Here is a 243,793-nt window from a genome sequence, read left to right as displayed (position 1 = left end):
TGCACCCAGGGTGGTGAAAGCCTCAGGCAGGACTGTGTGAAGCAGCCTGGCAGTAAAAGCCTCCACAGGATGCCATCCTGCAGTGCTCTGGGTGCACAGAGAAGGTAAGACCATGAACACCAAGCCTGACTGGCTGAGAAAGGACATGGTAGCAAATCCTTCTATACTCAGTACCTCACATTTGCTCAAGATTAAAGAGGCTGCTTCCACCCCTTTGTGAGACAGAGGAAGAGAAGGGAGGGTACAACTCTTACACCTTCTCCCTGGCATCCCTGCCATCAGCCAGGGATACCCATGGTATGCAGATGGGCTCTCTGATCCTTCCCTCAGAAATGGCCCCATGTTAAACAGAATAAATAAATATTTGTTAACACAGGGACAGAAACATAAACACAAACAAAAGAAAAGACAGGGCTATGGCAAGCATAGCCTGCCAAGCAGGAGAGACGGATGCCCCAAAATTTCCTGCACCAGTAAATCTGCCATAAAAGAGCAGTGACAAACACATTAGAGGTTATGATCACCTCCAGTTATCACAGAACCATACTTTTCCGGTTTCCCAGATTGCCCTGAAGACATAAAGTAACAGTATGCTGGAAGGTCTTCTGTGTATCGAGCACTGCTCACTACATCACCAGAGAGATGCTGCACCACAAAACTTAACACACTTTGACATTGGAGATATCCCTGTGTGTGGCTGGCCTGTGAGGTTTACACAACGGAGCTATTTTGGTACTCGGCCTCAGTCTCTGACTTTCCAGCCCAAACAGCTGGGTCTCCATACACAGCAAGATGCCTCAACCACTCTGCCATTTAACTGTAAAAAAACCCCTCCAATTATGTTGAGAAATCTGAATTATCATCTCCTTAATGTTTTGTGTATATCTTATTCTTCTCCTTGTTTGCAAATGTCAAGCATACGTGGGATTGCAGGATCAAGGCAATGCTGGATTCTCCACTGTGTCCTTAGTTTGCAATTGCTTACAGATTTGCACAGGGTAAATTAACGCTCTCTGTCACACAGCCTCTGTACTTTTTATCCCTCGATGTAGCAGAAGAAAAATATTTGGCCCCTGGATTGTAAAAGCCTTTTCTACACTGTTGGTCTGCCCACCTTAGAGACATGTTACCTTAAAGAAAGGAAACTTCTTAGGGAAATCACAGATGCAAAATCTGCCTTAAGGAAACAAGTGGGTGGCAGCATATAATTAATAGAAGAAACCCTGCAGAAAATACTTGCTACAGACAGAATCAGTCTTTGCAGGAGACAGCCGTGACAAAATCCAACCGTAATCTAATTTTTGTGGTATGCACATCTGAAAATAAATAAACAAAAGCAGTTTTTAGAATACCTTTCCCATTCAAGTCAGACTAGAACCTGACACAGCTGTGGAACAAAGAGGCTGCAAATTGTTTGAGTTTGGTATGACAGGTCTACCTGAAAGTCCCAGCTCTTCCTGGCTGTATTGGCCAAAGGAGCACGAAGGATTGTGGATTGTTAGGTTTAGGCTGACTTGGATGTGGTATGTGACCTGGGCTGTTTCATGGTGTTTTGAGTCAGTCAGCTGGGAGACTTCAGTACCTCTGCCAACTTTCATGCACTCCTCAAAGGAGGAAAGGAACCACCAAGGGAACATGAAGTGTAAGAAGACTGAATGCAAGGATCCAGTGAAGAGGTGTGCTGGGGGAAAGGAAAGTACTGAACTGGGAACAATAACCCTGCATCAAGGGAATAAGACAGCAGCTGACCCTCAGCAAACATCAGCCATTTGGCAGGTCCCTCAGAGGTGTGGATATGTGGAGGCTCTCCAAGCTCCTAGGTCTGGGTATATGTCAGGATTCCAGAAAGAGGTAAAACAGGGATGCACACTGGTTTCTGGCTGCTTGGGTAGCCCCAGCAGCACCCCAGCAGAGCTCAGTGTGAGACACCACAGCCCAAGACTGCCCCTCAGCAGGCAGGGTTAAGTGTTGAGACTCCAGTGCCCTTAGTAATGCTCCATCCCTGGAAGTGTTCAAGGCCAGGCTGGAAGATGCTCTGAGCAACCTGGTGTTGGGGAGGTGCCCTTGCCCATGGCAGTGGGGTGGTTGGAACTAGGTGACGTTTAATACACTTTGCAACTCAAACCATTCCATAATTTTATGATCTGTGGGCTCTGGCCTCCATGTGGAGTGCAGGACAGTATAAGTCCCACACAGCGCTGCCCTTTTGAGATCACTGGACTTTGCACACCCTGTTCTTTGCCTTCTGTCTTCTTCTCCCATACATCTAGAGCCCTTTAGAGTACAAATGTAGGCACTTCTCAGCTGAGGTAAGATTTCATGTAATCTATCAAAATGTAACAGTATAGCCCAAAATTTTACAGGTGTCTGCTCTCTCTCCTGCAGGGTTTTCTTTTTGTTTCCCTGCTATTTCTGAAATTATTTTTGGCATTTTGGCCTGCAAAGCAATTCTTGGGCTTTTCTGTTAAACAGCCCTGGTTCCCATGTTTTCTGGTCAGATATTGGAAGTCCAGCTATAATGGGTTCTGTGCCTTTCCCTGCCCCATGAAAATCTACAGAAATTCAGGAAGTCGAACAATTTTAAAATTTGAGGTCTGCACCTGCTCAGGGTAACACCTGAACAGGTATTTTAACCTGCTCAGGCTAAATTGCTTCAGCATCACTGAGCTCTACGTTTCTCACAAGTTCCTACATGTGACTGCACTGCACAAACATGGTCCCAGGCTGGGCATGCAAGTCTGGGCAGGTATCTCTTTCTAGATCTCCATGCAGGACTCTGTGCATGAAAAACCAAGGTTTTTGCTCACACTGTGGTCAACACTATGTCCAAGGCGCTCGGCATCAAACCTTTAATGACTACAGGATCCTTTACAGACCAGAGGTGGAAGCATTGACCCCTGTGGAACCATGCCCTGAGTGCTCCTAAAAAGCAGTGGGGTGGAAGGAAAGCAGGCATTCTTCATGGCTTAGCGGCTGTTAGCAATGGTTAGGAGTTGGAAGGGATCATGATCAAGAACCAAGAGCAAGAAACAAGGCAGCGGGGTGAGGAGGAAGCAGAGATGTGGTTTGAAGGATGAGACATCAATGTTAGACCAGGGGATCAGAACTGGATCCTCTGGGAGGATGAATTTTGAGAGCTTGTCCCAAAGCAGGGAACAGAAACCTATATTGGCTGGGTGTGGAGATGGGAGTGATGACTGAGTATGGAAAATTGGACTGAGACCTGGGACTGAAGAGGCAGATAGCTGAGAAACAGTGGCTGCATCTGTACTTACTTGCTCTGCAGCATATCTTGGGGCCCTCATTTCCTGGTCATCTGAATGGCTCAGCTTGTTGAGACACGCTGCAGCTCCCATCCAGCACACGTGTCCAGGTTTCCATCTCAGCACAGAGCTGGGGCATGACTAACCACACATCCAGACATGGGAATTGGGAAGCACTCTTGGGTCCAATGGTGTAAACACAGACAGCAAGTCCAGATAAGAAGTTTGAGAAAGAGGAAGACAACAACTACGTGACCATGGTTTACTAATGGAAATGAGTAGTTTGGGCACGAGGAAAGACTGGTACGGATACAAAAAGACAGGGTGGAGTGTTGGAACTGGAGGATTCTTCAAGCTAAACCTTGGGAATGGGAAGCAGGGCTGGGGAAGCACAGGAATGGAGTGGACATGGTGTAGTGGCATGGGAGAACCAAGTGGACTTGGCCTGACAAAGCCAAGAGGCTACAGTAGTGTGACCAGGCTTTCTTGTAGCAAGTTCTTTCAGTGGGCTGGTATCAGCTCTGCAGGGAATCAGACACCAGGAGAGAGGCTGGATGTAATTGGTGCTACTTCAGACACTATCCACTGCCCATTTTATCCTGTTTCTTAGTTCTTGCCTGACGTGTGACATGTAATCAGACTATGATGCACTGTCCAGTAAAAAGATACTTGAGATGCTCTATCTGATTGTGGCACTTGCAAAGAACATTTTTTCTAAATAAATGCATGCCTTTACATCCATTATGATTGTTTGGGCCTAGGACCCTAGCCTATTTCTAGACCTAGCCTGAAATACTGAATTCTTTGTTACCTATGAAAAACACAGGTCAAGCTTTTAGAGATTTCTCTGTTTTCCTAATGCCAGTCTCTGGCACTTCTCTTAGATTGCTTTCCTGCTACTCACATTATTCTTTAAAACACTCATCTTCATTATAACACTTTGAGGCTCTTTCTCCTGACCACTTAAACCAAAATCCTACTAGTCTTAAGAGCTTCTTTTAACACTGATGATAGAAACTGGAAATAGACCTTCCCAGAAACATTATGCTGAAAGTTTCATCTCCTTTTTTGGGGATTACATCCTTCTAGATGAGAGCCACACTGCAGATTTTGTCTCAGACAGGCTTTTCAATAAAACTCCAACATAAATAACCCACCTCTGGGCTTTATTCTGTGTCATTTTTTCCTGATGTGCTTGAAAGAGTCTATTTGCTTCACAAATCTTGCTCAGGATTATATCCAGTTTGCAACTCATATTTGTAACTGGAAAAAAAAAATGTTTCCCAGCAAGATGCTTGCCAGGCCTCTTTTAGTAATGGCAATAAGTAGTTTATTATCAAGTTCAACTGGTAAAAATTCCAGCAAAGCTTTTTTACACCTCATGGCCTGGGACCAAGTCTTCCTTCCCTATTTGAGCACTGTGACATTTCATTTCTGTAAGTACCCATGACACATGATCCAGTGTATTGCTATTTGGCTGGTCTCCTACCAGTTAGGCCAGTTTTGCTGTGGTTTATAGCTGTGGTGGAACACTTCAATCCCACGTTTTCCTTATGTGGGGGGTTTGGGGTACTGGTGTGGTAGGAGAAAGCACGGGGAATGCATTGAGCCTGCTGTGGTGAGGAATAAGATAAGTCACTCTCTTGCAATCTTGAAAGAGGCATGGTGAGATAAACTCAGCTGGGGTGGACATCCAGCCATGCCACCAGCCAGACTGAGCACAGCTCCAACATGGAGGAGAAAGGAATAAAGGAAAGATAGGTCATGAATGGTTGGGATAAGCTGCTGCTAGGACTGGAAGATAACAAGGGAAGATGAGGGAAAGAGGATGATTCAGACCAAGGGAGATGAGGTGACCATTTTTAGGTCACTAAAGAGGAGGTGAAGAGACTGGATAAAGACATCTTGGTTGAAGACTCAGGAGAGCTGCAGTTCTCAGTCGCTTCAGTGCTGGACACACTCTAGTTTTCAGCTAGGGAAGCAGGCTTGCACCTCCCGGTTGCTGATTTTTCTTTTGGATTGGGTTGGGTTTGTTTTGTTGTCATTTTCCTTTGCTGTTGTAGTTTGGTTTTTTAATTTCAAAGATTGCAACTTTATCTGCAAGTTTAATCACACTGTTGGAAAAAGGTCTGAGCCAGTCCTGTCATAGGGCTGTCTGTAGACAATTTTGCATTTAAAATAATAACTTCTAGACTGTAAATATCTACTTTATACTTCTATGTATCATAACAATCACTGGCTTAGAAATTGGTTTGCTGACACAAATCCAGTTTTTCCGTCTTACAGTCTTCCTTTTCAAGGAGTTCCGTACCCTTCCCTGTCTGCCACAACTAGGCTACCAGAGATGCCATGCTGGTGGCACCTCAACAGGAGGATAATATAAAAAATATATATATTAAAATAATATCTTGTGGAAAAAGTAAAATATCTTGTGGACCTCTCAGTCCTTGGAAAAGTAATCCTGTAATAAGCCTTTGATGCAAAAGCTGACTACCACCATCATTACTCCTAGCAAACAAAAGGACCATGGTTCTTAAGTCGATCATAGAGATACCTTTAGAAGTACTATCAAGCTTGCTATCTTGACAATTGCCCGGGATTAGGCACCTAGAGACCACTGGAACCTCAATTTTAAATCTGTATCTAGCAAGCTATTTGCAGATAGTTACAAGGGCTAGTATTTTCTCAGAATGCACACCCGCAGGTTCTGCTCTCAACTGGGCCTCAGCCAAGGTAGTTCATAATAACTCTATTTCCTCAGACAGGACATTGCAGAAGTTACTTCACTAACTTTGAAATGTACAGATTAAGTTTTACAGAGGATCCCACATGCATACTGTTAAAGTTCTGTTACTGTGTTCTCTTAGAACAATAGGCATCTCAGTCTAATGCAAATATTAGTAAAACTATTCTGATCATTTACAAGCACAGCTGCAGGCAAGAATATTCCCATGAGTGCGTGCTAGGGTGCAATGCAAGCAGACTGGGATGCCAAAGGTCTGTGTGGCAATTGCTCATTTAAAAGGGACATTAAAAGCACTTGTTGGGGGTGGGCAGAAGAGTAACAGAAAATTCCAGAAGGGAAGGTGGGAAACCAGAAGCAGACCTCTCTCTTAGGGGAAGTATTTCAAAATAGGGAAAAGGGAAGTTTGAAAATGAGAAAGAACCAAGGCAGTAGAAGAGGTGACCAACTTGGCAGCACCATCAAGAATGAAAGGAAGGTGCCACCTGTGCCTGTGAGATGACAAGATATTGAAACACTCTGGCTCAAGCAAAGCAACCCACAGCAGATTTAGGAGGAAGGACCAAGGTTTGAAAAACATGTGGGTGTTCCTGAACAAAGGTGGCTCTATCACAGTGTCTTTCACTACCATTTTGACTGTTGAATCTGCCTCTCCTTTGAGGTATTCTAATTTCAAGGTCTTTCAGTAAATGGGCAGTGTCACTGCTTGGCAAGGCTCCTAAAGCAAGCACTACAATCCCTAACATCCTCTGAGGTATGTGTCCTGTCAAAGCCAGCCAAGTTGGGAGCTAGTCAATGGATAGCTACCACTACAGCCACACTCAGGTATTAGAAATATGCTCTCATTCCTAAAGGAGACAGGTTGAGTTTTCTTCACCTCTCACCTGTTCATGGATTCCCAAGCTCAGGAGCAATAAAATATTAACATCTAATCCATCATACCACCAATGAAAACTATAATCTGGCTCATGACCTCACGTGAGTATCAGGTTGTTAACTAAAGAAAGGAATCAAATCTTCCTCTCATAAATACTCCAGACTGTGACAGGTAAAATTCAGGTCATACCTCTCCTTTGAAGTTTTAATGGCCACTCCAATTTTATGATAAAGCCACTTACCTTATGTTTGTAGTAATTTTGCAAAGCCTGAAGCGGCTCTAGTCATCTTTGGTGCACAGCTCCCAAGGACATAGCTCTCATAAAACTGCAAGCTTCAAAGGGATTAGACTTCTTCTTTTCTCTCCTCTCTGTCTCTGTCTCCCCTTTTTAAAGGAACATTTCTGAATATTTCCTCCCCTGTTTTCTACATAGCTCCCTGCAGAGCCTCCCCATTGAACCCTGCAAGTAGACTTCTTCCTCAAGTTCTGTCACTCACCAAACCAAACCCAACCAAACCAAACAAAAAAACCTTACATAAAATAAAATAAAATAAAATAAAATAAAATAAAATAAAATAAAATAAAATAAAATAAAATAAAATAAAATAAAATATAACAAAACAAAATCTGCCTTTTCCCTTTTCATTATAGTGAGGCAATTTTCTGGGTAATTTCTGCTTTTTGTCTTTATTCTATTGTCAATGTAGAGCAATTTGAAGCAAATCAATAGAGCCTGTGTATTTGCATATTTCTCAGGCTCTAAGAAGGACCACATGCAGCAGAACTGCTCCCCTGAATGCCACGGGGTTTTGTTTGTTTGCTTCCCTCCTTTTAAAGTCAGGGGGAAGCCAAGCTGAATCTGCCAAAGCTTGAATCCAAAGCTGATGCCCATCCTGGTAAATGAAACAGCTCTGGGGAACGTTCCCAGGCGCTGGAAGGCAATTTAATTGTTAGCGCAGTGCCTGGCACAGCAGAGCCAGGGCCAACTTTCCCAAACAATTCCCAAGCACAGGCTAACAGCTGGCATGGGCTGGGGCCACTCTCAACAGGCAGTTTGTGTGCAGAGCAAGGAGAGAGGAGGTCGGAAATGTGGATGCACTGTTTCCATCTCCCCTGGTCTCAGCACCAGGGAACGGTCCCAGCCGGGTTTAATTCACGAGTACAGACACAGCTCTGATTGCTCAAACAAGGCTTGTACAACTGTGCTGCTGCAAGGAGAACACTGCTTATCCATCTTGCCGGCACAAACACATATATTTGCTTGTAGACTGATCGTATGTATTGTCTTGGCTGTAAGACTGATTTGTTTCCATTAATTGCTAAGCGTGATATTTTTCAGATGTTCTGGCTTAATCACAAGGATGAGATAGTCGGGGGAAAAAAGCCCCAAAAATATCTTTTCATTTTGCCATTAAGAATTAAAAGTCTGAGATGGAGCAGATAGAAACTGTCTGCATTTACACTGAGTGCTGGAAAACAATTCAAATCAGGTGTCTGTCAGGCATGGGCCAAACCATCCCCAACCACAGTTAGTTCAAATAGTGTATAGTTCAAAGTAATTTGGTTTTATCTGCAAATGTGGCAGTCACAGATGTTTCTCCAGGCATGGTGCACCACCCCACACATCTTATGGCAGCAGTGGCTGGTGGTATTTGCATGGAAAGAATACTTGCTTGGAAACAAGTTGAAGACCAGTCCGGTGATCATCCTCTTTTGAGTCATCAGACCATAGATAAAACCCTGTACCCCACTTTCGGGATTAAGTGAGCAACAGGCAGAAGAAACAGCAGAAGTAGTCTCTAAGGGACCATCACAAAACAGCAATCCCAGACACAAGCAGATAAAGGATCATCTGCCAGCCACTATACGCAAGCTACACAACATAAACACACAGAATAATCTCCTGAAGATGATACAACAAGGAACATGTGGGTTCCCTGAGACTAATTTGTCTGCAGATGGTACATGTCAGAAATAGCTGGTATTCAGAACTGTCTTTCAGGGCACGCTTCTTTAAGGTTACTGAAAAGTTCCTTTATTCAAGAAATTAGCTTAAATGTCCTAAGGCACAGAATGTACTCTGAAAATACTCACATTTCATTTGATTGCTGTTGTTAATGTTTCAGAAATGAAGTAAGTTTTCCCCCGGGGACATTGAGCCTGGCTTACCCATTTGTCTGAGCTTCTTCAAAGGAGAAATGACTCTTAGTTCTGGCCTGATAACAGCACAGGAGAAAAACCAAACACAGTATTAGGAAAACAGCGATTTATTAATTTTTTTCGGGTGGAGAGAAAACCACAGGTAAATTTAGTAATAGCGTATAAATATTTGTATAAGAAAACTACTGTTATTTCATTATTTACGTGAGAACACAGAGAACAAAAAACCAAGCCAAACTAATTTCAACTTCAAGTATATCTGAACACATTTCTATTGCTTTTTCTTACCCACACTTTATGAATTTGAGTGTTCATTCAAGGGATTCATCACAGATGGGCAGGGAGGAAACGTTTGGACCATGTAAGGCTCTTATTGACTGATAATGGGCAGCAGAGAAAATGGTGTTAATCAGGCAAGAATTCTGCCATCTTCTGCAGCAGAAATCTCACTGTATTCAAACAAAATTGGAAAATAAATATCTTTTATATCTGGATCCGGCCCCAGGAGACACCACAGATTAAAAGATTGGCATCCAGAAATTTGTTGTGAAAACTACCCAAGAGCAATACATTTGGTCTTCAGGTCTTCTTTTCTGTCATACTTAAATACAGCCGATTTTTCAAATTAAACCTATTTCAGCAAATCATTTTAATCAGTGGTGGTGGTTGCCAGTTGAGCCCAAAGCATACAAGGTGCCCAGAGTCACCTACAAGGTGGTGGCAGTGCTCACCTGGTGCCAGCTCTGTACCAACACCACCCAGGAGGAAGGCTGCTCCCACAGACCCAGACCTCAGAGCCATCCCTGGTGCCAACACAGCCTGCAGAAACAGATTTCTCAAGCCTGCTCCAGTCATGTGAGTTACTGAAGTTGCACATTTCTTCCCACAGAAGCAAAACATCTGATCCACCTAAAAGGGATTTAGCACCTATGGTGGGGTGTAATGCAAATACACAATCCAGAAGACATTCATACTGATAATGTTTGACCCTACAGCTTAAATTCTGATACATTTATGAGTTTTAAATTCCTTATGGGGTCCAAGAGCTGTGCTTTTGTATATTTGTAGCCGAGCCTCAGGCTTCATGCTGTTAAGGACTCAATGCTCCTCCTCTTTCAGGATCCAGAAACAAGGTGTTGCCCTGCTGAAATCCTCTTGTGATCTTAATGTCAAAGGCACACTTCTGGCTCACTTTCTACATGTCCACAGCATGAAGCTTCTCACAATCTGCTGCTGTTTTTGTTTGCTTAGCCACTGGCTTGAAGGAATTTGCTGGTGGTTCCCTTCTCTAATGGAGTAACCTATGAAGCAGGATAGAGCTCCAGCAGCCTGGAGATGCAGTACTGGCTCCTCCCGGCCCTGAGAAAGACAAAAGCACACATCCACAACTTCCCAGGATATCCAGCAGTCCATGGACTATTCAGGGGCACAGTGAGAACTCACTGCATTTGCATTCATTTTCCTCAAGCAGCCAGGACTGGTGGATTCATGGGACTGGAAGAAGAGAGCTATGAGTCTGCATCCTCTCAACACGGGTACTGACCTGGGGAGACTGGGACTCTGGTCCCTCTGAGGGGTCTATGTCCTTTTTTTGGTCTAGTGATCCACCCCAATGGGTTGGAAATAATGAGAAACCACAATAACAATAGTCAGCTAAACAAAACAAGTATAAACAGAAACAACAACTGAGGCTGGGAAGAGAAATGGCCTTTGGGGATATTGTTTTGAAGAGACTTGAGACTTTGATTTCCCAGGCAAAGGAGATGGCAAATCAGCCAGTGTGACTCCTTGTTTCTTAAGAAAGAGACAAAGCACATTTTTCCTGTAGCCAAAGCTGTTGAACTGACTCTGCTACAGAAAAAAAGAGTGAGATGGGGGGGCGTCAGCAGAAAAACAAAGGTTGGATACCCCATGACTCCACTCTGAAGTTTTTCTAAGTTGCTGCCTCAAAAGTAGAGAATCTCTCTTGGCACCGCATACCTTTGCTTGATCCCATGGGAAGGAGAAGGTTGTAAGCAGTTTCCTGAGCCCTGTGTGGGATAAAGATCACACCAAGTGCAAAAGTAGTCACAGCACGTCCTGTGTATTGACACAAGCACTGCACACACTGGAAAAAGTTTGCCCCTGTTATACAGCACAGGGAGACTGGCAGAACACAAACAAACCACATTGTTATCGTTTGTGCCACAAATTCAAACCCGAGGCAGGTGAGAAGGGCGCCCAGCCAGCACCAGGCAGGCAGAGCAGGGCTGGGGAGCACTGGCCCAAGCCCATCACTGCAGATGCCCAGCTGGGTGGGAAGAGCAGCAGCAGGAGCTGGAGCTCTGGGAGCAATCGGAAATACAGATCAAGCCCAAGACTGATGGGCAGTAGGTACAGAACAGGGCGGTGACCTGGAAGGGAAAGGGGTGAAAGGAAGCCTGCTTTAAGCTACCCTTGAGACTTCATTTCAGGATGCTGTGTGCTGCCTCCTGAACAGGTTCTCCTGCAGAAATAAATCACATTTTAAACTTATTTAGCTGAAGTTCACTTTGTCTCTGTAATATAACCACCCTTCCCTCTCCCCATATCTCCTTCCCTCCCCCCCCACTCCCATTTAAGAGACTCCAAAATAAAGAAATTATTTGTCTCCTTGGAAACAAATTCATTGTTACATTTCTTTCTCAATCCAGTACACACAACAGGGAACACAGAGTTTTATATTTCCCCAGATGTTTGAAAATTTGGAGTGGACACTGGGAAGCATCCATTTTCTCCTCAGGTAACCTGCGGAGCTTGCTGCTGTGACAGGTCACCAAAAGCAAGTATTTACCAAGATTCAGAACTGAACTGAATGTGCAAATGAACATGCACACACACGCCCCAATGTATATTTATATACATATTTATAAAGAAACAGTAGCTACTTTTAGAAAGGACAATAGCAACATCAAAGGAATCTGGTGAACAAAGGTGCCCTTCATTTGCCATGGACTGGCCTTTGCTGCAGAACTGCCATGGGCTCTCCAGTGGCCTGAGTCTGCTCAAATCTCAAATCCCAAACTCCAAATCCCAAGCAAGCAGCACTGGTGAGGGTGCTGGATACATTGTAGATGACAACAACAACCTAATGATTAGTAGTGCAGAGAAGAGGAGTAAGTAAACACAAGCAAAGTATTCAAGTGGCGTTATTAAAAGCATACCCATTGGGCTGCTTCTGCTGCTTACAGTGGCCAATAAATTCCCTCTGTCCTAACACACTCCAAGTGCCAGGATACATTATTCATCACATGAGTATCAACCACATTCTTTTGGCTAATATTAAGTTGTTGAGCTGGACTCTGCTCATGAAGGTCAATAGCAACACCACTATGGTAGCTGCAGAGCCTGACAGAGCCTCAGTACCCACCAGATGAAAACAAGGATGCGTGCAAGGATCCTGTGTGATGAAGGCAACAAGGTTCCCAAGAGGGCAAAGGCACTTCTGTGGGTGATCAGGCTGTAAAGTCACATTGAAAACCATCAAAAGGACTCAGCACCCAGTCAAGTGGAGGACAAGATGTTCATGTGGCCACCAGAAAAACCAGTTGGCCCACTGGATTTTCTCTCTTCTCATGGAATGATAATTCGGGTTCTGAAGGATAATTGGAGAGTTGAACTTGAGGGTGGCCTGGGTACCCTGGGGGACTCTGTGCCAACTGCTGTAAAGGAACTGAGCAAGTGCTACGGTCACAGTGTTTTTTCTTGCATTTTCAGACCAGGCAAGTTGTTGAACTCGGGTATTAATATTGTGTTCTGCAGTCATAGTGCTTGCCAGAAAAGAAAGCCCCTCTACTTTAGGTTTTGTAACATATTCTTGTGCATGGGTCTGTTCTCTCTCTCTGTTTGCATTAGGTTAAATGCTGCTGAAGTAGACAGGCCTAATTATGGCCTTTCATTCAAGATTAATATGAAGCCATTAGGCTGGTTTATGCAACCCCTTAGCTGAGCAATAGAAACATCTAAAACAAGTATGAGGCAACGTTGGAGGCTGAAACCATGCAATCAGCGGGCTTCCATTGTGAAAAGGCATGAGAAACACAGGGGTGAGTGCTGCCTTGATCCACTGACTTGAGACAAAACTCAGCAGAGAGGAGAGAGGGGCTCCCAAATCCACCACCAGTCCAGCTCAGCCAGGGCTGAGCTCAACAGGGAAGCTTGCCAATCCCAATGGCCTCATTGCTGCTGGTACTCAGTAAAATAAGCTCTAGTAGCTCTCTCCCAGTGACATGGACAATTGCACAATTTATTGCCAGCTGCTTGTTCGAGCAGAAATGCCCCAAAGAAACTTGGGTGTTTTTCTAATGGCTGGACCAGGAAAGGGTAATGGCACAGCAATGTTTCTGGGAGCTCTCTCTCCCTATGCTCCTAAACATCAGGCTTACTTTTGCAGTTGTGCAGTTAGGTGAGCTGCAGGGAGATTTTCTTAGTAGTTAACTGGGTCTTCACTAACTTGGTTAATGCCATGCTAGTTATTTTGTAAAAGGAAGGATAATAATTACAATAACAATAATTAAGAGAGAAGAATCAGTTGGAGAATAATCAAAGCCTGATTGTAAGGAAAGAACATAGAATTTCAAGAAAGGATTTAGGAATCAGAAATTATGAGACAAAAATGGAATTTTGACTAAATGATTAGTTTGAATATTAACATTTGCTAGTAAACTATATTTAAACTGACTCTTTCATTGGTTTTAAGATAAATTACTTTTAAAAAGCCCAGCATGCCTTTTCTCTTGAAGCTTGGAGGAAAGAAGAGAGATGTACCCCCAGAACTGAACATACACAACCACTTGAACTTCTCATGTGAACTGCAATTCCACTTCCAAGGGAGAAATACTGAAAAGAAGACACTGATATGGTAAGCATTGCACAGTGTTGCTGTGGGACCTTCCTGCCTTTCTAGGGCATGAAAGGCCCTCTTTGGAGAGAAATTTCTTTTTGGGCAATGAGTACAACAACAACAACTGTCAATGAGTGTGAATAGGTTTTAACCATTTTGAAAGAGGGAAGGAATTTGGATACTTCTGTACACCCAACAGGTACCTTTGATTTCCAGTCATGCTACTGTGGATGGACAACTGCAACTGTTTTCAGGCAACTGGTCACTTCCTTTTAAGTTCAGATGGCAGAAAAGCACCAACCCTTATCCCTTCGCATTAATTATTTTCATCAGGGCAGGATTAAGAAGTGCCAGGTACTTTCCAAAGAGGTAGTCCATATGTAGAACAGACATTCTTTGCTTAACACTGTCATCGTTTCCAGCTTCCACTGCAAAACACAGAACTTTCATTGTCAGGAGCTAGAGAGAGCACATGCACGCACACACACATTAGGCACTTTGTTTTATTTTGCAAAAAAAAAAAAAAAAGTCTTTATATATAAACGATTTCATTCTCTCTCAAAACATTCTACAACTATACAGCTGTTTGCTCCATCATTTGCATAGGAAATACCACAATACAAAAATAAGGTAGGGGGAGGCAAAAGAAGCAAAACAGCAACCAATTTCTGCATGTGTTTTGACGTATAAACATTTGAAGCCTTACAAAATTATTTACATCGTTTGTCAACTATTTACATTGAGAGCAACATTTCTAACTATAACAAACAAAACTATAATTTATCAAGTATACATAAAATTGTCTTAAAAAAAAGAGTCTATCATATACCACAAATAAATAAAGACAAACAACAGTTTTAACAAAGCTAGGTTTTCCTGCAAGACCCTTTTTTGGTATTTTGATTGTCTATTCTAGCCTTTGGTTGACAGCTTAATATTACGGCTTGTGAAGTTCAGACACTTATTAGGTTTGTTTGGTTTTCTCTTGTTGTCTGGCCAAATCCTACCTGGTCTAATCTCATCTTTGGCCCTCCATCTACAATTTCAAGGCTGAGCATGGTGGTTCAAAGTCATTGTTAGCATAAAAGGGTACCATTTCATTGACTTCAATGGAGTTTCAGCGACTTCTGTCAGCAGTAAATTTTTCCCTGCATGTGTCCATCTGAACAGTGGATTAACTAAACTGCACTGTAATTAAAAAAAAATTACTGTATCCTTTACCTCTGGTAAATTACATCCAATATCCACATGAAACTAGATCATGCTGGTGCTGAACCAGCTTAACATGTCTATGTATGAAAACTGCATCCTAAATCCTTCCTTTTAAAGTGATACTAAGTTTAGCTTATAGTAAGAGGTTTAACATTCTGCGTTCATTTTAACTATCCCTGCTATTTCAGCTTCCAACATTGACTTTACAGTTCATTCTGCATGTTTTGCCCTTTTATGCAATTTGAAAACAAACTCCTGCTTTGAATATTCAGTGCACACCATTGAGTTAACAGGTACAAAATATCTGACTAAATTGGTACTATTTTGAGAGGTATTTAAGTAACTTTCTTTATAAATGTGCCATGTTATCAAATGTAAAACAACTGCTTTTTTCAGATGTTTTTAGAAAACTTCTGTATTAAACCTAAAAAGCTGATTTGCATATTTACAAAATCTTTGTCATAGCAAACATGCAACACACAGAACAAAATGCTTTGTTCTATGGCTGTTCATTAATTTTTCTATGTATTTTATATCCACAGAATGGCTTAACATTAAAAAAAAAAAACCCACATGTACTTAAGTATGTCCAGTAAAAACCTGACAGATTACAGTTCATGGCTTTTCCACTGTGTGCATTTATCTGCATCCTCTGGTTAATTTGTTTACTAAACAGTGTCACAATAATGACAGTGCTTTGGTCAAAACACTGCAAGAGGAAAAAAAAAAAAGTATAAAAGCTGCAATGTGTTGAGATATAATACTTGTAAAGAGATGAAATCTGCTGACTAAAGCCATATACATCATGAAAGCAAACAAACGACTGAACACTCTGGTAATTGTGATACAGTGTCTTCCCTTTTTCTGCATAAATATACAAAATATACATTTCCAGTTCCTTTTAAGATCTCTTTTAAATGGATATACTCAAAAATTCAACTAATTTCAGTTGTGTGTCGAGAGTCAATAGGAAATTGCATAGATACAAAACAGCCTCAGCGAGCAGTCCAGCTCCTAGTTCTGATGCCTCTTCATGTGGAGTGCCAGGTGATCGGAGCGGGAGAAGCTCCGGTTGCAGACGGCGCACTGGAAGGGCTTGGCCCCCGTGTGCTTCCTGTAGTGGCGCGTCAGTTCATCCGAGCGCGCGAACCTCCAGTCGCAGCCTTCCCACGTGCACTTGTAGGGCTTCTCTCCTGAAACACAGCACGAAGAAAGGCAACTGTCAGCTGCCACTCCAGCAGAAAACCAACGTGAGCGCACACTGGACGGCATTAGAAACAAGGAGCTGACATACCCTATTCATCACGCCCCAAACTAACAGCCCTTTGGTTTTTTTCTGCAGAGTTTGCGTTTGAAAATCGGATTTAATATCTCATTCAAACGTACAGAACTTTCAAACATGCAAATTGTAGAGAGCCACGGTAGAGAAATGCAGAGTTAAAAAGCCTGCATGAGACATGCAAAACATGCTCCTTTACACTCACCACAGTATGAGAGGGAGCAGGGGGAAAAAAAGCAGTCTCATGTGACAGTCTAGCCTGGCTGGTAACTTACACTTTCACCTTTCAAAAATGGGCAATTTAAGTTATACAGTGTTTTTTTAAGAGGTCTGAAATGGTAAAGAAGACTTCTATAAGGATTCTTTGCAGTGTGCAGATCTGTTCAAGAGCTTCTGATATGTGAAGAAAGGGGCACAGTGTGCTATAAACACAACAGGGATAGTATTTTCTAAAATGTCACAACCAATAAAAACTTGTGGTATCCTGCCTGGGGCTAGCTATAAATAGAAGGAAGCACCTCCAAGTTCAAAGCACCCATTTTCAGAATGAAATGTCTTTAATCAGATGCTTAAATAGCTGTATTTTAAGGGGGCAAGTGCTTGCTCTCTTCAGCAGTCTACACTGACATAGGAGGAACACGGCATCTGAAAACTTGCTGTGTTACAGCAACTTCAAAATATCCACCTAGTCTTGAACACTCGGGCCCAGGCACCTGAAATGTTCACATTCTCCATTTTAGAATTAGAAACACAGTATTTTAAGCATGCTTACAATTTACAGGTGTTTGTTGAAATGGGAGAAATACAGAGTCACAAAGCCATGACAACTTCTGTGTGAAACCAGAATTTTACAGGGGTAAGAACACACCTGCCTAGGAGCTTGTGTGGGCTAAAGAGGTTAATGTTTGATGTTGTTTGACAAAAACACCTTACAGTTGGGAGAAGGAATTACTATCTATATATTTTGTATTCATTTGACCCATTTGGCAAGAAGAGAAAGAAAACCGAGGGTATCAAAGCACTTGGCAGTAGTTTCACCTGCACAGAAACTGACCAAAGCTGAGCTTTTCAAACAGCTAATCCACCTTACAGATCTTCTACATCTACGCTGCTCCCAAACCTTTACACTGACAGTCTCAATCCTACTGCAGAGTGGAGTGCCTCCTACTTTTCCCTGTTTTATACCACACCCACATGTAGAAGAAAGAGAGGGGCCAGCATCCTGCAGTCAGAGTGTTTATTCTGCATCAGTTATGCAGGTAACACCACCTAAGAAACTCCAAACATTACTTCAGAGGCACTTACTTATCATGCAGATGAAATTATGAAACTGCTTTTGTCTTATGCACCAGAAACTTTTCATCTACTACTGAGAGCAGAACCAGCCCTTTGTACTGCTAGGTGTTGTCACAACCAGAACCAGACTTTTTCAAGAAAAACAAACCACCCACCCAATCAACAATCTCTTTGCATCAACAGCAACAGGGATTTATTGAAATCACGGTGGAAACATAACATCCCTTAGAAAAAACAAGGGCCCAGCATCACCTCTCACAGAATTTATAATTATTTGGTGGAACAGAAATCATCACAGATTTCTGTCACAGCTGAATTAACTCTGAGTAAATTCTGATGCTGACTGTAGATGGGAATGATCTATCATATGGGGTTCATTCTTGCTCTGTGCAACACACACTGTAGGCTAAAATACAGATTTCATTCAAACCCAGTGTGTAAAACTTTTCTAACACCAGTGAAGCCAGGTGAGAACACATTTGGTCTGCAGAGCAGAATGACAGGAACGGCCCCTATTCAGTGCGGGATCTTTTGCACCATATAGATGATCCTTAATGTATTTTAACTGGGTCAACAATGGAGGCTGTAAAAGCCTGTGTTGCTGACCCATAGACACAGCACCAGGGAGATAATCTTTGAACACTTTGTGTTAAAGCACATGTGCACACACAGAGGTTACGCAGAAGTATTACTCCTGTATTCAAAATGTTGTCATTTAGAGACAGTGTATTTACTTCTTCTCCTCCCGTCTTCCTCCTTTTCTCCCTGTCAGCTTTGAATTCTTCTTTAAAAGCCTTCACTCAAAACTGCCATATTACACTGAACTCACACTTGACTCACTGAACAGTGAGCCTGACACCCTCACTGTCCAGGGAGAGCATATACAGTCAGGCTTCTATCTACAAATGCCTCTTCCTGTGTTTTGCAAAATTATACAAGGAATTACAGAGAAGGTAAAGAGGGCAGGAAAACAGCACTAGTAAACAAAAGCCTAGGAATATCCAGACCAGACCGGAATGGAGACCCGGAGATCAAGATCTGTTTCCAAGTCTGGCCCTGAGGAAGTATGAAACACAACAACGTGCTGGGCTACGCTGCACTGTAAAAGCAGCCTCAAAGTTGTTCTGTGTAGGTGACACTTGACCCTGTCAGAGTGCAAACAACAACAAAAAAAGCTGTCCCCCGTTAAAACTTTCCCTAACACGCGAGCAGTGTCAGCAGGTGCTGGGAAGGCTCCTGGCAGAGGAAGTGCCAGCGTGCCAGCACTGGGCAGCAGCGATCCCTGGGTGCCACAGCGTCCCAGGCAATGCTGAGTCCCACAGCCAGAATCCCCACCAAACTCCAGGGCACTCAGCTTTGTACAGACACTCGCCACACTGTCATGGTGACATCACTGCCTGCCAGGGCCACGGACCCTCCTGGGGAAAAGCTCAGGCAGTGCCATGCGGAACAGCACCGCTCCGGCTTGCTGGCAGACTTCTGCAGACCCGAGCTAAACCATGTGCTGCTCAGGGGATGAGCAGAGGCAACGAGCTGGTGCCTTACTCAGATTGTTTTAATAGTGTTACTTTTATGTACTGGAAATTAAAGTCGGAACGCTGCTTTAACCCCTGCTTTGGCCAACAGTGAGAACTGGAAAATATATTTTTAGTGCCAGTGCAGAGGCCTGGATTATTTTGAATAAATCCTACGGGTAAAATACTGAATATCTATGTTTGTAATGCTAGTTTCCGTTGGAAAGTTCTATTTAAGAACTGAATCAATTTCAAATGTTTTTCGTTGGGGCAAGGAGGAAGGGGGGGTAAAAAAAAAAAAGTAGGTGGAGATTAATTTTCACTCCTTTAGAGCAAGCAGAAGAACAACTAGCTGGTAGTATTTTCTCTCTCTCAACCTATACACATGCTTTTTGTCATTTAGCAGTAATAAGAATCTGGTTTAAGTTCCTGCAAGCAAGTGGAAAAGAGTCACATATTTTCTGAAGTGATCCTACTACTTTGCCGTGCTGACTTTAAAGCTCTGAGGAATCTGGGTTGAAGACTTACTTTTTTAAAAAGCAGGTATACACAACAAGGGACACTGAACTCTTTATCCACTGTTTTCATTGGCTACATAGTAATGTAAGATTTGTTTACTTTAATGATTGTGCGAAATACAGTAGCTGTAAAGTTTCAGAAGTATTTGGTTTTCCTCCAGCAATTTAGGGCTTCTATAGGGTGTCAAACCAAGAATGCCACTGGCCATCAAACGCGAGGGCAGTACGGCTCAGTTACTGGAACACGATCACGGTATCAAACAGATATTTCACTGTAAAAGCAAGAAAACAGCTAACTCCTCCACTTCAGGGGAGCTTCCACGGGATTTGTTAGAATGTCAACACTGTTCAACTAAAACACCATGGAGGAAGCTGGTACCGATTTCCAGCCAAATAGCACACTCCAACCCTTTCTTCCCAAGCCAGAAATATTATACACAGCACTTCTGGGAAACAGAACTGCTTTCCTTTAAATTATACTTCAACAGGATAGGGATTTCATAAGTTTAATTGGATTTCTGCACAACCTCCTTCCAGTATCAATGGTTTAAAACATTTTGCTAGGCTTATGCATCGCAAAATATATTTTTAAGTTCCTGAGCTCTTAATACGTATCCAATCTCCAGTTTTAAAAAAATACATTTGTGGAGCATGAGAATGAGACTTGTATTTGAGCACAGAAATTTTAAGCCCTAATGTTTAGATTGGAAGGTCTTTTAAAGAAAGCACGCAGCAAGAGATAAGGGAGTTTAACCTGAAAGGAGACTATTTTGCTTCCAAAGTGCCTATTTGTAATAAAAAAATTATTCATAATGCTGTGAGATTACAAGGATGTCAAAAGGACGTTTAGATGTTCACAAATATAACATGCTACACTAACCAGCCACTTCAACAGATAAAATCTCCCCCAGCAGATCCCACGGTTCGGGTTTCTTATCAATACCACAAGAAAGTGGTCTGGAACAGTAAAGTACACACACTGCGTTGCCTCTTTTCCCTCTAATTTATCTTCTGATTCAGTTGTGTCAAAACGCACCAGTTGCTTTCCTAACATTTAATTCTAGTTGCTGGCAGTGACCCTCATGGCCATGCTCATTTGGGTAAGGCACAGTGCCACCAGCGGCAGGGAGACGGTCATTTTGGAGACACCTCCTATCTCCAACACGCAGCCTCTGTTCAAGAACATGTTTCTGTTTAAAATCGTTTGGAAAAAACAAGTCACTGACAGACTCCATTATTGATGAATCTCCCCATTAACCAGAAAATAGGCTTCCTTATTTCACCAAAGAGTTTAATGACCTGGTTTCTGTAATTCACTGCTAGGACAGCTTTCTTTAAAAATAAAGTTGTAAACAGCAAGGGCTGGATATTCAAACCTAAAGTTAGGTAACTCTACTGGTATGCAGAAATCCAAATACAGATATTACCACAGCCAATGCCTGCAACTTTGCTTGTTTCCTATCAGAAATTTCTGTCAGAGCAGCCAGTTTCGAGCTTCCTTAAGGAGTAACACATAGTACACTTTTCAGACTCCAAAATTACAACACCTGATTACAGTTCATAGGGATATAAAGGCATAAAGACAGACCCCTGCCTCCAGTCTTGCCATCATTTAATATTACCTGTGATTATTATGGAACTATTTCTAGAGGCAAGTGGTTGGCCTTAAAAAATATTCAGCTAGGTGTAATAAAATTGTGGCAGGCACAGCAGAAGTTTCTATACCGAAACTGCACCAGTTATGTACGTAACCTTTATCATGTTCAGCTTTAAAACAGATTATTAAAAACATTTATGTTGTCTCAAAGCTTTCTGGTGCATTTGTTTTCAAATTTTTCATGTCAACAACAGTTGTCTTAATTTCCTGACATGCTACCAAATTTTAGAAAAAAATAAGAACAAATGAATTTTTTTTCCCGTTTTAGTTTGCTTGAAACAGTGTTTCTCTAGATCACAGCACCATAGTTTTAAACTCTAACTGGGTGACTGGACTTGAAAGTAGTTACTGGGGTGTAGGTCTGCAAGCATTCAGAAGTTTTTTGCTCCCAATATCTACCTAAAATCAGATCTTCTTTCTCTTACTGACTAAGTGCTAAGTGCTGTAGTCATCATTAAAAGCAGCTTCTTGGTTCGGTTTTGGGCTTTTTTTTTTTGAGAACAGAAAGCTGGATTTTCAAAATAAATACTCCCTCAGGCATTTAAAAGATCTTCAGTGCACTAAAATTCTCAGCTGTCCAAGATGGAGATGGATGAGAGTGCTGACAGCAAGCCAGGTACATCCACCTTATTCTGTGAGTGATAAAACAAATTTAGTCCTTGAAACATCCATCCACAAATGGTATGAATGAGCAATATATGCTGCACAGTTTTATGCTGCAATAAAGTACCTACTATTGTAGTGGCTAAAGGGGTACCATTAAATGCTACTTCACAATGAAACAGCATTTTAAGGAATTTTGTAACAGAGCTTTGAGCTCAGCACAAAGTCTGATCACTGATAAATGAAGCATGAACAGGGATAAAAGATAACTCACTGGTGATCAAAGAGGACAGTGAAAAGAATTCACTGACTACAGAGGTGCAGAAGGCATTAGCCTCTCAGCACTCCCACCAGTGCTAGAAGCACACTTATTTTGCTAAATGTTGTCTTACGCAGTTCAAGGATTAGTGGGGAATCTTGACTGCCCTGTGCAATGGTTTATTTTCTTTCTGGTATAACATTCTGTCTTAACAGAGGTGGTCTCTCTTCAAGGAGATATGCAAACACAGAGGGAAGGAATTTTTTTTAAGTAGGTTTGTAAGAAAACCATGCCATTTGGGGTGCACGGCTGTGTCTACACATCCTGTGCTGAAGAACACACTTCCTCACCTTTGCCTCTGGTACAAGAACTGCTCTTTAGCTCTCTCACCAATAAGACTGGCTTTTGTACAGTCAGATAAGAGGTGCTCTTAAAATGGAATTTATTAAACACTACTGTAGACTTCCAGATTTCCATCTACTATAGGCACACACACACCAAAAGAAAAAAAAAATTAAGGCAATACATTAAAGGTATTTTAACTCAAAGCAAAGCACTCTACACTTGCCAAAATCAAAGGTTTTAATATGTCCTTAATCAGAGTTGTTAGAGATCCCTGAATATAAATAATGCAGCCTGACAGGACAGGAATGCTGCTACCAAGATACTCAGACTAAACTAGGACATTACTTAAATGTTTCTAATCTTTCACCAATGGGAGGTGCAGGTCATCTAACAAACAACAAGCAACACACTACCCTGGTTGGAACCAGGAGTCAATCGTCCCAGTCAAGCCTCAGAAATTAATTACAATAAGGAATGTCTGATCAAATAATGGAAAGTTTTAATCACTGGCAATTGCTGTGAATCTTGGGACTATATTAGCCTATGTAGGGCGGTCTCAAAATGGACTATATTTAAAGCCGGACTCTTAGGTCAACAGTTTCTTTATCAAGAATCAAATATCCTGGAACTGAAGTTTAATCCTCTCAGGGAGCAATTGACAGAAACAACAGTTTTTTTAAGCTTTCATGCTTAGAGGGACTTTCTAGGCTTTTAATCAAAAAGAAAAATATTAGGCTTTTCTTTTCAGTATCTAAAATCTAACAGGAATATCTTCACCTGACACCTCGGAATTTAATTCCTGCTTCATGAAAGTTGTATGCTGGATGCCAGTGAGAATGATCAAGAATATTTAAATAAAATTTAGGTTTATGCTGCTAAGATTTCAACCTCTTTTGAGCAACACATTCAAACTCTTCCCATTCAGCTTATGATTGCAGATAAAAAAACAGATCAATTATTCCCAAGGCCTATGATCATTCATGAAGTGTTTGAAAAAAATGCATTATTCTCCCTCAAACTGTGGTTTGCACAGGAAAATAATGTACTTCCATTTCTCACACAGGCAACTAATGGATTTAGCAGAATTCATAAATAAAAGATACTAACATACCCTTCAGCAGTGTCTAGCAACACTGCACTTTAATGCACTTTGTCAACAGTTTTATTTAACTCTCTTCCACTTTCCCTTATGGTCTCTATCAATGATGGAATTTACTGACAGCTCCTTAAAGTGCAATCTATGCAACTGACCCATTTAACAGGTCAAAGAAGCTGGATCTGCACAGAAGTATTACTTAATTGCTGTTTTCACAATTTCAGGATGAGGTTTGCTGTGGCTGCAACCATGAGCAAGGCAGAGTATTTTGGGGACTCCATTCCTCGTTTGCACACCATGACCGAAATCACTCACCAAAGTCTTGTTATGATTTGAGCTCACACGTTTACCCAATGCGCATTTCTCGCAGCAGGAGCCCAACTACTACCCGTCTTCCCTTCTGAACCAGGGGCATCATGAATTCCCAGGCAGATGGCACCACCCTTAACAAATGTCCATACACAGGTATGGTGAACTGAGAGCATCGAGTCCCAGGGACTGCTCAAATCTACTGCTTACAACTGGTTCTAATTCTAATGTACCATCAGTCTAATTCTGGATCTATTGAGGCAGAGATCTAAAATAAAATAAAACGTTTAACACCTTGAGGTACCGCACAAGTCAGCAGCTGTTCCATGCCTATATAAACATTTGGAATAAGCAGGGACTGTGGAAGTATTTTGAGTGCATCTGATTAGAGAAATGCCATTTCTCTTGAGTTATCTCGGCTTCCACTTCCCATCACCAAATACAAGCTAGATCTATAGATAGAGATGAAATAGTTCTGTAGTTAATGCTAGAAACTATTAATGGCAAGCCCACCATGTGACCAGAGAACATGCCTGTACAAAGACTCTGTATACGGAAAACCAGTATGCAGCTGGAAAATGTCCTCAATGCGTGCGCCTTGATGTGTTCAAAACAATCACAGATTTTCCTCTTAAACACATACACAAGTCTGAAGTGTGCAGCTGCTCACAGAAATAATTAACTCTGCCCCTTTACCCTGTAGCCAGCTGTTCTGCATTACAGGTAGCATACAGGTAATGGTATTCCAGGTGCCTGCACAGCCAACAGGTCACAATCCAAACGTTTGGCATATATAGAAATCTAAAAGGATACGTTATAGGACCACTGTTTTAATGATTACTTGATATATATGTATATACTTGGATGCTGGAAGAAGAACTGAATTAAGTTTATCCGCAATATGCAAGTAACTGCCTTTCCCGAGATTTGGCACACATTTCAGTTTGGACATACAGCTGTTATGGCAGAGCTTTCAGATGGCTTTGCTGCTGAACAGCCCGCGATAAAATGCGCAACCCCCTCACACATTAGATACCGCAATTGCACAATGCCGGGTACAAAACAAAACTTGTTCCATGACGAACAGGTAACATTATTTTAAAAGAAGCTCCCTGCTTCAAAAGGTCAAAAATCCAACCTGTTTTGAAAGATGTTCCAATAAGTACTTTACAACACTGAGTTTTAAAACACATTTTACCTGTTTCAGAAGTAACTAACGTAAAATTCAGGTATCATACTGAAGTGGCTTAAGGGATTAAAATGTACCACACAACTGCTCCAGGACTGCATGGAAATGGATGAAAAGTGTTCTGTATCTTTTCAACACTCGAATCTTTGTTCATACTCTGTTTTGGAGTTGCCAGTTTACCAACTAAAACTTACTTGATCGTGAACAAATGCTAAAACACTACCTAGGGAAAGAAAAACGTGTGCCTGCTTCAACAACTGATAAAAATACATAACCCTATCTTAACTCTTAAGGGGAATACTGGATTCTTGATCAACAGCAAGAGTCCATGTAACTGCATTAAACCAGCAGAACTATATCACTTTATACCACCTGACTTGGTATAAGGTGAACAGCTTGGGAACACCTAAGAAGAAAAATATATGGGATTCTGCTCTTGCCCGTTTCCTATAGTTTTGTTTAGATGCAATTTATAAAATCTGACTGTGCGTTCATATCTGAAGTGAAAAAAAAAATGGACTACAGCCTACATTCCATCTATCAAAAGTAACATTTCCCTTAGATTTGTTCTCAAAGAGCATCTACTAAACCCAGGGAAAGCCTTTCAGAAGAGAAAGGCTGCTAAATAAATACTGTGAAAAGGTTGTGATTTTCCAATACAAAAGGAAAACCATGAGGTCTGTCTTGACTTTTAATGGCAGACAAACTTTGCTGCAGGCTCTTTTATTTTAAGATGACAGATTGCTGAGAAGGGCGGGAACTGGTTGGGATGAGAGAGAGACTGCAGCCAATTTTAAAAGGTATTGTTAAGAAACTAAGAATAAGGAGAGAACAACTTCAGTGGTCCATGATTACTAAAGAACGGGTTTAGCCAGATAAACAGGTCTGCTATCCCTGAAGGGATTTGAAAGAATATCACACACAACTTTATTAAAACGGCTTACGTGACATTTGCTTTAGACTTTGAAGGTAAAAGCTTCACAGAGTCCTATAAAAATGTTTTAAAACTAAAAAATCAAAACTGATTAGTGCTGTATGAATTCACAGTTCTGAGGGGATGGGATGAACATCCCCTAATTTAGCCCTCGGCATTGATCCCTTTGGAGATCACTAGCAAGATTCCCTTGTACTCTTGGGGAAGGCTGAGCAACTTCACAGGTTTCCCTGAGTTTGTACCCCTTAACTTCAGCATTCCTTAATCGATCAAACATTAAAGTCAGAGATCTGGCTCTTAAAACACACTTCAACCGTATGTTAAGGCAGAGATCAGAATCGCTGGAAGTCTTCAAGTATGAAGTGAATATTCAGGAGAGTTAAACTAATCCAAACTCTGAAATACTGCAGGTAACAGGATACCGACTCACATTCTTGCATGTAATGCACGCTTTAGACAGTTTATCCCTTCATTCACCTCCCCAGAAGACCCTTTGTATTACAGACCTGCTTAAGTTCACTAGATTTTTATCTAAAACAACATTCTTGTTTCCATGAATACATCAGCTCCTCTGACCTTTGCACATTTATCCACATTTCTAGGTAAAATAGTGAAGGCAACAATAAACATTAGTGACCCTAAGCAATATATGCTAGCAATGAGGTATGTATCTCTATGCATACTAACTTTGTAAACCCTGAAGTCATTACTACTCAAGGTACAGAAGAAGACATAAATTGATTTAAAAAAGGAAAAGCATTCATTTCAAATGCTGACTATGTAGTGTTAATGTTTAGACTAAAGCTTTGCTTTTATCTCTCCTCCTAGTTATTTTATAATAGCAATCAAGTTATTTTAAAATGTTATTTAGTTTCTGGCTGAAGTGAGCAAGTGGAAATTGTACACTTAAATTTACAGATTATTTATTAAACAGGGATTCTACTCTCTGACACTATTCAGATTTACAGTCTCATGAAAATATTCCTTTCTTACTAAACTTACTGCTACATAGTGATTATATACTAAGAATATTTTTAGCAGGTGTTTAGTCTGTCACTAATGTAAAACAATCATCTGTTAAACTTGCTTTTAATTTTTCACTGTACAACACCAGATTTCCTTAGTAACATTTAGCCTGGACATACTCAAGTTCTTTACAATAAATAATCTAACCATTTATAATAGCTGCCGAACAGAAGGCCTTGTTTCCCTAGAGATAGTAAAACATTTTGTTAGACCACAGCTCAGGACAAGTTTTGATTTAAGCTCAGGTGAAAACTCACTCCTTGAACGGCACAGCCGTAGCCCTGACAGTCAGCTTCTTCAAGAACAATGTTGCTTCAACTGTGACTCGTGTTTTGCTCTAATTCTAAGCCCATGAACAAAAGAACCAGGGCTCACACCAACTTCTAAAAACAGGAGACAGTCCCTTAATTTCATTTTTTTAGAAAATCAGTCATGTGTTTTTCACTGATTTAGCATGAGTGGCTCTGTACCAAGATCCCAGCAAAGAACTGCCCTAAACAGTTTCAGGTGTGCTGGTAGTGAGCTATGGTTTTTTTTTTCCTTCTCTCCCTCTCTCCTGCTTCCCCCTGCCTCGGCAGGTGAACGCCTGGGAAGAGCATCAGGGGCAGTTCCACCTCCCAGCCACCGTCCCTGGGCACTCACGGCTCCCGCACCACACACAACCAAAAAATACTAAAAAATTGAAACTATGTCTTTTTTAAAAAAATAAGCATGGAGAACACTTGTCTTTCAAAAAAATAATAAAACCCACTTAAATGCCAAGGACAAAGTAAATGGACTAATCGTGGGAGTTTTCACGACGTTTGTGAAAAATTCTAAGATTAAACAATCCTAAAAGGTCATAAAGAAAGACCAAGCCAAAAAAATCTATCCACTCAGATAAATCTTCAAAACTATAACATCTTTATTGTGTTTAATTCACTATTTGGGGAGGAAAAAAGTGGGCTTTTTTTAACATTTTAATGGTATTTTAGACGGAAAAGGAAAGTTTCCATCTACTTTATTGTCAGCTATTTTGAGTTCCACTGAGGTTTAACAAAATTGCATTAATAAAACAGATTTTACTTCTCAGTGACCAATCCTCAAATATTTTGTAGCTGAATTGCCAGTCTGTCCACACCACTCTAGAGAAAACAGGGAGAAGCTGGCAGACCCAGCGTGCTTGCTTTGTCAGAAAACGCGTCAGCCACGGACGAAGAGAGACAGCGAGAGAGTGAGCACATACATACCTGTGTGAGTTCTCAGGTGCGCTTTTAAGTGAGAAGACTTTGTATAAACTTTTGTGCAGCCTAAACAAAAAAAGCAAAGAGACTTCAGTAGGGAGAACAGAAACACTCCTATGTTTAAACTTCCTCATTCAGTGCTGGGGTACTATCTGGACACATTTACTGCTTTCTGGCATCATTTTTGCCATTTAGAAGCAATATTTTATATAGAAAGCTCCTAGAGATATGTTGCTTTACACAGAAAAAAGAAAAACATGTATGTTTCTGGTGGAGTTACTGCTTTGTAATGTAGTATATAGGCAAATAGCTGCTACAATCTATGTACAGTAACACCTGCTACATAAGTCAACAACTTAGTAGGATTTTTTTCTTTTTTAAATTTCCAAGAGGACCTGATCAAGACACGACTCCATGTCATCATCACCCAGGGCTCAACACAACTCTTCCACTGGGCGTTTATTGTATGGCACACTGAACGGGCGATATGGCCCCAAGAGTTGATGAAGGGGGAGCAGCAATTTCTCTCTGCTCTACAATGGGTGTGCACGTCTTGTCTGGGGTCACGTACTACATGGAGGCACACTTCAGCCAGGTCCCTCTTCCCCTTCAGTGCAGAAGGCAATCCATCTGCAGACAATTTTCAGAGATGGTTTTAATGGATTTATGAGGGCAGCTGAATCATTTGTTCGTAACAAGGAAGAATGGTCATGGCCTTGGCTACCGGGAGCTGAAATTATTCTTGCAGTGCCGGAAAATTCAAACAGAGCTGTACTGCACTGGAGAAATCGAACCCCTGCTCCATCATGAATACTGGATAGTCACAACGATCTACACCAGCAAAGGCCAAAATTTTTAGTTTTTATTTTCTACACAGTCCATATCTTGTAACATGGGAAAACAAACTCAAGAGAATGACAAATGACATCAAGAGTACCTATTATTTAAAGAATGTGAGAGCATTCCACTCAAAATAAAATGATGACGACGACAAATTCTACTTGGACAAAAAACTATTTGGTTCTCCCTAGGTGTAGACCACAACTAGAGAAAACCACTTACACCTCATTCATCATTATTCACACTTTTTTTTATTGCAAGAGCTGGGATTTTCTGGCACAGATTGCTTACCTGGGTAGTCACAGTAGTGGATACGTCTCTTCTCCAAATCTGGGTTACTTCTCCTGTTGTATCTGACAGGTTGGATGTTCTGGGGGGTTATGGGCAGAGTCGCTGGTAAATTCGGGTTGTGAATCGCCAGCTTGGAAGCTATAGTTGCGGCATATGATGGAGGAGGGGTTAAATTCTGCAGCATCTCTGCTTGTCTGTCTGGACTTCCAGGCTCTGAGCTTGGGGGTGAAGGAGGGAAGTAAGTGGCCTGCTGCTGCAGAAATTGGTTTGGCATGGTGTAGGTACAGGGGGGGATGGCCTGGAACTGTTTCATTGCAGTCTGTGGCACAGCCGAGGAGAGCGTGTTAAGGCCCGCCATGGCTGAGGGCATGGAGACACTGCTAAGGGAGTCCATCACGGCTGCCTGGGGAGCGGCGCTGGGCATGTCTAAATCCGGGGAGCTCAAGAGCTGGTACAACTGGCCTTGCTGGGGCGTGATGGAAAGATGGACATCTGGAGTAGGAAGCTCCTGCTTGATGAAAATGTTGTTCACATCAGGAGTTTGGTGGGAGCTGAAGATGCTGGTAAATTCTGGGAGGGCCTGAGTGGGAGCAGGGGTAGGGGCAGGGGCAGTAGTTTCGTTCTGGTGGCTAAACATGCCGCCCGGCTCTGTCTTGATGTGGGTTACACAGGGTCGCTGAGATTTGTACAGGCCAGTTCTCAGGTGGCTGATGTCGGGCAGGAAGACGTTCATGTTGATGCTGTAAGGCAACCCTTCGCTATCAGTGAAAAACTGGTCTACAACCGAGGCACTGTCTCTTCTGTATTTCTTATGTTCAGGGATGACAGTAACAGGCGGGAGCTGAGGTGTCAGGTATTTCTCCATTTCACATCTCGTCTACAAAGACAAAACAGACCATAATCCACATGATTTTTTTACCAGCTAAGAAAGATGATGGCATCCAAGTCATGTGAAGCTTTACAAATAAAAGGCAATACTGTTCATCCAGCTGCAGGACACCTACAGAGGAAGCTATGAATGCTCACACTAATGAAAACCGGCTTGATTTTACAATCAGCACACTGATCAACATCATCAAGGACAAGGAGATAAAGTCACAGTACAAAGTGTTCACACATTAAGACAGATCTGATGTTTCAGCATACACAAACTTTTCATCTTTTATGCCTAAAAGACAGTGTGAGGTGCAGAAGTGACAGGCACTCTGCCTAATCTGCAGATCTCCTGCTCTGGAATTCACTGCTCGAGCAGGGTGACTGCCTATCTTTCAACCCGCTTCTCTTTGAAATGCTAACTGTAAAAGCCACATCCTCAGCTGACTACTTGAATACTAATACTCCAAATAATGTTTATATATATATATTCCATACTGCCATGATTTTTCATCTTTAGAAAAACGGGATTTAATTAGAAATACAGCACCAAAGTGTAAAGTTATTAATAATATCGAATAAAAAAGAGACGGGTTGACTACATCAGAATATTCTTTGTGTAAAGTGTCTCCAGGACTACATTTAAACCAATAATAATCTATGCAGTGTATAATTGTCTAACAGCGTGATAAACATGTCCCTATCCATGCCTCGGTTCTCGGAGAGCTCTTTAATTACTGGAAAATCATCCTCTTAAGCACAGTAGTGCGAGGGAATCCGTGGGTGGCTGGAGCCCTATACATTACTTGTGTACAGTCATCGGTAAAACATTTATCATGAACTCTCCAGTGGGCAAATGCTACATTCCCCCCTGCCCTGTCAAGAGAGTGCTCATACCAGACCCATTTAGCACCCCGCAAGCGAAAGCAGCTGACAAACAGCAACTCTGCCCGAAAGTGGATTTTAGGACCTTTCTTCAAAGACCCCCGGTAAACACCACAAACAAACACAGCCGCCTTCCCGTCTCTTTGATCTGGATCTGCCCCGACATGCCAGGCTACATTTTCCAGCTCTTGTTTACGAGTAGAAGGCAGCGCGCTTTGAAGACGGGGAGTTATTTACTGGTTAGGGAAGACAGCACGGAACGGCAGCGCCCGACAGAGCGCTGCTCAGCACCGGGGCTCCCTCCCCGCGGGAGCCGCCCCTGGAGCGGGCACCGTCCGCGGGCTGGAGCCCGGCTGCGGTTGGCACCTTCCCGCTTTAGCTCCTCCAGCTGTTTGCCTGCGGATCCGCTCCCAAACGGGCTCTTGGGACAGGCACAAAGTCCTGGGAAGTCCCCCCTCAGCAGTGAGTCGTGTGCTCTCCCCCCCCGCCCCCCGAACATGACTCCTTGCGTGGGCGAGGAGGACAGGCGGCCGCTCTAATTCTGCCGCCGGGCAAGTGCGAAGGCAGCAGCTGTAGCTTTCAACACACCCGCGGGGGCAGCCCCGCTCCCCCCGCCGCCCCGGGACAGCCCGGCCGCTGCTCGGAGCCCGCGCCCCGCCTCGGCCGCCCCGCCGGCGGATCGCGGGAGCGCTGCCCGCTCCGCGGAGCTCCGCACGGGCGGGACGGGCGGCGTGCCCGCTGCCCCGCACACACACGCGAACATACACACACACATACACACACGTACACACACACACACTCTGCCGCTGCCGCCACGGTCCCGCACCTCGGTGTCCGCCGCCCTCGCCCCGCAGCCCGGCCCCACCCAGTCCCGCCCGCTCCGCAGCCGCCGCCCCGGCCGAGGGCTGTACGGGCACCGAGTGCCCAGCGGTGGGCTGTGAGCGGTGCCTGCTGCCTACCTGCACCATCTCCTCCGCCGGCAGGTTCGCGCCGCCGCCCCCGCCGCCGCCCGCCGGGTGCTGCTGCTGCGGCGGCTGCTGCTTCAGGTCCTCTCCGGGGAAGATCGCTGCCTCCCGGGCGCCCAGCACGGGCTTCAGCTGCGCGAACACCGGCTCCTCGGGCTGCTGCACGGGCCCCAGGCGGGCGGTCATGGTCAGCACCCTGGTGGCCATGGGGCTGGCGGCGGGCGCGGCGCGGACGGGCTGCCCGCCCCGGCGCAGGGCGAGTGACCCGCGGGCGGCTCCGGGCGGGCGGGCGGTGGCTGCTCGTGTGCTCACTCCCCAGGAGCACCAGCCCAGAGCGCATCCACTCCCGTATCGTCAGTGCCTCCGCCTGTACCTGGCCGCGGGTATCTACCCGGTGACACACGCCCGCCTCTATTTCACCCTACTCCACCCCCGGCCCCCCCTATACCCCACCCAGCCCGGGGAGGGGGCCGGCCCTGCCGCCCGCCCTGCCTACGGGGAGCGCGGGCAGCTCCTCCCCGCCGCCCGGCCCGGCCCGGCCCGGCCCGGCCCGGCCCGCTCCGCTCCACTCCGCTCCGGCCCTGCCCCGCAGCGACGGCACCGCCGAGCGGGGTGCTGATGGCGAAGCGGTCCTGGTGCCGGTCTCGGTCCCGGTGCCGGCTCGGGCAGGGCGGTACCGCCCGGCCAGCAGCCGGGGCGCGGTGCCCGGCGCAGTCTCCGGAAAGGAGCGGCCGGCGCGGCGCTCGCCCCGCAGTGGAAGCGGGTTTTCAGCAAGTGCGGCGCTCCGCCGAGGCTTCTCTCGTGCTTTTACTATTATTTATAGTCTTGTAAAGAAGCACTGTTAATGTGGGCGCTTTAAAACAACTGTCTTGTCCTACCTTTCATCTTCAAAAAGGTTTTAAAGGCAGTCGTTCAGATTTATTATTTTTTGTCCTAAAGGCAACTCGTACTCGAAACCTGCTGCTAATAATTATCAGCCCGGCAGTACACATCCTCCCGCCTCCCATCGTACACTGTCAAAATGAAGTTTTCCAGCATTTTACAGAAATAGCGCAGAGGACAAGGAAGACGGGGAGAGGAAAAGAGGTAGCGACGATTGAATCTTCTCTAACCCCCTTCTCCCTCGCCCTCCCCCCGCCACCGAAATGAGGCAAGTTTCTATTCATTTGTTTTGAGGTGTGGTTTCGACATTTCCCCGTAGACGCAGGACGGTGAGCTAAGCTACCGCATGTTTCGCTGAAGCAGAAACAGGAGGGACGCCGTCTTTCCCTACAACACCGAGCGGCTCACGTCGTATGGGAAAAGCACAGCATGTAGCGGAGCTTTGGAAAAAAGCACAAACTTACCAGGCTTGTACTAGCCCTGTCAGCTCTGCGCCTTCGGTTTGCAGGGAAATCCGCAGAAATGTTGGCAACCTCCCCCTCCCCGTATTTATCCCCTATCATTTACAGACAAGGTTCTTTTTTAAAATGTAAAAAAGCTTTTTTTTTTTCCTGGTCAACCTGGCACTCCTCCCCTTTGCCGCCCAGTCCACAGCGAGTAGGATGTCTCAGAGCCTGCATGCAGAAAGCTAATTACAGAACCAAGGAAGAGCTCAGCATAACATTTCTTTACACGAACTGTCTGTTTAGCAATATGTAGCCTCTTGATGCTTGTTATTACTAACGTAGATCCGGCTACTCCCGTCAGCGCAGCATTTAAAGCCATGCAGGTTAATTTCCATCCGACACCGGCACGTATTCCCGTTTAGGCACCATGCAACTTCTGTGTTCTTTACTGAACACTCGTGGCTGGCATTTCTTTCCCCACTCAAGCCTCTGAACAGGTGTTTTAACCATCAGATTTTAAAATCATGTCTTGTTTTTGTGTGAATGCCCTTCACATTACCCTAGTTTAGGGTTAAACTTCAAATTATGCTTTTTGAATACCTGACATGTCCCCTATGTCAACCCTGTTAGGCTTCAAACTACATTTTTCACCATCTGAAAAGGCAAGTTTAACTTCTCTCTAGTAGCTTTAAATGTGCAAAAGTAGCAATACTACACTTTGCTGTCTGGAAACTAATTCAGCATCCCATGTTGTGCATGCATTGGTGACTTTCAGACATTTATGTGAATCCTGTGGCTGTAGTAACTGAAGTGTTTTTGAGACTTGCATACCTTATTTGCATGTTTTCTCTCCATCTGATTAAGTGAATGATAAACAGATAATTTCAAAAGTTTTTGTTTGTTTGGGTTATTTTTGTTTTGCTTTGTTTCATATATATGCATTTATAAAGGGCCTGCCCTGGCAAAAGCTTTGGCAGGTTACTTAGAATGGTATCACAGAGTAAAGTTCTGTGTATACTTTAAACATTTTCAGAAGCATCTCTGAATGTGTTTTAATTTTTTTAGAGAGCATGTAACTAGGTCTGAACTGCAGATAAATAAATCCAATCTCTTCACCGTTGTTTTTGTGCTATGGATGGTCTAGGTCCTACAGTCTTTTGTGAAGCAAAAATCAGTGGAAGATTACTGCAGACTATATAATTTTTAAAGAGCAATTTCTTATTTTGACTTTTCTACTATCACTAACAATTAAACAGGAAAGTCAGATAGACTCTTGTTCCTGTTCAGGTTCACTGCTTATCTGACCTACATATTGCCGCACTATTTAGTTTACAGATAGTCTAAATGCACTTTCAGATCCAGACAGAAAAATTATTTGATAAGCCATTTCAAGAATTCCCATTGTTATTGGATTTTACACTTCTTGGAACAAATAATTTTCATTTACAAATTTAAAGTCAATAATAAGCTGCCAACTAATGTCATCTCCTAAATTAAATTGAAATTAGTTTGTTCAGAATTAATCATAATGAAAAAAATTAGTTTGTGGCTATAATGGTTTTGGAATATTTCTGCTTCTTTGCTGGTTTTGCAGACTGAGGTAGAAGTGAGTTTATACCTTAATAGATGAATTTGCAAGCAGAAAACCGAGTAAGCTGTTTTCAACCCAGCACAGCCCTGTTTGTGTAGGACTTCAAGCAGACATGTTTACTAGTTTTGGTAACTGATCACACATCTGCAACACAAGTCCCCGGGCATCTTCTAAAAATGCCAGTTCGAGGTCTTTAGTTATTGTCCTGCAGAGCAAAAAAAAAGAGGAATAAAGCATTGATTAGTAAACACCTAGAGCTGTGTATGTGAAAGACACTTTTCAGTGTCCACGGTCACTAGCAGGAGAAGTCCAATGCTCTGTGCTCATAAAAGCTTTACCAGGTTCAGGGAAAAAGGGTTAAACTTTCTGAAACTATGTCGATGCTGCAGGTTCTGAGTGGGCAAGGATCCAGGCTTTTTGAATGAATGTAGACTCAATTACTTTGAACTCTCTTGTTCTGTACATTCCTATTCGCTTAGTAGTGCTATGCCCATTAGGGGAGACAGGAGAAAACAAGAACAAATGTCAAGTCCCAGGCAGTTGGGAGCTTGGCAGTGGAGGAGCAGAGAACACTGCCTTGTGGGAGTGGGGTTGGGAGCACAGGAGTTCAGTGGAGGGGCCAGGATGGAGACAGGCTCTCTGGTTTCCTAACTCATCGCTCCACAAGACATAACTCTTAGGAAAGGTACTTGTGTCCTACTGTCCTGCTGAGAGCAGTAGGGCCAGAGTTATGGGGAGCTGCACGTGTTGCTTGGAAGTGAAGGGAAGGGCTGGAAAGACATGGACAAGTTGTTTCATAATGAAACATGAACAACTTAGGGAAAACTAAGGACCTCAGCTGAACTAAGCCAGGCTTGAAGGCCACAGGAAGATGTCTGATTGTAATTTCAGGAGCTTTTAGCACATAGAGAGGCCTGTTCAGATTCAGCAAATACCTACCTAATTTTTTCACGTAAATTTACTAGAGAAGCGGGCATGAACTTTCTTCTTGCAAAATAGTAGTTGTACTTTTGGCCACTCATTAGACTCCATCTCCCCAAGGGAAGAAATGGTTTTTCTTTTTACGTCTAACTTTCAAAAGAGAGCCAGCACAACCCTTTTACTTTAAGAAAGTCATTCTTTTTCTGGTGCTAACTTTCCTCTGAAGACAGGATTGCACCAGCCATGAGGTACCATCTTAACTCATGACAGGCTTTGCGAATGCCACTCGCGCTATATAATCCAGCACCACCACACTGAGGAATGTAGCAGGGTGACTTTCTGCTAAAGCGAATGTGGGAAATCATGAAATGACAGTCTATTCCTGTGTACCTTTATCTCTTGCTCTTTCAGGATTAGCTTACAGAGGTGTTCCCTTTGCTTATGAAAGGCAAGCGCGGTTCCCATTTTTCATTTCACTTTACCAGAAATACTGTGATAGACCATATGGAGAGAAGGATATTCCTGCTGAAATAACAAATGGCACTCCTTAATTATTTCAGCCTGGCATTTGAGTAAAAACACATTTCATCTTGACTTCTTTCCCTTCTTGACATTTCAGTAGTCATCCCGTTCCCCCTCTGCTCTAGTGTGCAAAGCCTTACAATCAGGAAAACACCTCTAGCTCCCCTCAGACAAGGCTTTGTTTTAAAGGATGTACAGAATGTGAGATTTCATTTTGCCAACCCCCCATATACTCCAGAGGACAGTTGTGTCAAACCTTCCCATTTCCAGTGGAGTTCCTCAGGCTTTTTTTGCTGCTCTGCTGGGAGTGAAGTGTGTACCTTCCTGAACTAGGTTGGCATTTTTGTTAATGGAATTGAACTGGCACACTGTATCAGGCAGAAACCTTCTCAATAGAGTGACTTCAGAACTGGTTTTGACAATTTTTAGGATATAAAGACTATAACAAGCAAAAGACATTTTTATTTTTTTCTACAGGCTCAGGGAGAGTCACCATTGCAAAACTTGGTACATACTTTATAAAATGAGAGATATACGCAAAGTTTTATTTTGCACAGTTAAAAATTAAGCAGACTTTTAAAGTTATGTTTGAAGTTTGCTGAGATTACTAAAAGCACGCAGATGCAGTTGTATCTGTGGTTTGTTTTTGTCCTTTAGCTAAACATATTTTTCTTCCACTGTAAGATGAATAAGTTAAAATAGCAGTGAAGGTTTGTGACAACTAAATAAAGGTATGTAAACTTACCCACAAACAACCTTTGAAAAACTTTTTGCAGCAACAGGTAAAGATGCTACCATGTCTGCATTTTCTGTGTTTTGACCTGAGTCATTCTGCACTGTACAAAGCCTAATTACAGATTAATTATATAAATCTGTCTATGCAGAGGTCTGTTCAAGTATTTTCCCTCAAGTTTAACTTGAGCATGTGTGTATACACTTGCATGCATCAGTCTGATTTGCTATTTATCAAGGCCAGTGCTGACTTGGCGGAACAGATGTTTCAAGATGGAAACTTCAACTGCTCATTACTTGAATTCTTGGATTAAGAATCATCAACCTGTCTGGAGGGAACAAGACATCTCACTCAGTAGCTAAACCCAATCTTTAGTCAGATTTTAAGAAGTCTTAACTTCAGGTAAACAGTCTCATATTACTTAGGTTTCAGGTACAGTTCAAGTATTTTCAGCCCATTTGATGAGAAAAAATACAGAAAAATAATTTATCATTAGCAGTATAGGGTTTTTTTTCTGACCTCTGTATGTTCAGTGTATGTCTGAACTGCAGGCTGTTTATTACAACAGGTCTTTTTGGAACAACAGGTCACTGACTCAGCTTTAGGAGATGAGTCTTTCCTGTATTTTCATCTGTTGTCATACAGCTGCTTGGCTCTGACTTGTTGCACGGAAGGGCCAGAAATGACACTTAATTATTTATGTCACTTAATTATTTATGTATTATTAGAGCAGGTGGAAATCTCTACAAGCGGGATAATTAGATGAGATTAATTAAAATGCTAATGTACTTTAAAAATAACATTCACAGTTTCTGGAAAGGTGGTTTGCCCATTACTTGGAAGTTTAGCGGGAGCCATCTCCATTCTTTACTTCCACCTCCCCTGTCCAATGTGGAGGCTGCCTGCTTTAAAAGAACAAACCGTGTTGGCAATGCTTGTTATCAATAAGTGGTCTTATGTGGTGTTTTAGCTGCTTGGATATACGAGACAAAACCACATTTTTTACTACTAAAGAAAGCATTTTTGGATTTTTAATGTTTATGCTGAGGATCTGTTAACAAATGCTAACTGTAAAGCTGCTGTAATCGCGTTTTTTGGCTGAAATCTCCTGATCAGTAGAGAGTGGTTTGGGTCTTGGGAAATACTGGTCTGCCAGGTGGGAGATGGAGCCTATACAGGCTTGGACATGGCAAAGGGGATGGTCTGGCTGGACAAGCTAGAAGAGCATTAAAGCAGTGAGCTGCTAGGTTAACAATCCCTAGGAGCATAATGAGGTCAGGCAATGAATGCTCATTTGGAATTAAATCATGATGTTAAGAGAAAAAATAATTAAGGGATGTGGTCAGATAAAATTCCTTCACTTCTTATGCTGTGTCCTTTCAAATAGGGAAGAAAGGATAAGCTCCTTAATCAGCTGCCTATGAGGTGCTCAAAGAAGATTCTAGGGCGTTTAGAGGACAGTATCTTCAGGGTACAGTGTGCTGCTCACTGTGATCCTGGAGAAGCACAGAGGCCCTGAGGGACAGCTTTGGCTGTCCAGAGGAGCTAACGAGCCTGTGTGGTTATGTTCCCTGTGGGCCCTGAACTGCCCCATTCAGAGAAGTGGAGAAATCTAAATTTCAGTGTGCCATGGAGCTCTACCCTTAGGGGTGAGGCAGGAGAGTTCATGCTATTAGGGCCAATGTCTGCATAATTCCTAAAATTAAGCCATTTCTGTACTCAAACAGTGTCACATCTAGGGTACGCAAATTTTGCATTAGACAAAGCTAAAATAAACTGTAGGCTGAGTGAGGTGAGTGCAGTCCTGAAAGTTTACAATCTCATGGAAGTCAAAACACCTCTTCCTCGAGAGAACAACCCCTTGCCTTCTGCCTCTTTAGAGGGCATTTTGTAAAGCAGTTATAAATATAGACACTCAACAGCTGGGAAAAGAACTAGTAACAGCAAATATAACTTTGATGGCAGTTATTATGGAAAAATAACATGGAGAAAGAAAGATGCCTAAGAAGTTGACCACCCATATTGAAAAAAAAACATTTAATTAAGGTCCATGAAATGTATTAAGAACTCTAACAATTACCTGGTTTTAGATAAATGATGTAGAATTGTTGATAAGCAAAGACAAAAAAATCATGTTAGATATTTCTGTGCTGCATTTGGGGAAAGAGAGGGAAATATATTTGTATCATATAATGACAAAATACTTTACATTTCAACAGTAATTCAAGAGCATATTAAACCAGCTACTATTTGCGGTCTTAGAGGAGTATGTCTGGAAAACTTCACACCAGGAATCTTAAAAGAGATGGTCAGTAAGCTTTCAGGATCGTTATTCAGTAATTGTTTGATTAGACATGTTCCAGAATTCTGTTAAGAAAGTTAGAGTTAGAACCAATACTTAGAAAATGTAAATTAAATGATGTAGCTAATTATGAACTTGCACTGTGACATTAATTTGAGCAGCTTAATGTGAACAGTCAGTATGTGAATCTATTAAAATAAATAGTATTATTTACGTAACTCAGTATATGCTAATGAAAAACAAGATTTTGTTGAATTATCTTTGGATCATGTTGGTCACAAAATATAACAGAGTTAATGAAAAACATGTCTTTGCAAAGTATATCACTGGATTCAGCTCAACATTTGTGCCTGAAATTCTTAACTGACAAGTCTCAACTTTTTTTCAAATGGAATATTGCAAGGCTAGTGTATAAGGTCTCATGCAGGGGCACTGATTGGTTTTCAACAACAAGCTGTTTGCCTTTCTAAAAGAAGACATAATAGTTGATCAATTTTATTGAGATTCAGTGTGGGGGAAAAATAAATAATGAAGATGGGAAATCTGTCTACTGAAACAACAAATCCCTAGATTCCTTGGTATGTGGGATGCTTCTAAACTATACATCTTTCAGGAGAGATACAAATGAAGACGTGAAAAGGTTCATGGCTTAATTATGTCTAGTTAGCTAGATTCCTTAGATGGCCAAGAAAGATGCAAATCTTAGGTGTCTGAATATCTAAGGTGAACCTTGTAGAGCTGTTATACTGTAACTCACAGAGTTCTTTCACTGAAGTGCTCAATATTTTTCAGCATCCACAGCTCAAGTTGGGGTGCAATCAGTCTGTCATATTTTAGCCGCTGAGCCTGCTTGCACTTGCAGTATCTATTGGAATAATCGTGTCGCCAGAGGAGAGAGCTGCACCTCAAGATGGAGGCAGACACTGCTTCCTTTGGAACACCTGAATTTTGGATGGACTGTGCAGCAAATTGAGGTGCTCATTTTAAGAATGCAGTTCTCAGTCTTTCCTGCTTATCGCCCCCTCCTTATGTCTGCTTTTATTTTTTGTTTAAAAATAAATAAAAATAAAAATAAAAATAAAAACAATAAAAGACCCAAGACAAAAACTTGTATAATTAATTTAAACTTGGCACCAGCAAACTTGTTATCTTGGTTACATTTTAAGAAGTCCTAGTAGTTCAAGAGCACAAGCTCACAGACTGACAGCCGTTTAGGACTTTTACAGCACACATTTAAAACTTATGTGCAGTATGGATGCCTACATAGAGCAGAAACTGAAAATGGATTCTTTGAGCTATCATATCAAGATCTATCAAGGCTGGAGGTTGAGTGACTGGAGTTAAATCTAGACAATTTCAATCTTGATCAGACTCCTATGGTGAGGTTGCTTCATTGTGGTCTAATGTGGTCTTTCTTGTTAGTATTTGTGAATCATTCAGATGTAGCTTACAGAATATGGATGGCATGGCTCAGGAATTCCCAGTAATGCCGTTTTGTTGCTCCATTTCCATGATCTGTGCAGAGAAGACAACCTAGCTCAAAGGAGCAGAAAGAATTAGCATCTCCTGTCTATCTAAACAGTCTGCCCTTGGGAAGAAAACCCCCAATGATTGCAGAAACAAACTAGTCTTTCTGCAGTCATAAACAGCTGCTGCAGCAGCAAAAAGCAGGATTTTCAGTCAGTCAGAGGATATTAATATTACCACAGGATTCTCGCTTGCTTAATAATAAGAATAATAACTCAGGTGAACATTACCATTTTTCAAAATACTCTGGTAACTCAATTGACATGTTTTGAATAGAAGTTTAGGAACAAACAAGTAATTTAAAAAAACCCTATCAATAGCAAGTACTGATTTTCTATGCATCTGCCTTAAGACTAAGTGAGGTTTGACCTCACTAATGTGTGAAGACACATTAAACATCTTTCCATAAAGTGAGCTGGCTAACTGGATGTCGCTTGTCAGGAGGGATAACAGCAAAGTAGAGATTACAAAAACTTACCTCAGGTTGCAGTAGAAGCGTGAGTCACAAGTTGGAAAAGTGCTTCCCAAGAAAACTTACAAAGGTGTGTGTTATTTTTCATCCCAGTCACTCCATTGAAGAGGATATACAGTACACACTTAACATTTTGTGATGAAAATGTTTAAATTAGAGTCATCAAAACTCCAGAAATCAAGAATGTATCTGAACTCACTACTGAAGCCAAAAGCTTATCAGAATATCTGTTGTGTTTAGTGGCCATCACAAGCTGACCAATAAGAAAGATGAATGAACCAAAGACTGCCTCAGACACCTCAGAGACTTCAGTTCTCCCCTACGAGGAAGCTGATCAGCCTTGATAAAATGTGGCTTGCACATGAATCCTTTCTCCTGTCCACTTGGGGGCTTACAGAATTGGTGACAACATTCATCTTGCTGGATGAGGAAATGTCTCCATTTCTAACTGTGTGGTGTAATGAGAAGGCACAGCTGCGTTCCCCTTCGAGGTTTCTATTTGCCTCGTGAGGAACTCAAGCCATCAAGGAAACAACTGCCTCCACAGTTTGTTTTGTTTCATTTACTCTAGGTAAGGCATAGCCTGAAAATGACAGATTTGCCAACACTGCAGCAATCTAGAATAAGATGATAGGTGAAAAATGAGTGGTTATTGGTGATGGCTCAAACATCTGTTCACAATAGGCACTTAGAAGTGACATACATCCATCAGAATGCTGGCACACAGAAATATCTGTCTTCTCAAATAAGTCACATAAGATGTCCATTTAAAAAGTCAAATCAAATGTTACAGAAGAGGAAATACCTAATGACATAGGACAGTGTTACATATCTTACCCTAGTTTTGTTAACCATAGTATTCCCAGGATGCATTCAAAGTGCTTTAGAATGTTTTTAATTTCTCAGACATATATTAAGTAATAGATTATGGCAAATAATATTCAACATAGTTAAACAGCTAGTTAATACAATGTTACTTCCCCCCCCCCCTCATTATTTCTTGCCTTTTTGGAAATATTTAGAACCTGAAATTATTAGAAAATAATTTTTCGGGGTGAAAAACATGAAGCACTTAGTTAACATATTGGTACTCATAGCTTCAGCTTCAAGTGTCAGATTACTTTCTACAAAATATGCTGGAAAAGCATGCAACAAAATATTCAAACAGCTTTATTCTGCACCTAGTTTAAGGATATTAATTTATGTAATAAAAGATATGGCTTTTCAAAATGAGACATTTAATTTACAATCATATGTTACAACCAGCTTAGCTAGTTTCCAGTAATATTTTTCTAATTTGCTTTTGAAAGTGTTTTTTTTTAATTATTAAAAAAGAAAATAAATAAAAAATAAATGCTTTCAGAACAAGACACCAATACAAAAACCTTTTTACATTTTAATGGTGCTTTGTTAATTTCTTTTTTTAAAACTAGAACAGCTCTAGATTAAAAAAAACCTAAAAATTTTAGGATGTTCGCATGTGACCTGTAAGGAGTATTCTTGCTGGGTGACTTAATGGAAGTTTGGTGTATGCCTATTGTGTTGTGGTATGGAAGAGTGCTGTTCATGAACATACAGCTCATTTCAAACGCGTTTACCGGACCGGTTCACAACATGCTTAGTTAAGCTACAGAGCCCGCTTACGCACGAACTCGGAGGTAATGTGGCAAGTGGGATGAGGCAAGACTTTAACAACATGTCTTAATCCCTGTGCTGCCTGAAAGATATAAATAAGATAAAGGAGAGGAAAAGTTGATTCAATCGTTTGACAAAACAAGGCTTCTTTCTCTCTAGATTGCATATTGATAACTTTGTAGAATAACAAAATACAAAGCTTCTTTTAATGATTAGAAAACCTTGTTTCTGTGCACTTCAAGAAGGGGCCTAATGATTCATAAATCTGGCACACAGTATTGGGCATAAATCACCAAAAGATACGACATAACTACATGTAATGTGGGAAAAAAATTTTAGTGCACAGGAGAAAACAAACTAGTATTATTTAGTCAGGACCAGGATAAACATCTTGTTCTACATGTTTTAAAGTGTTTTACCATGCAGTATTACAGTTTTTCAAATTTTAAGTTAGAGGTTCAGATATTACTTCACTGACAAATGAAAGAAGTAAAAGTGGAAGGGATAAAGAAATTGCCTCTTCTCCTTTTAGTTTATGTTCATGGTTTCCTTTTGTTTCACATGCCAGACCATGTGAATAGAGCAGGTTGCAAATGCACAAACTGTCTTTCATCAATACCATCTGCATCCATCACAGCTGTTTTAAATCTTATGTTAAAACAACTATTTAAAGATAGTGAAATTCACCTAGGAGCTAATTAATCATAGTAGGTTAGACCAGATTGGTCCACTGTGTTCTATCAACAGAAGCATTTTGCAATGATGCATTGCAGCACTTCCAATCCAGGTGACATTATTTATAGTATGAGGCAGTGGCAATTAACTTTCCTGGTGTCTAATTTAAGAATATCAAAACCAGCTCTATGTTCTTTATCTCAAGGATATTATAGTACTATTAAACTAGTCTCATGTGAGTGAAAATAGTGCTCACAGAAAGCCAAGTAATAACCAAACAGGCAAAGAAATTGTATATTCACACTGAATTATGCAACTAAGGAATTCCCCTCTATAATTAGTTGAATATTAAAACATTGTATTTTTAAAATATCCACCCTCCCTCAAATGCTATGGTCCTAATTTGTTTTATTGCATTAAAATGCACCTAACTGTAACATACAGCTGGAAAATTCTATCCTTGGCAAAGTCAAGTGTTTAAGCAGTCACAGTATTCATACTCTCTAATATTTGTCAAAGGTTCTTACTATTTCATAGAATCAGGTGCTTAAGAACTGGATAAGTAAAAAAATCTAGAAAACTGGTATTTTTAAAGTAGACATCAGAAAATGAAGAAGGAAGAGGTGTATATTAAGTTCAGTAACTGTACAGAGAAGGTGTAAGAAGGTGCCTCAAGCCAGAAGACTGGAAACTCTGAATGTTGTCTCATTTGTCAGTTTCTTTCCAAAGCTGAAGGTCACTCCTTTCTTCAGAAATACCTCTATTATCATCTTACCCAAAGGGAATTTCTGTGAATACTCAGCAGGGAGGAACACATGAAATCCTATCCATCACCTGAGGAAAATGGTACATACTCAGTTTCCTATGGAAGCAGGATAACAGCTATAAAGCTATAAAGCTGTTAAGCCAATAGCATTTTTGTCATTTCCATTTTTTGCTCCAATAAATCCGTGTTCAGGATGACACTTGTTCGTATCCCAAACCCAACAACTGGTATTTTGTGAGAGTGAAGCAATGTTAGAGCTGTCATCTCTCTGTGTAGAGTAGGACTTTGTGGTGTTGTGACTAGGGCAAGACAAGGTGATTCCTGAGAATGCCAGCACATCTCTGCTTTGGTATCTCCTTGGCTGAGTGGCACCCAAGCAGGAGAACCTTATAGTTACATCTTCATGTTTTCAGAAATTACATAGAACTGATAAGAACACAGAAAATCTCTTCCATGAAAGAATACAGCAAACAAAGCTGAGAAGGTGGATCAGGTAACCATTTCCAGAAACATCCAGTGAATCTGGAAGCTTGCTTATCAAAGAAACTGTGTATTTTTATGAAAATCAGGACTGTAATTTAAATCAGTAAAGTGGTGCTGTCCACTGTTGACCCATGGGGAGTTTGTACCTTTCTGAATCTGACAATTCTTGGAGTCAGTACAGAAGATCAGACAAGTCTATGAAGATGATGTAATAGAGTAATATATTTCAAAATAAAATTAATTTCAATATACTTTATTGGCGTCTGATTACCAGAAACACCTTAAAACATGGATGTTCACAGAAAAATATTTTGATTTGTATTAAAAATAATCAAACCCATAATTTAACTTTTAATGTTAAAAATGTATATGTATTTATATATACTATTTCAGTTTACAGCTACAAAGTAATAATATCGTATTATGAAAATTTTTTGATTCTGCAGCTGGAAACATAAAACTTTACATAGTTTGTTTCTTTGTAGTTTCACATGGTTTAATGGATTGAAAATATTCTGTACTTGTTTTTAAATCACTCAGCTATCTTAGAATTACTATCATGGTGTAAATCTATTTGACAAAGGTTTCAGCCTGCCCAGATGTGAAATGGTGCGTCAGAATGAAAAACCGCTATATTTCATAGGATTGGGTATTTGGCTTTCTTGGACAAGAGATCTAATCAGCTCACTCAAGTTTCCCTAAGGGAGGTTTAAGACAGTCTCCATTGTGTAGGAGGGCACCCTGGCTTAGCCTGCAGAGATTTCATGGGGTTGAGAAAGAAAGGTAAGCTCCCTCCTGCTGCTGGTAAACACTGTTATTGTTCTCCATTCCCTGATGAATGGCACAAATGCAATTCTGCAATGTTAATTACTGCAATAATGAAAGAAATGACACAAAATGACAAGGAATGTGCTAATTCAGTAAGACTCAAGTCATTGACATATTAGTTCCTTTATTGCTTGTTGTTACTTTCAGGCACGTACTCTGTTACTCATAAATACTGAGTCGATTCTGGGGACTTAGTATTTAAATAATAAATTAGTAAAACAAAGATTAATGTGAAATAAGTGGTGTCCAATGCTCTTTTAGAAACTATCAGGTCAGTACCTGAACACAGAACATGTCTGATGAAGTATATGAAAAAAAAGGACTTAGTCCCCCTTGCAGGACTTGCAAACTGCTTCCATTCAAATGTCCAAAAATGAAGACTTGCTAAATGTTATTTATATGCTAACCAGGAAGGAAAAGGTGGCAAGAGAATAGGCTGCACGAAAATATTGCATTTTCCCCTTGCTTAGACTTCCCACAGTACTACGAAGGAGATGAGTAATATTTTTCTTGTGAATGTCTTACATGTAGCTGCAGATGACAATGTGTGAATCTGTGTTTACACTGCTTGGAAACCACAGTCCTGTGAAACAGAGTGATAGGTCTCCTGTATCTGTAGCCCTGTACCAGCAATGGGGAGCGTGAGAAAGCTTGGGCACAGAATCAACCCTCTCTCAAGGTCTCAGAGAGAACTCAGTGGGAATATTTTCAACTCTTTTTTCTAAAAAGGACCAGTGCACTTAGGTAACAGTCCTGTTTAAAACCCACTGCATATGTAAATTCCCTCACAGAAGTCAAGCATTACCTAACAATAATGCACAAAGAAAGAATTCTTTTAAAGAACTGAGTAAGAAAGCAAGTCTTACATGCCACAATATGTATCTCTAAAATCACGAAAAACAGGACCACTGGGAATTGCTAACAGTTTCAGCTGCAACACTGAATAATCTAAGTAATCCTTTTTCTATTGAACCAAAAGGAAAAATGAAAAGACTTGCACTGAAATACAGTCATAAATTCCATCCATAAGACTTTTCCTGCAATTAAGTTACATTTACTGATCCACTACTCCCTTAAAAGGAGCATTAACACAAAGACTTCAATTATTCATGGTCAAACAAAGTTGATTCTATTGCTACAGTCAAAGCGGCATTCTCTTTTACTGTGGTTATTTCTGTAGTATCTTCAAAAAGGGCACATAGTCTGTGAAAACATGTTAAGTTTTTGAGTAAAGGCTATTTCCATGATCAATCCTAACTTCTTACATTTAATACTTCTGCCATTTGCTCCTTTCATGAGGATGAAATTTGCTGGCAGTTTTTGTCCCCTCCATCCTTTAAAGGGTAAGCTAATTGAAATACACGATTTTTTTAAACCTAGTTCAAATGTCCTGAGAAAAAGAACTCTTTTGCTCTCTAAAAAGAAAAACCAAGAAACAAAAACCACAGGTATTTACTTATATGGAAAACTTATCAGCGAGGAAAGAAACACAGGGAACTCCACAAAATGAACTCTGGAAGAAAGTTTGTGGTTCTTGTGCTGTCAGCAGAGGGCTTAAAAGAGCTGCAGAGGGTCTAACATCTATGAAGAGTCATACCTATTTCTTCTACTGCTAGAAGCTTCTGCAGTACTTGCCACTCACTCTTCCACAATTCCCAAATGCTGTCCATTTCTGCTCACAATGCTGCCCCCCAAGAGTTGGCACCCTCAGCTGCTGCCAATTGCTGCCCAGCTTCAGTCTGAAATACCCTAAGTGTAACTGCCTTAATTAAGCTGCAGAACTATGCGTTTTAAAGGTCAAGAGTTCCCAGTCAATCCCAGGAATTTAAGAAGGGGATAATATTGCCCAAAGACACTAAGCAAAACTTGATCTTCTAGAGATACTTGTTTCATTTTCAAAGGTCGAGAATGAATATAGATTCTTCATATTCTTTGGTATAAGAAAATACCAGGGATACATTTCTTTGACTCAGTAAGAAGTCTGGCATTTGATCTATTAAATGTAATGTTAACAGGGAGAGAAAAGCTTTCCTCGGTAGACCTCCTTAATAAGAACAACCCTGAAGGATGACAGGATGCTACAGACTCAAATGCTGTGTATAAATCTGTTTTCATGTAAATGTGCTATAGACTGACAATTGATTGAGACACATACACATAATAACATAAATACTTCTTCAAAAGGTAGTAATTTGTTTCCACAATGTCATGCTCTCTGAGTCACTTCTTTCAAAGACATGGAAGTTAATGAATGCCTACCAGGAGTAAAAGAACTCTGTCTGACCATCTTGCAGATGTCAGAGGTTTAATAGATGTTAAGTGTTCCTCTTTTTTTGCTGGAACTAGGTATCACAAAAAAGTGTAACTGAAACAGAGAATAACAGCTAATGTGTAAGAGGTAGGAAATTGTATCCCAGTGATACTGACAAATTCTCAATTGATATCTGAATTCACAGATGTTCCTCTTTTAAAAGGTTTCATTGCTGTTTTGTACAGAAAGACTTGAGGGGAATGAAGACTACAAATCAAAAAGACATATTGTTTCTTTGTACAGGAAATATTTAGAAACTACAGTGCCAGTGAATTATGACCACAGGATTCAGCAGTAAGCCTTAAAAGTTTAGGTCCTTATTAAAAAAAGCAATTGTGTTTTCAGTTTTTTCCTCAAACAAGAGATTACTTTGATACACTAGAGCTTCTTGGCTTCAGACAAGGGACAGAAAGTTGAGAAAGCAATTACAGTGTTAAAAAACCCCTAAAATCCTAACCTGTTCTAAAGCACTGTCTTTCTTTCTTTCCTGTTCAACCCATGTATTTACAAAACTTATCACTTAAGTAACACCTGCTTAATGTACCAAGAAATGTAATAGCAGATAGAGATTTTTTTTGGCTTTGCTCCCTTAGGTTTGAAAAAGAGGAACTGAAGATGATTATGTGGGTTGGGCACTTCAGTCACAAGTTGCTTAAATGCATGACTACCCTTCAAAATTTCTCTACTTCATTATTTTTGACTCACACATCATTGACACAAGACCTGTGACAATAGAGACTGCAAAGACCATGAAGAATAATTTTGAAATAATTAATTTGACAGCTGTGTTTGTGGGAAAGAACACCAGTAAAAGTGTTGTACAGGTACTGCAACTGAGCCTTTTCATTACATGAAGAGCAAAAAGCTTCATCAATTTTTGATGTCAGGCATCTCACGTTTGAATAGTTATATTTAAGTGACATTCTGGCTTTCTCATGAGAAGCTTAGAAGGTCTCCTCCTAGATAATTAATTATAGCCTTGCAGTCTAGTGAAGAATCTCAGGAAAAATACAGTCTTCAACTAAAAAAAAACCCCAGCATATTGAGGAGATTTACACAAGGACCATATGTATTGCAAGAATTTACCAACAGCATTGTGTGTTATCAGTATATTCTAATAAATTACTTTTATTTTTGCACATTTAAAGATGGACCTTGTTAATTATAAAAAACCCTAAAAACCACAACCCTTTGACAGATTAAGTAACTTTGTCATCTGAAGAACTGTTTAAATATCAATAAAATTTCGCCACAAAAAAAGCCCAATTTTCTGTCAGCCTTCTAAGAAAATCAGTCCTGGAGGACACAGAAATCTATAATGCACAGTTATTCTCTAAGAGTAAAAATATTCCTGTGTATCGCATTTCCATGGAAGAATTAAACAGAATTTTGCCTTTTGGATGGTACAAAGTGAATAAATGTCAATATCTGAAATCAGATTATTTAGGAATAACATCACAGTGTAATTTAACTGGAATTCTGAAAATCAGTCATCTAGTTCATTTCAAAGTCAGGTCCAATCATAGCAGTTTGCTCAGGAGTCTGTTGAGTTCTGAACATCTCCAAGGATGAAGATTCCATCACCTCTCTAGGCAACCTGTTCCAGTACTTGACCATCCTTACAGTAAAAGCATTTTTCATAATGGCTAATTGAGTTTTCCAGTGCTCCATCTGGTGTCCATTGTCTCTTGCACTACTGCTGTGCACCTCTGAGCTCATAGTCAGGTTCTTTTGTCTCCGTACCATCCTATTTGGTAGTTGGAGACTACAAGTTCCTCTGATATTAACAATTTACAAGTCCAATTCTTTCCACCTCCCCTTCTACATCAGGTCTTTCAGCCCATGACCATCTTGGTAACTCTGCTGTACCCACTGCAATATGTCAATGCCTTTCTTGAACAAGCCCAAAACTGGATGCAAGGCTCCAGATGTGACCTCCCATGTACCAAACAGAAGGGAAGGATCCCTTCCCTGCATCTGCTGGCTATCCTGTTGGTAATAACCATCCAGGATGTGGTTGGCTGGCACATTACTGACTCATATTCCATTTGTTGTCCATTGGGACCTTAAGGTCTGTTTCTGTCAAGCTGCTTTGCAGCAGTATTGGCATATGGGGTTATTACATCCTGGATGTGGGACTGCAATTGCTTTAGTTGAGCTTCATACAGTTCTTGTTGACCCAATTTCCAGCCTGTTGAGATCCACTGAGACTTTTCCTTCCACTGTATAGACTATTCCCTCAAATCTGGTATTGCCTGTGAACTTGCCACGGGATGACACTATTCCAGCAGGACATGGCAATGTTGATCATGTTTTGTTCAGGTGGGTGTGTCACCCACTTTACAGTCTTATCTCACCAATTTGTCTATAAAGATACCATAGGAAAACAAATTGTAAATACTTAAGATTCCAACTAGTATCTTGCTTAATAGCTCACAGTCCTTCTACCTAATACAATTTATTAATTATTCATTGATAACAGACAAACAGAATAGTATAGGATGTTCAGTTATGGACTGAATAATATAAATTATCTATTAAAATCTACAAAATTAGTATCTACATATGGGAGCTAAAAGAGATAGAAGTTCAGGATCCTAGTCACATAAAAATATGTGTTAGATAAAACCCAGACTTCAGGAAACCAGTCACTCAGAAATCACTGTACTGAAGCTTTATGAGCCCAAAAGTTTGTGTGATTTTTTTCCCCAGTGAACAGCAGTTAGTCTAATGAAAGATTATCACCTCTGTCTACGCCTTGGCCTCCCTCACTCACAGAATGATAATTTTGAACCCGTGATGTGCAATGCCAGCATTTTTACCTTGCTCTCAGAACATGAAAAAGGAAAAAAAAAAGGAAACTGAAGCTTTCCTGGAACAGAGGAATTATTACTGTGCTTCAACTGTTTGGAAAATGAAAAAAAAAGTGTATCTGGGAATCATAAGCTTGATATAGCTCAGTATTTTATAATAAGTAATTATTGTTTATGTTCAGGTTAGAAAAAATAATCAATTTAAGAGATGTTGTCAAGGAAAAAGGTGCTAAGAAAAAGGAACCTTCTCTTAAATGAAATCTGAGCAATATTTTCAGTATGCAGTACTTAAAAGATCTATATTTACGTTAATCATAGAAACGTACCATATGCAGTCAAGAATGCTTTGAAAAATTAGAGAACTTTTGTATAGTCAGAATAGATGGTGGAGTAGAATAAACAAGCAGAATGTGTTCTTGGACTTTGGTCTTATTTTCATACAATTAAATATGGTTTGTTTCCCATTTCCCCATTACACACTACAGTCCTCACCCATCATGGTTCTATTTTTATTATTACATTGATGCAACTACACTACTGTCTAGCCCATTAAGTATTAGTGTTGGTAATTAAGATGTATTTTATTGCTTCTTTAAAGTATTTTTAATGCCTGTTTGGTTATATAAATGTCATCAAGTGATAAACTACAAATCAAGGCCAGTAAGAATTTTTTTCCCAGCTGACATGAATTTCCTTCATAGAAAGTACGATATACTTTGATATTAATGCATGTAGATTTTGAAAATTTCCATTAGCCAGAATAGTTACAAGGAATGTGACATGAAACGTGGGGACCAGGAAAAACAATATAAAAAGGCTGAAACATACATTTTTTGGAACACTCTGAATAACACATCCTTTAACTGCCTGGATTATAATGTGTACAATACACTAGTGTTTATTTATCTTTTAAAATTCAAATAAATGTTAGTAAAATTATTGCATGCATGCATCATTTTCAAACATTTTATTCACATGACAGATCTAGAAAAATTATTTTATGAAACACAAGATTATTCAACAGTTAAAAAAAGAAATACTTAAAACCAAAATGGGCTTTAACCTAATGTAAAATGGGTATCATTATGGTGAAAATAACTTTCTTTAAAGAAAAGGTCCCCAAAGGATTATTTTGAATAAATTTTGAGAAATACTATGGTGAAGCTTTCTTCTGCAGTTTTTTGTACCATACAGGTGCCTCTTTATTTGTCTGTAAAAGAGAGAACATGTAGTGAGACAGTGAACAGAAGAAAAGCATGCAATCTACACAATTCAAATAATCTACACAAGTCTCCCTCCGTCGTATGTAGTTGACAGTTGAATTCTTTGCTTAAATGCAAATATGAGAAACAAGATTATGCATTTAAAGTTACTATTATAACATACCAGTATTAAAACCTCCCTACTTCCGGGTTATAAAAAGCAGATAATATGGTGAAAACAAAATAATAATAAAAAAAACCCAAACCTGTCACAATGAAAACAAGCATCAACTGTGCCATAAATAGGTTTCATTTGAAATAATATCATCTGTGTCTTCCAGCTGAGAAAGGAATGGATCTTGGAAAAGAGATCTTAGGTGTGCCAAAACTGACCAACACTTTATGCAAAAATATAGTTCTTAAAAAAATTATTTGAAAATAAAAGAATACAGTAGTTTTCTAACTCTGTAGAAGGTATTTTAATTGCAGAGAATTATCTGTAAGCAACTTTTTTTTGCCTTCATAATCCTATGGGTTACTGCTACTCAGTCAGGATTGCCTGTGGCAAATGCAGTGGTGGTTTGAATAGAATAAAATAGCTTAAGTTTTAATAGAAAGAAAAATAATCGGGTGGAGGTGGAATGAGGTAAGGACTATCCTGCTTCCAGAGTTGGGTATAATCTCTTGAATTAGTGAACACTGTTGTCCCTAAACTTGTTCTTTTCTAGTTCCCTTTTCTGACTGCTCTCTATTCATTCTTTCTTTCAAGACTTAAAAAGCATACAATTAAAAGGTCTGCTTTATTAATTTTGAAGATTTCAGTTACAAAAAATCTGCTCTATTTGTGCAAGCTTTTAGAATTCTAGAAATTGACCTAAACTGGTAGGATTTTCACAGGACTACTGATTTTTTTTTCCTATCCAAGAAGAAAACCTGTGCCATCTGCCTATTTTCAGTTCCCTACTCCAAAGTTTACAAAGGCTAGAGTTTTTCACACAGACATTGGTTCCAATTTCTTAATGTAAATGCAGTTTTTCTGGATTCCTACACAGTTTCTATATCCCTAAGTAATACAAGACAGATTATGTACTGAAACCCCAGATCATCTACAGAAACTGTTTGCTTATGTTTTGGATCACTGAATAATTCAATCAAAAACAAAGATTGGGCACTATGATTTAGCACTACTAAAAGGACAGAGATGGATGAGACAGCAATGGATAAGCCTGTGTTTAATCTAATAATGAAATTCAAGCAAAATTTGATTCTTGAAATTCCCCAATGTCTTTACATCATGTCCCAGAGATGCTACCATTTCCTACTTTCTGTGTTACAAACCCACTATGTGGTGTGCTACACTACAAACCTCGTATTGTTTAAGACACTGTATATTAAAGTGTCCACTGGGAAAAAATGAAAAAAAGACAAAAGAAGAAAAAAGATTTCTCTTTGGACCAAATCAGCACACATGTTATGCAGTGTGGATACACCCAGTCCACCTCAGAGAAAGGTGGCATCATTAAGTGTGTAAATAAGAGTCATGATTTGTTTTGCGATTCAGCATTGCACCTTGGCTGTCTTGAATCTATCAGTTCAGACACAGTCATAATCAGAAACTTCTAAACCATTTTCATGAAGCTTTCCAATACCAGAGGCACTAAATCTGAAGTGGGCCACTTCAAATATTAAAATCCAAGCTTTTAGTTTCTGAAGGAATAAAACAGGGTTTTATAATGGTTTTATAACATCAGGCTTTTGTACCAACAGAAGTGATATCAATATTGGTGTTCTATTTTTAATATATATTTCGATACATACACACATGCACATTAATATACATCAATTAAAGTGTGCAGAAATACACCTATTTCCTCATTCCTGCTTCTCAATATAGATATGCACAATGTCCACTTATACACAATTATGGTAGATTTAAATTAGTTTACAAGGTCTATGAATCCCTACAACTATTAAAATCTTACTAGCCACTCAGTATTGTAATACGTTTTTTTTTTTTTTTTTAAAGACCTGATTTGCTGTGAAGTTAAGATTTTGAAAGTAAACAAATAGCTAAAAAACATCACAAACTCTAATTCTTCTCCTCAACATTGGCTTTTTCCATAAAGAGCTGAATTAATTATACACCTCCCTGAAGGATGAATCCACATTTTTCTTTTTAAGAAGTAAGGAGAAATATAACAAGTTTTGGCACTTACTCTTATCATAGTACTTACAAATAATGTTGGCTTAGGTGTAAATATATTTTCTTCTTCGTGTTCTGGCAGCAGTTTTACTAAAGGGTTTGATCTTCTTCCAGTTGCCCTTTTTACATCAATATGAGACTGAGGTAGATTTTGTTCATAGTGTTTGCCATGTAGAGTAATAATAATCTGCTTCATTGTGGCTAGTTCCTATAAAACCACAAAAGAACAATGCTAAGTTATTCAGTTAAATTACATTTGAATCTATAAATATTTATTTGTTAATAATAAATTTATATTCACCAAACATGGATTGGTAAGTGTAAAAAAGAATATATACTTGCTATAATTAATAACATTACTACTTAAACCCTAGCAAAGTATGAAAATAAAATAGGCACAGAGGATTTATACAACTCAAATTTTGTCTTGTTTAAAGGCTGTAAAAGAGAACCTTTACTGTGCAGTAAGAAGGCCATTATCTCTTTTAACTTAGACTTCTATTCCATTGAAAATAATTCTTCAGGCATTTATTTTTTCAGGCTAAGGAAGTGTACAAATCTAATTTGAATGACTGAGGCAACTTGTACTTTTGAGCACTAGGTATTGCACAGAAATTTTATAAATACATTACATGAAATATTTCCTTATATCCAGATTAGAAAAGAAAAATCAATTAAGAACCTTTAGAGCATGTACAGCAAAAAGAGGATCAGAATAGAAAAGAAGTTTTGTGAAAAATGAAAGGTCCAGTGTGGAAAAAGGAAAGAGAACATATAGAAATGCAGCCTTTTTGGATATCCTAGTTATTTATTTGCTTTGAAAACAATTTGAATTAAAAATGTAATCTTTCCTTAATACTTGCCTGAACAAAACAGATTACTCGGAATGTACAGTAGTATGAGAAAGGAAAAACCATAGAATTTTCTGACATTAACTGGACATCTTCTTTTGTCATCTTTCACCACACCTACCTCGTAACGTTCCCCCTCCATCCCATGTAATAGATACATGGGGTAATAAATAAGCTACAGAATAAATAAGTTACAGAATTTAAAGTATTAATTATTATTGTTACTCTTAGTAGTATTATTTAGAGCATTCATTATAGTAGAATTAGAAAAGCAAGATCAGTAGAAAAACTTTTCAGTATAAATTTAAGACAATTTTATGTATTTTAAAATATTAATATTTTTGTTTGCTTGCTTTTTACAAATGTTGTCTTCAATAAGCAACACTGTTACTGTATTAGCCTTATATATAATTAATATTCTGTCTCATGTCTCAACCAGAAAAGGATAATTTGTCTTTATAGCTGAATGACAAATATTTTTTAAATCTTACCTATTTCATACCTGCTGCAAAATTGCATTCATGCACATTCTATTTTCACTGAATTATTAGCATTGAGTTAAAAAAACCCCTCAGCCATTTAAAATACTCCTGCCATATACTTTCTGTCCACTGCTTCCTTTAATACAAGAAAAAACATCTAAAGAAACATGCTGAAGCCTTTAAATTGTCAAACACTAACTCAGTTACATGAATGGAAGTTACACTCCACAAACCAGCTTTGTCGAGTGTACAAATTGTTCTTGTATCTCAGTCATTTAATATTAACTATTTGCATAATTCAGCCATGTGTGGTGGCATGTTGAAACAGCATGACTGCAGAGCAGCTGTTTAAAAGGACTGCATAGCTGATGCCAACATGTTTTTCAAAGTTGTAAACTCTGCAAAGATGTTGCCAAAGCAACACATAGACAGAATTTCTTGATGAAAATAACTCAAGCAAGTATACAGCAAATAAATACACCATCACAGGAGATTAAATTGTACATAAACAATGTTTTGACATTAGCAAATGGTGTTCCTATACTTAAACTGTTATTCTGTGGACCAAATAGTTGCACGTTTGAACAAGGCAAAACCCAAAAACTGTCACACAGATTTATTTCAGAAATAGAGTTGAAACTTTTATGTGTAGGGTCAAATTCTCTTGTGTCAAGATCCACTTGGCAGTTTAAAGTCTCTCTACTTAATAGAATCTGTCCTGTACTTGACAGCACTGTCTGTTTTCAGACTTGGAATAGGCTCTGGAGAGTCAGCTCCCAAACAAGCTTCCCTTGTGATAGGATTCTCTAATGTGAAGCTATAGGAAGGAATGACAGGGAGTGGGGGATTACAAATTAGTCCACAATGAAGAAGCTATTTTGATATCACAGCCAAATTTATCATGAGGATTTAGCTAAGGATGCCTTAATATTTGTTCTGAACGCCCTCTACATTTAGCAAGAAAGACCTTAAGAAACTTGGCAAAATAAATAGCACAAGAAAACACTGAATCCATTAGAATTACTGGTGTGTGTACAGCTAAACATGGAAAGAAAATTGCCCCAACATATTTGCAAGAGATTTGCTGTTTTCAACAAAGGAAATACTGAAAACAAAGCTCTGTCTTGAACTGCAGTAATTTTAACCATCTCTTTAGATCTCCCTGCTCCTGAACACAATCCTAATTCTTACCTTCACTTTTAAGTTCCAAACAAACAGTCATGAGTATCTGCTACTGCTGGCATGCCACCTTGATTCTGTGAGTATTATTTTCCAATCCTAAAATCCAGCAAGTTGGTCTAGAAAGCTAGCAAGGAAAAAGCAACTCTGGAGATTGTATTTAGCAGAAATATGTGAAGTTGTTCTAGTGGGAAAAAGTCCTTATGAAAGAAGGTGGAAATAGGCAGAGGGTTCAAAGGAGGTGAGAAGAATCTTTTGTGGAGAAGGACACGTACTAGTTTCAGGATAAGCTAAGTAGAGGAAGATGTGAAGAGAAATGGATGATTAAAATTCTTCTATTTTTTACTGTGTCAAGTCCATGTTTCTATGTCCAGGCAGAGCTGTGCAAGTTGTTTACTTAAAATATTCCCTTCAGTTAGTCGGTGCACTGTAGAAAACAGTGTTACTAAAGCTCCGCATTTCCCAGTTTCTCTGGGGAAGTATTTGGTCTTTGCCATGCTGGCTCCTGGGCATATAAGCCGTGCTACGCAAGCTGTGTGTCACTGTGTTGAGGCTTCCAGGTCTGAGAGCTTTGGCTTTGGAGAGCCAGACAGCAATCCTTCTTGGGAGGATTATGAGTACCAACACCTCTGAGTAGATTCACCCAGCTCCTCCCTGGGCTGGCTTTACACCTTTGGTCTCACTGTCATAAACTACGGGAACACAAGCACCCACTCACCACTTACGCAACATTCTGTGGGGACGTGGCAGTATGGATACATGGAAAACAATGCAGTTGGCAAAAAAAGGTGGGTTAAGATGACATAAGGAAAAAACTAACCTATGCAGCTGGCACAAAAACAGTGCTTATATAAAATTAGTGTCACCCATCCAAACAAGTATCAGGACTATATTATTAAATATTTTGAAAGTCTGTCCACAGCTACCTGATGAATTTTTGTTAAGGATGTTGCTCTGTGTACCAGCACAAGTCCCAAAAATCTAAGTAGTGAGCTATGTGACACATTAAGTGGGATTTCACTCAAACTTAGAACACCTAAATTGCTGTATCTAAACATCACTATCTAACCACGAGCTAAGAATAATATTCCATTATGGACAATGTAGCTTGGAAAGTGACTGCATTCAGAAGTGGGACACTATTGGTGTTGCAACATCAGCCTTGCTGATTAGGCTGCTGTTAACCATAAAGCACAGAAAGATACCTCACCAAAGACACTTTCATTTTGATACCTAAATTTGGTTGTGATAAGCTGAATCCATTTCTCACCTCACTCTCCTTATCATTTACTTTTCTCAGGCTTCTATTTTGCCTGAAAGAACTTTCATCCTGAATAGCCAGTGTGCAATCATAATTCCCCTTGCACACAGATTTGAAGTATCAAATTATTTTCTTAAAAAGAACTGTGTTTTTTGAACAAGCTTTCACACCACAGATTATCTACTTGCCAAGTTTCCCAAAACATACAGAGATTCATACTTTAGGACAATATAACATCCTGTATCCCACTTACGGATATTAATTCATATTTAGTAAAGATTACTTAAACTATGAAAGAATATTTAAAATTCTGCATATATAACCAGAAAGGAATTGGAATTCAATGTAGGTAGAATGTATTCAATGTAGATTAGAATGAATGGACTTAGAACACTGGGAGTGATGTAGCAGGAGGTGAAGTAAGGTAACATGTATTGCATTGTAAATAGCATCAGGAGAAACTACTTGCTTATTTCCATTTATTTTTGGTAAGTTATGTCCAACAACCTTAGTTAAAAATAGCAAAAGCAATTTTGTGTGCCAATATACAAGCAGAGAAGGAGATATAAATGTTCTACTCAATGATCTTAGAGGTCTTTTCCAACTTTAGTATTTCTACGACTCTTTATTTTAAAAAATATACAGACAAAGGATAGACAGCAGTCTTTTCCACTGTGTCCATTATTTAAAATGTGTCCATTAATTAAAATGTTTTCCGGTTTAGCCTATTTCCCAAATTCTATCTTGTTAATTTATTAGGCTAAATGCTGGTGTTGTGGAACTAATTGAAAATCAGCAAGCTTTAAAATAGTGTTAAAGGAACCAAACCAAAAAGTGCAAATAATTTTTAAAAGGTAAAGTAAAAAAGAGTATTACCTGCTCATATTACTCATACTTCAGAAAATTCAGAGACTTTTAAATGATTTTGAACTTAAAGTAAAAAATAAAAAAGCAAATAAAAATTTAAAAAGTAAAAAATAAGATGTAGTTTATTTGAAATAGACTTTACCTGTCTGTTATGGATAATTGAAATAGTACCTATTAGTTTTATATAACAGATCAGAAGATCAGTTTTGAAATACAAATGATAAAATTTGATTCCTTCAACTAGAAATGCAACTAGAAGATAAGGAAATGCAAAAATAAGGTACACAGCCATATAAAATATAAATGTATTTTGAGTTACAGATACTATAAAGGGAATTCTATTAACATTGGTTTTGATGTACTTGATACATACTCAAACATACACACACCAAAAGAGCAGTTTACATCTTCCTAATTCAAAATTAATAGAATATTAAGTGTTATAACAAAACCATGATTTACATTGTCAAAGCAAAATGAAAAAGAACTGTCTTATGTGGGAAATGACTGTGGCATGAAAAGGTGGTCTTTTATCATGTAATTGATGAAGTATGTGAGAGAAATGCTTACATTAAGCATTGTAATCAAGTATAGTATCAAGATAGTAATTTCATTTTTTTCAGTGAATCGTCAAAAGTATAAACTTTTTTTCTTTCTGTCTCTGTCATGTAACTATAATCAAAGGAAGAAAGAATCCTCTGTGTGCACTCATAAGCTTGCAGTAGCACTTAACATTATATATGTGTATATATAGTTATAGTAACTATGTAAAGTTATATAAGCAGTTGATCAGATATACCTATATATCATGCTCTGGAAGCAGATGCAAAATAAGTCTCAAGAAAAAGTAACTGGCTAACAGGAATCAATCACATACATGTAAATTCTTAGGTTATTATGGCAAGGAAGTCTTGCACCTCAAATAATCTCCCTACAATGATCTTGAAAAGAAGCTTTACGTAGATCAGACTGAACAGTTGGAACTCCTCAGTAGGAAGAGATATACACCTATGTAGTCTCAAGATAGCTCATTCTAATGGTAAATTTAATGGCTTTTTTACATCACTAAAATGATAGAAGAAGCCAATGGGTGTCAGCTCCGTCTGACTCTTTCCTCATGCAGTGAAGCTCACATTTACTGTACTCAGGTAAATGTTCTCTAAAGCAGAAGCAACCCTCATAATCATATGTCCAGTTAACTGAACCTTTATCATGGCAAGCAGAATTCTTTTAGCTCTGCATATAGAATTTAAGAATTCTATATGCAATTTACAACTGCATATATTTATGAATTTACAATTGCAAACTTCACCTTAGATTGTAACTCCATTTTGAAGCAGAGAACTCATATTGTGGAAGCTGAACAAGAGATGTCTGCCCTAGAAAATACATCAGGTTCTGGCAGAACCACTGAATTCTGATGACTGACAAGTGTTCGCAGAGAAGAACACAGCATAAAAGAATAGCACAGAAAACCAATTTCACTGTTAAAATCAGAAAAAGCAGATGAAAGAAGGATAAAACTAGAGGTTTCCTCCCTCAGGGATGCTGATCAAAAGTTATGGTCTCTCAAAATTTGTAAGTCAAGCACTAATGTGATGATTTTAGATGTGTATTCTCACTCCCAATCTGTAAGTCTCGTGTACTGTGAGAGCAAAGCATGTATGGTCAGGACCTCCTCTAGAAAGATGATATTCACTTTAACTGCCATATGGTCCCCATGTGGCTGAACTATAACTCAAAATAAAATATGTATCCAGTCTGAAGTTTTATTGTACATCCCCCATGTATGGAAGCGATTGAACAAAAAACTGTTTCACAAAAAAAGGCTTTTAGTGCACTGCAACTTGAATCCAAAGACTGGACTCTTCTCAACGTGGAAGCCAAATAGTAGCTTTGAAAGTAGCAGCCTGGTGACTGTTATGGCTGCATTAACTTCTAAAATAACATTAACAATAAAAACAAAAAATATATTAGAAAATACAACTGAGAGAAGATAGCCATACTGGGATGAAAAACATGTTCATGGCAAGTCAGTGCAATCTATCTTCACATGCATGTTTCTTCTTAGTTATTCAACTATTGTAGTCTTCAAACATGTCTGCACAGGGAAAAACAGAGTTCAGAAATTGAAGCTACGGGTTTGTTAAAGAATACTGATTTGAGAAACTTAAACCAGCATTTAAAAATGTTATACCCATTTAGTAGTGTTCTGTAAAGAGCATATTCTGGAATGATTTCTCAGTCTCTGAAGAATTAAAAGTTCATGTTCAATATCCACATGTTCAAGAGAGGATTCAGAGAAAAAAAATTATACTTCCTATATCTCCTTCTTGAGGGAAAAAAATCTTAATCTGGAAAAAGGCAGGGCAGGGTGGTTGAGAAGGAACCATCTTCACAGTTGTCTGTCTCAAGGTGTTCACTAGGATCAAGCTTAATGGGCGTATCAGGTGATGCTAGAGAAAATATTAAGGATATTGCCTCCTATGCAGTCCTGTGCAGTTCCTTACTTAGATCCCTCTTAGACTCCCCTACTGTAACTTTTGTGAAAGTAAAGGTATATTAAAAATAATGTTGTATCATTTAATTGCTAATACAAAGGTGGAGAGATATATTTGTGAGAACTCTGATTGCAGTTTGGCTTTGGAGCATATAAGTGGATACTTGGTTGGATTTCCTCACATGCATTTTTAGATGTCTTCAGTAATAATATTTAAACCTAGACATAGTAGCTTGTCAGATTCCTCTATATTGCTGTTGTTAAGAAATTAAAAAGTAATATTAATTTTGCTTATTTTAAATGAGGTTATGGTAAATCACACCATAATAATGTGATTTTTTTTTTCTGACTGCAAATTCCTACATTATTTTCCTATGCAGATACCTACATGATGTTTTTAAAATTAGGCAAGATCCATCTCTGTTACTTTGCCACTTGACAAGCGACTTCTCAGATGATCTTTACACTGGCAGTACTCTTTGACAGCACTGGAATTCACCAGTTAAAATTGAGGTAAACAAATTAGGCTCACTGTATGGATTCTTGGCATAAACATATTTCTGCACAACAATAGACTACATGACTGAAACAGAACCTGGTTCCACCTTTCAACATCTGCAATAACTTGCATACAGCACTTTGAAGTTTGAGTATAGTACTCAAAATTTGGAGTGCACTAGAGAAAGGAGACATATGTGTCATTATCAAGGAATGAGATTCTCAAGCAAAATGTCTCCTCTTCAGAAGTGCTGACAATTTACACAAAAAACTATTTTAGAACTGTCCTTCAGAGGTTTTATTTCTGCTAGAGACATACTGCAGAAGACAGCCTATAGCGTCGAATGAATATCTATTCCCCTTTTGGCTGGAAGCGGAAAAAAGACCAACACCATTAATCATGAATTCACAACACTGGACAGTAACATTAATGATGACAAGATATGAAACAGGAGAAAGAAACTGCAGAAGCACCGTTTTGACATGAACGGAAAATGAAGTAAATGGTCAGTCAGTCCATTCCATTGTTTAAAACTGCAGATGGATAGGAAGCAGTAACATAACTGGTGCAAACTCAGCTTCAACAGTGGAACTCCTTGAGCTTGCACCTATCAGGAGTAGAATCTACATCCATAATAGAGCTCAAAGAAGATTTTAACAACCGCAATGAAATTAAGAAAACATCACAAGTCATTCTACAATCCTTCAAGTAAGGCAGAATGTATTTGACATAGTTGCATCCTAATTGGAGCTGTGCTGGAAATATAAGAAGTCAGCAAGAATTCCAGTATGAGAATTGCACGTCTCATCTAAGGCACATGGATACACACTGTAAAGCTGGAAACTGGAAGACAGCATGAAATGTCCTGATAAAACAAATGAACCTGATAAGTGGGTGGTGGAAAGATGCCAGACCATGTGCAGGATTTGACAGCTTCTCTGCACTACACTTAATTCACTAGTTCTCTATATCCCATGCATATAAAAACCTTAAAATGAACTGACAGATCTGCAACTATATGAATCTACAAACTACTTCTAGTTTTATAAGGCGAACGCATTACAACTGTGGTAACAATAAAATGTCCCAGTCACTGCAACTGCAGAGAATAGCCTCTGCCTATTTCATCTCTATCTTAAATTTTTTCTTAACAGTTTAATCTTTCTAACTTCTTAACAAAAATAGAAGTAATTTGTCTCATAATCACAACTAACATGTCAAATTCTTAAGGTTTTTTCACTTTTGTATTGCAGATCAGAAATATATTTGTAATTGTAACTACGACTAATTCTCAATTTTTTTTTTTTTAAATCTGAGCCATTGTGACATTCATTTATTCAACATTTAATAAAAATTATGCTTTCTTGAGTAAGTTCACCTCACAGGAAATGGATGCTAACATGCTAATGTATTAAAACAGCCTTATTTTCATTCATTATTATGTAGAAGTTAGTATTTTCTGAGATGGCAATATTCTAGTTCAATTCTCCCTGTCTTTGCTATTTTTTACAGAGTATTTTAATTCATTTTCCACTTGGTAATAGTCAAATGCTACCATTAAATGAACAAAAGTAAAACTTTTACACAACTGGATATGCAGTAGAATGAGACAGGAATATAATCAGCCAATACAGAAAAAAAAGGAGTATAACGTGGGATACATGTTAAGAAAATCTGAAAAATTTCAGATTAATCAACAATTAACAATTTCTTGTTTAAAAGTTTATCTTTTTAATTGATTCTAGCCTTCTCAAAACCATGTAATTTAAAATAGACATGCCAATTCCATCCCATAATCTATATATATGTTACATTTTGCCTATGAAACCTCCTATTTAGTACACAACTGCTTACGGTATATCACTGTGAACAGAAAGATAATTCTTGCAAGAATATATATGAAAAATGGCAATACATTCTGAATAATAGAGCTCCAAGAAAAGAATCAGTGCTGTTAAGTCCTTCCTCTTCCTAAATTCAGTACTATTTGGAAGTCAATTTTTATTAAACCTTGACAGCAACAAAAGAGGTAACAAAAATATGAGAAATACTGCTTATGAGCATGTTTTTCTTTGTAAAAAATGAGCCAGAAGCTTCCCTACACTCATTTAGCAATGTAAATGTCACTTTGTTTCTCCAAGCTTAAAGCTGAGAATAGCTCCAGGGCTTACTTGTGATGCAGAAATGTTCCTGTAATCTACTTAGAAAACATGCAGAACATTAATAGAAACTAGAATCTTGGAACATAAACGTAGCATAAGAAAAATGATAATTACTCTGTGGCTTAACATTTAAAAAGAGAGCTAAGCATTGTACATCAGCATTTTTTTTTATATAAAACAAGTTGCAGCACATAGATGAGCAGGAAGTCATTCACTTTGGAAACACAAATAATTTTGACATTATCATGTACAATCTTTTTACACAGAAAAGAGGGGGAAGAGGCAGAGATAGAGATTGTTTGAAGGCACCTGTTACCAATCACATCTTTTCATTTGTGTCTTCCCAACCCCTGCAGATACCCCTTCCTTCCCCCTCCCCAACAAAGGCAGTTTTTTTCCTTTTATCCACTAAGCTTCCATCCCTGATTAAACACGTACTGCCCTCCCCCTTACGACTCCAAAGCTTTTTATGAGCGTCTGAACTTCTCTCCACCTCTGTTTTTTTGCAGATGGCAGCTGTTGCTAGTCTCCAGGTTTTTAAATCCAACATATTGGCTTTCTGTCCTAGGTTATTCCTAGTCAATCTTCTTCAGCATAACTTAATTACAGCTAAGTATAGTATTAGCCAGACTTTAAAGTATGACTAATAATGAAATGCTGAAAACTCATCTGGAATTCTCAAGGTCATTGGTGAGATGGAATTAAAATCTGGTCACAGAGAATTTAGCAGTGAGGGGCAGTCCTTTACTATGGAAGTAAGATGGACAAACCTGGTAATATAGAGTGGAATGGTCAAAGTAAGGTAAAGCAGAGATACTTCAGGACATCTTGCATTTCCACAAAAGAGGAAAAAATAAAATAAAAAAAAAATCCTGACTTTTCTTTCTCTCTTGTGGGCAAAAAACCAGGATGACTATTGAGAAGTACCAGGATTTTGTGCAGGATACTGACATAAGATGAATGCAATCAGAGAGATCCTCAAACACTGTGAACATTAAAATTTTGGAACAATGTCATGGAATTCTGAAATTCATATGGCCATGTTTCAAATCTAACATTAATAAACATTTATCTAAATCCTTAGAAATCTTAGCCTGATAATTTATAGAAGCTTTGAAAAAACACTTAGAGCCCTTCACAAACTCCACATATCCTAATATAACTAATTAATAACTGTTTCTTGTCTTGATTACGCGGACTCTTTCCAGTCTCCAAACACACTTGGAAAATGCATTTGGCATCCACTTATCAAAAACTAAAAAATAAGTCAGATTTTTTACATTTTAAAGATAATGAAATTACTATTTTCGGTTCTTAACTTCATCTTTCTCACCTATTCTGTCTTTTTCTCTATGCTTATTTATTACCTACACAATACTGCTTTATGCTTATCTCCTTTTCTTGCATCCCACCACGTTCTCTGTTTGCTTGGACAAAATAAGCCAGACCTTTAATCTCACTCACGTAAGACCTCTGGCCTGTTGTGACATTTATCGCTGTTTTTTTCCCCAGAAAATATTATATAAAAATTACAAAATATCCATCCAACAGATTTAATAAAAAAACTTTATATAATTTACATTTTCAGGTTTAAAGAGACTTGCAGGACATTGGAAAGTGGCCTTTTTCAGGAGACATTGATTATAAAGTGAATGCAAATTCTTAGAATGATACAAAGTGAAAATGTAATTGTAAAACTGCTTCCAAAATTCAATCAGTTCCCATATAAGAAGAAGACTTAGTGAAAAGAGTTAATTTGTGTCTAGTTAGGAAAAATAAACAGTAAGGAGATCTTCTTTTCAGGCTTTTGAATTGAAACATGTAAGAAACAAAAAATGGCTGTAAGATGTTGCATTAGGACACATGAACTCTTAACCTCTTCCACAAACGGGAGTTTTGGACAAAGCACCATTTCTTTTATTTTTATTTGCTTCTGCAAAACAGGGATAGTACTAGTCTTCTGCCTAACATGTGGGTATAATATTTGTGAGACAGGTGTTCAGTTACTGTGGTGAAGGCCACAGAATTATTCAGTTAATAAATAGGATCATTTTGACATATTGATAAGAAACTGTGGAAACCTGGGAAGGGAAAGAGTTATATGGTTTTAAAGGAAAAGCATCATGTGTACTCATAAATGGTGAGTTATACATGACATGTGGAATGCTCCTCACCCACCAATTGCAAAGTAAGTTCAACATAATAGTCACTCAGCCAATTAGCATTTTAATATTAACCTGGCAGACTATTTACAGCAAGAACAGCTCACTAAGAATTTTTATGCTTTAATACGTTTTAAATAGAATCAGAGCTTGCAATGGTTAACCAAAATAAATTTTAACCTGATCTAGTTTAAGATTCTGACCAATTCAGGTAAACATATTTAGACAGATTTAACACTCAATTTGAGAGACACAAAAATTTAATGACAGAAGCTAACTGGATTTAAGTAAACAAATAGCAATCAAAATCCATGTGTCTGTAGCCATTTAACTGATTGATATCAACTAGGTTTATTTAAACTACTACATGTTTTCTACTTTGTCCCCTAGCAGACAGCCAGAGCCTGGTTTCTAGTTGCTAACTTCACTTGAAGAGCTTTGGCACAGCAACACATGAATGGGTCAATAAAGCAGGTGACTAGTTCAGCAAGTTTACATTCTATCACTTGTATGCACAGCTGCTAATGTATGGTGAGTGCACAGATGTGTAAAGCAGACAAAATATCAGCAGGTTGTCATATCTTCTTACCTGGTGTGTAGTATTCATGGGCTGATAATGAATCATGTCTACATAAACAATTGCACTGTAGGAAATTAATGGCTATTGTAAACAGCCTGAATTTGCAGCAATTATGTCATAAATATTACCCTTCTATTCCTTATGACAATGATTTCATAGTATTAGTTTTACTTTTTAAGGTTAAAAGTTACTGTATTGCCAGACTGCATCACATACTGGTGATTTCAAGCAGTTAAAAATAGTGTAAATGAAATCCTTTATATTCATACAAACAGCAACTAATTTTAGGAGTTGAAGGAACACCTATTAAAGTCTGCTACTGGTGTCTCTTACACCACTGTCTCTTTTTTTGTTTTAAGGTCTCGTACAGTATTTCTATTTGAAACATAAAAAGAACTCCATTTCTTCTACTTGCTCTGCTTTCCCCCTCCCCAAAACTCAGTGGATTCGGAACTTCACATTAAAAATATAAACCCCAACTAGTTAATTTTCAGGATTTTAGAACTCAGTTTCTACACTGTTTGAATTGGAAAAGCTAAAATAGATTTAATTGTGCACATTATTAGTTTTCTTTATTGTGACACATCTGCATCTTAAATTTCTGAAGAAATAGTACAATGTTATACATCAAAGCATAGTAAATTTATAACCTCTTAAATGTAACCTCAGGAAATTATTAGTAAAACTTCTTGCCAAACATCTGAGTGCTGACAGACTGCCCTTCCAAGTTTTCATCTGAAGTTTGAAAGCCAATGGATAAAGTCTAGAATTGCACTTCTGATGTTACAAAATACTAACAACTGCATCAAGCATGAACGGCAATGGAATTGCCAGGATCACAGAGCTCATGGTAAATATTTCTTTTAGTCAAAGGCTCATTTTTGGAAAGAATAAAAAAAATTGAACAAACCAGATAAAAGAAATCATGTATGAAGAGCTTCACCGAAAAGATTTAGTGGATTCATCGCAGTTAACTTTAGCACTTAAGAGAGAGCTGAATTTCAGTGCCTTTAAGTGCCTGTCATATGCACAAAAGGATAATGTTTGGATGCAGATAAAGGATGGCACAGAAGCTGGTCTTCTATACAATTTTGAACACAAAATGTCCTCTTTATCACAGGTAAGTAATATTGACATATAAATATTTTTACTTGCCTTTTTTTTTTGCTGGACTCTTTCCAAAGATCATTCAAACTGCTAACTTAACAGACAGCATACACTTTTGTAGGGTTTTTTTTGGGCCAGGTTAGGGTTCTGTTTAGTGATTTGAATGGTCCTATAGCAGCATTAGAAGTGTGTCAGAACTGGTGCAACAGGAGGAGGGAGGAGGAGAATCTGGAGCAAAGGGGTAAGGCAGAGTTACAGCTATTGGGTCAACTCATGATGTATAATGTATAATTTCATCTGCATTTATGCTTTGAAAAAAAATCTTTCTTACTCATTCTTCCCTGACTATAGAGAGATATGTGGGCAATCAGTTCCAAAGATAGAGACAGGTCATGAAGTTAATTAGTGGGAAGAATCAAAACTACAAGTTGGGGTTGGTGTGGTTTGGTTATTCGAGTTAAGAGTATAAAGTTCAACTGATTAAAAAGAGAACAGAGACTACAAATAATAATGCTAAAAAATTAATCTGGAGATCTGAAATACCCCTTTATAAAAAACCTCCCCACTATTTACTAGAATATTATTAATGGGAGACCCCATTGTTCCTCCAAAAAATATTTTATGCTTTTCTGATGGATATGGAAAAACAATTACAGTAATTTCACGATTATAAGCCGTACCATTTTGACTAAGATTTTGCTCCCAAACCGGAAGTGCGGCTTACATTCAGGAGCGGCTTATATATTAACAAATTTTGGAAATTTCCCAACCTGGAAGTCCGAGCCCGCAGCAGCCCCGAGCTTAGGTGGAGCCTGCCCAGCTCCGGGTGGCAGTGGGCAGTGGCGGCGCAGCGGCAGCACTGCCCGGGCCTGGGGGGCACGGCAGCGGCACCGGCCGGGCACGCCCCTATCCCTCCTCCCGGCGGCACCGGCCGGGCACGCCCTTCTCCCGCTTCCCGGCAGCAGCGGAGAGCGGGGCCGGGGCCGCTCCCTGGCGGCCGCCCTGAGCAGGGCCTAGCCAGTAAACCCCGTGATCCCGCGATTCTGTTACCAACTGGCAATTTTGTGAAAGTTGCACTTGGATCCTCGCTGCGAACAAAAGTGTGGCTTACAATCCAGTGCGGCTTATATATGGACAAAGAACGAAATGTTGCCGACACCTGGACCTGTGGCTTACAATCAGGTGCAGCTTGTAATCATGAAATTAGTGTAAATAATAATACCTTGACAAAACATATAAAATATCCTATTCCAAAATAAACGGAAAAATCTGGCTGCATTAACTTGCTGTCTTACACTAAAGAGTATACAAATGGCATCAGAATACTGTGCACTCCAGATGCTTCTGGGACCTCAAAGACACAAGAGGCACTGGGAAGGCTTTGTTATGAATCTCCAACATGATGTCAGCATCGTCCTAGATACTGATCAGTCATGATAATGCCACTGTACTCCCTCAAACAGGAAAGTTTGCATTTAACCACATGAAGAACACAATAAATTTTACTTTACCAGCTGATTCTCAGTGATCTAAATGAAAAACTAGATTAAAAGGTTTTCCACATTCATTTACTAATTAATTCAGATAAAAAAGGAAGCAGCAGGCCAAGAAACAATTCAGAATTTGGTTCTGAATAAAACCCCAACCTTCCTTTTTTCTCCTTCATGGGTGGACAGAAGCTTTTAAGGCTTTGCGCAAACAAATAACAAGTTTTCACTTTGTTTTCCCACAGCAAAATGTAAGATTCATCATCAAATTAGATGTTTATATAATTTGAAATAATGAACTATTTTATGAAATTAACATTTAGTGTAATTTTTTCCTGTAATAAAAGAGCTCATGTAAGAATCCTACAGAAATTCTTCCAAGATTCAAAGTATAACTTTCAGCTTTCTTCTTCTAAAATTAAAATCTGTGAAAAGAGAAGATTAATCATGAATGTAAGTTCTTTATTAAAAAAGTGTATAAAATGCTGTAAATGTCTCCAAAGCAGCACCATGAATGTAGCTGATATCACAAAGAGATAAAAACAAAAAAAACTTCCAACCCTTCAAACTCTAGCATTCCATTAAAAAGAGTTAATACAGTCTGAGACCACACAGGTTGGAATACTTTAAGTCAAAACTGTGCACCTATTGAAACACGTAGCTGGGAGATGGCATTAACATTGTTTTGGCATTTTACTTGTATTTTCAGCACTTACTTTTAACATACCTAAACTTCATTTTATCTTAACTATGGATATCTTTGGTTTATCTATTCAAGAATTCTAATGTTTCTACTTGCAAACATGAGAGCAACAAGGTAATTGCTAACAAGACATGACAGTTTAGTATGTGCAATGACTGAACAAGGCTGATAGTAACCCTTTTACATGATAGCATGTACCAAACACATAAACTCATAATTAATCTTTTTTTTTTTCCCAAATTGTATCAATCTGTATTTACAGGTTGCCTGTCAGTTTTATTTAAAATCACAAACTGTTTAAATGCAGTTAACTCTTTACTAACCTGAAGTGAAAAATTTTGTATTTATGCCTGTGAGCAAGGACAACTACTGGAAATTGTGATGTTACTGCATACTTAAATCTTTTACTAAGATGGCAAGGAAGTATAGTCTAAGACTAACTTACTATCCTGTACAAAGATTTCAATACATGATGTAATTCCATTTTAGACAAATTCACAAAGTGTAAAACTACTGGAAGAAGTTTGCATTAGAAGTAAATAAATAAAAGGCTGCATTAGGAATAAACAGAAGTGACAAAAGTTAAACCAACACACAAACACAAAAGCTACCTGTTTTTTTCAAACATTTTCCTGAAACAATTTTAGCATATATTTTGTTTCTCAGATTTTTTTGTGCGTTGTACTGGCATATTTTGTAGTTTTCTTCCCTCAAACATGCAACTTCAAATATTTCTTTTTCAGTATTTATATTCTTTTCTGCAGAGATATCTTTAAAAATCATTTATCACTGTTTGACAAAAGCAGTATGACTAATACGTCCTATTTTTAAGAGATTTAAAAAGAAATTCGAGAAAACAGTACTAATTTTGGAAATATTTGCTCAATTTCTTAGCATTCAAGTTATGAGGAACATTGAAGAAGTCAGTTTCAGACTCAACTATTTGCTTTTCTTTTTCAATCAAGCCTTCCTCTGCCAGCCTTCCTTGATAGTTTGACACAGTTTAAAATTTGAAATGTTGACATGACACAAAGAAACAAACTGGTGCACCAGGCATAGTTTATGAGGGTACTTACAGGGGCTAATGTAGTTTCAGTGTAAACAATACTGCATAGCTTTAAGTTAGAAATGCTACAGTATTCTTAGAAAGCATGGCAAAATTTTTCTTTTATCACTTTCTACTGTTTTTAATCAGCTGCAATGCATGCTCATTGATACGACACTGCTCATTGTTATGACACTACTAAAACTAGGAACCCAGGGTGAGACTGCTTTGCAAGCATAACCAGTTGGTAGCATCCCTGGTTGAGAAAGAAAAAGTAGAAACAGAAAATTTTGAAAGAAATTAATTTGAAATTAGGCCAAGGGTCTATAAACCACTACATGTTTATATAATTACATCATGTTTCCTCAGAGTATTTTTCATATCATTAATATAAGGATATCATAAAGCATGAATATAACGGTAAGGTTTGTAAACTATCTGGAAATGTTTAAATCAGATTAGTTTGGTTTGGAACTCAACAGAATTAGTAGTTTTCATTTAAGTTAAGACTCACTTGGACTGTCAGTGAAACTGTTTTGGTTCTAACAAAAAGGAGTTTTTAAAGTGCTTGGGAGAGACAAAGCTATTTTGGACCAATTAATGACATGGATTTTGGTTACTCATCTAAGAAGGGAATATGATGAATAGCATGAAAAGAAGACAAGGGAAAACAATTTGGAGGTGGAGACTTTAGGAGGTGGATAGTGAGTTTTCCATGAAAATAATGTATTAAAATGAGTGGTAATCCAATCTCTGACAGGATAATTTAGGGGACTTGTAGCTTCCTTGAAAGGAATCTCTCCATCTTTTCTCTTACCACTAAGAGAAAAGAAAGACGTTGTCAGAGAACTATTGATATACCTCTGTGATTACTTTCTGAACAGGTAAGTGGGTAGCTAGGTAGCATCACTCTGTATCTATAATTTGCTCTGGGAAAAGATTTATTAGCTGCTTAGGCCAGCTTTCGGTTTTATATCTTCAGTACTCTTCAGCTTCAGAAAATTCTGTGATATTAATTCACATTCTCATATTCCTGCAGTAAACATCATTTATTTCCACCCTTTGTTTCAAACATTTAATCTGCAGATTTTCTCTCATGCCATGATATACAAGTCTCTTAAAATTGTTTAGATAAAAATCTTGACAAGAGCCTTTAGCGTTCCCTAAATGGCACAATTTTGCATACTTTTAGATCTGAGAGTGTATTCCAGTCTGCTAGCACCCTGATTCTTGCTCGGATGAAACTCAGGAAAGTACACAAAAAAGTACCCTGACTCTTCTCGGAAACCTGTGTAACTATCATCTTGTTTCCTCTCCCTAACCCTTATTTTGGAGTTGAAAAGGAATTCAGAGGAGTGTAAGGGAAATGAATTGAACAATGCTTTGGTCCAACATTTGGCTGCAAGGATTGGTGAGCACAGAGAGATCCCGAGGCATACTGTGGCACGTGTAGACCTTGCAGATCACATGTGTATCAATTTCATTGTCTTTATCTAGATTCTTGTTAAATGCTTGCAATCGCCAAACACCATTCAAGGCAAAAGAAAAGACAGAAAAGAGACAATAAATCATCAGAGAGAATTTAGCAACTGAGAGTACAACTGAAACCCTCCCCAATACCCAACAGTCACCTGTGTTGCTGAAAACGATGCAGACAAAAACCCCCAACGAATCAAACCATAGTAAATATTTTTTTTTCTCTCCATGGTTTAAGGGTCAGTAGCAAAAAAGTGCACTTATGGTAGTACTGCTAAAAGAAGAAGATTACCTCACGGTCATTTAGAAGTCTCTCCAAATCTGCTGCCATTTGATTCTTGACACGCAGCAAAGCTGTCTTTTCTTTATTTAAAAGACTGGTAAAAAGAGGATAGGAAATGTAGTAATACCAACAGATAATCTCTTTTAATCTTGTGTTCTGGATGAAGCATGCATTTTCTAAAGCTAAATACTGGCAACAATAAAAATCTGCTCAAGTAATTGTATCAAATGATCCTTCTCTATATTCAAACACTGACATTTTTATAAATGGGCCCAAATGTACTGATACACACATTTTAGTAAAACAGAAAAACTATTCAAAGCCTTCATACTTCATAAAATGCTTTTTTTTTTTTCTCTGTAGGGTAATTTAAATGATCAGAATCTTCTATTACAATTTCTTGGTTTCTTCTAGTCAAAATGAAACTATTTTATAAGCAAAGTAAGCCTCCTTATACCTACACTTCCATATCAAAATGTGGATTTCTTTGTTGTATTAGTCACTAGCAGTAGCACATTGTATGAACTCTTTTTATACTACTGTATTTAGAAGTCTGAAAACAGCAAATACAAGAAAGAAAAACATCCATCTCCTCCCCCTTTAGCTATGTAGTTTCTGCAAAAATTGTAAATGTATTTTTGTTTTAAATTTTTTTATTCCAGGATAATGCATGGGATCAAGTTTGTCCTATGAACCAAGTATGAAAACTGATTTAGCATGAAGGCATGCCTTTATAGGAGAATGTAAAGTTTAACTTGAGTCATTCTTTGTCTTCATAGTTATAGAACATGAACATTTGAAATGTTTAGCATACACATTGTAATTCCAGGCAGCATTTCTATAATAATTAAATATATTTTCCTATTTAGACACAGCATCAGTTTGTAACATTAAATTTTAGACTAATGCACGCATAATACCAGTATATAATCTATTTTGTTAAAACAGCCACAGAGATTTTCTTGCAAGACATGTTATATAGGCCATTAGCATGACCTAAATAAATAGGCTGTGCAATATAAACTGTAACATAAATGAACAACTATGAAAAAATGCAATTCTGCATATGGAATGCAAATATGTAATGCTGCAAACAGGTCAGGAGTTCAAAAGCAAATATATTAAAATTTTATAAATGGAGCAATTACATATGTTTCAAACAAAATTTATGTAATATGTCCAGTATTTGATCCAGAAATGATCAACAAAATAAATCAATCTTTAATTGGCTGTGTATCATCCGCTTGTTTCAAATAAGCAACATCATCCTTTGCCCCAGAGATTTTCTGGCAGCTCCTTACAAGCTCTGTATTGTAAATTATGACTGTCAATTCCTTCTAGGCATTCATTAATTTTCAGAAGAAAATGCATCCTTTTGCCAAATTGCTCAGTTGTTTCAACTATTTAAAAGAAAAGTAATAACATTTGAAACAACTATAAAAATATTTTAAGATTTTCAAGAGTTTTATTTTCTGTCACATTTTTCATCATGATGAAGTTGCTGTACCTTCTTTTTCTTGGGTTCATATGTTGTAACTTGCATGTCACTCTTTCCTGGATTTCTATATCTCCTAAGAACATAAAGTAATCCTCCTAGAGGCTCACAAACTTATTAGAGAAACAATAATATAAGTTCCCCTATGACTTAAGTAGTGTACTGAATAAGCATTAGCATCATGTTCATGACTGAATCAGAAGTTCATGTATGAGGTTCAGTTTCATCTACAGAACCTATTCTACTTACACTGCTTATATCCCCTGAAATAATATGTCATGAGTGTTCTAGGTAGAGCATTTCTAATTTTCTTTGTTTATAGTCAAATATAGGACATGGACTACTACATCATTCAGTAGTACTCGATGTGTTTTCTATCATACACATTTCTATAGAATTACCAAAGCATGTACAGACTTTTGATTTTGTAGTTTTGCAATACTTGTCCTTTTTCATCATTGCAGATAGAAGGGAATAATTCACTTTCTCGTGAAAGAATACTGCAAGAGGCATATACACATTTAATAGAGTGAGAAAGCACTTACCAGACAGAAATACCTTCAAAAGTTCTATCTTGGGGAGAAGTCTGACCGTTTCAGCCCCTGGTTTTAAAATGTTCTGAACCAGCATCTTCAATAGCAGCCAAAAGGTTCTAGCTTTAACCTACCCTAAACTTCCATTCAAGAGTAGTTTAACCTAGTCCAGGTTTAACTGGCAGTGTGACAAATCAGAGAGGAGCTTTACATTTTGTCTTAGCTGACCTAAGTGAGAACTGTTGAAGGATCATCCTTCCCTCACCACATCCTGGTAACCTACTCTTTCTGTTGGTACTAGAAAATTTGTCACCACATAAGAAGGTCTCTTCACTGATCTGGATTGACACTGGAGTCTTTTTAAAGGTTATGCTTCACATTGATCACCAAAAATATAACTTGATTTACCATGTACAATGGAGATCTACAGCTGAAGGCAAGAATGAGCTGCTCCATTTGGTGATGGAGTGCCTCAAGCGCCTTGCTATGATTCTGAAACCACTATCTGTGAGTCTAGGCAAACTAGCTTTATACTGGAGCTCATCTAAAAAGATGGAAGCATGATGTGCTCCACAGTCCTGGTCACTGATGGCCTCACCCTGAATGTGGAGAAGGTACCCATTGTGAGATGTCATAAAACTGTGGCCCCAACAGCCCAAGTTAGAGAACTAACTGAAAGGCAGTGCAGATCCTGCTTTTTCGGTGTGTTTTTCCAGAAGAAACCAAATTGTCTGGGAGGACATCCAGTTTCATTCCATCATGCTTTTAAAGCCTAGCCAGGTATGAATCCAGGTACCAGGAATGCAGGCTTACCATAAATACACTTGTCATATGCATACACATTGCTCATAGCAACCACTGGCTTGTTTTGTCTTGCTTCACCCAGGATCTCAAGCCAAGGTAGCTTGGATGTCATATGTAAGACATTTTTAGGTAACATGATTTTTCTGGAGAATAGATACGAACATTTCCCAGTTTCAGCCTTATAAACTCTTTTCAGTTTGGCCAAATAAACCATTTTAATGCTTAAGTGTAAATATTCTAGTTACTATCCTGTTCAGAAGCTTCTAAAATTAGATATTCTGACTAATATGTTTATGCTGGACACACAAAATAAACATAGGTCTATACAGTACGAGATTTTATTATTACTTCTATTCAGTTTGGAAAAAAAAAAAGTATGTTTCTTTTTCAGTGAACTGTGTACTCCAGATGCTGTAAGAAATGGATTGTGCCTTTATGTTAATTTGTCCTTACAGCATGAAGTTAAAGAGTCCAATATTAAATTTTCTTTTTGCATTTTATATTCAGATACAGTATTACTATTGAAAAAACAAAATACAAATAGTATATATAAAGGTTTTTTACATATAACTGAATATATAATATAGCCATATGGTGAAGCTATCCCTTGTCTGCAAATTAGAGATGAATAGCTCAAAGTAGGCAGTTCATTATTAGTCTAGGTCAAATTCTGTTCTTAAGTCACATAGAAAGAGAGGTATGTTTTGCAAACAAAAGTTCCTTACAAGAGAGAATACATGACAAATCAGTGCTCTCTCATTGTGCAGCTAAATAACCACAGCTCAGATTTTTAAACAGATTTAGGAGAGTATTATTGCTTAATGATTTTAATTAGAATGTTTCAAGAGGCTTAAAAACATCTCCATGAAGGGTTCAAATTAAAATAACTTTTCCAAACTGCAAAAAAAAACCAACAAACCCAAACAACTTTTTAAAAGTTGCATTACAGGTCAAAAATGTATAAAAAGGACATATTTCTACAAATTTTCCTTGGAGCACATCTCTGGTAAGCTGCACTACTATTGGAATAGATGGTGCATATTTCACAGAATGGAAATGTTCTCATAAATAGATCAATGCCCATTCTTTGGGCAATGGGAAAAACTCATCTAACACTCTATGCTGAGCTTTATGTTTGGATGGCAATTAGAGAACCCAAAATGTTTAGGCAAGGAACATTTCAGTACAAAGCTTCTTAGTGAGCAAAATCCTTATACGGCTTCTGGATTCGCCACACAGTTAAGGCTTTTGAGTAGTGCTTTTGGTAAGTGAACCTCTTTTAAAACCAGACATTGGTCCTGAGAAATTTGAGTAACTGCATTTAAAATAAATACCTTCTCTTTATGAATGAAGTCCTTTTAACATCTCCAGTTATTTATAAACCTAGATGTTTTTAGCAGAAAATTATGTACTAAAACTACAATTACTTCACTACACACATAAGAATGAAACTCAGAGATTTGTTTTCCCACAGGATGACATAGTTACAAGCATTTCTTTTCAAAAAGACGCTAAATGCGATGTTTTCATTTCTGGCTAAAGAACTGTAGTCTAGAGACATTTCCTTACAGCAGCAAGGAGTCATCCTCACACACAGCACTGTTCTTATTAACCATCACTATTTACTTTTACTAATGAGAGTGCTATGTGGTCTAATATAAATAAGAAGTTACTTAACAGAGTATTGTGAGATAAGAAGACCACCTATAAATTCATCCTGCAGATGCCCTGTCACTCAAGACCAAAGTTTTGTATTCGAAACATATCTGCAGGTGCATGGCTCAGTTCAGAAGCATATGAAGTGCTCTGCTCCCAGAGCCAAGTTCTGTTTGAAGCCAAGTGCCAGCACAGCCCATGATCTGCCTAGAAGAATCCTAAAGTAATAGGAATGAGAGTGGGAGTAAACACCATATGTGAGCAACACCTGACAGTGCCTCCATTACTCCTAAAGAACCTCTCCTTCTCTTTGAGTGGTAATATGCTTGTGCCTTCACACTTGAACCTCAGCAGTGGTATCAGCACATCTTTAATAACCTGGTGGTGGGTCCCTAAGTTGTTCATGCAAATCACAGCAGCCAGCTAAGCATTTACCCAACCACATCTCTTGCAGTTCTTATGAAGACCCACAGAGCTGTGTGAAAGATGTCCAGAACAGACACACTTTTCAGCAAACCAACAAAGTATCGCCAGCTCTGCTAGATATACTACTTTAAGACTTTTGTTCTGTCTGCTAAGTATTCTGTTTCTCTCCTTTCAGTGAGAAACTGAATGGGGCAACCTGAATACAGCAACCTGATCTAGTGGAAGATGGCAGGGAGGTAGAATTGGATGGTCTTTAAAGGTTCCTTACAATCCAAACCACTCTGTAATTCAGTCTGACAGCTGCTGACACAGGCAACCTTGAGCACCACTTGAACAGTCCTTCCAAGTGAGGAAGACATTTTGATATGAAGGCTCTGATAGACAGCCTTAGCTCTATAGGTGTGACACTTAAAGGATGAAGGCAGGTAAGCTGCCCTAGTTAAAGTGAACTTTCGAAGACCATGCTGGAAATAGACAGGTCTGCAGGACTTTTCAAAAATATTATATCAAAATGATCTGTCTGAATCTTTCCTATTCCTCTTGCAGAAATAACTGCTGTCAGAAATGACACTTTAATAGAATTATGAGTGTGGAGAATCCTTAACACTTCTGTTGCCTGTTAAGGGACCATTACGTAAGTGAATTTAGACCATTTCGTGACAAATTGATAAAGATATGGCCCAAACACATCCAAAATGAGATTTCTGTCATAGATAGCCTTCCTGGTACTTGTCTTCCTCTTGTGCTGATTCAACAACAGTCAGTTTCATCATAGAATCAAACTCACATCCAGTACAACCAACAGATTTCTCAATAGACATGGAATTACAAAGTGCTGCAGGTCGCTGCAAAACATTTATTGGTTGTAAGAAAGTACTGACTCATCATCCTGGGAAATCTGCTGGAACCTAATCTCTCCAGGAGTATGTTCTAAAAAGACTATTGGCCATGGTCGCTGCCAATACAGAAGGCAACTACAGATTAGGACTAAAAAAGTAAATTCACTTGCAAATAAGTCCTTGCTGATCCCTCCACATGCAAGTGGTGATAGAGAACACTGGCACTGCTAACACAGACATGTCTGTTCTGCTTGAGGAATCCAGGATTTACATAACGCAGAACCATCTCTCTCTTGCTGAGCAGATGAGATAAGAACACAACACAAAAAGAACACCCCTCTACCACTGAATCTGCACACTAAACAAGAAGGAAGGAAAATTATGATCAAGCATGGAGCAGCTGTAAGGATAAATTAAGTATTCAGCCTTGATTCTCAGGGTACAGGCATATCAATACTACATTAATTTGTCTCCAATCTGGTACTCAAATATGAGTTAAAAAAAAAAAGTATCCAAAAAATCACTAGAATTTTTGAAGGTCTGTCTGAAAACAAGAATTCAAGCACTGTATTTCTTTTAGCTGGCTCTTGTGAAATTGCTGTTTAGAACTAAAACTAATGCATTATTGCACCTAAAATTTAAAAAAATAATGTATCCTGTGTAACTGTAGCACAAATTAAACCTCAGTTTAGAGGCTATTGAAGAATTGCAGTATTAACTATTAGTCATAAGTAATAGTTGAAAGAACAATTTCATTTTGAAATGGTTTTACAAATATTAACATTTTCCCTCAGCTCTGAGATACAGAAGAACCAGGCTTCATAAACCAGGTTTAGTGTTTTCACTAATACTTTTCTAATGGGACCAACATTATCTGCAGAATTTAAGGTTCTCCTTGAGGACCACTAATTCTCTGAAGTCATCCTCTCAAAAATATTCCATGCACAAACCAACAAAATGCTGTTTAATAAACTAAGAGCGATACGAATACTGGGCTAAATCTTTTGATTCAGTAAAGTTTCACTTGGCACATATTTGGAAGGGATTATCACTAATTTACTTAAATCTTATTCTGATTCGATTCTGGAATATCTAAGCGTAATCTAAAATCACCTAAGGGATATTTTAATTTAAAACTGTCATCAGCAGATTCTAAAAGGTTATCCTCATGACAAAAGTAATGGTTCTCTGGTTAGAAATCCCTAACTCTAACCCTCCTCTCACTTATGGGAAAGCAAAAGACCAACATTATCAGTTTTACCCTAGATTATGATTTCTCATGCACACCAGGGAATGCCAGCTAACAATTTAAGACCTTTGTTTTAATTGTGGAGTTATGAATACCAAAATTAGAGACTACTAATATGCACCAAAAGCCCTAGACATTAGGCTGCTCTCAAGAATTTCTCTGGCCTATGAAACTAGGCAAACTTGTGATAGTGGAGCAAAATCTATTTTCAGTTCACAAGAAATACTGGAAACTACAGGAAAAACATCCTACTATAATATTTGATGTGCAAAGTAAGTGTTAACTTTTTTTGCTGTGTTTTTTTTTGTCAGGCCACACTTTAATTTACAGAAACACACACTAATGGTAAGCACACCCCAGCTCCCCACAGTAGAGTACCACTGGTATGTTTACAATGAATGCTCATACTGTGGGGCAGATCCATTTTCTTTCTTAACCTGAGGCCCTTTAAGATGAAAAAAAATTTCCTTTACAGTTAATGGAGAGTAATAGGCATCTCTAGGAAATTACTCCACCCAAAATCTGATTTACTTTTTGAAGATGTTACTTCCTCCATGAACTACTACGGAAAATTGACCTAAGTCTCTAATTTAGGTACCTTAATTTGTAGGGTCAATTTAAGAAGAATATCTAAGCACACAGATTACTGGCAACAAGCCATTTAAGCCAAGAAAACCAATGTTAATAACACATTTAAGTTCTTTCCGATTTTAAAACACGAAGCATACACTTTCAGAAATGACCTTACCTATTTACTCCCTCTCTATCTTCCTTTTAAGAGACTTTTGGACTACTTTGTGAATAATTAAACCATTCCATTATTATTACCATAATCGAAAAATTTGTGACCAATTCTTTCATATTTTTCACAATTGGAAAGTAAGACACTGCAAATAGAGAACACTGTGATTTTTCATTTCCTGGAAAAACATAATTTATCTTTGAATTTTTTTTTTTATAATGTAGCAAGTCTTGGAAAATATATAAATGCTTGATTCTGGAATTAAAAAAAAGATCCATTCTTACTTAATCAAAGTTAAGCCCAGTGAAAGATAACTTTTTAGGAAGTATGGATGAATATTCCAGTTTATTTATAAACTTATTGATTCATATATAGATTTGCTTGGATAATAAGCATTTTTAGGTATTCATCAAGGGGTAACAAATAGTATCCTAAAGCACCAAAACACTCTAAATAGATATATATGTAAGACAGTATGTAAGATTAAGTATTAGCTAAGGTGAACCCTGTTTTTTTAATTTTAATTGCTTCAGAAGATTAATGGAAAACCCTGCATTTTTCATGTAATTGCTTCATAACAGAATCACATTAATGTCTCCTAATAGTTAGTTTGCCTTTTCTAAACCAAGACACCACATGGAACACCCAATACTTAAAATGATAATTCTTCTGTAGAGCGGTGGGACTTGGTTATCAACTTCCTTGAAAATCAAGGGACATTATTTTGTAGCAGCTTACCTGGGAATCAGATATTAGGAAGTTGCTGGGAAGTTGCTCAGTGGTTAGAGAGCTCTTGGATACAGCAGCAAATCACAAAGTCTCCATGCGAGCATATGCTCTTATTATGGCTGAAATACCCCATACTGGTGGGCTACTGTATTATTTTTCTATGACTTTTTTAAAATTTTATTTTTACTGTTCTACAACTGGTGTGTTATTCTTTCCTTTTACTCTTCTGAACTCTTCTCTATTTCATGAGAGCTCTTCTCCACTCCAAACTCACTTTAAACATGTCACAGCTACTTTTTCAAGCCTAAGTACCCTTTTCTGACATTGTGAGAGAAATAACAAGTGCTACAGTTCCAGCATGAAGACTGGAGTTGGTCAATGATGGAGTATTAACATCTCAACTTTTTGAACAATAGCACATTTTTTTCTAATGATAAAAACATAAGTGATTTTACCTTCATTTTAAGAGAAAGTAAAACAAGAATCAGTGATTTTAATTACCTGACATCTTTTTCAAGTTGTGTAATATGCTCTTTCTGTAGACTTATTTGAGAATCTCTCTGTTGGACAGTTTCAATGAGGTATTTGTATGGCTGTTGTGCTTGGTTCAACAAAGAATTTGCTCTGTCAAGCTGAAAAAAAATGGTAGAACTACTATAAATTTTTTAACTTATAAAGCACAAGTACTTGATTATTACTGAATTATTATTGGCTATTATTGATTTTTACCAACTGCATATTAATATAAACTCCAAACCTGTTATTAGACACATAAAAAGGAAACATACCATCTTCAAACTGATAACTAGTACATTATCTTCTCAATTCTCTGTTCCAATTGTGTGCTATTTTCACTGCAATAATGGTACCACTCTCTACACTTCCCTAATCTGCATTTTCAAGGGTTTTAATGTAACAGCTTCCATTGATTAAAACAAATGAGTAGAGTAAATGCCTCTGTTTATGGTCTTACCAACTTACTGTGATCTTTCCCTCCCTCCTTTAAAAAGCTGAAAAGGTTGTATCACAAATACTGCACTTAAGTAGTAGTATTTGAGCCAAGTTCAAACCAAAAGCTGATAAAATCACTTTTGCATCAGCTTTTTATCCATGTTGTAGATTTCATCTAGATGACTGAACAAACTGTCAGTCAAAAGGATAATAATGGGCTACCTAAGCATGCTGTAGTCTACTGGATCTTTGGTTTGTTCTTAAATTAAAAAAAAAATCAAGAAAGAGAATAGCTTGGAGTAAAAATTATGTAAAGACAGCAAAGAGAAGTTTCAGAATTTTACACAAAAAACCCCAATGTTTAACTCTGTAATGGATTGTATTATGATTTAAACTATACAATTATATGGTATAAGATCGAAAAATTAATGGCAGGGTAAAAATGATCTTGAAGATGTTCCTGTGTAAAGCTGCAGGAATTTGAACTAAGGACACTGATACTGAATCTTCCACCAGTGATCTAGAAGCAAGTATACTGTGAGTAAGGAATGTACTGAAGTGAAACCCGGAAAAATTTAAGACAAAGAATAGTGATATGGAAGAATACAAAGCATAACAATAGATTCACCTATTTCCTGATGTCTTCCAAGTAAGAACCTGACAGAATATGTTTTAGTCAAATAGAAATTACCATGATATACTGAGAATACATAATAAATTATAGCCTTGGTTAAAAAATCCCCAAACTTCACTGTTCATGTATCTTTCATTGAAATAATTTATATAATCATATATATACATATAAAATCTATAAAATTAATGTAATTTAAAATATGTAAAAATTCAAGTATTTGCACTCTGTGAAGTACTTGGGTGCAGCAATTCTAATTTGTAATTACTGTGGCTTTAAAAATCAAACTGTTAACCACATTCCTGAAATACTAAGCCTACAAATTACATATGGTGGCAACATCTAATAGCAAACCTATTTGTCCTTTCATTCCTATGAGAAAAATTACAAGAGAATATTATAGATTTTTTTAAAAATTAGTTTGCTCTAATTCTGGGACATTTCAAGCTGAAGTTTGTTAAATATCTTCAAAAGTGATTTAACAGAAGAACTGTGTAAGAAGCAGCAATGCAGTCATTGAACAATTTAGTATCAAACAGAACAAACCAGCTTGGCTGGCTCTTCTTCTATTCAGAAATCAAAACGTTTGTCTGGCACACATTCTTCTTTAGCCTGTAAAGTAATCCTCCATTCAATATTAGTTGCAAAACACAATATAAACTTCTTTGAAAACTTCTATCATGGAGTTTTGGTTAATTGTGAGGCCATTTTTTAACATCAAATAGATAAAAAACACTATTTAGAAAATATTTCATTTTACGAAAAGCTGCTCTGCAATGTTTCTACATATTTGAATTTTTGTGTAATAATGATTTACCTCTTGTGAAATCTCTGTTACTTGTTCCTTCTGATGTTCCAGATCTTTTATAAGCATCGAGTTCTGCTTTTCTAGCTGCAATAATCTTCTTGCCAAGTGAACACTGTGCCAATAAAAAGCAAGTTCAACTTGATTTTTTTCCAAAATAGGCAAAAGAAATCCTCACATTTATGCTTCAGGCTTTGATTGCCTTAATTTTTCACCAATGCTTATATATTTATATATATTTTTCAAATATATACATGTATTTTATATATATTAGCATATATAAACTACACAGTTAAACGTGCTGCATGGCCAAAGTTAGAAAAACAGTGAAAATACTACAAAATTTAACAGCCCTGAAATAACATTCCCACAGTTATGCTATTGTAATATTTTATATGATATGATTACCTATACAATTTGTCCAACACCATACAACTGTAGAAATACTGTTAAAATCCTTCATCTAATTTTGATTATTTACTTTCTAGCAACTTTACAGCCTCACTTTAATTCTAACTTAAGTACAGTAATTTCACGAATACAAGCTGCACAGACTATAAGCCGCATCGCCGGGTGTTGACAAACATTTCGTTCTTTGTCCATAAATAAGTCACACCTGATTATAAGCCGCTCTGTCGTTTGCAGTGAGGACCCGCGTGCAACGAAGTTGCCAAATAGTAACAGAATCGCGGGATCTGGAGAGGGGTTTACTGGCTCGGCTCAGGTTGTGAGGGTTCGGTCCACTTGGGGCTGCCAATGGGGCCAGGTGGCCCAGCTTGGCGCCGCCGCTCGGCGGGGCTGCTCGGGGCCGGCCACTGCTGCCGCTGGGCTCGCTCGCCCCAGCCCAGCGCTGTCCCAGCGGTGGCGAGGATGGAGCCCCCCCCGCTCCCGCGGCGGCGGGAGGAGACGGGAGCCCGCTGGCACCCATGGCGGCAGCAGCAGCAGGGGACGGGACCCCCCCTGCTCCCGCGGTGGCAGGCAGGGACGGGAGCCCCCCCACTCCCGTGGCGGCAGGAAGGGACGGGAGCCCTCCGTCTCCCTCCGAGCCGCGGGGCTGGCAGGAGAGAGCCCCCTTCCTCCCTTCCGAGCTGCAGGGGTGGCAGGAGAGAGCCCCCCGCCTTCCCCCGAGCCGCGGGGCTGGCAGCACGGAGCCCCTGCCTCCCCCAGGCTGCGGGAGAGGAAGGAAGGAGGGAGCTCCCCTGTCTCCCTCCCCCTCCTGCACTGCCAGCAGGCATCCCGGCTCCACCCGCTGTGCAACAGAGTAACCAAGGTGTAACAATCGCGTAAACCCTGGTTTTACTGGCCGGTGCTCAGCTCAGCACCTCGGTTTGCACTCCTGGGGTTGGAAATGTCAGAAAATTATTCACACATTAACCGCTCCTGAGTATTAGCTGCATTTCCGGTGTGGGAGCAAAATTTTAGTCAAAATGGTGCAGCTTGTATTCATGAAATTATTGTTAAAATGCTTGTTAATACATGTTTTGAAGTAAAACACTAAAAAATGTAGTATTTTATCACTTTCAAAAGAGAGGCAAAATTGTTTTGTCTGACATTTAATATGCTAAATAATTAAATGCTATTACAATTTTTGTTTTAAATAAACTCTTACGTATTCACAGATTAACTTTGAAGAGAAAGGATTACTAAGCTACTTAAACAACCTAGTTAAAAAATTAGATCCTCAACCTCTTGCAAGCTTCATATTAAGAATCAAAGAGTTTATTACTCATTCAAGAGCACAGGTCCATAGGCAGCAAGGAGAAGATTCATTTTGCACTGCAGAGCCTAGTAGCAGACATCTAATCTAGACTTCCAAACTCGTATGAATGGGCTAGGTTGGAAAGGACCACAGTGATCATCTGGCGCAACCTCCAGAGCACATTGTGCAGAACTGCATCCAGGTGATTCTTGAGTAACTCTACAATCAGTTCCTGACTATGATAGACAAATTATGAGAGGGCAAGTGGCCTAATGCAGACTGACAGGGAGAGTATTTTGCGCTGAAGCTCAGGCTTAAGAGTGTGTAAATCTAGATGAGTGTACAAAGTTTATCTGAAAATTTGACCACTCTTAACCTCCATCTCTTCCTCAGTAAAATGTAATAGACTTCTGAATTTGGCAGAAGTCTTAATAATCTGTGTTATAAACATAGTCTTTCATGCACTAATCTCATCTAGTACAAAAGAGAAAGGAACCACTTCTTTGACTAGTAGCTGTGAGAGTGTAAGGGAAAACTTGGATACCTTCCCATAGCAAATTCAGGAATGCAGCCCACTGCAATTTCCCAGCAACAACTATTCAGTGAACTTTGCCTGAATTTGCAAATATTTAAGGACAGCACAGGTACATCTTTCAAGTATACTTGTCAGTATGTTAACTAGTTTAAATTGAAAGGAAAGAGACAAAGGGACTGATGTGCAAAGGCATCTTATGCTGGAAGCATTTGATTCCAACTATACTAGAAAATTATGCAGTGCTCAAGAAAGTGATAATTCCTTGTTAGTAAACCACCACAGTCATCCTGGTAGTGTTCTGCATTCTCTCATTAACACCCTCCAAGCAGCTCCTAGGCATAGCTGAGAAGTGAGCATAGGCAAGCAAATCATTGCCCAATATGTTGCTCACATGTAGCTTTACCCTACACTGAGAATTGTTTTATGGCAACGGGCTACTACAGGACATTTGCTCTTGATGCTTCAGAGCATTCCCAGGCATGCTTAATTTAGTAAAATGCCTACATCTGAAATAATGGAAGAGTTGTTTCTGGCAAGTGGGCAAAGAGGTATTGACTCCACACTGCTTGAAAAGGTTGGTTTTGTACAAATTTTCAGAGACTGAAGCACACAATGTGAACTTAAAAGAGTCTTCATTCAGGATCCCATATGTCTGGGATTAAAGAGCAGGTAGTGGACTCTACAAAGAAGATCATTCACGTTTGTAATAGATTCTCTTTCCCTAAGCAATCCTAGAGAGAAGAAAATTTATCTGTGTTTCTTCAGTGGTGCTAAACATAGAGGATGGTGTCAGAGTCTTTGCTTTTAAAATCTTTGGCAGCCAAACTCATCACAGACATTATCAGCATGGCAGTTTTGCTTGAATCAAAACAGCACGTAAACCATACACAGTCTTTTATGGCAGTTTTAATCTTCTTAATTCTAAAAGATAAAGAAAGTCTATGAATTCTCCAACATTATTATGAAGGATTAAGTCAGTTTATTAGTCAATGCCTTTTGGAACAAAAGTGGAGTGTATGAGTCATTCCGATAGAGCCGCTTCTAAGCTCAGAAAGTGTCTTCCAAGCATATCTGAAATCCCGGTCTGATCATCAGATTCAGCATTCAAAGGAAATTTAACAGAGTTTTTAGAGATGTAAATAATCCAAAGTGAATGTAATAAGGTGAGGAAAAAGAAGAATCAAAGTGGAAACTCAGAAAGGTCCCCAACCTATTGACAAAAGAAGAATTAACTGAAGCTTTATGGAATGGTGCTATAGAACTCTCAACAGTTTTCAAAACCGGATAAACAGGGTTTTGGAGGTTTTGTGCACACGCCTGACCTTCCAGGGATGGTTACTCCACCACCTTCCTGGGCAGCCTATTCCAATGCTTGACAACCACTTCTGTGAAGAAATTGTCCAACCTGAACCTCCCCTGGCAAGCCTGAGGTCATTTCCTTTTACCCCATTGTTAGTTGCGTGGGAGAAGTGAGTCACAGCCACAACACACAGGTTCACAATGAGCCACTCAACTGTCACTATTATTTCTTAAAGACAATGCATAATATAAATTTATTAGTTCAAAGTGACTATTATTAAGAGGTGCATTTTTCACCTATGCATCATTTTAGTCTATTGATCAAATTTTCAAATTGGCCAAACCAGACCAAACTAAAAAAAATGCAAGTGGAATCAGATCCTGTATTAGTGAAGGTAAAATAGGATGCTCTGAACCATTGTCCTTCTTAATATCCTGACAGATATGTTTTTATTACTATTAAATGCAATCATTTTTAGGGCATTAATAATGCATATCCTATTATACAAATCTAAACAATGGAACTAATCTGTTTTTTACAGCTGCTTAGTTTTATAAAATTATAATTAATCTTTCTGAAAGTCAATGAGCAGAGATTTTAAAAGGACCTAGAAAAATATATATATGCTCATTCATATGCATCAACCATATTTACAGGTCCTAGTCCTCAATCTATTCCTGTATACTTAAATCATTAAAAAACCTCTTTCTGTTAATCAAACTGTCTGGATTCTAAAATGTAACATAATGTATTTAGTTTGTCTTGAACACATCTTAAATTTACGAGGTACTTTTTCTTTACCTTTGCTTTAGTCTTCTTTTGGCCGTTGTAGGAACATTAGCACCATATCCATATGAGAAGAGAACCCTTTCAGCTTCAACTTCATCTTCCACTGCAAAAAATTGCAGAAAGGTGCTGTTGAGAACAGTGCCAGAACTTACAAACATCTAAGCAATTCTATTTACAATTCAACATGCAAAAACATTATTCTAGAAGCTAAATTTTCAGTTGGTGCAACCTTCTGGACTTGAGTGGAACAGTTTTTTCCACCATTAGTATTACATTTAGTGCCACACTTTAATTACTTACAACTTTTTTTTTCTTATGAGTAACATAAGATTTATGCAATATCAAAGTAAAAGAAAATAGTTCAGTTTCCTTGAATATTCACATTGTCAGTGTGGTCACAAAACACATACTACTTGTATAAGTTTAATTCAGCAGTAGGTTAGGTTGCTTAAGTTTTTAATCTAAAGAATTAATTTTCTGTGTATACATGAGAAAGTAGAGGAAGATAAAATTAGGCAGTGCTTTGGGTGACAGGAGATAACCAAGTCCACGGGACCAGAAGGGTCAGTGGGAGACATCTGATGTTGCTAAGGCAGCTGATGTAACAGTGAGGCTGCTCACTATGGTTTTTAAAAGACTGTGGTGATCAGAAATTTCACCACACTTGATGCAAACAAATGCCATGCATTTCTTCAGAAAAGGGCAAAAAACTATTCCTATGTATATGCAAAATAGAAATATTAAAAATATTCTCTGCCTCCATAGGTGATTGATTTCTGAAAATGCATTTCTAAGGGTTTTAAACAGTCTATAACTGCTTTGAAAAGAAATCCCAATAGCAGCAAGATTAAAATGTATATGTTCATATTTCAAGTTCTGAAATTCATGTTTCCTATTTCCTGTAAGATGAAGTGGGCCAGAAAAAAAAAAAAAAGGAAAAGAACAAGTCTATGTGTGAAGTAGACAGGCAGAGAGAGGACGGGTAAAGGGTGACAATGAGAAAAATGGGAGCGGCAGGGGTGTGAGAGAAGGACAGAGAACAAGTAAACACCAGCCCAGGCACCATACAAAAGCTTTGATGAATCAAATAGTTGGGAACTGGAGAAACAAATGTAGGAAATTATGTGAGTCCTATCTGACTCATCATTCTTAATGCTCAAGCACCTCAAAACCCGAAATACCTTAATTTCTCAACAACTTGCAAAATGCACTTCTGTTCTCACTTGTCTAATACCCTTATAATGTTATTTTAAACAAGGATTCTTAAAACATATTTAGAAAGAGAAAAGCCTCTAGAAGAGCACCTGTGGTAAGTCACATATCTAGTTACATTAAAAACAACATAGAAATTTCAGTACAGTAATTTCACGATTATAAGCCGCACCAATTATAAGACGCCCTTCTGGGTGTCAGCAACTTTTCATTCTTTGTCCATACATAAGCCGCACTTGATTATAAGCCGCACATTACAATACAGAGTGTGATAAAAGGTATCTATTCTATCACCATCTGTTGAGGGTGGGGGCAGTGATCCTTATCTCTGAGGGAGATATTCTGCTAATGAGCCATCCATTGAAACCAGGTGGAGCATTGTTCTTTATCTTTCCACAACCCATCCTTCCTTCAGCCAGTCATTTTCTGCTAATGGCCCATTGAGTCCCACTGTGTGACTGATAAAATTACTCCATCCCATTGGGAGATGCTGCAGCCAGGGGGAAGAGCCAACATTTCTTACAAAGATAAAAACAGAGGTTTTGGGACACTAAGGGAGCCCCTTTCTCCACTGGACTCCCGAGGAAAACCGGATTTCTCCACATCACCACTGGACCTCCGGAGGGAAACTGCACCTTCTGCAGGAGCACTGCTCCAACTGAACTACATCTGTCACTGCAAGAGGATGCAGCCACCATATGGGACTGCTACCAACACCATGACTGACAGGGTGTCAGGTTGTACTCTAACTTTGTTATTCCTAATTCCCATATTTTTGCCTGAAAGCCGTTTGATTTCAAAATGATAATAATTTGGAGGGAGGGGGTTTACATTCTCCGTTTCAAAGAGAAGCTCCTGCCTTTCTCAGCAGACACCTGTCCTCCAAACTAAAACAGCAACTTTTCGTTCTTTGTCCATATATAAGCCGCACGTGATTATAAGCCGCACTTCAGGTTCGGACCAAAATTTTAGTCAAAATGGTGTGGCTTACAATCGTGAAATTACTGTAATTATGACAGAAGAAGTTTACTAACATAGCACTACAAAGACACCAGCACTTCAGAGCGGTCTTAAATATGACAGGGAATTCTTCACTTCTGTAAGCACCTCTGGTTCAGAAAAACATAAAGAATAATTTAATGTGCCATTGTTAATACCCTTCTTTTTGGTTACACATTCAGTGTTGCATGTCTCAGAAAAATGTCACTAAGATCCTGTTCTGTAAATTCAGATCTGTCTGTAGTGTCCAGTAAATGTTGTGTCATGAAGACAAAAACAAAATTGAAAGTGCTGTAGGTATCAAAATAATATTCTGTATAAGTGTGTGCTTCTCTTCTCTAACAACATTCCAGGCCCTTCACCTGACTTTGTGGTGTAAAACATACATTTTACAGTCTAGGGGACACTTACTAATGACAGTTTCCTATGCTACTCAGCAAGGACGTGCCATTGTGAGGACACAGATAGATTCAATCTTTTTCTTAGAAAGATACTAACCAATGGAAACAAGAAAAATCAAACAACTAGTCTACAACAAAAATACCCTAATGTGAAGACTATATCCTAAAAAGGAAGAATAGACAAATGACAAGAAAATTTACTACTGTTATTCATCTGGAAACCTCTAGGTTGCTGTAAGATAATTGCTGAAGAGGTTGTTTCATGTCATTTCAATATTAATAAAGTGAGGTGCAATGATCAGGGAGTAACAGTAAAAACTCAGTGATCTCTTCCACATCCATATTTTCCAAAGGAAAAAATAAAGACTTTACACACACATAAATAAATGTATTGAAAATACAACAACAGCCATTTCACATGTTTAAATAAATACACAGTTTATTAAAAAGTCCAGAAAACCCAATCCCCACTGGCATCCTCAAATACTGTAAAACAGCAGAGGCTTCATGACTCAGGATGAAGAAAAACATTATATGCTATTTAAATATAAAGAGGTAACCACAGTAATAAATATTAATCCTTACTATCACTAAAGTTTGTAGAAAACTCTAATTGTCTTCCACACCATGCTTCAATTTAAATTATATTCCTCGAAAGACAGACTGAAGTATTTCCATAACATATTCTATTTGAAAATTAGTTATAGTTCCTTTCAGTTATTTTTCTACCTTTAGCTCTTTATGACATATAACTATCAGGGCATATTTTGAGACACAGGAAGAAGTATATCTGTCTCCTCCTTCAAAGTGTTGTTTGGTTTTTTTTTAAATACTTTTTTTCCTTCTGTTTTCCCTAAGATACTAGACTTAACTAGTATTAATCTTAACTTTCTATATCAAATACAATGAAATAGCAAATTCATTATTAAATAGAAAGTATATTGAAATAATATTAAGCTTTAACTTTTTTTCTCCAAGGAAATCAGAAAATAAAGTCATTATATTTTAAAAGAACAGTTCATTTGGAAACTTTTTTTCCTTTAGCATTTTGTAGCAAAGAATGTAAACTGTAGTTAAAACAGATATTTATGAAGAGGTTAATTTAAGAATGATCTGGTAAAAAACTTTACTGCTGTTTCAAGATGTGTAAGAAAATGTAAACCAGTGTAAACAAAAACCAGTGTTCTTAACTCTACCTTCTCCTTGGAGAAAATGAAGGTGAGGCACAAAAATTCTGTGTTAATACATAAATACTTCTTAGGCAAGTTTATATATATACACACTTCAAAAAACATGTTACTGACTAAAACAGAAGCGTGTATACAGCAAACATGCTTATGGTCAGACTGGAACCCTTGGGTAGTCAGGCTGTTCTAAGTACAGGCTGCAGTGCATAAAATTAATAAAGCATGTGCAGTGTGGTTACTAAAGATACCTAACATCACTGCATCTTGGTAATGCACACTTTGCTAGACATCACTGTTTATATATAAAGCTTATGCAACAATCTTCTATACAGAACACTATATAAATTCTGACTATTTTTTGAAAGAGAAAAGGAGAAAAGGAGAAGAAGACAGTTGAATTAGTCTGAAATTTTAGAATGTCCTTCTCTGTCTATGCACTGGCTAGAAGATTTCAAGATTAGAGTTTCAAATTAGAAATTAATTGCTTTGTGGATTGATTTAGGCTGAGAACCAAATGAAGAGAGATTTTACACAAACTTTGCTGTGTTTGGAAACATTTTAATTTTTGTGAATGAGAGACAAAAAATTTCAAGAGTAATCAGGTATGAATTTAATCCATGGTTTAGTACTTGGAACAGACTGAGCTGCCACAAGCAACTATTAATGTCTAATTATTATTAATTCAACAGAAGGAAGAGTTTTTTCATCCTTCCAATTAGTTAAAAATGCACATTAATCACTGTACTGAAATATAAAACCTGTATTTGCCTGTAAACAAAGAAGGCTTCCTGACATTTAAAATGTACTTAAATAATAGAAGAATCCTAAAGACTGTATCTAATTATAATAGATAATTAGAATAAGGAGAAGAAAATTGACTGAATACTGATTTTCAATAAGCACAAACTTAGACATATGGATGTTTGATACACATTCACAGGTACACTTAGAAACCTGCCATTACTATTTTCTATCAAAATAATTACTGCCTTTTACTTGTCAGGCACAATGAAGAAGAATGACAGGCACTCTAATACTTTCCAAGCATCACGAGAAAAAAGATACTGTAATGCCGGAAGCACCTACAGATAAAACAACTTGTGACAGAACTTACTTTCTGCTGTCTGCAGTATTATCTCATCAAGCTCTTTTTCAAGTTTTTCGTAAGTATCTAGTCTTGCTTGAAACTCAGAATTCTGTGTTTGAAGCTCAATAATTCGGGTTTCACTAGAAGACTGAAGACTGTAAAATTCCTTCGTAAGCACCTGTGAGAATGAATAATGGAAAGATCAGGGATTAAGCATTACAGTCAATTTTTGAAAGAGGCAAAATATACTACATGTAAAATGTGTACCAGTATGATATTAAATATTTGATGTAAGTTTTGCACAGCAAAGATGGAAATATTTTAAAAGCAGTTATTCTTTCAATAATATTATCTTGTACAGATTAAACTCTCAGATCTTAGGCCTATCTGCTGGGCCTTAGCAATTCCAATCAGCTGTCTTAAAAAGCTACAAGAATTTTAAAGGAAACTTAGGAAAAGCCAGGTAACAACTAAATTCACACACAACAGTCAAAATATGTAAATGCAGTAATTTTTGTTGCTTTGACTGGATTCTGATTTCAGTCATCAATTTATGAAGATTCCTTTGCAGAATCTAAATTTAAAAATTTTCCATTAAAGCTATACCAGTCTTATTACTTACTTATTAATAAAAGGTAATATGCTATCAACATTCAAGAATTATGTAAATACCTAATCCACTAAGCTTAAACAAAGAACCCTCATATTCAAAAGTAAAAGCTATGAAGGTCTGTATAATAATTTAAGTTTGATAAAGTGGTTGATAATAGGAAACAACATTGACCACATCAAACTGGAATAAGAAAATCACTAGTAAGTAAAGTAGCAATCTACATACTTTGCAGAAAAAATCCCACCAAAACAAGTAAAGTAATAACAAAGTGGTAGTGCTGTTAAATTTAATACTAACTGCCTAAGTAAAAATCACATTCAGAATGACAAGTGAATATAGATTTGGAGATGCAGAAATATATGCACAGTGTGCAGAGCAGTAATCACTGGGTCACTGTTGAAACCACAAAAGAATACACAATGCTTAAAGAAACAAGGCATTTGAATATAAAAAGTCTGGTCTAGTGTGACAGAAGAAATAAATGTATACATTAAAACTGGGCAACATATAAACCATCTGTTTCCTAGTTTAGAAAGAGAAACTACTCTGTGCCCTAAATAAAAGCAAGAGTTAGTCCAGAAAGCTGTAGCTGAGCCACAAGATAGCAGTGACTATGCTATTAATAAAGACCAACGTCCTGCATCACTAAGAAAAAAAAGTAGTACATTAATACTATATATATGAAAAAAAATTAAAACCTCCAAGAATTCAGTCAAAAGGAACAAAAAGAAAAGCTTTGGATATCAAATATTTAAATTCTGCAAGAATATTTCTTAATGAAAGAGCACTTAAGTGCATATTTCTTCGTGAAAGAATTTAAAAGTGTCTCTCTAAAGAGAAAAAGAGGTGCCAAGTGTTAGTAGAACTGAATGCCAAATATTTGAGTTATTGTCAGATCAAAAAATTTCCACAAAGAAAATGAAAATATAATTCAAATCAAACTACATTCTCCAAGTTTAAACATGTCTGTGCAATTAAAAATCTGTTTAGCAACCTCTAAGTTTAACAAAACTGGCACTCCCAGTGCTTGTGACCACAGCTAACCTCATCAGCCAGGATCTGAATGTCCCAATACGGACAAAACAAGAAATTACAGTCTATCTGAAGCTGTCTAATTCTGTTTCCACTCTATAGTTCCTTTTCATAAACAACTTAAGCAGATTCAGCACCAGAAATGAGGGGACTTGAAGACTGGCATTCTTCCCCCAAGAAACAAAGGCTGCTGTAGATGTCACTTTCTTCTGTCCTGTCCAGTTTGTATCTTGATATTTGTTTGAAACATACACTATCAATATCATTTAAATCTCATAAATAGGACTCTGTGATAGGTTTTTGGGAACTAACTTTGGACAGGTGAATAAATTTTGTTTTCAAGTAAGTTTTCTCTGTGGAATACTGCTATTTCCAAGATTAAAATAAGTGAACAGGATAGGATCCGTATGCTTGAAAGACCATAATTCTAAGCTCGTAGAGATAAACAGGACCAAGCGGTTAAAGCACCCACAAACAGGTGCATTGGCTGCAGGTGCCCAGGCTGTGTCCCTCAGCCAAGGGGGCTGCACCTCAGCAAAACTGTATTTAATAAATGCTGCGTGGCAGTGAGGAGTGAGGGAAAAAAATGAGAGAGAGCCATGGTACTGACACTGAGGTGAGAGAAGGACGGAAGAGGCGCTCCAGCTGCCAGAGCAGAGATCCCCTCTGCAGTCCATGGTGAAGCAGGCTGCCTGCATGCAGACCATGGAAGACAATACCAAAGCAGACATCCACACTACAAAGTGTGGACACCCCATGCTGGAGCAGGTGGACATCCCCAGAAAGCACAGTAATCTGTGGAGGGCCCAAATAGAAGAGTTTCTCCTGAAGGAAGCAGCAGGACATGGAGGATCCACAATGGAGCAGGATAAAACAGTGTGAGGATGAAACATCATCAGAGAGGAGCTGTTATGGACGGACTTGAACCCCTACTTCCCATTCCTCCCTGCACTGCTCTGGAAGGCGGAGGTACAAGTCAGAAATGAAGGAGGGAAGTTAAAAGAGAACAGGGTGGGGAAAGATGTTTTACTTTTTGTATTTGTTTCTCACCATCCAACCTATGTCAATAGGTATTAGGTGAACTTAGCTTTCCCCAAGTAAAATCTGTTTTGCCCATGATAGTAATTGGCAAGTGATCTCCCTACCTTTATATATTAACCCATGCTCTTTATAAGCTTATTTACCCCACCTCCATCATCTTCAGGAGGAGGAACAAGTGACTGGGTGGATGTCTTGCACCCCACCAAGGTAACCCATCATGCTAGGACTAGCAAGGTTAGGTCTTTTCAAAGCTGTATACACCATACTCACCTTGACTTCTTTAGCTCTTAAAAATTCATTCCAGATCTGTGCATCAATAGAAAGTATTTTGTGATGTAACAATGCTATTACAGATCCTTGTTGCAAATAATGATACTGAATTCACTGTACTTGTTTTGGTGAAACTGTCTTCTCTCCCTACAGCTCTCACACAGACTGACATAAGCAGCTTTGTGACAAGCAAATAAATATACCCCACATGAATGAGGTACTGTCTTTAACATCTTTCCATGAGATTGTTTTGCTTTTTCCTCTCCCTGTGGTCTTGTGTTCCATTAAACTGATCAAACATTGCAAGCTTTGTCATTAGACCCTGCTTCTGCAGAATTTGGTGGAGATACTAATTCAGCCACACCATGTTGTTACTTTTCCCCCAAGCTTTATCACTTTACATTCTAATTGAAAACAACTATGTAATGCCCTGTAAAGTGTCTCTTTATAAAACATACCTCCAGCTTCCTCTGGTATTTCTCACATTCCATTTGGCACTGTGAAAGATTCTTAGCTGTTTCTTGTTGCATGAGTTGAACATGTTCAGTTTCAAAGGACTTTAACTTACTTTGGTGAATAAGTTCAGCTACTTTGCTTTCTGTGCCAAGTTGCATTTGTCTATACCTAAAAAGAAAATGAAAAAATAAGTTTAGATGATTCAAAAGTAAGCAAAATTGGAATGTATTCTAGCTGACTGTTTTCATTCACTAGTGAGATGTTGGAATTTTTTACACTTGATAAAACCATTAAAACTTTGGTTCAGTTTTAACTAATGGTCAAAACAAACATTCTGGAAATTATTGTGGAAGAAATTATTAATACAGAACTCCCTGTGTCACTTTGCAATCCCATGTTGTTGCCTGCATTACTGAACACTGAAAACCATTCTAGTACCTCACCTCACAAGGACAACAATTGTCAGAGCATCAGAGAAGGGTAGGAAGGGTCACCTCTGAAATCCAGCAACACCATGCAATCACACAATTGCATTGTGTGGAATAAATTACTTCAACAAGCCAACAGCTTGGAAAAGAGATGGTATAATGAAAAGGAAGAAATAAGGGGCCTGAATTGAGAAAGGAATCAACTGTATTTTCCAACAGATGAATAAGAAGTCATCTAATGATTCAGAATGAGAACAATTATAAATCGCTCTTCATGCATGAAAGCTGTGGAATTCTGTACCATAACATGCTGTGGATGCTAAAAAGTAACACTTATTTGAGAGAATACTGAACAACTTGCAGCAGAGAAGTCCTCTGAGAACCATAAAATGCACACACTGAAGCCACTTCACAACAAATTGCAGGATTGCCAGATAAGCCTTAACTCTAACCCAGCATGGCTGTTGTGCTAGCTGTCATCTGTCAAATAACAGTTGCAACACAATTCCACCCTATTTAGCACCTAATCTTTAGGTGGGATGGAGAGTGTTTAACAAAAACAAGGGGATTACTTCAAATATTTTCCCTGAGGATTTCAGATGTAGGAATGTTTCTAAGGCACAAAGAGGGAGCAATTTTCACTGGAATTAATTTTAACAGAACAAACAGGTGTCATGATGATGTCCCTGATAATCACTCTGTAGACATCCATCTATGTGTGTAAAGAGTCCAACACATAAGATTGTTTCCTCACTGCATGAGTAGAGCTTGAAAGTTCTGCTTACTGAGCTCATGAAAAGTTTTTCTTTTCAAAACAATTTTTTAACAATAGTATGACATTTGTTCTCAAACAGAGTTACTGCACTCAAGCTGCTAAATGCCAGTTACCTATCGATTACTCAGTCATTTTTTCTTAGGGATGCTTTTTAAGTGCTGATACTTTCCTGTTTCCTGACTCTATGTTCCTGTTTTCGTTTTACCACACAAAAAATATTTCAGCATTCTTGAATTCCCCACACTTTGCACGTGCCTGGCTGCAGATATGACACTCTGTTCTGGTATACACATTGTTTACAATGCTTTGCTCCAAAATGAGTTAAGTCTTCGTGAAGATACATATCATTCAGCCAACAATACAATTAAACACATAAATTTAATTTCATTATATTTATTAACTCTCAATAACAAATTTTCACTTTCCACCTCAACACAAAACAAACAGCAATGCTTTCCTGTCCACAGCCCCAGACCTTCAACCACTCCGAGCTTCAACGATCTGTACTGTACTGAGTTGACACACCAGAAACACGCATGAGCAGAGACAATCCATACTTCTCTGTACATACTTTCTATACTTGGGGGAGAAATCTGTAATTCTCTGATGATTCTGCTCAACTGGGTGCTTTCAGAGCATGCTTCTCAACACAAGCATGAGCAGTAACTTCAGAAGAAATTTTATCCTTTGTTTTGGAAATTTGAAGTAGCTTACATGAGCATGATCTGTTTTGCACTGGGCAAGGTTATGACAGGTCAGTTTTTGCTTAACCTTTACACTGTTGATCTCACTAGTAACTCCTTCACCGTAGCACCATTCAGAGTTTCTTTGTAGCATTTGTTTGTACTCCGCCAGATAGTATCTCTGCTTTCTTGGCTACTATTTCAGTACAAGTGTGTGTGCATGTATGTACAGAGTCATGTAACACAATGTGCTGAAATACATTCCTTTATCTGCCTAGATGGTCTCTGAGGGGAAAAAAACCAACAAAATACAAAATCACCCTATGCTTTAATACTACTATTATGGAAAAAAAACAAACCAGTGGAATGTGGGTCAGCAGGATTTTTCTCCGTCGAGAAATTTTAGCAAACTTGATGTAATGAAAGAGTAGAGTTTTTAGTCTCACAGAAGAATGAGAGTTGGGAATCAAAGAGAAATTACAGCTTGAGCCAATGAAAAAAATCTCACATGTAAGAATCATCTAGAATGAAGTCTCAATTCCTTTACGTCTCTCTGCCATTAGGCTGACCAGTTGATGCATGAAGTTTGCTAAAGCAGTGACATAATGGTTATCAAAAAAATTATTTCTAGAGTAAAGGAGAAGAGGGAATACTCAGAGAGGGACTTGAACTCCCTTCTGTAAGGTTTGAAAGATTTTTTAATCACAGGAGCTTGTTTTTCAAGTAGTGGATGATGATATAATAACATGTCAAAATATGCATACCAGAGAGCAAACAAAGATTTAATGGTAAAATCATGTAGTCTGGACACTGAAGAAAATATGGCAACCAACTGTTTTTTTGAATGGAGGAACTATAAACTACCCCTCTACAAAAACTGAGATGTACAGTAGTACTCCTTAAAAAGTTAATTGAACAATGAAGTACAGTAATTTCACGAATACAAGCCGCACCAATTTGACCAAAATTTTGGTGGAAACCCGGAAGTGCGGCTAATATTCCGGGGCGGCTAATCTATTAACAAAATTCTAAAAGCTGCCAACACGGAAGTGAGAGCCCGCGGCAGCCCCAAGCCAAGCTGGAGCCCGGCCGGCCCCGGCAGAGGTGGGAAAGCCTGGCAGAGGCGGGGCCAGCAGTGTGGGGGGCGGGCGGCAGAGCCTGAGCCAGCAGGGCGGGGCAGGGAGGGCGGCAGAGCCCGGGCCAGCATGGCGGGGGAGCCCGGGAGAACTGGGGCTAGCAGTGCAGGGGAGCATGGCAGAAGCAGGAAGGCCGGCGGGTGGGGCTGCCTGGCAGCGGGGGAAGCCCAGCATAATCGGGGCCAGCAGCGTGGGGGAGCCCGGCAGTGCGGGGGCCTGCAGTGCCGGCCAGGGCGAGGAAACGCGGCGGCGGTGCAGACGGGAGGGGGCGGCCGGCGAGCCTGGTGGCGGCGGCGGCAGCCCTGCCGGCGGGGCGAGCGAAAGCGCCGCCGCTCGCGAAAGCGCCGCCGCGCGCCGCCGCTCGCGAAAGCGCCGCCGCTCGCGAAAGCGCCGCCGCTCGCGAAAGCGGCGCGGCGCGGGCGCGGCGCGGGGCGGGCGCGGCGCTCGCGAGGCGCGGCGCGGGGCGAGCGAAAGCGGCAGCGGGGCGGGCGGCGAGCCCGGCGGCGGCAGCCCTGCCAGCCGGGCGAGCGAACGCGGCAGCGGGGCGGTGCTGACGGGAGAGGGGGGCCAGCGAGCCCGGCGGCGGCGGCAGCACCACCCGGCCAGCCCCGCCGAGCCGTGGCGCTGAGCTGGGCCACCCGGCCCCGTCGGCAACCATGAGCGGGCCGAGCCTTCCTGGCCCCGCCCCGAGCCAGTAAAGCCCGCTATGCCGCGATCCTCTTACTAATTGGCCAATTTGTGAAAGCTGCGCACGGATTCTCGCGACGAACGAAAGTGCGGCTAATATTCGGGGTGCGGCTTATCTATTGACAAAGACAGCAACATTGTCGAGGCACCGGGGGTGCGGCTTATAATCCGTGCGGCTTGTATTCGTGAAACTACTGTACATTAGAAGACAATACATTTGTAAAATTACCCTTCAAGAAGTGGCAAATCCTAGTATTAAACTTGTTAATAAGAAAGAATGCCAAGCAAGCAAATAAAAATAATGTATCTTACAAAGAAAGTCCTACCAAAATTATACAAAATGAAAATCTATTTTTCTAATTTTATAATTTTGAAAACCAGACTATACCAACCTAAAGCTTTGTGGGATATATTTCAGAAATAATTTTCAAGTTTATAAATGGAAAAAAAACCTCCTGTAAGTTGTGAAATCACCCTGAGCCCACAGTTGGGCCAGTTCCAGATCTAAGATCTTTAAAGCATTTAGAATATACTCTCATATTTGTACAAATGTCTGTGCTTTGGTTCAGTGCCAAATTTGCAAAGAAACCTAAATGCTACATACATTTCTTCCCTAACCAGTCCCCTTGCAAACCTTCCAATTCCAGCCCAAACATGTCCCCTAATGTTCCTGACCTTCTCCCTCTCTGTCCCAGCACCAGCCCAGATATCTCTTGAATTCCAGTTCTATTTTCATTCTTTATTCCCAGGACATCTGTTTTTCTTCTTATCTATGTTCATAGCCTATTCAGCCTGGTTTCCTATCTTACAGCCCTGTTCTCTGCATTCTGGATTTTTCTCTACTCTTCTATCACCCTCATAGTTTGGCATCCTTCCTCAAATCCTACCCATACATACTTCTTGCAATTTGAGGTCGAAATCCCAGTTAGCATTCCCACCTTCTGCAACTGAGTATGCCTCCTCAATTCCAAAGAGCCCCAACCCAAGCATAAAAGTACACAAATGAATTTTCCTTACTCTCCTTTGTGCCAATTGGAGTTACGGAGTAACAGTGGTCTAGATAGACCTAATAAAATTCAGTCTGTCATAGACTGCACTAATGCTGTCCATACATGCAGCAAACCGCCAGACTCCAGTTCAAACATGGGTACTCAAAGGATCTTGTTTCCACTGGTTCTCTTTTTGGTCCTTGGTACTTAAAACTGGTTGGCTTATTTCTGAGCAGTCAAAAATTTCCCATGATTTGTGTTCTCATGCTACTTACTAAATAACTAAAAAATGTAAGAACTCAAATCTTTAGCTTTCAAACGCTTTCATTGTTCAGTCTTTGCAGCACTCAGATGAAGTCTGATTAGTCATGTATCTGGCTGATTTCACAAAATGAAAGTCTGTAGAAAATGAGTAAGAAATATGTAATTCATTTAAAAATAAGTGTCTAATGAAGTTTTTATACCAACTTTTCAGTTTATTGTAGTATTTATTACTTCATCTATGTCTATCAAATACATTAAACTACTTCTAATCTGGTCTAAAATAATAATGTACTTTGTAACAACAAATTTAAATACTTCCAACAAAACAACAGCTTTAAGTATAATGATTAAACACAAGACAAAGCATGTAATCTACAAATTCATGCAATTAAGCAATTAAAATTTTGTTTGTTGAAATAATTTTCACTTAAAATTTGTTTTTCCCAAACAACATGCTGAGATTCTTTTCAGCACAATATTCCCGGTTCAGGTTGTAATTAAAAAAAAATCCGGAAACATATAGCTTAGACGCTAAAGGGTAAACTGGATTTAACATTCAAGTTCTTACCAGATGTTACATTTGCTTCGTATCAAGTAATTAAACACACAGTACTTTTGCATATGGTTCAGTAAAATCTGAGAGAGAAAGCTTAGAAGCTTTGTTTAAAGCTGCTTGCTTCAAAGCAGATTTTTGTGTTTTGCAGCATTCTAAGCATTTATTTCGTATTGGCCTCTGATCCTCACTCTGCCGAAAAAAACTTCAACATACTATTTTACAGTTTGTAGGAAGTGCTAGCTCCAAATACCCACACTCTGCAAGTTAAACACTTGGTTTACACTCCTTGTAGCTTCAGGACACCTAAGCACAAAATCACCGATGTGATAAACTGTTCTTCAGAATGTAGGACCCATATATTCTTTCTATCCTAACTATACTAATGCCCAGTGCACCCACCTTAGACTACAAGGACGAACAATATGAAAGATTTGTCTGCCTTAAATATATCTGCTGAATCCTGTTGACTGACAGGGACAGAAGTCCATCTTTGTTTCTTTGTCTCTGGACTATGCAATTGTGCTTTCTTTTATTTGACTCTGACTTTGTGAAATATAAGATTCTCTCCTGCACTAAGACACAGCTTCAAGACTACTGAGTAGAGACTGCTTCTGCCAGGCCTGTGCTTGAGAGTCATACTTCAGTCATGAGTATTTCCTAATAAAACTTCACTAGGGAGTTTTCCCTCAATCCTGGAGTTCTGATGGGCATCAAATCTAGCCTTTCACTTACTGAAATTTTTTATTCTTTATTTTGGGCAACTGTAAAAAAAGAAGAGCAGTTCCTATCATGCCTCTCTTACAAAAAATGAAGCAGGGTGCAATTGTTACTCTGCAATAGCACAGTGTTGCCAATGCATACTTAGTTTGCTCACTTACTAGACTGTTATTACTTGGTTCAAGTACAGTAATTGCAGGATTACAAGCCGCACTGACTATAAGCCGCATCTCCAGGTGTTGGCAAACATTTCGTTCTTTGTCCATACACAAGCCGCACCCAATTAAAAGCCGCTCTGTCATTCGCAGGAAGGACTCGCGTGCAACAAAGTTGCCAAATAGTAACAGAATCGCGGGATGGTGGGGTTTACTGGTTCGACTCGGGCCGTGAGGGCTCGGGGTTGCCGACAGGGCCAGGTGGCCGAGCTCGGCGCTGCCCGCCGCTGCTGCCAGGCTCATTCGCCTCAGGCCGGTGCTGCAGCGCAGTGGGAGGCGTGCACGGAGCCCGCTGGCACCCACGGCGGTGGTGGGAGGCAGGGATGGAGCCCCCCCGTTCCCACAGTGGCAGGAGGGGATGGAGCCCGCTGGCACCCATGGCGGCGGCGGTGGCAGGAGGGGACGGGAGCCCTCCGCCTCCCCCCAAGCCGCGGGGCCAGCAGGAGGGAGCCCCCTGCCTCCCCAGGGCTGTTCTCCCTGAAGGAGGGAGCTCCCCCACCACTCCCCACCCCGTGCTGCCGGCATGGAGCCTGGCTCCACCCGTGGTGCAACACAGTAACCAATTTGTAACAATCGCGTAAAGCCGGGTTTTACTGTCAGGTGCTCGACTCGGCACCTCGGTTTGCACTTCCGGGGTTGGAAATGTCAGAAAATCATTCACATATTAGCCGCTCCAGAGTGTAAGCCGCATTTCCAGGGTGGGAGCAAAATTTTAGTCAAAACAGTGCGGCTTGTAATCGTGAAATTGCTGTAATCAGCATATTTATTGACTCTTGTTATTAGTTTCAATGAAATAAACAAAAAAGATGTTCAAATAACCTAACAGAACTTTACCAGTATATGCTTATTAAGGATGTGATAGCATCCTTAACAAAAAGAAAGAACCTGAAGAAACGAGTGAGCATATAATAAAGGATGTGATATAATTTCACTGTTTCCTCCTCAAAACTTCTTTTTTAGGTACATAACTAGAAGAATAGAGTCACCTCAGTAATTTTTAGGAGTCTAATGGTAGTTGCTTTTCTCTTTGCCCATACAAATTAGTCAAGATGTATAACTTGTGTTCTCATTTATGTTTCTGGTGATAAAAAAATAGAAGCATGAAACACATGGCTGGTCCAAGAATACCTAACCAGATCAGGTATTTCTGGAGGTGTAGGCACAGAGATATCTGCTTTGGGAATCCAAAAATGTTAATTACCACCTCACAAGATCCCTTGAATGAAGCTTCAAAATAAGCCCAAAGAAAGATTAAAGATTCTTCCTTTTCAAACAGGAAAGCTATTAAATGACCTCTCTGTAACTAGTGAAGAGATACCAGAGGAAATAGCTTCATAAAACTCTCAAAGTTCAGGACATCAATCTGAAAGAGAAACATAGCCAAGCTAAAGGGTGCAGACATCAGCACCTCAAGCAAAGTAAGTCAGAAGAAACTGAACAGTTCTATTGTTTCTGGAACAGCCTTAATACACTGTATGAAGTTATTTTTTGCATCTGTGTGCACTAGCACATAAAATGGCAAAAGTTGTGGATCTTGGAAGTATGAGACACGCTAAACTGAGGTGGACCATACATCTGGATGTGCAGTAGAATGAGCATGATTAAATTTCTCATTGCCGAATCAACATCTTTGTTCAAAAAATAAATACTTCATTAAAAAAAAAAAATCCCTTTGAAGTGACAGATTGAAAAAGATCCCTGCAATGCAATATGGTTTTGTCTATTGTACATATTTTAATCCAACAGCAAAGAACCCAAAGTACATTTATTAAAACCTCATTAAATCTTTAGTCATATTTTCCATGTATAATTTTCCCTATTTGATTTCTCATGGCATCCCAAACCATTAACTTTATTAAACCAATATTTTCATTTCATGGTTTACTCCATTCCTTGCAAAAAAATGCAATGCTAACAAAGGTGAACTTTGCACAAAATCAAGAAAAAGTCAAGAAATAGTATAGAGATTTAACCCCCAATAATGCATATTGATTATGAGGAAATAATTAATTAAAATGGAAACTGTTAGGGGGTTTGATATGATAAATATAAAACAGATCTGAATGAAGAAAAGGCCAGTAACTTTCTTGACATTCAACATTAAAAAATGAAAGCATCAACTTTTAATATTTCTCTACACTAAGTTTCACGTTTGTAGCATACATTTGAAATTGTCTGACTTGATAATTTTTTTCTGCTTTTCATAATAATTTTTTAAAGATACTGTACAATTACGATAATGATTCCACAATTTACCTCCTTAAATCAAGTATTAGCTTTTCGAGATTCTACTACTTTATTAAAATATTCTCTAACACTAATAGTACTTGTGTCTCAGGAAAATAATTGTAATAAATTGCTGTTGTAGCAGATAAAACATACCTGAACACATCTGATATTGGAAGCTACAGAAATTGTTCATTACATTATCATTACTGCACTACAAACATTACAAACATTGCTTTTCAGTGCTCAAGAAAATTAAGAGATTGGAGTCAACAGTTACAGAAAGACTCTGAATCTGTTGTCTGAAATGATTTTTCCTCTTGGATAAAACATACATAAAATTGTCTCTTTAAATGCTCCCCTCCCATTAGTCAGAGAGATTATATTAAACAAATATACAGTTAAATCAATATAAGTATTTTCTTGTGATTCTGCATGGAGTGATTATTACTTGCTAGCTTAAACAGTATTCCTTATTTCTGGATGCACATGCTCCTGTTCCCCTGATTTAATAGAAAATTCATTAAGATACTTTCAGTTGTATTATATCTATACTTAATAAAAGATAATTTCTGTATGCCTTTTAATTCCAATAATGCAAAGAGGGAAAAAGTCAATGTGAAATGACTGACAGAACAGCAGTTACATAAATGACAAGAAGTAACTGTCTCTCTCCTTCTAACAAATCCAAAGGGCATTACAACTACAGACTACAAGAAGAAAAATGCTTGGAGTGCCCTATACCTACATACAAATATTCAAGTTCTTAATTCCGTAAATGTAACTTTTATGAAACCAGTAATATAAAAACTAAAATTCTGTTTTATACAGTGATAAAAAATTGGATGATCAGCAAGGAAAAATAAGAAAAGAAAGAGTTATCACTGAAGCTTCCTGGAAAAGGATGGAGAGAAATGAGAAGGTAGAGACAAATCTTTTGAGGTAGAGCTAACTGGGAGGCCATCAGACAAAGCTGGTAACTGCTGTGCACCAGAGAGACTGCTTACTCCCCCTCCATTTTCCCCACTGAGAGTCTGGCTGAATAGGTCAGAAGGTTAGGGTACAAGTTGCCATAGTTTAGCAAAGGATTGGTATGTCCTTTATATCACACATAACAGGTTTGATTTCCTGATAAGCAGAGTTCAAGGTACAGGCATACCTTGTTATCTTTCAAGGACATGTTCCTAAAAGTGCTACAGTTAGCAATGAGGGAGAGCAAACTACCTTTTCCCCTAATAATTACTGTAATGGATGGTCTTCGAGTTTGCAACCACTTATGAAACGCCAGCATATTGCTGCATAATATTCCATTTATTGTTCAGTGAAATTACGCCTTAAAAATAAGAACTCAGTGATATAAATACAAACCAAATATTAAATAATTGAGGTTGGATGGGATTTCAGGGGATATCTAGTCCAACATCCTGTTTCAACTGACACTCTCTCACCGCTCTTCCATGCCCTCCTGTGGAGGGTGTGGTTCCATTATCCCAGTGGCCTGTCTGGAGGCACTGGGGATACTGGTGTTGGGCGCCCCAGAGACCAGGCTGAATACACTCCCCAGCCCCTTCTGCCAGGGCAAGTGCTCCAGCCCTGATCATTCTGGTGGCTCTCCTCTTCATTCACTCCAGTTTATCACTACGTTGCTTGTACTGGATATCCCAAAACTGCACTTTTCTTGATGTTTTGACTATTTTTCTGATAATACAGCCCAGGATTTTGCAAGAGTATACTGTTGGCTAATACTGAGCTTGCTGTTTACAAAAAACATTTGTTCCCTTCAAAGACAAGAAGGATGATCCCACACAAGATAATCTCCATTTCTTTATTAGCAATTGAATGCTACATAAAACCTATTAATATATTAAAATTCACATACCAAAGACTGCTATAAGTGTACTTCCAGCAGTTGTTTTAAACTATGTATGATACTAGAAAAATACGTGGCTTTCCATCTGTTTTTCAGAACTTAAAAACTTTCATTAAGCTGCCTGCAGGCCATCAGGCATGCCTCAGTGCAACTGGGCAGCTTAGGAGAGATTTTGTTAGAAGAGCAAAGGATGGAAAGACACGGTAATGGCAACAGCAGAGATGGTCATCAAAGGACACTAAAATGACTGACAGACAAGCACTGGGTAGGGGAGCACAACTGGATTTGTCTTCTCTCAAATCTAAGATATGTAAAATGTCCTTCCCCAAGCAGCCACAGTAATTGGAACCACATTACCATTAACAGGAAAACAAAGCAGACAGTGTGAAGACCTCTCTTCATAAGCATGACTTAAAACCTAAAAAAGCTCATTGACTGCATTTCAGCTCTAGAGACAACTAATAAAGTGTTGTATACTGGCTGGTTTATTACAAGTCCTAAAGTGTAGATATTTCTGTGTGTCATTATCCAGAAATGAAACTTACGTTGGTTCTAAAAATTATCTTCCTGAACTGTACAAGTCTTACAAATCAGAGAGTCTTTGTAGGAACAATAAACACACAGACAATGGTATCAATAGCATAAGAGAATATGGAAGATACTTCTACAGCCCAAAACAAAAAGAACAAGCTATAGTCATCTTATCCATGCTTATAAAAGCTTGGAGTTGCAAATGAATTCTGAACAGATACATCACCAACCTGCTTATGACACTAATGAAACAATCTAATTTCTCTTCATCTGCAAATATGAAAAAGATCAAGTGAATATAAGCTTTCTATAAAGCAGCCTATCCCAATAAATGCTTCAGTTATCATATTATCCTATATTACCTGCTGAGGCATGTGAGAAATGAAAATACTTAAAAAATGCAGTAACTATTGTGAAAAATAATCAGTTAACTCCAAACTGTCTCCATTCTTGAGTATATCTGCTTTCACAACATACTTTTCTGTATTTTATCAGTCATCTGACAAGTTTAACAAAAATTTTATAGGAAGATCCAACCTTGCCTTTACAACTTAAGTTATTAATTTGAGAAGAGTAGTATTGTGAAAAGCAGTTGAAAATAAAGAAAATAAAATCCAGGTTTGAAAAGAAGAAAAGGAAGTCAGGATTCATGAATTATTGGGATACTTAATAGGCTTTGCAAAACAAGTTTCATCCATACATTCTAAGAAAAGTCTTAGATGTGTTACAAACATCACTTTTCTCCTGAGGCACAAAAGCAAAAAGCACTGAAATTAATTTATTTTAGTGCATATCATACTCAATTTTCTGTTTCTCTGCTTCCTCTAATTATGTCCCGCTCTCTTCTCACTTCCTACATATCTTTGTCTTATTTTTCTATTTTCCTCCCGCCTGCTCTGTTCTCTCTCACCATTTCAACAATTCCTTCTTTAGCTGAACTATCACAATCCCTGCAATATCCACACCTAAGAAATATCATTTTCTTTCTTCTTGTAGAGGACTTGAAAACAAATGTTTGTTCTTTTGAGTCTTTTCCCCTAATGGGGCTTGTGGACAAAGACTCTCCTGATCTCTGAACATTCCCTGTCTCATCTGAGTAGCATATAAAAGTCAACATCTTTTTATTGTGAAGAAGGAGAAAACTCCTACTACTCTGTGTGTGCAGTGCTTTTAACATTTCATCCCTGTCATTATCCATTGTTTCTAGGAGCCCTAGAATGTGGTTCCATCTATCATGGAAGGAAGATGCAGATGCAATTCTTGTACTCACTGAAGAGCAAATAGAAAGTTTTGTTCTGGTATCTCATATTGTTAACATTAATTCCTTCGATAAAGGAACCCATTCACTAACCAGTATGTTAAAACATGGTTTTAACCCTTTGTATTCTTATGGTTTACAAGACTTCCACTGAATGGGGACCTAAGTACTGATCGAAGACATTGATTTCCTTTTAAAATTGGAAGAAGGAACTGTTCAACTTCAGTCTGGCCATGCTATTTACCAATTCTGTATGAGTATTTAGGTCATGATTGAAAAACAGTCTAGTTACCCTGCACTTCAGTTAACCTTATGTTGTTTGATCTGCAATACTTTTGCTTTGTTTATTACAAGAAAGTTTCAGTAGGTGAAGGTGTTTAATATTTTTCCAAAGTAATTTAAACTCTATTCCACTATGAGCTCCATTCTTATCATTCCATTCTTCTGCTGCTGAAGCCCGAACCAGGTTAGAACCAGACTTTAGCTTAATCTGAAACCCCTTAACAGAGTAATACCTCAATTTCCCCTAATTCTAAATCAAGTCGATCTGTCAGAAAACAAGAAAATCTGCACACTGTCAGCTGTTCTTGGAGATACGGAGTCTATAGGTACATGACACGAAAGCATACTTGTCTTAGAAATACTAACAGGATACAAAGTCTAATACTTTGACTACTGTTATATAAATGGGCTGGAATTTGGCCCATATTTTCACTTCTTTCCAACCTCAGAATTCCTGGTAATCAAAAACAGAAATTCAAAGGCAAGCAATAAACAGTGCAAATGTGCATATAGAAATCATACTTTAAGGAACAGTTACAGGTAAATTGCTTCAGGACTTCCAGAGTGTTAGTTACTCCAATATGTATTCCCCACAAAAACACCATGAGTATGGGTTAGGAATCTTCAATAAAAACTGCAGAATTACAATCCTGAAAGCAACAAAAAGCATAAGGGTTTAATGAGTTAAAGTTTGTGATTTGCAGTGCACATCTCAGGGGTGACCTTGCACTGGGAACCATCACAGTGACACAGGCTCTACTATATTATGATTGCAAGTAGTAGACCTTTTTCATCCAGTGAAAAAGCTCTTGAGGCATTGAGGTTCCCTAGGATCACTGCCACATGCTAAAAAGTATTTAAAGGTTTGAAGTCTATTAATACCAAATGAAAGCACATCAGCTACAAAAGCAGTGCAAAATTTCCCTGCGGAAGAATAAATGGAAAAAAATCTTGCTGCCTGACAGAGTTAAAGGGCCAAACATTTCGAACTGCAATATGCAATGAAGCAGTAGCTACATTACCTCAAAATATGTCAGTGACCTAACCAAAAAGTAAGTCAAGAATCTAATTGACTCAGACACACACACACATTGAAAAATACTTCCTCATATCAGACTATCCAGTGACTATGCTGAGTAGGAAAACTAACAATCCAGCAGTACTCCTGATAGGGAGAACACTACTAAGAACTTGATTACAGTAGTTTCACGAATACAAGCCACATCATTTTGACTAAAATTTTACTCCCAAACCAGAAATGCGGCTAATACTCAGGAGCGGCCAATATGTGAATAATTTTCTGACATTTCCACCCCTAGAAGTGAAAACTGAGGTGCCGAGTCGAGCAACTTGCCAGCAAAAGCCGGCATTTCATGATTGTTACAAATTGTTACTCTGTTGTGCTGCGGGTGGAGCCTGGCTCCCTGCAGGTAGCACAAGGGGCGGGGAGAGAGGCGGGAGAGCTCTGTCCTTCCCTCCTCTGCTGCAGCCCGTGGGAGAGACAGGGGGGCCCCGTGCTGCCATCCCCGCAGCCTGGGGGGAAGGTGGGGGCTCCGTGCTGCCATCCCCGCAGCCTGTGGGGTAAGCGGGGGGCTCCTGACCCTGCCTGCTGTGGCAGGAGCAGGCAGGCTCCATCCCGGCCCGCCGCCGCCACAGCAGGAGCAGGGAAACTCCGTCCCCGCCCGCCACCGCCGCCATGGGCACGGGGAAGCTCCGTCCCTGCCTGCCGCCGCTGCTGTGGGAGCGGGGGAGGCTCCATCTCTGCCTGCCACTGTGGAGCAGTGCCTGGCTGGGGTGACCGAGCCCAGTGGCAGTGGTAGCCGGCCCCGAGCGGCCCCGCCGAGCGGCAGCGCCGAGCTGGGCCACCCGGCCCCGTCGGCAGCCCCGAGCAGGCCGAGCCTGCACAGCCCAAGCTGAGCCAGTAAACCCCGCCCTGCCGCGGTTCTGTTACTAATTGGCAACTTTGTTGCACGTGGGTCCTCGCTGCGAATGACAGAGCGGCTTATACTCGGGTGCAGCTTATTTATGGACAAAAAACGAAATGTTTGCCAACACCCAGAGATGCAGCTTATACTCAGTGCGGCTTGTATTCATGAAATTACTGTAATTATGTTTCCATTTGCTGATTCCCCATTGTTACAGGCTGTTGGGGATTTACTGTACAGATGATTCTGGTTGGCAAAAGCAACATAGGAAAAACATTCTGCTGCTTTCCCAGCTAGAAAGTTTAAAAAACCTCAAATTCAACTCTGATTCATTAGAATTTGAAGAGAAAGAATTACGCTTACTTTCTGTTGGTGTCTAATCTTGTGTTATCTCCTGTTTCCAAAGAAACTGGTCTTAAATCATCACTTTTCACTTTAGTTATTCTTCAGCTGGGAACAAACCATGCTAGTTACTGATTCACTCAACACTCCTATCACATTATGAATTTGATCAGTTATTCCTAAGTGAGGAGATCTCATTTTGCCTATTTTTAGCAAATGATACGAGAATAGTGTCACCCCATCATTATTCATATAATGATTCTGAACTTACAGGCAGAGGACAGAATACATTTTCTTTTTCTTAAGTTCCAGGGATATGGAAGTGTAAACTGCCCTCCAGAGTGAAGCTTAAGCCTTACATCAGCAGGTTACTGGCATTAATTCCTCAGATGAGGTAAAAGGTCTCTGTCATGGGAGTGAAGGTTTTAGGAAGTCAAGATCGAAAACACTTTTACTCAAAATAGGACCTCCACCCAAGCTTCCTGTTTTTGTCAAGGAGTTCACAGACTCTTTCAGATGAGTCTTTCTGGAATTTTTAATAATAGCTTTTCTTCTTGATGTTTCGAACCTTGCATGAAATCTTCCTCTTTAAAGCAGAGTAAACAAAAAACGTTAGTGTCAAATTTGAGAATTACCATCAGTGAGAAAGCTACCAGTGGCGGTGACACCCTGGAGAAGTGAAGCAGAAATCACAGTATAATTCTGGATCTTGTGCTCTGTTGTTTGCTGTGTTGAAAAATCAGTATGATGATGTAGGACTGTGGATTGTAGGTGACATGCATGAATATTGCTAAAGAAGGGAAACTGTCCTTAGATTTGAATGTATGAATGTTCAGATGTGGAAACAAATACCTGAGGGAATTAGTATTTCATTAAAAAAGATGTTACTTCTAGATGAAAAGTGCTAAGATTTGAAATTCAATTGGTCACAGCAGGTTTTCTAACAGATGTCTGGGCTTTCAACAATGAATGGCATTTTCCAAGACTTCACTCAATATGTATGTAAGGTAAGGACATCAGTAGATTAGTCTTCACTTAGCTTTGTGATCAAGTTAGTAATGGTGTATGTGCAGACTAGTAGTATAAAGCCAGATCAGATTAACGCAAAAATACAATAAACCATATACATAGTGTTAGATATAGCCAAAAGTAACCACAGAGATTAGCTTGTTTGACCCACACAATGTAAACTACTTTTCTGAATTCTTGTTTGAATTCAAGTATGTTTGCATGAGTAAAGAATACCTGCTTTGAGAGGAACAGTATTTCAGATACATGTCAAATTCTAACCAGGGATCATTCTGATGTGGCCTGTGGTTCAAACTGTTTAAACAATTTTCATTAAACTTTCAAGGGATATTCTCCTTTTCAGAACAATAAAAAGTTTCAAGTTAATTCAATACTGCCTGTAATACCAACACTGGGAAGACATGGAATATTTAGCATTTTATCCCACCTTAAATTGCTTCGTCAGAATAGAAGAAAATGTTCTTTTATGAATCTCTGTTCCCTACTAGCCACAGAATGTAACACAAATCAACACAACTTGCTTGTTTATATAAAATGTAAATATTTCCCTCTTTCTGAAAGCAAATGAAGTACTGGTTATTTGCCACTTACTATGACACACATCTTTATAAATTAATGAAGGAATAAAACTTTTTACAACTGCAGGTATCCTCCCCACCTATTATAGCTATTTTTTTTTTGGTCAGTAACAAGAAGTACCTTTTCCAAGTTTCCTTGCTGGATTGTAAAGAATTACTTGTAGTTTTGTGAAGTTAATGACTTTGACAGAATTCAGAAGTTATCACTTCTATGCCACCATTAAGGGTTTTAAAAAATTGAGAACAATTATTTTGCTTATTTAGGTAAAGTCATGTGCATTTTTAGCATTGTAGGAAGCAAAATTGTCACACACAATTGTCAGGACTTTTAGTCCATTAAGTATTTGTGCCATTACCACTCTTGTGTTTCTAAAATTGTGGCATCATTATAGAGAATGCTATAAAATTTGGTACTTCTGTTTTATTGACACTTATCTGTTACTTTCCAAACTTCTATTTATTCTATTATATTCTTGCTAAACATGAGAGCCAATCTCTCATGTTAATTATTCTCTGTAGCACATGGAATGAATTTAAAGACTCTGGTTGATCATGTGAACATTAAAATAGGACAAATATGTCACTTTGGCACAGTGAAGTCAAATACACGCCACAAAAGTTTGGATTATGCACAGACAACTCCCCTCTTCACCATTCCTTGGTATACTATCATTTACACACACACTACAACATAAAATAAAAACAATTTTAAAAAATCTTGCCAATATATTTACTTAAAAATGAGAAACACAATAATTAGGCACATGTGAAATTATTAAAGGCAGCAAAGAAAACTATTTTGTTCATTCAGATATTGCAGATTTACTGAATTGGAACATAAGCCTTGACAGTCTGTACAACCAACATCTACACTGCAAGTACCTTTAAATCCAGATTTTTTTAAGGCATCTTAAATTATTTTTTTTTTACTTTGGCTGAAGATAACTACTGTTTGAGTGTTTTCCTAAAACACTACGTTTCTCAGCTGTAACAGCATCTGTCATTCTTGGCGTGGAAGCAAGCTCTTGTATGAATGCGAGCAATCTTTTTTTGCTTCTTTAGAAATGCAGGGTATGTTCAGCAACTGTACTATGGATCTATAGGAATCTAAAGCATGTGTTTAAAGTAATTCGATGCATCTCTCAGATCATGATCAAATACAGCATGCAATATGATTAATAAAATAAACAGCAGACTGAAGTACTTGTACTCTTACAAAGACATAAAATTTGTGGATAGGAAGAAGAATTATAACTTGCTTATTCACTTATTTGTATGTATTTAAGAAAGCATAGTCTATTGCTACTGTAAATATTTTGGTCAGATTTTATACTTTAAATTGCAGTAGCAAAAGCAACAATACTTAGTGCTTTGGTATTATTCTCCTATGAATTTCCATTTCTCCAGCTCTAGTGGCATTTACAGTTTTCACTGGCTCCAAATTAGTTTATGCAGCTTCAAAAAAAGAGAAACGCACAGCTTAGGACTGTTCAAAAGCATACTAAGCAGTAAAATAAAGTTTAAAAAAAAGAAGATAAAAAAGAAGAGAGACCATTTGATGTCGAAGTGACTCGAGAAACGTTTCTACGGTACTACTTAAAATATGTTGCTTTTGCTCTTTGTGTTCCAGAGTTTTGCTAAGGAGTTTCAATAGCAAAATTTTCTGTGCCAGACTGTTTAAAATTTTTTTCTAAATTTTTTTTACAAATATTGTTACTTCTATAAGTATTATTAGTTCTCAAAGTATTATCATTATTAGTATGCAATTTCTGAAAATGTAATTTGAAAAACAATTGTGAAAGTGGCAAAAAGAAGAGGTCTTGAGCACAATTAAGTTGGTAAGGATAGAACTCAAATTTTTGTGAAGACCTACAAAACTATAGCTAGGCATCAGTGCTGTACTGGCAAAACCTATTCTTCTTTCTTTGGAAAAATTGCATTTCGATATTTTTTTTAATCTCCTTATTTTAGGAGATTCTCCTTAATTATATTCCTTCCAAAAACTTAAGTTTTAATTGTGGAAAATTCAGTTTAGAAGATTGTTTTAAAGTGGTTCATTTCCTATTTTAGCATTAAAACAGGAGTAAGAGAAAATTACTACTTTCTGACCATCTTTAAGATCAGTGAATTGATATGAAAAGTGCACTCATGCAAGCTCAACAAAGAATCTCTTTTCAGTGATCACACATTTACATATATAAAGTTATCTAACTGCCATTTCATAGGAATGTACTCGTACATGAGTAAATGCTCCAAGAGTTTGCATTATGAATCATGCATTATAGTTTGACCTGCTGGCATCTTGGCATCAATTTGAATACACGAGGATTTATTTTGTAGGCTGGTAACTGGAGTAGGAAGACCGATACGAGTAAGCATAAAAGCTGCTTGATTTGCAAACATTAAGGAAAAATAACAAGTACTAATACGATGAGAGAATTTCAGTATTTAAGTGATGCAAGCATGTCTATTCACTTCACATATGAGCTATGATACATAAATAAAATCTTGAAGTGTTGCAGGCAAGTGAAAGCTAAGTATGTTGTCCGAACTGTAGCATAATTTATACTATTCTCTTCCTTAAACCCAGAGTGTTGTAAAAAGGCAGCCTTACAGATCAAATATTTTCTGTTTAACAGGACACAAAAAGATAGTCCATACGACTAGTAATTAGTGAAACAAATAGGACTAAAATCTATGTATTTCTAAATGTCAAAAAGGGAATATTATTTAACAGTTTTATAACATTTTAACCTGGTAGCTGCTAAATAACGTGTACAGAAAAGTTAAAACTTAGGGAAGTAAAAAAAATTAAAGAGAAATCAGTGTTTTATTTTAGGATTTTTCATAACGAATACAGGAAACAAAAAATTGCCCTGGCAGGTTTTTATGGTTAAACTGTTAAATGATAAGAACAAAGAAACAACTTGCAAGTATTTGCACTTTTCACAAATGTTATTTTCCCTCCTCAACTCAGTAATGCAAGTTCAAATTGATTCGCATCATATACCAGACCTAAAATTACAACTTTTGAAACCTACTTCCTTTCTTTTTTTAGCAATTCCAATTTTTATCTTATTGACACAAAACAGAATAGCTGAAGATGTGAAATGCAGATTAAAAACATATTTGAGGAATGATAATACAGACATTTGCAGCTCCTTTGTAAGTGTATCCAGTACAGATTCATTTAGGTGAGTTGCATCTCATGTTGAGTATTTGCAGCAAAAAACCCTGCACATCTTCTAGTGATATGCTTCTCTGAACTGATGGAGAGTGTAATTCTCACAGAATGATAATAATGTAGCATAATCACAAAACTAATAAGAATGTATATATGGATGGAAGACTTAGAGCGGGGCTAGGAAACTTAAGGTGATGATTCTGTTCTTCCAGACTCCTACAAGACAGAGCAGACTAAGGAGAAAGATCTAGATTTGTTACATGAGACTAGGATAACTGAACTGCTAACATGACCCAGCCATGCAAAAGACACAAAGTTCCAGGAATCACTAAGGTACATCTAGTGGAAATTATGGTATCATAAGAGATAGAGCAGGAAATTATCTGAAACATTATTCAGAATTCCAGTTATCTGTGCTAAAGTGAGGTCAGGATTAAAAGAAATGATACTCCAATGTCCAAGAAAACAAGGAATCTATCCCATGAGATGTCAAATAAGCTACATTCTAGAAAAACAAAGTCTGACTAAGATTTTAAGAGGACAATGCAATAGATAAATTTGACTAATGCTATCATCGGAACATTGTGATATAAACCAGGAGAAAATAATCTTGAAATGGAAATTAAAAGCCCATTTGAACTAGAATGTCTTCCACTAGGAATAGTACAGTTCAGAGTTTAATTTCTGAAAAGATGGTTACATGAAATGACAAAATAATCAATGATCCAAAGGGCTTACTCTAAAAATGATGTTTATAAACCTTACAGGTAACTACTATATTGCCAGTATCCACATTTGTAGAGTTTTAATTTTTTTCTTCATTTAATGATGGAAAAGGAAGTACAAAAAAATCCCAATTACATAGCTAAAAGATTCTGAAAGTTATATTTTAGTTGCATTTTTATAATTTTTTGTGAATTTGTTTGATTGTCTTTCACCAAAAAAACCCACAAATTTGTTTATTTTTCCTATTTTGTGTCATTTTGCTAAACTCATGCATCATATATATATCAAGACTTGTTGCCAGTAGTTCTGGACAAATTTACATAAACCTTCCAGGCAACACCAAAAGTTGTTCAAATAATTAGGGAGACTGAGAGGGAAAGGACAAGGATCTTAAACTTTCTGGGCAAGTGCTTGAATCATGTTATAAAAGAGGCAAAGCTTAGCCATTACCTCTTCTTTTAACAGTGCTCTGGAGTGAACTCAGTGATTTTGAATGAGTTAGCCATGTTCTAATAAAAACAGGCCCTTCAGGGACTTGAACAGAGTTCAAGCACCTCCTACCCATATCAAAATAAGCACTTAGCTTTCCAAAGCAGAAGACTTCCGAGCATGCACAAGGACCTCTACCTAAATGTGCTCCAACTTGGAATCATTTTAAGTGCCTCTGAGGTTAGGTGGTGCTTGAGAACAGGAGGTATTGGTAAGACTACACTGGAATCTAATCACGGAAAATCTACCCCCAGATATCACTATGGCAACCTGTTGGAAAGTCACTAACATGTGCAAAACCTGTATTTATCAACCATACATTATATTTTGAGTACAGTGTGTTGGATTACCCCTGGCTGGATTCCAGGCGCCCACCAAAGCCACTCCATCTCTCCCCTCTGCATCTGGACAGGGCAGAAGAAATGCAATGGAAGACTCATAGGTCAAGAAAAGGACAGGGAGAGATGAGTCCTCAGTTACTGTCACAAGCAAAACAGACTTGACTTGGGGAAAAATTAATTTATTACCAATCAAATCAGAAAAGGGTAATGAGAAACAAACTCATATCCTAAAACAAACTACATTCCCCCCATCCCTCCCTTCTTTTTGAATTTAACTTTACTCACTATTTTCTCTACTTCAATCCTCCCAGTAGTGCGGAAGGACAGGGATTGGGGGCTGTGGTCAGTTCACCCCACATTCCTGCCAATCCTTCCTCCTCAGTGGAGGACTCTTCACACTCTTCCCCTGCTCCAGCATGGGGGTCTCTCCCATAGGAGACAGCCTTCCACAAACTTCTCCCGTGTGGGTCCTTCCCATAGGTGCAGTCCTTCAGGAACAGACTGCTCCAGTGTGGGTCCCTGTGAGGTCACAAGTCCTGACAGCAAACCTGCTCTACCATGGACTTCTGACAGGGTCACAGCTTCCCTAGGGCAATCACCACCTCTCCAATGGGCAACAGGTGGATCTCTGCTACACCACAGAGATCTTTGCTGTCCTTTCTACCCTTTTCTCTAAAAAGAAAACAAAACAAAACAAAAAAAAGTGCTTTGTCTTCATTTTGGTTTGGCAACTCTTTTTGAGTTACTGCAAGGTAGCTAGGAACTGAAAATTCTGAAGGAGTATGGTATCTTCGTACCTTCTGTAGTTTCATTAACCAGGTCCAAACAGTTGTATAATCACATATCTAGACCTACATTGACTGAATTTCTGTCAATCAAAATATTTCCAATCATGGAACACAGCAGAGTTCATTTAAAAAAAGGCCAAAAAAAGCAGCATGTAAGGCATAATAGCACTTCATAAGGAAAAAAATCTATTTTATGACTATCCTTTAAGCATTTCCCAAAGGCTTAATGATTCTGCATTGGAGGAGGACTGAGTAAGACTGATAGTAAAACACAGAAGTTCCAAAACCCATGAATTTCTGAAGAGTCTATGCTGAACTCCTTTTACTCAGAAAAGCCATGTGAGACGAGTTGTGTTGCTTCTGCTGTTTATGATTTGGTTACCTATACCTGTTGTGCAAACTCCCTTTATAAGTCAATGGAAAGCAACTGGTAGCTTACAGACATGATTCCATCCCAGCACAGGCACTTAAAATTAGATAAGACTGATGACAGCCACAGTAAACACTGTACTAAAATCCATGCTGCATTTTACTTACTTTGCTCAAAAACTAATGCTTGAACTCATCCAAAGTCTGACTGTATAAGACATTATAAAAATGCTTAAAAAAAAATAAAAAAATTGTGAAACAGTGGTATGAACAAAACTGAGGTCTCTGGATATGATGTTCAAAGGTTTTCTGTGTTAGAACTGGAAGGAGATCTTCACCTTGTACCAACAAAAGTAATATCAAAGTTTCCATCTTTACAAATAGCTGTACAAAGGTAACTGGATGGGCAGAAACAAAGAAATGGACTCTGCCATCAATCCCAACACAGACTTCCACTTATCTAATCCCTTCATGCAACTGCTTTGTCTTTGCCTGGCTTAGACTACTCTTCCAAAGAGAAAGATTGGGAAACTGCACCACATATTTTACACTCAGATAAATCACATTCAGTCAAGCTTCCATGATTGCTATTCTTTTGTTTTATCTCTTCTCTTATTTACACAATTCCTTTCCCCACCTCTCATCTTTATTTCCTTTACTCTTTTGCCTATCATCAATGCTCCACAAGTTCCACAATGTAGAGATAATGGAAGGAGAAAAATGCTTTTGCCTGACAAAACAATTAAGATTCTCAATCTCTAAACTAATTTCTTCCCCTCCTTTTTCTGATTTTGTCCTTGATGAAAATTTACCACATTTAGGACCACTTGGGGGCGCAGGAGGAGAAGGGTTTTGAAACAGGCTTCCTTTATATTTTATACCACATAAATAAGGGAAAAGGGATTCCAGGAAATCTTTCAATGAAGGACTTACTGATCCAAGTTTTATGTTTTCCCCATCTTCTTCTGAGTCTAATAAAAAAGCTACAGAAATTTTTAAGGGTGATAATTACAGTCAGACCTTACTGATAAGATGGTGTTGCATTATGGACAACATACAGATGGTTAGAACTGGAACAGAATAATCAGAGAGTTGCAAAGTTATCCATACCATACTGACAATACAAATGTTGCCAAGAACTGGAAAATATTTAGGGTGGTATTCAAATCCAGACTGCAGAAATATGCGCGTATATAAGCACAGATCTCACATATGAGCAAAGTATCTAAGGTCCCCTTACATTTTAATTTTCCAGATGCCAGCAAGCCAGGACACTGAAGCTGAAATATAAAATATTCTTTAAACAATAGAGACAACTTTCTCAGAAATGGAACACTGATCATTTTGCATTGGGGATTTTGTTTGTTTGGGGTGGTATTTTTGGGTTTGGTTTTTTTTTTTCCCTTTTGAGTCTAAACACGTATGGTCTCCCCCATTTTCCTCCCACTCACACTTCACCCCCATAACTCTTCAGTCCTTTTTAATAATACAAACTACTTAGTCTTGAGTTTTTTTCTAATACATCATCAGGAAATACATCTAAATAGGGCATGGCATATATAATCTTAAACACATTAAACCACATTACAGCAGAGGTGGCACTACATTCATTTATAAAAAGTTATAAAATTGAAAAAATTTAAAATAAAATAACATGAAAATTTGCAAAATTCAGTTAATACACTGAAGAATCTTCTCTATTTGTCTGGCTAAAATATCCAATTAACAACACATTGTGTGTAAACTTTAAGGCTTTTTCACAAAAGTATTCTCCCTATTTTACAGAATGGTTAAATCTAAACAGGCTAAAGGTGAGCAGAAAGTTCCCCATCACAAACAACCCAAAGAAAAAAACTTCTATAAATTACTTCGGGCTTATCACAAAAGACACTTCGGCATTCTGAAAGGTCTATTCACAGTCTTCATTTTAGTAAAAATACTCTCTGGAAGCAGTTTCTAAAACAAGATGTAACATTCATTTACATGTATCTGCCAAGTTTTTAAATGTTTTAGAAGCTAAACTAAAACATGTTGAAAATGACTCATTGTGGTACCAGAATATACTGTAGGAAATAAGAACTCATTTACAAGTGGGAGAAATACACTCACACTTCATCTGTGGGAATTCACTAGACTTCCCTTCCAGTAAACATTATATTTTAAAATAATCACGGAAAATATGTTCTTTTAACTGAAGTTTATGAAAAGATTTAGACAGCTGGCGTAACAAAAGAGACTTACAAAGATAAATGCAAAACTGTCTTCAAAAATAATTAGTAATTCTGCCAAAAGATATCAATTTAGCAATAAAAAAAGATTCCAATTTTTTTTGTTACTCTAGTGGTTAAACTAAAGCTGTTTAATACAGTTGTTCAGTATAAACAGATAACCATTTGAGACAAAAGAAAAAAGGAAGATTTGATTATTTTACAAAGTAAGAAAATGCAGGGTGGGGGGAACAGACCTGGCAGACAAACAAATTACCATAATGTAGCTTTTTTCTAACTTGGTGCATGTCAACTACCTTTGTAGATCTGCACATTTTAGTAATATAACTACGTTGCACAAAATTCACTACTTAAAATAGTTGCTTTTCTTTGAAAAGAAGAAGTCATCTGGCATGGAGAAAATAAACCTGAAACGCACCCCATTTATCTATGCATATAGAATATTTGAAAACAGAAAAAAAGAACTCTGACACAGAAAATTAGACCCAGATTTCACAACTTGTGACTGGGAACAGTGTCATAAAGGACAAATCTAAAATCAAAAAACCCAGCCTCACTAGTTTCTATAAAGTAACTGTAAAAACAAAAATGTCCTAGAGGAACATGCAATAGACAATAAAGACAGAGTATTTCCTCAACTGGTTTTAGATCTAAGAATCTTTGAAATGAGTTATCAATAAAGGCTCCATTCCACCCAATACTGGGCATTTCACAGGGTCATGGGATTTTCATTAATCACACTTTAGTTGCCTTTTACTATTCAGAGAAACCCTCTATCAGAAGTGTACTCAGATTCAGGAATCAGTTAACTACTTGAAGGGAGCAGCTTATAAAGACAAGGGAAGGACTATGGTTTCTAATTATTTTCATCTACTTACGGTACCATTTTGCAAAAATAAAACCTTCTCCCATTCCCATAGTGTTTTGAGTTGGACAAATTCTTCCACTTTCTATAACCCACAACCAATTCTAGTGACCCCAGTAATGTATCCAAGGTAAAACAGGAAGATTTAGCTTTTCGAAGCATTTTGGAACTTATGGTTTAGATCATGTTTCTGGAATGGAAACACTAACAATCTCAGAAAAATCAATGCAAACATTAAGCAAAATTTCAGAAGGGATGAATCAGTGCACTTCTGTATCTGTTTATCCATGGCAACACTTTCCATGAAACAATTAAAATATCTGTGAAAACAATTCCAGATGACAAATTCCACATCAAAGTTTACACTAGATTATATACATACACACGCAGTAGTATTTATATTAAAATGTTATCCAATTGCTGCAGCATTTTGACAATATTTAAATTTTAGAAGAGATATACAAATAGGCTTGTAAGTACAAGCATGTACACTTTACATGTCTATTATGAAATCTAACATTTCATATAAAGACCAAGTGCCTGACAGGTATAAGGATTTTATGTAGTGCCCAAGCTCCACCTCAAAGGAACCTATTTCTAGTTACATTTATTCCTACAACTATACTGCCACTTGATGGAAAAATTTTACATTCTTTTAAGAGAAAGTTTCTTAATTTTGTTTACTCTATGGCTATGAAGCTGCATAAACTATGGCAATTTTTCTCAAGGGACAAACACACCTCTGTACCTTCCTCAGTCTTGATGAGTCAGTAGGGTGGTCTGTGCAGCAATGTCTTGACTTGGCAATATTTGTTTCTTTGCTAGTACAAAAACCAGCTATTAAACAGGGCTCACCAGAAAGCGTTGGCAGTATAGACACATGAACAGGACCTTTATGGATTCTGCCCAGTGGTAAGAACTAAAAGAGCCCTTTACTGCCAGTCACAAAGTCCCTTGATTTAGTATTTCATATGCACTCCTCCATTCCATCTTGACTGGGTTTATTCAGTCCCCAGGTTCTGCATCCTTACTGCTTATCACCACACTCCCACAAAATCACAAATCCTCTCCCTAATCACTAGCAGCCACCCTCTGGAACAGACCAGCATATCTGCTTTCACACTGTGCTCCCCTTGGAAGCTCCCCCCAGAACAAATGTTCCTATCTCCTACTGGAGAGCCTGGTGTTCTTGCTAAGGTTCTAAGTCACTTTTTGGTTTTCTTTTAATCTAAACCAGTTCCCCCTCACTGTTATCATAAACAGTTCAAAAGTAGTACCATCCTATTGGTACCCCCATGACTCAAATGTCATGTCACAGCTAAGTGTCACTATGGCTAAATGATGTTTGGTAAAAATGTCTTGATATCTCACACTGCACCCTACAGCTACCCAGATCAAGTTATTCCTTAGGAAACTCCTGAACTCTGGTCAACTATGCCCTGAACATTAATTGCACATTTAATTTTGCTGGTTTCACAGAATATACTCTCAGCTACCAATATAGTCATATAAGTAGACACAATTGTGCCTTAAGCTCATTCAGCTAGAAACACTAATTGATGTGAAAATTATCTAAAATAGCTTTGCACTGAGTAAACTGAAGGACATGGCCTTCCCTGTATCCAATATGTGATGCAATACTTCAGCACTGAACACATACAGTTTAAAAAAAAATAATTACTGGTGTCCCTGAATGTAAACAACTTTCTGAGTCAACCATGACAAAGTCTGGGATACATTCTCAAGGCAATCTTATCTAGAAAATAAGAACATATGAAAGGGAAATCAGCCCTCCAATCCTGGTCTTTCCCTTCTTTCCTCATCAAGGCACTGGTCACCAGACATGCCAATCTCATGAAGAGAGAAAGCAACAAAAGAACTGCCAAGGACTTGTATGGTTGTTCCATCAGCTGTGAACAGTGGACTCAGCAGCCGTGAGCACTACACATAAATATCATACATCGTTCTCTTTTGAGAAGTCCTTGATGTGATTAATTAGGCATATTCAATGCTGGATGGACTAATGTCCAAGGCAAACAGCTCCTTGTGGTTTATGGCACGAAAGTACCTTGGCTCACTGATGTACACTATTCTGGGTGCCTGTGCATGAACATGCTATGACGGTCCTTTATTTTACTCACACTTCTTCATTCATTCGTTTAGAAATTAACTACCTATCCTCTATTCCAGAAGCACATACCACCATTTTTCCTGTTTGTAAGAGTTACTCTCATGAAACATGTGTCACCACCATGGAAATGAGGACCAGCCTAACACTTTCTTCAGTTATATCTAGCATTCTTTCAACAATTCCAATGTGATTCTGTTCCAGAAGACAAACTCTATCCAATACTTAGCTCAAAGCTCTCACTTATCAATGTTAACTTTTCATGTCCAACATCCCAGAATTTATGATGAGTCTTTAATAATTTCTTCAGATAAAAGCTTTCATTTGTGTCTTGTCTTTACATGTAGTGTAATATCCCCTTTTCAAAGGGACCCAAAACACACGTATTAAAAACGCTGGGAAGTTCCCCTGTGTTTCATAGCTCCAGTTCTACACAGAATGGCTGTAGTGTATCACACAAAAGGCATATATAGCCTGATAAAGCTGGCTCCAACTGCAGTCAAAAGCATGTTTTGAGAAAAGCAAGAAAAACTGCATATTGTGTATCTCTCCCTAGACCTCTGCCACTAGCATTGAACTACTTCTCACTTGAGCATTTCCTGAAAGGCGATGTGTTTTCTACCTGTAAAGGGATTCTCCAAGTTATCTTGAGCTTTTCCAGTCTCATTCTAAACTCATGTAACATTTAGTATCTGCAAAATGATTTGGTAAGGAGTTACAAAGTACCCCTACTTGTTCATCCTGGCAGTGCTCACCATTAATGAGAAGCTGGGTGCAGTGAGTCACAAAAATGTACCTGAGGAATACTAACAATCACAGCAAAATCATGGACTGCAGTGGAAATTTTAACCCAATTATTTAAGAAATATATACAAGTAGCAGCACCCTTGTCATGCAGAATCCTTCTTTGAAGGAATTTGCAACTGCTTTTGTTCTCAAAGGACACAACATATTTCAACCTTTCCAGGCTAGCAAAAATACCCTAAGGACTTAAAAGAGCAAATAAACAGTTTCTTAGGTACTCAGAATAGCCCATGCATCATTTAACAATTTACCTCTACTAATCGTAATGTTTTAAGATTAAAATATTTTGGCTAGCAGGAAACAAAAGGTAAAATGAGAATGACAAGACCTATGAAAAATCTTTATGATATGACGACACGTTGATATTACAGCTTTTCCAAAGCATCCCTCAGAGGCTGAAAATATTTTGTGAGAACTATTTCTTATGAGATGGGGCAAGAGCAACTGAAATAAAAGATTTTCAGAGCTATAAATATAATCATTAAACATTCCTTGCACAGTAAGAGAACAAACTTCAAAGCCTGTGTTCCAGATGTAATGAAGCTCAGAAAGGTCAGACATCAGACTAACAGCATTCCTATGAGTCTTGATGTAGATAATTCTTCAACATCAAGACAGTTACAGTTATGAAGTGACTGCTTACAGTGCTCAAAACATTCATTCTGCAAGAACACTATCTTAGCTAAGAATGCGAAATTTTAAGATCCTGATTAGGAATCTAAGAACCAAAACCAACTAGACACGCCTAAGCAAGTGTGCAGTCTTCCCAATACTATTATTCACCTATTTCATCAAATCAATTAAGTAGGCTTTATCCTTCTGTTTATTAAAATGCATCCTAGAATTATCCATTAAGATGTAAAGTTCAAATAAACATATCCTCAAAAGAAAAGGAAGCAAGTAGGAGCCTCCCTAGTCATTTCAGTAGAAATATAGGATATGTATGTTATGGATTTCAGTGCTGCTTCTACAGCTTGGAAACAAACTAAAGTCACCTGGAAAATGGACTTTTGCTTCTCCATCATATTATTGCTCTTGGTTCTTTTCACTGACTTCTTCGCCTTTATTCAGAATTTCCAAGAGGGTGTCTTTCAGCAATTTCCATGACATTCATTAATTTTACCCTTTTACTTGTACCTTGTATTAACTTTATTATTAGGATAACAAGTTGAAGGTAGTTCTATGGGAAATGTGCAATAGTTACTTTGGCTAGGGTTGAAATCCAGACAAGGTCTAATAATGCCATTGAAGAGCTTTGCTTTATTCTGATATGTTGGATCCTAGAAACCTGGGGACTTTATGCTTTCTGTGCTTTCAAGCACTGGCCCCCTGGAGAACACTGCTTTTGACCTGAGGCCTTGGAGACAGCCTCTAAATTTGAGTGATGAAGTTAAAATCATGAGTGGGTAGTGAAATAGAAGTGTGTGCTTTCACAGGATGATAGGTTTTAAATTTGAGGTTTCTATAGTATAGCAATAGGTATGAGACAATATGAAGGATTTTGAGTGCTGTCTCGGTTTTCATCTTCTATCTTCTTCCTTCTTCATGGACTTCAGATAGTAATTTCTGGTTGGTCAGTCAGTGTCACACTAAGAGTCATGAGAACCTAGTTATTGGATCAGAAGTATAATTAACATTGGCATTAATCGTCTATTAGACTGTTTAGCTTTAAAAAACCTTGTAGCAGTTGCATCTTTCACCATCTTTTCTCGCTTCAAGCAGGTAGCTAGAAGTGATGTTGAACACTCTGTACTTTCTAATAAAATTTAATAAACGACCAAGTCATATGAGAAAATATGTTTCTATCATGTTTTTTCTTAACCCTGGCTCTGAGTGAAGACAAGTGAAACTAAAACAAACCACTAATTAAGTAGTGCAAAACTCCTGCACCACTGTTACACTGATAGAAATTCTAAGTGTTAAAAAATGAGGCATACACATCATACACATCATACAATAGAAGTCAAGAATGAATACAGTAGCAGCAAATTATCATTGCCAAAAGCATTTTGGAAAGCACTAACAAAGTTGATTGAAAATGAAGATTTAAAAGGGTACTGATTTTCAAGACCTAAATAGCTCTTCAACTCAAGGGATTACAAAGCACTTCATATACAAATGTAGCCACGCGTAGGGAGTTATAAGCTCTGACAATAGTTTTTATCACAGGGTGATGGCAGTTTTGCCCAAGAAATGCCTTGGCCTATCAGTATGGATATTTGGAATTTTAAAAAATTCGTTATTGAAATCTTCATTTGATACAAATACTCTTGAAGAGATAATATGCCCCTATTTAATATTAGTAGTAACTCCAGCATATACATTAAGTTAATAATTTTAATATTAGAATCCTGTCACTGCAGTCAGCAACATCCGAATTATAAAAATATGTTAACACAAGAGGAAAATAATTTGCTTTAATGTTTCTGTTAACAATGAAAGTATAATGTAATAAATGAAAATCTAATTATGAGATTCCTGTATGCTACACAGAGATTCTAAATGCATTCTAACATTTATTTATTCAGTAAATTTATCCAATTATTTTCTCACCTAAGATAGCCCTCTAGGTTTGTGTGCAAAAAACCCATTTGATAAACAGAATTGATCCCCTCTCTCCATCACCTAAGAAGTTTAAGACAGATGACTAACATCAGATAGCATCAACCTCACTCTAGACGGGTTCTAAGATGTACCACAATTATGAAGAACAAAAAAAAATAAGGATGGAAGATATTCAAATTAAAAAGACTATGGAGAGACTAAAGTAAGTCTCTAAGTTGCTCTAAGTTGTAGAATCAGCTTGCAGTTGACTGGAAAGAAAAGCAATAAATTTGTAAACACAAACATGCAGACAATTTTTTGCATACTTCTTTTAACCTAGGAAGCAGAAACAAATGTTATCAAGAAATCTCAACAACCTTTATTCTGTTTTTAATTTGAGAAAAGCATTTCTAAATAGAAACACTACAAATACTCCTAAAGGTATTTTTACCTGTAGCAGATTATTATAAATTCAATAATTTAAAAAAAACTGAGTTATGTACAACAGCCCAGAACTGTTTAAATAATAATAATACAAAATACTTTGAAATCTTCACAGAACAAACCTCAGGCTCTAAACAATTTCTCTAGTCATCACCCTGACTTACACCAACTACAGAAACATGGTTTAAAATTCATCATCTGTGCATATTCAAAAAAGAAAAAAGAAGTACATAATTTAAAGTATCCTATTACCTAATGGAGAGAGGCAGGAACTTAACACCTAGCACTGGCTTTTACAAAACAGACGGTTTTTATGAAAAGTATCCACTGCAAAGTTGAAGGAATTCAGCATTGCCATAACACAATTTACTTGAACACTTGTCTCCTGATTACTGCATATCTAGTTTGTTTCTCTTCATTATTCTGCATTTCTCACTTTATCATTGAAAAGATAGGAAAAGAAAAATCACCTCAAGTACATCATGTGAGCAGCAACTGGCTGTCAATGAGTACAATTTTTTTATTACACTAATTAAAAAAAAGGTTTTATATTATTTTTCCTTGTAGCATTCCAAATAAGTCTAGAATTTTCAAACCAGTTTCCACTGATACAGCTGAGTCCTGGTAAAAGATATTATACTCCTTTTAGAGGAAATTTAAATGAAGTCAACAATCAAAGGCAAGAGATGGTTCTTGTCGGAGAAGTGCTCTAGTACGAGTTCACTCCATATTAGACCTCGGAGTCCACTTTAAGAAAAGGAATCATTCAAGTTTGAAGCTGCACCTTACAGAAAACTAGAAAATTTAACCATCAGGAAAAAACCTAATAGCAAACCACAGGGAAATTCTACTTTCTTTGTTTTTCTTTGTTTGTTTTGCTTTGATTGGTTTTTGTTTGGTTTTTGTTTGGGTTTTTTTGTGGTGGTGTTTGGATGGTTTCTTTTCCTTTCAGCAAGAGGTAGTAACAGATTACAGTAATTTCACGACCATAAGGCACACCGGACTATAAGGCGCACCCCCCAGGAGTCGGTAAAATTCGAAACTTTGTAGATCAGATAAGGCACACCGGACTATAAGGCGCACTTTTTTTTGCAGTGAGGCTTTGCCCCCAGCTCCCCCCGCGCAGTTGCTGGTTGAGGTCCCGCCTCAACCTGGCAGCCATTGGCCCCCGGGCCCGCCTGTACCCGGCAGGGGCGGTGCCGCAGGCCCCCAGGCCCGCCTGTACTCTATGGGGCCGGGGCATGCCTGCCGCTGCTCCATGCCGCTTCACCAGGGCCGGGCTATGTCCGCCGCCCTCCGTGCCGCCTCCACGGGGCCGAGGGGTGCCTCTGGAGGGGTCATCCTGCCTCCACGGGGCTGGGGTGTCTGTGGAGGGGCCGTCTCACCTCCACAGGGCTGGGGGGTGCCTCTGGAGGGGCCGTCCCACCTCCATGGGGCCGGGGCGTGCCCGCCGCCGCTCTGCCCCGCCTCCACCTGGCAGCCATGGCCCTGCCGGCTCCCCCCGTGGCTTACAGCTCTCACTTCTGGGTAGGTAAATTTCTGAACTTTGTCCATCAGATAAGGCGCACCGGACTATAAGGCGCACTTCCGGGTTTGGGGGAAACTTTTAGTCAAAAGGGTGCGCCTTATAGTCGTGAAATTACTGTAACAGTTGATAGCTGAAAGTAACACTCCAGGAATATTCAAAAGAAGGAAAAGCTGGAACATATTTAGTAGCTACACTGAGCTGTGCAGATGAGGGCACTTTTACAAATTGCTCTCCTCATTCTACCCCCAGACAATATCAATTGAGGTAATACAGCTTTGAAATTAGAGAAAAGTCCTAACAAGTGAAAATGTTTCCCTTTGGTCATATTTTTTTTTATAATATGTGTAACATTGACAATAGTTTAATCCAACAATATCAAATATTTTATGGTTTTTGTCATTGTCATAATGAAATATGAAAATGAAATATGAAAATGAAATATGGATTCTCAGACTGAAATTAAAACTGTATAATTGCAAAGAGAGCAACCAAACTTACATCCTAATATTACAGTAATCTAGTTTAAGGTTGAAACAGCAGATCCTTTCTCAATATACCTCTTCCATTAATATTATCACTTTAATATTTTCTTGGCATTTATAAATAGCTGTTCAGAGAAAACTATCACAAACATGAGTAAAAAAAAATGAAAATAACTGCATTTGACTAGAAAATTGGGTATTAGTTACACTTCTGATCACAAGATTTGCCAGGGGCTTTATTTAACCACCATTCAGGCCAGTCAACATTCCACATACTTCTGAAGCTTTCAAATATGTTTGTTTATACAGATTATGATACCAGTGGTAACTATGATGACTCACCTTGTCTTCACTAAAGTAGAACAAGCTGTTATAATCACTTAAATACACAACTGGACTACACAGGTATTCCTTTTTCATCTTAGGGGTTTTTGGTGGTATTAGAAAATTTCCTTGCTCCACAGACCTGTCACAGGTGAGTCCACAGTAAATTCAGAATTTGGCGTCTTTCAAGTTCAGGTATTTATACCATCTCAACATGCCAATTAGTTACTTTGCAATTCACTTAGGTAGATAATTTGGAATGCAGAGAAAGTCACGGTCTTGACACCTGTTATGTGGTTAGAAGTGAGGTCGTTTTAAAGAGAAACACCTACATTGCAAAAGAGGTTAGTATGGGAAATAATCTTCCGAAGAACAATTCACTTCTTAGAACTCCAAAACCCAGCATTGATCAACATATTTATTTATTTATTTAAAAGAAGGAGAGTTTTACTTAACTGGAGGGATTATCACTAGAAAACATAAGTGTTTCAAATAAGATTCCTATGTTTCGAATTGCAGTGGAACATCCTTCCTCAAAACAAAGCAACAAAATGAAAAAAGACACATTATATGAGTGGGAATACAGCTGGACAGAAAAGTATTTGCTCCACAGTTCTTAAGTTCAAAAATAAATACAGAAGAATTGCAAAGTTAGTATTTCTTTTAAGTAAAAGTGCAAAATTATGATATGCCAGACTGATTTTCAAGAGGAGTCTCCAGTTACATATGAAACCCTCATGTCTTAGTAAATCTTACCACAGTGAAAGGTAGGAGTCTTATTAGGAAGAAATCTGTGTTGACTCACATTAGCATCTTATTTTAACTCAGGAGATCAGTTTTGAACCAAGTTTCCTGGTCCTCCCTACTCAAACAAACTTTAATTTCTGCACTGTGGAAATACCATCTCAGAGTTTGCAAACTGAATTCCTTCTGAGAACCCAACAACCCTTCCAATGTGCTCTAACCATTAAAAGGCATTCAGCACCCTTGGGTCCATTCACCTGAATTAGAATTAATCTGAAGTCAAGCCCCCTTAAACTCACTGTGGATATCAAGCCTTCTGACCCATCTCATTTGCTCTAGACCTACCCCTATTGTTTCACATCACCAGTTAAAAAAACAACATTTTTTCAATCCTTAGAAAATGCTATTTCTTCAGTAGTATCACCACTGCAATTTAGGAGTTACACAAAAAAATTAAAAGCTTTAATAAATTTGTTCCTATGATTAAGTTAACAACTTTCTAAGTGTAATTAAGAATTATTAAGAATAAAAGAGGTTCACCTAGTACTTCCTTTGAGTAGATGACTAGGTAGCACAGTCATTTAATGGACTGATCTCTTAATTTAAAAAAAAATGTATAAATGTATTAAACAATGAATCAAATCCAAAATTAAAGACATATGACAACCTGAACAACTTCGATTATTGTCCATAGTTTTATACTGTCTCAGTTTACCACACCGTATTCTCTAAATTCAGAAAAAGTGAGGAAAAGGTGTTACAGAACATAATGTAAGACTGCTTGTAAACAGGCAAAAAATCAACCATAGTTTCTTTCTCCATTGAATGGAACTGTACATTGGTATAGACAATATATTTTATACATGGAGAATGAAAGACTGAGAAGCGACAGTAGTAAGCTTACAGCAGTAAGACAGCAGCAAGACAGTAGTAAGTAGTAGTAGCTAACATAACTGTTCATGACCACTGCTCTGTAGCCAAACTTCACAAAACCTATTATAGTAATTTCACGACTATAAGGCGCACCCTTTTGACTAAAATGTTCCCTTGAACCCAGAAGTGCGCCTTATAGTCCGGTGCGCCTTATCTGATGGACAAAGTTCGGAAATTTGCAAACCTGGAAGTGCAAGCCCGCAACAGTCCCGAGCCGAGCCGAGCCCGCCTGGCGGCGGCATCAGGGTTGCACCGGTGCGGGGGAAAAGCCCGGGGGTTCGCGGGGCTCCTGGAGCTGCACGGGGCTGCCGGAGCGGCGCGGGGAGGGAGGACGCAGGCTGCCGCAGAAGCCGCGAGCCCCGCCCGCTCCGAGCCCCAACCGCTCCGAGACGTGCCCGCTCTGAGCGCGGAGCGGGCGCGGCACGCCACAGCACAGAGAGGTTGAGGCTCGCTGCAGCACAGAGCGGTCGGGGCTCGCTGCGTCACAGAGTGGTCATGGCTCGCCGCGGCAAGCCCCGACCGCTCCGAGTCGCGGCGAGCCCTGACCGCTCCGAGCCGCGGCAAGCCCTTACCGCTCCATGCCGTGGCAAGCCCTGACCATTCTGTGATGTGGTAAGCCCTGACCGCTCCGAGCCGCTCCGAACCACCGCCACCCCGAGCCCCACCTCGGCAGCCAGCGCCGAGGGCAGGTGGGAGTGCCGGGCCCCGCGTACGGGGAAGGCTCTTGGGACTGCGTTTAAAGGGTATACCAATCTGTTAAAATGTTTCCAATTTGAGCACATGCCAGTAAACTCCAAGATCGAGGGATTCTGTTACTAATTTGTTACTTTGTTGCGCGCGGCACGGATCCTCGTTGCAAAAAAAAGGTGCGCCTTATAGTCCGGTGTGCCTTATCTGATCTACAAAGTTGTGAAATGTGCCAGCTCCCAGGGGGTGCGCCTTATAGTCTGGTGCACCTTATGATCGTGAAATTACTGTAATTGAAATCATCCTACAAGACAATTTTAATTTTCTACTTTCAACTGAAGAAAAAAACCCCACAAACAGGTTCAGAGTTTGACCACTGCTATTGTACAGTATAAAAGCCACAATCTTTCTATGAAATGAATATTTATATTTGTTTGTCTCTACAATATGGTAGGAAAAATACCAAACTTTCATCTTATTATTGCACTGATAACAGAAAGAATTTACTAGCAAAATTAATTCTGCAACTTCATTTAAACAAAGTTTGCAATTCAGTTTGTTCTTTGTAAGCAGAAAGCTAGTAATTCCTCCTACATCTCCTAGATATAAACACTGTTATACCTTTAGATTTTTATATGCATGTTAAAAACACTTACTGTTCTAAGAGTTGATCGTATTTTCTTAAAGAATCCTTTTCAGCAATAACTGCTCTCTCTTTTTCAGCAACAGCATTATCTCTTGCTTCTCTCAAATTTCTGAAGGAAACAAAAATCATTCTGTTAAGAATATGTTAGAAACAAGACTGCTTTGCTTCATTAATTACTGCTCTCCGATTTGAACTTCAATTATACCTTCTTCAACTCTCATAGAATGACAGAAGGGTCTATCCATTCATCTATTTATTACAGAGCTTTACTTCAGGTTATTTTCATATATATCAGCGAAGCTTCCAGTTCTGAATTTGTAAAAAACAATTATCAAATCACCTATTTACATGTGGAAACATGTATAGTAATTTCACAATTATAAGCTGCACCATTTTGACTAAAATTTTGCAGCTTACATTCAGGAGCGGCTTATATATGAACAAATTTTGGACATTTCCCAACCTGGAAGTTCGAGCCAGCAGCAGCCCCGAGCCGAGCCGGATCCTGCCTGGTCCCGGGCGGCAGTGGGGCAGTGGCGGCGCAGTGGCGGCGCTGCCCGGCCCCGGGGGGTGCGGCAGAGGCACTGCTGGGTACGCCCCTCTCCCTCCTCCCAGCAGCAGCAGTCAGACAAGCCCCTCTCCCTCTTCCCGGCGGCACTGGCCGGGCACGCCCCTCTCCCTCCTTCCGGCGGCACTGGCCAGGGACGTCCCTTTCCCTCTTCCCGGTGGCACCAGCTGGGCACACTGCTCCCCTGCTTCCCGGTGGCAGCAGCAAACGTGGCTGGGGCCACTCCCTGGTGGCCACCCTGAGCAGAGCCAGGCCAGTAAACCCTGTGATCCTGCAATTCTGTTACTAATTGGCAACTTTGTGAAAGTTGCACGCGGATCCTTGCTGCGAACGAAAGTGCGGCTTACAATCTGATGTGGCTTATATATGGAGGAAAAATGAAACGTTGTTGACACCCTGGAAGTGCGGTTTATAATCGGTGCAGCTTGTAATCGTGAAATTACTGTATTCTAAAATACTAGTACCAAAAATTAATTATTTTTTGCAGGAATTAAATAAATTCCAATCATTTTCCTTGGTGCTTTGGGAATAACTGCAGGAATGCTGTCTACTTAGTTGAGATGATTCATAACTTTCGATAAGCAAGAAAAGTTTAGGTAAGCATAATAATCCTACCTCCACATATAACTAATAGTCTAGTTACTGTGATGTATAGGTTATTGCCTATCATTGATATCTCATTTTGGGTTTTATTGCTCGCAATATTTTTGATCTGCAAAGAACCATAAATTAATATTTTATTACAATCAATTGATACTCCTTTTTTTAATAACCAAGGTTCAGTCACGATCTTCAAACTACCTCAATTATTACTTCACCAACACAAATGAGAACAGCATGATACTAAGAATAAAACATACAGTATTTGTGTTTAAAAATTTGAATTAGTTATTAAATCTGTTATGCTGCAAGCAGGCTACAGATGAACACTGCAATAGACCGTACTAAGGGAAAGCACTGCTTAGATATTGTATATAAACTCAATGTCCAATATTTAGTGTAACACAGCACCAGCCAATTTGTCCAATATAAGAGCGGTTTTTGAGGATCAGACATGTGTGTTATGACTGTTTTTAAGGATTTTACTCTATTGCGGGTTTGCTTCTATGATGAACATTCACCAGCATTTGGAACATATTAGATGATCTTAAAGATTCCTTTCATTTTGTTTTATCTAAAAGGAATCCTATTCATATGCTACAAATGTGAGCAAATCCAAGCACAGCTGCAAGGCAAGCTAAAACCATGGCTATAGCAGCAATGACTAGGGTATTTCACTTCAACATCACATTCTTCATCTGAACTGAACTGCTAATGTGGATGCAACCAAGATTTCCTACTGATGTTTTTTTTTCCCTCTAACCCACAGCAACTGTCTGACTTAAGGCAAACTGAAATTAAAGCTTCATGTAAATGTTAAGCCAGGTCATTGTATCACACTAAAGGTATGCAATTTTTGGTTTAAAGACTAGAATAAATGTTATCAGTGGCACTTTTCTGAATTCAAAGTAATTCATACGAACAGCAAACATTTACTTAGAAAAAATTAACATCAGAATTATCTAGCCGTTTACTGGCTATTAGAGAAAGATACCAAAATTATCTTTAAAAATTGAGTTACCAGCCTACAAAATTTAGTGCAGAAACTCAGGGACTGACCTAAAGATTAGATTCTTTAGAAGTGACTCATAAAAAACACGGGAACATGGCAATACATTTCATTAACAGCATTAGGATCGAGCATATTATGTCTTAGAGTAGGAGTCCAGAGCTGCATCCTTAAGACCAGAGTATTGGAAGTGGAATAAAAATTAAACAGTAGGAGAGATACAGAGACTCATCTAAAGAATAAACTATTTTGCTTAGCTGAACAATTAATTGAAAATGCAATAGGAGGAAAAAGGACACAAGTGAAGTACTATTCAACCAAAATTACCACAATCACAGATGTGATGCAACTTCTGTTGAAATGCTCTCTAGAGAGCCAGGAGACACACCAGTGCCAGTACCAGTTGTCAGTTGTGTGATTGTCATTTCAGAGGAGGTGAAGCACCTACCCAAATGGCCACTGGGGCCTTATGAGGCACCTAGACAGCCTATCACACAATTGAAAAGTAACCTTCTGAAATAGGACAGAAATACTAACTAGAGGATCAAGAATGGGCAGGGGGGGGAAAAAAGGTGGGATGAGGACAGGGGAAGCAGCAGCTCATGGGCATCTTTATTAGGTTTTCAAACAAACCTCTTGGCAACTGCCACTTACTTCGTCACATCCCTAAACTGTTCTAGAATGCACAAACCGGATTCCAGTCAGATTTGACCACGTCAGAAAAGGTGCTCAGGGAAATCATCTCACATGCTCAATTACTAAATGGTGTTTGATCTATGGGAACAGACTACAGGTAATCCAGTGTCAAACCTCCTGCAGACATTCACATGCCCTGTGAATTCACTCATGCTTGCTAATGCTAACATAGCCCATGCTTACAACAACCATACAGGTAAAACTGATGCCAAAAAAATTAGGCATGAAAGCATCACCCTTTTGTAAGTGGTCCCATCCCATTTTAGTTTCTTGAATTGATTCATCTAAGTGTATAATAAGTGCCAATAAATTCAAAGGAACTATCAGGCACATTAGGCTTGGCAAAGTGGAAAAGAATATCAGCAATTGAATATTGGACTAGCTTAGCTGTAATACCATTCCATGCTTTGAGCAGGAGGATGAAACCAGCATCTTAGCTTCATTTTTCAGCCACAAACAGCATCTAATCACATTACATAAATTCACTGCAAATTTTTTTGCTCAAAATTTGAGGTTTCATTTGTCTTACCATGAGGCAGATTGCCTTACGGTTGATTTTTTATTATTTCATAAAAAGAACATATGCTAGAAAGCCTCTTTAAATTTTTTTTTTTGCCAAACATGTAGGCAAATCTAAGGGATTTGCATTTCAGAAGTAATTATTTCAAAATGAGGAACAAAACTTCTGTAAAGCAGTTCCAGATACAAATGAAGTATCTCTCAGTAGACTTCTGAATGATATACGGATGCTTGTCAAATCTCCACAAAGACTGCACGTTTAAATTCATATTTTGTAATTCAAAATACATTTGTATAGAGGAAGTGGTGTGGATGTATATGTGTGTGCATGTATTTTACTCACACTTGCAAAACTACACAATGATGTAACTGTTTTTTAATTAGAACCTTTCAGTTGACTGAAAGACAGCAGAAGTCATGTTCTTTTTCCACTCTTTCCAGCAGAAACAAAACTGCCTATTAGAGGAACAGATGATGATGACACAAATATCTTTTTACTACTGTCATTTCCTTCTTCACACAACACTTTCAGGACAACTACAGTGAAGTTAAGTTATTAAGCATTCCTCCCATTTTAAAGTAATAAAATGGACAAAAAACAAGCTAAAAAAGCAATTTGGTGCCAAAGGTCCAAATCCCTAAGTCCCTAAAAGGCTTATATGTATGCATGCAATTCCTTGGTATTCAACTAGATGGCACACATACAAACTCATCAAGTATGTCTTTGCAGGACTACAATCTTCTTCAGAAGAGAATTTTACAATAATTTACAGAAAATCAATGCTTTTTTCTGAATCACAACACTCTTAAAAAAACTCAATTAGATGTATTTCATACAGGCCTAAGTCTTATCTCTTTTGGGTTTTTTCTGCCTTATTTTCTGCATTAACATCTTCTTTTCTGGATTTCTGGCACAGTTTCAAGATTGCCCCTAGAGCATGACAGGTAAATTGTCATCCCGTACTAATTAACTAATACCACACATCTGAACAAACTTCAAACTACCAAAGTTTATGTAGAATATGAATTTTAATAATCCTTTCCAGGTGATAATGTTGGTTGTTCATCATTTAATAATAAGTGTAACAACATACACTTACTGTACAAGTATAATTTCATTTTAGTTTTTACAAGACTCCCATCAGTTTTACAACTGAACCTAAATTCTTACATTTTAAATATCTCTTCAAGAGTCAGTCAGCTAGGATTACATCTAAGCACAAAACAGTGCTTGGTCATTTCTGCCCCAATTAGGTTATTGTTTACACCTTACCTACCTGTTTTCACGTTCATACATCTCTTTTGAGGTGCTTCTTAGTTGCTCAATTTCTTGATTTGTTTTCAGCCTTATTTGTTCCAACTCGTCATGGAGTCTCTTTTCATATTCTGCTTTATAGTGGTCTCTGTAAATAAACAAATATATTGCACTAGTCAAAATATCAAAACTTCAGGTACAGCTTTGCAAGAGCAGAGTTCTTCTTGATCTTGCATTTTATTTTCATCTTTACTCATTTATCTCTCAATGACTTAAAATACTGATCAGCCTGTGTTGCTACATAAAGCTACATGAAAATCAACCAGGAATAAATAATATTTAACTGTGAATAAACAGAAGTTTTTTGCACACAGATTGAAATTTTTAAAAGTAATTTAATATTGATTAATCCCATAACATTAACATTCTTCCAGAACTTCTTTGTCAGCCTCTACTCGAGTGCTTAACTTCTCACTTTATTCTTCGTCACTGGGCAAAGATTGATTAATTTATTGACTTGCAATGCTGACATACCACTACAAGACTTCTTTGTGCACTATCTGCACCTCATATGAGGGAAAAAACATCACAAGAAACACTGAAGATTAAATGCAGTGGAGATTTGTGAAGTCAAAAAAACCCAAGATTTGGGAATTTATCCTGTCAATATAACATATAAATTATTTAAAGCACAAAGTTTTTATGCAACAGCTATCAGAAGATATCAGGATAAAATAATTTCATTTCAGAGAAACACTGACTTTTTTTGTAACTTTGGAAACTCATGACAGATTTTAAGCAGTCTCATAAAGAACCTCTCCTACAAAAATGGTGTTTGTAACCACTTAACAGTTAAGGAATGTCAAAATTTTATAGCATCTAGTTAACGTTCAAGAATAATCAACCAGCAATGAAGCAATTGGTAAAAATCACAGGTTTGTAAAGAAAAGTATATTATGAAAATATGTGCATTTACAGCTGTAAAAGGTTTTTGATTTAATTTGATTTCCAATCATGTGATAGCCCATAATTCTTAGAAATCATTACTTGAGCTGGTCAAAAACTCCCTCACTTTAACTAAAAGCCCCAAAATACTAAAATGGAGAATGCTTGCTGTCCAGGTTTTCCTTTTACTTTATTTCCTTTTCCTTGTATAAAGAAAACTTTCCAGGTTTTCTTTTTATTGAGACACTATATTTCAGTTGACCTTCCAAGATGAAAGTAAACTTATTTCTTCTTCCTCAACTGTGCCACACTATAGCAAATATTGTATGAACGCCTTCTACACAATAAAGAGATTTATCATTAAAAAAACCAAAAAGAACACGATTTCTTAAAACACCATTTCAAAGTAAGACTTAGCATTTTATTTAAAACACAAAAGTTCTGGGAGAACATAGTTCTGAGATATAAATATGCAAAACAAATTTAAAAAATTTTGAGTGACTGCATTGAAAGGAAAAATAATATTTAAAACTCTTCTGATATGGGCTGGAGCTCCATAACTGATCATTTCAAGAATCTCCATCTATTTTCATTTAGGTAACAATTTTTGTTTTAGTTGTCTGTCAGAAGAGTCATATTAGCACATTTATCAGTTATACAGGACACAAGATTTATGGATATACATTGAAAACAAAATATTTGTTTTATAATTAACTGAGTAAACCTACAAGAATAATTGCCATAAACTCCCAATGCCGAAAACGTATTTCCACTACTATGATCTCATAAAGGTTTTAAAAAAATGCTTGTGATACATGTTATGACCCAAGAAAAGTGTTCTGCTTCTATTTACATAAATATGGGTTAGCTTTCTGAAAAATAAAATTAATTAAATGGGATTTGTGCAAGGAAGAAGGGAAAACATTTAAATAACCTGCCTACTGATAGAAATGAACAGACAATAACTTGCCTGGATGCCACATATTTTTCATACATTTCTTCCCTAGCTTTTTTGGCATCTTCTAGTTGAATCTGTAGTCTTTCAAGACGATCTTCTTCATGTGCACAGCGAACACTAAGCTCCATGTTCTGGCGATTAAGATAATCTTTATCTTTTTGCAACAAGTTGAGGGATTGTTGTATGGTTGCCAGCTATAAAAGGTATTAAAAAAACACTTTAACACAAATTTAAAGCTAAGTATTTAACCTATGGACACATATTTGCAATTTAATTTTAACTCACTTCTGGGAAAGCACCTGAACCAAAAGACTCTATTTACACTTAAGTAAGTTGATGAAGTTTTAAGCTGAAAAAAATACTTAAATAACATTATAATTTTATGAGTTTTCATTATTTATTTCCAGTAGTCAGCACCTGAAAAAAGAGGTCCTTTCATCTATATCAGTATCTAAATAGTGCAGAAGTACTGAATAGCAGTGGTACTGAACAATGCTATGTCAGAAACACTGATGGAGATCTTGATGCCAGCCTGTCACACTGACTATAACATTCTCAGGAACAGCAGTGAAACGTTCAAGAACACCAGAGTGATTACTGCTCTATAAAGAAATGGTAAAACTGATAGTTCTGGGGTTGATGTAAGGCATGATTGTTCTGGATAAGCCAATGCTCCAGGCCCACCCCAAGGGCAAAGAACTGGTGTTGTTACAGAAGGCTGAACTGATGCCAAAGTAGGAATAAGAATATGTTGAGAACAGCCGCCTTTGTCATCAGATCAACCACATTTCCTACACTAAGTAGTGTGAGAGAGAGTAGTTTCCATCCATTCAAGGATGAGCATAAGGGCACTATTGCAAGGTGGTCCAACTCTATAATCATGATAACAAAACAGATTTCATCCCCTTCAAGAATTTTGCCATTTAAACTCCTAAGGATTTCACATACCAAGTTAAAAGAATGATAAACTAATAACTTATCTGAAACATGTCTCCTACATCTATAAAGACATCATGTACATGGTTTAGACAGAATTCACCTTTTCTAAGCCATAGAAGGGTTAAAGGTTACTTGAAGAAGATACTGGAGCAAGTAGTTGACCAGATGATAATTTATATACAAACACTGGTCTTAGAGGCATGCTCCTCTCCATCAGCCCACTTGCTGAGCACCACACTCAGGGTGAGGTATAAATGCCTGCTCTGTACTTGATTTAAGAAAAAAAAGGTAAACATGGTCTCTTCCCAAGTAACATGTTACATGTATATCTATAGTGAACAGACATCATGGACTACTACACAAAGAAAGTAAGCAGTTACTGTTCCTATAAATACTCCTCCTCTGGAACAAGCACTACGTAAAAACTTCCAGTTGGATCCTCTTCCAATCCAGGACTTGATACTGTATCAGTATACACAAAAACCAGCACAAATATTCCAGGAGATTTAAGTAACACAGAGTCTGAAGTGATATCTTAGGTTAAAGCAGTGCTGCTTTTAATCATTGTGAATAATTTAGTATAAAGTCAATGAAAAAAGCCATTGTTGTTGCTGTTCTGCAGTACCTCACAAGTACGTACAAACTTGATGTACAGGACAGTATTTTTTGGCCATTGTTGTATGCTGAGAATAAACCTGACTTTTGGTGTCCTCTTACAAGGTTAGACTGAGGAATAAATAGACTAACAAAGCCTTCAGACTGTTACCAAGAAGGTATTTTCTAATAGAAGCTCAGTTTTCTCCCTAATGTTTCTGATAATCTCCAGTTACCTGTAAAATAGGCAGAGTAATGCTATCTTTAAAGTGGCAGTTTTAGCCACTATTTTATCTGTAACACTGTTATTTACACAGAGACAGTAAGGAACACCATCTCCCCTGAATACTCTCAAGAGTAGTCTGCTGCATTTATTAAGTTGCTAAAGTGTTAACACACAAAGATCTTCCATACTATTCTTGCAGGGCTCCACTTCCTTGGCTGAACCCTTGCCTGCCCACAGGAAGTGGGGAATGAATTCCTTGACTTGCTTTGCTTGTGTGTGTGCAGGTTTTACTTTGTCTATTAAATGGTTGCTATCTGAACCCATGAGTTTTCTTGACTTTTACTCTTCTGATTCTCTCCCCCATCCCACTGGGATGGGCAAACAGCTGTGTGGGGCTTAGTTGCCAGCTGGGGTTAAACCATATCAAGCATACTCACAGCATTCACCTTCCACTGGTAAATTTTCCCCTGGGGCCTCCCAGGTTCCTGAGCATATTATTGGCAGAGTTCAATCTGTCTTTGCTTCAGCCTTCTAAGTCACATACCTAGGAAAGTGGCATGCATATAATGCCTACGAAAAAATAGGAAGCAGTTGACCAGTGTTGAGGGAGATAGCCTATGTTGCTGTGAGGCTGACCAGGATTTAAAGGATCATAGCAAATGATCAAGGTTTCTGACTACCAGAGTCCTCCTTAAAGGAGGAGCACTCAGTTGGGTTGGTAAATCAAATCTCAGTCCATGCAAGGATTATGAAGTAAATTCCCGTGGAAGCTACATCATGCATAAAAACAAGAAGGTGATAGAAAACCTAGCAGGAATTTACCAAGGCCAAACCCAGCAAACCTGACAAAAATATTAGCTCTGTCGAGGCGGGGACCACTGTCTATGTAATTTACTTGACCTTTTACATGTCTTTCAGCCACTTCCCATAACAGCTCTATGGAAAAACTGGCAAAATACAGATCAGATAGACAAACATCAGTTGAACAAACTGAACATGTGACAGAAATGTGCCCTGACAGCAAAGAAGGTCAAGTGGCTACAAGGCTATATTAGCAACAGGGGAGAGAGTGGGTTAAAAAAATTATTATCCTGTGTTCCATACTTGTGAGACTGTATTTGGAGCGCTATATGCAATGACATGCATGTCCTAAAGACATACATTAACATATTGAAGAAGGACCAGAACTCTATCAAGATGGTCATGAACTCCAGCATATGATGTCCAAGGGATTAAGAGAAATACTTGGAACTTTTTTTCAGCCTTCAGAAGAGAAATCTAGTTGGGGAAAATATTGTTATCTTCACCTATCCAAATGGGACACATAAAAATAGCCAGATTCTTGGCCGTACACAGTGACAGGACAAAATGCAACAGAAAAAAGCTGTTACAACTGATCAGTTTTTACAAATGCATTTTCACAAGAGGGCAGATGAACACTGGAACAGATTGCCCAAAAGGCTGTGGAATCTTCATCATTGGAGACATTAAAAACTTGAAAAGCCCTAAGCAACTTGACCTAACCTTGCTCTGTACTGCATGGGCAGGTTGGAGTAGCTGGTCTCTTGAGAGCATTCTAATTAAATTATTCCATGATCCTGGCAAACTTTATTAGACAAAGAATCAAATTCCCAAGATGAAGAAATACACAATTACTAAGGTAAGAACTTTATGTTTACCTCTTTTGCTAAATCGTTTCTTTCTTTAGTTTGTGTTTTGTATGATACCTCCAGTATTTCATAGTTTCTTCTTAGTTCTGACAATTCGTGCTCAAATACATCACGTTCACTGTGAAAGCAAAGTTAAGCTATTAGATGCATAAAGTGCAATGAACAAAATTCCTGTGCCTGTTTAATTCCTCAGCCCTCTTCCAGTTCACAGCACTGACTTCTTCCAATTGGTCACTCACAAAAAAATTGGCGATAACCTTTTATAGTTGTTAACACCTGCAATAGTATCATTTTATATGAAACAATTGAGGATTATTTAAATGCTCAGAAACAAAGGAAATTCTACATAATACTCAAACTCCCATCCTAAATTATTTTGTTCACCTCTGATTACTCTTCTTTAGCATAACTTTGGGCTATAAATTTTTTCTCTTAGCAATGATCAGTAAGTACCCTTATACATTGTTTTAACTTTTTCAAGCTACTGATGCTATATCCTGTGACATTCTCTTGAATCTTTTGCAGACATGGAAATCCAATGAAAAAATGAAGTAACTTCACTTCCATATTCCTAACAGAGCAGAAAGCAATGTACACATGTCCTCAGTATGTACTCTCCTCTGCATACAGCCTTGATACCAGAGTGGGTAGTCATGTTTAAAATATACATGACACAGCTGCAAAAATTGTGCTGGCATCCTGAGCAAAAGTGCTTTCTGCATGCACAAAGAGGCATCGCTGTGTCTCCTCTCTCATCCTGTCAGAACAGTGAAATGAATGAGCCAGTATGAGCCTGCAGTTTAGAAAAAGCTAACCAATATCATATTAAGCATAGCATCTCTTTAAACTGAGGTAACTGGTAGTACAGCAGAACTAGATTTGACATCGTCTTTTTTAAAGGTAGAAACAAGTCTGGAAGTGATTTACTCCTGCAGTGCTCCCAAATATCCTCCTGCAGTTATGCCAACAGAGTTCTCCCCTCCCCTTCGTCTGTGCCTACCCAGCTGAATACAACCTACTCTCTCAAGTACAGTTTTGGCACGTTCATTCATGCTTTTCTCAGCTCAAGACTATTTTAAACGCTCACTGTTAAACACTGGGGCCATTCACATGAAAGTTATTACAATCCACTTATTAAGATGCAGTTGCACATAGGAAGCAAACCATAGCACCAGTCCATCCTATTTGCAACATGATGCCAGACAGATTCCAAGGTTGTTTTTGTACATATAGCTGTGAAGCAAAAATGCTGTGAATCCAGAACACAGATTCCCCTTCAAATGACTTAGTGGGCAAAGTCATTTGTGTCAGTAAGTACGCCTGAGTTCATTCCATATGAACAACTAAGAAGCTGACAGGGTCTTTTCTATTCATAACTCCATTTTTGAATCCATTTCTCAACAAATGTGCCAAAGAGCAGATTTCTTATACTTGCAAGCACACTTAAAAAGCTATTTGGAAGCTGGACTGTGAAGCATACATCTTTGAATATATTTACAAGAAGTCTATTTTCACTATTTTACAATTGCTTTTTGCAAGATGGATACACAAAACATTGGCTATAACAGCACAATCTGTATTTTAAAAAAGCTAGACACTGGAACTTCCTGCAGTTAAACCAATTCACTAAGGTAATCCTAAGATTATCTGCCAGAGTTCTCATAACAGCCCTTTCAAATTTATGGTTTCAAGGATAATTTAGGTTGTAAATATTAATTCCCAAGGTCCTGCCCTCCTAACTCATTCTGTAAGCAGCACAGAGTAGAGCATAGGGCCTTTTGCTTTTAATCTATGAATTAAAAAAAGAGTACTTGTTCCAAGATGCTTGCCATCAACATCTCCCACATCCTTAGTTGCAATGAGACTGCTAGGTACTCCTGAAAACACAGTAAATCTGAAAATACAAACTTTTAGGAAGATAATTTGATGCACTGGTTTTCAGAATGTTGTTCATTTTATGTCTGCAACATAGTAAAGGAAGTAATTGAACCCTTAGTGTATGAAGTAAGGAAAAATATCTGTGGTGTGTCTAAGTCAAAAATAAACCTAAGAACTGTAGCCAGTCAAGGCTGATCTTTACTAACAATTGTAACAAGTTAAACACTTGAATTATAGAGATACTTACCATTTTACTTTATCATAGTTCTGTTGTCGGTAATCACCTTGCTGAATCAACTGCTTGGTATCAGCAAGTTCCAGTGTTAAACGCTGGCATCTGACCTCAAGCTCTGACCGACTCTTCCTCTCATCTTCATAGCTCTAGGAAGTGAGACATTTTGAAATGATCACAGCTGCACTGATATTTACTTTAAGTACAGTAATTTCACTATTATAAGCCGCACCATTTTGACTAAAATTTTGCTCCCACCCCGGAAATGCGGCTTACACTCAGGAGCGGCTAATATGTGAATAATTTTCTGACATTTACAACCTCAGAAGTGCCAGCCGGCGTGCCAAGCCGAGCACCTGCCAGTAAAACCCGGGATTGCACGATTGTTACAAATTGGTTACTCTGTTGCACGGCGGGTGGAGCCGGGCTCCGTGCCAGCAGCGCGAAGGGCGGGGGAGGGAGGCGGGGGGTTCCGTGCTGCCATCCCCGCGGCCCTGGGGGGGAAGCAGGGGGCTCATGCCCCCGCCTGCTGCCACAGGAGCGGGGAGGTTCCTTCCCCTCCTCCCGCCGCCGCCGTGGGGGCCGGCGGACTCCGTCCCCGCCTGCCACTGCAGGGCAGCACTGGGCCGGGGCGAGCAAGCCTGGCGGCAGCGGCAGCCAGCCCCAAGCGGCCCCACCAATCTGGGCCACCCGGCCCCATCGGCAGCCCCGAGTGGGTCGAGCCTGCACGGCCCGAGCCGAGCCAGTAAACCCCGCGATCCCGTGATTCTGTTACTACTTGGCAACTTCGTTGCACACGGGTCCTCGCTGCGAATGACAGAGCGGCTTATAATCAGGTGCGGCTAATTTATGGACAAAGAACGAAATGCTGCCGACATCCAGAGATGTGGCTTATAGTCAGTGCGGCTTGTAATCATGAAATTACTGTAATCCCCAACTAACTTTCATGAAAATCTCTTATGAATATTCAGGAGGTAATGCTTTAATTTGTCTCAATACTTGGAAATTTACCACATCACAAGGTAACCAGCTATATTGATATTCAACTTATTTATGTTTATTACAAATACTTGACTAAATGTACCTATTTTTCCAAAGCATTTGTCTATTAGCACAACTTCCAAGACCAGTAACCCTCTTATATACAGCTGGTTGTCTGCAAACCTATATTAGGAGCACAAAAGTTATACCAACTTTTCAACAGCTTCAAACAAAAGAAGATAGTTGAGAAGATACTTGCTAGTTAATTGGGGAAAAAAAAGCCAAAGAGGGTGGTGTGTTCAGCAAGTTTAGCAACATCTGTCATTATCTGAAAGGTTTCAGCTAGTTACTCCCATACTGTAGCTATTGTATCTATGTTTGCTGAATCATATAATGGGAAGCTTTGGTGGAAGAAAAGATAAAATACAGTAATTTCACGATAAGCCACATTTCCGGGTGCCAGCAACTTTTCATTCTTTGTCCATATATAAGCTGCACCTGATTATAAGCCGCACATTACAATACAGAGTGTGATAAAAGGTATCTATTCTATCACTATCTGTTGAGGGTGGGGACAGTAATCCTTATCTCCGAGGGAGATATTCTGCTAATGGGCCATCCATTGAAACCAGGCGGGGCATTGTGCTTTATCTTTCCACAACCCATCCTTCCTCCAGCCACTCATTTTCTGCTAATGGCCCACTGAGTCCCACTGTGTGACTGATAAAATTACTCCATCCCACTGGAAGTTGCTCCAGCCAGGGGTAAGAGCCCAACATTTCTTACCAAGATAAAAACAAAGGTTTTGGGACACTAAGGGAGCCCCTTTCTCCACTGGACTCCAGTGGAAAACCGGATTTCTCCACATCACCACTGGACCTCCAGAGGGAAACTGCACCTTCTACAGGAGCACTGCTCCAACTGAATCACATCTGTCACTGCAGGAGGATGCAGCCACCATTTAATGGGACTGCTACCAACACCCTGCCTGACGGGGTGTCAGGTTGTACTCTGACTTTGTCAGGGTTTGGAGTTTGTTTCTTTGTAGTACTGTATTTCTATTTTAATTTCCCTAGAAAAGAACTGTTATTCCTAATTCCCATATTTTTGCCTGAGAGTAGTTTGATTTCAAAATTATAATAATTTGGAGGGAGGGGGTTTACATTCTCCATTTCAAAGAGAAGCTCCTGCCTTTCTCAGCAGACACCTGTCCTCCAAACTAAAACAGCAACTTTTTGTTCTTTGTCCGTATATAAGCTGCACCTGATCATAAGCCGCACTTCGGGTTCGGACCAAAATTTTAGTCAAAATGGTGCGGCTTATAATCGTCAAATTACTGTAATAAAGTTTACTTAATGGTCCATCAGCATTAATTTCCACTTTCCCATTGTTCTCCTCCTCACATACTTTTACAGATTATTCTGGAAACCAAAACAACAAAAGCAAAGCAAGAGAACACACAGAGAGTATTCATCTTTTAAAATACTAGGTATTCCCCTTGAAGATAAACAGATTTCCTAATCACACTTATTCCCTCCAACTCTCTACAGAAACAGCAGACTTTCATAGCTTAATTCCCAATCTAGAGTCCATTTTCCAGTTTTCTACTACGTAGGTACTCTTTTCACAAACTTATTTGTCCTAAATACTGTACTACTTAGCAATTTATTCACAAGAACGACCAAAATAATAATGTTCATTCACTTATACAAGGTAAAGCTGATGGACTACAAAAAGAGTTGCTCATTAAAAAATTAAGAATATCCCTGAGCACTTAGATTTTTTCCATATCCTACTTCCCAGAATACCATTGAGTTCAGTTTTTTACTGCTGTGATTGATAGTAAGCTCAATAATGGATGCTTGATAAACAGTTACTCTATCTGGTTATTATGAATGGACATCACAATATTATTAACTGAAGGTGAGCACAGCCTTAAGATGTCATTAGTAAACCAAGCACTTAGCATCTGCAAATTACATTTATTTTGCAGGGAAAGACACTGTATGAGTGCATAATTTTTCAACATTGCTGAAAGTTATGCTTTATACAGTTATAGGAGGACAACTGTCTAGCCAGTTTTTAATCTACAAGGAAAGTTTAGGGCAACAGCATATATGGGAGGAATGACACATAAATTTCACAGACATCAGCAGCTGAAAGAATGACAGAATGCTTTCTTGAAAAAACACACCTAAATACTTCTAAGACACTACAGAAAAGCTCCCTAACCTACTAACCATATTGTAACTACTCTGCTGATAAAAAAAATATTTTTTTGTTTTATATTTCACATAACTACTTATCTTCACTTTCATTAAAATCACTTTAGGTCACAAATCACAAAAATCAAAACATCCAGACAGTTTTCTGGATTCTGCATGGTCTACCATTCAAAATATATCATGTAAAGATGTGAGTGTGATTCGTCCTAACACATACTGGTATATATGGTTTATGTTTACCCTAATTAACAGGTAAACATTAAGCAAACTATAAAATATTCTCTTCTTTAATCAGTTTACATGTCATTATTTATAAAGACGGCATTATTATCACGGTAGTCTCTGTCAGATATCTTTAAAAGGTGGTGTGCACAAGTGGGCTGAAGTTTCAAATATGTAACATACTGATGTGAGTACCCTGTTATGCAGTGCAAACATGACTCATCTTGCAACAGGAAATGTTGGTAAGAGCACTGCACTTAACTTTTAAGTGCAAATTGAAAGATTCAGTTCAGAATACAATTCTGTGGATATCCCACGCCATTCTGTTGCTAATACCATGCTGGAAATCACACACCTTTCATGGAGCGGGCTACTGGAGTTCCTACACTTTTATCTATCTGGGAGCTAGAAGACAACTGACAGAAGTATAAAATTAAATTGGTTAACCTCTGGAAAAAAGTTGTCACAGAGGGCTTTAAAGCAACAATTAACAGAATAGCTAAATATCTGCAAAATCACCTTCTAATACCTGAGACCTAAACTTACTTTTAAATTGTATTTAATAAATCAGTTATTAACATCATGTTAATGTCATGTAACAATATGGTAATTCCAGGAAAGGAAAGTTAAATTCTGCTCTGGAAAAGTGATACTAAGACCTACCTTATTTAGAAGGGTTTGTCATGTTTGATTTTTTAAAATTTAATGCAATTCCTGAAGAAACACTAATTGTACTGCACAGGACACTGCTTTTCATGTACCTAATCTTAAGGTGTTGAAGTAGTATTTTAAACATACGAAGAAACATGACAAAGCAAGCTGATACAGTCTAGGCTGTAACTAGGCTAACACAAAAAACCCCTTATGCCCTATGCACATCTCCAGGTAGCACATAGACAAGCTTCTGGACTTCATAACAGTACATCTTAAACACATACAAACCAGCTGCCTGTACTTAGGCAGAAGAAGCCTTGTTTTGCATGTGATGAAAACAATTTAGTTTCTAACAATGTCCATACACATTAAACTGATTTTAAGAACTCTGCAATGGAACAGCTTCATCTCTCCATTTAACTTTAAAAGATAGCTTGAATATCTTGATGAACAGTTTTGTCCTGCTACAGCAAAAAAGAAGTTTTTAGAAGAATCAAGATATAGAGCTCTTACAAGGTCAGAAATGAGATCCTGGAAATAATACCAGCAAATTATATTAGCTTAAGTAAGCCCACAAACCTTAAAATAACTAAAGGACAAACAGAACTTCCTTACACTGAATGTGATGGCCATAATACTTTAAAATACCTCATGGCTTTTCTTCAGCCTCTTACTACTTTTTGCTTCTGCAGAGAGCAGAAACTCAGACTGATGAGATGGTTAAAACAAGTGAAAAACTAATCTTGTCCTATGTGAGACAGATAGGCAACCAATGCCTAAAGAAATTCTTGACAGAGCTGTCTAAAAAAACAAGTGTTAGCCACTACAGGTGGTTTCTACAGGGCATGAGTCAGTGAGAAGCGCTTTTCATTTGGTTTACAAAAACTGTCCACAGATGATGTTTCAAGCAAGAATATTCTCAGCTTGTCTGATCTGCAACACTTAAAACTCCAAACTGACAGAGAAACTAAAGATCTAATGGTAGACCTCAGTTTAATGATACTAGTCTTCACTGCTATCCTCAATCTGGAATGAGCAGCAGTTTATAGCAGTCACTGACATAAACACATACCTGAATTTCAAGTGCAAAATCCAGGTGACATACTTTTGGAACTACGTTAGCGACACATAATACATGATAGGGATTAGCTGATGTTTCAAAAACCCTTTGGAGATAAGAAGATAAACAGAAATGCAGGGAATAGATTAAACAGCCAATCAAGCAGATGCAGCATGACTTCTTTACACCATCTACAGATAAGCTTGAGAAAGAAAATGATCCTGCTTTTTAAAAGCTTTTTTTTTTCAAATATTTTAATCTTTGAAGAATCACTTACAAAAGCCAGCACTTTGTTCATATCCTAAAGATCCATATCCTAGACAAAAGTAAAGCTACCGAACTATTGTGATGTGAAAACAATTTCCTCCAGTTATTTATGTGAGGTGTTGTTTCTTTGTAAAGATGACATTTTTTTGCCTCAATTTTTTACATACTCTGCTTTCAAAAATCACTGGTAAATACATTATTTATTGGAATGCAACTGCCCACATGTCAGGAAGAAGCTATACATAACTGGATAAATAAGATACCTCTTTAGTAACTTGCTATGAAATTGGTACACGGTCTGTAGATAGGAAATTGGTAATCTGACTGTAGATAGGTCACTATTCGCCACTAAAAATTATAAACAAAAATGTTGAGCTACTCCAAGGTAGAGAAACGCTGCAAGGAACACATGAAAGAAAAGCTTTGGAGTAAGTGCTTCTATAGCAAAAGAAAGTGGAGGAATAATAAATTTATTTCTCTGGATCTGACCTTACTAGAATTATCAGTGAAATATTCTCAGGTGAAAAGGATCCCTGAGATCATTACAGAGAAGTATAATGAAAACACCTCGTACTTCTGAACCACAGCTAGCAGTCCATGCAGCCATAGCTATGTATTGAAAGAGCAGAAAGGTATAGAAAAGGGAATTTACATAGGTATGAAATGTCCTTAAGTCTTGGACATATTAAACTGCTGCCTCAAGCTCACAATTACTGGTAGAGTACCATCTTTGTAGCTGTTCTCCTGAACAATATTAACAACAGAAAAAAAAAAAAATACAGGCACAAATTTCACCTAAGACCAAAACCTCACGTGTCTGAAGAGAGTTGTGAAGACCAAACCATGAATGGACTGCTTGAAAGAAGTGGTGTCAGGGGGCTGGGGAAAGGTTCTAGAGTACAGTCTTTACAGATATGCAAACTTTAGGAGAAACCTTAGGGATCCCAGTCCTCTTGGAGTAGAAACAGCAGCCTCAGTTTTCTGATATTCAGACACATCTAGTGCCAAGTGATCCTTTGAGTACAAAAGCTTAGTTTATTCTTTGAAGACTATAGCTATGTTCTCCCTCCAGCTGGAAAACATTATCACAGGGAAAATTGTTAGTTATGTCTAGCAAAACCTGACAACTACTAATCCTGATTCAAAGATGAAGTCTTAGGAAAGATCTTTGTCATACACATAACCAGCTTTGTCTTTAGGATAACCACAGCTTTCAAAAACTCTCATGCTATAAATTTTATTGCAAATCCTGAAAGCAACTTTATATAAAAAATAACTGAAGAAAAGGGAGTCCTGATAAAACTGTATCAAATTCCAGGAAAACATTGCCAAGAAACTCCCAGCCATAAGAAGAAGGCAATACTTAATCTTCTGGAGGTACAAAGAAAAGCAAGATTTCCTTCCCAGACACTCTCCCAGCCTTGAGAGAAACTCACTAGCAGTAAATTACATCTGTTTGAGGGAAGGTTCTAACCACTTTGGAAACAAACAACTCTGAAAATAGTAAACTGATGTTCAGCATGGGAATGCACACATCAGAAGCTGGTTTTATTTCTGGGAAGTTCCCGGTAATACACCACTATAGCTGGACTTCCTCCTCTATCTTTACCTCCAAAGCTGGTGGTGCCAACATTATTTATACTTGAAGTACTGAGCACTGTAGAAGGACAGCTAAAACAAGCCCGTACCATATATTTAGTAACAAGTCAGACAGCAGTACAAGAACATGGCTTTCACCAGTTCCACCACCTACCTGCAGGCTGTGGTTGCTGTATCTGGAACCAGAGTAACTGCACTGATCTAAATCATAGATGCAACAATTGTGTACAAAGAGTCATTAATTTAGCTGCACAGCGCAACCACTTACAATGGCCACTTTAAAAACAGAAAGTAGCACAACAAATATATTTTGTCAGACCATGTTCCAGTGCTAGAAATCAGTCTTCACAAGCCATTTTCTGCTACCAGTTGTCAGAAACAGCTCCCTACCCTACCGGGTCTGTGCTACAGATTCAGCAGCCTTTAAGGGCTAAGAGCAGCAGCACACCAAGAGAAGTTTACAAATTTTTGTCTTATTTGATGAATTGATTTCACACTTAAATTTTCCTGAAGTTGAAAACCTATTAAGACAAGTTCAAATTCTCTTTCAAACTTTTCCGATTCTTGGTTGGCTAGATAATCTTTTCTATGGGTCTAGAACAAATTGTCTCATATTTCTTACTACTTTATTTCAGGGTGAATATATACGTGTATAAAACCTGCTCAAATCTAGTCTGTCAGCCGCAAACAACCATAAAGTCAACAAAATCCTCCTCCCCCAAGATTTGGCCTAAGCATGTTTTTTGGTTCCTTTCTATGTCCCAAAAAGAAGGAAGAAACTCATGTTGAAACTCATTAAGAAGAGCCTTAATTAACTGCAAGGGAAGAAAAAAGAAGGAATGCTTACTGTAGGAAGCAGCTTATTCTCACAGAAGAAAAAAGAAAAAACCCAAAAAACAATTGTCAGTGATGTCAGTGTAACTTCAGTGACGACTGTATTTCAAACTTCTGTATTACTAGCTTCCTAAAGAAGTTTTAAACTCAGAACAGACTTTGTTTATAAATTACACAAAAACAGAAATATTGCAATGATTAGAGAAAATTTAAAACTTACAGAGTACTGATGGAAACCCAGAAGAAGGATTTGCAGAGTATAAATTATTAAATAACAGGCAAGAAACTTCAGCAACTATATTTCATGTACCTGGAAAAACAAGAACTACTGGAATACCAAAAAGTCCAGGAGAAGAGTATAAGAGCTTAGGGTAAAGTTCTGAACAAAACTATATTTCCTACTGATGAATTTCCTTGCAAAAAAGCTTAACCTTAGTGAAGAACTCAAAAAGTTACCCCAGAACTACACCTTGAAATCATTTTTTCATAAACTGCAAGAGATGAATAGGTGTGTCAACTCCTGTGCACCATGCACATTAGAGATTCTAAAGTACTCTCACGTCCTGATGATGCTCCTCTTACCTTATTTTCTGAGGTACCTTGTTACAGTGACATTCAGCAAGTCACAAGGTAAAACTTAAACTTTCCAGAATCAAAACACAAAAACTCTTAAGCCCCTCCATAAAACAAAAGTACAGTGCACTTCAAACTTTGAGAAACAGATCAGTAGGAAAGGTGGATACTGCCACCATGTGGTGCAAAAAGAACAAAATTAGAAGTCTGTATCAAAGAAAGGTCAGTGTCCCAAGAAAACTGTTTCTAGCACAACTTTAACTATTGTTATCGACTATCTTGTTAATTTGCTTCAGCAAAAGTTAATAGATGTCAGTCAAATCTCAAAGGTTGAAATCCTCCTGTACAATTTTATTAAATCAAAGCACATTAAATGTACAATGAAGGAAAATGCTTATGCAAGACAAAAGTTAACAGGATTAGTTTAATCTCAATTATGACCAGAGATGGTGACACAGAATAATGCTGAAGCCCATAAATGCATAGATTTTATTGACCACTTTATCTAATTCAATCAGAAAGAGAAATGCAAGTGCGTGAATTTCAAAAGATAAACTTTCTATAAAGAATTTCTCCTTACACCTGATTATTCTGTAAGCAAATTTCACAGGGGGAAAAAAGGCAATAACTAAAACATATTCTCAGAAGTAGTAAAATGACAGTGTCATTTAAGTCTCTACTAGCCATAGCCTGGATAAATATACTTTAAGTGTGTGAAACTGTTGTCCCAACTCCAGATTTATGCAGAACTAAACTAAAATACAAATAATCCTAGCTATATACACGCCAAGAATAATATAAATATAGATAAATACATTAGAAAAAACATGTTCTTTATACTGTTTCAATTCTCTAGTGCTTTAAAAATAGAAGTTAAAAATACTTGTATAATTTGTTTCTCTTCTTCTGGTATTTATACCTTACCTGAAATCAAATTATCTTTTTCTTCAGTATAGAAATAAATAGGAAAATTAAAATACAAAGAACTGAAAAGTATAATAGAGTAGATGCAATTCAAAAGAACTTTTAAAAATACATTTTTATAACATTAAAACAAAAGCTAAAGTAAACTACTACCAAGACATCCCCATCTCAAAAATTATGCACTGAACCATCAGGTTGTCGTCAGCTGCTGCTGGGCAGATCTCTTGTCCAGCTTCCCCACCTTCCAATCTTGCCCTCAGAAAGCACAACACAGCTGGTAAAAGACTAACCTGGACAGTCTCATGAGCAAATCTTGCAGGGTAGCCATAGCAAAAAGTTAGCTGTTATATGAGGATGCATATAACCTATTTCCTTTGTCACCCTCATTGCCCTCCCTGTAGTAATTTTAATACAGCAAAAAAGTTTTTAGGTCTTATACATGAATAATGATTTGGAGAATGAGATTTTCGCAATGTATGTATTCACAGTTTTTGATAAGGAGCACAGACCTCTGCCAGACACTTCAGTTGTGATCTGTACCCATTTAGTTCTTCTGTTAGACTCTCCTTTTTCATCTGTAGATCACTTAGCTCTCTTCTTAAGGAATGGACTACTTCATAGAATCGGACCTAGAAGAACAAGACAGATATCAAACTTGAAGCTAGCGAAACTGCAACTGCAAAACTAGAAAACACATCAGCTCAACACTTTATGACAATAATTTACCAAATTATTTCTATGGCATGCCACAAAGATTATGCTGCTGTACAACTAAAGCAGCTTCCACTCAGGTTGACCAATCAAAAAATACAGTTGCTAAGAGACACATGGCCCCATGCACTTCCTTGAGCCAAACCCAGAGTCAATTTGATTAACAGTCCAAAAAGAGAAAAAAAACAAACCCCAAAACCAAACAAAACCCCAAAGAAATCAAAAACCTATTTAGCAATAACCAACGCAACTGGCTAATTTCCCCCAAGCCAATATAAAATTTTATGGGGTGTGCAGAAATGGAGAGCTTTTGTTTTGTTTACTGTCAGCTCAGTGTGCTGAATTTGCACCAAGAAAAGTGCAAGAGCAAGCACAGGGAGCAGGAACAGCACATAACCAGGAAGAACCATGACACCCCCTCCACACACACCTTCAGCAGTAACATGCTGGTATATGGATTCAACTGCATCAGGAAACTAAGGCTCTGAAAGACTTGACTCTGCTAAATTAACAACAAAAAAATCCAGCCTTCTAACAGGATTAAAAAAATTAAAATCTGTAACACATATTACTCTCTCTTCCCCCACGCTAGTTATAGACATTATCCCAGGCAAGTAAGTCACACAGACATAAAACTCTTCCAGAACTTTTCTTCTGATCAAAAAAAAAAACCAAACTAGAAAACACAGTAGTCAAACCACAAAGTTGGTATTAAAAAACAAAGAGACAAAACAAAGAAGAAAGAGTTTTTTTGATATACACCCACATACACAGAAGTTATTATTCCCAGATTAACTTGATACCTTAAAATGTTGCATTTGGGGGGGTGTGTGAAAAGAATAAATAAGTAGGCACTGTTTTCATGCAAAAGCTATTGCACACCCTCCATCCCTAATGCTTTCTTTGATATATGATTAAAGAAGAAATACAAACAAGAAAGCACAGATTAAGAAAGCATTCAAGAGCAAGCTCTACTGCACTTCCATGCAGAAGGAAGACAAATCTTTCTGTTTTGCTACCTGCAAACAGTAGAAGACAAAGAAAAGTTCCGGGCATATTTCATGTAATTGACAGCATACAATTCTAAAAAATACAGAAGCCATAGAAATTTGCAATGTAAACACAGGTGCAGTATGTTTTATACATTAAGGTAAGCATGTGACATGACTGAAAGATTAGTATTTTTAACTGTAGCATCTGATTATTCAATTGGTCATTTCTTAAGAAAAAGCAACCTTGATTATCACAAATTGATAACCATTTAAGGCATTGTGATTTTTTTTAAAACCACACTTGCTTCTCCAGTAAGTTCTTATATTTTTACTGCAATATCCCTAGGAATCCTAAGAAACTTGTGCTATTACACCACAATTACTTCCCAAAACACAAGAAACTTAAAACAGATTTCCCAGTAGAAACCAAGATTATATGGGATATAGGTATCAAAGATAAATATATTTACACAGCCTTCACAAGAACAGATCATTGCATAGTAATAGGAAAGTGCAAATGAATGCAGCAGATGAAGGTGAGGTTATAGCAGTTCAACTGTTGGTGCTATTTAGCTGGTTTGATAGCCAAAAGACATTCATGTAACCCAGCAGTCAAAGCACACACTGCCTCTTGCGAATTCAATATAGCAGAAACAAAACTTACTCTAAAAGCAATTCAGAAACAACTGTGTATCTTAAAAAATCACAAATTTATATTGATGTGTATAAACAGTTTCCACTTTCTGAGTGATTTTTAAAAAACTCTTCTCCTGTGCCCACCACTCTTTATGGAAAAGTAGAATTAAGTAAAAATGGCTGGGTGCAGAGGCTGAAAATGTTGGCTTCTTTTAAATGAAGTTTTGTGAAAGTAGTTGCATCAGTTAACTGCCTTCTTAAACGAATGCAACTGAGCTGCAGTTAGCAAAATTATATACCTGAAAGACATGGTAATTAAAATCAGTTCAAACAGAACCTGCAGATATATATATATATTTTTTTTTTTTAATTGCTGAAAAATTTTTTACAGTGGAGTACACAAGAGGTTCGCTTTACTGAATAAACTGAACTGGTGCTTGGCAGCTGAACTATTTAGTAGCCTGAAGTACTTTCAAATTTCACATATACTATTTCTAAAAGTAAGTTAGAAATTACTAAAGAAAAATCTGAATTTTACATACAAGTTCAAAACAAAAAAGTATTATTTTAAGAGAAAGATGCGTAAAATACAATTTTTCAGTTGTCATCATTAGCATTAAACATGTTAGGCTTTGCTCTAACATGTCACTATTGCACCCCTTTGTGGAAGAACAGTGAAACACATCTCACATTTACTTTAATTACAGTATTTCAAACTTACAGTATCTCTATATACAAAATCTGCATTTAAGTTCTTCCTGTTGTTTGTCCAGTACACCAGGTTTCAAATAAACTCTAAGCATTATATAGATGTTTACTTCCATCCCGGAGAATTTTGTAACTGATAAATAGAAAAAAATCATCTGAAAATTTCTTGCTCAAGTTGGCTAAGCAGGACCCTTTCTTGATAAGGAAAATTTTACCCTAATATCAGTGGGCTATATTATTAGTCTGCACATAGATCTGGAGTCAGAAATTTTAACTGCCTAGAAATACACAATTTCTCCTTAGGCAAGCAGAGGAGGAAACAGCATCTCCTTCAAAGTCCTTTCCCCAGCCTTTGGAGGCCAAATGGATGCAAAGACAGGATGTCCAAAACAGTTCTGCAGCCTCCCAGAATCTGCATCAGCTGCATAACTCAAAATAATGATAAACAACCACCAAGCCTAACTGATACCTTTAGGTTCACATTAATCCTCTGCTAAAAGAAGTTGAAAAAAGCAGAAAACAGCACTTTATTACAATACATTTTTACAGGACTTATCCAGAAAAAGGTCTAAAAATTACTTCTTCAAAAGAAAAAGCAATGGGTGAAGAAGAAAGGAGCATCACCAAACATGTAAGTAGAGGAGTTTTTGTCACAGATAAAAGTAACATTTTCTGGTTGAACACAAAAGTAAAAGAATAGAAGGTTAAGGGTAGAAGATGGCTGCTACTCATCTCTCCTACTTCACATCTTTTTGACAGTCATTCTTTACTCACAAGTTAAATCTAAACTCTGCTTCGACAGCTTCACTTAGAGCAGTTGACAAGGCTACTAACTACTATCCTGTCTGGCTACAGAGTTTTTTGTACTGACTGTGAATCAATTCCTGAAGCCCTGAACTTCCTGCACATCAATTTCAATAGATCCACTGACATGGATTTAAGTTTCTGTTAAAAATCTGGGGTTCTCGACCATGGTGCAGGAATACACAAAACCCCATCAAACCCCCTTTTGCAGAGGGCAGTGGGTACAGCAGACAGCTAGGGGGTGATAACCTAACAGTACCCAAGTGACAAGTTCTTGTTTATCCCACAGAGCCTTATGATTTTTCTAGCACTTTTGAAAGCCCAGCTTTTCCAAGGATGTTCACAAGAACATCCTTTAGATAACGGTGACAATTTTTACTTTTCTGTACATATCTAGAGCACAGCAAAGCCTGACTTTGATCTGGAGAATTCATTCATGCAGCATTTATACCTCAACAAATGTACTAAGGTTTTAACATTGTATTATTTACAGTTTCCTTAATAACAAACTCTGTAGACAAGTACAATGCTAATATTTTGGTGAATTAGGCTTATATGTCTAAATATTCTTCATTCCCATAACTCAGCTGGGATGCTCTGGACATGTCCCACAGGCTTCTTACTGCAAACAAGAGTACACTGCTGCCTGTTCACATACCCACAAGCCAAAATTAACAAACATCTTAAATCAAAAATTAATCTTATTAGAGTATACTTTACGGTACACTTTGTCTCCTGCATTTAGTCAAATAGGAAAGGGACATATGGAAAGCATAACAGAAAAGTAAGGGATGTTTGAAAGAGCAATCCCAGCTTGTGGTTCTGGCAAACCAAGTTTCAAATTTCCTTTTTTTCAGCCTGTTGTATTTCATATCATCAACATTTTACTTGTAACATCCCATCTCCTTAACCTCCTTAAAATATATCAGCAGTTCTACTCTCTTTCTGGATGTCAGAATCAGGGATTAAAAGGTTCCTCTCTTTACTGGAATCCAGTCATAACAGACTGATCGGGAACACATTTGCCTCTGAAGGTCCTTTATTCTAGTTGGAGATGGAAAAAACCACAGCCACCTTTATTTGGTTGGGTTGAGCCTGCCCAGCAGCCTATAAGGCTGCTGACCCATGTGCTGCCTCCCCTGGGAGCAGGAGAGAGGACAAAGTGAGAAGAATGAACAAAAGCAAGAAAAAACAGGTGTCAAGTTTTCTAAACAATTACTGAAGGAGATAGAGGTGAGCTCAAAAAGTAAAAAAAAAAACCTCCCAAAAACTGATCAAAACTGGTATCCAGCCAGTCGCTGAGTAATAACCACCTGGAGAAGCTATCAAACCCTATCTCCTCTTTCTTCCTTCACCTCCTATTTATGCTGCTGAGTATGACATTCTATGGTATGGAATATTCCTTTGGACAATTCAGGTCAGCTGTCCAGCTGTGTCCCCTATCAATGTCATGACCATTCATAGCTTGTTGGGGCAGGAGGAGGCAGAATGGGGAAAAAAGAAAGCCTTGATGTTCTGCAAGCACTGTCCAGCAACAGCCAAAACACTGTTTTAGCCACCAGTGCAAAACACAGAACGATTCAGATTGCTATGAAGAAAGTCAACTCTGTGCCAGCCAGACCCAAGATATAGGTTGTATTTAAAAGCAGCACAAAATCCAATACTTACTGAAACGTATTCAGGGATAGAAAGCTGATCTTCAGGAAGAGACTTTAGTTTCTCATAGCATTCATCTGTTAATTCCAAGTCTCGCAAGCTACGACGGATATCTCCAGCCCTCTCTCTCAACTGATGATTTGTTTCCTCCAGTTGCTTCTGCCTCAATAAAATAGTTTCCATTTCTTGCTTCATTAGAGCCTGATGTTTCCTTTAAGATGGATTTGAAAACAGAAGGTATCACATAGTGAGTAACACAATGACAAAGTTTCACAATACCCTGGCAAAGAGGTGAGTTCTGCTCCTTTTGTAGAGGAAAAAATTTACAAAGTTTACAAAATTACAAAGTAATTAGTGCCAGAATGTATACCACTATGGTTAAACATTCATATCAGATACAGTATATATAAAAAGCCAGAAACTTTATAGCCATTGACAATACAAAGCTGAATCTGAGTATAGATCATCTCCACGTATGCTGACTTAAATTTACGAACTAAACTTAATTTACAGTTATAAGGTTAAAAACATGAAAAAGCAGGATCTATTTCCACATAAACCCCAAAGAGGCTGGTAAATCACTTGAACTTGGGTCTTACCACATTTCAGTACATGCACAGTCATACCAACCCTCAATTTTCTAACCACTGTAACATACAAAGACCTTTATTTAAAAAAAAGCAACAAACCAACCACTACTACAATAGAACAAGCAGTCTGACTTACAGCCTTAAAACACCATCAGTACTATTATCATCAGTGACAAGGTTTTATACAGCAAGAAAAACTGCACATCAGTTAATGGCATTTAGAAATATTTTATTTAAATCAAAGACAACTAACCTACTTTTATTTTTTAGCTGCAACTCCTGAAAACATATTCAAATCACTCTTTAAAACAAGGTCATTTCTGCATTACATAAGGAATAAAAAATACTAACTAGCACTACAAGGCAACATCTGGTAGGGTACAGGTAACTGGTAGGGTACAGGTAACAGGAAGTCCGAGGTCAGCAAAGCAGTCACACAAGAACACACTCCATGGTGTGTACAATTCTGTTACATGAGTATGAAAAGTGAAGTAAAAGGCTGACAAGAAAACTAATGAAAAGATTAGGAAAACTAGTTTGTTACGCGTATTAATAGCAGTCTGCACATCAGTACTTTTTTACTGAGCTCTCCCTAGATGACTCAAGTAAGGCCAGCATGGTGCATCTAAGCATACAGAGTGACAAACGTCTTTCTGACAATAAGCTGCTCTCCGTTGAAAGACTTTGCTGGAACTAATCTCAGGTCTCGCTCCACATCCCTAAATCAGTTCTAGCCTTACTACAGAATAAGACTTGGAAGTAGTCACAACCCATAAGCTCTACTTTAACATGAGACAATGTAAGTAATGGTCTTTCTTCACAGGTGTGGAGATCCTCAATTGACAAAGTGGTTTGGAGGAAGCCTGCGAGCCAGTCCATTTTTCAGGTTAACTTCAAATATTTCAGAAAACCAACATGGAAAGTGAGTTTCTACATCATCAACTGAAAGCATTCTGACACATAAGAAGTACTAATTGGAAAAGCTAAACACTATGCATTTACCTTTCCCAAGTCTTCTATGCTGCAGTTATTAAAAAGTCTCTTTGAATTGATTGAAATTCTGTCACTTCTGCCTAGTCCTATTGCTCTTTATTGGTTTTCAGAACACTTTTACTACCTCTTCCTACTAAATTTTGAATTTAGGTAACATAAAACCAAAACCACAAATTTCAGAAAGTGAGAGTTAAATTCAAATTTACTTACATGTAAATTAAATACGCAAATTTAATTTTTAGAATGAAAACACTAATATAATCTGCAAAAGAAATCCTATTCCTGTAATTCATTATCTGTTTCTGTTAATAACTTATTTACACAAATTCAAATTGAGTCACAAATTTATTAAAGATGAAGTTTGTAATTTCACTTCCATCATACCTGGCATCTTCTTGCTGTAATGCCAACTGACTATCCAGTCGTAAAGACAACAGCTGCTTTTGATGGGTCGCATCATTAAGCTTCTCCTCTAGCTCCTCAATCTAAATATAGAGAAAGTGAGTGAGCATAAAACAAAATAAGTTACCATAAATTACCATTAATTTTTTAAAAATTAATTTTTAAATTAATTTAATTTTTTAAAAATTAATTAATTTGTCAAAAAATTAATTTTACATTAATTTACAAAAAGAACAATTTGAAATAAAACTATGAAGACTCCAGTGCTATGGACAGTGAAAACATGGCTGTCTAACGAGACCTCTAAAAACACTAGGGCTTCACAGAATATGATATGGACTTTTTCCCAATGTGCTAAAAACAAAAAAAGGCTTAGTTCTTAAATGGGTCTTTTTTAGCCAAATAGCTGTTTGTTCAACTGCTTTCAAGTCAGGTTTAAATTCAGAGCAGAAAGCCAATAAAAACTAGTTAGCATATAGGATGTTGTAAAAATGAATTGCACAGAAATGTGGCAATGTTTTTACATCTTTCTTCATTTAAATGATCTTCATGCAAGTTGAACAGAATAAAAGCTACTGTTAGCATGTTGGTAAATTCTATCCCTATTTTCAACAACGAAGCATTGAAGAGTATTCAGATCACCTTTTCTAGTACTCCAAAAGTCCAGGTTCAAAGCCCTGTTATGCTACCAAAAAGAGTGACAAAATTATTTGTCATTTCTGAAAGAAAACAGGTGGTTTTTCTTTGTATTTGGGAAAGGTAAAACTAATTAAATCCTCCCTTACTTATTTGTAAGCAAAATGACTTGAACAAGTCAGCTAAGTTTTCCATGTCTTTGTTTCCTCTTCTTCTCATTAAAGAACACAAACACAACAAGTCAATCCCAAACCAACTAAGCAGACCTCCATTATGTAATTCAAAGAAATTCTCTTTGGAACAGAAGTTTCTGCCATACTCTAAAAGCACCAAAATCAAGAAAAGATTATATAATGAAAGCAGAAACACTACTTACCTTGGTCAAATATTCAACTTTCAAGTTGTCAATCATTAAGTTTTTTTGCGATAATTCTATTTTAAGCAGTTGAAGATTATGGAGTAACTCCTTCCGTTCAATCAGCTGCTTAGTGATTTTTACAGAACCTTCTCTCTCTTCAGAGGAAGAAACATCATCGGTTGGTACTGTGGTTTCCAAGCTGATATCCTCAGATTCCAAGGAGCTAGAAACGTTTACTTTCTTGATTACCTTAGAGCTTTTATGTGACATTTTCTTCCACTGGTCGTAAAGCTTTTCTAAGTTACACTTTGAGATGAGCCCCCCGAAGAATCAACTGCAAGAATCAAAACAATTAAATGAAATTCTGAATTTTCATTATGAAAAACTAACCACTGCAAGCAAGCAATGATTTTCAGTATCATGTGAACTGGTGTTTTTTTTCACCCAAGAAAAACACTTAGAGAAGCTCTGGAGGGCTGCTGGCTGAGGACCTGAACAGTCATTATCAAGCGTTTTGACTACAATAAGTTAAACACCAGTGTGAATGTAGTTTACTAGTATGATGCTATAAATAAAGATATACACGTTGTCAAAAGCACATGCACCAAAAACTCCCGAGACCCACGATGCATATACAGCGCCCTGTAAGAGGCACAACACGACTAACAGGAGGAAACGTTAAGGAATACTTCGATCACAGAATCACACAGGTTGAAAAAGACCTCAGTGATCATCGTGTGCAACGTACGACTGAACATCCCCCTTGTCAACTACACCATGGCACCCAGTGCCACGTTCAATCTTCCCTTAAGCACTTCCAGCGATGGTGACTCCAATTCCCCGCTTGGCAGCGCATTCCAATGACTCATCACCCTTTCTGTTTAGAAAATCCACCTGATGTCCAACCTTAAAACTCTCCTGGTGCAGTTTGAGGCTTCGTACCATCATCCTATGGCTGGGTGCCTGGCAGGAGAGCCTGGCCCCGACCTGGCTACAAGCTCCTTTCCAACCTTGATGCCCTTTGCCTTCTCAGCAGCAACTGCACTTTTCCTGCCAGGCTGGTTAATCCAGCAGCCACACGGACTTTTACAACCACCTGGCACAGACCAGGCTGCTACTTACAGACGGCGCTGCTCAGAGCCAGGAGAGGCTCTCCAGCAGGGAGAGCGGACGCCACGCTCGGAGCCGGGCTGCCCTCCGGGGCCACCGCCTTCCTTCCCCACAGCAGCCGGAGGCAGCGCGGGAAAAGGGAATACTGTTTGTCCCGCAGGATGCCCGGTAAATCGGCAGCACCGGGGGTTGGGGGGCAGCGGCTCTGGCCTGGCCGGGTCAGTCCCGGGGTCAGCCCCGGGGTCTGTCCCACACACCCCGGGCAGCGGCGGCAGCGCGCGCTTCCGCCTGCCCTCAGCGCGGCGGGGGCGGGGCCGCGTGCCACGCCATCACCGCGGCGACCGGGGCGCCGCTTCCCGCGCGGCTTGCCGCTTCCTGCGCCCGGCCCGCTTCCCGCTCCGCTTCCCGCCCCGCTTCCCGCCCCGCTCCCCGCGGCCCCCGCTCGCCATGCTGACCTCGCGGACGTTCGTGAAGCGCACGCGGGCGGGCGCGGTGGTGAAGGTGGTGCGCGAGCATTACCTGCGCGACGACATCGCGTGCGGCGCCGCCGCGTGCCGCCTCTGCACGCCCGCCGGCAGCGGGAGCGCGCCCGGGCTGGAGGCGCGGCCCAGCGGCCCCGCCAGCAGCCTCTGCCCCGGGCCGCACTTCCTCCTGCCCGACACCAACCTGCTCCTGCACCAGGTGAGCGCCTCCGGCACGGAGGGACGGGTGGTGTGGCCGCCTCAGCGCTGGGGAGGCCCGTCGCTGCCTTCCTCTGGGCCCGACTTCAAGCTCAAGGCTCAAGCCTGCCCTGCGCCGGCCTTGTTAAATCGCTGTGGGTGTAAGTTTCCAAGTGGGCTCCGGAGAGGCGCGTTGGCAGCGCGGTGCGGGCTTGGCTCCTCCCGTGTTTCCTGTGGCTGCTTATTCCCTGCCTGCGTAGTCTCGTCTTTCCCTGCCAGCTGCTGAGGAGCAGACTGTAGGATCAGCGAGCCTGGTCTGGTCTTAGACTATGTTCCAGTTTAATGGGGGAAAGTGTATGTGAGGGGTTTTTTGTTTGTCTTGTTTGTTTTATGTTTTTTATTGTTGTTTTCTTGGGTTTGGTTTTTGTGGTTTCTTTTTTTCCTGACAATCATAGGAATAAAGAACAGTATTTATTTGTTTATTTATTCATTTATTTATTTTGCTTGTAATCTTACGTGGGCATGAACATTCAAGCAGAGACAATTGGTGGACTCTGAAGTAGCGATTGGGATCTTCATGTTGTCACTGAATTTTTGGATCTTCTGTGGTCGCTGAATTTTTCTAAATGCCTCTTCTATTTCTCAAGGTGTATGTTCAGGTTCTTTATACTGTGATGTTGATTTCGTGTAATGAACAGAAGGTGCAGAATCATCCCATGTACAACTTGGGTAGCACGGGGGCAACTTTACTCTGCAGCCCGTTAATAGCTGTGCAAAGCTTTGAGTCTGAGCGGGGCAGACAGTAGACTTTGAGGCTGGCAGGAATTCCCAAGTTTGATGTTTAACTTTACTCTTTCATTGTGTTTGAATACCTGTGCAGAACAGCCCTGTCTACATTGGAGACTGTAACTAATTCATGAATCGTAACATAGATTCTGGAGAGAAGCACAACACTTTTGTGTTTTAGCAGTGATCATGAAATTTGTAAAGATTCTTGTCCCTCAACAGCATGTCAAGGGATGTTTTCAGCCTCTTACAAATGGACTTCTTGGTGTGTGTTGGTAAAATTTGTATGTGTGTGCTATAGAATGCTCTGAGAATGTGCCAGGTTGTGCTGATGTGAACTGGAGAAGTGGGGATTAAGAAGTCTTGGTAATGGTACGGAAAGGTTTTGCCTAGAAACTGAAACAGTTTGGCCACAGTAAGACTTGACCTGGTGCTTCAGCTTATGCATATAATAATGCTGGATCTCCTCCTCTATGAACATGGCTCTAAATCTTTCAGGTTGAATAAACATTAGGTTCACAGGAGCTTGGTCTGGTATTGCTTTTAATTCTTCTAGCTATGCCCTCTAGAGCCTTACTGCTGTCTCATTTTGTGGGTGGGTTTGCACAGTTTCTTACCACAAGGTTAGGAAGTGATGCTTCCATCTTTTTCTCCTGACAGTTTACATGGGTTTCTGGTATATATTTCTCTGTCTTGATGTCAGGAGTTGGCAAAGAAAAGCACTGAAAAATTTTTACAAAATTCTTTAAAAAAGAAAAAGGTCTTTCAGAAGAAAAGAGCAGCTCGCAGAATGCCCATTGATTTGACTCCATGGAAATTAAAATTTCAGTTTAAGAGTGGGATTGTTTCTGGAGAACTCAAGCCTACTACACGTGCATAGACACATCAGATGTGTAAGAGTAGTTGGGTACCATTTTATGGTTTGCATTCCTCATAAAGGCAGACAGTCTGTAAATGATGTCAGATTTCTGTCAGACTGTGTATAGTTGCATGTTGTTCACTAGGGTAAATTTTATAGGAACCCATTTTATGTAAGAAAAATTTGTAGTGTTCACTTGACCTTGCATTTGTTTGGAAGCCTGCACATACTGAAAATGAATTTTTTAGAAGTCAGAATATAAGTCCTTATCTTCAATTCAGGTCACAGAGAGGCTGAAAAAACCTATTGGACTTTTTTCCCCACAAGGAGGAGAAAGCAACTTAATACACTGTTCAGTTTCCCAGTGGTGGGAGAAAAACATAGGTGTGCAGCTCATTATTCATGTTAGCTTTTCATGTATTAGCCAAGGAAATATTTCAAGTCCTGTTATTGGATAGAATTAAGCAACCATTTTGATTAATTTCCATTTTGTTCCTCAGATTGATATCCTTGAAGATCCTGTTATTAAGAATGTCATTGTGCTGCAGACAGTTCTACAGGAAGTCAGGCATCGAAGTGCGCCGGTGTACAAGCGAATTAGGGATGTTATTCAAAACCCAGAAAAACATTTCTATTCTTTCACCAATGAGCATCACAGGTAAGGGGTGGAATGGGGTATAACAAAGTTGTGCTGATATCCAGTAAAAGAAAGTGGAAACGAAACTGGAACATGTGCACAGGAGGAAAAAATAGACTGGTGTGATAGAACTGTATATTTCCAAGGAATCCAGTTGGGAAGTAGTTGGTGTTCCAGCAGCTCTTCTCCTTCTGGTTAGCATAAATCTATGTATGTTATGAAAAGGGGCTTAGAGTATTGAGTAAGCTTTACAGAGAGCATTGTTATCTTGAGCAGTAGGGTGCTGATTTTCCATTTTAGTGTCCCTTTTAAACATTTTCCAATGCTTTATCAATATTGTCAGCTTAGTCTGTAGCAGAATTCAAAAATCCATTGAGTTAGTGACAAAAAGCTCTAACAAATGGAAATGCAATTAATTTGCCTTTATTTGTGCTCACAATTAGTTTCCAATACTGCAGTATCATAGTTGTAGCAATCTTGAATCCATAGTTCTAGTAGCTTAATGCAAACCTCTTCAATTGTCTGTGAGAAAGTTGTATTGGAAGATAACACTTCCTTCCTATTTTCCTTTGCCCTTGTCTTCCGACCCTTCAGTGGCCTAATGAGTGTTGCACATTATAAAAATGGGTAAAATAATGATTCTTAACAGCCTTGATCTTGTTTGTCTGAAAATGTTAAGTGTAGATAGATGCTGGAATTTGTTTTGGTTTGTCAAACACCCCCCCGCTTTGTTTCTAAAATTTATTTAGAGAAACATACATAGAGCAGAAGCGGGGAGAAACTTCCAATGACCGCAATGACAGAGCCATTCGGGTAGCAGTGAAATGGTACAATGAGCACTTGAAGAAAACAGAGGATGCGGAAAAGATTGAAGTTATCTTTTTAACAAATGACAATACTAATAAAGAGAAAGCTCTGGAGGAAGGAATAACTGCTTATACATGTAAGTGTAGTAGTATGTATGTTTAATTTATTGCTCAAATAAATTGAGGAGTCACTTCATACCTAAATCCCATGCATCTCTTGCATAAATATTTATGTGTGTGCTTTTGTAGGTGAGGAGTATATAAAAAGCTTGACAGCTAATCCTGAGCTTGTAGATCGTCTTGCTTGTGTATCTGATGAAGGGGTATGTTTTCCTTTTCTTTTCATAAAATAAATTGATCTCAAATGGCTTGCAGTATAATATTGCATACTGTGTATTAGGGTACTGGCATCAGTTTAGAATACAAGGAGTCTGAACTTTATTACCATTTTGGCAATTTAGTTTTTTGACCACTGAAAAGCGTAAAGGAGATATTGCAGCCATTTTCAGTTCTGCTTGTATGCCTGTTAGTATGTATCTTGTTATCTGTAAAAAGCCAGTTGCGTTACATAACTTAGGAATAATGTGCAGATAAGAATAATAACAATTGGTTAAATAAAGTGTATTAATGAGAAACAGTTGGAAGAAAATGAAAACAAAATATATTGCAAACCATTTAGATCTGTGTTTCCTGTCTGCTGGAAAATCAATTTTAAGTTATTGATCAAAAGCTTTTTCATTTGGTGATTATTTAAGTTGCCATAAATGCAGGCTGCAGCGCAAAGATGTACCACATCCTCTTCTATTTTCTTGTACTTTGTGTTTATCAGAATCAAGACTTATATGTTCACATACAACTGATATAGCTGAACACTCACCACAAAAATGGGAAAGTCATTTAATCAGAGTTAGTTTTAACAGAATAGAGCTCTATGCAAGAGTAGGAAAAAAGTGGAGGGCTCAGTATTCTCAGCACTTAACTGTAGATCATTCAGGTGTCAGCAGTTGTCAGACTGCTCCAAGGTTTGGTCACAGCAATGTATTTTCATCATGTTTCCTGCAGCTTACAGTATATATACTGTGTGCCATGCTCTTTACTATACTAATATTTTCTTTGTTAAGTGTCTGTTTAGTTACATCTAAATCAAAAATTCTGCAGTATGTTTTTAAGTAACTGCAGGAAAACAGGAAAAGTTCCTAGAATTGCCATATTTTGATGCTTCATTAGAAAAAGTACTGCTTAATAATAGCTTTTCATTACTGTGCATATTCATACCTACACACAGTTAACAATTAGGGAGTTTGTTAGCTTGAGCGTGTCATGTTCTCAAGCTTGGTTTTGAAATTAATGTGAATATAAAATACTGAAAGTTTTCTCTTGTGTTTTTCTTTTTTCCTAAAGAAAGAAATAGAAGGTGGAAAAATCATATTCCCAGAACATATTCCTCTTAGCAAATTGCAACAAGGAATAAAATCTGGTATTTACCTCCAAGGAACTTACAGGGCAAACAGAGAGAATTACCTTGAAGCTACTGTTTGGGTTCATGGAGATGCTGAAGAAAACAAAGAGGTGAGTTAATTTTACCTCCATGCTGTAAACTTTAACTAGCCTTAGTAATGACTTAAAATTTGATTCTTTTGTGGTGACTTGTTAAAAGAGAGCATATTAGTAATTTTTCACTCTTCTGGTTTTTCTCTGACGTTTGTGCTGATTTTTCATTTTTTATTTTTATGGATATAGACTGTTGTAGTGCTGACTATGCTCTTTTTGGAAAAATAATATATTTAAAGTTACTGTTTGCTAAAGTAATTGGTAAAATAAAGATTAATCTTGATTGTTAATAGTTTTTCAATTGACCTCTTAACAGTTTTTAAAGTCAGTTTGAAATGTATGGTGAAAGACAAAGGAGTAAGTGTGTAGAAAGATTTTCAAGATAAAAACCAGTCATGAGCCCTTGTGGAGTTCTCCAGCTTTGTTTCCCAGTGCTATTTTCCTTCCTGGTGAGGGGTAGATTGGCTCTTTCCCACCCAGCAGTTAATCCACCTGTCTGCCTGCTGGATTCTCAGTTGATGCCGTTGTACAGGTGCTGTTTCCAAGCACTGGCAATTGCCTTCTCCCTCCCTGGAGGTACTTCTTGTCTCTCTTGCGTTCCTCTTTCTCAGTAGTATGGGGAATCTCCAATCCTGCAAAAATAGGATTATCTGACTTAATTTAAAAAAAAACCCAAAAACCAAGCACTATAGAAGCACTTGGAATTTTGAAATAAGATCATCTGTTCTGTAAGAAACCTTGGCAGAGGAAAAAAGTGCATCATAAACATTTTAAATGTTCTGTGGAATGTAGAGCCTGTCATAGATGTTTACTCTTCTGTTACACTCCTCTAGATTTGGGTCTTCTGTTCTCGTCATCATGAATATTTGCATTTCCATTTTGTTTTCTAAAAAAATCCAGATAATTGTACAAGGACTGAAACATTTAAACCGAGCAATTCATGAAGATGTTGTAGCTGTGGAGCTGTTGGCAAAAGATGAATGGGTGGCACCATCCTCAGTGGTCTTGCAAGACGATGGCCAGAATGAAGAGGACATTGAAAATGAAGAGGAGAAAGAAAACATTGTATGAAAGAAATAATTTTACTTAACTGTGATGTTACGAAAGAGATGAAATCTGTGGTACTCTGACAGTGTTAGGCTTTAGATTTATATATCCTATTTATAAAATGTGAATACAGAAATTATAAAACTTAATTGTAGTTGCACATGTGTGCCCTATGTAAGAAGATAATTTCTTCAAAAATTATCTTTTTACTGAATTTCATGGTAATGTTTTTTAATAATTACGTGGAGAATTACCAGAGAATTTTCAAACAGCGTAAAAGGACTCAAAAAATTCAAATAATAGATGGTAAAATAACATGGAAAATGTTATTTGTTTGGGTTTTCTTAAGGGATATGCTTTCAGAAAAATGAAAAACAGTAGAAAAAGACTGCAGAGCACTTTCTTCTCCCTGTCTCTGCTAAGTCTCATCACATACTAATGTGATTTCAGTTGTGTCATATACTGAAAAAATTGAAAGTCATGCAAAGCACAGGGAGGCACAGAAGGTTCTATTTAAGAAGTCATAATAGAATTTATGTCCTTAAAATGAGTTACAAAATGTTGCTGCTAAGTTTTAAGTTACCTACTGTAGTTGAACATGAGTTCAGTTTTGTATTTTTAACCTGTGTTCTACCAGCTGAAGACTTCAGTTAGCAAGGACATGCTGAGGCCTACGGGAAGAGTCGTGGGCATTATAAAACGAAACTGGCGACCGTATTGTGGGATGCTTTCCAAGTCACAGATCAAAGAGGTGAGGAAATAATCCAATTACAGTAATTTCACGACTATAAGGCGCACCCTTTTGACTAAAATTTTCCCTCGAACCCGGAAGTGCGCCTTATAGTCCGGAGCGCCTTATCTGATGTACAAAGCAGCGAAATTTGACAAACCGGAAGTGTGAGCTGAGAGCCGTGGGGGGAACCAGAAGTGCCACAGCAGCCGGCTGGGGGCGGGCCCGGAGGCCTGCGGCACTGCCCCTGCCGGGTAGAGGCGGGCCAGGGGGCCCGAGGCACCGCCCCTCTCTGGTCTAGGCAGTCCCGAGGCCCCATGGCTGCTGGGTGAATGTGGGCTAGGGGGGCCGCGGCACCCCCCTTCCTGGGTGGAAGCAGTCCCGGGGAGCCATGGCTGCCGCGTGAATGCGGGCTAGGGGGGCCGCGGCACCCCTACTCCTGGGGCCAGGCAGAACCGGGAGCCCATGGCTGCCATGTGAATGTGGGCTAGGGGGGCCGCGGCACCCCCCTTCCTGGGTGGAAGCAGTCCCGGGGAGCCATGGCTGCCGCGTGAATGTGGGCTAGGGGGGCCGCAGGACCCCTGCTCCTGGGGCCAGGCAGCCCCAGGAGCCCACGGCTGCCGGATGAAGGCAGGCTAGGGGGCCGGTGGCACCCCTGCTCCTGGGTCCAGGCAGTCCCGGGGAGCCATGGCTGCCGCATGAATGTGGGCTAGGGGGGCCGCGGCACCCCCCTTCCCGGGTGGAAGCAGTCCCAGGACCCCACGGCTGCCGGGTGAAGGTGGGCTAGGGGCCCCGCGGCACCCCCGCTCCTGGGTCCAGGCAGCCCCGGGGAGCCATGGCTGCCGGATGAAGGTGGGCTAGGGGGCCAGCGGCACCCCTGCTCCCGGGTCCAGGCAGTCCCGGGGAGCCATGGGTGCCGCGTGAATGTAGGCTAGGGAGGCTGCAGCACCCCTGCTCCTGGGGCCAGGCACAACCGGGAGCCCATGGCTGCCGGATGAAGGCGGGCTAGGGGGCTGGCGGCACCCCCACTCCTGGATCCAGGCAGTCCCAGGAGCCCATGGCTGCCAGGTCCAGGGTGGCTCGGTGGCTCGCGGCACCGCCCCTACTGGGTGGAGGCGGGCCCGGGGGCCAATGGCTGCCAGGTTGAGGCGGGGCCTCGGCCAGCAACCACCCGGGGTGAGCTGGGGGCGGGGCCTCGCTGCAAAAAAAAAGTGCGCCTTATAGTCCGGTGCGCCTTATATGATCTACAAAGTTGCGAATTTTGCCGAATTCCGGGGGGTGCGCCTTACAGTCCGGTGCGCCTTATGGTCGTGAAATTAGTGTACTCTAAGTGCCGGGTTGGGTTATTTTCTTTATTTGGAAATTAACTGGGTTTTTTTCTGGTTGTTCATAGGCAAGGCGCCATTTGTTTACACCAGCTGATCGCAGAATTCCTCGCATTCGAATAGAAACCAGACAAGCAGATACATTGGAAGGGCAAAGAATAATTGTTGCTATTGACGGTTGGCCCAGGAATTCCAGGTATCCTAATGTAAGTTTAGGCATTTTTTTCTGAACTTTCAACTATCTGATTTTTTGTGTTTCTTAGGTAAAATATTTTTTATCTGCAACACTGAATAACTGCAAAAACAGTGTTGAGATGAGGTTTAAATTCTTTGAGTGTCATTTGATGGTACAAATTAAGGAAGTCCCTACTTGATTTAATTTGCACTTACTATCAGGGGTTATCATTTTCAAAAATTTACTCATCCAGTTCTACAGTGAACATATATGTGCTACTTAAGGTGCTTTGCATACATTAACCAGGGACTTTAGTCTGGGTTCCTGGAAACACAAATCTTTCGCTCTGAATTTGCTCATTCACACATACTAATCATTGTCCCAGCAGATATTTGACAAACGCACCCAATGCAATCAAATTGCCAGTAGAGTAAAAGTATTTAAAAGTTCAGCGTAAATAATAGAGGCTGTATGAGAAACTGAGGATGCTGCCTTCCATTTGTTTTGAACACAAGCCAGGTTTTGAAGAGTCTTCAGTGACTTGTGCAGGAATGCATAGCTTGTGTTGAAGCAGAGCACAAGTGTCTCCTGCTAGTTTAGAGAAATGAAGGGAACATGGAATGTATGGGAGAAGCATTAAGACAAAGAGAGTATTACTACAGAGAAGTGAGGAAGAAGGCAGAGTTGATGTGGTATTAGGGTGTGAGATGTGTGACACAAGGCAAACGCACAAAGAAATGAGAGTGTGTTAATTCTGCTGCTTTTGCAGCAGTGGTTTTTTCTTCCTTCAAAAATGATTTCATGTTTATAAGTTTTGGGGCCTTAATTGTGGAGAATTTAGAGCCATTCTAAGAAAAGAGTCTGGATGAACTCGGTTCAGACTTACTGAATCAAATGCATGTTTAAAATTAAATTTCTCTTAAAAGATGAGAAAGTGAAGCAAATTAAAAAAAGATTGCTCCTACTGTGTAGCTTAATAACCTAAGAATAACCTAAGGGTAATGATCTTAAGTACTTATTTTTTGGACAAATGGTATTGCTTGATGTGTGTATGTACCTCTATTATTCCTCAGGGTCATTTTGTAAAGAATTTGGGAAGCGCTGGAGATAAAGAGACAGAGACAGAAGTTCTTCTGCTTGAACATGATGTTCCTCACCAGGCTTTTTCCCAGGCTGTCCTTAGTTTCCTACCAAAAATGCCTTGGAGCATTACAGAAGAGGTAACAATTTGTAAATTATTGTAGTAACTACTGTGCCTTCCCCTTCAATGCAAACTGTGACATTCTTGATGCATGTCCCAGTGCATCAGAAATAGATGAGAAGTGTTGTCCAAGACCGTTCTGTCTTAGTGAGAACTTTCAGCTGGATTTCCTATGGAAACAAGATCTCTCCAAGTTTTTGCATATTGGGTAAAACTGCACTTGTTGGGGATAAATATTTTAAGATAAAGATGATACTGCAGGTTTTGTTAAAGAATAAAAAGATAAAAGAAGGGTTTTTTCAAAAGAGAGAGATAGCTATTTTTCAAGGATATACAGTACTTTCACGATTATAAGCTGCACCATTTTGACTAAAATTTTGGTCCGAACCCAAAGTGCAGCTTATAATCAGGTGCGGCTTATGTAAGGACAAAGAATGAAAAGTTGCTGTTTTAGTTTGGAGGACAGGTGTCTGCTGAGAAAGGCAGAAACTTCTCTTTGAAATGGAGAATGTAAACCCCCTCTCTCCAAATTATTATAATTTTGAAATCAAGGGGCTTTCAGGCAAAAATATGGGAATTAGGAATAACAGTTCTTTACTAGGGAAATTAAAAAAGAAATACAGTACTACAAAGAAACAAACTCCAAACCCTGACAAAGTCAGAGTACAACCTGACACCCCATCAGGCAAGGTGTTCGTAGCAGTCCCATTCGTGGCTGCATCCTCCTGCAGTGACAGATGTTATTCAGTTGGAGCAGTGCTCCTGCAGAAGGTGCAGTTTCCCTCTGGAGGTCCAGTGGTGATGTGGAGAAATCCGGTTTTCCTCTGGAGTCCAGTGGAGAAAGGGGCTCCCTTAGTGTCCCAAAACCTCTGTTTTTATTTTGGTAGGAAATGTTGGGCTCTTCCCCCTGGCTGGAGCAACTTCCAATGGGATGCAGTAATTTTATCAGTCCCACAGTGGGACTCAATGGGCCATTAGCAGAAAATGACTCGCTGGAGGAAGGATGGGTTGTGAAAAGATAAAGAACAATGCCCCGCCTGGTTTCAATGGATGGTCCATTAGCAGAATATCTCCCGCAGAGATAAGGATCACTGCCCCCACCCTCAACAGATGGTGATAGAACAGATACCTTTTATCACACTCTGTATTGTAATGTGCGGCTTATAATCAGGTGTGGCTTATATATGGACAAAGAATGAAAAGTTGCTGGCACCCGGAAATGCGGCTTATACTCAGTGCGGCTTACAATCGTGAAATTACTGTACTTCCAAGGTGTGCAGTTCCTTTCAATTATCTAGACATCTAGGCCTTAGAAAGCTAGACTTGAGAGCAGTCATATAGAAGACAAGTAATTCAGCTGGACATCAGTCAAAATTTCACTTAAAAAAAATCTCAAATCCTCATCCTGCTAATTCTAAGATCATGATGAAACGATGGTAGTGTTCTGATTCTCTTCTCATTTCTGTAAAACAAACAAAAAAATTAGTACTAATGTTCTGTGTTGTTTTTTCTATCATTGTAGTTTCTGCATATCTGTTTTGATTTTGTCATAAAACAAACAAACCACCCCAAAAAAATAAACATTCCGAAAATACTTGGTTGCTGGGGAAAATCTTATGTAATACACCTTTCTCAGATGACCATTTTTACTTGGAAAAGGAAGGTGTTCTTGAAAACAATTCTTTGTTTCATTTAAATTTCAGGATATGAAACACAGAGAGGACTTACGGCATCTGACTGTTTGTAGTGTTGATCCTCCTGGTTGCACAGATATTGATGATGCATTACATTGTAGAGAAATAGGAAATGGAAATCTAGAGGTATTGTATCAATCTAGTCAGTTATTTACTTACTTTTTACTTTATTTTACAAACAGTGCAGTAGTGGTAAATGATGCATACAAAGCTCCAGATCTGCTATAAATAAATTAATGGCATTTGCACAGCTGCAGGATGGTAATAAAAAAAGGGAGTTGATTTGCATCAGATCAGTGTCAAAAGTGGGAATTTAGTGTCTTCTAAATTCACCCTGATTTATCTTCATTTGGCATGAGAATTTAACATAAAAATTATTTACTGCTTTAGCTAAGTATTATAAATAAGGATATTTACAGCTAGGATAAGGAACTGTGAAAAAAAAAAATTAAGCTACTGCTGTAATGCCTGTGGAGTTATTTTTAAAAGGCAGTAAAAAGCTGCAGGCTTAACACCAGCTCTTTAGTCCCTTATATCTGATTCAGTCAGATTTTCTTCTTTAGAAATTAATTTGGAATTGTAATAGCAGAGTGTGACAAAATGGAAGGTACAGCAAAAGAAAAGAAAAAGCAAATTTGTGGTGGGTCTTGAAGAACATGAAAGTGGTTATTTGGGCCCTCAAGGAAAAGTTGTGTTGGTTGTGAATATAACTTTCCCCTAGATGTACAAATGCCTTTTTTAAAAATAATTGCTGCAACTGTTCACTTTTTAAATATCACTGTGATAGATTTTAATTATTCTCGTTACGAAATATGGGATCTGCGGAAAGGAACTGGAAATGGATAAATTGGTTTGTAAAAATGTGGGAAAATTTCTTTCAGTCTGAGAGCTGTTTCTGTTTCATGAGGTGCATAACACAATGCTTGTTTTTTAGGTTGGTGTACATATTGCAGATGTCAGTCATTTTATTCGCCCAGGAAATGCTTTGGATGAGGAGTCAGTAAAAAGAGGAACAACAGTGTATCTGTGTGAAAAGGTAATTGTTTTCTACAGCTTCTTATTTGATTGAGTGGGTTGGATTTTCATTGCTTTCCTCTTTTAATTCTTGGGAGTGGAGAAATTCTCTCTGAACTAAGGAGAAAAAAAAAAGTAGATGATTTGTCTAAGACAATTTTATTTTCTGTTTTATCTTTTAAAAGCCACTATCTGGACAATATCCCGTTCAACTCTGGTTTGAAGCATTATTCGCGTGTGGTTCTGAAACTGGAATACTGTTTTAATTCCAGTCTGAAATTGTAGAAGTGTCCTGGTTGTGCCTTTTCCATTGGTTTTTGCATTTTTTGTGATTGCTAAATCTCTGAAGGTTCCTATGATTTGTATTCATTAACACTGTAGACTTAGTCCTGGTTATTTCTTACAGACCATGATTTCTTTTCAGAAATTACTGTTACTAAAAAGATGATAACTACAATGAATCTTGGAATTAATTTTCTTAAAGTGGCTTACTTTTCTTTCAGTAATCTGAGCTTTCTTGGCAAAAAAAAAAATTCTCTAAGTTTTATTATATTAAAAATTAGGAAGTTAAACTACTAACTTTATAAAGTACTGATTTTTATTCTTTTCTTTGCAGAGGATTGATATGGTTCCAGAGTTACTTAGCTCCAACTTATGCTCTCTGAGATCTAATGTGGACAGGTATATGTATATGATCCATACTTTGATCCTGGCAAGAAACTACAGTTGTTTATGTAGGGATTTTAACAGATTTTCCCCTCCTTCTTCTCTCTCTCATAGGCTTGCATTTTCATGTATATGGGAAATGAACCATAAAGCTGAAATTCTAAAAACCAGATTTACAAAGAGTATTATTAATTCCAAGGTAAGTCATGTAAATATTACTATAATTCTGAAATAAAAAGCTGTAAACTATAAAAACAATGATCAACAGACTTGATAATAAAGTTTTCTTTCTGAGAAATTATGTATGTTTTATTAGAATTATAAAGTGGTGCTGAAATACTAAAAATAAAGAAGATGTTTGATTCTTCAGTGTTCTTCTCAGCCTTGCAGGCCGCAGTGTTTATGTGTACCATGCATATATGACATGACTGATATGTACCAGCTAATCAATTAAATTCAGTGGATTCTGTAGATGTTTAATACATTTCTGAAAATTACACTTTCAATGTATAAAACACATGTGATCAGCAAAAAAAACCACCAAAAAACACTGTAAATGCCTGGTATATCTTAAGATCTTGCATAGGTCTGTCCTCATTTGTCCATTATTCTTTGTGAGTAACAGGCATTAGGTATTAAATGTAAAGCTTTGTATTGTGAACCAAGTTACGACAGCAAGCTGCATGTTCTGCAAGACAGAACTGTGGGGTTTTTTTCCAAGTATTCAATTATGTATCATGATGTCTTTTTTCTAACCTCTTCAAGGCTTCTCTTACATATGCTGAAGCACAGATGAGAATCGATTCAGCAACTATGAATGATGATATTACTCTCAGCCTACGTGGACTGAACAAATTAGCAAAAATTCTGAAGAAGAAAAGAATTGAGAATGGGTAAGCCATGCAGTTACCTGTTACCTTTTTTCTCACTTTTTTTCTGATTGTTCTTGCTGGTAAAATATATTATAGTCCTGTGTCCATTTTTCTAGTGAAAATCTTGTGAAAGAGAAGTATTTTGCCGCTTTGATTTGCTTAAGAATGCTTATCCTTATTTCCCAAAATATATAAACTTGGGATATTAACTTTTTCTTCACAAGATCAATCAAAATGGATCCCACAGAGTCATAAAAGCACAACTGGAGGAGTAGCGTTTGAAATTTTAGGAGCTTACATGGTGTGTATTCGCATGACATTTCCTGCAAATTTGAACATTAATTCCAAAATTTTTAATTAATTTTTGCTAATTTTAAATTATTATGTCATGGTAGCCCCAGATGATGTTACAGGCTTGCAGCTCAGCTGCTCTGTCTGCTTTACTGCAATTTTTTAATACCACTTACTGTCTTGCAGAGCCTTGACACTTGCGTCACCAGAAGTTCGTTTCCACATGGACAGTGAAACTCATGATCCGATTGATCTGCAGACTAAGGAGCTCAAGTATGCATTTTATTTATGAGTTAATTCAGGGTAGGGATGGAATTGAAGACAGATTTAAGTAGCAACATTTAGTGAATAGCATACAAAGTTCCTTTAGTAGTGCAGGACAGTCATAGAATTAGAGGATGGTTTGAGGTGGAAGGATCTTGAAAGCCTAGATACTTCTAACCCGCGCTGCCATGGGCCCAGACACTGCCCACTAGATGAGGTTGGTTAAAGCCCCACCCAGCCTGGGCCTGAACACTTACAATGATAGAGCATCCTCAACTTCTTTGGTCAAGCTGATCCTCAGAAAGAGAATTCCTGTATTTCACAGTCTCATTTATCTAGCAAGTCTTGAACTATGTGCTTCATATGTGAACTTCCTAGGAAGAAGTCAAGAGGTTTATCTGTTGGTCTTTTCAGGCATTTTAATTTTTTTCAATTTGATATTTCAGGGTATTTCAAATTTTTTTTTCTTCTGAGTCAGTATTTGGAGCTTAATAAGCATTGTTTTTAGTCTTAAAATTGCTTGCTTACTTGTATAAATGTTCAAAACCAGTAGTTAATATTGTATAACATCATTAGGATGGTGGAATGTTTCTTCCTTAGGCACTCAAAGTAAATGTCCAATGTTTTTCTAACAATATAAAATATTTATCTTGATAGAGAGACAAATTCCATGGTTGAAGAGTTCATGTTGCTTGCCAATATTTCTGTAGCACAAAAAATTTATGATGAGTTCCCAGAGTTTGCCTTGCTCCGGAAACATCCCGCTCCTCCCCCATCAAATTATGACATCCTTGTGAAGGCTGCAAAGTCCAAGGCAAGTTTTTACCATTCTAATTAAGTGAATTAATTATGAAAAATTGTATTTTTTCTCTGGTTGGCCACTCACCTAACAATAAAGGCTGGAAAGCAGTATTTTATAAAGTGTATCAGCTACACTTTGAAATCCTTGGTATTTGCAGGTGTTTGGTATCTCTAGGTCAAAGGAAGAATCTTGTGCTTTTTAAAACCTTTCTTAGATAAAGAAAACATACTAGTCTCTTAAGTCTTGCATTGTAGCACCTGTAAGCTGTGAATGTTTCTTTCTCCTCTCCAAGTCTTACGTGGTTTTTTAAACAGTTTTTAGCTTTGGATAACATACATTATTGATGTACTTAAAAATTGATCAGTCACATCAAGTAACATGTTTCTCTTAAAGTCAGGAAGTAAGAAAATCTGTTTATAGCTTCGATCTTCTCCATAGATCAGCTAGAGGTTTATTTAGCCTGAAACATGTCTAATTTAATTAAGGAGTCTGAATAGAAAATACTTTTTCAGTCTCAGGATCTTTGATTTGAGCAAAACTTGTAATTTTGTATTTACTGTGATGTGCATTCACATTTCCTTTCCCTTCAACTCTTACCCCACCCCTTTTTTTTCCTTAAGGTCAAGAGAGAAACTCCCAGATTCTCACAGTTTGACATAAATAGACAAGCCTAAACCTAGCCCATTATCCAGTGCTATAAAACTAGAATAATGATAATGATTTCATTTGTGTTCTGAAAATTATTGTTAAAGTACTGTTTTATTTGGAAAGCTAAATTCCTGTGCATAGGTAAACATTCTTTTAAATAAACCAAGGTGGCTTTTTTACTACTTCCGATACAACCATCACGATTAGGTATTCATATATATATATATATATATATATATATACACACACACTTTCTTAAGGAAAATGCTATTTTCTTATCATAATACAGGCATAATTTGATCTCTGGATTATACTTTATTGCCTGTGCTGTATGTGATGGAAAAAGTATTCAAATGATCATGTGATGAAATTTACCTCGTGTTTCTGGAAATTAAAAATGCATTATGTATTTTCACACTAACTGAAATTTTATCAGAAAGCACTGGTAAACAGGGAATAAGTCATAGACAGTACTAGTTTTACATTTCACCTTTCCAAGTATACATTATAATAATTTTGCAGAGGAAATGTGCTTGGATGAGAATCTTTGTGTGGCATAAATACATAGGGGTTTTTTTACATTCTTTCTGATATAATAAAGGGATAGAAAAATCAAACTGAAGGAAATAAAACCTCATTAATATTGGCGAAAATAATTTCTTAGTTCAGAATGGATGTCTTTTCTGAATTCCTAGGCTACTGACTCAGCATTTTGTTTTTTGCATAGAGCACTAGTAATAATGAGGGAGGAGGGACCTGTGCATGGATGGATTTTATTTGTTTGTTTGCTTTTGTAGTAGTAGCATTCCATCATGTATAACGGGTGTTATACCTGTGCCAGTTGCTGAGATTATCCTAGTTAGTTTCTTAATATTTCCTGGTAATACCTGACCTTTTTTGTTTCTTTTTTTCTCTCCTTTCAGAATTTGGAAATTAAGACAGATTCAGCAAAGGCTTTAGCTGAATCATTAGACAAAGCAGAATCACCTACATTCCCCTATCTAAATACACTGCTGCGAATTTTGACCACTCGCTGCATGATGCAAGCTGTTTATTTCTGCTCGGGAATGGATAACGATTTTCATCACTATGGTTTAGCCTCACCTATTTATACTCACTTTACCTCACCTATTAGAAGGTACTTGTATCTTATGAAAGTTTCAGAGAAAAGAAATGAGCGATTTATTTGTGAAGAAATTGGTGTTTTCCATTTAAAAAAAGTTTCTGTTCAGCGTTAGATTTCTGTTGAAACAGCAGTGGTCCATCTTCATGTACACTCCCAGGTTTACTGCCACAGCTCCTAGGGTTTAGTAACATTAAAAAAAAAAAGAAAAAACCAAGAGGAATACATCTCTAATGCACATGTCTGGCATAGAAATGCTTTTCACGGTCAGTCAGCATTAGTCTTAGCTAGAGACTGAGATGGAATTGCTCAGTTATTTTTGAGATGGAAACTGTGTTTAAATTTTGAAGAGACTGTATTTTCCATTTGAAAACACTAATAATTGGGAACTTGCTATTGGCAGCTGTTGAGTGCAACGAAATCATACTTCTTGGAAAAGTATGTTAGTTTTTTCATCTGACCAAGAAATCACTGAGTTTTGAAGAAAATAGATTTTATTGTGCTCCTTAGAAACAATGCAGGTGAAGTGGATTTCAATTCCTATGCATTTATATGGATAATTTGTGGAACTTCTAGGAGTCCAAATGGTAAATTTTAGTTCTTACCAGATGTATTAAAAAGTTCCTCACTGAAGTTCTAGTAAGTTATGTAACAAGAAGTTCAAATGTGATTATGCTTTGCAGATCTATGGCATAGAAATACTATTCTACACTAAATTTATCTAATTTAATGTGAAAGGGAAGAAGGATGGCCTAAAATGCCGTGGTGAAAGATCATTCTTTTAGTCCAAAAATACAACTTTGTTTCTTTTTCTGGCACAATGAAGGATTCATTCTAGCAAACATTCTAACAGTATTCTGGCTCTGCAGTGCATTTTTGGTCCGCAAAGAGATGGATGCTGAATATAATAGAGGGAGTTGCCAGCAGACCATCATTATTACAAAAACTTAAATCTGTAAGATTCACAAAAACAAATGTATGTTCAGAAACTTTTATTAATTTTGAAAAACTGTGTCTTACTATGTCAGTGATGATTTTATCCCCATCTTTGCAGGTATGCTGATATCATAGTCCATCGGCTTTTGGCAGTGGCCATAGGAGCAGACAGTACTTACCCAGAACTTACAGATAAACACAAACTAGCAGAGATGTGTAAAAATCTCAATTACCGACATAAAATGGCACAATATGCACAAAGAGCTTCTGTGGCATTTCATACACAGGTAAGTAGTTCTGAGAGGTTATGTTGAACTATGGACACTGCTAGGGCAAAACTAAGGAATAGTGCAGAAATGTTAAAGGCTGAGGGATGCTTCTGACAAAAAGCTTAAAACATAACTGCTTGTTCTGAAAAATTCAAATGGCATCTTGAGGATTCTTTTAGTTTTGTGCTTTTATAAATGCAAATTCTTAATCCTACAGTAATGTTATAAATGGTTTATGTGATTTTTTTAAAATCTGCTTTCAGGATATGCTGTGTAATTATCAAAAAGTATAGATGTGTAATTGAATTCTTTGAGATAGTGTATTGGTAATTCAAAAGAGAATGTTCTAGTGGGTTTTTTCTTACTTTTGTGTTCTACTTTTGTTACAGCTGTTCTTCAAAACCAAGGGAGTAGTAAATGAAGATGCATATATATTATTTGTAAGAAAAAATGCGATTGTGGTTCTGATTCCCAAGTATGGGTTAGAAGGAACAGTCTTCTTTGAAGAAAAAGATAAACCAACACCAAAACTGGAGTACAACAGTGAGGTATGTTCTTACTATTATTCTTAATGTTTGTTCTTAAAAACCTTTATTTTTTGACTTGGTAAGCAAGCAGAATGACTAAAATCTATTGTAGTTAGATTTAGAAGAGTAAGAGAGGCTTTTCTAAATGAAATGTCATTAATCTATAGTAGTAATGAATGCCACTATAGTCTTTATAAGTCTAAATAAGTAGGTTCTGACAGGAAGTTTTTTCTGTAATGGATAGTACTGACATCTAATTATGTGATTTATTACTACAAAAAATGCATGTACCACATGATACAACGTTGAGTATTTGCTGCAGTAATTTTTTGTTATTTTTATTTACATGTAACAGTGATATTTTCATACAAAAATATTTATTTGTATAAAAACATATTCGCTATTGCAAATAGTGCATACTTAACAAAATTTGAACTTTTAGGTGCCATCACTTACTGTAGAAGACACAATATTTCATGTATTTGATAAAGTTAAAGTGAACATTATGTTAGATGATTCCAACATCCAACATCAGAAAATGCGGATGGTCTTGGTAGAACCCAAGGTAAGGCCCAAAATTCCTAGAACCATATTATCCTTCATTAATGTAAAAAATCATCATGTGGTAAAATGGAAATTTAACCCAGAAGAAAAGACATAATTTAGCAGCAGCTTGTAATGATTGCCTCATATCCAATCAATGAAACACAGGTCTACCTTCACTGGCTGTTGAAAAGAATAGACCCCTCTAAATTAAACTTCTCTTCTGGGTCCATCAGGGTATTTCCACTGTTGGGATTGATGATTATTTGCTGAATAATGTATTGTGTTTTACAATTCTGTAATCAAGTATCTCTCTGAAAATCTGCTAAAATTAGGATCTTCTCTTTACTCCAGTGAATTATAATGTTAACTGCAATTCGTGGCTCAGCTCTGTGTAATTGCTGGCTGTTAATGGCAGTTCTGCCTTACAATTTCCACAATATAAAAATTCTCTCTTGATGATGTTGTAAGAAGTGTAATGTCCTAATAACTCTCTTTAGTCTCAAGACTTCTCAGTTCTAGCTTCTTAGTGCATTTGGGACAAGGGGATTTTCATTTCCTGTCAAACTTTAGGCCTGATAAGTATTTCGCAAAATACTACAAAATCATGCTCTCAGATTAAGGTACATGTAACTTTCTTGGTAAACAGATGGTTGCAGCTATTGAGTAGCCCTCATCACAGAGGAAAAAGACAACCCAAAATAAGCAAGAGCTTCTTTCTGTTTATACGGTCAAACATGATTTCTCAAAAAAAAAAATCACGTTTTCAAACACATGTAAATATATTCTGATCTTTGAGCTGTTGTGAGCTTGAACCATAGAATACTTTGGGTTGCAAGGACCTTTAAAATACACCTTGTTCCAACCCCCTTGCCTACGGCCAGGACACCTTTCATGAGATCAGGTTGCTCGAAATCCCATCCAACCTGGTCTTGAACACTTCCACAGATGGAGCATCCACATCTTCTCTGGGAAATCTGTTCCAGTGCCTCATCACTCAGAATAAAGCATTTTTTCCTAATACCTAAACTAAACCTACCCTCTTTCAGGTGGGGGCAGGGGGAAGCCATTCTCCCTTTTTCTGTCACTGGCTGCCTTTGTAAAAAGCCCCTTTTCAGCCTTCTTGTAGGCTCCCCTTTCAGGTCCTAGAAGGCTGCTCAAAGGTCTCCCTAGAATCTTGTCCAGGCTGAACAACCCTAACTCCATCAGCCTTTTCTCACAGGAGAGCTTGTGGCCGTCCTCTGGACTCGCTCCAGCAGGTCCACGTCCCTCCTGTGCTGGGAGCCCAAATCTGGATGCAGCACTGCAGGTGGGGTCTCGCAGAGCAGAGGATGCTGCCCAGGACACGTTTGGTTTCTGGGCTGTGAGTGCACAGTGCGGGGTCATGTCCAACCTCTCACCTACCAGCAGCCTCAAGCCCTTCCCAGCAGGGCTGCTCTGATCTGTTCACCCCTCAGCCTCTGTTGAGGTGAATCCCTGTGATTTCAAAATTTGGGGGTAGATAAAAAAGAGTGTAGTAGTGAGGAGCTCTTGTATACTGTTGCACATTCACATTCTGAGCTGCCCTCTGCTTGTGCTCACAACCAGCTTGTCAAGACTTTCTGTTGTGGCCATGACGCTGGGCTGAGGGACACTGAAAAAAGACACAGAGTAAGGCTAATGCAGTCTGGTGGTTGGGGTGCTAACAACTTGCTGGCTTTGTCAGGAGGGGTGCTGCTGCTGCTTCTCTTTGTGTTTTTCAGCTTTTATTTCAGGTGAGTGTTCTACATGTGATTGTTCTAAAGATGGTAGACCCTCTTTTAGGCGATTATCTAAAGAAGTTTCTGACCTTGGCACAGCGTTTGTAAAAGATCTGTACAAGTAAACTCAAATTTTACCAGGATAGCAAAGATTGAATAAAAATGTTTTGACTTCTGTTCTTTTCATACTGTAGATATCAGGAAATGATATGCCTGCAAGTCTCTCTGCAGAGGCAAGCAGCAAGGATGAACCAGAGAAAAAGAAAAAGAAGCTACAAAAATAGCCGCATACAAAGTTAAGAAGAAATCACAACTACATGCATTTACATATTTTTCCCTATGGGCAAAAAATGCTAGAAGCAGGTTTTGTTTACTTTTTAAATACACATTTTAATAATTTGTAAAAAATTTTTAAGCTACTTTTTTATGACTATGAATGCAGAACAAGTTTTAAAATCATGTATATCAAGATCTTTGTCCTGTGGGTGAAAATAAATATTTCTGCAAAGTGAAGAAAGTGTTATAGAGTTGCTTTTCAATAGCCTTAAAGGAAGGTTTGAGTCTGGTAGAAGTCAGCACTTCTGTGCATTCTCTTTAGCACCTCAGAACTGAAAGAAGTAATTAAACAATGTAGGTATTAAGGAAATGTCTTTATTCTGTTTCACTGCTCAATTTACAGTTAGACATGTTAAAGGACTCTTTATAGAGCTACTGATATTAATTTAATGTAAACAATGACCGTTTTGTGCAATGTGTGCCAACCAATACATTTACAGCAACAGAAAACAGAATGGTCAAGTGACTTCCATGGTAATTTGCACAGCAGGTTTCTTCTACAAATCAGTTGTACATACATAATAAAAAAATAGGCATGTTTTCGTAAAATAAATATTTCTCATCTAACTGGACATTACAAAACAGGACAAAGTACAGACAATCCAGGTGGGGGCATCCTTAATTACTTCTCACATTCACCCATTTCTGCTTTTTTCTTACCTTTAAGAAAATGGTAATACAGGATGAAACGAAATACTTTAGGGATTGCTTTTTTACTTGTGAATACTTCAAAAGCCTCTGATCACTGAACACATGTTAAAAACAATCAAAAAATTTAGTTAAAAAGTAAAACCAAATCTTAATAATACATGTAACTCAGAAAAATTCAGAAACAGATCATTTGGGCTACCCTGTTTAATGTTCATTAAATTTATATTACTATTTTAGTAATCATGATTGCAAAAATAAATCCTTTGCACAGTTGTTTCAATTGATTATTATTAAAATTATCATGAGAAACAGGAGTGACAGAACTTAAAAGCTAAAGCTAAGAACATTTTGAAGGCCCTGTTCTATAAGAGTCTGAGTTAAAGTCCTGCTTTTAACAAAATTCATCCCTTAACTGTTATCAATCCAGTTCCAGCTTCAAGTGGGGCACTGTTTGAAGATCATGTAATAGCTAATATATGACACTAGATTCCATTACTCTTAATCCCACATGCAGTACAAAAGTAAAAATAATGCACATCATGTTTGCTCACTAGGTTTCTAAAGTAAATTTTTTTACATTTATTTTTGCAGTGTGAGAACTACACTCAAGTGATGCAGACAGACATTTCCCTTTTTCTTAAATATGCTTTTCAGAAACCCTTCACTAGGAAATTATTAATGAAAGCGTTTCAAGAGCTGCTCTATTCAAACAACACACAACTCTCAGGTCTAACACACTGATTTTAATGCCAGGAGATTCTGTTCACACTTCTCCTTTTAAATTTTTTTTTAAAATACTGTCTTGCCTTCAAATTTAGATCTGACCAATAGGTTTCAGGCCGAGTGTGCCAACAGCTGCTCATCAGCCACTGTCTGATGAGCCACTGTCACTTTGGTACAAGCTTTTCTGTGGGTTGTGGAATAGAACAGAAAGCAGAACTCAATCCAGTATCCTGGGACAGCCTTGCTATGAAAAGAGAGGAAGACTGCTTCACCTGAACAGTTTAAAATGGACTTCTCTTTTTCATTAATACAACGAAGCTTACCAGAGGTCTACATAAACAGAGCCCATAAATAACAGTGTATCCCTTATCTCTTCTTTCCCTCTTGGTCACTAGGGCCAAAAGATTACCCATATGGACTTTCTTCCCCTTATTCACATTTATAAGTTCCAGAATTCTAAACAAATTCAAGCAAATTCAACCAAATCTGATTTGATTACACAAAGGGAGTTCTGGGCTTTTGACCCCCTCCTCAATCCATCATTTTAATTCACTGATTGTTTACTTGAAAGGATCAAAGGTTCACTTCTATTAATACTTTTAGTAATAAATGACATGCAAACATTAATTATATTTTTAACTATTTATCTAAATATTTTGGTAATTCCTGTAAGCAACATAATACTACTAGGAATTAAACATATGAAGTAAAAATGTAATGGTTTACTTCTATAGAAGAAAAGCTGCACTGTTTTCTTAGTGATGATGTACTGAGACCAATGAATCCTATTGCACCCTTTTAGGTTCCTTTCAAAGAGTACCAGAGCATCAATTTGGACACAAGTGTTCTTCAGACACACTGGTAGTGTCAGGAGATCAACTCCCAAGTTTAGTACTATTACAATTACCAAAGCAGTAACGCTATCTTTTAATTTTAAGGTAACCAGTAATACATTTTACTCAAGTACCTGGTAAACCTAACTGACACTACAGATTTCTGTCAAACCAAGGAAGAAGCAATTCAGAGAATTGCTAAACAGCTTCTTTTGACACAAAGCTCATATTATATTTCTAAGAAAACTAAACTTGGTGTTTGCTCTCATCACACCCCAGCAGTTCACTACTGTCCAGTGACTTACTCTTGGTACTAGTGGCAGTATTTATGAAACCACACAGTATATCTGGTTGGAGAAAAGTAATCCAAAACTAGACTAACCCCTTTCACTTTTTCTTTCCCACAAAGAAGAATGTCCCTCATGCCTTTAGGAGGGACAAGTCTTAAAATGTAGGTGATTTTGCAGTTATACTGGTTCCTATGCAAGTTATCCTAGGCTGCTCATGGAATCCCCCCAGTCACAGAACGAATACGAGTCTGAAAAAAACCCTATTATTTCTCTGTACCAAATCTTAGACACCGTAATTTTCAAAAAGGATCACTTAGTGACAATAATAAATTTCATACTAAGACCTGAAAAATCCCACATTATTTAATAACTCCCTTAATAGATACTAAACACTTTATTTACATTAGAAAAGCAAAATAGTATGTATAATCCAGGTAATTGAGGTCATGTGTATAAAAATTTATTAGAAACCACAGCTTTAAATTCTCCATTAGAAAACTACATACCACTTTTGTGAAATCCCTGAACTTGATTTTCATTTTTATGTTTCCAAGCAGAAATGTTGCAAGTTGCATTTTGACCAAATACTGTGCTATGTGTTTTTCCTTTCTGAAAACAGGATTGCTTCTCGGGAGATTTTCTTCTCAGCAACTGATTGTCCTTATGGCTTAAAACAGAACACTCCTAGGTGAATAAGAAAAAGTTGGTTTAAAAACCATTTTTAACAGAAAATTTTCAAAATAAACAAGATTCAAGCTTACTAGCCACACACTTCAAGTATAGTAAGTACCTTAAGTACCAACTCTACCTTTCTGAAATGAGTAAGAAATGAACTAACACATTTGCTCTACACAGATCTTTGAAACATGCTGTCTGCAAGAACTACCTCATTTCAAGGGCTCACATGCATGTCTGAATGAGCCAGACTAGAATCTTTCAGCCAGCAACGTCTCTGCTTTTTTCTTTTAATTCCCTGGGGATTCTCAGTTGTAAGAGCTGAATGAAGCACTTAATGCCTTCACACTTTACTAACCTAAAAAGCAAAATTTGGTTTAGTCAGGACCCAGCAGTTCAAAGACTAACAGTGAGAAACGGCAGCTGTATGACACTGCAAGTCCCTCTAGGACAGGTTTGATACCAGACAATTGATTCTGCTAAGTACATGCACAGATAAAATCCACGTCCAACAGGGTGACCAGGGCAGGACCTTAGATGAATATTTTTAGAAGTTAATGACAAAATATATATCTCTTGTTCCTGTAAGGGCACATTTGTCCTAGTCTTAAATGAACAGAGTTTAAAATTTTATGTTAGTGGTCTATATGACATCATCTTTCCCTTGAGAAGTGGCTTTTAGCATGTCACATCCAGAAGTGAAGTCAGGGCTGAATGGGTTTACTTGAGGTTTTCTTATAATCTGGAACTAATGGTCAGTGCTGTCTCCCCTTGAAGGACTTTCAACATACAACAGACCATAAACTACTAAGTTTTTAGCAGCATGTGACCATTAATTACTGAGGGGAAATGATCTTTACTCTCTTCTCCAAATAAACTAGCCTTGCTTCCAGTTCTCTGGAAGAAGTAGAACTCTTTCCTATCAGTAACAAGATTAGGGGTTAGGAGCTTTGCTAGATATGTATTATCTTTCGTAATGTGTTTTTCAGATAGGTCCTCAAAGGGCTTGTGATCAAAAGACTGTACCCAGACAAAGTTCCCCATTAAGTCAGCATGCCAGGTATGGTCTAGGACTTGACACTACGTTTATAAAAACCAGCAGCAGACAATTTTTCCCCAGAAATGTCCTTCTCCACAGGCACATGCTTAAAACTTAGCAATAAATGAAGCATCAAGAAGAAACAAAAATTAGAGAGACTACAATAATCATGAGCAGCCTCACTACTACTACTCATGCATAAACCTCAGTTTGCTCCAAAACAACCTTTGCTTTTATCATAAAACGTATTCATTTTACTGCCAGTTTAAAATATTTGTCCTGCATTAATTCAACACAGTCTCTGAAACTACACTACATTAATATCTTTATTATCTGACAGTCTCTCCCCTCAGGCTCCCCAAATAAAATGGGGAATGGGTGCTTTAGATGGGAAGCTATCACTTTTTTACAATTCCTACCTTTGTTCTAAGCAGCTGAGATTTATTCTGAAACATGACAGTATTCACGTCATTTTCTCTGCAACTGTTTTCAGCCCCCACAGTATCCATAATGCTGTTTCCACAAGTCTGTGTATTGTAACCACTGTCCACCTGGAAACAAAAAACAGGGCTTGAAAAACGCAATGAGTGTCAGCATTCATTTGGATTAAGTTAAATATAATAATGTACATAGCAATTATAATTTCTATGCTAACTCCATCAAAAGGGGATGGAGGGAAGGGATAAAAGTCACAATACCACCTGCATGCCATATCCAATAGGAAAAAATAACAATTACCTTCAGATTAATATACACATTCCAAGTTATGTTGAACTCAATTTTACAGAGACCAAAAAAATATATTTTTACCTGAATACTACTGTTGTCACAAGGAATTGCGCTGCTTTCTGCAAGAGGTGACATGCACATGCGAGAGCTTTCAATGCTGAAAGTAATGCCTGTCATAAAGCTGGTCATTGGTGTATTGCTACTGTCAATTGTTTCTTTTATCCAAGTGTTTTCCTCTGAGACTTCAGCTGCATCAGCCATGTCTACAGTATTATTTTCTTTTAAGCCCTCTATATCCCGAAATGATGACAACCTTCGATGACAGCCTTCTGAGTGATCTGGTGCAATAGACACAGTTGCCACCACAAGATGTGTACCATGTGCAAAAGTATCACTGTCTTCCTGATGTAAGTTTATTCCATTATCCATTTCTGGGAACAGAGCTTCCACTGGAGAAGCGTTTTCCTTGTCTTCCTCATCCTCATCATGATTCTCAACTGCAATTGGTATTCTAATGACAGAAGTCTGATACTGGGCAGTTCCTCGACAGGCTCCAAGCCTCATAGGAGAGCAATTTTTAATTGGAGAACAGCCATCTATGTAAGGACTTCTTGTACTTGGGGGTGTCATTCTACTTGAGGAGGAAGGAATATCTGGAGAACAAAATGCAAATTTTCTTTGGTCTGAAAAAAAATGAGCAAAGTTTAACTCCACCTGAAATCTGATGCAAAACTCATCATTCTCAAAGCCCTACTGAATAGTTTATAGCCAGCTACAGAGTATTCACAGACTGCTGCCTCCCATCACAACTAAACAAGCAACCCCAAAAACCAAACCCACCACTCATACATTTCAGCTACCATGGTAAAGGCAAGCTTTTATTCCACCAAATTTCTTTTCTATGACATGATTTGCTGTATTGGAGACCTTGTATTTTCAAATGTCATTACTATACAATATTCAAAGGAAAATGGATGAAGGCTGGTTCTATGTTTTTTCCTAAATAAACATCAATACACACTCTATAGGCATTTAAATTTTTGGCAGAAATGAAGCTTAAGATCAAACAAGTGAGAAAACATCTATGCAATCTCCATATATAATGGTGTAAAATACCACTAATCAAAATATGTAAAAGTAAAGTATAAATATGTAAAACCATGCCAAATGTGTATAACCATGTATAAACAAGGCATTAAGCATTACCAGGTATGGACACACCATGAAACAGTGACATTTTCTAGAGCAATGAGGACACAAAATGTTTGTGATTTTTTCATTAGTCATTTCATTTCAAATAATCTTCATGACAGCGTGGCATGATTTGAAAGCTCAAGCTAAACATTCTTTGCCCAGTGACCATTAAAATGCTTCAGGCTGGACCAAATCAGAATTGACTGACTCAGTTCAGGCATGTGGCTTTAAAACCCCTCCTACACTAAATTAAATTAACTTTTTAACTCTTCATCATTTTTGTAGGGTCTCAATGCTTCTTCCAAAATATTTTCACTAGTTGATCAGTCCCAAGCATATACAAATGTGTCATATAGGAGACTGCTGGTCTGCCAAGCACAGGAACTCATCTCCAAACAGAAAAAGGTTGCACTAAGAATTTAGCAGTTTTTATAATAAAAATATATTACTCAAGATAGAGTAATATATATATATATATACACAATTAAACCATACCTGAGAGTGGTGTTTTTCTAATGTGAAAAGCAATTGGTGAAAAAGCAGGAGAACCATTATGTGTAGGAGACCCCTCTGAAAACGGAGGACTGGTTATACTTCCCAGACTGTAAGCTCTTGTTCCTCCCTGAATAGGACTTGATGAAAACTGACCCTTCAGAATAAAAAAAGGCAAACCCACAGAGCATTATCTTCATTATGTAAACTGTGGCTAATATGTATATATAAAATTGTTCTAACTAAGACGTTTAATAAGGCAGGGAAAGGCTAATCCTTTACAATGACAATCTCTAGTTTAGTTTAAACATTCCAACTGCAGTGCTTCACCTGGACCTTATGCCTCCACACAGGGGAAAAGAGCAGTGGACACAAACAGTCACTTAATACCAGCTAGAACTATTTTATCCACTATATTTAAGAACCATGAGAAACCTAAATAGAGAATTAATGCTATATCTGTCAAGTGTTTAATCTAAATTTCTCACTCATATCACTGCAGATGAAAGTCAGCTATTATTTACATTTTAATGTAATCCAATCTATTTAATTCAGCAGCAGATACAAAAGTGTTTCTCTTTAAGAAAAGAGAATAACCTTGCTTAAGAGTAACATGCAAACAAACAAAACAAAAACCAAAACAACAAAAATATCCCAGACCAAAGCCCAACCCCTCACCCCTGGCACCATAATTATATTGTAGGAATTCTTTACTAGGTTACCTTTCTAAGCTACACTATTCTAGTGTAGGTAGGTTTTTTCCCATGCACTTCAAACCACCAAAACAGATGAAAATACATCACCTAGACCACTTTAGCTGCCCTATGTCCACATGGAGATAAGGTTCATCTTGCTTAATTTAAAAAATAGAACACAGACCATAATGTCCAACAGGTGTCTATTAATCTGAAAACTGGCCAATGGGAAAGAAAAAGGCATTTAGCACCGCACTTCAAAGATCCACAAGTAATTTCTTTCACTATAAATGAGTTTGAGATTTAAAGGAAATATTTCACACTTTCATATCAACTGTTATTGTAGGCAGCAACTCATGGATTTAAACAGGACTTTTTTTGTAGACACATTTTATGAAAAAAGAAAGTTTCAACATGCTTTCAGCAAGTCTTTTGTATCTTTTATTTCCTATTTCTTTTCATAACAACTAAAAGGTCATTCCTAGTACAAAAGAATAGCATAACAAAATAATTTGAAATAATAAAAAGTCATTAATCAAGACTTTTGTTCACTTTTTTTTTCAGAATTTGGAATTGCAAAGAAAAAAACAAAAACCTCAAAGTTTTAGTCTAACACCTACTCTCTCATAAAGCACATCCCACCTAGCCCACAAATCAGGCTACTTACTGAACTAGATGTGTCCAGGGGGCTTCTGCACCGGACTGGAGATAATTCTATTGAACAAAGCACTCCAAGTGGCTGACTACCACATGGGCTATGCAGAGAAGGGGACAAACATGCAGATACGTTCCCATTTTCTTCCAAAAACAGCTTTCTTCTGAGTGATGAAGAGCTCAGATTTTCCTGAGACTGATCTGCAAATTCATCAGTTCTAAAATACTCACCTAGAAATGTGGGGGAAAAATTGTTTCCAATACAAATGTAGAAAAAAAATACATTCCATTACAGAGACATATATAATTAAATTAAAACATTTAACCTAATTTACCAATACAGCAATGGATTAATCTGTTTAGGCACCTATCCCAAAGGTTTTTCATCCCTATAAAAAGTCACCTCTGTCTACTAAGGTTCATTCTACTTCTGCCTATCATCCCTTAATACTAAAGTCTGAATTTAAAAAAATAAATATTGGCTTCTATCTACTTATTGATCTTTCCCAGAATTGTATTGTTCCTTACATCTGAGCTGTCAAACAGATTATTTTACTGCCCAAGCAAACCTAGACACTTTTTTCAGGTCTCCCATATGCTTTGATGGTCATCATGATACATCCAGAGGCAAACCAGATTAGACTTGAAGAAAGTCCAAGTAGTTAGCTGTTTACAGTAGGAAAGCACAAACTAAGACCTATTAAAATATGCTCTGATTTACCAGATTATTTTAGGTTTTTTTTCTCTTTCAGTATCCAGCCACCCTCTGGGTGAAGAATCTTTTCCTGATATCCAACCTAAAACTCCCCTGACAACTTTAGGCCATTCCCTTGGGTCCTGTCACCAGAGAAAAGAGATCAATGCCTGCCCCTTCGCTTCCCCACATGAGGAAATTGCAGAAGGCAGTGAGGTCTCCCCTCAATTATCTGCAGGCAGAACATTTCCAGTTGTCCTCCATATGCCTCCTTTTTTATCTTTACATGCACACTCAAATCATACCATTTAAGTCACATGTCCTATGCAACATGCAGTATCTGTCTATTCAGAATGCATACTTAAAACTTTCATTCATACATTTAGTTTTCAGTATTTCACAAGACAAATCCAGCCAACAATACAAAACCAAGTCTTCTATTTAGACATTCATAATTAAATTCAGATATTGCATGACATACCTAGTATTTTCTCTAAATCAAAGTCCACTGGCAAAGACAGTACTGTCTGACAAGCAGCTGCAATGAATAAAACCAACAAAATTAGCTAACAGTGACCTTTCACTAAAGCTGTAGAAACAAAAAATTCACTTTCAAATTGCAATGCAACTGAGCTATTACAGTTGCAATAAGAAAAAGTTAATTAAAGAATGATTCTGATTTGACAACACTACATGGAGCACACTAGGCTTAGAGATAAAAACCCAAGCGTTTTAAGAATGCTTCTCTGGAAGCTTTTATTCTAACTGAGATGTGTCTGAGGAAAGGAAGTTTTCAAAAGGAAGTAACAGAAAAATCACAGTACCTTGGGGGAAAACACTAACTATGTGTCTAAAATTATGCATTTTAGAAGATGTATTAAGATTTCTGATATTTATTTGGCATAGAAAATAATTATGATTCTATAACCCAAAACAATCCAATATGTTAAAGGTTTTTTGAAACTACAATTTACTTGTAAATCTGAAGCTCACATTCACTTTTTAATCCAGAAAAAAAACAGACACTGAGTTGGAAAAAATGCACTCCACAGTCTACAGGGGATTTATTAGAGTATAGTAAAATTAAATTCCTATGAGTAATAGATATTAAAATCAATAGTACTATACAGTTCAAGAAGAACTATTTTTACAGTAACACTAACAAATAACTTCCTTTTCAAATTAAATATCCTTTAAAAATGGGTTCTTTTTCTTCAGAGAAAGCCTGTGATTTTAGGCATTGCCTTTTACTCACCGTTGCTTTTCCCAGGCTGCAAGCTCAGCTGTCTTCCTATCGGAGAAATGTTATTTATATCTATGGCTGGAAAACATAGAACTTAAATTTAAAAATGCACTGCATATAGTTTTGAAATGTAGCAACATTAAGTTAGAATACGTAATATAGCCAAACAAAATCTTTGCATCAGTGCTTGGAAGAGACTAGAAAGAAGTACTAAGAAAAGATTACCATTATAGCTATCAAGAGAATTTCAGCACGTTTCTGGTTCAAAAAAATGGTTCGTGAAGTAGCATCAGCATAGCCCAAAACTTTGTCTCCTTCTGTCTCTACATGACAGCATGACAGAGACTTTAAACAAACTAGTTCATGTTTAGCTAAACAGGCTGTGTTAAACACACTTCAGAAAATCATTCACTCTGGACTAGAAAAAGGTAAAGATACACATCAAGATTTTCTATGCAGCTGAAGAATACATTAGACCAATTTCTTTCACCATTTGCTTTACCAGATTTTGGATTATGCCTTAAGTTCTCTGCCCTTAAAGTGATCATCTTACAACAGACAATTAAAAATACACTATCCACAAGCTGCATCTCCTTGATAAAAAAATTTAAACAGCTTAGCCTTTTCCAAATCTTGCAAAAATCCCCACTTATTTTCACACCAAACAACATGGCATGCAAACAATACTTTATACCTCTCATTTTCCATCTTGTAATCCATTTGTTCTGTATTCTGGTGTTTATATAGAAACTTCAAGTGCATTAAGAATAAAATCTAAGAGTGGCATCAATGAAACAAATTTAGAAAACCCATGACTAGTGGCAGTGAGCTAGCAGGATGACAACATAAATTTATGCTGCTTGCAAAGGTAAAAGAATACAGAATTCCATTTCCAATATGTTTATACAATAAGGAAAGCAGTCAAAATAAGAGGACGTGCAAATACCTGAAGAAAAAAGTGAAGCAGAAGACTTGGCTACTACTAGTATCAACATAGTTGAGTTATAGATACAAAGTTACGTGTGTAAATTAAAATGGTTGCAGACAGATTATTAAAGCAGAAAAATATAAGAACAAAGATCAAGAATAACACAAACCAAAGACTATATAAGACTTTTAATTGATAAAAAAATTTAAAACAAAGAAAGCACTTGGGAACAACAGCTGAAATAAATCAGTTGTGCCATATTTTATCACTGGTTCAAAAAATTAAATTGAGATTGAAAAAAAAATCATGATTGGCAAATTCTCCAAAAACTATATTATGTTGGGTGGACACACAAAAGCAACTTACATTTAGTTGAATTAAACTGAGAAACTTGCTTGCCTTCATGCTCAGTCCAAGGAGAAGGAACTATGAGTTTTTTTGTGAAAAACTGGAGCAGAATAAAAACAAACCATCTCAGCACTTTTTAAAATTTTCAACTTAAATTTAGACTAGTACCCTGAACAAGAAAAAAAAATGTAGAACACTTCATTATTTTAGGCCCAAGGAGATTAAAGAAAAAAACAGTTTGAAAACCCCTATGTTCTTTGAGAACACATACCACCTCAGATCTTTCAAGTCTGCAGAGTGAAAGCTATACACAAGCTTCATTTAACAATAATTACTCATTTTTAAAATTGAATGGTCACTACCATGCTTCTTGCATAGTATTTTAAAAATAATTATTTTTAAATTTTCAGTTTAAGTTTTATTTTGACGCGCTATTTCACAGGAAGGATAAGACACTGCAGTAACAGTAAAAGTGATAAACCAAGGCTTTTTGGAAACATTATTAGTGTTAGTGTGTTTGGCTAAATTGGTTAGTGGTAACACTTTTGACTACTGGCACTCCAGTCTTCTTCTGCGAACCAGAAGTTGCACTGAGAAACACCCTGATGTTGAGGAGATGAACACTATTACAAAGAAACACATGGCAAATCCTGTTCTCAAATAAATACAAGACTTAAAGTAAATGAAAAAACTTAGCTTGAAACACGCAATTCTTAAAGGTATAATTTTTATCAGAGGCAAGGTTTCAAGCTATTAATCTACATAATTCATTAGGTTACACCTCACAAAGAGGAAATACCCCTTTTAATGCAAGTTTAGAACATCACAGCATCTTGGCTGCAGGTCAACTACATAGCTCTTTATGGAATCATATTCTTACTTATAGAGACAAACTGATAGACCTCCTATCAGAGACTTATTTTATTAATTTTTTTAATTGAAGTAACACTGAAAATACTCGTAGTGAATATTTTAAACACCTCACTTTTCCTTCTCTGCTAGCCAAATGATTAGTGAAAAATTAAATGAAAAAGTGATGGAAAAATACAAGTTACCAGAATACAGTCTACCATCCAACTAAACAGACTTTGGAAGAAATTTTAAAATCACACAAATTCTCCAATATTTCAAAAGATGCAGTATCACTCTAACAGTTACTGGCAACCACCAACTTCTCAATCACTGTTCTTAACCTGAAGTTAACTATAAGAGTTATAGTACAGCTACATTATTACTAGCCAAGAAAAACTAAAGAAAAAAAAATCTGTTGTTTTGACCTACATGTGTCTGAAAGAAGAGGGGAAGAGGAGTGTAGGAACTCCAACTGCAACTGCAAGGGGTGAGGGTGCAAAATTACTTTCTTACTGAAATATAATAGGCTTCTGGGTTTTGAAACTCTATAAAGACATGGATCTTTTCTAGAAGAAAATCAGTATTTGATAGCACAAAGTTTAATTACCTCCTCAATAGCTTTTTGCCTTCTGTCTTCTGTCTCCTTATCAATTCTAAGTAACAAATGAAAAACAAATCAATTATCAAAACTATCACATAAGTAGGAAAAGATGTAAAGTCTAGTCATATAATAGTTTATAGATGCTCAAGAGAAAATTTATAAATTAAATTTCACTAAACCCTAAATCTTATGTTTTTACTTACATGCAATAATCTCATACTGTAAATTTAGAAATATAAATAGATTTGTACCATTTAAAAGTACATAACAGCAAATATTCTGTTTACTCAGCATGCCTGGACAAAAACTCAGTCATAACTGATGTCCCAAAAAAGTCACATGGATATATTTTACTATTAAAGTTAACTTGAGATTAGACTTGCACTATAAAATTAAGCAGATTAAAAAACTGAGCTGTAAGAAATTAAAGGGCAACTGAAAACACTTCTGGAATTTGTACACTCAAATTCCTGACACAGCCTACTTTCCCAGCAGAGAATTCTCCCAAGTCAAATACTCGGTCTGCCACGGTTACTTCAGTATCATATTTCAGTTTCTAACAATGAATATAATTCCTTATGCAGCCTTTAACTTTGTTTTAAAAAAATATTGCAGTTACTTCATGATGTGTGAGATTCTATATTTATATTTCCTCTAACCGTCACCTTCAAGCCTGACTTTCAGTTACTACAATGTAACTTATTGTGAAATTTCTTGAAGCTTATAAATGTTCATCATTGTCCTAGCAGAACTCCCCAATACTTTCATTCACAGTTCATATGCCTAAATTACCCTTGAATAATTTTAGAAATCAGTCAGATAACAAGATATTATTAGATACACAATCATGCACAGAGGTGCCAAATACATGAATTCACAGCTCTCTTTTATGTTTATCAGACTTAGAATATATCTGCAATGTTTGGACATGCCACCTTCAATTACACCTGCCTAGACAATGCTAAAGTGACAGATCTATGGAAGCACTTCGAGAGTTATTGTACCAAAAAATAAGCATACAATCACTGTATATTTATGTATATGAAGCACTGAAACATGCAAGCACAGACACAGCAAATCTACATGTAGTCAAACCAGCTTCTTTCTAGTCACAGCAGATGATTTAAAAAAAAAACCAAAAACCAAAACTACAGTGATTATGAAACAGTGGGACAGACTGAAAGGACCCACTGAGAAAATGCATGTTTATATCTATGGGCCATACCACTCTACATCACTGGTACTATCAGCCAAGTAATATTAAAGCTAGTTTGTCTGAATAAGGTTCCAGAAAGAATGTAATTAACTTCCTAAAAACACAAGACTTAAGGCTTTAAAATGTATACAAAACATTAGTCTGGAACCTTCCTGCTGGAGGAAGGACAGGAAATATTAAGACCTGGTGATTCAGATAAGCTGGCAACAGTTATAGTCCTACAGCTTTCATTATTCAAAAAGAGAAATGTAGGTTCAGTCAGACTCTAAAAGCAGTACTTTACTGCTTACTAAAGTACTTACTAAAAGCAGTAAGTTATTGCACAGTATTTTTGAAGATGAAGGTGTTGAAACAGGTTGATTGGAGAGGTGGTAGATGCCCTGGAAACACTCAAGATCAAAGGTGGATGGGACTGAGCAACCTGATCTAGACAGGACTAGTTTACTATTCTATTACTGCAGTGTTTCATGCCATGAGAAGCAGTTCTTTGTGCAAGTTTGTATCTGAAAAATGTAGGGGACAGTCTACAGGATTCACCATTAAGGTCCCCCCTTGGCTGTTTTCACTCGGCATGCCGTTCTCTAACCTCGAGATAAGTTACAAATACCAAGACTGTTCTACCCACCCATTCTCATGCAACTTCTTTTCAGAGAAAGGAAAAAAGTTCAGATAAGGTCCCAAACTCCTTCAAGTAACTACCACCCTCCTTCACATTAAGTTTAATCTGTATAGCTTTGAAAGATGTACTGGCGCTTCCCCAGCTAGTTTCCCCAGGTCTACCCTTCTGCAGAGCCCCAGAAACCAAAGAAGTCTCACTATGGAGCATTCTGAGAAGATAAACTGTGTTGTAACAAGGAGCAGAAGAGGTATCCTGGTAATGATTCACTGGCAAGACATTTTCTTGCTTCCTCTAACTGCTTTTATCTAGTTGTGTTCGAAACTGCAATCAGAGTGGATCAGCAGCTCTTAACAGTACAAGGAATACACAGAGGTAGCCTCATCTAAATATTATATCCACATCAAGTTAAAAAAAGTGTTGAAAGATTTGAATAAAAAGTCTTCGATGCTATGCTGAAATTTCAATAAAGCAAAAGAACAAGTGTTCTAGTATTGAAGCTAAGTTAGCTACATAAATTGTAAATTACCTAGCATGGCTCAAATACATTCCTTGGCGTCGAATGTCTTCCGAGTCTATTTCCACAGGATTTATTAGAGCAAGCTGATCAATAGACCATCTGAATTTTCCTGGTGTCTAAAAAAAGAAACAGGCATCTTAATGCTTGCTATTCTAAAAAGACAAAAATAAAACCACAGGAGAAATCATTTCCCATTTCTAAGGAGACCAGTGCTGCAGCATCATGTACATCCTGCAATGTGTCCCTCATAAATGCCATACATAGGGCCCATTCAGAAATAAATCATCTTCACCTCTTTATTTAACCATTACAAAGTGCTGCTCAAATATATTAGGAAAATTATCTACAAAGTGAGTCTTTATAGTTTCATTAGCAGTTTCATCTCTACTGTTTATCAGAAAATAATTTCAACTGCAAACCACGATGCAATTTGCAACTAAAAAGAAGTTATAGATACACAAAATCATTTACTTGAATACATAAACACAAGTACAATTAGCTTTCATTTGTAACCAGCCTACGTAGCATCTAAGTAGAAATTGGTTTTCTCCACTTTAAGCAGGACCAAAGTACCATATCCAACAACTGTTTTACCTACTTTCTATTGGTTTTAGTACCCAATCGCTAATACCTAAAGACAAAACAAATTTAGGAAGGAAGGAAGACTAAGTAGCATAAAAAAAAAGCATAAGAAGACTAAGTAGAATTAAAAGCAGCATAGTTCTGTAAAGAGAAAAAACTCCAAATGCCACCAAAGTTCTTTAGCTTGGTACATATGTTGAAGTACACGAAATAAAATACCTTCTCTAATGCATTTAAATCAAAAATATTAGCACTATATTTGTGCAGTATCTAGTAGCGTAGCGACTAGATCTTACAGATGAGGATTTCGTTGACTTAAAGACGGAGGGACTGGAAACAATCTGCTCCTGAAGAGTATAATAATCACTGGGACTTTCAAAAGGATTCAGGATTGTGACTCGTCCTGGAGTTTCGGGTGTTATCTGCATTTTAGCTCCTTCTGTATCACCCATAACACTAAGCTATACCTGGAAAAGAGGGAGAGCAAAATTAAGGAAAACAACGAAATCACACTTTTGACATTTTAGGGCCACCCTGAAGGCTTTGGGAAGACAGAATTAATCATTTTAAGGCACCAGCAACATTTTACAAACTAAGACAGCTATGGCTTGGACCTAATGACATAACGTTGATAAACATAGCAATTGTTTAAACGAACTATTACAAACAAACAGCAACTATGAAAAGGAGTTAAGAAAGAACACGAAGAGAAGGCTTAAGAAAAACCAAACAAACACACAAACAAGGACAAAATAACAAGCAAACAAGACAAAAATCCCCAACTGAGCACCAGAAGAGACCGAGCGGCCGTCCAGCTGCACACGGGGCCAGCAGCAATAACGCCCCGGGCAGCTCCCGCTCCGCCCGGGCGCTAAAACCGCCCGCCCGCCCCCCGCCTCAACGGGCCGGGGGCAGCCCCGGCCCTCGCGGGCTCCTTCGGGAGGGCACCCCCGCCCGGGCCCCGGCCGCAAAGGGGACGGGAGCCCCGGGGGAACCGGCCCCGCCGAGCCCCTTCTCACACTTCTCCCCGGGACGGTGCCACGGCGCCGAGCCACTCGCCGCTCCCCGAAGCCCCGCGGCCGAGGAGGCGATGCCCGGAATGCGGGAGGAGCCGGGAATGGCGAGGATGCGGGCAAGCCACCTGCCGCCGTTATCCGGCCGCCGCCACCGCGCCGCTCCCGCCCCCGCCGCGCCGCGCGGCCCTTTAAGTGGCCCCGCCCCCTCCGCGGACTGTGACCAATCACAGAGCGCAGTGTGCTCCGCCGGACCAATGGCAGGGCTGCCCCTCTCTCGAACGGGCCAATCGCCAGCGGCGCCGCCACACGAATTCAAAGAAAGCCCGCCCCCGCCGCGCTCGCGCTGCGCCGGGCCGTCACGTGGGGCCGGCGGGCCCGGGCCCGGGCGTGCGCGGCGCGTTCCGGTTCCGGGCGCGGCGGGGTCGCCATGGCGAGCAACGCCGCCAGCTTGAACGCCGTGAGGGAGACCATGGACGGTGCGTGACAGCCGCGGGGCAGGGACGAGCAGGCCGCAAGGGAGAGGGAGCGCCTGGCCCCGCCCTGGGCCGCGCACACGGGCGCCGCTCTTGGGAACAGGAGCGCGGGTTCTTACTTCGTGAAACGGTTCATGCCCAGCAGAGCGAGTGTGGCTTTTCCTTTTTTTGGTTCTGTGTTTGTTTGGTTGGGTTTTTTTTTTATTGAATTAAGTATTTAACGTAGACTACTAGGGTTTTGTTAGTGTCTGTATATACTTAGATATATGCATATATGTATTTATATTTGCTCTTGTTTCCCGTTATTTGTGGCGGTTCTTGTAAATGCGTCGTGGATTTAAGCCAGGGGCTGGAGGTGCGCGGGAGAGAGGGGAGGGACCGGCCCTGTGGTGCTGTCAGCGGCACCTGAACCCATCTCTGAACCCCGGCGTTTTGTTCTTGTTCCTGACTCATGTCAGAAAGACCAAGTGAACTGCGAAAAAAAGAGAACAACCCAAACTACAATACAGTGAAAAAGCTTTGAGGATAGTAGTCAGTGTTGCAGAACTCGAATAGATTCGGATATTGAAAGAAAAAAAATCCAAACTCATGTACTGTTGTGAGATGGGGAATATTTTGGAGATGGATAAGCCATGAGGAATGTAAGCAGGTGAGTGAAGTTCAGGTGCTCACTTTCAGCCTGACTGTGAGGAATCAAAGCTGGCATGTTTTGGAGTTGTTTTTCAGTGTAGTGTGAAACTCTGGAATTCCACAAAATGCCTAGACCAAAAGCTTATATGCAGGGTGGAAAGCAGCCAGGCAGTCTGTTGGGGGTTGTTAAATGTGAAGCCATTCTCTGAAAACGCCCTAATGAGGGAGTAGAGACTAGGGAGAATGTACAAGGAATAGTGCTGTGAATTTATTTTCATAGCATCTTCCCTTCTCTTGAAGTTACAGCTGCTGTTACAAATGGGTTTTTTAATACAGACCTTCATGAGCTGAGCTGGTGTAAAAATTTGCATTTCAGCTACTGATCTCCATGCTGTGACCTGCTGCTGGAGGCAAGGCAGGACTAGCAGGATCTTTATGGCTCCTCTGATGCTGCCAGAGGGTAAAACCATTTTGTGCAGATAGAGAGAGACTCCTTTTGGAAGGACAGAGAATCTGAGTTCTGGTAACTGTACTTGACAATTTCTCTCTTTCCACTTCTGCAGGAGTGATTTAGACAGGAGGGACAACAGGCAGATTTAAAGACAAAATAAGGCTTTTGAGAAAAGGTATGGCAAGTGCACTAGCCTTCAGATTTAGGAGCCCAGACTTCCTGTATAGCTGTGTGTATATTTTATTTAGGATAGACACAGGCATTTAGTAAGTAATTGTTGTCTGCAAAGTTGTTAAGAGCTCAGAGTTGTTGTGGAAAAGCTGCTACAGTAATTTCACGAATACAAGCCGCACCAATTTGACCAAAATTTTGGTGGAAACCCGGAAGTGCGGCCAATATTCCGGGGCGGCTAATACATTAACAAAATTCTAAAAGCTGCCAACACGGAAGTGAGAGCCCGCGGCAGCCCCAAGCCAAGCTGGAGCCCGGCCGGCCCCGGCTGAGGTGGGAAAGCCTGGCAGAGGTGGGGCCAGCAGTGTGGGGGCGGGCGGCAGAGCCTGAGCCAGCAGGGCGGGGCAGGGGGGGCGGCAGAGCCCGGGCCAGCAGGGCAGGGGAGCCCGGGAGAACTGGGGCTAGCAGTGCAGGGGAGCATGGCAGAAGCAGGAAGGCCGGCGGGTGGGGCTGCCTGGCAGCGGGGGAAGCCCAGCAGAATCGGGGCCAGCAGCGTGGGGGAGCCCGGCGGTGCGGGGGCCTGCAGTGCCGGCCAGGGCGAGGAAACGCGGCGGCGGTGCAGATGGGAGGGGGCGGCCGGCATGCCTGCCAGCGGCGGCAGCGGCTGGCCCGCCGGCAGGGCGACTACGTTAACGCAGCGGCGACGCGGCCGGCATGCCTGCCAGCGGCGGCAGTGGCTGGCCCGCCGGCAGGGCGAGTACGTTAACGCAGCGGCGACGCGGCCGGCATGCCTGCCAGCAGCGGCGGTGCCTGGCCCGCCGGCAGGGCGAGTACGTGAACGCAGCGGCGGGGCGGTGCTGACGGGAGAGGGGGGCCAGTGAGCCCGGCGGCGGCTGCAGCACCACCCGGCCGGCCCCGTCAGCAACCATGAGCGGGCCGAGCCTGCCTGGCCCCGCCCCGAGCCAGTAAAGCCCGCTATGCCGCGATCCTGTTACTAATTGGCCAATTTGTGAAAGCTGCGCACGGATTCTCGCGACGAACGAAAGTGCGGCTAATATTCGGGGTGCGGCTTATCTATTGACAAAGACAGCAACATTGTCGAGGCACCGGGGGTGCGGCTTATAATCCATGCGGCTTGTATTCGTGAAACTACTGTACATTTCTCTGCCAAAGACACTGCCTCAACACCTAAAGATTAGAAAGGACTTCATCAGTATCTGGAGTCCAAAAGCACCGAATGTTCTTATAGCATACCTTTTACCTAATTGGCAGGCATGTTAGTTGTTGAATCCTTCACTTTTTTTTTTTTTCTTTAAATTTTTCAAAACCCGTTACCCAGCATTAAATATCTGGAACCAGGAAAGCATGGTGTTTATGTTAGAAGATGTAGCTTTTAGCTTATACTGGAAAGTTGAACATAAATATTGTTGAAGTTCCAACAGCAATGGACATCTGCCATGTTCACACTGTGGAAGTACTGTAGAATCTAAATGTTGTTGAAGAACAATCTTGATCATTGAAATTTCATAGTCTGTAGGGACTAAAGTGTTTTCATTTTTTTCTGTTGAAGTTCTGTTTGAGATTTCAAGAATATTAAACACTGGCTTGGATATGGAGACATTGTCTATTTGTGTGCGGCTTTGTGAGCAAGGGATAAATCCAGAAGCATTATCTTCTGTTATTAAAGAACTGCGGAAGGCTACAGAAGCTCTAAAGGTAATGCTCTAGCTTTAAAAGCTTATATATTTGTTTTTAAGCGTCAGATGTGCATGCAACTTGCTGTACTTCCATTTGTAAATTGTACTTTGATATGATTAATTTTTAAATCAAGGAAATTAACTGTTCAATAGAGGAGGCAATGGATACAACTGAATTCAGCATGAAGCAGGAAATGGTACAAATAACATGTTTCATAGAAATAAAATAACTTAGAATAACTCTACTGAAGAAAAAAAACACAACCAAAACTCACAAGTTTTTATTACAGTCACCATTTGTCCCCTTAACTGCGTAATATCACAAATAGATTTCTCCTTTAACTAATATCACCTCATTTCTACAGCCTCAGATCTAACAGTAGGCAGCAGTACTTGTAAACAGGTACATGCATCTTGTTAATATCATCTTAACATATTGTTTTTATCCCCTTAACCTGTTTTGAACCTTTCCAAAGACCAGAAAGAGGAGATTTCATCGTGTGTGTGTATATAAGGCTTTTCATATATGTGTATTTACCTATTTAATTAGTAAAGGGTAACCATGGTTTTGTTTTTTTTTTTTAAAAATCTCACTTGCCTTTCAGAGGATTTTCATTCTTTACTGTCTACCTAAACATCACTGTCAGGATTTTTTACTACTGCATCTTATATTTGGTTATTTTTGAGAGGTGAAGGGGGAAACTTATAGCTTGCTTCTATTCTGGAAGACTGCATACTTTATTTTTAACTTAACATTTTTCATGCTCATGCATATATTGTATTTGTGTCTGTGTTTAAATGTGTGCTTACATATGCATTTAACTGTATATATAAATAATTGAGGGTTGTTTTACTTCTTCAATTGCTTTCACTGGTTTTCCATTCCTGTTGTTCTCCTTTGCCTGTTTGTCCCATAACTGTTTGTCCCATAGATTTGTCCCAAATCTACTAATGTCAATCTTCAACAACTGTACCTTGTTGATGAGTTATTCAGTAGTAAAAATGCTGATATTCTTAATCAAATAATTGGTAGCGTGATTTATGCAGTTATGATTAGTGAATTTTGTGTCGATAACTTATCTATATGGATGGGATAATAATTACCATAAATTATATGAAGTAAACTCCAAAGGTGACTATATTTGAGCCTTTCTTGAAAGTATTAGGGTAAAATGTCCAAGATAAAAGCTGTTCAGATATAGGATGTAACAGAAAAAACAGCAGTAAAAAGGCTTTTTAGTGTGAAGGGTAATGGCAGTTGACAGCATTATTTTTTAGAAAATATTAGTGTACATTAGAAAAAGTTGCCAAAGTAACCTTTTTTTTTTAAGACCCTTAAGTTCTCTAGGTAAATTTAAAGACTTAGAAGAAAAGATTAAATTTAATCTACATGATGTCTCCTTTGGTGACTTGGAATATTTTTTTTCTGTTTCTAGGCTGCTGAAAATATGACAGGCTGACATGGGAGAAGATCTCTGCATGAGAAGAATGCCAAATTAAGCTTACCAGGAGCTCTGAAGATTGCCACTATTAAGGAAAAAAAAAAAAAGAAATAAGTATATGTGAAGGTTTTAGAGTACTTCTGTAGTACTTTTCAAAAGAATTGTGTATATAATAGGTTTAAAGAGTCTTTTAAAAGTTCACCAGTAATATTATTACTTGGTATTTTTGTGAACTGTTTGTGAATGTAGTGCAATTGCTCTTCTTTGGCATCCTGTACATCTAGAATCAGGCTAGATATTGTACATTTGTTGAATTTACCAGAGTGAACCAACAAATCTTGTTGTAATGAATGTAACTTTGTTAATGCATCCTTTAGAAGTGGTAGTATATAATGAGTTTTATCTTTTGCTTTGATGAAAAACTACATGTGCAATTTTAGTCTTGCTTTATGGTCCAGATAGGAATGAAGCCCAGGCTGACTTTATTTTAGAGTAAGGGCAGTAACTTAAGTCTCAAGCTGAAAGTAATAAATAAAGCATTTTTTAATAATGTAGGTAATGAATTGTGCTTTTGATTTTGATTCAAATTGCTGGGAAAAGTGTTTAACTTAGATGATAAAGTTCTTCAGCTATCCATGTAGATATGTATGTAAATTTAAATTCTAGATGACATGGAGTGTTTCACAGAGATCAGATGCTACATTTGTTACACCTGTTCTGACTCCAGGATCTAAAAATATTAAGGCTGTATTGTTACTGCAGTACAGCAGTCAGTGCATACATGAGAAGCATCTGATTTGGTTGATGAGTACCAGTAAGTCTTAAACAGCTGCTTGGTACAGAAATGTCTTCTTTTTTATCACTGGAAACCTTCACTGATTGCAAAACAAGTGTTAATATCCAGTAAGTACAGTAATTTCACGATTACAAGCCGCACTGACTATAAGCTGCATCGCCAGGTGTTGGCAAACATTTTGTTCTTTGTGCATACACAAGCCGCACCCAATTATAAGCCGCTCTGTTGTTCACAGGGAGGACCCGCGTGCAACAAAGTTGCCAAACAGTAACAGAATCGTGGGATCGGGGGGGTTTACTGGCTCGACTCTACCGGGCCGTGACTACTCAGCCTGCTTGGGGCTGCCGACGGGGCCAGGTGGCCCAGCTCAGCGCTGCTGCTCGGCGGGGCCGCTCAGGGCAGGCCGCCGCTGCCGCTGGGCTCACTCACCCCGGCCCGGCGCTGCCCTGCGGTGGCAGGGGGGCATGGAGCCCGCCGGCACCCGCGACGGTGGTGGGAGGCGGGGATGGAGCCCCCCTGCTCCCGCAGCGGCAGCAAGCGGGGATGGGAGCCCCCTGCCTTCCCCCCGGGCTGCAGGGCCAGCAGGAGGGAGCCCCCGCCTCCCCCGCCCTGTGCTGCCTGCACGGAGCCAGGCTCCACCCGCGGCACAACAGAGTAACCAATTTGTAACAATCGCGTAAAGCCGGGTTTTACTGGCCGGTGCTCGACTCAGCGCCTCGGTTTGTACTTCTGGGGTTGGAAATGTCAGAAAATTATTCACATATTAGCCGCTCCTGAGTGTAAGCCGCATTTCCGGTGTGGGAGCAAAATTTTGGTCAAAACAGTGCGGCTTGTAATCATTAAATTACTGTATCTGTGCACCCAGGAATTCTACTTAGTAAGAAAATGGTTTCTTGTATGTTCTTCATCTGCTGCTGTATAAGTTTTTGGGATTTTTTTGTTATTTTGTTATGCTGTTTTCATAGTGTAGCACTAATGGCACCTAAAGCAACCTGCAGGGTTAACAGGGCAAAGCACATTTGGAAATGAACCTGGAATCTTAGCTAACCAAAAGTTATATTTTTGCAGAGATAAAAAGTTCTTTTTTACTTGAGGAGTTTACATCATATACATTCCACATCATAGCTCTACAGAAAGTAATAAAGGAAACTAAATACTTCATATTGCTGACAAAGAGAGTAGAAAAATATTTATGTTGCACTGAATCACTTCACTTTATTTTCAGTTATCCTTGCCAAAATGTCACTGTGGGAAGATGCTGTAAATAACCAAACTGGGGGATTTTTAACTGGGTTTCATATTGCACACTCATAGCATAAATTTACAGAGGACTTTAAATGTTCCTAACCTGAATATTTACTGTATGAAAAGATATCAACAATGAAATTTATCTTAGGAAATATGAAAATTCAGTAAAATATAATGAAAAATCCAGTTCAGATCAGCAAGAATGTGCAATTAGCTCTCTTGCTTAATTTTCTCTAGACTCAGTACTATATGACAAAAATAAGAAAAGGCTTGGGGAGCATTCTCACTGATCTCAGGAGTCACATCTCAGTCTATGAATTTCCCGTGTGTAACTTAAACTCTGAAAATTTTCTGTAAACTATACCAAATGTACCCAAAATAATAATGAAACTTTATTAGAAGATACGTTTTACTGCTGCATTTCCTTTTCCTCTAAAGCCAAATCTTTGGGTAATACAAGAAGTCTGATGACTTCCCTTGGATGTCACTCTATTGATTAGTTTTATATTTTTCCTTTTTTTTTGTAACTTGGTAGCTTGATTTTGGTTTGGATTTAATGTCCTTGAAATGCTTAAAACCAGCTTGCAACTGCAATATGACAATTTATACATAATTTATAAAATTTTATATAATTCTGGAGCTGTCCAGTAAATTGCATCTACCATTTAACATTGGTAAGCTTACAGCTTTTATGCATTTAGACATTTTCTGGCAGACCATTTGTCCTGCAGAATTACAGAAGGGCATGTCTTTGACATTCAAAACCCCACTTTGATGTCTCTAAAACTAAAAGGACATTATTTTCATTATTACATGAAACTAAATGGTAATGTTGGTTACTTAATGTACTAAAAGGAGAACATGTTCTTTCTTAAAGAGGTGTAAGAAAACTGGCTGCTTTTGGTTTGGGGTACCATCCATAACAAATACAATAAGTATTTTTTTTCTTCTTCCTGGTGAGAAATAAAAGGAAAATCCCTCTAGTAGGAAGTTTCATACTGGAAATATTTGTGCTACAAGGTAAGTCTATCACCCACTATGTGAACATGAATGGTGAGGCTTGGTACTGATGACTGAGAAGTCTTGGCTGTATCTGTAATGTACATCACCTTCTACTACGTGTAACCAAGAATCTGAGCAAACAGCACGTGCTTTTCCTCTGTGCTCCTTAACTTACATGCTCTTGGAACTCTGGAGAAGATAAACATAGGAATATCTCTACAGGTCCTGGCCAAAGTTGTTTTTTCTAACACAAAGCTGCTTTTGTGGTCAAAGGCAGCTGCCTGAGGAAGGATAAGAACAATGCAAGCACATTTGGTTGCTTTTCTTCTGTGTTCTCCTGGCTTCTAAATGTCTTCTATTCTAGGCTTTCCTGAACATCATATGGTTTGTCTATTTAGTAATTTTCAATGCTATTTTTCCAGTAGTTGTCTAGTTTCCTTTGGTCTATATATGCTTCCTGAATAATAGCAGCCTTTATCAGTTGATGTTCTGTTGCATAAAGAATTTCCACTTGTTCATTTTGAACCTGATTTTCACTGGTTTAATTGAGTGTCCCTTGCACAGTAAACTTTTATCTACCATGCCATGTTCTTCAGATATGCAAGTCACTTTTAAAATTCATCTTCTAAACTGTAATGCATTAGTATTTGAGTGACCAAAAGTGTGGAATAACTTCTATATTTACTGTCTTTTGAAACTTTTCTGGGTCTCATGTATTAGTTTCTGAGAAGGAAACCAAAACTGCACACAACATTAGCCATGCTGTTAAGTACTGGCCTGTTTGATGACTTTCTTGTTCTTTACTCCTTCTCTAGTACTTCCTAATATTTGACTTGCTTTTTTTTGAAATTTGTTGAGCTGTTTTCATGGCATTATTATTTCATGGCATAGCTGCAGGATCTCACTCTTTAGTAGAGTGATATGCTCAGAGGTTATTTTTTCATATGTGTAAACTGGTTATTTATATCCATGTGTATAATTTATTTGTTTGTGCTGAATTGCATCTGCCACTTTTTCCTAATCAATCTTCCATGTGTTTCTCCAGGTCACAGTTTGCTAGTAGTCTTGCTACCATCCCCAGTTTTATCATTGGGAAATTTTGTTGCTTTATCCCTTTTTTTGAGGTTAATTATAAGCAAGTAATGAAGCACATAATCTATCAAAGACTGCAAAGGACAACTGGTGACCTAGGGCAGGAGCTGGCTATTTATTTTCCATCCTTTTCAGTGACTGTGAATAAAATGCATCATTCTTACACTACCAGTCTTCAGTGTCACATACAGCAACTCTCACTGTGAATTTAAGCACAGTTGTGAATCTAGCCCTGCAGAGAGCATGACATGCTTGATAACTCAGGATCCCCAATGTTCTTTCCCACCTGCTGCTCTCTAGGTGAGCAAATAACTGGTTGAATCCTAAATTTGCTTTTTGAATCAATCAGCTAGTTCCTTCTGAGTTTAACTTGTGCACTGTTGCAGGCACACTTCATTCCAACTTCATTCCAGGGACTGTTCCCGGCAGGCTGCATACCGGAGCCTTCAGTTCTTCCCCAATACTTTCCACCTTCAAACATCCCATCTGCTTTTACATGCTCATAGTTTCACGCTATGGAAACACTGCAGTCCTTATTATTTGAATATATTGCAAATTAAAAGTCACGAAAAATGACAATAACTTAAGAATCGGCAGTGATTCATGATGTAGTATGGCTGTGGACAGCCTGATTTAATGAGATCTAATGCTGAGCAGAGGGGCTTTACATTACTATGTGTGATCTGAACTAGGGACTTTGGCAGGTTACTTTACTTTGAAGATTCAACTCTGAGCCACAAAAAACATATTCCTGTTTAATTAAAGTTTGAAAACAGAGTTTCAAAGAATGAAAGTAATTTTGACCTTTAAAAAGAGTGTGGGCGAGGACAGAGTTGCAGACCATTTACCTCACAGCAGCAAACATTCAACTGGTAAATCTGGGATTTTATCAGCAAAGAATGAAAGATAAAAAAAGTCAAGTAACAAGAGACAGAAAGAGAGGAAATGGTTATTACAGAGCAGTTATTTACAGAAAATAGCTTCATCAAGTAGAAATAGTGAAGTAAAACCACAGTGCCTCTCAATTTACTGCCTCCAGACCCACTCTTTATACTTCAAGAAAGCACGAGGATAATATAAATGAAGCAATAAAACTCTTTAGGGATGGGAGAGCAAGCCTGAAGAGGTATCAAAGCGCTCATGGGGTGTGCAGGTTCTCAAAGAGAAGTTGAGAAGAGCTATAATGACCCTAGTTATGCCCTTGAACGTAAAGGAAGTCTTGTGAGTGCATCTTTTTGACCTTACAGACAAAACCAGATTCAGTAGGTGTTATTGGAGAAATCAAACCTTAAAAGTAAGGCACAGCTTCCCAGGAGTGAAAGGAAGTAAACTTCGACATGTCATATCAGGGAGGTGACCACTGGCTAGTGTTTGATGTTGCTAAAATGAAATGACAAATACTTCTAAAAGACATGCTTTAATCCAGTTTCTGGGTGAAGTCCACAATAACTCTCTGCAGGGTGACAGAGAAACTGGCTCTAGCAGTTCATTTTTACTGCGAGTCTGTGAAGGGCAGTGTAAAACAGCTCCAGGTAATGTGAAGAAAATTAGGAATATTTAGGATGACTATCGGTGATGTTTCTGTCAGTAAGATAAATGGAAGCCCGGTTTCCAAGGTATTTAAATGTTCCCTCGATCAAAAAAAAACCCAAAAAAAACCAACCCAAAAACCAAACACCACAACTATTAATTATCTGCACTAGAAATCTGTAATATATTGAGACTAGGCACTTTTATTATCACTTTATAAATATTCTTATTTTTTCACCTCCAATTTTTACATGTAAGAAGAGACCAGCTCATGAAAATGGATCTCTGAAAGAGCTCAGTGGTGTCATTATGTAAGCGAGTGGGAGTTTAATGCTCAAATTTAACTTTCACTGAAGGAGATGAAAAATGAAGAAGTGAAGAACGTGATACCAGGCTATATTGTGGTTACCCAAGGAAGCGGCCAGGAGGACCCCTTAGTAGGAAAGGAGGCCTCAGGAAGGTGAAGAGGCTGAGGTACATCCCAGCTTGAATTTATTTATGATTATTTTATTTGTACACCAGATCCAAAATTACTATATTTGAAGATACCAACAGTTATTTTCCTCTTTAATGGACAGTACATAGAGGAAAGAGAGAGCTAGGTGGTCATGTTGCCTCAGTATTTGTCCTTGAAGCTGGTAAGACAATAAAGCTGCCAACCCTTCCTGCATTGCTGCCTGTTGTAGCTGTCAGGATGTGACTGGAAGGAGCTGAGTTATCAGCTCTCACTTCATCCCACTTTCCTGGGCTACTGGAAGAGTTCCTCATGATGTTTCATCTTAAGAAAACTCCTTGGTACACACCCTGGTTTTGCTCCCAAGCCAGTTTATAGGGGCACATGGTTGTAAGCATCATCAAGGACACAGAAATAGTCTCATTCCTATGGTGAGTGAACTCATATTGAATTAAAAGCCTATAATAAGCAGCAGGTAGTTACAGTAATTTCACGACCACAAGGCGCACTGGACTATAAGGCGCACCCCCTGGGAGCTGGCAAATTTCGCAACTTTGTAGATCATATAAGGCGCACTGGACTATAAGGCACACAGGACTATAAGGTGCACTTTTTTTCTGCAGCGAGGAGCTGCGCAGCGCGCAACAAAGTAACTAATTACTGACAGGTGCTCAATTTGCAAACATTATTCAAAGATCGGTGTAGCCTTTAAACGCAGCCCCAAGCACCCTCCCTGTGCAGCGGGCCCCAGCACTCCCACCCGCCCCCAGCGCCAGCTGGCACGGCTCCTGGCTCCCACCGTGCAGCCGCACTGCATCCCGGCTTTTCCCCGGCCGGCGACGCTTCTCGCCACTTCCCCACGGCGCCGCCGCTTCTCCCCGCTTCCTTGCCACTTGTCGCCGCTTTGCCACGGGGGCAGGGGCTCTGCCGCCTCCGCCACCGCTTTGCCGCGAGGGCAGGGGTTTCACCGCCGCCACTTTGCCGCGGGGGCAGGGGCTTTACTGCGGGGGCAGGGGCTTCGCCACTGCCGCCACTTTGCCGCGGCCACCTGGGCCACGTCGCCGTGGTGCTTTCCCCCAACCGCCCGGGCCGAGCTGCCGCTGCTCTGAATCTGCCACGAGGCGGGCTCTGCTCGGGGCTGTTGCGGGCTCGCACTTCTCATTCCCTGCCGTGCCCGGGCAGGGGCTGGCACCGCCCGGCTTCTTGTTCCCCTCAACCCGGCGCCCGGGGTGACGCCTCCCAGCTTCTTGTTCCACCCGGGCCGGGGCCGGTGGCAGCTCCCTCCCTCCCCACGTGGCTCCTGCCGGCCGTGGCCGCCCGCTCCCACCCCCCCTCGCGACTCAGCGCCCCCGTGGCACCGCCCCCCCATTGCGGCTCACACTTCCGGTTTGGCAAATTTTGCAACTTTGTCCATTATACAAGGCGCACCGGACTGTAAGGCGCACTTCCGAGTTTGGGGGAAAAATTTAGTCAAAAGGGTGCGCCTTATAGTCGTGAAGTTACTGTGTTTACTGTTCATGATTCACATCTATGAAACTCCCATGATGTTAAAATAATATACACATAAATACTGTACATAATACTTGGTACATAAGTGCTGCAAGATCGTTGTTAAGGAAAAATATTAAAATTTTGCAAATCCAGTGCTCTGGCATATCTAAAATTCAATGAGGGATTTATAGAAGAGTCATACACTGGTCTTGCACATTTTGAAGTAAAGATACAAAGACACCTGGATAAGCATTTCCTAGGATATGTAAAGAGGAGCCTTGTTATTCTCTTCAGCAGAATTCTGGATACACTTTGAATTGTGTAAGATATTGGATATACAGAGATACAGACTGAAGAAAAACTCAGACTCTTTCAGAGCAAGTGCTTTTCTAAATCAAAAAGGAATGTTTTGTTTAGCTTCACTTCAGGTAAAACCTGTTGCAGTCATATAGGAACAACTTAAGGTACATGCATGGTTATTTATTCCTACTTGCCGTAGGAAATAAATATTAATATTAAATAAATAAAGACTTGATTTTGTTTGGGAAAATTCTTTAGTTTTCATATGGGAAGACACTAGTTAAAATAGGTTGTTTTCCTTCATATAAGTATTAAAAAATAGCAATAATTAAAATAAAAAGGAAAATTATTTTACTAAAACTCCAAAGATTTCCTTTGGTATAGTTTTATAATTTGTTGTTTTATGTCTTGTGCTTCAATCTATTTTCTGTGAGTTAGGTTTTTTGACGACTACATCTACCCCAATTCATTATTTTCATCTCTCCCCTCAATCTTAATTCTCATTAGAGAGGGTCAGACTTCAATGTTTTCCAATTTCTCAGCAGTCATTTCTACAATATTTCCTCAAGATAATCAGGCGCTATTCAATAATTGTTTTCTTGGAAACTGACTTTTCTGCTGGAAATGGTTTTGATAGAACTGTTTTGATTGTTCATCATATGTGCGCAAATAGAGAAAGTGGTGTTTTGCAATATCCTGCATGCTCAAATCTGCTCTGTGTCCTGGTGCACAGACTTCTTTATTTAGGCATCCCTAAAGTACTTTTAGAATGTTATATTGTGCAGTGTAGGTATCCAATGCATTGGTATATGTATGCCAGTGTTGTTTGTAGAGATCACATAAATATCAGAGATATCCTTCATTCTCTTGTGTTTTGCTATTACTGTCCTGTGATTTGTCCATGTCCTATTTGGCATCTCTTTTTAATTTTAGCAAAAAAAACCTCTAGAGAAAAAGCCACAGGCAGTGCTTTGCTCTAATTTCAATGTACTTGGCTTTATCTGTCCCAACTTCTGGGATCATCAGCAGACAGAACCTGATTGGTGTTACATACCTTGATATCCACAAAAATTACTGTTTTGTCTGTTCAGCAATTAAAGTCTGCTGCTTAATAATTTTATTGAAAGGGTACCATTATCATACATGTTCTTTGTGTTTATGTCAGTAATTTTTTTTAAGCCCTTCCAACAGTTGTAAACCACAAGGTAGGAGAATAGAAGTATTACTGGAAGCTGTTGCATATTCCACTAGATGGCAGGCAAACATTTGCAACCACTGCTGCAGTGCTGTAAAATATCCCTCTATTACTTTTGTTTGGATTCTAATAAATAGTATTTTAGGATCAATTTCCAGTTTAATGAAGGACTGGTGCAATTTAACCTTTTGATTTATTTTAAAAAACATTTTAAATAGTAGAAGAAAGAATAAAAAAGCATGCTATTGATTGCATGAGTTTGCTCACAAAAGAGAGAATTGAGTTTAAGAACTTAACATTTTGTATTTTTTGTATTTAAATTTTACTAAGAAGGGGTATAGCAGCAGTAAAATGACCACAGAAGAGAGGGTTTTCAGCATGGCAAATGGGTAGTGGCATCTTTTCCCTTTCATTTAGAGTAACAGAATTTACACAAACTGTCTTAGAAACTGCACTGAAGGAAGTTCTGTCACCTGCTGTAGTTCAGAGCCACTTTGTCTTTTTTTTTTTTTTTTTTTTTTGTGGTGTGTGTGTTTAAGTACTTTCTGGCAGCTACTCAGCAATCTGCAGTGTTTAAGACAAGAAACACCCTTATCCTGAGTTTAACTAGTGTAGGAAAATATACCTCCCCTGCTAAGGATATACCAAAGGATGTACCCATACCATAGCAACATCACAGTTTAAAATAAACACCAAATAAATAGTCAAGTTTATGAGATGTGGTAGATTACATAAGAATTAAGATAACTCCTACCATTTCCAGCAGTGAAAATAGAAGGTAGAAGCAGGATGAATACTCCCTCCTGCTCTCTGGTGAGGAGGTAATTTCTGTCCACCAAATATGTTTCTGAATCTCTTTCTTCTCTTTGTTCTCCAAAATGAGAGGAGAATGGAAGTGGATGGAGATTTCCTAAAGTAGGATATTTAAGGGGGTAGGGTAGAAGTATACCATGTTAATCTTCAGCCCCTCTTCATGGATGATAATCTTTCAGGAACAAGGTGTAGTTCCCAGTATAAGAGGATTAGTTTATCAAGGCTTCATGAGTGAAAAGAGAGCTGTGCCCATCTCAGTCCCAGTACTCTCCACACTCACTAAGACCTTTCCCAAATATTTAATAAAATCGCAATTTTATACTTTATGGTGGTGGTATTTTTGTAAGAAAAAGAAAAACAAACCCCAGATTATTTCAACTATCCTTTAACCTTTGTTTTTCTCTTTAGTCAGTGGAGAGAGGGAAGCTCTCAGTGGAGAGGGGCAAAGAGAGCACTAAAGTTATTCTGAATTGCTCTCTAAAGGAAACTATTGACTGAAAAGGTAACCCAAGGAGACTAGTATCCTGAGGCTAAGATTAGTCTTTGCAAATATTCCCATTAGATCACCTACTCCGACTTCCTGTATTTCACAAGCCTTTGAATTTCACCCAACAACCTCTCTATTGAGTTCAATAACTTGTGTTTAGATAAAGCATATCCAACAAGACATTTATTCTTTAGTTGAAGACATTAATAGAGATAGTGTATCCTCTGATTCCTTTGTTGGTTTGTTCCACAGTTAATCATCTCCTCTGTTAAACTTTGTGTGCCTTATTTCTTGTTTTAATTTATCTGGCTCAAGCTCAGCACACAGCTGCTTGTTATGCTTGTTCCTTCTTAACTAAAGAACCCTCTAGTGTGTGGATTTTCTCCTAAGGGAGCTATTATAATCAAATCACCACTCTATCTTCCTTTTGATAAATTGAAAGGATTTTTTCTTTCTGTGAAACATATTTCTTTTTCTCTCCAGTACTCACTCTGGTCTTCTTTGCAATCTGTGGGGTTTTCCCCTTCCCTTCAGTCTGATAACAATCTCATCTATGCTGTGTGGAGATAAGATCAATCTGATCTGCTCCAATATCACACTCACAATTCCTTTTGTTTAATGCCTCCTCAGCAACCCCTTAAGTCCTTTCTGGAGTTACTGTTGTTCAGAAGTTGGTCCTCCACTTTTCAAGGATGGCCCAACTTGTTGCCAGTTCCTTAGTTTCTCATATACCTGCATTAAAATGCCTTTCATTTGAATTGGTCCACTTTACTGAACCGTTCAAATCCCTCTTTCTGTCTGCCTTCTCTTTACATTTGCCACTCTGCCAGCTTTTTTGTAAACTACAAATCAGATCAGCCAAAGATTTGTCATTTAGTTCCAGGTTATCCACAACAAGGCATCAGCTCAGCTACAGAAACTTGTAGCACCCTGAAAAAATCAGAAGGGTTGCTCCTGCTTGTGTGATCTTGAATTATATAATATAGCCACAATATATGCTTGTTTATATGCCCTTTCCTTACTAAAATCAAGTCTCAACACTGTCTTTGCTTTTGAATACTGATTTTTGGAAGATTTATCCATTCCTGAAGCCCCTGAAAGGGTTTTTATCGGGACTGTGTAAGCCATTAAAAAAATAAAAGGCTGTCATGTTTTTTAAAGTCAGAACTCCCATGAAAGTCCAAAAGCATGCAATTACAGATAGAGTAGTGACTTGATTATGAACCAAATTAATAATCCCATCAAAGAATGAAGTAAGTTTTATTTAACAAGACCTATTTTCTACAAAGCCATGTTGACCATCATTAATTACATTCATTCCTTCAATTTTGTATTAATTGAATCCCACATCAGCTTATTAGCTTTTCCATTAATTTTCCCTGGCTTTTTTGTGATGCTTATTGGTTTTAAGTTACCTGAGTCATCACAGTTTCCCTTTCAAAAGAATGGTACAATGTAAGTGCTGATTCAAGAATTATCTAATTTCTCCAGAGTTTTAAATACAGAGCACTAGACTCGAGATATTTTGCTTTTTTCCTTAATCCCACTATTTTCCTTAACAGTGCATAACTAGCTACTTTATAGCTCCAAACGTGAGTACATTAATATATGATGTATTATTTTAATATTTCTGTGTTCTACAATTTTGTATGTCTTGATCTTTTAGCTGCTGTTTGTAAATATAGAAAAGAGACAGTGCACTTCTCTGACCACAGACAGTGTTCAAGTATGGAAATAATTTGGTTTTTACTGGTTAAAATGGAAATTAAGGCATTCCTGATTACTGTGGGTACCTTTTTGCTGCAAACTTGGATCTTTTGTTGCAATTGGATCGTGTTTTAGGGCTAACTGTATGGGAGTCACCAGATGGCACTGTTGCAAGTGTCTTGTTGATTCTTTTGTCTTAGAGGAGACTAGGAACAAATAGGCCTTGAAAGATATACTTAGTTGTTATTTGTTTATTTTTCCCTTACAGTAGCCCAGGCGAAATCTGGCACAAGCTAAATATTTTTTCACTGGCTTTGTGATAGTTTTGCCTATGAACAAACTAAACATAATAAGACTGCAAACCTCACAAGTGACCTAAGTGGTGTCCAAGACTATGGCATTCTTCAAAATGTTTTTTGAAAGTAGGAGTCCACCTTTGGAGAGTGAGAAGCTTAAGCAGCTCCTACACAGTCTAGCTACATTTAATGTGTCCTGAACCACAAAATTGTGAGGGAAAATATTCTGTTACTTGCTTCTTCGAGTCAGACCAAATGTTAGGGGCATTTATAATGTTTCATTACCAGAATCAAGAAGAAACAGGGGAGTGATAAACTCATTTAAATTTAATGCAGCTTCTGATGAAGTTCTGAAAAACTTCATAAGCCAGTTTCAAATCTGACACCCAGAGAAGAGTAGCAAGATAGAGGACTGACAATGACAGTGACAAAAAAAAAATTATGAGGCTGTGTAATGAGGCACATACAGCTCTTATGTTTGTATGCTTATCAAAGTACTAATTATAGTAAATTCATAAAAAACAAATCTTGCAGGAATATACTGAATACCATTGCAGATATACATGCTACTTTAATGGGTTTGGATTGCATATTTGCCATTAAATTATTTTCATCTGTTAGTAAAGCTCTGAATCCAGCTCATTTTTTTAGGTCTTACTTAAGCCTTTTATGACTATTTGCTTCTCAGTACAAGGGCTATGCCTGGTTATGCACATGTGAATGTACATGCTTAATCTTTAGTTTGCAATGTACATATTCAAAGTGTGAAGCCTCGTATTTGACACTTATTTAGCATCTGGTTAAGCACCACTGAACTACTTGACACTGAATGTGCAATAATTTTCTCAATTAAAATACCTGATTGCATTCAACAGAATAAGGATAACCAGTTTCATGGGCAATGTCCCCATAAAACACTTGTCCAGCTGCAGCCCATCCCAACTAAGGAAAAGAAATTATATCCATATCTATCAAAATGCATAATCTTTGTAATATATATATGTGTGTGTGTGCATGTGTGTGCGTGTCTACATGTTTTAAAGCAGACTCCCATCATGGACAGTAATTCACTGGAGAAATATAATTTGATTTATTGACACTCAGAAAATCCTAGTTCATACAAAGTGAAGCACAGCAACATCAGTATATACATTTAACACAAGCTTTGCATTTAAAGCCATGCCCCAAATAAATGCCCTTTAAGCAATATAGAGTACCATTTCTTGCACTGGAAGGTAGGAGAGCTGCCTTGTACAAGTGTTTCCACAAGTACAAACAAATAAGGAGGAATGTTAAACGAGTATTTTAATCACTTCTATAAGGTTATTCATAGATACTTCAAATTCACTGGCTTACCACATTCTCACTGGCTTTCCATTTCTAAGTAGCCAACCATGTTGCACACCCGTGACTTTGCTGTATGTTGTTTAGCTGATGGTAATCTTGCTGCAAAGAAATAAGAACTGCTGTTAGAACAATGTATTAAACCATATATGAACGAAAAAAATTCCTCTCAGCATTTCAGGAGCTAACACCTCTTGCAGCCCTGTGTTGCATGTAGTAGGGGTTGTCATCTCTCTTGCCAGGCACTGGCTGGAGTTTTCCAGCTCTCTTGCATGTATCTCAAATTGCCAGTTTAAATCCATTGATGAGTAAGTGCCTTCAGGTAAATGTACAAAGGTATTTCACATACTGCAGAGATAAAATACACATATAAGTACTTCAGTGGATTCCTTGAGTTGTCTTTAGACACATATTTTAATATTTTTTTCCCTGTATCCCTTGCCAAAGTTAATCATAGTCACCTTGTTCGTTGTTTTCTTCAGTGGCCGTTTACATGCCACCCTCACTACACCTTTTACTCACTTATATGCCTGCTGTTGCTGGGTTGGGATAATATTTTCTCAGGCCATAAGTAAAATGTTAATCCGTGCAGTACTTCTGTCATCTTCACGCGGATTATTGTAATTCCTCTCTGGTGTCTACCTGATTGCAAAACTTCACAAGTTCTGTTTTACATAAAATGCTGTGGCTGACATGCTTATTCATCTTAAACCAAATTAGCATATCACGTTGGTCTTTTGATCCACGCTATGGCTGCCAGTCAGGGCACTGCTTCCTTCCTACACAACCTGGCATGCATTGACGCATGATGATGGATTCTGACCACAAGTATTAATGCAAGCATATAGTTTAGGCAGTAAAATATTGCATTGTTCCTTTTGCACACTGTAAACCACCTTTTCCTTTGCTTTATATGTGCTAACGCTTCTAATAGCCATACTTAAGAATAATTAATATATTCCTAGGTATTAGGAATGGGAATGAACTAGGCATTCTAGTTGAAATAATGTGTCCTCCAGCTGCAGAAAGTCATGTTGTAAAGTTATTTTCTAAATGAGGCTTTTACTCTACAAACATGACTCCACTCTTTGCTGGTTTTACTTTCAATATGGAATATGGAACCATGCAAGCCTGTGTCTGCATGACTTTGTAGGGAATAGCATGGTAAGGAAAGAAATTCACAAGCAACTTTCCCCAGAATTTATCCAGGGTTTGGAAGTCTTTGGCAATACAGGAAATGAAGACTAGATGTCATTTTTCCTGACCCATTTCCATGGGGAATAATACCATCAAAGAACAACACTGTTCTATTTTAGATCTAGGAACACAGTATGAATTTTGCTGTTGAGAACATAATAAAAAACTACAATTATTTGAAATGCATCTATTTAAGAAAAGTTGATGACGAAGGAATGTCTCAGACGAATGTTACTGTACTCTTTCATATATATATATATATATATATGTATATATGCATATGTAACCCATGAAAGCACTTGTTTCTGCTTTGGGTTGCAATCCTGTATTGAATATATTTATTTTTCCTTTACAAGCTGCAATAGAATTCCCATGCACTTGAATAGTTTGCGGTGGAGGCCTGTTTTCCACATGCTATAACCTGACTTTGCAGATATTTAGCTTGAAGATTCACCTTGTCTAACTTCACATTTGCCATAATGAGGTCTACTGCTGAGCTGGTTGCCTTAGGCATGTTGTTTGTTGATGGAGAGATGCAATTTTGGGGCACAGTCTGACTTGTTTTGTGGATAAATCAAATTATATTAATTTGCTAATTATCTAGATTAAATTAGACACAGCCTTTTATTATCGATCAGATGGATTTCATTCTTGGAGACACAACTACCATTAGTCATATGGTATTTCAGCTGAGTGCAGTGCAACTGGTTCTATGACTAAATGTCTACATGCTGATGGCCTTATACTACAAATATCTGAAAGTTGGCTTGCTTGAAAAGTCTCAGTAAATCACATAGTAACTGAAAGACACCAGGGGAAATTTGAAACTATTGTTATAATCTGATGGCTATTCAGTGCTTTTACCCTCCTTACTAGTGAGTTACACCTACATTAGACAAGAAAAAGAATAAAGCCTCAAAGCACTATACATATGTATATGTACAGGTGCTCAGACATATATGAAAGATATGTACCTGTGTACATACTACTGTGCATTTTTTATACTAGTCTATAGATTGAAAAAACCTGCAAGACAGAGGGATGTAGTGACTGGGTGTACAACCTGGGTTACACTCTCCTTGACTTACATGAATATGCACATGAATAATGAGACCCATTTTTTTGGCCATCTCTAGTAGCAGAACTAAAATGAAACAAAAGAACTTCCTTGATTCCTTCTACTATAATGCTGTTCATCTCAGGAAAGTTAGGAAGTTGCATGATAGTAAAGCCAGCATTTTATAGGCATTTTAGATACATGGGCATTTTAAGTATTATTATTTGTAAAAAAAATAAATCTAAGTATTGGGAAAGTAGTGAAATAGACTTGCTATTTAGTAAAATGATTTCAATTATTTTAGTTAGATTGTCCATGCCTCAAAAGTTGCTAATATATAATATTTACTTTTCGCAAAGAAAATTAAGCAATTGCATTTGCCAAGCAAGTAGAACTTTTTATGTTATTTGGCTATTAGGTTTTTTCATACACAGTGGTATTTAATGATAAAAAAAGAGAAAGAAAAAAAAAAGTAAGAATTCTACATATAGTAAATAATAGGTTGTAATCCCTCAAATGCCTAATATAACCAAGTATCTCTGGAGAGTTACTGTGTGTTTTTTTTCTTAAAGAAGCACACATATATATATATATTTAAATCTACATGAGATAATTAGGTGTCTTTGTATTATTGCGTAAACACTGTAGTGTGCTGAAACATTAATATTTAGCCTGTTTGCCATAAATATTAAATCTTGATTTATTCATAGAGTGCAATGAAATACAAACATGTATGCACACATATGTACCACCAATTATAAAAACTGATATACACAGCGGAATATTCTAATGGGTTGGTCCTCTGTTTATTCTCAAAATTGTTTCCCTCAGGCTCCATTTCTGTTACTGTACCATCTCAACTGGATTTGAATTTGAAAGTGTTCTCTGGTTTTGAATGTTAATGGATGTCATTGCACTATGGCTCTACAAGAAGGAAGAATATTACTATCAAATAAAAAACCAGGAAGTTTTGAAGAAGATGTTTTTTAAGTCACAGCTCTGACAAAAATAAGGATGCTTTCATTTTTGCCCATGAAAACAAATTAATCTTGCTGTATAAATAAAGGAAATTTATTAATTTATGCAGAAAATGTACTAAAGCTTGTTTAAATGTGCAAAATAAAGTAATTAGATGAAATTAATATTGATAAGAAATGATAATTCCTATTGTGTTAACATGTGCACAAGGTCAAGGCCTATTCCAGGTTCTCAGGTATTTGAAAGAAAATAATTCTGATATTTTTTAAAATTTTGACTTATGCTAGCAATGAATATTTTAAAAAATGAATACCTAACCAATAATCCATCCTCGGTGAATATTCAGCTAAACCTTGCAACAGAAATTGCCTTTTGGTTCAGTCTATTTATTTTAAGTCTAAGACTCTCTTATTTGGGATTTCAGAAGAAAGCCATTTTTTATGAAGATTGCAGAGTAATAGATGAAATGGTAGCAGGATTTTTTTAGCATAAGATTTGGCAGAAGGAAGGTATCTGAGCTCATATCAAAAAATATCAGCAATCTTTATGCTAAATTGTAAATCATGCTGCACACTTTAAATGCTCTCACATATACAAACAAAATTTGTCTAAAGTCATTACTTTCAAAAACTAGACAGTCTGGGACAATAGTAGGCTAATTTGTTTTTACTTCTTTATCAACCAGTCTTTCCATATTAGGACTTTTTTTTCCCCCCCTTTTTCTTCTAAATTATATGAAAAGATAGCGTAAGTTATTTACCATTTGCATTTCAAGAGACTGGGGTCTGGATATTTTAGCCCTTACTTAAATGAACACTTTTTATTCCCACAAGCAGTCGTACTGGTGTCTATGAAATTATGCATATTGGTATCACACATTCAGAGAAGATGTAAGAATTTTGTCTTTGGACCTCACAGATATGAAAAGTAAGCTGTAATAGAAACTAGTGTAAATAATATTTTCTGGAAATTTATTTATAGTGTGGCAGGAAAAAACAGGTAAGATTCAGTGTGGTGCTCACAGAGATGAGAGAACAAAACTTTGTATGCACCTTGGAATTCACACGTAGTGTATTGATGCTTGGATGCATAAAATATTTTGTTCTGGTTATTGTTTAGTAAAAGCTCAGGCAGCCAATGGTTCAGTTAATCAGTATATTAAATAAGAAGTTATGTAAGTATGATTTTTCAGCTCTCTCTCTCCTTGATCTTTGAAGTGTGTCACTCTTTCATTTTGCCATTCAACAGCCTGACATGCAAAAGCTTTGTTCAGACAGTTTAATTTAATCACTGCCACTGGTTCAACAAGATGATAAAATCCCCTGTGCTGTACAACATCCAACATCCAGCTCACTGTTATCTGATACTGTTTGAAGCTCCTCTCATGAATGTGTGCTGATAACACAAGAACTCCAAACATGTCATAAACAATATATTAATACCCTTGATTGAATTCCATTAGAATAAGAACGAGATGAAGTTTTGGCCGTCCAAGAAGGCCAATGTAATAAAATGTAATTTAGACTAATCTTTCCAAAGAATGCCTCGTGTTTGAAGATGACAGTCTCCCATCAGAAGCAGAAGTAATTGCTTGTTGAATACACTGGGAACTCCTTTGAGTTCTGGCCTTTGTACTTTGTGCACTTTCCAGGTGTCTCCTGCAGCAGACAATCTACCCTTTTGTTTCAGCAGAGGGATGGCAGCACTGCAAATAATAAAATAGGCAGTGTTTGTTTTAAGGAACAGTGGGGGGCCGGATGGAATTTCTAGGAGCTTAGGACTAGAAGTGGGGCTGTTCAAGGCAAAAACAAAGCAAAAGACTTAATAGGTAACGTAATTCAAGTAATCTGTTTCCTTAAATTGAATCAGGAAGAGGTAGGAAGGCATTTCAGCCAATGCATACCTACAGACAGCAGAAAGCATAAAGGTTAGCCTGTCTCTGGAGTTATTTACCCAACAGAGTAGTGACACTGAAAACTTGTTTAGCCAGAGAATTTACCTGGTTTAAACTGGAATTTTCAGGCTATGTAAATTGTTAAATTGATGTGGTTTACATACAAGTTTTTTTCCTTTGGTTTACATATAAAACTTTTTTCTTTGGTTTTGTTGACAAGGAAGAATTTCTTAGGTTACTTCACAGGCAATAAACTAAAAAAAATGGCAGTACCCTGATTTTGTAACAAATTTATTGTTTATTTGCAGCAATTCCTGGTTTTTATTTTAAAAATTACTAGGCATTGACAATGTCCTTTCTGGTCCAGAAAATCTATAAGGTAGAGATTTAAGAAAAAATAAATTTAAAAAATAAATTTAATTTAAGAAAAAATAAATAATTAGGAAAAAAAAAAAAAGAAAAAGAAGAAAAGACTCCAGGAGGCTCTGTTTAAAAGAGAAAACAGTTTGGCTTTGTTTAGCTCATTTTCATTTCAGTGCTGTTGAGTCACACCTGAATCTCTGTAACTGGGGAGTAAGGACAGCCCAAATACACAGTCATAGGAAACTAAGTGTTTGGAGTTGTCAGTGCCAGAGGGCAGCAAGTTTATCCATAGATGGGTCTGTGAACGTTTCTACTGGACCCAACAGCACTTTGTATTCTGGTCCAGGGAACACTCTTCCAAATCCACCTCCACTCTGAAAAGATAGGTTGGTGGCATTTCCCCATTCAGGCTTTATTTTTCTGCCATTTAGTGAGCTCTTAGCTCTGTTATGTGAACATCAAAATACCAGCTGAGACTACTAAGATTACTCCCGTGAAAATATTTGCCAATACCCACAAAATTCAAAAGCATCGCAACACCTTGACACCCTGTTTCCTTTCAGCAGTTTGTACAGATGGACTAAATTAGCTTATTTTTCTCTCTCTTTCCCCCATAACTGGAGATGGGATACTGTCTTTGGCAGAAGAACAGTTTCACTTTTGCTCATTTTGTCTCCGTGAATACATGTAGTTCTTAGCACTATTGTGACAGCACTTTCACCATTTCCTATTCTTTTTCTGAGAAGCTGCAAAGTACAGCTTCTTGAAGAATGGTAATAGCTGCAATTTAAATTTGGGATAATTTGAAATAAATACAGCTGGCATTGCAGACAGATAAACTCTGATTATGACAGAATTGTTTTCTATGACATCTCAGCTTTTTTAGGCTAGAATCTGCAAACACATATGCTTAACTTGAAATCTGTGAAATCAGCTGTGCCTCACTGGAGCTGCTTGTATGTTTGGAGAAATCAAATGCTTGAGGGAGGCAAGCATAAAGTATTTGCTGGATTAAGACCTTCAGTCCAGCATTTTTGGTATTTGTGATATGCACAACATACATCGACAGCCATTAAAATATGTTTCAGGAACGAATTCTCAAGATTGATTGTTTCTTCAAAAATGACTGAAAAAATCAATCAGAACTGTTTTAGAAATATGCCTACTATGCACCAAGATCCACTTGTTTGGGTTTTTTTAACCAAATTTATCAATCCATTAAAGAGGAGACAAGTAAACAAAAATGAATTGTCATTTGTGCTATTTTATTAGTGTCACATGAGATTACAGCATATTATTGACTTTAAGAATATTTTACCCAAAGAGATTTGTTTCAACATGCACAAATCAGGATCAATACTAGATATGTGTTAATTTTCATAAAAAGTTACAAGGCAATTTTTTTTGTTTACAAATCCCCTGATTATACTTATAGTCTATGAAAAAATCATCGTTGTGACCTAGCTAAGATTTAATTATTAAAAAATGGATTATTATTTGCGTTGTTTCTTACTTTCCCAGGTGCATTATTTAGTGACCAAATGTAATTTCTGTGCTTACCCAGTTACAGAGTGAAGTTAGATCGCCTGCACAATTTTTGCTGACTTTGCTGCCTTAGCTTGCTTTATCAATTCCTTTTTTTCCCCTTTTTTCATTAGAGATCACATATAGTTTAAGAGCTGTAATCTGAAACCTTACAGCTCTAGTGGATACTTAAAAGACTCATTGATGCACTTTGAAACCTAGTCAATTGAACAGCATTAGCAACAGCAGCATCTAGCCATTAGGCTATTAGGATCATTTGCCGAGGCACTAAAATTAAATATAGGGACACTAGCAATTCCCCAATTATATTGTGTTAGTATAATGGCAGTGAAAAGGATATTATTTTAGTCAGCTCAGTGCCACTATTGCAAGAATCAAGATGCCTTCCATTTTGTGGATGTAGATATGTATTGGCCAGGAGACTTTGACATTAATTTAATTCCCTCTGCAGGCAGAATAGATCAACACCATGGACAAGATTCAAATCCTACCAGCCAAGGGCAGCTTTTCACAGGCTTCATATTTAATAATATATTTGCAGGTTTTTTCAAAGCATTTACAACGATAAGCATAAGTTAAAATACCATTTAGAAAAATACCCGTATTGAGGAGGCAAAGTGAATGGTACACAGTCCAGGCAGAGAAATTATTGGTCTCTGCTAGCTGGCTCCCACTGCTGTGACCCTCCTGGTCCAGCCTCCCACAAGAAGCATATGTCTTTGCAGATCCCAGGAGAGAGTGCTTCCAGGGAAAAGGAACAATCTGACCCAGAATCATAAAAAACAAAGATATAGGAAGTCCTGGTCTAGGGCTGGAAGTCAGCTATAAACGTGTTTCTTCTGTTTTGAGTTGTGTGCAATCCTCTATTTCAGTAGGAGAGAAGGAAACTCTTAGCAGTTCAGTCAGTATGAGTTAGTTTTTTTCCCCATTGTAGAGGAAAGCCAGGCTGTACTAGATTAAGTGGTGCTAATAGCAATATAAGAATGACTTTATCACTCTCAAACAGAATTCCCATTAGCCCAGTCCCAACAGAGACAACAGCAAGCGCCTAGAAATTTACATCCAATGATACATGCCCAGCACACTTTTCCCCAAGTCTTCCTGAACTAAGACACAGTGCTAGTTAAGTCTTTCTTTCAGATAAAAATAGAAGAGCTTGTCTTGGATCAAGAAATCATAACTTGATTCAAATTGAATTAAATGGAAAGAAAAGCTGAAGTATATCTGTAGTTTACTGTCTTAAAATTAATAATATAAAAAAAGATGAATGTATAATTTCAAGTAAGGTAATGAAGTCATCTACATGTGGATTTAGATAGTCAAATCTACAGGAGACATGGAATGTCCTTTAGTTTAAAAATATATAAACTAGAGTTTCCATGCAAAGAAAATGAGGAGACATCTAGAAAAAGAACCCCAATGTAATAGGAAGAGATTATACATCTTGAAAAGATTTTTAGGGTCAAACAGGCTATGTAAATGAGAGGTAAAAGAAATATTTAAGGTAAGAAACACAGAATGAAAATGAATTCTGAAAGCATGGGAGCCAGTAGCAAGTACCTATACCTGGCATAGCAGAAAACTGTACTTAGCTCATGTAATTTCTTCTAGCTCTACTTTCCTTACTAGTGCTGTTATTCCTACTTTAATGTTGTTTCTCTCTTGTTCTGCTTTACATCCATGTGGCACTCCTATTTATTTTCAGCACTCATCTGGGTTAGGTACCTATACTGAATTTTGACAAGGAGTTAACTTCTTCCTATGAAAAACACTTCTTTGCTATCTTGTAATTCTGCATCTTTTCACTCTTCCTCCTACCCCTTATCACTACCTTAATTCAATATCTTAAGGAAATGTCTTCTTCTTTTGTGCCACTCCTCTCTCATATAGTCCTGTTGGTTACAATTGCTTTCAACATTTTTAACTGTAGTTAACAATTATTTTGATTCTGATATTTTGGATTTTTTGAGGAAAAAAAACTTTGTCTCTTTTGTAGAAAACATTTGCCTAAGAGATGATGCTTGTCTACATGTTGGTTTCATTTCTGACCTTCCCTTCCTCAAAGTACAGTAATTTCACGACTACAAGGTGCACACTTTTGACTAAAACTTTGGCCCGAACCCGGAAGTGCGCCTTATAGTCCAGTATGCCTTATATATGGACAAAGTTAGAAAATTTGCCAACCCGGAAGTGTGAGCCACGAGCCATGGGGAGAGCCGGCAGGGCCACGGCTGCCGGGTGGAGTCGGGCCCATGGTGCTGCAGCTGCCGGGTGGAGATGGGTCCGCGGGGCTGCAGTGCCATGGGAGCCGGGTGGAGGTGGGCCTGTGGGGCTGCCGTGCCACAGCAGCCGGATGAAGGCGGGCCCACGGGGCCGCGGGAGCCAGGTGGAGGCAGCAACCGTGCGGGGGGAGCCAGCGGCGGATCCTCGCTGCAAAAAAAGTGCGCCTTATAGTCCGGTGCACCTTATATATGGGCAAAAGTTCGGAAATTTGCCGATACCCAGAAGTGCGCCTTATAATCCGGTGCACCTTATAGTCGTGAAACTACTGTACTTAAGAAAATATTTTTTCTGACCTCAGAGGTCATGTTTTAGAACAATATTGAGAATAAGGAAAAAGGAAGCTTTGAGTATGGGTTTGTTCTCACTAAATGGACAGTCTACAGAGAGAAGCTCCAAAAGCCTGTATTAAAGTGGGGAAGTCCTGAAGAAAGAGCAAGGAGAAAAGGGAGACCTGAGACTGTAAGATGACCCACTGGAAGAAAATGACCCCCTTCCCCAGTATACGTCCACTTGAAATTGAGCACTGGAACTTTTATCCACTGACCAGAAAAAACCAGTGAGAATAAAATCCAGAATTTGATCTTTGTTCTTTCTGCACAATTTTGTCACTTTTTGTGATGTATCATGAAAAAGGACTCTTCTAATTACTGGATTGCTTTTACAGATATTTGAGAGCAAGACCTTACTTCTAATTTGTATTTACATTACATTACAGCTTACCATAATTGAATACTTTAATCTGTCCTGAGACTGAACGGAAATGGTAGGTGGAGAAGCTATAAGGAAAGTGAAAATACCATCCTACTGTAGTGTGGATAAGTGGTATGCTTTCTCTTGTTCGAAAATTTACAACAGCTCTGAGTTTTTGTGAGGTATATAATCAACCTGTGGAGCAAGGAAGCAATAGAAATGTCTGGATCAATGTTTCTGAGTTTAGTGAGGGGTTTTGGAAAAAGAACATGGAGCTTTTCTGTCAGGAGAGAAATACTGCTTTTGTAGCAGACAGCTTTTCATGGCACTTTACAGCTTTATTTTTCTTTTCTTCTCCTTCACACTGTAAGGATAATATGTTTTCCAACAAATGCAACTCAAACATGTTCTCTAGATGAAATCTAAATAAAAAAACATAGAAAAGTAAAATGAAAACAAAGTTTGGATGCTAATGTCAACGTACAGTATGCAATTTTTTTCTGTCTGCCCTTAATATGCTTGTCAAATCTTCAAGAGCAACCAATGCAAACCCTGGAATTATGAAATTAGTTCAGAATAGATCAATGTAACAGCATTGAATTTTTCTTCATCAGCAGCTGAATCACACTGCTCATAACATTTGCTGGACAGAGTGCTCACGAACTAGATTGTTGCTTCACAATCATGCACTATTAACTTTTGCTGTAAATGTGATTTTTTGTCACTTGGTAATTTGATTTAAAAAGAAAAAAGAAAGCCAGAAAACTTTTACTGAAGGTTTTGAGCTCTGTAGAGAATAGTGAGTTTCCCTTTCAATAATTTATAATATGCCATACTCTGAAATTTGTTAAGTGAGCATACTACAGCTATAATAATTTTGTAATGAAATATAAAGCAAGCATGAACAAGAATCTACAGCAAACATTTTGATTCCATCAAGCCCCGAAGTTAATTGATACTTAGTCCCAGCCACTTGTTTCATCGACTGATAATATTACATTTGCACCAACTACCAAGCTAAACGCTCTCTTCACCTGTAGCTTTTGACTGTACCTGTACAAGTAAACTAATTAAAGGAATTTTAGTTATATAGATGCAAACATTAGGGAATAATTGCAAGACACAGCCCTTGCATGGCACAGTCGGCTACTGCAGTGCTTTCTTGACTGACTGCTGTCAGTGACTCAAAGGCTGAGACCCAATATATAAATCTATACCTGACTTAGTCATCCTAGCTGCTTTTGGCTTGAGAAATAGGCATTTCTAATGCTGTAAGATACTTATTTCAAGGTGGGGTTAGTCACACGCTTTTTCTTTCAGTTGATTGTATAGAAAACTTGCTCAGATGACTTGGTCAGATAAACCTGTTGAAGCAGGCAGCTATAAATGTCCAGGTCAAAGAAAACCCAGGTTCCGTCATTCTCAGGCCCCTCTAAATCCTTGGCATTATGGAGCTGATCTGCTTTTCATGCAAATTGGGATTATTCAAGGTGCAGAGCTGGGTTCCAGGAGAGCAGGAAGACTGCAGGTCCTTTCCCCATGAGTAGTCCCCGATGTGGTGAATGTACTGCAGGTCGCTTGGTGTGCTGGAGAAGTCCTCCTGCTGTGCCATGGCTTCCTTTGGCTGGGAACACATCACATACAATTCTCTTCTAGAGACAGATTCCTCCACAGAAGGGCTCCGAGAATGTGTGACACTACTTCTTTGGGGAGTCCTTGAAATCTGCTGAGCTGGAGAGTGGTCTATGTGTGAATATTTGGCTTCCTTTAGCTGTTAGAAGGTGTAAGAACTTGTTCCTCCACTGGTCCCAATAGCATGAGCTCCTTCAGCCCTATGCAAATAATGCAGTAACTGGCTTTGTCTCTCTTTATTTGAGTATATATCAGTGCTGGTTCTGTATTCAGTCAATTAAATCACGTGCCCAATTGTTGTAGCACACTATTAAATATTAAGAGAAAGGGAAATTAAGTAACACTTCACCCTTCTTAACAATTTATAAGCCCACCTAACCTAAATGACAAATTTGAGTAGGATGTGTTGTGTTAGGCAGATTTAATGCAGTGCAGGATTTACACTTGGCTGCTGCTATAGCAAGTTAGTGCTAACCAGACGTGGGCAGGGTGGGGCAGATTATGTGAACCCTTCATGGCCAGGAGAAACTCATCTAGAGAGAAAGCTAAGGCAGTTCCAGCCTGATTCTTTTTAATGTCACAGTTCATTTGCAGAACCATAACTGGAATCAAGAATTAAAAAGCCTTGTATAAAAGTCAGTAACATTAAACCTTTAAGACTCATGTTTCATGTGTCATAAAAAGTCTATGAAAGGATTTTATATTCTGTACAGTGTTTTAGCACTTTCAATCATTTTTTTTCCAACATAACTTTTGTGAACACTTTTATAGCCTCTAAATGAAAAACTAAACTATGTGTCATTCAAAAAAAGGTTTTATGGATCACAGAATTTAATATAAGTTCTGCACCATAACAAGGAACTGATAAACCTATATTAGAATTAATTTAAAATGTTATAAACAATTTTAGAAGATTGTGCATCACACATTGGGGTAAACAACACTAGTAAGTAAAAAATGCTTTGTACAGACACATGCTTTGAGAGTAAACTGCAATGCCTTAACAGAAATGATTTAAGTGGTTAAAAAATCATGTTTATGTCATGTATAAAAATCTAAAAATTTTCTTGTAAGTGAAAATATTTTACATAATGGAATCAACTCTACAAAAAATCATCTAATGCACACGACAATAAAATCCAAGTTGAAACTCTGTCCAATAATATACAATATGATATAAGGTCTAATCTTTCTCCAGGGAAAAGACTGTTACTCCCCAGTGTCATTAACATTTATGAATTAAGGCTTCTTTATGAAATGGCAAAATTAAAATTATATTCTTCAGGTACTAATCCTATAATATACATCTGTTTTACACTAATGGGGAAATATCTTATTTCTTTAACACATGATGGTTATGTGCTGGTATCAAAGGAAGAATGTATCTTAGGAAATATGTATAAAAGTAACAATTTGCACATTTCATTCTCTGTAAAATTATGCACAGGCTTAAGCAGTAATTTTCCAAAGACTTTTACAAGGTAGGTAAGTATAATCTGCCAAATATACAGACTGAAATCTCATTGAATATTCTGTTTCTCATGCTGTTTCTGTTCAGGTCTATCTGTTCCTTCTGCAAGAGGGCCAAAGGAAACCTGCCTTCTATACTTCCTGTTCAGAAGGGCTTTTTCTTCCAGGACTACTTTTCTGCCACTGACCATGCCTACAACTCCATAGAACCAAAAAGTAATATGAACTATCAATACATTATGAGTGGCAACAAAGAAAAGCATAAAAATAGCACTGCATTCATTCCTCCTAGGTTTAGTAGTTAAAGAGCTTCTTGTTGGGGCTTCATTTTATGGTTAATGAGAAAGCAGTTGTTCATTAGGGCTGAAATGAAGCCTTCTCATTCGCCACTCCTGCCTGGCAGTCAGAGTTCTAGATGTTCCCAGCAACAGACAATCTTTCTGGAGGCCAGTTATTTATAAATGGTGGACAGTTTGATCTTGGCTAAACAGGCCTTATCAAAGGAAAACAGCAAGTGTGGGAGCACCTCAAAACTCTCTTATCTAAATGTCTAGGCCTACATTGCAGACATCTGTTCACGAGCTGGATGTTAAAGCTCACAGGGCAGGCAGCTGCACCCTTCAGGCTCCATTCACACCTGCCCAGCTCTGTGTCAGGTGAGAGCTTTGGATGCAGCACCCTGAGGTTCACTGGGATGCCTCAGAGTGACAGGTGGTACCAGAAGCTGCCACACATGCAAAGGAATCAAGGTACAGAGCTTTCTGCTGGATATAACTGGAACTTGGACATCTAACTCTCAAGTAACTACTGTATGGGGTGTGGCTAAATGTGAGCAAATGTGAGGCAGTATCTCAATCTTACCCTGTGAGTGTGGGAGGAAGAGCAGCCATACGAGGAGGAGCATACTGGAAGACCAGTATCGAGTGCCACTCTGTTAGAACTCATAATGGGGAGCATAGTGCAACAACAAACCATTTATTGACTTAGACAGAAGTTCCCTTTAGTTAAGCGTCAAAATATTATTGGTGGCATTACCTGTGGCTGGACATGTCTTTTCTTGTGCTGATGTGATCCTGAGTTTCCTTTTGCTATCTTTTAGAAGGTCAGGGGCACTTCATATTTTTTATTATTTCTGTAAAGGACCGTTTGGTGATTTGGCCACTCACATAGGTTGTAACCAGTTCACTGTCCTCACATTTCAAAGACAGGAACCATAGGCACAAACTGAGCCAGAGAAGAAAGCAGTGAGTATGTGCACTGCTTGTCCTTGGCTTTGCTGCCTGCTTGTGCAGATTGTGAAGAAGTAGTAAATTAGCTCATATATTTTGTCAAAGTTTATCAAAGAGCTACAGTAATTTCACGACCATAAGGCGCACCGGACTATAAGGCGCACTTCCGGGTTCGGGGGAAAATTTTAGTCAAAAGGGTGCGTCTTATAGTCATGAAATTACTGTACATGCTTTTTTTGTTTGCGCTTGCCCTATCCTTTTTACACTCTGGTGTGCCCAAGGAATCTTGGGTACAGTCATCACAGTATGCAAAACCTACACGTATTTCACATTTTTGTCTATCTCACCTCCCATTAGCATGAGTATTGCAAGGAAATATTCTGCTAAGGAAATGCCCATTGAACTTAACTCAGTACCTCTTATATTATATTAAACATTTAAGGATGTGCTTAAATTGAAACACATGTCTACGATTTTCCTGTTCAATGAGGTATTTAAATATGTTTAACTTTTGGGCCTAAAGAGTGCTCTTATAGGCTTTACTGAATTTGTGACAAAATAAACTGGTTTTTAAGTTAAAAACAGAACTGGTATTTTGTTCAACTGGTGTTTCGTACATCAACAGCAATAATTTCGATTTGCCATATGTCTGACTTTTGCTAAATAATTTTAATTCACAGGCATTTCATTAGATGTGAGTTCACTGTAAAGGAAATAGCCTTGTAGCTTTATGAATCTTCTAGGGAATTTAAGCAACAGACTTGTTGACAAAGTGCTACTTCCCTGAAAAGTCAACCTTGTAACTTGTATAACTATGCCTAACCTTAGCAATACTTTTAAAATTACTTGTACACACATCACCTTCCCTACATGTTTTGACAAATGACACATTTCCTTTGGTGCTTCTTTGTGGGCAACAGCGTGTGAGGATATGGTAGTGGCAAAATTTATTACAGTTATTTTGTAGTTGATATTAAAGAACATGATGTATTATATCAGGTGTCTGACCTTTAAAGATGTTAGGACCCAATTCATTACAACATAAAATTTACATATTATTCAACATTCTACTGTCCTTTTATGAAGAAGTCATGATGCATACGTACATGAGATTTAGGGCAGACAACTATCCCTGCACATTGAAGACTAGAGATTGAAGACAATGGGAAATAAAAAATATTGCAGTTTGGAAAAGATTCACTTTTTAAATCTATGAAATGGATGACTCTGGCTGCACTTTTTTGAACAACGTCTTAGAAAAAATAAATGGAGCACACTGAGACAATGCTGTATTGGATATTAGCTGTATTCCTGTGTCTTTTGTAAATTCTGACAAGACCTACCTGTCTCTGTTCCTGTGTGTGATGAAGTTTTGCACTGATAGGATATATGAACACTCAGGCTGGGGGATTTCATCAGTGAGAAATTGATCAGTTATTCTGTGCATTGTCTTTGCACATACTCAGCTGGAACCCACTCTGAAAATTGTGCCAGCAGTCCCACCTTTTTTTTCTCTGCTTAATTATTCTTGTTTTGGGGGGTATGAATATGCATTCTTTTCCATAGCAGACAGCAGCAGCTGCAGTCTACCACTTCCTATAACTGATACACCTCAGGTGTGCAGCTGATATTGTGCACCTGGTTGTTGTGCAGTCAGTTGTGGATATCTGGAGATGCACCAGATGTTCACACCAGCAGCTGTTCTGCTGCATTTGTGCCACTGCCCCAAGACCTTGCTCTTGGAGAGCACCCTATCATTTCATACCAGCAGAAGTACAAAGAAAATGCATGCAGATGGCTAAGACACTTGATACAACAACTGTAAATTGTCTGAGCTCCAAAATATGTGTAGAGGAGTGGTAGTGACAAATAAGCAGTACACATTGACTTTTGTGGGAAGCTGGATAGCTCCTTCATTCCAAACATTAGCTGTAACCTCTTATAAAGGCTATGCTGGCTCCTCTACTGATTTTTGTAACTTTGTTGGCATTCTATGGCATCTTGAGACAACCTTTTCCAAAACACCAGAATTTTTTTACAGATTTCAGTGTTGTGTCAGGATCATAGGCTTAACATGATTTTCACTCAGAGAAGAGTGGATCAAAACTGGATCATTTCGTTTTTTGTTATTCTAGGAGTCAGGCTCCAGGAGTAAGATCCAGGTGCCTAGATTTAGGTAGGTAAAGTTACTTTCTGAGAGTCTTTAAAACCATCTATTTCTCTCCATTAGTTAGATAGAGAGCATGGTCACTTAATGATAGAATTGATTTGCTAGACCTGTCTCCCCCACAATTTGGTTTCAAGCTGTTACCCTGTTTTATCTAAGGGTTGCTGATCACATTGCCTTCAGCAAAGACTTGGACCTAGACTTTGAATTTGAACTGATTCTCCATGGATTGAAAATTCCATCCTCTGCTAGGATACGGAACATGGGCTCTTTATTGTTATCACAAAATGTGATAATACAGGCACTAATGTGCATAAGATACGTAAAAGAGGACTGAGACGAGGACATGTCCTGCCCGAGTTAAGCAGAGTTTTACTTGCAAAGCCAAATTTTGCAAGAATGTGACTAAACTACCTTCAGAAGCTGTATAGACTGATAAAAGTTTGGGTAATTACGGTTTAATTTACCCTAACTAGACATATGCATTATGAGATTATTTTTATTTATGTGCCACACCCTCAGAAATTTTGCTGTATTTATTTTAAAAAGTGAACCTGAGCATGGGAGTTTATCAGATTTTTTGTAAGGAATTATGCTGTCTACTTATTTTCTTACAGATAATAAATTAATACTGGAAAGGGTTTATTTTGCCATAAGTTGGCCTTCTAGATTTTGGGTGCTAATTATGAAGCTAGTCTGGAATTTTTCTGTAGCCAGTGGGTAAGAATGGACACCTACTCTCCCATCCAATTTATGTCTACAGAGGTTCAGTGATTCAGCCAATCTCCCTTTTGTCAGAAGAGAAGCACGATGACCAGCTTGGGACTAACTTCTAGGTGGCTCAGATTTGATGAAGTAATCCCATGTGTAGTGGCCAACATAAGAGATTGCAAAAATAGGAGAGAAGGTGTCATGGTTAAGGGAGCTGAATGCAACCATAGGGAATTTTACTCTATCTGTGCATCTGTCAGGGAATTCCTGTGGGATGCTTGGCAAGTCACTGAACAGGTGGTCAATAATTGTGTGTTTCTTGTGTTATGGGTGTCTGGAGTCTGATTTACAGAAGCAATAAGCATTCACAACTGAAATTGAAGTAAATAGTAATTTTATTGTAGAATGCTACATGCTCATAAATACATGGGTTTGTTGTTTTTAAACTGAACATTGCAAACTGGTGAATGCTTTGGGGCCAAATTCTTTCTACCATTATTCCCAACTGCAAGATGGGAATAATGACACTCATCTCCCAGAGGTGTTAGGAAAGTTTTACAAAGATGCCCATGGGGAAACAAATAAGTCTCTGTTCAAAGCAGGGTTTGAATTGTGTTCAGCAAGACCCTGGTTCATATGCTGAACAGTGATGAGGCAACAATACAGAAAATCTGTTTGTTAACTAAGCATTATCCTTAACATGAATTGAATGAAGCAAGAAGAAAAGAGAATGTGATGATGACAATTTAAGAGTTCTTAAAGTGCAGGTGCAGGAGAAAATTTAGCTTCTCAGAGGTAACCTTAATTTTGATATTTCACTGTTATTGACTGACAGAATCTCATGAAGTTATTTTACCACATCTTGGTTTATTTCTAGGACAATAAACTGAGAAACATCCCACCCAGAACTGTCACTTTGTGTCATATGAACAGCCATCAGTAGTGCTTTCTGAATGGTGGACATCAATCATGAAAACATTAGCCACTTGAGTTAATGGGTAGGAATACCAGATCACTGTGTTTGTGTTGTTAGCGCAGCAGGTTCACCCTCTTCACTGAATACATCATGAGTTATGCGGGGCATACAAATAAAGAGAGCTTCACAGTGCAGATGCCTTGTGTGGACAATGTGGTGGTTTTCATAGACACTGGCTCTCGTCACACCCAGGAGTTTTGGGCTTCCTGCCATTCTCTGGGAGAACAGCATGTCTGGGCACAAACTACACCTGGCTCCTCACTTTGAACTTAGGTCATCCTCTTCCTCCAAGTTGCATTTTTCTGCAAAATTTTAACACCAGCCTTCCATTTTCTCCAAAAATCATGCTCAGTTTCTTTCACTCAGGGTTTTCAACAGATGCATAAACCCCATTTTTCCACCATACAGCTTCTTGTCCAAACTCCTCTACCAAAGTCCCTGCCCAGTATCCCTATCCTGAGATCTACTCAGCCCCCCTCCAAACGCTTTTTCACATAGTCCATATCCCACTTGTCTCCATGTTTCCTTTTCCAACACACTTACTTACAGAGGCACAGCTGCAGTGCAAATGCCTACATTTAGACAACCTGAATTTCAGTTCCAGTTGCAAGAAAAGCCGTTTGCAATAATGATGGGGCATGCCTGACATGGATAGACTCTCTTGGGAATTAATCTGGTAATTTTTTGCCACTTATAAGTGCATTTTATATAGTTTCAGAGATTTGAAATACACTCAGTTTTGAGGTAGGTTTACAGAGGGTGAAAATCCCCACTCCAATGGTAAATTGGATTTTAATTGCTCTGTAAATGCTCCCAGAAATGTCTGGTTGGGAGTGTGCTTGAAACAGTCCTCCCTTCACCCTACTTCAAGACTGCTGTACCATGTCCTTGCAGGCTGTGTCTTACAGTTCCAAAAAACATCCTCAGTCTGCAAAAGATGAGTTCCACACAGTTCCCCTATCCAGGGCAGAAATGCATTTCTGACATTCTTTGAGAACATCTATGTCATGTCCCAAAGACATAGGAGAGTTTCCTTACATTCTCCAGAGCTGTGCTGCTACATTGGAAAGACGTGAGCTGAAAGGCAAGGGATGAAACACAGTAAGGGTAAGAAGAAGATGCTTGGCAACAAAATTTTCACCCTAAAAGTTTTTGCAAGAAAAACAGTATCTTGGTTGGAGAAGTTCTGGGAAGACTTCTAAACAGATCTACCACCATGCCATCTACAAAGTCCTCATCTCCTCAGGAAGCTGTGTTCATTGAATGGTTTCAAAATTGTTTCAGATCCTTTAATGAAACATGCCACATAGGATTTATGCAAATAACCAATATCTTCATTACAAATATGGATGTTATCCCTATGAAAATGACCCCAAAACACCAAAGACATGCATGCCCTCTATACTTTTGCTGATCTTTGTAACTGGAGCATTTAACACATCTTTTTTCGCCCAGTTATTAAGTTTGAGAGAAATAAAGTGAGCATCTAAGCAACAAGAAAATTAAATGAATAAACATTTGTACACAGAAAAATGCAACTAAAAGAACAGGTTTTATTGAAATAATATAAACTGATAATAAAGCTCACCCTACAAGCTGGCAAGGCATCTTAATAGAACACATAAGTACTACGGAAAATCTACTGATATTACAAGACATTATTTTCTGTAACCAGGGGAATAAATTGTCACATAGAACCCATTTCAGATTTTGATGCATTAGCTATGGTGTGAGGACAGTGTATGAGCAGGCATTTTATAGATGAAATGTCCATTTATGTCCTATTACAGGCTCTCATGATCCAAAGAACTTTGCTTTTAAGACCCATGCACAACTTGCAGTTCAGTAACCTTCATCCGAGCCAGCAAGGTGTTTCTCAGCACGGTAGCCATGTTGTGAGCAAAAAGACTGCTTCAACTCTGTTCCTAGAAAATGTTGGCCATTATTCTGATTTCACTTCTGTCAGATTACCACTGGCATAACTGAGCTATTCCAGAGCATTGGCTCTAACTTGATAGTGACGGAAAGGAAATCATGCCTGTGAAACCAAGGCAGGGAAAATGAGTGAAACTGCAATGAAAAATAAATTGGGAAAAAAGGGTTGTGTTTTTCAGAAGAGGATTCAAGAAATTACATGAGTATGAACCATGTTCAGCCACTGATTACACTTGCTTCGACAGAGCTGTGGAAATTTGTGTCCATTTGAAAGTAAAATATTTCTTGTCTTCCTAGCACTCTGTCTGTTTAGGATACTAGATGGATTTCCAAGGACATCCTTTGAACTGTATTCTCCTCAGCAGCCAGCTGGTCACCTGTATGCCACCAAGATGATCTCTCTTCTTGGTCAAATTAAATTTTTTTGTATCTGCCCTGGAATCTAAGTCCTAGTGTCAGTGGGAGTTTCTTAATGCCATGGACTTAACCACAGGATCTGGCCTGGACGAATGTGCATGAAATTCACCAAACATCACTAAACTTCAGCTGAACCTGACACTTGGCTATAAAGCCAGCTTAACTAGTGAGTCCTAAAAGGAATCAAATAAATAAGTAAATACGTAAATAAGTAAGTAAGTAAGTAAATAAATAAATAAATAAATAAATAAGAGAAGAATCTGCTGTGAAAAGCTAACAAAAGAGAAAAAAATTAACAACTTGTTTCTGAGCAGTGACAGCTGCTGGGAGATTTAGTCATTGTTTTATTATAGCTGTTTTTAAGGAGAACTTTTTCCACAGAATTTCTTTTCAACTCAGCATGTATAGACAAACTAGTCCTTCCAAGTCTCTAGTTCCCTTTTTAATCTACTTCTAGGAAAAAGCAAAGACAATCTAGGTGTTGTATATGCATGCTTGTGTATATGAAAAGTGGAGTCCTCCAAAAAGAAAATCACTCATTACTTTATCCCTAATTTAAAAAAATTAAAAATTTAGAAGTATCAACAATTGCTGTTTCATCTGATAATTGCAGCGAAAATCACATCTCCACAAACAAAAGATGGAGCTTACTCTGTACTACTCAGTATGGGAATATTGGTCCCACAGATTCTGGGGAGAGAAAAAGGTCATTTAGAGTGGTCCTTCTAAGTCAGAATATTCTGGAAATCTGTGAAAGAAAACTGAGCAAAATTTAATCGTGGCGAAAACACGCGAGAAGAACCTCAAAGAGGGAAAGCTGGTCCAGAAAGCAATTTGTTGTGCGAATGCGTTTGAAAGCGTGTAATAATCGCTATCGGGTACCGATAAATTAGGCACCAATAATCAGAGGTGCGATGCATCCCCTGGCTGCGGGTGCCGCGGGCTCTGTGCGCAGCAGCAGCGGGGACAGCGGGGCTGGGGCTGCCCTACCTGCGGGGACACCTCTGGGGCTGCGGGGACACCTCTGGGGCTGCGGGGACAGCGGGGCTGGGGCTGCCCTGCCTGCGGGGACACCTCTGGTGCTGCGGAGACACCTCTGGGGCTGCGGGGACTGCGAGGGGAACCCCGGCACAGGGGTCCAGTAGTTCGGGAACCCCGCCGGGAAGTCGGTGAGGGGAGCGGGATGCTGCTGAGCTGGGTGGAAGGGGACCAGGTTCTGGCAGAGAGAGCGGGGCATGGCGTGGAACACCCCGAGCTCTCCTGCAGCCCCAGAACTTCAGCGAAGCAGCGTGACTGCGCGGGAGCCAGGACTTCATTGCGCGACAAAACACTGGGAACAAACGCGGGAATTACGGGGAAAACCACGGCGTCCCAGCCCCGCCTCGTGGGACAGCCTTCCCCCGTCCCGCTGGCTGAGTGCAGCAAGTTTGCTTTGCCCGAGCAGCAGGGGCTGGCTGGTGTGGTACTTTCCCTTTTGTTAGAAGAAAGCCTGGAAAGACGTAGTGCGGTTTTTAGCACTCTTTTTTTTTTTTTAATTTATAATTCATTTTTTTAACATTCGCAGCTAAGCTTTCGAGATTTGATAGAAAAACAAAAGAAAGGCAGAAAATGAAGGAAAAAGCAAGTAGGAAAGCAAAAGGGAAGAGAAGAGCAGGCTGGCGGCGCTCGGGGCCGCTCCCGCTGGCAGCGGAGCCGGCCCGCAGCAGAGGGTGCTGTCTGCCCGCGGAGCGCCGGCTGCACGGGAAGGTCACTCAGCCTATTGATAAATCACTGTGCCGTGATTCCTAACTGACAGCTCAAACTAACATCAAGCTGGATGAGAGAGAACAAAAGGCCATCAAGCAGCCATTTTCTTGACACTTTTATTCAATCACCAGCAGATTGCTTACGACAGCAATAGCAGCTGTTTTGTCTTCATCTTTCCACATTTGATAAAAGGTGTCAACTCAAATTTTTGTAAATAATTCACTTACCCCTACTGCACACACCAGCACTGTTCAGCATATGTATTCTGCGCGAGCAGATCACTGAGGCAGGTCAGGGCTCAATGATACCAGCTGAAGGTCATCTGTGATCTAAACGGAAGCACTGATAAAGCTACAGTCCCTCAAGGTC

General features: G+C 38.5%; 5 protein-coding genes across 8 annotated transcripts; 2 read left to right on the top strand and 3 right to left on the bottom strand.

Annotated features, from left to right (window-relative positions):
- Positions 1-15,346: 15,346 nt before the first annotated feature.
- KLF5 (Kruppel like factor 5) lies at positions 15,347-32,356 on the bottom strand. Its single transcript, XM_033084169.2, has 4 exons — positions 32,213-32,356; positions 29,496-30,372; positions 28,371-28,430; positions 15,347-16,309 (listed from the first exon to the last, which is right to left on the bottom strand). The coding sequence occupies exons 1-4, from the start codon at positions 32,219-32,221 to the stop codon at positions 16,131-16,133; spliced, it is 1,125 nt and encodes a 374-aa protein (XP_032940060.1). The 5' UTR covers positions 32,222-32,356; the 3' UTR covers positions 15,347-16,130.
- A 13,280-nt stretch (positions 32,357-45,636) lies between these two features.
- On the bottom strand, positions 45,637-164,680 carry PIBF1 (progesterone immunomodulatory binding factor 1). The gene is made up of 18 exons (XM_033053006.2): positions 164,437-164,680; positions 163,333-163,648; positions 162,303-162,403; positions 160,348-160,546; positions 155,338-155,457; positions 145,505-145,638; positions 143,389-143,497; positions 139,963-140,144; positions 138,070-138,195; positions 133,411-133,509; positions 96,658-96,823; positions 93,271-93,421; positions 88,370-88,460; positions 84,047-84,149; positions 82,149-82,279; positions 73,184-73,268; positions 54,562-54,738; positions 45,637-52,335 (listed from the first exon to the last, which is right to left on the bottom strand). Exons 2-18 carry the CDS (start codon positions 163,582-163,584, stop codon positions 52,279-52,281), a joined length of 2,283 nt encoding a protein of 760 aa, XP_032908897.1. The 5' UTR covers positions 163,585-163,648; positions 164,437-164,680; the 3' UTR covers positions 45,637-52,278.
- A 137-nt stretch (positions 164,681-164,817) lies between these two features.
- On the top strand, positions 164,818-186,101 carry DIS3 (DIS3 homolog, exosome endoribonuclease and 3'-5' exoribonuclease). Its single transcript, XM_033051878.2, has 21 exons — positions 164,818-165,105; positions 167,229-167,386; positions 168,115-168,308; positions 168,421-168,494; positions 169,573-169,740; positions 170,623-170,787; positions 171,407-171,520; positions 172,893-173,030; positions 174,073-174,219; positions 175,904-176,020; positions 176,829-176,930; positions 177,525-177,589; positions 177,689-177,773; positions 178,340-178,467; positions 178,924-179,010; positions 179,659-179,815; positions 181,375-181,589; positions 182,629-182,797; positions 183,169-183,327; positions 183,749-183,871; positions 185,783-186,101. Exons 1-21 carry the CDS (start codon positions 164,872-164,874, stop codon positions 185,870-185,872), a joined length of 2,889 nt encoding a protein of 962 aa, XP_032907769.1. The 5' UTR covers positions 164,818-164,871; the 3' UTR covers positions 185,873-186,101.
- Positions 175,586-202,667, bottom strand: BORA (BORA aurora kinase A activator). 4 transcript variants are annotated; one of them, XM_033051880.2, is made up of 13 exons: positions 202,519-202,667; positions 201,796-201,966; positions 200,927-201,033; positions 198,572-198,617; positions 197,131-197,212; positions 195,849-195,914; positions 195,075-195,131; positions 193,913-194,130; positions 192,554-192,707; positions 190,946-191,547; positions 190,555-190,686; positions 188,928-189,105; positions 186,220-187,542 (listed from the first exon to the last, which is right to left on the bottom strand). In XM_033051880.2, the coding sequence occupies exons 2-13, from the start codon at positions 201,949-201,951 to the stop codon at positions 187,463-187,465; spliced, it is 1,878 nt and encodes a 625-aa protein (XP_032907771.1). In that variant the 5' UTR covers positions 201,952-201,966; positions 202,519-202,667; the 3' UTR covers positions 186,220-187,462. The 4 variants fall into 4 exon arrangements, with proteins under 4 accessions (XP_032907772.1, XP_032907771.1, XP_032907770.1 ...); XM_033051881.1 differs by lacking the exons at positions 186,220-187,542; positions 202,519-202,667 and adding an exon at positions 175,586-175,662 and having other exon boundaries at positions 201,796-202,375; XM_033051879.2 differs by lacking the exon at positions 202,519-202,667 and having other exon boundaries at positions 201,796-202,375.
- Positions 202,668-202,826: 159 nt separating this feature from the next.
- MZT1 (mitotic spindle organizing protein 1) lies at positions 202,827-207,933 on the top strand. Its single transcript, XM_033053532.2, has 3 exons — positions 202,827-202,991; positions 205,811-205,956; positions 207,374-207,933. The coding sequence occupies exons 1-3, from the start codon at positions 202,943-202,945 to the stop codon at positions 207,395-207,397; spliced, it is 219 nt and encodes a 72-aa protein (XP_032909423.1). The 5' UTR covers positions 202,827-202,942; the 3' UTR covers positions 207,398-207,933.
- Positions 207,934-243,793: the final 35,860 nt, after the last annotated feature.

The sequence above is a fragment of the Catharus ustulatus genome, chromosome 2 (assembly GCF_009819885.2).
Source record: "Catharus ustulatus isolate bCatUst1 chromosome 2, bCatUst1.pri.v2, whole genome shotgun sequence".
Classification (NCBI taxonomy): domain Eukaryota; kingdom Metazoa; phylum Chordata; class Aves; order Passeriformes; family Turdidae; genus Catharus; species Catharus ustulatus.
The sequence above is the reverse complement of the archived record's forward strand: the minus strand, read 5'-3'. Positions and strand labels throughout refer to the sequence as shown.

Excerpts from the sequence above, each read along its gene's own strand:
- KLF5 (XM_033084169.2), bottom strand. Across the intron at positions 28,431-29,495 it reads CCACTACTGTGACTACCCAG|GCTGCACAAAAGTTTATACA; the intron begins GTAAGCAATCTG and ends TTTTTTGTTTAG. Across the intron at positions 16,310-28,370 it reads GCACCTGAGAACTCACACAG|GAGAGAAGCCCTACAAGTGC; the intron begins GTATGTATGTGC and ends GCTGTGTTTCAG.
- PIBF1 (XM_033053006.2), bottom strand. The coding sequence starts at position 163,584 with ATGTCACATAAAAGCTCTAAGGTAATCAAGAAAGTAAACGTTTCTAGC. Across the intron at positions 162,404-163,332 it reads AAGTTGAATATTTGACCAAG|ATTGAGGAGCTAGAGGAGAA; the intron begins GTAAGTAGTGTT and ends CTCTATATTTAG. Across the intron at positions 93,422-96,657 it reads AATACCAGAGGAAGCTGGAG|GTGCTTACGAAGGAATTTTA; the intron begins GTATGTTTTATA and ends TCATTCTCACAG.
- DIS3 (XM_033051878.2), top strand. The coding sequence starts at position 164,872 with ATGCTGACCTCGCGGACGTTCGTGAAGCGCACGCGGGCGGGCGCGGTG. Across the intron at positions 171,521-172,892 it reads CCAAGTCACAGATCAAAGAG|GCAAGGCGCCATTTGTTTAC; the intron begins GTGAGGAAATAA and ends GGTTGTTCATAG. Across the intron at positions 174,220-175,903 it reads CTTGGAGCATTACAGAAGAG|GATATGAAACACAGAGAGGA; the intron begins GTAACAATTTGT and ends TTTAAATTTCAG.
- BORA (XM_033051880.2), bottom strand. The coding sequence starts at position 201,951 with ATGGGTGATACAGAAGGAGCTAAAATGCAGATAACACCCGAAACTCCA. Across the intron at positions 198,618-200,926 it reads ATGTATTTGAGCCATGCTAG|AATTGATAAGGAGACAGAAG; the intron begins GTAATTTACAAT and ends TTTGTTACTTAG. Across the intron at positions 197,213-198,571 it reads GGCAAAAAGCTATTGAGGAG|TTTTTCACAAAAAAACTCAT; the intron begins GTAATTAAACTT and ends ATTCTGCTCCAG.
- MZT1 (XM_033053532.2), top strand. The coding sequence starts at position 202,943 with ATGGCGAGCAACGCCGCCAGCTTGAACGCCGTGAGGGAGACCATGGAC. Across the intron at positions 202,992-205,810 it reads CGTGAGGGAGACCATGGACG|TTCTGTTTGAGATTTCAAGA; the intron begins GTGCGTGACAGC and ends TTTCTGTTGAAG. Across the intron at positions 205,957-207,373 it reads AGGCTACAGAAGCTCTAAAG|GCTGCTGAAAATATGACAGG; the intron begins GTAATGCTCTAG and ends TTCTGTTTCTAG.